This window comes from Macaca thibetana, chromosome 13 (genome assembly GCF_024542745.1).
Source record: "Macaca thibetana thibetana isolate TM-01 chromosome 13, ASM2454274v1, whole genome shotgun sequence".
Taxonomy (NCBI): domain Eukaryota; kingdom Metazoa; phylum Chordata; class Mammalia; order Primates; family Cercopithecidae; genus Macaca; species Macaca thibetana.
This window is the reverse complement of record NC_065590.1, coordinates 87,595,107-87,883,464: the sequence shown is the minus strand read 5'-3', so window position 1 is coordinate 87,883,464 and position 288,358 is coordinate 87,595,107.

Here is a 288,358-nt window from a genome sequence, read left to right as displayed (position 1 = left end):
TGTTGGCGTCAGCTTAAGTGTTTACTCTGTACAGGAATCTGATTCTCCAACCACCTGCTTCTCTGTACTCCTGTTCTCCCTTAATGCTGTGTTAGCATTTGTTTTGCCAGCTCTGCCTTTCCTGTATTCACAAAATAAAGTGTCACTTCGTGATGGTGGAATCATCTCTTAGATTCATTTTTAATCTTTTCAGTCATAGCCTGTGACTGCAACTTTCTGGGACTATGGCAGGTGATGAGTTCTGTTGGGTTATTAAGAAAACACAGGGTTGAATAATCTTTTGTCCTTGGGCTTTTTTTTTTTTTTAAGCACCTATTTAATGTCCTACTGGAGAGTTATTACTTGATGCAAACAGTAGATAACACTGATAGTTGTAAGTCAGGGAAACAGTTTTTTGTTTGTTTGTTTGTTTGTTTTGTTTTATATTTTCTCCATTCACTCTCATTGTATAACACCTTCTGGAGGCAGCTAAGAGCCTTCCATCTGTTAGAGGTTTAGGCAGAGGCCTTGAGCTTTATGCGTTTGGTAAGGATCATGCTAAGCACAGTTGGTTTTTTTATTAGAAAAGACTGTTTTATTATATGATAAAGCTTCACACTTGTGACAAAAAAAAACTCTGTAGCAGAGACATATAATTGTCTTTTAAATTCTCATCTCACAGCATAACTCCATCCACACACTCATATCTCAGAGAAGCTCATAGTACAAATCATATACACATTTACTCCTTATTTTTTGTCGCTAAAAGGTAACATTGGCTAGCCATGAAACAGCTCTTGAAACATTAAGAATCATAGCCACCTTTGGGAGGCTGAGGTGGGCAGATCACTTGAGGTCAGGAGTTCAAGACCAGCCTGGCCAACATGGTGAAACCCCGTCTCTACTAAAAATACAAAATAATTAGCTCAGTGTGGTGGTGCCTGCCTGCAATCCTAGCTACTCAGGTGGCTGAGGCAGGGGAATTGCGTGAACCTGTGAGGCGGAAGTTGCAGTGAGCCAAGATTTTGCCACTGCACTCCAGCCTGGGTGACAGGACACAGCAAGACTCTGTCTCCAAAAAAGAAAAAAGAAAAGAATCATAGCCACTCCTCTCTCCTCATAGCCTTTATAAGCAATTATAACCTTAATCTACACCACTTTAAGAATCAAATCAATTATTTCTCTTTCTATTCTCTTTTTGTTCTTGTTTCCAGAGAAGTGGTTTTCAAAATGTGGTCACTAGTCCAGCAGCATCAGCATCACCTGGGAATTTAGGAATGCAAATTCTCAGGTTTTTATCCCAAACCTACCGAATCATAAACTCTGGGGATAGAGCCCAGTAATACATGTTTTAACCAGTGACATAGGGCCAGTAGTCTTGCTTCATAGGAACTAGCTGTACTGGCATAGAGAAACATTACCCATTCTACCTGTAAACACAGGAGGACAGGAAGCTAGGCATGACAGCCTAGGACAAGCCTCCACAAAGCTGCATAACAGGTACGGTCTGCCAATCCATATGTTGGCATCACAGACCTGATTAAGGGAAACACGTCTGGAAGACAACTGATTTTGAATTTGAGAAGTGATTGCACACCATAATCAGTGAACTGCATGTGTATGAACAGGAGCATCTGCTATTTTCAAGACTACCTTTTCCACAGGTACATTCCAGAGTGCAACAAACCACTTCCACATGTAGGGGCTGGTCTCTCAACTATATATCTTACCTGCCTTTTGTGTCATCACAGATTTCTTTAGAAGTTAAAGTTCACTTCAAAGTCATGGTGAAGTCAAAACTTTTCCAGGTGCAAGGATTTGTCTTCAGAGATGTGGGTGATCAAGGCTGGGAAAAACTGTGAGTTAGGGGAGGGCTACCTTCCAGCTAACAGACCTTAAAGCTCATCTCTGCCCACAATGGAACCACGTGAGAGGCTTTATTAACACATCAGCTCAGTTCCAAAACCACTGCATTAAATAAATATTTATTGAGCATTTAACATATGTGACTCTCTTAGTAACTGGAAAATTCAAAAGAACACAAGGCAAGAGACTGTGTCTTCAAGAAGCAGAGAATGGTGGAATGTGGAGGAAAATATACACACCTAACTGGAACCTACAGCAGACTGTGGTAAGTGCTACGTTAGAACTACACACAGTTGATAACCCGGGCCAAAGATCGGGTAGAGTTTATTCTGAGTAGTAACAACTGGATATGGCTTCACAGAGGAAATTGAATTTGAATTTGGTTGTGAAGGGATTGTAACAGACAAGGGAAAAAGAACATGTTAGGTAGAAAAAACCAAAAATGAGCAAAAGCATGGAGGCAAGAAAGTTCAAGCATTTTGAAGGGATAAGTCAATATCATATAGTTGCGGTATGTATGGAAGGAAGTTGGCAAGGTGGGCTGGAGCCAGATTTCAAAGAACTTTGAACATGCTAAAAATCTGCATCTTATGTGTAATGAAAAGTAACATTATGATAGGTGTTTAAGAAAGACATCTCATTTAGAAGCTAACTGATATTTACACTAATGAAGGTGTTGCTAACTACATTTGGTGGGTGAAACACTTACTGAACATTTCATTTACTTTGTTGCAAGCTCCTGTGATAGACACTAGGAAGGAATAAAAAACATACTCAAGGCAGCAATTTTTCTTCTAGTAGATTGTTGAAAGTTCTTCTAATAGATTGTTGAAACATACACTCTCATAATTCTATTATACAAAATGGAATTTTGTGGGTTAAATAGCTGATTTATGTTGTTGCTCTTAATCACTCTTGTTTTTTAAAAAGCAGGTTATATATGGTAAAAGTAGCTTACTGGAGTCACTTAGAACATTTGCCTAATGGCTGGTTATATAAAACATGCATTAAAATATTCTGGGCTTGCAGGGAATACTTATGCCCTGAAGACTATTGTGAAGAAGGGCAACATTCCAGGACAAGCTTATTGTTCAAAAAGATTTTTGCGGTTCAGGCACCTTTCAGTGATGATAAATGGGATGCCTGGTCCCATGTGTGAGCATTTGTATGCAGGTGTTTTTTTTTGTCTGGTTTTCTTTTATCTGGAAAAGAAGACACATTCACTCCTCTTTTGCTATTAATATGAGCAATAACTCCACGCCTCTTGAAAATGCATCAGATATTCAAATTGTTGACATCTCTTATGGTGAGATCTGAGAGCACCAGGCAGTCTGAGCTGTGGACTACTAGTTGCTTGCAGTAACCTTGAGCAGGTCACTTTCCCTCTCCAAATTTCTTTATCTGGAAAGTAGGAAAAGTAATAATACCTGTGGCACAGAAATTGGGTAAGTTCAATGAAATAACAGTGCTAAAAAATTTGAGGTTTTATTACTAAGATAACATGCAGGGCTTTGAGGATGCTGGGGAAGGAGAACAAAATGAGACCCAGGATCTACACTCCCTGGCAAGTCAGTCGCATAGGGCACCTGGGTTGCCTTGGCACTTGCCTTCCTCAACCTTGTCTGTTTATGTCTCTAACCTACAGGTTGGATCTGTTGAGTCCCGAACTAAAGAGACTAAAACCTGGTGCAGAGTGAGGGTCCCCTTCTCAACAGCAAGTTTTGTCTAGACTTGGTCTTGCCAGAGACCGGGTGAGAGCTAAGGCCTAGGTACCCATGTGGCCCCTGAGCTGCAGAAAATACAAGGGATACAGGTGACCTCTAGAAGCCGGAAAAGGTAAGGAAGCAAATTCTCACTGATACGATTTAGCTCTGTGTCCCCACCCAAATCTCATCTGGAAGCTCTCATAATTCCAACATGTTGTGGGAGGGACCTGGTGGGAGATGACTGAATCATGGGGGTGGGGGTTTCCCATGCTGTTCTCATGATAGTGAATGAGTCTCACGAGATCTGATGGGTTTTAAAAAGGGAGTTTCTCTGCACAAGCTCTCTCTTTGCCTGCTACTGTCCACATAAGATGTGACTTGCTCCTCCTTGCCTTCCACTGTGATTGTCAGGCATCCCCAGCCATGTAGAACTGTGAGTTCACCATTAAATCTGTTTCCTTTATAAATTGACCAGTCTTAGATATATCTTTATCAGCAGCATGAAAATGGACTAATACACTCACCTAGAGTCTCTAGAAAGGACCGGTGCTACTGACACCATGACTTTAGCCCAGTGAGACTGGTTTCAGACTTGGCACTTCCAGAACTAGAAAGGAATTAAACTGTGTTGTTTCAAGCAGCCAAGTTTGTGGTAATTTGTTATAGCAGTCATAGGAAACCAAGACAATAAAATTTGAGTAAAAGGTTCAAACCAGACTTTGACTGCTCAACTGGGAAACTTTGTTTATATTATATGGGCTATCCCTGGCTTCATTGTTAAGAGTGTAACAGAGATGGATAGGTTCCTGCTTCAACCTGAACAGGTATCCTTTAATAAAGGCAATTGTATAATAATAACAATAATAATAACTCTCCCTTCCAGAGACTCCTGCTGCCATACCATTTCTACATGCCACCATCTTCCTTTCCCAGAGAAACCCTTTCAATCTGGATGTCAGACTTGATTGGATTCAAGTTCATCACACTCTTGATGGGCTGCGGGCTGCCTCTCAGCAGCCCCATAGTGAGGAGGGTTGATTTATCCTTCCTTCAATCCACCTTGTGGCCAAGGCCAAGTCTATTGTAACTGGAACCTATTGTAACAATCAGTTCTTCTAGGCTTCATATCTGCACTTGTAGGAAAGTGACGTGCCCCTGAAGTGACTCCGAAATAATCTCAGACAGCCCCAGCCACTCTGGAAGGAAGCCATTGACAATTTGGAATAGCTGAGCTGAATAAGGCTTTGGGGAGGCCAAACAATGCTATCATCCCAGCTAGAAACATTCCTGGTACTTTGGCTAATTTCTAAGATGCAAACTAATTCAGTTCACTTTTAAGAAACGAAACCCTTGAGGCTGAAGTATCCTCACAGGAAAGACCCAAACCAAGTAGCCCATAACCTTTCTTACATACTTCAAAACATGATCTGATCTTATGAGGATGCCAGTCTAACTTTGGAGAGAGAAGTATGGGTCTGCTGAAGGACTGAATAGGGATACTTTTAGAGATTTCAGATCAAGAGCTGCAGTTACTTGTACTCAATCTCCCCATGGCTACTGTCTCCATTACACTTGGCTTTAAGAGCAAAAAAAAGATCTAAGGTTAGAAACATATTCATTTTACTTGAGTGCTTTTCATTTTTCATGTTTAATTTTAATTATATGTATAACTATATCATACATATTTACATATTTAAATATTATATATGTATAATACATGTATATCATACATATTTGCAAAACTTGTAACTATGTACAGTAAAAATAAAAGTCCCATTAAGTGTTCCTTATCCAAAAATCTCACTTCCTTCCTCTAGAACTAATCAAGTCAGTAACTAGACATGCCCTCTTTTGGATCTTTCCAAGTATCTGTATTGATATTGACATATATTACATGCATAATTTAGAATTAGTTTGTTTTTACATAAGTAGACCCACAATACATTTTTGGTGACTTGATTTTTTAAAAATAAACTTTTTATTTATTAACTACTTTAGAAGAGTTTTATATTTACAGAAAAATTGTGAAGGTGATACAGAGACTTCCTATATCTCCCATACCCAGTTTCTCCTACTATTAACGTCTTACATTACTATGGTACGTAGGTCATAATTAATAAACCAACACTGGTAAATTGTTATTACTAAAGGCCATACTGTATTAAGATGTCCTTAGTTTTGACCCCATGTCCTTCCTCCGTTCCAAGATCCCACCCAGGATACCATACCACATTTAATTGTCATGTGTCTTTTGGCTCCTGTTTATGTGACAGTTTCTCAGATTTTTCTTTTTTTATATTGACAGGTTTGGAAACACTGGACAGGTGTCTTGTAGAATGCCCTTGATATAGTCTGGATGTTGGTCCTTCTAAATCTCATGTTGAATTATAATCTCCAGTATTGGAAGTGGAGCCTGGTGAGAGGTGATGGGATCATGGGAGCAAATTTCTCGTGAATAATTTAGCGGCATCCCCTTAGTACTGTCCTCACTATAGTGAATGAATTCTCAGAGATATGGCTGTTTATGAGTGTGTGACCTCTTCTCCCACTCACTCTCATGCTTCTGTTCTCACCATGTGACTTGCCTGCTCTCCCATCACCTTCTGCCATGAGTAAAAGTCCCTTGAGGCATCTCTGGAAGCCAAGAAGATGCCAGCATCATGCTGGTATAGTCTGCAGAATCATGAGCCAACTAAACCTCTTTTCTTCATAAATTACCCAGCCTCAGGTATTCCTTTGTAGCAACTCAAGAATGGCCTAACACAGCTCTTCTATTGGAATTTTTCTGATGTTTTTTCTTATGATTAAACTGGGATTATGGTTATCGCAGGGAGGCCACCGAGGTGAATTGCCAATTGTATCACATCATGTTAAGAATATGTACTAGAAACGTGACTATCGCTGTTGATGTTCATTTTTATCACTTGGCAAGGTGATGTTTTTCGTGTTTTCCACTGTAAAATTACTCCCCCACTCCTTTCAACACTGTGCTCTTTGGAAGAAGTTACTATTAATCACTTTTTAGCTCAGACCTCAGGAGTGAAGAGTTAGGCTTCCCTGCTTGAGGGCAGAATTTCTACATACGTTATTTAGAATTCTTCATGGGACATTTGCCTTCTCTCCCTCACTTATTTTACTCAGTCATTTATTTATATCAGTGTAAGCTCATAGATATTTATTTTACAGTTTGGATTAGAATCCAAAACTGCATTATTTATTGTGACTTGCTTTTTTAAAACTTGTCTGGGCAAATTTTTCCTTTAAGTCATAATTTCAAAACCATAGCCTGTATACTTATGTATTTGGAATGCTGTTATTTTTAAATTAAATTTTCTATATGAACTATGGTGGAGAGACGTTTGTAATTGCAAAGAACAGAGCTGAGATTATCTCCATATTTCAAAAATTAATTTGGGTGACAGTAGTAAATGAGAGGCATTAATGAATGTTATTACTAGCAAGGAATTGGAAATCTGGACAATCTGGTCAGCCTGGAAAATTAGACATTCCCATAATTACCTTCTTTACCAAGTTCCCTCTATCTCACAAATGTTCTTTGGTGGACTTTAAACAGAAAAGAGCACTCATTTCTCTCCCCTTGTGCCATTAATATAAGTATCAATTATACCCTCCTCCAAAGTATGAAGAGCATTTAAATTAATAACTCTTATTATTATAAGGGGAGGGGGTCCTGTTACCTATATAGTGAAAGATGTTGGGTGGACTGAGTTCTAAGCTTTCAGGCTGAGTTTCAAGAGGAGTCAGAGCAAATGGAGGTATTCAGTTCATTAAGAGTAAACAGAAATTGCTCATTAATTTTCAGCAAACCACAGCAAAGGAAGCAACTTGTTCAAAGTTGGTGTAAAAACGTACGTTTATTGTGGCACTAGTCACAATAGCAAAGACTTGGAACCAACCCAAATGTCAATCGATGATAGACTGGATTAAGAAAATGTGGCACATATACACCATGGAATACTATGCAGCTATTAAAAAAAAAGGTGAGTTCATGTCCTTTGCAGGGACATGGATGCAGCTGGAAACCATCATTCTGAGCAAACTATCACAAGGACAGAAAACCAAACACCACAAGTTCTTACTCATAGGTGGAGATTGAACAATGAGAACACTTGGACACAGGGCGGGGAACATCACACACCCATTCCAGGGCCTATCGGGGGGTAGGGGGCAAGGGGAGGGATAGCATTAGGAGAAATACCTAATGTAAATGATGAGTTAATGGGTGCAGCAAACAAACATGGCACATGTATACATATGTAACAAACCTGCTGTGCACAGTTACCCTAGAACTTAAAGTATAACAATAAAAAAAAAGTTGATGTGAAAAGATGAAAAGTAATAAAACTCTTAAGATATTGATTGCCACACCATCATCATATCATGTCAGTAAGGTCTCATGCTTTCTAATCAACCCTTGTACGGCCCAATTGTCTTCCTCCAGGCTTCACTTCACTCAGTCACTCAAGAGCCCAGGGTGGCTTCTCTCTGCTCACCTTCAGTAGGAGTTCTCAGGAATCATTGCACTTTGCTGGTAAACCCACTTGCTCTCCTAGGATAGCCCCATGACAAGGAACCCACCTCAGTTCATTCACAAAGGCCAGCAGGAAGTTAGAACAACTCGGGTGACTGCTTCTTCTTGACTGCAGCCTTTTGATGGACCTTACTGAAATCCCCAACTTCTGGAGTCAAACTGTGAAAAAAAATGTACATAGCTACTTCTTCATCTCCTTACAATAACTGAAGGAGATCAAGCCCCTGGATGTAAGTCTATGCTTTCTCTCCTGACAGACAAGCTTCTTCTGCCATCTGTTTCTAATTGTTTTTCTGGTCTTATCTTCCCAAGCAGGCTCCCAAGAGCTCTCTGCTGTTACTGGCCTCCTCCCTATTTCCTCCCTATTGCCTTGTAAATTCTTGCTTCAAGCATTTTATAACCTGTTTCTACCTCTGAGGATGCTCTATTCTCCTCTTCCCAGACAAGCACCATTGCTAACTTCAGAGTCCAACTCAAAAGTTACCTACTCTGTGGCTCCTCCTTACCTCCAATCCCAGAAATTTCCCCTTTCCTGACCACACTGTACATCTTCTCTTCTGTGAGCATTGTCTGTTTTTCCCCTGAGGTCAGAAATTGGGTCAGGTACACCCTTTGAATCCCACAATGTTCTGACAATGAAAAATTGTTTCCTAATTGACATGTACCTGAGATAAGTTGGTGAACCCTAAACATTATCCTGTAAGGGAAAGAGGGGTTGATGTTTTCAGCTATTTTAAACATAGAAGGCCCACATGTGAATGAAGAGGTTTGTTGAAAGTCGAGTAGACACTCATCTCCACTCATTCCTGAAGCAGCATTAAAATATAAGAATATAAAAGATACAAACCCATAATGACAAAGAAAATGAAAGCGGTATTACAGCAGACAAGAGATGGTCAACAAAATTTAGGGAATAGAAAGTAGATAAATGAGTGGTTACTAAAATCCAACTGCCAGTTTGGGGACTGTGGAACCCACAGAGGCCAATTGATTTACCCAGTACAACCCAGTGGTGTATCTCAACACCCTCCAGTCTCAGAGATGAGAGGATGTGATATATCTCAAGGCTGGTGTGGGATGAGCCTGAAAATAGGAGGACTGCTTGACAATTACATAAGAATTAGACCCCAGACGCTCCCCTAGCCCACAGTCAAGCAATTGCCTTTGGTCCATTAGGACACAAACAGGTTTACTCTCCAGAGGGACTGGAGGACACCAAACTCAGCTGAAGGCAGGGGTGAGGGACTAAAAAAAAAAAGAAAGTGGCATAGATGAACATATATATGCACATGAAACAGTGGAAGCCACCATCTTTCCCTGTTCTGCAACCAGAACACCAGGAGCCAGACTTGTATTCCCCAGGCAGAGGATTGGAAAATTAGAACTCTTCTCAGGGGAATCTTATCTTCCCCAAAGGAAGAAAAACCTTAGGTTGGGAACCCAGTGAAACATGTAGGTCCTCACCCAACAACCCCAAGGCAAACCCACCACTGACAAACCCTCCTCCCCTCTAGTACCACAGCTAGTAAATGTATACACAATGCATACACAGGTTCAAATCAGATTTTTAGGGTTTGAACTTAAGAATGAGTCTGTGCCATTTACTTGCACTAAGACATTTCTACTAAGTTTCTGTTATGAGTTCAAACGAACACACAAAAAACTAAAGCAAAAAAGGAAAAAAATAACCCTAGGGGGAGCAGAAGCAATTGAGAAATCAGAAAATAAAGGAAAACAATTAAATGTCAGCTGTAAGAAAAGATATTGGATCTGTGCAAAAAGAATGCTGTTAACAAAAGAAGAGCAAACAAGAAAAACTCTTGCAACTAAAAACATTATAGCACTTAAAAACATCATTTAAAACTTCAATAGAATGAATAGATGATTACACTTAAGAGAAGCTCCTGGAAAGCATAACAAAAAAGCTGATGAGAAGACACTGAAAAAATAAGTTAGAGAATTAAAGAATAAATCCACGAAGATCAACATCCAACTGATGAGATCATCTGAAAGAATAATCAGAGAAAGAAACTGTAAACAATAATTGAAGAAAATATTATTGAGCCAAGGGATATGGCTTTCCAGATTGAAGGGAAATATTGCATGCCCAGCATGTTAAATTAAGAAAAGACACATTGAGGCATATCATCATAAAATGTAGGATAAAGAGAAATCCCTAAAAGTTTCTAGAGAAAAAAAAAATAGTTCCATACAAAGAATTAGGAAAAAAGAATGACCGAAACTTCTCAAAAAGTAGCATTAAGAGCTAAATGACAATGGAGAAATACCTTAAAATTAGAACAAAAAATTGTATGCAATCTGTAAATCTATACCCAAACTGCAAGCAAATGTGAGAGTAGAACAAAAATATTTTAAAACATGTTAGGTCTTCAAAACTTTTTCTTCCTTTTTTCTTAGGGACCTACTGGAAGATACATTCCCCAATATGAGAGTCTAAACTAGGAAAGAGAAAGACATGAGATTCAGGAGACCAGGGACTCAACTTAGGAGACCAATGAAGGGAATTCCCAGGATGATAATGAAGATAAATCCTAGGATAACAGCTATGCCTCAGTCCTACAGCATAAACAATCTTGACTGGCATAGGAAGAACAGGACAGATGGCTCCAGGAGGAATAACTCTAAGAAAAAACAAAACCTGAAAGATTGCCTGAAGTATCTGTTCACATTGAGAAGTGCTTTATAGCTCTGTTAGAAAAGCTGCAGAAGAACTAGCATTAGCTGTGCAGATGACAACAGGAAACAAAGGAAGGAATTACTGGCTACAAAAATGTAGAAAAAGATAATGAGTAATATCATATTGCATGGCCCATCTTCGAATAATATTTACTTGATTCTATAATGCAAGACACTAAATACTGATTTAACTAAAAATGGTGCTGTCGCTTTAAAAGGCAAGTGGGAAGATGACGTGTGTGTGTTTAGGAAAGGGGCAGAGGGATGGCATAGAGAACTAAATCTTCATCTTCCATTGAACAAAGTAAATCAATAATATCTAAAATTGAAAAAAAAGCAAGAAAAAAGACAGAGTAAATGTGATCTTTGGAAATATGGAAATAAATGCCAGAAGAAACGACAGTAAGTATTATATGTGGCTACTTCTGGAGAACAAAAGTTAGGGGTGGAGATGGGTGTAACAAGGAGCTGCTATTTGTTATTATAAGATTAAGAATGTTACTTGGCTTTTACTTTTCAGAGACACAGTATGCTATGGTGCCTACAAGCCCAAATCCGGAGCCTAACTACCTGGTTTAGATTTCAGTTCTGACACGTGGGCAAGGTAGTTAATCTCTCCATACTTTGATTCCCAGCTTTCAAATGGGAATAATAATAATAATGCCTGCCATGTGGGGTTGTTATAGGGCTTGAATCAGTTAATAAAGCACTTGAAAGAAGGATACTCAGAGTTTTATAACCATTTGCTATTATTGTTATTATGAAACTACTTATTACATAAAAATTAACATAGAAAAAATTAAGGAGGAAGCTAATTTTGCTTTGAACTCTGTTCCTGAAGACTCATTCCTTGCTTCCTCTAAAGTAATAGTCAGCATTTTATCTACTCACTTCAATTTTGCCCTAAATGTACCAACTTCTGTCCCTTTCCTCAGCTACAGAAAACATCAGTGACACAGGAACTGCAGAGAAGGCTGAGGACTGCAGCTGTCACCCACACCACTGAATGGGTGCCTAAGGAACCCTCTACAGGGTCATGTAAGCCTGCTGCTGTCTGGAGAACATGGCATCAGCCTAGAATACACCAAGCCTGACTTTGAGTATGTACTTTTCAAGGCAACACATTGTAAGTCAGCCTAGATCACTGTGATCATCGTGAAAGGTCTTGCTATCCTGCCAACATCCCAGACAAACCTGTGCATGTTTAAAAAGCAAATGACAGAAGCACGCAAACACATGTTAGGAATCAATTCTTTACTAGCCTTTCAAGGGCAAAAGAGGACCCTCACCTTCTGGGCCCTGTGCTTTTTGCAGACCAGGATCTTATGGTATTATCACACCGTGGAAAAGCAGGAAGGCTGCTGCTGTACTTTACTCTCCATCACTACTCTGTTTTTATCAGTGATAGCTCATCTTCATATTAGCACCCACATAGGAAGGCACTCAGTGGTGACCTGAGACCTTGCAGTGCCCACTCCCACTGCCCCACAGCAAAGCACACACATAGACTCAGGTGGAACCCAAGTGCCTTCCCTATGAAACAGAGAGAATGAGCATTTGCTCATAGCCCTGACACCTCACTCTGAGACCTTGCATAAGTATTTTCAGTGCTTCAGGCCTCAGTCAGATCCATTGGAAAATCTTAACAGTCGTACGGACTTGAAGGATTAACACGCTTATTTCCTTTAGGGTGAACAAGGCTAAGGAAGTGAAGGGATTTGTACAAGATAACAACTGAATTAGAATTGGGACTGGAACCTCAGTCTACCGAGCCCCAGACACTGTTCTTTCCATGGTACTTTGTCACTGCCAGATGCCTAAATTACCACCTCCTGATAATCTCCCTTTTCCACATAAAAATTTAGAACAGTACCCAGCAGTCCACAAAAAGATGCTATCACTCTTTTACAATAAGTCCTTTCTAAGGCTTTGCTACTGGATTTGACCTTATCAAGAGAGTAAACTCTAAATCAGTTTAAACGGACCTTTATTTGCATACAGATAGTCAAATGGCATATATGCCAGCAAGTTCTCATGCAAAGTCAAAGACTCACCCTGCCGTAGAGGATCCCAGAGCCCTGTGGAAAGGGAGCTGCTTCTGAAGAAGAAATCAAGGTGGAGAGCCAACTGCTCCCCTCCCGCCTCCCATCCCCTGCCCACACCCACCCAAAGGCCAGTCTCTACCAAGCTGTTTGGCAACTCCGTTCAAGACAGCTTAAGGTCCAGGAGTGGATTGGGAACAGCGAACGCGCTGGCAATCATTTTCCTTTCCCTTGAGCCCAGACTTCAGTGGGCGTACAATGTGGCATTTTGCTTCTGATTTCAACCACTTCTCCAACAATTTAGCAGGAGAAAAATAAGAGCCTGTGCCAGCCCAGGAGCAGCCAGCCCCCAAACCCCCTGCGTCCCTGGCATGGAGGAACCCTTGGTTACCTAGGCCAACTCCCCACCTCAAAACCTAGGGGGCAGGCCACAAATTACCTATAGGACAACACAGGAAGGTTTATCCTATGTTGAGTCCCAAGGCAAGCAGATGGGCCTCCGATCCTGGTGAAAGCAGCCTAAGATATCTATGGATGGACAAGCCATTTTATTTTAAAGCCACTCACAGCAGTTATTTGAAATTAACATTTGTTTGCTCTGGTATCGGTGTGTATTAGTCCGTTCTCACATGCTATAGAGAACTACCTGAGGCTGGGTAATTTATGGAGAAAAGAGGTTTAATTGACTCACAGTTCCACAGGCTGTACATGGCGAAGGTGAAGGGGAAGCAAGCACATCTTTACATGTTGTAGCAGGAGAGAGAGAGAGCGAAGGGAGCAGTATCACACACTTTTAAACAACCAGATCTTAAGAGAACTCACTCACTGTCATGAGGACAGCAAGGGGGAAATCCACCCCCATGATCCAATCACCTCCTACCAGGCCCCTCTTCCAACACTGAAGATCATAATACAACATGAGATTTGGGTGGGGACACAGAGCCAAACCATATCACTATGTAGTTGCTAGAGATGGGAAGTCTAGAACACAAGAAAAGGAACATTGGGGCATATTTTCTTCATTTTTAGGTTTTCCCCTGCTTTCCTGGTCTTGCTTCCCTCACTCTTCCTCCACGTAACTGACAAGTAATACAAAACACTATCTCAATGTGTCATCCCTCACAGAGAGTTGTCCACAGCTCCTCAAATCTTCAGCATAAAGTCCCCATGAGGTTGCTTTAGATGGCAATACCAGCTTCTTTTTTGCTGCTCCCTCATCCCACCCTCTGCCTCAGTCACTGAATATCCTTTCATGAAAGATCCACTGGGTTCTTAAAATTTCTTCTATCAAGATGCATTTTTTTTAAATGTTTGTCTTTCTGGCTAGATGATGAGCACTGTATTGGGGACAGCAACTTCCATCTCTGTGTCTCCACACCCAGCACCTTGCGAGTAGAACATGCTCAGTAAAGGTGTATTGATTTCATTATTCATAAGGGCAGGAAATATGCCATATTCCTTTTTTGATCCTCTAGGTAATAAGTTCTCAAAAGTAGTTTATGAATAAGAGAATAAATCATAAAATGTTATGTCCTCAACTGAAAGAAAGTATTTGTGCTTTGTCCTCAGACATATGCACATCCAAAGACAATGATTCCAACATGCGCCTTGTCTTTAAAGAATTCATTGTGCCCTGCAGTTCCCAGGCAGCTGCCTGCCACCTGTTACTCGTGTTCCATCCCTTCAGGCCTGAGGCACTGCTGCCTCCTCTTCCATTTTTGACTTCAGGCTGTTACACGCTGCCCTGCAAGCTTCCTCCACTCCAAGTGGCACTGAAGCAGAAATGAGCTCTAGTTTGGAGATACTGGCTCTACAGACAGGAGCCACTGGGAAAGCTCACTAATGTTTTCAGATGGGTAGCTATAGCTCTAACCCACGGATGACACAGGCCTCTGGAAGGCCTCCACATTTTTCATACATTTCTATGAGAATAAGCCTTCATTATTGTCTCATCACAGTAGCCCCAGCAGTGGTGGGGCAGGGGGTGGGGAAGTGGGAACATATAAAATAAGGTATGAGGGTGGAGGTTAAAAAGGATAGCCACTTTACTTTCATATTTTAATTCTGCCTTCCCCAGCCCAACACATTCACTTTGCAATAGATGTGATGGGCTGACATGTGTGTATGAAACTTAGTGAGGCTCACTGGCATTTCCCTAAAATTATCAATAATTGTCTCCCAGGAAGCAGTGGACTTTAGCCAGGATGTGGCATGGCCTCCAAAGTTTGCTATCAGTCGTTTCCATGGAAGCCTGCATTTGTCAAAGGGCCACCGGCACACCCAATAGACACATTCTGGCAGGTTTGTGAATTGCTACGACATATAAAGGCAGGTCTGGCTTGAATTCCTAGGCTCCAGCTCTCTGTGGAGCTCTGGTCACACTCACGACACAAACCATCTGGAGCCTCACTCTGGCACTGTGTTATTTACTTGCAGTCCAGGTGGAATTAGAGCCATAACTCACTGCCGTCCACTCCTCTTCTCTGTGGACAGCACCATACCTCATCTCAGCACTTGCTCCCTTGCCATCCATCAGCCATTCCAATTTGGGAATCACTTGCCAAAGTGGATGTTTTCTTTGGAGATTATTGTTATAAATTAACATTTTAAATTTTGGGACCAGTTCATCATTTTGGGAGACGTTTTGCCTTTTTTCCCTTATTCTCACCTGTCTCAGACTTAGGAAGTGTGAGACACTCACTTATGCTGCTCCAGTTTTCCCTTCCTCACTTCATAAAGAACTCTGGTAACCAACAGACCAAATGTCCCGACCCCTTTTGCTTCTCTGGGATGTCATCACCAAACAAACAAATAAACCAAAATGAAAAACTCTTACCAGCTCAAGGTCCTCAATGAAGAAAGCCACTGCTAGTCAGTTAACCTTGAGCACATTACCAAATCTCTCTGTGCCTCAGGTCCCTCAGGATGAGGCAGAATAAAGCTAAGTCTTCACAATTGTACTGGGCAGTACTAGGCCATAGTGAAGGAAGGACTGGCCTTCTGTTTGGGCAAAAGAGGGAAAGGCAGCAGGCCGTGTCTGAGAATTGGAAGATTATAAGGAGTTTGCTGTGGCTGAAATCTAGAGCACAGGTGGTGGAGTGGAAAAAGATGAAACTGAAGAGGTGTGGGGGAGTCAGATGATGAAATCCCTTGAATACTTTCTAAAGAAGCTTGGATATGTTCTTCAAAGTGATATTCCTATCAGTCGTTTAAGGTTATAAGAAAAAGAGTCATCGGTTTCGAATTTATTTTTAGAGATATCATTGTCATAAATGTGGAGATTGTATTGAAGAGATACAGAAGTAAAGGGTAAAGTTTCCAAAAGTAAAAGTAAAGACCCCAGTTAGGGACTATGGCAGCTGGGCAGGTGAAGATGAATGGTTGCCTGAACCAAGGTAGTATAGGAGACCCAGAAGAGAGGACATATTTAAGAGGTTTTTAGTGCGGTCACAGGGAGTGAGGAAAATGAATGGCTCGAATAAACTTTCCAGTTTACTTGAAACTTGGAAAACTGGATGAACAGCAATGCCACTCACCAACGTAGGGAGTATAGGAAGTTTTTCAGGGAAGGGGGATGAGGAAAAGAAATCTGGTCTGAGGCTATTTTGAGTAAGTGCCCATGGAATACTCAAGAGGGGTTTTAAGTAGTGTCTTAGTATGTTTTGTGCTGCTATAACAGAATACCACAGACTGGCTAATGTATAATAAACAGACACTTATTGGCTCTCAATTCTTAAAGCCAGGAAGTTCAATATCAAGGTGCTGATGAGAGACTTGCTGTGACATCACAAGACGGAAAGGCAAAGAGAAGGCAATGGAGATGCTGCAGAGCTCTTTTATCGGAAACCCACTCCTGGGATAACGACATTGATCCATTAATGGGAGATGAACCCTCATGGCCTAATCACCTCGTAAGGGTCCCATTCCTGAATATTGTTACAATGGCAATTAAATTTTTTTTTTTTTTTTTTGAGACAGAGTCTCACTCTGCCTCCCAGGCTGGAGTGCAGTGGCCGGATCTCAGCTCACTGCAAGCTCTGCCTCCCGGGTTTACGCCATTCTCCTGCCTCAGCTTCCCGAGTAGCTGGGACGACAGGCGCCTGCCACCTCGCCCGGCTAGTTTTTTGAATTTTTTAGTAGAGATGGGGTTTCACCGTGTTAGCCAGGATGGTCTCAATCTCCTGACCTCGTGATCCGCCCTTCTCGGCCTCCCAAAGTGCTGGGATTACAGGCTTGAGCCACCACGCCCGGCTGCAATTAAATTGTAACATAAGTCTGGGAGGAGACAAGCATTCAAATCATAGTAAGTAGGCAGGAGAATTTTCAGGGAAAAGTTTGAACTGGAAAATGGAGTTGAGAGTCATTGGTGTGTACAATACACAGAACTTGAAGACACAGTAAGATGAGATCATCCAGAGGGCACATGTGGGATGAGAGGAAAGGTCTGCAGTTAAGACCCTGGGTAATCACTAACTAAAGGCGGACAGAGTTTAAAGAACAAAATGGCCACTGTGTCAATGCAACACAGACAGGAGTCTGGTAGGGCAGAAACAGGAATGAAGTGGGCTGGGGAATGAATTCTTTGAGATAGCAAATGAGGACAGTGAATGTGTCTCTCAGGAGGCTCAAAGCAGAGACACACGGCCAAGGGAGATTGTTGGTTGGCTTGTGGGCTATTGTTGTGTTTTTAATAGCTTTTATTTTGGAATAATTTTAGATTTACAGAGAAGTTGCCTAGACAATGCCGTTATTCACATTGTTAACATCTCTCATTACCACAGTACATTATCAAAATTAAGAAACCAACATGATTCCATGCTTTATTTGACTTTCACCATCTTTTTATCAAAGGTATTTTTTCAGTTCTAAGATCCAATCCAGAGTACCACATTGCATTTAGTGTCATATTTCCTCAATATCCTCTGGTCCATCTTTCTTTGATTTTTATGACCTTAACAGGCTGGAGGAGCACTGACCAGGCAGCCTCCGGAATGTCTTCTAATATGAGTTTTACTCATGCTGAGACTGGTGTTATGGGTTTTGGGAAAGAATGCTATAGAAATGTCCTTCTTATCACATCATATCAATAAACATGATATGCACATGACAACATTGATGATGTTAACTTAAATCCCTTGGCTAATTTCTCCAAGGATTGTAGTCACTCCTTTTTCCTTACCCTGCCCTCTGCTCTTTGAAAGTGACTCACTAAGTCTAGCCCACACCCAGGTATGAGAGTGGAGCTGAGGGTGGGAAATAAGCTTCACTTTTTCTTTTGTTTTTAAGATGACAAACATCTCCCCAATTCAGCCTGTAGTCTTCATTGTCTTCTTTATCTTAAAATTGCAAAACTTGGCATCTCCAGCACACAGTAGAATACTTGATCATATGAGATTTGATTTTGTTCATCTGTTATTTCGCATGTGTTATTCAGGGCTGTAGGCAAAATAGCTTAATAAACAGCCTAGTGCTCATACTATACTCCTTCCTTTCTTCAACCGTTTTGGTTGCCATGTCCTATCATTTTTACCAACTACATATCTCTTAAACTCCATCACAGGTGATCATTGAAAAAAGCTTTGCCAGATCAACTGACTCCTAAGTTCCTCATCTTTTCTTCCAGGTAGAATCCCATCCTCGTCCCTGACTCCTAGTATATACAGAAGGACAGCAATAGAAATACAACTCCCTGAAGGTGTTCTCTGATATGGTTTGGCTGTGTCCCCACACAAATCGCATGTTGAATTGTAGCTCCCATAATTCCCATGTGTTGTGGGAGGGACCTGGTGGGAGATAACTGAGTCATGGGGCAGTATCCCCCATACAGTTCTCATGGTAGTGAATACGTCTCACAAGATCTGTTGATTTTATACGGGGTTTCCCTTTTCACTTGGCTCTCATTCTCTTTTGTCTGCCACCATGTAAGATGTGCCTTTTGCCTTCTGCCATGATTGTGAGGTCTCCAGCCACAGGGAGCTCTGAGTCCATTAAACCTCTTTTTCTTTAAAAATTACCCAGTCTCAGCCAGGTGTGGTGGCTCAAGCCTGTAATCCCAGCACTTTGGGAGGCCGAGGCGGGTGGATCACGAGGTCAGGAGATCGAGACCATCCTGGCTAACACAGTGAAACCCCGTCTCTACTAAAAATACAAAAAATGAGCCAGGCATGGGGGCGGGCACCTGTAGTCCCAGCTACTCAGGAGACTGAGGCAGGAGAATGGCGTAAACCCAGGAGGCAGAGCTTGCAGTGAGCCAAGATGGCACCACTGCACTCCAGCCTGGGCAACAGAGCGAGACTCCATCTCAAAAAAAAAAAAAAAAAAAAAAAAAATTACCCAGTCTCAGGTATGTCTTTATCAGCAGTGTGAGAACGGACTAATACATTCTCTGTACCTATGGCCAGTCTCTAGTGTGTTAAACAGGATACAGAGTGAAAGCACAATGCAGCACATGAACCTAAATGTTCCTTTCTCAATTGTTCTTCAATTCTTAGGCCCAAAAGCCTCTGTTTTGGCTTCAAAGCTTAGAGCTTATCCTGAAGAAACAGCTCATAAAATGTCCCATTCCTGATGTTTTTCACAGAAAATCCCCAGAAATATGTGTTTGAACAAGAATCTTCTCTTTTCCCCATGACTATGCTTGCAGGGTGGCTGGGAGGTCAGGAAAAGACAAGCAAGGTAACTGGTTCCAGAATCTGTTCTGCCACTAACCTACTATGGGAACCCGGTTAGCCATTCCAACTTCCATACCTCAAGTATGGCATTGGTAAAATGAAGGGTTTGAGCTGGCTGATCTTAGCTCATTCAATTCAGTCCACCAGCTACCTTATTAAGTGGCTTCCACTTGATTCCATTTCTGAGATTTCTCTGTTATAGTCATAGAACATTGTGATTGGCTTTGGGAAAGTTGTGGGGGAAGCCATATCCCAGGAGAGTCACCTAGAAAAGGAATTAGGGCTGTGCAGGTTACATTCCATTCCAACTCGGTGAATTGCATGAGATAAATGTGAGGAATCCCAGAGGAAAGAAGGGGCTCCTAACCTCTTGAGAGACACTGCATGCTTCTTCCCAGAGGGCTAGAGACTTGGCAGCCCTCAGTTGCCTTCAGCCTTATCCCATCAAGTGGAGTTAGCTTGTGTTGAGCTCGCATGACAGATGGCTCTTTGGGCCTCCAGAGTGCACCTCAGCCATCACCAGATTGTCAAACTGCAAACAAAAGCCATTCATTGCCCTCATCTCCTCTCTTGATTTCTTCCTAGCTTTGTAATCTTTAAAGCAGAAGATAAGCCATAACTGTCAGAGGGTCTGCAATCTCCTGCCTATATATGTGAACAATATTTTTCTGAACCTCAAAGATCAATGCATACGATTAAAGAATATTTTGCTATTCTTGACTGCATAGACAGTATAGGTAATATAGTTTCAATACTGTTATTTTTTTACATCACTTCAGGGGTTTCTAATCTCTTCTAAGAATTACCAAATAGAGTCAAAATGAGATTGTCTTAGAAAGTTTGGATGAAGGGCTGCCTTGCACATATTTACTCTTCTCCCTTTTCCTCTTACTGTTAGAGGATCCCTCCTGCAAAGAGCTAAAACCCTTATAAGGTGAAAGAAGAAAAGGGAAATGAGGAGAATATCTAGGCAAACTTGCTTTCAGGTGAAGGAGATAGCCAGCACCGTAGGATGAGAGGGACCTGGGATCAGACTTCCACCTCAAATGTTACATTTGCTGATATCTAAAATCCAACCATTAGAAATTTATTACTTCAACAGAAATGTTTATTCATAATTAAACAAAATCCCTCACAATGTCTAGACCCAAGGTTGTTTTCAATCACTGACACCTTCAGGCAAAGGCTTTGATATCAGGTGAGCGATTACTGGAGGGTAGTACAGCATCATGTGTCTGAGACAACAGAGGGGGCATAGGACCCAGATGCTCCCTAGTGGGGTGTCAGAGTGTGAGATCTTCTGGTTCCCTCTAATCCCAAAGAGAAAGAAAAAGACACATAGAAGGACATGGCCAGTGTCATGGTGGCAGTGGCAGATGTCTTTATCCACTGCAATGGGAGCAACTGGGCACCTCTACCATTAGTCAAAAAAGCATGAACTGGGAATGCAGGGGCCTGAACTTTACTTAGAATTTCAACTATAGAGTCAGAAGGAAGGTAGCATAATCGCTAACATTTTCCCCAGCTTAAATGGTCTATGTTGACTTCAGATTAGCAGATATTTTCCCAAATTGACAGGAAAACTAGGAAAGACAAGAGGAGGAGGAAAGACTGGGATGTAAGGAAGATGAAGAGGAAAAGAGAATTGGAGACGTAAATGTAGATGTACTCTTGTTGAGACTGCCCATATGCGAAACATATACCTTCTCTAGTGGTTCCAGGAAACATTTCTCTCTTTCTCCTCTGTGCTTTACATTCCAATATAGTAAATCACATTCTACTGTGCCTTAGATTCTCTTAATAGCTTTAATTCCACTTGTGCCACAATTTACAAAATAATTGAAAATCCATTATTTTATTTGATCTCCCACCCCTCTAAAACAAGAGGAAGAAGAAAAAGAAAAAGGAAACCTATGAATTTGGCAGGAATTCCTATTCCCTTTCCCAGGGAAAGATCCTGGGGCTCAGTGATTTGCAAAAACTCTCACATATAGCACATCATGGGGTCAGCTGGACCCAGACTCCAGTCACTAGTCTTCATCCTTGACAGGTGCTCCTTTCTTAATACCCAGTTCTGTTGAGCTATCAGGTTTCTTGAAGGTGTCCTCAAGCAAAGCCTGCTGAACGTGAATTTTATCGCCCTCACTGACTGTTCGAACTTCTACTCCAAAAGAGCATATGAAAATGAAGCTTAGAGTTAGCTTAGCTGCTTAAATCATTGGTAGGACAGCAGTTTTCAAACTATACTTCTTACAGCCTTAGAGATCCGCCAAGCATCTCCTGGGCTTCTGGATGTTTTTGAGCTGAGCAGCTGGGTGCTCTAGGCTTTCCCTCTGATTCCATCTGAGAAACTCCACTTTTATCTGCTTTATTTACTGGTCTCCCTGTAGGTATTAAGAAGTGTTTGAGAACCACTACAGGGCAGGTTGTAGTCTCTAGTGTTATTTCCAGCCTGAACCCAAGTTCCAGTTTCTTTACATGACATGCCAATAAATCTCTGCTTCATGGCCTCCCAACAGAAGAGGTAAGACAGAAGCAGCCCATTGGTCTTCAAGACATATTGTCATCTGTCACATCAGGATGCCCCTAGGGAGTCTTAAATCCAGAGAAACATGGGAGTAGTCATTTCACATCTTAAGACCCCTTGATGAGCGAAACCTCATTACCACGCGTACACAGTAGCTGATATTTTACACAGACTAACTGGCCTGTTTTCATTCTTTTTAAATACCCAGAGGTATCCCACCTACATGAGGAGCTGAAGGCCTACAAACTGTGACTATAAAAAAAGTTTGCACACTACACAAGTGCTAAAGAGCACCTGAAACCACTTTGCGTCTATTTGTTTTGCCCCCTAATATGAACACTGGTATATTAGTGTTTCTTTTGAATTCTCCTGGGTTTGTATATTATACACCCAAGTTTTAGTTCAAACTGAGTTTTCACAGCTGGATTATAAACCAATGGAAATGTTGACCCAGCACCAACTATATCATTCCAAACAGGTGTTGCTTTAATTAGCTTTATCGTAAAACAAAAATTAAAATTAAAGGAAAACATTTTAATGTGCCTAAGACTTTCTTATGGTCTTAGAGGGAACTGGCAAATTGTTGAGGACTTTCAAGCCTTATCTCCTTTTCTCAGAGGTTCTCTGAAAAATTCAGCAACACTTCTGAAGCTACAATAACACACCAATGCTTTAAGAGGAGAAAACATCTGGCCACCCTGGCATTTTTGCCAGTGAAGGAGAAAGTTTTTAAATGAAGGGAGAGAGGCTTCAAAGTCCATTCCCCTAAGTCTTAGATGTCTTACCTCAGGCAGGGAGAAGACAGAAAGGTAAGGCTTGGGATGTTACTCCTCATCTGAAAGGAGATTATCACTATGTTCCATGCAAAGACAAGGAAGTTCTCTGTAATTTCAATTCAATGCAGAAAGCATGGCTACTGTGTACTTATTAGAAAGGTGGAAGAGAGGTTGCAGAACTCCTACCCCCAAGATGTATTCAAGCTCATTGTCTCACACATAAGAAGCCATTTATAGAACAAATTAAACTTGTGTATGAATTAGCTCAGGGGTGTCAACCTTTCAGCCAGAAAGCACAAACTTCCTCTGGATGTTTAGGATGACTTTCTGGAAGAGGAAGCTGAGTGAGAGGCTAGGTTAGGAGATTGACTGTGTAGAAAGGAGGCAGTGGAACAGCTCGGGCTGGGGAGACTGCATGAGTAAAGACAGGGAGCAGTGGTTCTCCATCTTCAATGTGTACCAGCCCCCCGGAGGGCTGCTTACAACAGGTCCCTGGGCCCCCAGAGACTGATTCAGTGGATTTGAGATGGGGGTCCAAGAAAGTGTATTTTAATAGGTTCTGAGTTGATGCAGACACTGCTGTTCTGAGGGCCACACTTGAGAAACACTGGCATAGAGAAAGGATTGTGCAAGGACGTCAGGATTTAAGTGCAGGTGCTTGGCTTAACTGTAAGAGAATGTGTACAGAAGAGTGGAGAAAATGTTTTTTGTTTGTTTGTTTGTTTTTGTTTTTTTTTTGAGACGGAGTCTCACTCTGTCGCCCAGGCTGGAGTGCAGTGGCCGGATCTCAGCTCACTGCAAGCTCCGCCTCCCGGGTTCTCGCCATTCTCCTGCCTCAGCCTCCTGAGTAGCTGGGACTACAGGCGCCCGCCACCTCGCCCGGCTAGTTCTTTTTTTTTTTTTTGTATTTTTTAGTAGAGACGGGGTTTCACCGGGTAAGCCAGGATGGTCTCGATCTCCTGACCTCGTGATCCGCCCGTCTCGGCCTCCCAAAGTGCTAGGATTACAGGCTTGAGCCACCGCGCCCGGCCGAAAATGATTTCTTAAACAAATAAACAAAAACTAACTTGTTGGTTGATGATGTGAAATAATCACTTTTTATCTAAAATATAAAAAATAAAAGTTAGTAATTCTCAGTGTAACCCTCTTTCCAGACACCCAATGTGTCTGGTTCACTTTTCTCAAAGGAAAGTTTTGGCCGGGCGTGGTGGCTCACGCCTGTAATCCCAGCACTTTGGGAGGCCGAGATGGGCGGATCACGAGGTCAGGAGATCGAGACCATCCTGACTAACACGGTGAAACCCCGTCTCTACTAAAAATACAAAAATTAGCCGGGCGAGGTGGCGGGCACCTGTAGTCCCAGCCATACGGGAGGCTGAGGCAGGAGAATGGCGTGAACCCGGGAGGCGGAGCTTGCAGTGAGTGGAGATCTCGCCACCGCATTCCAGCCTGGGAGACAGAGCGAGACTCTGTCTCAAAAAAAAAAAAAAAAAAAAAAAAAAAAAAAAAAAAAAAAAAAATTCTTTACTGAGCATTATGTATGCTGCTGTACCCATGTTATCTCATTTAGTCCCCATGTAAAGGTAGCTGCAATAAAAATAATCACAATAGTAACAATGACAATGGTGACTATTTACTTTGCATCAACTAAGCATTTCGCTTGCCTTCTAATTGTATCCTTGTAGGCACAGGCTGCATGTTCAATGAGATGAAGAGAGGTTCTGTTAGTCTTAAACACTGTATCTTCTCACAGAGACAAAATCTTCTTTCTTACTCCCAGAAAACTGCCAACTTCTCTAACCCTTTCTATTACCCAGATTATGGTTTCAGCTCTTTTGAGATACAAGGAACACAGAAACGCTAAAGTACATTAAGTGATAGAGAAATCATGACACTATATAGAGAAGAACTAAAATAGGGGAGACCACACAACTGGGTCTCTTGAAAACACAACAGCATTCATAATTGGAGAGCTGTCTGATGATACTCTCAACCTGTCTCCTCAGAATTAGCTCAGGTGTGTCAACCTTTCAGCCAGAAAGCACAAACTTCCTCTGGATGTTTAGGATGACCTTCTGGAAGAGGAAGCTGAGTGAGAGGCTAGGTTAGGAGACTGACTGTGTAGAAAGGAGGTAGTGGAACAGCTCGAGCTGTTCTCTACCGTACCATCCATTGTTCTCTACCGTGAAGGCCCGCAATTCTTCTGAAGCAACTTCTTTCTCCGATGCCTCTCTTCTCTGCTCTTCTGGGGTGTGTGTGTGTGTGTGTGTGTGTGTGTGTGTGTGTGTGCACGCGTGCCAACCCCACCCCCCTAAGAGAAAGAATCTGATTGGTTACCAGTCACCATTCAACATGGGGCACCTCTATCAGGCAGTTGTTGCACCACGATTCCTAACAAGCTGTTGGTCCAGCCTATAGAGCAGCAGCACTGTCCAACAGAAATACAATGCCAGTGACAAATAAAAGCAACATATGTGATTTTTAATTTTCTAGTAACTACTTTAAGAAAGTAAACTGAAAAAGGTGAAACTAACTGTAATAACATTTCATCTAACCCAGCATGTCTAAATTTATATTTTAACATGTGTTGGGTAAAAAAAAAAAGTAGTAATATGTTTTACTTCTTTTTTATATATTAAGTCTTTGAAATCGTGTGTATATTTTATACTTGGACCATATCTTAATTCAGATTAGTCACATTTCCAGTGCTCAATAGCCACACTTCCAGTACTCAATAGCCACATGTGGCTAGTGCCTATTACACAGAACAGTATATTAAGTTGTTTTTGGCCAGAGGACTAACCTTTAGTTGCAACCAATATTGGTCAGAATAACAGGATCAAATGATATAATATGCTGAGAGAACTACCCCCATTTTCTTCATGAAAGGTATTAAGGGCAAGAAGGGCATTCAGGGTCCCACAATCCATTCTCCTGCTTGTCCAAAGATGGTGTCAGTAGGTCTCCACCATCAATTAATATAAATAGGCTTCTTCCTAAGCTGTACGGGTACTTTTATTCTGGTCTTCCCTATTAATAGACTAGAGACTACCTTTGTCTTTCTCCTATTTCCCAGTGATCCAGTAATTACTTTTACTTTAATAGCATTGAGTCTAGTTTTTATGTCAGTGCCAAAGTTACCTTCAGCCATTTTTAATAACCCACATTCTCATACACATACATGCACCCAGGCTCATGTACATTTATTTCCATAAAGCTTGTGATATATTTACCATATTTTATAAGACTTATGACCATAAAAGATTATTCAATAAATTTTATCTCCTCTTATATACACTTACTTAGTACATACCTCTATGGCAGCATTTATTACTATTATGGTAGAGATGTGTTTATTCATTTCCCCTTCCAGATAATGCACTCAATAAAGTCACTCTTAAATTCCCAAGGCTTAGCAAAGTATCTAGCACATAAATACCAATAAATATGTGATGGTTGAATAAATAAATGAATTACTATATTCTTATTTATCTTGAAAATTCTCAATTGAACCTGATTATAAATGGATAAAGATTTTAGAATGAAGAAAAATTTAAAAGTACATATAAAACCTTGCATAATCATCTGTATAATCTTTTTACCCTGATTATTTGCTTTAGAGAAGGAACTACAAGCTTTGCTTCAAAATAGAATAGACTCAAAAGGGAACCAAGGTGTGCAATATGGTGTAACAAGAGCACCACTGAATAACAAATAAGGCGTTCTCCTCTCAGGCATTACAATTAATTTGCTCTACGAATGTAAATAAGTCCCTATGTTGTGTTATATTTAATGTTAAAATTAAAGCACTCTGGTTAGTTGATTATAAAAGTCCTGTCTATGTCTAACTTTCTATGATTATAGAAATTCAAAAGTTGCAGATGAGTAACATTTAAAAACAATCTGAGTCAAGGCTTTTATTATTTGCAGTGGGAAAGATCTTAACTGATAATGGAGTATTTGATATTTTGCTCTGCTATTACTTGTTTATGTGTGCACCTCAAATTAGGCTAAATTCTTCACAGCAAAGACATTATCTTGGTATAATTAACAGCTGAAACAGAGAATGGCACAGGTTGGATTTGAATAAATGTTTGACTCTGAATACATGCATGAGTAACTATTACCCATATCAAATACACAGGATTGCCTTTGCTAAACAGTTAAAAGCAGGTGGGATGATGGCCCCTATTTGTGATATCTTTGTTTCAGACTTAAAGTCTGAATACAAATAAAAAGTTCTAACACTCCCACTTTGTGTCATATAGGCAGGAAATTCTTCCAATATATTTATAATTTCTTGAGAAAGACATATTGATGTCTTCCATCATGATTGTGAATTTACATATATGTCCTTGTTCTCACTCATAAGTGAGAGTTGAACAACGAGAACACATGGACCCAGGGAGGGGAACAACACACTGAGGCTGTGAGGAGGTGGGGGGAAAGGCGACGGAGAGCATTAGGACAAATACCTAATGCATGTGGGGCTTAAAACCTAGACAATGGGTTGATAGGTGCAGCAAACCACCATGGCACATGTATACCTATGTAACAAACCTGCACATTCAGCACATGTTCTTTAAATTCCATCAAATTTTGCTGTTTTTGAAGGTATTTTATTAAGTGTAAGCAAATTTCAAATTGTTGTGCCATAATAGTGGATTAATCATTTTATCAGTAAGAAATGGATTTATCTGTGTAATGCTTCTTGTCTTAGAGAAGATTAGTAATAGTGTAGCCACATCATCTTTCTTTTGATTAAGGTTTGCATCAGAGGTGTAAATGTTAAAACAACAAAGTTTTAACACTCAGAATTTCTGAATGTTTCACAACATTGCAAGCCCTTAATAGCTGGCTCCAGTATACTACTGGTTTGCCTAATATAGCTTTTCCATATTTTTACTTTCAACAATTTTGTCTTCTTATGTTTAAAGTGCATCTCCTTTGAGCAGTATATGGTTGGACTTCTTCCAAAATCTAGCTTAATCTTTTTTTGTTTTGTTTTCTCAAGGAGAAGTCTTACTCTGTCACCTAGGCTGGAGTGCAGCAGCATAATCATAGCTCACTGTAGCATTGACCTCCGGGGCTCAAGTGATCCTTCCACCTCAGCCTCTCAAGTAGTTGGAACTACATATGCACACCATTATGTCCACCTAATTTGTTATTTTATTTTTTTGTAGAGATGGGGTCTTGCTATGCTGCCCAGGCTGGTCTTGAATTCCTTGGCTCAACTGATCCTCTTGTCTCAGCCTCCCAAAGTGCTGGGATTACAGGTGTGAGCCTCTAGGCTACTTTAATCTTTTAATTAGGATATATAGGCCATTTACATTTAATTGAACTACTAAAATATTTGGGTTTATATTAATATCTGTTTTTTCATCTGTCACATTAATTTTGTTCCCTTTTTCTCCTTTGTTGGCCTTTCTTTGGCTTAATCAAGTATTCCCTATTACCTATTACCACTTCTAGTAGTTCATTAAATAAACATTCATTTAGTTTTGTTTCGGTGGTTATCTTGAAGACCACAGCGTGTATTTTTTTATTTATTAGAAACTAATACAAATTTGTGCCTCTACCCCTTCACTGACATGGAAAGAGCCTTGGAAACCTTGAACTTTTTAACACTGAGATTTAAAAGGCCCTCTATCTGGGGCCCTCCAAGACTATCCCAAGTTTTTATTATTCACTAGGAGGATTCACAGAACTCAGAATATAGTTATGCTAATAGCTATGATTGATTACAGCAAAATGATACAAAACAAAATAAGCAAAGGAAAAATGTACATATAGCGGAGTTCAGAGGGAACCAGACACAAACTTCCAAGAGACCTTTCCCAGTGGAATTATATAAGAAGTGCTTAATTCCTGTAGCAACAAGTTGTGACAACACTTGTCAAATGCTTGTCTACCAGGAAAGATTATTAGAGACCTACCACCCAGGATATTTATTAAATATTGGTCATATAGACAACTTCTGTCTAGCATGTACCAAAATTTCAGACTTCCAGAAGGAAACCAGGTGTTCAGCATAAACCATATGGTTCACACAAACTCTTTACACACAGTGAGCCACTCATATTGGCTCAGGAAATGGTGGGAACCCTCCTAAAATTCAAGTTTCCAGATGCAGAGCCAACCTTGCAAGCAGGCCTTTCTATTGATAGCAGTCTAAGGACTGTTACATTAGTTTTTCTATTGCACAACCCTCTGTATCCTTCCTGTTATTGTTAACATGTATTTTATTTCTACATACACTGTAAATCTCATTAAATATTATTGTTTTCTAGTATCAATATTAATTTAGATTTACCCATATATTTAACTCTTCTATTGTTCTTCATTTCTCCTTGCATTTTCTGTGTTTCTGAATGAAAGTTTCCCTTAAGTATTTCCTGCAGGGAAATGAGTAGGGAATGAGTTCTCTCAGCTTTTGTCAGGAATGCCTTTATTTGTTATTTGTTTTTGAGTATTATTTTTTTACTGGCTATAGAATTCTGACAGCTTTTATTTTGTTTCAGCACTTTAGCAATATCATTCCATTGTCACACAGTTCCTTTCATTTCTGTTGAGAAGTGAACTGTTAGTCTTAAAGTTGCTCTTTCAAAAGTAACATATATTTTTTCCCCTTTGGCTATATTTACGATTTTCTCTTTATTTTTTGACAGTTTTACTCTGATATGCCTAGGTTTTGGATTTGCAGTGCTTCTTGAATAAATTCTCAGCCATTTTTCTTCAAGTATTGCCTCTGCCCCATTCTCTAATTATGCTAGGTTTAGACTAATGACTCTCAATTTGGAAAATTTTGTCCCTAGGACAAAATATCCATAAAACAAACAATTATTTGGCTCAAAATGCCAATAGTGCAGAGGTTCAGAAACTCTGTGTTAGATTTTTCACCATATTTTATGTGTCTCTGACATTATTTTCTCTAATTCTTATGCTTTTTTGTCTTCATGCTTCACTGTGAATATTTTCTACTAACCTATCTTCTAGCTTACTGAGCTCTTCTTTAGCTCTGTCTAATCTGCTGTTCACCTATTTCTTAATATCAGATATTAAAACTTTATTCCTAAAATTTTCCATTTGATTATTTTATATAGATTCTAATTCTATAATGAAATTGTTCATATTGCCATCTATTTTATTAAACATTAATTAAAAGTATTTTTAAACATATCTAATAATTTGAATATCTGGGTTACATATCTCTTTATCTTGTTTATTTATTGATCTTATTTCTTAGAATGCCTAATCATTTTTTATTGAATGTCAGACATTGTGTATGAAAATTTTTAATGCTTTGAATAATGCAGTATTCTTTTAGGGGGGATTCGGCCTCTCTTCTGAAGGCAGGAGGAGACAGGTGGTCTCAATCTAATCATAGATGGAACTGACTTGAGACGATTTACATCACTGGAAAACTTGGTCTACCTCTGCTTGTAGAATATAACCTTCCAGTGGTCCCAGCTCAGAGCCTGAAGTGTCTGCAATGACTCCTCCTCTTTTTCAAGTTTTAAACCCAATTTTTAAAAAATTTCTTGGCACCATGTGACCGCCAAAGACTCTGCTCTGTTTTTCAGTTGTTACTGTTTAGCTTTGCAGCCTCTTGCCCTATATTGCTCAATTATCAAACGCCCAGAGAATAAAAATGGTGCCAAATATCAGGCTCCCTTTTCTGTACCTTTCTTCTCTCCAGGATTTTAGCCCTCACATTTTAGCTGTCTTGGAAATCCAGAATTCCAACTTCTTGTTCCCCAGACCTTAACATTGCCTAAAGCTGTACCACTTCTCTGCCCATTAGAAGTGCTCCTCTGATGGGCTAATGTGAAGGTTGCAGATACTAGGATGAAAACACTCTTGGCAGCCCCAAACAAACTGAAGCTGGGAAAGCATGAAGACAGAAGGCTAATGCTTGTATGTCTGAGACAAGATTGTCCCAAGGACTTTTTAAAATAATCTCAAAAGAAATTTTTTCATGTCCTTTAAGCATCTCATGCTTTTTATGACCTACATTTTGCATGCATGCACATATTTCTATGACCAGATTTAACACTAGAAATTCTTTAGGACTGCAGCAATTCAGATAAAATGTTCTCAGAAGAACACTTGCCTTGTAACGGCATCTCCACCAATGAACTGATGCCAATTCCAGCTTTGAGCCTACAGAACCAATAAAAGTCTTTCTAAGTAGCTTATGTAAACCTCTCCCTTTTTGCCAAATAAAAGCTTCCTCTTACCTTCTCCTCTTCAGGTGCACCTGAGACTTGCCATAGCTGTGCATCCCAGGTTATAATCCTCTTTGCTTACTCTTGAATGAAATCATTAAATTAAGAGGTAAGTTTTTGTTTTGTTTTGTTTTTTTGTTTTTGAAACTGAGTCTTTCTCTGTCAGTGGTGCGATCTTGGCTCACTGCAACCTCTGCCTCCTGGGTTCAAAGGATTCTCCTGCCTCAGCCTCCCGGGTAGTTGGGATTACAGGCACATGCTACCACACCCCGCTAATTTTTTGTATTTTTAGCAGAGACAGGGTTTCACCATGTTGGCCAGGCAAGTCCCTTGACCTCAAGTGATCCCCCCACCTCGGCCTCCCAAAGTTCTGGGATTACAGGCCTGAGCCACCGCACCCAGCCCTAAGAGATAGTTTTCTCTGATTTTTTTTTTTTTTTTTTTTTTTTTTTTTTTGAGGCTGACACTTATCCCATACTAAAAATTGTCAAATGTCCTGACTAGAAAAACAGCATGTTCACCTCACTGAGCTTTCTTTCTTCCAGTATCTGGCCCCTCAAGTGTGTTAGTAGTGCCATCATGCCTTTAGACACTTTAAAAAATCAACCTTCTCTTCTGGTTGTTCCTGGCAGGAGTTTTAAGTCTGCCACAAACTACTGCATCATGGCCAGAAGTGTAAGTCTATATTTAGAAGTTAGGTTAGACATAAGGAAAATACTTATGTATTTTTCTGTGACTATTACTGGATGCTTCACTGAGTCATCAAAGGTAGAAGTAGTCTCCTGCCCTGTTTAAAAGCTGGAAGAAACTCCCAGGGACCTGCAATAAGTAAAGAGGCATGTATCATAGGGAGGGGTGCAGAAAGAGGGTCAGCAACATAAATAATGTTTCATGATTTCTTGTGACTCTATGGATCTCTCAATTCTGCTAATACTTGAACATTCAGAACGTGAACACAACATGTGTTTTATTCCCACAGTTCTCATTTTGGTTTGCACATAATGCAGAGATAGACAATTGCAACCTAAAGTAGAAGAATGAAAATATAAGGGCTCTATGTTTGCATAATATTTCCAGTTTGATTACAGTCATGAAATACAGTATATTTGTACTTTTTACGTTAAATCCCATGAGTGGTTTAAATTTTTTTTAAAAAAATATGTTTTCAGAATAAGGAGATTTAAAAAGGATTTCATATAGTCTAGGAATTTCAACTAAGGTTTTCCAGCAACACCACACTCATACCACCTCAGGCATTTGCCAATCTGTTATAAAAGAAAAACCCTACGTGTATTCACATACAGTCATTGAAAGAGCCTTAAGCATACTTCCTGTGTAAATTGAGTGTGCATATTAAGTGGGAAGTGAATGGTACATGTGTGAAATCTTGGTTATTCAGTTTAAGGCCCAGCGAGATTATTAACATCACTTTGCAGGCTCTGTGCAGCAGAGTCAGTGATGACCATTTCCCTGAGATGGATTCAGGTGGAGGGAACCCTGCCAGGAGGAGGCCTGAACACTGCAGGGGCAGCAGCCTGCTTGCTTTTTGAAGCAGCTTGCTGCCTGGCATTATTGGGGCTGGGGGCTGGGGGTGCAGGGGAGACAACAGGCACTTCTGTAAAAGTGGTTCCAGTGTGTGATAGGAGACTTTTTTCTCCATCGCCACCTCTCTGGTCCATCTCTTTTAGATGAGCCCTGAGCCTGTGGGCTTAGGATTTGTGAGGATAATTTGCAAGGGAGCTTGATGTGGTACTAACAACCCTGAACTGTGGATTCTGACGCCCTTAGCTAATTATTTGACTTTGGGTTAGTCCTTCCCCTTCTTTGCCTGATTGTTCTCTATCCTAAATGAAGGGGTATGAGTGAATGATCCTAACAATCGCATGCAGCCAAAACAGCCTTGGGTTCAGGACTCCCTTTGGACAGTTAAAGACTCAGAGTGGCAGGAAAGCCATCTGATTACTTCAGTGGTCTGCTCTGTGACGAAATTCTCAACAAGACTGAGCTTTTAGCTTTTCTTCAGCCTTCCACCATTCAGCATTTTGCCCTGGAGATACAGATAGAGTTCTATATCTTGTGCATTTCTTTTTTTTTTTTTTTCTAATTTTACCACATAAGGCTGAGCATAACTGAAAACATAACTCGTTATCTACTCAACATCAAAATGTATGTTAAAATTCTTACAATGGTCATTTTAAAAATTATCTTTCTGTAACACATGCAAAGCTGAGTTCCCCAGTGTTCCAGTTCAACATACAATCAATTCAGAAGAGATTGCAAACAATTTTGAGTATTTATTGAAGTCTGATAAAATGGCAAAGAGGTATAACAAAATGCAACATATAGGAAACAATTCTTCAAAATTTGCTTTAAATCATTATCTTTCCAAAGTTTTGCCGATCACAGCATGGTGAAAACAGAGAAAACCTGTTTTCTCACAGTTTCCTTACTGCCAAAAGTGCTCCTAAAATTTAACTCTCAGTGGCTCTCACCTTCCTCTAGCTTTCTGCCATCTTTTCACATTTCTAGGTCTCTGCTTTCCCCCAACTATTTGCCCTTCCAAAATGTAAATCAATTCAGCTTGTCTTAGTTTCATTTCAGTCCTCTTTTTACCAGTTATCCACACTGATACCACAAACTCCAGGGCCTAGGAGACATAGTAGAACTCTCCTTTAGAAGTCTATGCTTGTTTGCTGGGGGTGGGATGGGGGTCAGAGGTGGGAACTAGGGTCCAAATATATTCTTCTTAAAGCCCTTTAAAACTATCTGTCATAGGGTGGGCAATGTGGTGCATACCTGTAATCCCAGCACTTTGGGAGGCCAAGGTGGGCAGGCCACTTGCACCCAGGAGTTCAAGAGCAACGTGGGCAACATGGTGAAACACTGTCTCTACAAAAAATACAAATATTAGCTGGGCATTGGTGGTGCATGCCTGTAGTCCCAGCTACTTTGGAGGCTGAGGTGGGAGGATCACTTGAGCCCAAGAGGTCAAGGCTGCAGTGAGCCATGATCATGCCACTGCACTTTGGCCTGGGCAACAGAGTGAGACCCTCTCTCAAAAAATGTATCTATCTGTCTATCATATTTGTGTTATGACAGCTCATTAATAGTTTTTTAAAAAGCTACAAGGTAACAAAAATTCTTTTTGGCCACACTTTACTACTCATTTCCTTATAAAATCCACTTTTAGCAAAGAACCCTGCTAAATCAGTTTAGCAAGAACCCTCACCTTCAATATCTCATCACCCTGGATATGTGTTCAGTTTCTTCATCCTCCATCCACCATCCCCAGGTGATGTCTGATCACCCTGGCCTGCCTTCAGCAAGAATTCTCTTAAGTCAATTTAGCCACAGGCCCCCTTACCCCTGATGTTTCCTCTTGGGGATGTTCTATCCTCTGACCTCCACCCTGCTCCTTGGCTATAAACTTCCACTTGCCCATGCTGCATGTGGAATTGAACTCAAGACTCCATTGCAGTGGTCCCTGTGATTATCACGATGGTGCTAAATAGTCTTACTTGGCTTTAACAGTATCATTGAATCATGTTTTTTAGCAAAGCCACGGACCAGTACAGGTCCATGGCCTGTTAGGAACTGGGCTGCACAGCAGGAGGTGAGCAGTGGGCAAGTGAGCACGACTGCCTGCGCTCTGCCTCCTGTCAGATCAGCAGATGCATTAGATTCTTATAGGAGCGGGAAGCCTATTGTGAACTGCGCATGCGAGGGATCCAGGTTGCGTGCTCCTTATGGGAATCTAATGCCTGATAATCTGAGGTGGAACAGCTTCATCCCCCAAACCATCCCCCTCCCCCTGCAACTGCCCCCAGTCCATGGAAAAATGTTCTTCCATGAAACCAGTCCCTGGAGTCAAAAAGGTTGGGGAGTGCTCCATTATGGAACTAAGGTGCAGAAAGGTTAAATCACTTGCCCAAGTACTTACACTGATAGGGTTATAATTTGACTCTAGGTATTTTCATTTCAAATTCCAAAAATTTACCACTTCACTGAACTTCTCCTAACTTTATTATTTTTCTTTTCACATGCACACAAACATACATGGATGTGTGAGCATGCTCGTGCAAGCATGCACACACACACAGACAGAAACTAATTGAAACACAGCCAGATATTATTACATATGTTCAGAGTGTTCTATATATATATATACACACACACAAACACACACACAATCATGTATTAAATAAACAAAATCCACATAGCCTCTCAGTTTCTGTTTCTAGAAGAAGCCCTGACCTTATAACAGAATAAACACTACTGCTGGGTCAGAGAAATGGAGCTAGCCTCATGCTTCCCCCTGCACTGATGTGCTTTGTTTTTTAAAGCAATTTCCATTTACATTACCATTATTTTCATTGTCTTGATCATCCAAACCTCAAAGGAAAGAGGCTAATGATATTCCCCTAGCCCCCACTCCTCACACTCATGCTGAGAATGGAAGCAGCTCAGATTGACTGAATTGACTCTGCAAACCCTTCAGGAACATTAATGGAGTTGCTACTATAAACAGCTGGAGTTGCCATTTGCATCTCACTCTGTCTTCCTTTTTTTCCTTAAAACAATTTTTTTTAGAAAAGCACCCACAACACCCTGGGGGAATTTTCCGGGACAAGCTGCAGGTGCTATGGATATTTTCATTTAATAATCATTCTTGCAATTCAGCACATTTGTAATCCATGTGGTAAACTCTGACTTACATTTCTCCCAGTGGACGCTGGCCAGATGCAGAAACCAAAGAGCTTGGTGCCGGTACTGCCTCTTCCCTCTTTTATAGTTTGTGCATTTGGATGTGTTTAGCAAGATCTGCGAGTGCAGGGTAAGGAATGTGCTGTGCTTAAAAGACCCTTTTGTTGACATTAAGCAACCATAAATACATGCAGCACTTATACTCCTTGCCTTTAGTGTGGAGTGCTTTAATTGGATGGTCTTCTCATGTGATATCATAAAGAACATATGCATATTTGTGGCAGTTCCATTGGATCTTGAAGAAGTGAGGCACATACAGAGCAGCACATTCCTAACATCTATGGATTGCCTCATATATGTCACCACATCTTCCCACCAGGCTTGCTTTCCCTACACTCCAAGATGGTAACTTCCCAATCTGTCCAAATTCTATTTGGAATCCTCCTGGACTGTGTAAATGTCAAGGCCAGTTTCCTTTCCATGTGAACAGCTTTGAAAGGAGAACTGCATGCCTTACTCCCTCATAAATACAAGCCAGAGCATCCTCTTTTTTTCCTCTTTTTTTAAGAGGAGGAGGGAATGAAAGGGGGTGTTTGGCCAAAAGTTAAAAAAGAAATCCCTTTTCAAGAATGACGTTCTCCTTATTTTCACCACATAAACAAAATGTTTAAGCCTGCACAGAGCCAGGTTTCAAATAGTGGAGTTTTCTGGATAAGTCATTCTGCTGCTGCACTAAGATAAAATTTCTTAAGGCAGCAAACTCCATCGGGGGGCAAACGTCACCACCTGCACGCTGGGAGAGGGTACAGTCATGGCCCTGGGAGAAAACAGATGGTGCCCTCAAAGGAATAATACAAGAGATGTTAACAGGGACTGTGTTCACGAGTGTGAAGAGAGTTAAGGGAACCAGTAAAGAATGGGAGCTCTCGGCCAGGGGCAGTGGCTCATGCCTGTAATCCCAGCACTTTGGGAGGCCAAGGCGGGCCGATCATCTGAGGTCCGGAGTTCGAGACCAGCCTGACCAACATGGAGAAACCCCATCTCTACTAAAAATACAAAAATTAGCCAGGCGTGGTGGCACATGCCTGTAGTCCCAGGGGAAATACTGGGAAAGCCAAGGCAGAAGAATTGCTTGAACCTGGGAGGCGGAGGTTGTAGTGAACTGAGATCACATCTCAAAAAAAAAAAAAAAAAAAAAAAAAAAAAAGAATGGGCTTTCTCTAGGACAAAATGAAGTAGAAAGCAGGACGATTTCAGGCATAAGTTTCCAAACTCCTTTTTCTTTCCTGCTCCCAACCCCTTACTAGTGCCTCCCATTGGCCAAAACCAACCAGTAGCCAGAGGTCAAGGAAGTGCGTGTCCAGAGGGGTAGAGCGGCAGACAAGCTGGCAGCAGGAATGAAGCTTCAGTCACTGAGTACTCCTGCTCATCTACATAAGATCAATCACATCTGTTTTTCACAGCAACTCTATGAGGCAGTTGTAAGTTGCATAGGACAGACAGGGAAACAAAGGTGGGAAAAAGAAAGTAACTTGCTCAACCTCGCATAGTTAGATGATGGAGTTTCCAATGAAGGAATTGCTAGGCTTCTGCGTAGAAGGTGACTGACAGGGCTTAAACAAGCATGGTCCTACCAGAAACCTGGCAATTCTTTCATTGGAAAGGTCCATTTAGGTCTGGAAATCTTCAGTCTCAGGTTGTGAAACATTATCCACATCAGATGGTTCATGGATTTCAGATAGACAGGAATGAGAGTTCAGATATTGAGAGATGTCAGGCCATCTAAAAAAAAAAAGCTAGGTACATCTATTTAGTGTCTTAGGTTAGATAGCAATAATTCAGATAATGAGAATTTAGATAACAAGGGCTATCAGCCAACCTGAAACAGTAGAAATACATTCAGAAGAAAAGCAAGAGCCTCTGGAAACACTCTCATACACAATAATCACAAGCTCAGATATTCACAAAAGCCTCTGGGACAGTATCTACCCTGAATGCATGCCTTCATTACCTTGCCCTGGGAAACTATATGGGGTTTCAGTTGTATGGATTTTGAGGATGGTGTAGGAAACTGTATTTATTTCTTGTTCAGTACAGAAAAATTATTACAAACTTTAAAATTACAGCCTAAAATCATATGTCTGCAAAAAAAAAAAAAAAGGATTTGTTCACTGTTCTTAAGTCACGTCCTTTTCATGCTTATACATCTCATGTCATCATTGATTCTAAAATACACACTTTTAAAAAAAACCTTTGAACTACTCTGTAATATAAAGCATCTTACAGTTGATAGTGTGATAGTGTTTACTTGACAGTATTTGTTCTTTTTACTGGTATATAAAATCATATTGTGTCTTTCAACTGATAGCTACCTAGATTTGATAGAATATGGTATTATTGGTGCAGGTTAATTAGCAGGCATTTTGCCCCTCTTTGCACTGGGGTTGTGTTGAGCCCAACCAAAGGGGTGGTGTCTGGACTGGGCTCATTCTTGTTTCTTTTCACTCTCTCAGGCCAACCTGGAGCTCTGGCCGAGCCTGGGGTTCAATGAGTTGATTCTGGTGTGGAAGCAGCTAGGGTTGGCTCAGAGCTTTGGGGTGTCATGCAGGGAGAAAGGAAAGTGAGTCTCTTTGGTGAATGTGGCCTTAAGAATCAAAAAGTCAGTCTGAAATCCTAAATATGGTGGAGGTGGAAACAGGCAGTGACTGAGTGGGGCAGAGTAATTAAAGCAAAATGCACAGTAAAGGAATTGCATCTCAGGTCAAGTGCAGGCAGCAGAGGCACATGTTTGAGAGAGGGAGGACCCCAGAAAGCAAGCCAGTGGAGGGGTCGCCTTCTCCTATGACCTGCAGTCCTTCTTCTTAACAATCTTCATTTGATCTCAACTTTGAACCAGTTGCTAAAATGAAGAGAGATTCTGAAAATATGTTCTCCTTCTGGTTTTTTTTTTTTTCCAGTCTCCATTATATCACCATGAACACATCTGATAAAATGGAGATGAACCCTGAAAACAGCTGCTTCTCACGGTTTCTTCTGGTGAGGTAAGGGACCCCTTGGTGATGGAGGTAGAAGATCAATTGATGCCCAATAGCCCTGGCTCGGGCGTGTGCCATAAAGGGTGAGTCTGTCACTGGTGCCAGGCTCCTCCTAAGCTCTCTGATTTCCCTTGGCACTGGGGGTCCATATTTGTTGGTCTGGGGTTTCCATAACAAAATACAGTACTACAGATTGAGTTGCTTAAACAACAGAAGTTTGCCTTCTCATTGCTCTGTTCTGGAGGCTGGAAGTCCACAATCAAGGTGTCAGTGGGAGTGGTTTCTTCTGAAGTCCCTCTACTTGGCTTGGGGACAGAACATTCTCACTTTGTCTTCACATGGTCTTTTCTCTTTGTTTGCATCTGTGGTGTCTCTATGTGTGTCCACATTCCTTCTTTTTATAAGGACACCAATCACATCAGATTAGGATCCATCCAAAAGGCTTCGTTTAACTGAATCACCTCTTTAAAGATCCTGTATCCAAATACAGTCACATTCTGAAGTCCAAGGTTTAGGGCTTCGACATATGAATTCTGAAGGGACACAGTTTAGCCTATAACAAGTTCCATAGAGATTACAGTAACTAATTTTAAGTTTTTCCTCAAGATTCACTTGCATTTTATTGTTTTCTTCATTAAGATTAATCTGAATGTATATGCTGTTATGTTTCTGAGACAGAAAATTTTTTCTTCTTCTGATATTTCCACACAAAAGGACACAGCATTTGCCTTTTCTTCCTTTCATTTAGCTATGTTTCCTTACAAAGAGTTGCTGGGAATACCTGTTTTTACGTGCTGCAATTATTCATGTGGAAGACAGTAATGTTCCAAATTTTTAGCCACTTCCCAAACATGTGCAATGTGTTCAAAGGCCAGGTAATTCCAAGAAGTCATCAACCTCTATTATTCCTCTAAAGGGACTACTCTATGCATCCCTGTGAGTAATCGGGGCCCATTAAGCCTATGAGAACAGGCTGTGTGAGGAGAGAGAGCAGAGAAAGAGAAAAAGATTATTAGAGAAGAAATAATATTTTTAAAAGCATATCCTGACTTCCCAAGAAAATCAGGACAGAATCAAAATCTTCAGAAACTGGAATCAGAGCTCAAATAAATAACCAAGATTTTTAAAGTTATTACTGTGTGTTCACTCATATGCAAGGTGCTGGGCAGATAAAAAAAATTCAACAGCTTCCACCATTTCTTGATCCATCTCATTTTGGCAAAGAGTCAATCACATCCAGATTAAGACATCCTTAATTATCTTTAAGTTCAGAGGACTTAGTGAAATGAACATGCTTTTGTCTTAAAATAATGATAGCAAATGCCATTCTATATATTTAAGCACAATGTACTTTAGCCATAAAGAACAAGAGCCTAGGTCATAAGTGTTTAAGGGTTTACTGAGAGTATCTTCAAGGAGAGGCAAGATCAAAGTCAGAGATGTCCCAGGAATGAAAGTAAACCATTGTCAGGTGAATGAGATTAGAAGCCCTCCCATGCTTTTCTCTCCCTGATGTTGCCACTCTTAAATTTCATGTTTCAATTACTTTTTCATGGGAAATTATAGGTGGCACCTAATTGTTTCCCCTACCTCTGGTCTTTGGCTTGCTAATCCATCCTATTCACACCAGCTGATCGCCATTCTGGACGTACCTCTCTGATCTGTCGGTTCATTCCTCAAGAGTCTCTCCCAGTACCCCCACTGACTAATGAGTAAAGCGCATATACATTCTGGAAGTCAAGGCCCTTTATGATTTGACACCAACCAACCTTCCCAATGTCATCTCTCATCCCTCACCATTATAAATCTTGTCCTTCGGCCTGGAAATCCCTGAACCCAGCTGTAGTTATGGTCCCAAGAACAGCCTGTTAAATGTACGACTGCTCAGGTCCACCCCTATAGACCCCTCCATTGAGCTGGGTCTGTAAGTCTGTTAGGGCCTAGGAATCTCCCCTTTAGCAGGACTCCATCAATACTGATGTACATCCAGTTTGGATGTTCCAGCCAAACCAAACCTTTGTTGTTCACTTGAAAAATCCTCTGTGTATTTCCCCTGGTTCATCTCCACCATGAAACCAACTTCCTCTGACTCCACAGCCCCTTTATCCCACCATCTTGAATTTTCTACCACCAGCTGCAAAGTTTATCTCCCTCTTAACTCTCACTTACTGTGTCCCTACCTTCCATACAGTCCATCTCACTTTCTATTACCTTACATTTTAATTAGGTTTATACATGGCTTACCTCCCCATGAGACTATATGCCTTTTGAAGGCAAATTTCATGTCTAATTTGTCTCTCCAGAACCAATAAAAAAAGCCTAGCAAAAAAATGACATTTGGTAGGTATCTCTTGAATCAATAGGGTTTGCTAGACTCAGTAGCCCTAAATCTCTTTGGGAGGACAAAAGCCAATAAATTTATTTTTGTTTCTACAAATATTGGAATCCTGTCTTTTTACAATAAGCTCAAGCAGAAACCAATATTCTTTGAAATGAAAAATGTCACACCAGATGAGACAGTCATGCAACTTCAGAATCTCCTTCACACCTTTTATAAGGTACATAAGCATGGTGCTATCTTTCTGTTGTTCATTTGGATGAAATATATGTATTCTCCTTACTCACAAAAACACTTCTGTTCTCATTTGATGAAAGTAATTTATATGAAGTTAGCGGGGTGGATTGTTGTTCATCATGAGAATAGAAGGCAATAAATTAACAATCACCTTGAATTAACGCATTTAGATGATCACTTAATCTTTGGGGGTTAATCTTCCATATCTGAATATCTAAGATTAACTACTCCATAGAGCTTAAGCTCTTTTAAGGAAAATACACCCCTGAAGAGAGAGCCCTCGGAGAAGGAATCCTCAGATTTCTCACACCTGTGTTTTTTCATTGCTCCTACGGAGAGCTTAGGTTGGTGGACATTGGGAGCTTGAACTGCTCCTTGGGGAGGTTTTGCTGGAACAGTAGAGTTATTAAATAGCTAAAATGTCATGGGCAATAGATCTATGTTACAAAGACAATACAAAGAAAGGTTTCCAAAATAATGTCCCCACCTGTAACTGAAGGCAGCAATGATGAATATAATCCCAAACAGCAGGCAATATAAAAAAAGGAGTTGCTGAGCTCTGGAATGTATTATAAGCAGTCCTTGAATTCCTGTTTAGCCCATTCAAAACTTTCTCTTCATTTTACCAAATCCTGAAACTTATTATTCTTGTAATGAGTTCATATCTCATCCTCTATTTTTTTAATCAAAAGAAAAATAGTTTAAAATTCCAGGAAAGCTTTTAAGAGAGTTATAGATTATACAAAATACTGTACCCATTTACCCTCTATTATAATCTGATCTCCCTCATATAGACACAAACACAATTCTTCTAAATTCTAAGATGGCAAATTATCCCCTCAAAGATCTTGAAGTTTTTAAGGCAAGATGATCTTCAAAATAATTATTGTAAGTTTAACTGTTGAAACTCCAGTTTACTCCAGTTATTAATGACTTATAAGCTTACTCCACTTATTAATGACTTATAAGAAATTATCCCAAAGTATAGCAGTCTAAGACAACCCTTTATTATGTTCATGGATTTTGTGTTTCAGGAGTTTGGACAGGGCAGAGCAAGAACAGCACTTCTGACACCAGAGGCCTCAGCTGAAAGGTTCCAAATCTAGGAGCTGGAGTCCATCACTCACAGGTCTTATAGTTGATGCTAGCTTTTGGCTGAAGCCTCAATTCTTCTTCAGTGGGCCTCTCCCTATGGGCTAAAATTTGGGTTTCCTCACAGCATGGTGACAAGATTCTAAGGGCAGGCATCCAGAGAGAGAAAGGGCCAAGCAGAAGCCATATTGTCTTCGATGACCTGGCCTCAAAAATCATGCAATACGTTTCATTCATTGAGGCCGTCACAAAGCTCCACCCATTCTCAATGGGAGAGAAATAAATACTGCTTCTCAATGGGGAGTAGCAAAGTTCTTGGAAGGCATATGACACCCAGAATATTGCTGTAGGCATTTGTAAATGGGGTTGTTGACATTGAGCAGTCAGGTAGGTGATGTGGTTGGCTATTCTGCAGTGAGCCCCTGGTTTTGGTCTTTTCTTTGGGGATAATCAGATTTTTAAAAGTATGTTCTTTCATTTTCTTGCTTAGGGAATTCTAGGAGACTTGTTAGGGCTGGGGGTTAAAATAGGACTGGGGAACTCAGCATTCAATATTTAATGCATATACCTTATTTTCAGTAGGATAGCCCATCTTTACTAACACCTGTGCCAGCCAACTCCCTGTCCCAGGCTTCTCTGTTCTACCCTCTTCAGATAATAAACCTCTAGAGTGAAGGAAGGTCAGTTACCCAGTGGCATAGAACTTGGAAGAAAACCTAAACATCTGACTGCTTTGCCAGAAGTTTTCACCCAATCCTTTATATTTTGTTTAACACCATCATGCCCAGTTACAAAGGAAACTGGAGCTGTCCTGTCCGGTCCTGAGAATTCCAGAGATTCTGAAGAATCCATGATGGGTTGATTCCCAGCTCTCTCCTCTTTGGTTTTGCATTCCACTGTTTTGGTTTTGATAACTCATTTACTGCTGGTTTGTATGTTTTCCAGCTTCCAAAATGTATAACTGTTGTTTTCTTGCTTTATTTGCTAGTCCTTTCAATCTCTTTTCTATGGCTTTGTTAGGGTTTTGACCAATGTGAGTTTAGTATATTTGAACTGCGATTTTAGCCTAAGAGTCTCTTCAGTCTCCTTCCACCATTGTTCAGGTGATATCATTAGCAAACCCCTAAAGACTAAATTCTTTCAACATGCTCAAGGTTTTCAACAACTCTCTTAAAGCATGGTAGTGCCATAAACTGAATTTCAGGTATATTCTAACCAGTACAGATGACAATAGGTAGCTCTCTTATTTCAGGCACTCAACTCAGCACCTTTCAAACTGTGTTAGTGCAGTGGCATCCCTCAAATCATTAATGAGTGGTCTGAAAAAAAGCTTCAGAAATATCATGTTCCATTCTGTTCAATGTTTATCATATTATAAATCAAGAAAAGTGTGCTTAATTTGTTTTTATTTAATATTTCCAAAACAGTTAATTATATAATCCTTTTTTTTTTGGAGAACATTTTGTAAGATTTTAATGTAATGTCCCTTTAAGTGGGTTAACCAACTACCTGCATTAGAATCATTGAGAGTTCATTTATATATTTGGATACCCTTGGTCCTATTCCAGATCTTGAATCAGACATGGCCTTAGGAATCTGCATTTTACATCAAACAACATATGCAATTCTTGTGCTACCTAAGATTACTGGGAGCCTATGCCTACCTATTTGAACCTTTATCTGGAGGAACTTCCACAGTGTTCCTACACTTCTTCAGCCCCTCTCCATGCCTCACACATTCTACTCTTTAGGAATGACTTTTCTGAGGGTTAAACTTGGAAAAACACAATATGAATGCTTGGCCTAGCCCCTACCTCTCATTCCTCTCATTGCGATCTACTTATTTGCCAGAAGGGTGCATTTTACTCTGTTGTGTGGGCTATGCGCTGAGGGAGGAATCTCATAATTATCTGATTGTCCCAATGATTGCGCAGAAAAGTGTATCTGATAAAGGATTAAAACAATAGAAAATTCACTTACAATGTTAAAGGTGGAGGCTTAGTCTTCACAGAGCTATGCCCATCTCTCAATTGGTTCTGAGCCAATCTCTCCATTGGTTCAAAGGCATGTTACATATTGAGTCCCCTCAAATCCTGAATTTACATTTGAAGATAATTGACCTATAGGCAAGTTTCAAAAAATACAACATAAGTATATCATGCAAAGCAGTGGAAAACACATGGCTATTCATTTTACTTTTTTAAAAAAAGAAAATTTGCATTCATGGGAAAATCAGGCAAGGTAAAGCAGCAGTAACTGAAATTCATCTATTTGGAAGTAATTCCAAAGGATTTGAAAATAGCCAGATCCATCCTTCATATTTCTTTTAAGATCCCTCTTAAGACAAGCAGAGAGATAGGAGACCAGAGTGTGTAACATCTGTTTTGTTTAGGGATAAGAAGGGTGCAGTGGAGGGAGTTCTTGGAAGCATTCTTAAAGGATGTGGTAGGAGAGCACCTGGAAAAGCCTACTTTATTGAAGGGAGGCTTGAGGACCCAGGCAGAGGAGGTCATGTTTAACAAATCGGATGGAGTTCCTTGAAGATATCCCTGTCATGAAAGATGAAGGAGATTTAGTGGCTGTATGAAGAGTGCTTTGATTTTTAAACAAGATTTGACAAGATCCACATCCGGGATTAATGGTCAAGGGGAAGAGCTATTGAACATGGGTGATGTAGGGTGCAAGAGAAAAAACTGGCTCCAGAAAGGGAGATGGATGAAAGACAGGGAAGGGTTTTGTGATTTACTCCTATCCTCTCCTCCCCCTGGATGGAGGAGCATTTATCCCTTAGGGTGACTTACATATATTACTAATGGAGGAGGGGATAGTAGTAAGAGAAAATGGTCAGCCAGATTTGGGATAGATTTTGTAATATGTATAGAAGGGTAGCCAAACAACAGAACAAATACACTGAGTCTTGAGATGATTCAGAAGCTTGGACCCAGCAATTGTAGCAAATCATACCCAATAGGGATAGTGACGCTTGGCTATGACATCGTGGCTTGGGCAGAGGGATGGAAACCAATCCAAACCAAAGAAACCAGGATTAATAAACCAAAGTAGGGAACAATTAGCCCAGTGACATTTCCTGAGACTGCAGTTTTAGATGATTGTAAAGTCAGCCAAGTTGGTCTTTGGTGTTCCCAGCCTTTCTTTCAGAGTACTCTCCCATTCTCACACTCTCCCCTCTTTCTCCGATAAAAATCTAATGTCAGTAAAATATCTAACTCACCCTAAGGGATAAATGCTTAGAGAGAGTTCAAGGCATTATTCTTCCTCTGGGCATTTACATTTTAATGGGAGTTTTAAAATTTAAATCAAAGTATTATAGCTGTTGTGATGGAATTTCAAGGAAGGGTCTGGGGAGGACACAGTAGGGTTGTTATGTGTCCCAGAAGTCACTCATGGCAGTTGTCTCCTGCACCTGGTGGTAAAATCAATGTTAGTTCTGCCAAACAGTATTCTGGTCTTCAATTCTTATGAAAAAGTAAAATCATTGAAAATAGAACTTTAAAAACTGGATTTGTGGTTGAAAAAAACAGTATTGACAGGCTCCAGCCAAAGTAGCTGATGGGATGACATTATGGTACGAGAATAGGAAGGAGAAAAGGGCAACAGAGAAGGGAGCTGAGGCCCAGAGACATTCACACACTGACCAGCATCTGAATGCCTTTAGCCCCCAACACTCGCCATCATCCTCATTGAAATCCTGCCCCATTTAAATGCTGCTGCAGAGACACCTACACACTGACCAGGGTCTGAGTGCCTTTAGCTCCCAATACCTTCACTACCATACTCACTGAAATCCTGCTCCATTCAAATGCTACTTCTTCTATATAGGAAAAGAAATGGTGTTACTGTTCATCTTCTTGTTACCAACAACAGTAGAAGTAGGGAGAGAGTGTTTTCTATAATGAATTCTCCTGTGAATCCAAGCAGAAAAGAGGAAAAGGAAGGAGAGAGTAAAGTGGGCACTAACCCTGCATTCAGCCTCCAAGATCCTTCTTGATGATTTGGTATCATGGAAAGACACAATTACTGGAACGTGGCAAGCGTTTTCCTTTAGAAATTTACTAAATTTCTTTCTGAGGATACAGGAGTGTGGTAGGTACGATTATAGAAGAAGAGACTGTAGTATACCATTCAGCAGCCTTAACTAGCAAAAAACACAGCTGAGAGTTCAATATGAAGAAGGAGTCTGAGCTTTTAAAAGGCTGTAAAAACTCCATGAACTTTATTCATGGAAAAGTTTTTCACACCCCCATTTAGAGTTCAATTTGGCTTTACTACATTGTTTAAATTAAGATTAACGATCTATCTAGTTTCTCATCTCAGAGATTAAAGCAGAATATTAACAGAGTGGCCTAAGCTAACTTGGTAAAAAAGGAAAGGAAAACCATGTTAAAAGGACATAGGGACTTTAAGAAGCACAGCCATCTGAGGCTATTTTGGTCTGGGACAAAGAGTCTTAACTGCTCAGTGTGTCCTGGGGCCTCACTGTCTCAGAGCAGATTTTTCTACCTTGCCCTCTATTTCCATCCCTTCAGTTCATCCATCCCAGCTGCAATGGCCTTGCTGATCCGCGACCGCACCAAGCCTGTTCTCAGCTCAGTGCCTCTGCATTGCCCTTGCCTCGGTCTGTGAAACTCCAAGGCAACACTTCATATGGTCAGCCCCTTCTCTGTTCTCCATCCCTTCACTCTTTCTTAAATAGCCACTCTCAATCTGCATCCCATTACCCTGCTCTATTTTCTTTACAAATAATTACCACTTGAATTTATTTGATTCATATGCTTTTCTGCTTATTTATTTCCTGTTTCTCCCCTTTGAATGAAATCTCCATGAAAAGAGGAATCTTGCCTAGCTTGGTCACCGTTCTACCCCAGGTCCCGGAAAGGCATGGAGCAGCCACGCTATAAATGACTGTAAAGAACTAGTAAGTGAGGAGTCCCCAGTGATACCACGGAGTCTTCCCAATAAGGTTGCGTTTTAATCAGCTTCCTCTTTCTATAAAGACAGGGAGATTTATGGACACTTTATAAATCTTATACCCACAATGAATTATTTGTTTTTATTTACTGGATATTCTCAGTTATCTGGAAAGATCTGACACTGTGAAAAAGTCCCTTCTGCAATATGGATACCAAGGAGGATTTTAGGTTGTGAAAAGAGAAGTGGTTGCTTGTTTTCTCTCGCTAGATGAAAGGAGGCCACAAATCTTTTTGCAGTTCCACTAAAGAGCCAATAAAATAGAAACGCAACACACATGTGCCAAGAGTTCAACAACAAGGCGGAAGTGGCTTAGGTTTGTGGTCTGTTACCACATGACAACATTGAGTTGGAGCCAAGGCATTTTCTGCTCTTTGCAGTCTCTGCATGTTGAAAGGCTCTACTTCGGAAAGAACAAGGGATACACATGTCACAGAAGAGGAACTCCGTGATCGGCACAGGGGTGTGAAAGGATCAGGGAAGACATGTTTCAGCAAATAGAAAAGTTAGGGAATTTAAAGTTTCCCTACACAAGAGTAAGCAAATTATGACCCAGAAGGCAAATTCAGCCCGCTGTCTTTTTTCTTGGCAGTTTTAGAAGTTTTTATTTTCCCAAATGGGCTTTTTTGAATTGAAAAAAAGTTCCAGTATTCACTTGGAAACTTACTAGTTCCTAGGAAATAAAATAATGTGGCATAAAGCAAAGGACATTAGTCTGTGAGTCAGGGGACCTAAGTTGTTGTCGTGACTCTTCTACTAACTGGTTACTTCTGCTGTCTGGTTTTGTAAATAAACTATTATTGGAATACATCATACATTCATTTGTTTATATATCATCCATAGATATTTTCACACTATAACAGTAGAGTTGAGTAGTTGTGAAAGAGACCACATAGCCCACAAAGCCCAAAATATTTACCACCTGCTTCTTAATATTATAGAAAAGAAAATTGCCAGTCCTTGCCCTATACTATGAGCACAAAAATAAATATGTTATACTATATGAAATTGCTTATATTTGATCTAAATAATTGAAATTTTACATAATTCAAAGGTCAGGAGATCGAGACCATCCTGGCTAACACGGTGAAACCCCGTCTCTACTAAAAATACAAAAAAATGAGCCGGGCATGGTGGCGGGTGCCTGTAGTCCCAGCTACTCGGGAGGCTGAGGCAGGAGAATGGCGTGAAACTGGGAGGCGGAGCTTGCAGTGAGCCGAGATTGCACCACTGCACTCTAGCCTGGGCCACAGAGCAAGACTCTGTCTCAAAAAAAAAAAAAAATAGTTTGTTCTTTTAAATCTCTTCTTCAATGTCTATCTCAGAACCATCTCATCCATAAAGCTTCTTCCAAATAGACGGGAGCACTCTGGTTTCTCAATCCCCATGGAACTTTGCTCGTACATTTGGCTGATTCCACGCTTCTATAATAGTCATTAGATGTATCGCTTCTGTATACATTGTTGTTGAACTCTTGGCACATGTGCGTTGCGTTTCTATTTTATTGGCTCTTTAGTGGAACTGCAAAACAGTACTGGAAAGTACTGTTATAGGCTTAATTGTGCCCCCACCCCCAAATTCATATGTTGAAGTCCTAACCCTAGTACCTCAGAATGTGACTGTATTTGGAGATAGAGTTTTTAAAGAGGTGGCTTAGGTATAACGAGGTCCTTAGGGTGGATCCCAATCCAATCTGAGTGATGTACTTATAGGAAGAGAAGATTAGGACACAGAGATACCAGAGAGGTCATTCACAGAGGAAAGACGGTGCGAAGATGCAGTGAGAAGGTGGCCACATGCAAGCTGAGGAGAAAGGCCTCAGAAGAAACCAATACTGCCAACGCCTTGGTCTTGGACTTCCAGCCTCCAGAACTGTGAGACAATAAATTTCTGTTGTTTAAGCCTCCCAGTCTGTGCTATTTTGCATGGCAGCCCTAACAAACTAATATAGCTACTCAAGAGTAGAAGTTATTTCTTAGAAACTCCTAGTTTAGTCCCCAACGTTCAATGGAAACATGACTTGGTAACTCCAAGTTAACAAACCATAAACTATTGCATTAAATCCACATTCATTATCCCATACGTAAATGTCATGAAGGTCAATGTACACAGCTCCATGCAACTGCATTCCCAATAGCATTGAGAGCCATGTCTGTCTAGTATTCATTGACTAAGCTTTATAGAATTTAGTAAAGCAAAGTGCATAACTTGGTGTGTCTGGGGTCTAAAACAGTGAATCTAGGCATTGAGGACCAGAATACTGTTTAGCAGAACCAACACTGGTTCTCCAAAGTTTCTAGAGTGTAAATAAGAAGTTTCTACACAGAAATGTCCTGGAAGACTCCAGAATTGTTCATTCAATGGACATTTATCAACTGCCAGGCAAAAAAGTCAACTTATATATCTCTGCTGACTTACTGTTTTCATTGAAAATTGAAAAAGCTCACCACCCCTTTCTTAGTGTACTGAGAGAGAGAAAGGAATAACCAGCATGCTGGATGAGAGCTCTGTCAATTAGAATAACAGGCCCTTGGTAGCCAATTCCAAATAACAATCTTCAGGGGAGCTCAATAATAAACATTAAACAGAAATATTAAATATGTAGTTCTAATTTACATTCCAGATGTCAGAACTGCAAAAATGGGCAATGCAACAAAGATTGGACCATATGAGGAGCCAAGCTTCCCTGGTTTATCCAAAATCTGTCGAGTAAAAAGTACAACTGCTTCACATGGGACCATGGCCAAATTCAACCTGAGAGAACTCATTTTGCAAACATCCTCCAAATGTAGAAGCTTTCCTGATTGTTCATTTCCAAATGAACAAATAAGAGGCTTCAGTATGAACAATGTCCAGATGCCCCAGAAGCCTGCTCTGTTTGCCAATTCCATTGACCAAACACACATTCTATTCCTTTTGGATTTCATTGGCAGCCCACGATGAGAAGCACTGTTTTATCTATGAAAACTTTACCAACTTAAAGCTTGATGAGGAGATATATGAGGAGAGACCACTGGGCACTCTCATGAATTGAAAGTCAGAAGTTATTGAGCATAGTCAGATCTGATCTTTCCCAGACCCATACATTTCACCCAGGGAATTCCCATACAATTATGGGAAAACCTGAACCACATTATCCCTAACCAACTCCAAATTTAATGGTGTGAGGAACCCTCCATCTTAAAACAAACCAAAGGCTTATAAACACATGGCTGCTATGGTCTGACTTCTCAATAGAGGGCTGGTTATCTTCTCAATAATAAGTTCTTAAGCCTCTCTGGAAAATAATACCCACTTATCAATCTGCCTTTGGCCACTGGATCAAGAAAAAGAAAAGTGTTCCTAAATTGATTATCCAAGCCCTTTCTCTCTGTGTGTAATGAGATTGTTCCTAAAATGTCTGAACTCCTATTTTAGTTCCCCACCTTCAATAGAAACATGACATGGTAACTCCAAGTGAACAAATAATTAATTATTGCATTAAATCCACATCCATTATCCCACATGTAAATGTCATGAAGGCAAATGTACACAGCTCCATGTAACTATATAGCTTAGAAGCTAAGACAAAGATATTCTTCTTATTAAGTTAGTAATCTGGATTTCAGGGGAAATTATTTTTTATGCAGGCTTGTCAAGATTATACAAATAATCAATTGTCCATGTAATTTACAATCTTCTTCAGAGTGTGTGGGCCTTTGAAAATGAAAATTCATGTGTAATTCTCCCTGTGGCCTGAATTTTGAGTGCACTAAATCCATATTATCTAAAGACAATGTTCATTACATTACACACCCTTATGTCACCAATATCTGACCACCACTCCACCCAGAACTTCCCATGGCCCTTTACTTCCAATTTCATTGAAACTAAATTTCTCAGTTTAATTGTCATAGTTTTTCACAGTACTTCTCCAGTTGGATTCACCAATTCTCTCCAAAATATACCTGTTATTTAAGTCAAGCAAGTTTCCTCTATGTCTACAAATAAATCATGCTTACTCTAGAGACCTTTCCTTGTATTTCTTCCTTTCATTTGAAAGATTTCTTCTAAACTTCAGATCCAGCTTAAAATGTAATTTATTGAAAGTTGCATTTTTCAACCAACACCCTCACATTCATCTTTTTTTCTGTGTCTTCCAACAGCACTAATCCTCTGTACCACATGATTTAGTAATGACTTACGTTTCAAAAAACTTACTCTTGTTTTGTACATTTGATTCAAGTCTCACAAAAATGAAAGCTTCATTTAAAAAACATTTGTTCTCTGCTGTAATCTTAGCACCTAGAACAATACCTGGAACATGGGGAGGCTTGATAAATATTTATTGAAATAATAAATAATGATTACACAAATGTCTTCTCAGTAGGACTTGGAATTTTTCAAGAACAGGAGCCACATTATCATCCTTTGATTTTTACTATCCACAGTCCACTGCTACATTGTCTTAGTCTATTTTCTGTTGCTTATAACTGAATACCTAAGACTGGGTAGAAATGAAAATGGATTTCTTACAATCATGGAGGCTGAGATGTCCATGATTGAGGGACTATATCTGGTGAGAGCCTCCTTGCTGGTGGGGACCCTCTTCAGAGTCCCAAGGTGGCACAGGGCATCACATGGCAAGGAGGCTGAGTGTGCTAGCTCAGGTCTCTCTTCCTATTCTTATAAAGCCACCAGTTTCATTCCCATGATTACCTATCAGTCCATTCACACATTAATGCATTAGCCCATCAATGGATTAATCCATCCATGAGGGCAGAGCCTTCATGACTCAATCACCTCTTAAAGGCCCCACCTCTCAATACTGCCTCATTGTGGATTAAATTTTAACATGAGTTTTGGCGGGGATAAATCTTCAAACAATCGTGCATGTACATCTCATTTACCAAGTACTCAATCTTCTGCAATGCCCAATGACTTAACTGCAGACTTAAGTTCTAGGTCAGACTTGAAGATGAATACAATTGAAGTACTCACTGCCTAAATTATTCCTGGGGGAAAAAAGGAAGAGACAGAAAAAGATCTATTAAATCTGGAAAGATGCCTGTCTTTTAAAATAGAAAGTAAGACCATTTGTCATTTAAGGAACATGGGTCTTTCTTAATTACCATGTTTCATACAATTATTGTTAGGCACAGTTATTTCTTCTCTATAGAGAAAAAAGCTTATTAAATAAAACATCTACTCAGATTTCCATGTAGACACATACTTCTAAAGTAAACAAGCCAGGCAAATATTATTATATCCATTGCACGGATGAATAAACTAGTAAGGCTGTCTTATCAAATGTTATATGGCTATGAAATGGTAGAGCTGAAACTAACAGCAAGTTTTTTTAGTTTGCCTCCCATATTTTTATGATGCCTTTTGCAAGCATTCTTAATGGTAAACATAAAGAAAATTTTGATGTCTACTCACTTTCCATTTTTTGGAATTTTCCCCTTTTGGTCTCCTTGCTACCCCTAATGGACTCTTACCTTCCTTTCCTTGATTCTCATGAGAATCTGATCATTGCTAAAGTGGGCAAGGAAAATTGTGGCAACTCTCGTCTATCAGGGTGGTTTTCTGAAGCAGTAATCCGTGCATTATTACTAATTCTATGCTTCTTTATAGAACTATTACCTGAAAACCTAGATATTTTGGTTGGGCACAGTGGCTCACATCTGTAATCCCGCACTTTGGGAGGCCAGGGTGGGGGGGATCACTTGAGGTCAGGAGTTTGAGACCAGCCTGGCCAACGTGGTAAAACCCTGTCTCTACTAAAAATGCAAAAATTAGCTGGGCATGGTGGTGGACACCTGTAATCCCAGCTACTTGGAAGGCTGATGCACAAGAGTCGCTTGAACCAGGGAGGCAGAGGTTGCAATGAGCTGAGATCACGCCACTGTACTCCAGCCTGGGTAATAGAGTGAGACTCAGTCTCAATTTAAAAAAAAAAAAAAAAAAAAAAAACCAAAACCACAATAAAAAACTAGATATTTTTATTGCTTTTGGAAGGAGAAAATGCAGAAAATATAAGAATCAAATCTTGACTTTTTATTTCTAAAATATTCTCTAGAAACTCAAAGCAGAGCATAATCTTGAGAGCCAAGGCTTCATTGTGAGAGCCAACTTTTTATGATAGAGAAAAGGTTTTTTTGAGTCAACTCAGATGGAATATGAAGATAAATCTTATACCATAAATAGTAGTGTTAGGAAAAAGGCAGATTCCTCTCAAAAAACTACATAAATTCAATCTGCTGGAGAAAGAAGAGAATTGAGATGGAAAAGGGGGTAATATTTAGTCGTCACTGTGTGGGTCTCAGAGAAGGGACTCTGCTCCCATCTTCCTCTCTTGTAGAGCTAGGCCCAGCCCTAGACGTGATCTAAACTGTAGTTAGGTTTGGGATGCGGAGGGGGAATTCTTGGAAGAGAACACTGCCTTTCCCTCCTGTTCAGTAGGCTGAGTTTAGAGCCTCTCAGATGTGCCCTGCCCCTCAGTGCAATGAACTAAGAGAGGAAACTGGAATATCTAAGAAGAAAGGGATTGTGAGAGAGCATCCAAACATTTCGTATGTTCTTGAAGGTCCTGGATCAGAAGAGGCCTGACAAGAGGCCACTATCAGCAGCAACAGCACGGGCGGGACAAACCTGAGACCCTGATGGACCGTGGACACCAGCAGGAGAGACACAGGTCAGTGGTGATGTGAATTAGGTGCACTCAAAGGGGGACAACGAAGGGCAAGGACAACTATGACAACTCCTGCCCTAATGTGCATACCCCAAAAACATACTGATGATACTCTGGGATGATGAAGAGTGGGGGAGAAAACACTAATTGGGTTTAAATGTATGCCTGCTCAGAAATAATAAGATTAAAGTTCTTGTTAGGGAAAATGGAGCACCAGAGAGTAATTGTTTAGTACCAGAAAAATAAAGATGTCACAATTTTACACATTGGTGTTTCTATCAATGAAATTTGTAGACAATTCACACACAAAAGGTGATGGCTGGGAAGTGTGTGAACTACTGTGGGATACGGAGCCAGCAAGGGAACGCCAGATCCATTTCAGAAGCTGGGTCTGTCTTCAAAGGGTTTTGACTTGCTGACCTCTGGCTGGCCTGCATCCTCCTCTCGGAACACACCAGACAGACGAGTAAACACAGATCACCAGTGGACCACATGTTCCCTTCTTCTTCCAAGTGCTTTGTGGCCGTGGGCCTCCCCCGCTCCAGGCTTTTCATCTAGGTCCTCTTGACTGATGCTCAGGCCCCACAGAAGTTTCCTCACTCCTCCCTCAGCCTAGCAAGGGTGTAGAAAATAATGACCAAGCTCACAAGAGATTTCCAATATTGGTGAAGAGCGTCACCCCTAGCTTTTCTCAAATGCATGATCTACAGTGTGTGAAACCCTGACTTCATTCATTCCTTTGAACATAACCTTTCCCTGTCTGATTTCCTCCTGTAAATGCTGATGTTCCTGGGTAGGGCCACTAGTTAATTCCCCAACTCTCCTCTATGAGAAGTCATTATATTATTTGACTCTATGACACGGGTGACTTTGAGAAGCAGAAAACAGTAACGTTAAAACAAACAAAAAAAAGGTTGAGACCTTAAAAGAGGAAAGAAGGGTTCAGAAAAGGGTGTTTGGAGGAGTTGAAGAGAACTTTGTCCATCATCTTTCTTGAGGATAGATCCAAGTATGCAGTGAACCACCTTTGCTGCTAAAATAAATGGCAGCAGGTGAAAGACAAAGATGCCTGTCAGAGGACAGAAGGAAATGAATGTTGGAATAAATGCTTTCTGATATATTTACACAGTTCCAAGTTTGCTAAATTACACATCCATTGTTTTAGACGGTAGTTCAGAGCTCTCCTTCTTACCAGTATTAAAAAATAAAATGCTTTATTAAGGTATTATTGACCTATACTGTACATATTTCATATATATATGTTGATGAGTTTGTGGATACGTATACATCCATGAATCTATTACCACTGTCAAGGCCATCAACATATCCATCACCTCCCAGAGTTTCCTTCCAACGCATTTATTATTATTGTTGTTGTTATTTAATTAATTTGCTTATTTTTGTGGTAAGAACAATTAACATAAGATCTATTCTCTTAGCAAATGTTAAGTCTACAATATTGTATATGCTGTATAGATCTCCAGAAGTTATTCATCTTGCATTACTGAAAGTTTGTACCCTTTAACCAACACCTCCCCCTTTCTTCCTACCCATTCCCTAGCAACCACCATTCTACTCTCTGCTTCTAAGAGTTTGATTTAGATTCCACATGTAAATGAGGTCATACAGAGGTCATACAGCATTTGTCTGTGACTGGCTTACTTCACTTATGATAACACCCTCTGGGTCACCCAAGTTATTGCACATGGCAGGATCTCCTTTTTGAAGGCGAATGATATTCCACTGTTCCACTGTGTGTGTGTGTGTGTGTGTGTGTGTGTATATATATATCTCACAATTGTTTATCCATTCATTCATCACAGGACACTTACATGTTCTATATGTCTTGGTTATTGTGAATAATACTGCAATGAACATGGAAGCATAGATATCTCTTCAAGATCCTAATTTCAATTCTTTGGATCTATATTCAGAAGTGAGATTGCTGAATCATATGGTAGTTTTAATTTTCGAGGAAACTCCATACTGTTTTCCATAATGGCTATAAAAATTTACATTCCCATCAATAGTGTACAAGGATTCCCCTATTTCCACATTCTCACCAGCACTTGTGTGTATATATACATAATATATATATTTGTGTGTGTATATATATACCAGCACTTGTGTGTGTGTGTGTATATATATATATACCAGCACTTGTATATATACATATATGTGTATACATATATGTATATACAAGTGCTGGTGAGAACATGGAAATTGGCTATAATAGCCATACTAAAGTTGTGAAGCGGTATCTCATTGTGGTTTTGATATGCACGTCCGTAATGATTAGTAATGCTGAGCCTTTTCATAGACCTGTTGGTCAATTTCTATATCTTCTTTGGAGAAATGTCTATTCAGGTTCTTTCCCTAATTTTAATTGAATTATTTTATTTTTGCCCTTTAGTTATAGAAATTCATTGTATACTTTAGGTATTGACCCCTTATCAGGTGTATGGTTTGCAAATATTTTCTCCCATTCCACAGATTGATTTGGCATTTTGTGGATTGTTTCCTTTGCTGTGAAGAAGATGTTTAATTTGATGTAATCCTACTTATTTTTTGCTTCTGTTGTCTGTGCATTTGATGTCATATTCAAAACATCAGAACCAACGTCAAGAGACTTTTTCCCCATGTTTTCTTCTGGGAGTTTTACAGTTTCAGGTTTTATGTTTAAGTCTTTAATCAATGTTGAGTTCATTTTTGTGTATGGTGTAAGATAGGGTGCAATTTCATTTGTTTTCCTGTGGATAACCAATTTTCCCAGCACCATTTATTGAAGAGACTATTTTTTCTCCTTGTGCATTCTTGATGCCCTGGTCAAAAATTAGTTGACCATATATGTGTGGGTTTATTTCTGGACCTTCTATTCTGTTCCATTGGTTTATGTGTCTATTTCTATGTCAGTACCATACTGGTTTGACTACTATAGCTTTGTAATACAATTTGAAATCAGGAAGTGTGATGCCTCTAAGTTTTGTCCTTCTTACTTAGGATTGCTTTGGCTATTCTGTTTGTGTGTGTGTGTGTGTGTGTGTGTGTGGTTCTATATAAATTTGTGGATTGTTTTTGAATATCTGTGAAAAAATGCCATTGTAATTTTGATAGAGATTGCATTGAACCATTAGGTATCTTTTGGTCGTATGGACATTTTAACAATATTAATTCTTCCAATTTATGAACATGGGATATATTTTCATTTATTTGTCTCTAATTTGTTTCATTGGTGCTTTATAGTTTCCAGTGCACAGATCTTTCACCCCTTGGTTAAATTTATATCTAAGGCTTTTTTGATGATATTTTAAATGAGATTGTTTTTTAATGTCCTTTTTGGATTTTTTTTGTTAGTGGATAGAAACACACTGTTTTCATATGTTGATTTTATATCCTGCAACTTTACTCAATTTGTTTTTTAGTTCTAACAACTTTTTTTGCGGGGGTGAGTTTCTTAGCATTTGGGTATTTAGCTGAAGCTTAAACTCTTCTGCAAATAAAAAAATGATGCCCTTACACCAATGTAGTCTGGAAGCTAACAAATAACTTTTGTAACTATCTTACCTCATTCTTTCTGGTTCACAGCTCAATAAAGGAAGCAAGGTATTCCAGGTTGAACCTCCAGAAATTCACTCTTGATTTATACATATGGCAGAGAAAGAGAGGGTAGGGAGAGTAAAAGGGATCCTGAAAAGTTTCTAGGAGTAACATCAGATACGATGGTGGAAGCAACTCACATGAGTTCCCCAGGGGCTGAAAGTAGCTGATGGAGAAAGCTTGGCCTCCTTTGTGATAGCATCCTCAGAGACTATTTCAGTTCTCCTTTCACACCTGGCATCTGTTTATATGGTACCAGAGAAGGGATTTTTATTTTAAATTATGCATATGGATTTGCACCTTTATTCTATCAGAATCAAACTAAATGTTATTCCACAACACTCCATAAAGTTAATGATACAATGTGATTAGAACTCTTTCCTGAAATACGACATTCTTCAGGGACCTTGAAAATATTAAAGGGAGTGGATGCCAAGGCCAAATCATACCCCTGGAGCCACATAGAAGTTCCACAAGTACTTATATACCAGTGACATATATATTCCTTAGTTTCTGCAAATTCAATCAGAAGGTTTATATGAAAAGTTTCTGAAAAACCAGAGGTACCATGGCAAGGGGTCTAGGAGCCAACCTGACCTAGGCAGAGCAGTCCAAATCCATACTTGACTGTAGGTAACTAATGACCTGGTCAAAGCAGAGAGAAGAAGTGAAGATTTCAAGTTAGAAAGGAAATAAAACTTCTACCGCTGTGATTTCATAATGTGACAAAATTATAAAATTAGAAAATCTATTTTGTGTTCATCTCATTGAATATTTATAAGTCACCAATATCAGTTTTTTAAATGTTTTGCATTTTTTTGACCTAGTGTAAGAGATCTAAAAAATAATTCAAAGGTTTTTATACCACAGATTTTTATTTCCCAGATATAATTTGTATTTAGTCTGATTATGACACAATTGAGTTCCTTTGGAGCATAATATTCTATATAGAAAGAGTAAATATGCATTTATGTCCACCTGTGTATGTATGTAAGATATTTTGGAAAAAGGCATTGAAATAGGATTCTAAAGGCCAGACTGGGTCTACCACTTACATGGCATGCTAGGTAGTTTCTGTGGCCTTGGATAAGTTACCTAGCCTCACAGGGCCTATTTATTCATTTATAAAATAGGCATAATCCACTCTTTCAGAATTTTTATGAGTAGTAAATGAGACAACAAATAAGGAGTAATTCATTTTTAAATATTCATTTATTTTATATATTGATAACACAGAGACATAGATCCTGGTGGTTGCTGTTGCTTTGAGACAAGGTCACAGTCTGTCCCCCAGGCTGGAGTACAGTGGCTTGAACGTGGCTCACTGCAGCTGTGCTCAGTGAATTCACTCAGAAGGGGGATTTATATGCAAAGTCCCTGAGAAACCAGAGGTACCATGGCAAAGGGTCTAGGAGCCCCCAAAGGCCCATTTTGGCCTCCCAAAATGCTATAATGATAGGCATGAGCCACCATGTCAGGCCTTATATCTTGTTTTTGTATCTTATAATTTTTAAGTATCTGAGTTCTTCAGAGCTGGGATAGATTATGTGTGATTCAGTTGCTCAAATTTTGGGTGGACGCCTATGGCAAATAAACTCATAGCACCCAGCAAAAGTTTATCACATCGAGTCCTTAATAAATGTTTCTAAAGGTCTATCTGCACTCTCTAAAATAGCACTTTCTGTGATGATGGAAATGTTCTATATTTTCACTGACCAAAATGATAGCCACTGTTTTAAATACCATTCTCAGAGCTAATGTTTCCCTAGTATCTTTTACCATTAAGAACACACGGTGTCTCTTCACAGTGGCCACCATCCCCATAAAGAGGTAAGTATGTTATAAAGGAAAGCACCAAGGCATTATAAACATACAGTACAACCCCCAGTGGTGGACTCTCACTCCCAAAGAGGAGTCTTGAGAAGACCACTTAACTAAAAAGAACGAAAGGCCAATGGTGAAATTTCCAGAACCAAAGCAGGAACATGGTGTTAGGGAGTGGATCTTCTCAACGGATTTCCTATAGACCACTGCCCTCCCCACCACATGTAGCTTTGTAATCTCTCTTGTTACCTATTCCTCCCAGTTACCACTTACCCAATATCCTGGTTATACAGATCAGGAGAAGCACCACCATGGCAAAGATCAGGGCAACAGCAAAGGTGGGAATCTTTTCAAAGAAGGAGCAAAGATTGCAGTAGCCACAGAATATGCCAGGTTGTGTGCGTGTGTTTGTTTTCCTTCCTTTTTTTTAAAACAGCTCTGCAATTCCAGCATTGAACTTGAGCATGATCATTATTTCCTCCTCTCATCATCTCACAATATATCCATACCAGCACAGGCAAGACTCCCAATGTCAACACTGTTTGCTTTCTTTGTGGAGCAAGACACGTTCAGTCTCATGCTATCACACATTTAGAGCAGATGTTCCTAAAAAGGATAAACCAGGTGCTTAACATATTTTATTCCAAGGGGTAATTTTAGAAATTATTGCAATCAATGAGCTAATAATAATGGTGGTAATGATGAGGCCAAGTTATTATTACTTATTACCTTTAATCATCGACAGCAACTCAATTGGACATAATTAGAGACATCATCATAAATAACGTGGAGCAGATGGAAGATGCCGGGCTTTTCATTTCGAGGACTGAGTAGGAAGGTTAATGATGGAGGAATGGGCATAAAGAATGGGGCGTTTATATCGCAAATCCATCCTGCACTTGAACCTTTCCTGTCTGAAACCCATACAAACAGCTGAATTAGACAGAAGGTATAAGCAGCCAACCCTGCACTTTCAAAGTCCACTCACTCACTTTGCAACAGCCTTCTGCCCATCACTCATTGCCAGACCCCAGTTCTGCCCCATTTCTATCCATGTGGGTTAAACAGTGGCCTGCTTGCCTGCTTGCTTGCTTGCTTGCTTTTCTTTCTTTCTTCCTTTCTTCCCTTCTTTCTTCCTTTCTTTCTTCCTTTCCTTCCTTCCTTCCTTCCTTTCTTTCTTTTTCCAATTTCAATGGCAAAAGGGAAATAGAGCAATAGTCTCTCCTGATCTTCCCCCAACCTCTCTTTGAAAACATGGAAATGCTTTAGTTAGCCATTTAGCATTAACTTAAAATTTGGCATGAAATGCAGTAAGAAACATTACATTACCTCCACTCATTAACTCAGTAAAACAACTGTTTCCTATGTATGACAACTGTAGTACAGGTGTAGAGGAGTGCACCCACAAGTAAGACACAGTTAGGTGTCCAAGTGGGATAACAAATAGATGTCAAAAAGGAAACCTGGGCTGTGAAGTTGTATACTTGGGGTTTAAATCCTGCAACTGCCATGTACTGAGCCATTATACTGGGCAAGTTATTTTTCTTTCCTGAGCCTCTGTTCTATTGATTTTGAGTGGCTAGCTTGTTAGCAGTGCCCTCTTTGTGGACCACAATACCCCTGTCTTTTTCTCCATAACAGCACCCTTCTCACCAGACTTCAGCTGTGGTAATTGTCCTGTCTCACCCATAGGTTTGGAGAAGGTACTGCAATGGATTATTCCTTTCTCTGCCCCTGGTACCTGACATATACTAAGTACTCAACAAATGTTAGAGCAGATGTTTCTAGAAAGGATAAACCAGATGCTTAACATATTTTATTCCAAGGGGTAATTTTAGAAATAATTGTAATCAATGATCTAATAATATGAGTTTTCATGTCCCTAAAGGAACTTGAAGTCTAAATGGCAGACAAGACCAACACACACAAAGCAAAGAGGGGCACAAGAGCCGTGTCTGATGCAACAGTGACTCAGGAGGATCACTCTGACTCAGAATGGCCAAGCAAAGGTATTGGGAGGAAGTGGGATAGAACTGAGCTTTGAAGGCTGTGCTAAAATCTTTACAGACTCCCCAGGTTATCTCAAGTTCTCTCCAGGAATTAGCTTCACCTCTTTGTGCTTTGGCTCCACATCAGTTAAATAGTGATAACATTTGATCATTAAGAACCATGTAGAGATGAAACAATTTTTCAAAGATTTTAAATTAAGTATACTCATTGCCACTCAAAGATAAATACCATATAAATATAATAATAATCATATTGAGAAATAAAACAGTAATGATGCAAATACTCATGTACTGTTTCATGTTTGTGGTCTTCGAGGGGAGTTTTTACTCAAATATCCCTAGATGAATAAATATATATGGTCTATAAATATGTCCCAAAGCAATTTTCTCCATTTGAACCTACATATACTTCACTATAGAACTGAAAACAAATTTATTTAAAACTTCTTTTATGTGGTTGTCTTTTGAAAAAAAATCAGAACTCTCATTAAAGCCAATAAGAATTTGGTATAAAAAATTAATAGCAGGATATGAGCTTATAGAATCTTATCAATAATATCTTTATGATCCATTGGTCTCTTTGTGATGTGCCAAACATAACCAGAATTTATTGATGAATATGATATTTGGGGGTATAAAAACTTTATATATATTTTTCTTTACTCAATTAGTGAATCTTGTTTAAATTAATATTGTCAAGAGATTTCATTTAGCAATGGCCAGGTATCATGGCCAAATAGATACTTTGATTTGAATTATCTGCCTAAATGTTCTAATTCTCTACTTCATGAAAGTGAGGAAATTCAGCTGTAGTGAAAATCTTAAATTTGAAAAAAAATAAGTGCTTTGTACAAAGTTCTAGGAGTGAGATGTGCAAGGGGATAAAAATATGAATAAGAGAATCCCAGTACTCACTAAGATTACATCTCAGCTGATAAATGCATTGGAAGAAAGAGAAAACTATTAAGCCAATACAAAGCACCAAAGAAATACGTGAAATAAGGGAGATAAACTCATGTCCCTATGAAATCTCCAATAAGAGAGAGATTCCAATCAGTCAGAGAGATAACAAAGGAGAGTGAATTGGTGGGCTCCTGGGAGGCTTTGGACCAGAAGGGTTGGAAGCGTTGTCACTGCAGAGCGAAGAGCCTGAGAAATGACAGGGAATCAGGAAAACACAGAGAAAGCAATGAGCATTCCTCCACTTCTTCTCCCAGCAGGGGAATATTGAGAAATGCAATCGGAAAGATGGACTGGACCGAAATTCTTAAGGGTGTTGAATATCAGGCTAAATATTTTCAGCTTAATTTGGTAAGTCATGAGAAACCACTGAAGGTTTTGTTTTATTTTGTTTTTAAGCTAGTTAGTGGCCTACGTTAATTTATTATTTATCATCATTCAGCCTTTTACATTGAAATTGCTCCCCAATCCTTACCAATTTCCCCTTGGACTCTTACTACAGCACTTTTTCCCTAGTACCCCATGTCAGTGTTGCCTCCAAACAGCACGGCCCCCACCAGGCTCGCTGTCTCCTTCCCAACCCACAAGACATGAGTCTTAATTAGAAATACAATTGCATGATCCCCTAGTTTAAAATTGATCAATAGGTCCCTCTCTCCCATAGAAGAATGTCCAAGGCTTTAGTATGGTATAGCAGGCTTGTCATCTTTAAAATTTTACCTATCTGCCTACCAGGTAACCCCCTCAACACACATCCCCTGTGGTCCCTGCGCTTTGACCTGGAATTCCTCACTGTTGCATTAAATGTCCTGATTTCTCACACCCCCATACCTAGGTGTGAGTAGTCTCCTTGTCTGCCTAGAAAAATATTATTCACCCTTGGAAATTCAGCTCAAATGTCACCTTCTCCATGAAGCCTTCCCTGATAATCCCTAGCTTTGCCCCCTCCGTCCATTGAGTTAATACCTTCTCTTCTTCTCCATAGCTCCATTTGAAGGCTCTGACTCCACTTGCCACTGTTTTGTGTGTTCATTTATATTACTATCTTCCGGCTACACTGGGTAGCACCATTTCTTATTGCTCTCTGTAGCCTTAATACAGGCACTCATTACATAACGGTTGGATAAACTAATTCATATATTTTTATCATACCAACTTCCTGAAAATATCTAAGGCAGTTGAGAGGAAAGAGCTTTAGAAAAATGAATATGACAGTGATGTATTAGGTAAATTGGATGAGAGACTGCAGGCTTGGAAGGAGGGGGAGAATATGATGGATTCTGCTTTGAACATGGAAAATATGCCTTTGGCGTCCACTGCAATCAGGACCTGCTTTTGAGGCTACAAGTGATTCTGATTAGACAGGAATGGAGAATTAAGTCGTCCTTTTCACTTTCCAGGCCTAACACGCCCATGTCTTTTGATAACTTCCTCCAAGATGACTCTGAATTTCTTTAGTCCTGTCTCTCTTATCCAAATATTTCCTGAACAAGAACTCAAATTGGGCAAGTTTTCAGATCCTGTATCTGAATGTGTGTGAGCTCAGGGAGAAGGAAACAAAGTGATTTGCAACCTGGCACTGGAAGGAGAGAGACTGTCAGGGGGCCAGGGATTGTTTTTGTTATTGCTGCCTTGCTCTAAACCATGTCTGTTTATTGTTATTGTCTTGTCCCCTTACTGATGTTCAATCCATTTCCTCATCACAAGTGTGAAAGGAAACCTGGCAAAAGTTACCCGAGCAAGAGTTCCGAATCAATAATAGATTCATCCTGAGGTACAGCATGACATCTGTTAGATATTTGGAGCCGCTGTCCATCCTGCCTGGAGGGGTGCTTAAGCAGTCAGGCTCCTTTCTCCCTGGAAGACTATAAAACACAGAGAGTTAAGAAGTGGCAGGAAAGTGCTAGTGATGCCTGCTTAAAAGAGCAAGTGCTATGACTTGTAGGATGCACGTGTTTCAAGACAGAAGACTGGTGTTCAAATTTAGCATGTGTTCTTGAACCCATATTTACACAGAATTTGAGTTGTACGAGCAAAGTAACATGTATGAAACCAAAACTAGTTATATAATGGAACTGTTCCTCTGCACAAGAAATTTGTATATATGTGTGTTAAGAATTTCAGCTTGTCCTTTTTTACTACAAGCTTTAAAAATATCGTATTAAATGAATTTTCAAAACCTTCACAGCAACTCTTACTGCTTCTAGTCACAGTTGACCTGGTAGGGATTCCAATGAATTATTAGAATCTTTTTTTCTCTCTTGTAATACTGAAACTTTCAATGAGAAAATCAACACCAGAGAGAGAGAAGAGAAATTGAAGAGAAACAGAAGAGAGAGGGGAAGGGGAGAGAGGATGCTGCTGGATAAATGAGATATCATACCGGAAAAGGAGTTAGAGAAGTGGAAAGAGAGCGTAGGGGAGGAATAAAGAATGAAAAAGATAAAGCAAGTAGATAAAAAATGGCCTTAGTTAAGGAAAAACTGTGCATTATAAAATCCTCTTTAACTCGAGGGTAAAAGAAGCCTTTAAAGCAAGGCTGCACAGTTGCAACAAAAACAACCCTTTAAAAAAATTCCACTTAGAAATTCAAAGAGGTTATCAAGGTAGATTAGCAAACTGTATACTTGGAACAACATTTTCACAATCAAAACCAAACTTAGTACTATGAAGGGAGTCTGAGAAAAGACAGATGTAGGAAGAGAAAAGAAAAAATTGGGAGAAAGAACAATAGAAGGGTAGAGAACAAGGGAAAGCCAGAAACTAAACAAAAGCTGGGACATTTGTTTTATGAAGTATTAATAACTCACGAAGGGTTATTTGTCATTGCTGAATTCAGAAATTTATTATCCTATATTAACAAGAGACCAAAATGTCTAGAGTCATTGGCTCGGAGTGTTTTAAAAATGCACCTTCATGCAGAGGACAGTGACTCAAGTTAACAGGCGGCCCTCATTGTGAAGGGGAACAGGATAGGGCCCTAAATCAGCCAGTTCCCACCCTTACAACCCTGCTAAGGGCCAGAGAGCTCCTCTGGGGGTGCAGGGAGACTTTGAAGTCCAGAAAAGTTTTGGATGGGAAAGGAGGAGTGGCTATGGAAAAGAGAATGAGAATTTATTATCAGGACCTTTGGGGGGTTTCATATAAAAGCCCTAAATTAACTTAATACTTATGAAATTCTGTGCTGTCACCCGCTGTCTTGACTTTATTGCTTTCGTGTTTGCTGAGCCCTTTACATATCATGCTGGATTAATCTCTGATCTTTGCAGTTTCATTAAAATAACACAGGGGAAAATTTCATGCTCAAACTTCAGGATGAGACTTAAGAAAGCAGGACAGTAGACATAATCACCCACTCTCCATCTAGCTAAGAGACAGAGAGCATGCAAAATTTGAGAATTTTGTGAATCATCTAGAACGTCCCCCATTAAGGAGGCTCACTTGCTTCAGAGATGCCTCCTTCCAAGTCCTCCTCCTTGAATCTTGGAGCCCAGGTGAGCTCCCTGCCCTGCAATGTACGCACTGCTTATCTCAGCAGCCATGCCTGCATGCACTCCACTGGCCCACTGACTTGCTCTCCAGGTGAACTCCTCCATCACCTTGCAGTCTCATTCTCCCTTTCTTGGGAAGCCTTTCTGACCTCCCAGGTGATGTTAGGGATCCCCTTCCCTGGCTCCTCAGAATACCCTCCCCATCCCTTCTCACAGCACATGTCCACTGCATTATACCTGCCTGTTTACCTGCCTCTCCCCCACTACAAAGCTCTTTAAGACAGTAGTATGAACCCTCTTTTGCTATCTCTGCAGCACCCAGCACAGTGTCTGGCTCTCAAAATACTTTTGGAATTAATACATGAATGAGATTTAAAATCATATCTTAACTCTAAGGTCTAATTTTTTTCTGATTTACCATACTGCTCAAGGTACTGTCTGCCAGTGTGGTCCAAATAGAAGTACTGTTCAAAATGGCAGATTCCTGGACCTCAGACTCCTCCCTGTGATCTTCTTAAACTCTAATGCGTTAGTCACACCTAGCTCCAGGAGTGAAAAATAATATTTACCTTTAAGAGATCTATGAGCTTTTCCTTCATTGGGGAGCATACAAATTATTGTGCTTGGCACAGGGGAGAGAATGGTGAAAATGGGAGAAAAGAAGGTTCTGACCCTTGAGGAGCTTACCTTCCAGCAGGCTGACAAACATTAAACCAAAAATTACACAGGTGCTGTCAGAGTGTGGAACAAGAGGCCCCTGCCTAGCCTTTCTGAATAAGAGCAGTTTGAGCCAAATATTGGGAAATTCACAGTAATTATTAAGGCAAAAAAGAAAAAACCGAGAGGAAGTTTGGGAAGAGAGAAGGGGTAAGTCTGTGCAAAGGCCCAGAGGCAGGAAGGAGTAGGGCATGTTTACAGAACTGAAGGAAAGTCAGTAGGTCTGAAGTCCAGAGAGAGGGAAAGAGAATGGCATGAGATGAGGCTGAAGATGAAGACTGAAAGAGGAGTATGTGCCTGGGCAACCCATGACCCCCATTACCTTATGATATTCACAGTTAACAGCTTCTCTTGGGTCTATTTAAGAAGGGTATCGATACAGTAACTTCTTTATTTTCAACAGTAGAGTAGACCATAACTGATAGACTTTCACTTAAGGTCATATGCTGGTTTTGTTTTTGTTTTCACTATTACAAAAGTGCTACAGTGATCTTTCTTGTCCACAATGGTATATTCTTAAGTAGTTGGCTAAATTTAACTAGAAGACAGAAAATCACTGGGGGAAAAATCAGTAGAAACACATAATAATCAATAAGTTAATGTTAAAGGAGGGAAGATGACTTTTATGAGATGAATGAATTAGAACTATTTAGGATTTACGAATGATGTGAATCTATACTACAGTTCAGATTGGTGCTTATTTATTATATTCTGAATCATATTTTCTGGCCCTAACTCAGAGGAGGGATTCAAAGTACAGGTGTCCATCTCTGGCCCTGGAGATAGCCCAGTCTTTTACCAAAAAGGGTAATATTGCACAATGGGTGAAAATTCCTACTCTGAAGTCCAGAGGGTCACTTTTTTTCCTGGCTTTACCACTTACTAGCTGTATGGCTTGAAGCGAGCTTCCTAAGCTTCAGTCTCCTCATTTACAAAAGAGGAGATAAAAATATTACCTACCACTGTAGGGTCATAGTGAGGATTAAATGAGATGATGTCAGTGAAGCTCATAGTAACTGCCTAACATAGGAAGCTCTCAGTAAATGATAGTTACTATTGTTGTTGTTAACAAAGTCAAGAGAAGATAGTATGTAATAATAGTTTTCATTTCTGTAAAGTTTTCCGTGATGCAGATCCTGATCTCAGCATTGTACCTGTGTTAACCCATTTAATCTAACAATCATTCTATAGGTAGGTGCTACGACTACATTTTTATAAATGAGGAAACTGAAGTTAACAAGAACAATTGAGAGTTCCTTCATAACAGAGCCAGAGAATGAAACCTAGGCAGTCTTATTACACTGATAGGCCAGAAATATCCACAATGTCAGAACCACATAATGTTGCAGCTGGAGAACACAGAGAAAATCTAGTAAATCCCAATTTATAAATGAGAAAGTTGAGGCCCAGATCATTAAAATGACCTGCTTTGGGGTCACACACACACTTAATCTGAGAAAGTCCATGATCATTAAGAATTTATACCTGTAATCCCAGCACTTTGGGAGGCTGAGACAGGCAGATCATGCGGTCAGGAGTTTGAGACCAGCCTAGCCAACATGGTGAAACCCCATCTCTACTAAAAATACAAAAATTAGCCGGGCGTGGTGGCAGACATCTGTAATCCCAGCTACTCAGGAGGCTGAGGCAGAAGAATCGCTTAAGCCCAGGAGGCGGAGGAGGTTGCAGTGAGCCAAGATCGCACCACTGCACTCTAGCCTAGGTGACCAAGTGAGACTCCATCTCAAAAAATAATAATAATATTTTGGAGTTGTAGCTGACAAATGAAATTTCATTTAGATCAAAGGCATGATGACTCTTAGACGTTAAGTAGCTCATATACAATGCTGTTTTATCATTTAAATGTATGTTAATCCTATGGATTTGACTTTTACTTAAATGTTCTTAAATGTAGAAATGAAGGGAATAGAGGAGAAGAGTCCTGCAAAAGAAAGTTTGAGTTTTTTCAAATGCAAAATAATTTTTTTAAGTTTAAAATATTTGGCAACAACTGGCAAAATCAGCTCTGCTCCCCTTACCTCCTGGGCTTGTTAATGTCACTCTGAATTTGACTCTTTTGTCTTTACTGTGCTTGGGCTCTACATTGTAAGCAATGAATTTCTTTTGTTTGTAAATAAAGTATCAGCTACCAAATAAATCTCCCCATTCCAAACTCTGATAAGCAGTTTATTTTTTGCCCAGTTTATAATTATCTCTGGAAACTGCTTCCAATAAACTCAAAAGAGCAGCTCTAACAGAGAGTGGAAGTCCATGAACTAACACATAAAGCCATGTGTTCTGGGATGAATGACAGATAAGTTAAAAGAATTCTAATTTACACACTCCCCCAACCTGCTGTGTGACCTACTCAAGTCCTTTAACCTATCTGGGGTTTGGTTTTCTGACCTATGAATGTGGCACTAAAGATTATCCTACTAACATGTGAATTGCTGTGAAAATTAAGAAAATTGATGCAAAAGTATCTTGCAATATTTAAGCACATTAAGAGTGTGGTATTACAGAAACTTCCCGAACCATGTTTCCCTCCGTTCTTCCCCTAGCTCAGCCTTCTCATCCTTTTAAATGCCACTCAAGTGTCATCTCCTATGGTCAAAAAGTCTTCTCTGAAGCTTCTGTCCTCACACATAGCACATCACTCAATAAATATCTACCTGGTCATACATCTGCCTCTGCCATCAGAACACAAGCTTTGCAAGATGAACAACCTAGTCTTATATCTTATCCATTGGTTTTCGTTTGGGTTCACCAAAGGTTTTTTGAGCACCTACTCGACACTCATAGGTCTCAAAGGCTGAAAATTAAATGACTAAAACTCATTCTCTGATGTTAAAGAATTTGGGGTTAATTGGGTGGAGCAAAAGCAGAAGCCAATCACAATAGAATGTTGCAAATCCAGACCTGAATGGGGCACCTTAGGAGTAGAATGGACCCAACTCTGCCTGTGTAGCAGGCTGTAAGACATTCTTCTCCGGGACCTGGGGAAGGCATGCTCTAACTTTCACTCATTCACTCTCAACAGGGTTTCTAACAGATACCAGCATCAGACCTAATCTTGTCCTTCAGAAGGAAGTTTTCTATCACCACCCACCAAGTACTAGTGATGTCCTCCAGGCATTTCCCACAAATTCCGGTGACCAAATAGCTTTGGCACTGTTGACCACACACCCAGGTGGTGCTACATATATAGGCCTCATAACAGCAGCTAATGAATCATTCCCTTTGGCTACATAAAAAGCAAAGCCAAAGTCACCTCTGGCACCCGCTTTGAGTGAGCTCAAGAGCAGCCCCAAGTTAAAGTCTTAGCTACTTCAGCTGGTGTTTCTTTGCAAATTCACATTTAGAAATAATAGTGTTCCCTTAATTCTGCAGAACGATTTACATTTTACACAATACCTTCACATCCATCATCCTATCTGATTCTAACAACCACTCACTGTAATGAATACACCAGGAGTTATTTTATGAATGAGGAAAAGTGAGACAGGTGAATCAGGCTAAAGCCCAAGTCTCCTGACTCCTATTCTAGTCCTCTCAAACTACACAACACTGCAGAACAATTGCAGAGGAGACACTCAGCGCTCATATTGCCCCTATTTTTTATGAGTTAGTCAAGTCAGCAAATGTTACCTTAGACTGGGTCATCATTGAGGCACAGAGCTGGGTGAGGGAGGGAACAGCAGAGCTGCCCTGACTCTCAGAAACACTTGGCTGGTAAGAGAAAGAAAATAGGCGTGCAATCAATTACATGAAAAAACCAAGTGAAGTGTGTGGCATGAAAACACCTGATTTGGGGTCTCAACCCTGCTACAGTTCAGTTCTGTGTCTGGATTTACAAGATCTGTTGTGGTTTAGTGACTCACAGCTGATAGGGGCCTTAGACCTCTTATAATCCCTTTATGTTATTAATACAAATGCAGAAGCAAAGCCAATAAAGAAAATGACTTTCCTCATTGCCCCAAAACTAGGTAATGGCAAATGTAAGATTAGAACACAAAACGTAGAACCTCACCACTCCCCAAAAAACCGTTATCAAAGATTGTGTTACAACCACCCTAGGATATTTACATACTGGCTTGTGTTTCCCTATATGTAGTGTGAAGGATGTTGAAAGAAGAGTAACAGGACCCAAATCTCTTAATAAATGGATATTTCAATGCATTCTCAATATTTATAGATAGTTTACTCAGTATAATTATTTTCTGATTCATCTATGTTGTCTTATGTTTCTTTTTTTTTTTTTTTTTTTTTTTTTTTTTGAGACGGAGTCTCGCCCTGTCACCCAAGCTGGAGTGCAGTGGCCGGATCTTAGCTCACTGCAAGCTCCGCCTCCCGGGTTCACGCCATTCTCCTGCCTCAGCCTCCCGAGTAGCTGGGACTACAGGCACCCGCCACCTTGCCCGGCTAGTTTTTTGTATTTTTTAGTAGAGACGGGGTTTCACCATGTTAGCCAGGATGGTCTCGATCTCCTGACCTTGTGATCCGCCCGTCTCGGCCTCCCAAAGTGCTGGGATTACAGGCTTGAGCCACCGCGCCCGGCTGTCTTATGTTTCAATGATTCATTCTTTATTGCTGAGAATTATTCCATTAATAGATATAACACAATTTGTTTATCCATTAACCTAGTTATGGTCATTTGGTTGTTTCTAGTTTTGGGATTTTGTAAATTATTCAATTATATTTCCTTTGTTAGCTTATTAGCTATAACTTTTGTGCTTTCTCATTTCAGTGGTTGCTTGAGGGTTTAAAGCATACATATTAACTTATTACACTCTACCTTCAAGAGATATTATACCATCTCATATATAGTAAAAGGACTTCATAATAGTTTACTTCCATTTCTTCCTTCTTGGCCTTCATGCTATTGTCATACATTTTACTTTTAGACCTATTATAAACATCACATTATATTGTTATTATTTTTAAGCAGTCAAGAATTATTTAAAGAGATTTAGATAACAGGAAAAAGTCTTATGTGGTTACCATTTTATGGGCTATTCATTCTTTTGTGTAGACTTCCCTTTCCATCTAGTACCATTTATCTTAGGTTTGTTTAGTGTATCTTGTAGTGCAGGTCCACTGTGATTAAGCGTTTCAGGTTTTGCATATTTGAAAAAGTCTTTTTGGTGGAGTTTATTTTTTAAAGATATTTTCACCAGATATATAATTCTAGGGTAACAGGTATTTGGGGGTTTTGTTTGTTTTGGTTTGTCTTTATGTTGTTCCACTGTCTTCTTGCCAATGAAGACAAGTTTCTGATAAGAACTCTGTCTAGTCTTTCTTCCTATGTGTCTTCTGGCTACTTCAAGATTTTTTTTCTTAATCACTGCTTTTGAACTATGCTATTATAATATTTCTCAAGCTTGGGGTGTATTGAAAATCTTAAATAAATGGCTTTAGAGTGTCTATTAAATTTGGGAAGTATTCAGCCATGATTGCTTCAAATACTTCTGTCTCCTTTCTACTTCATAGCTCCAATTACACAGATGTTCATTTCTTTGGAGTTTTCCTACAACTCACTGATACTTCATTTTACTTTTAGTCATTTTTTTATATTTAATTTTGGATCATTTCTATTTTTATGTCTTCATGTTCACTAATAGTCTTCTGTAACATCTAATCTGCAATTAATACAGTGTATTTTTACCATAGCCACTATAATTTTAACCTCTGAAAAGCTGATTTGGATCTTCATTTTATAATTTTTATGTCTATTGAGTACAGATGCAGTTACAATAATTTATTGTATGTCTTTTTTTGTAATTCTAAGGTCTGCGTCAGTCTGGGTCCAGTTCAACTGATTTATTTTTCTCCTTGTTATGCGTTCTATTTGCCTAGTTTTGTTTTTTTGGTTTTGTTGTTGTTGTTGTTGTTCCATGCCTGGTAAATTTTCATTAGATGCCACACAGTGCATTTTGCTTTGTTGGGTGATAGGTATTATTGTATTTCTATAGACATTCTTGATTATTGTTCTGAGACAAAATTAGTTTGTCAGCAGCATGATTCTTTCAGACCTTGCTTTTGAGACTCATTAGGTGGGACCAGAGGTGGATCTAGCTTCAGGCTATTAATTCCCACAACTGAGACAAGACTTTTTCGAGAATTCCAGTCAATGCCCTGTGAGTTAAGAGATTTTTCCAGTTTTGCTGAGGGGAACAGACTCACTACTCTGCTGCATATTCAAGGAGGACCCTCTGCAAATCTCTGGATTATTTCTTCATGAGGTTCTCCCTTCTTTGGTATTCTAGTCTGTGAACTCTAGCAGCCTTGGTGTCTCAGCTCTGTCTCTTCAACTCAGGGAAACCAATAGGTACTGCCTGGGTCCCCTCTCCCTGCACTGCGGCTACTTATAAGGCTCACATCATTTGTTTACTGTATTTCAGAGATTACTGCCCTTCATCACCTGATATCCAACTTCTTAAAAATCATTGTTTCATCTATTTTATCTAATTTTTATTTTTTAGTTGTTTCAAGTGGACTGGTAAATCTCGTCTCTGTTATTTCACCTTAACCAGAAGCAGATGACCCCTGGTACACTTTTGAGCCTATTACTTTCTTTTGTTTTTTATCAATTCAGTGTTTAAAATCTTAGTTTATACAAATATTGTCATTGTGAATGGCAATTATAGATAAATGCTTTTTCTTTTTTTTCTTATACTTTAAGTTCTAGGGTACCTATGCACAATGTTCAGGTTTGTTACATATGTATACATGTGCCATGATGGTGTGCTGCACCCATTAACTTGTCATTTACATTAGGTATATCTCCTAATGCTATCCCTCCCCCAAACCCCTACCCCACGACAGGCCCTAGTATGTGATGTTCCCCTTCCTGTGTCCAAGTGTTCTCATTGTTCAATTCCCACCTATAAGTGAGAACATGCGGTGTTTGGTTTTTTGTTCTTGCAATAGTTTGCTGAGAATGATGGTTTCCAGCTTCATCCATGTACCTACAAAGGACATAAACTCATCCTTTTTTATGACTGCATAGTATTCCATGGTGTATATGGGCCACATTTTCTTAATCCAGTCTATAATTGATGGACATTTGGGTTGGTTCCAAGTCTTTGCTATTGTGAATAGTGCCGCAATAAATATACGTGTGCATGCGTCTTTATACCAACATGATTTATCATCCTTTGGGTATATATCCAGTAATGGGATGGCTGGGTCAAATGGTATTTCTAGTTCTAGATCCTTGAGGAATTGCCACACTGTCTTCTATAATGGTTGAACTAGTTTACAGTCCCACCAACAGTGTAAAAGTGTGATAAACACTTTTTCTACTTAGCAATAGAAATTTTCCTATAATCTTAATCCAAAACAATGGTAAACTCTATTTTATAAATATTCTTTGGTGTAAGGAAGAACTTAGATATAATGATTTATATTATTTTTCGTGGATCAAGTTTAAATCAATAATTAATTCAAGATTTGCATAGAAAACTTTCTTCTTCAGTGTTTCAAATTTCCCTTCTGGAAAGTAGTGATTGAAAGTTTGAAACAAAGAAGTGAAATGTAACAATATCTCTACATTTATTTTATTCAAACTGGCTTCATTAATAGCATTCTTTTCAATATGTTACAGCAATGTTGGGAAAACATAGCAACTAGGGTGACTATTTTTGAGTCTTGCTTGCCATAACAACATTTTTTGGAACCTCTCAACTTGTTGAAATATAGCATTGGTTTTCCCTGTAGTTTTAAATTATATTTGTTAAGATTGCTTAAAACATCAGCTAAGTAGCCAATTTTGTTACCCATATAACATCTTTAAAAATATTTTCCAAGTGAGATTTCTTTACAACTGAAAATGTGAATCTCATTTGTGAGTTTCTATGCCCCGTTTAATACTTTCTCTTCCAAAAACCAAAGAACTTCAGAATTATATAGTAAATAGAAACAGTTAACTACAATCTCTGAACAAAATATTTCCATAATCTAGTTATTTGGTAAAATTCTGTTAAGATTAACTTTTAAAGGAATTAAAATAATTAAATTAAAAATCATTTCATGTATTTTTAAATATATTTATGACAATTGCAGAATTTTGAAGAATTCTCAATATTCATTATACATATTTGTAATCCTTTGAAATTGTACCATTGTTAATAGACACCAAGCATTTTAGTAATTTCCATATACTTTCCAATATATTTTTGCCTTATCACGTGTAATTCTTTTTATTATTTTTCTAAGTAAATATATGTTGACCACCATTTTTTCTTCCTAATTCTAGGAGGAAATTAAAATCTAGGTTAAATGGACTGTAATTTAGGTTAAACTTACACAACTAAACAACTCTTTCATAAAATTACCTTGCCACATTTATCCCACCTAAATTAAAAGTGTTGCAAATATCAGGACATTCATCAGATTAGATTGTGGAATCGATACTTAAGTATGATGATGTAATAAACATTACTTCGAAATGTTCTTTAACAATAGAATTATATAAGGTAAATTATAACACTGAGAAATACAGTTTTTTATTTACCAGGTAATTTATCAAATATTATATACACAACATCAATATATAAGAGAAATGATTTTCAGCAACTGTATGAGCAATTTTCTCTTTGCTACACAAGTGTTATTTTTATCATCTATTAGATATGATGATAATAAGGCTGATCATTAATGACTGCAGAATGTTAAAGAAATTATTGCAATACCTTTGAAATGAGGTCGTGCTATGTGACCTTGAACTCCTGGGCTCAAGCAAGCCTCCGACCTCAGCCTCCTGAGTAGCTGAGATTGCAGGCATGCACCAGTGTGCCTGGCTTCTTTTTAATAGCTTTCTGTTATTGATTCTAGGTTAAATCCCTTCTGCAGAAAAAAAGTACTTTGCATAATTATATACTTCAGGTGTGTGTCCCCGCCCAAATCACATATTGAAATGTAATTCCCAGTGTTGAAGGTGGGGCTTGATGAAGGTGATTGGATTATAGGGGTGCATTTCTCACGAATGGTTTAGCACCATCCCCTTGTACTGTCCTTGAGATACTGAGTGAGTTCTCATTAGATCTGGCCATTTAAAAGTGTATAGCACCTTCCCCTTTGCACTTGCTCCTGCTCCTACCATGTGAGACAACTGCTGCATCTTCTGCCACGATTGTAAGCTTCCCGACGCCTCCCCAGAAGCAGATGCCAGCATTATTCTTCCTTTACAGCCTGCAGAGTCATGAGCCAATTAAACCTCTTTTCTTTATAAATTATCCAGCCTCAAGTATTTCTTCACAGCAATGCAAGAATGGCCTAATACATATAATTCCAGTTCTTTAAAATTTGTCGAGCTTTGTTTTATGGCTGAGAAGATAGTGTTTCTTAATGAACGTTCCACGTGTACTTGAGAAAAGAATGTGCATTCTATTACTGATGGGTGAAGTGTTCTATACATGTCAATTTGCTGAAGTTGGTTGATAGTGCAGTTCATGTCTCATATATTCTTACAATTTTTTGTGTATTTGTTCTATCAATTCCTGTGTGAGAAGTATTGAGATTTCCATCTATAATTGTGGACTTCTCGCTTCAGTTCTGTAAGTGTTTGCATTATGTACTTCAAAGTTCTGCTATTAAGTGCACACACATTATAAAGTGTTTGAATCTTTGGTTTATTACATTTCATCAATTTTGGAAAAGACTTGCCCATGATCTTTTCAAATATTTTTTTCTGCTCTCCTGTTTTTTCTCTATCTGGGACTCCAGTTACACACATGTTAGACTTTTGATGTTTCCCCACAATTCTTAGCTCTCAGATGCTTTGTCCTCTCTACCACCACCTGTTTTTTTCTCTTGTGTTTAAGCTTAGATAACTTCCATTGTTCTGACTTCCAGTTCACTCATTCTTCTTCAGCTGTGACCAATCTGCTTATCACATCTCTTATGTATGTAGTTTTTATCACGTTACTGAATCTATTCTTGCATGTTGTCTACCTTCTCCAGTGGTTAATACCATTAACAAATATCAATCATAAGTATTTTTAAAGTTCAATGTTCCAGTATCTGTATCATCTCTACTGATTTGTCTCTTCATAATGGGTTAGTTTTTAGGGGTTTTACAATTTTTGTAATCAAATGCCAAACATTATGCTTAGAACAACACTAAGTTTTAAAATATTTGAACACAGAAATGGATGTAGTTCTTCTTCTATCAGGCATTATGGGGAGTTGATTTAATCTAAGTGATCTGGATTTGGGTTTTTTATTACTATAGTTACCTTTGGTGCACTTTGAAGAATTCAGTTCACCTCGTTACCCAGTGACTTCAACTCTATTGTGGATTCAAGAAAATTATTTTTGTTGTTGTTGACTATTCAGTTTTTCCTTTTGGTAGGATAGGAACAGAGTTATCTTGTGACTTTCTATATCCTAAGCAGAACTGAAATCCTATTCTATTCTATATTATTCTATTATCTTCTTTTTATTCTGCATTATCAAAAAACAAAATCAAATAAACAAAACATTGCAGGTAGTGACCACTACATTTAAAATTCATAATCTACTAGTTAGTCATGGCCTGCTAAAAGCCATTAAAATGGATGTAAAGGATTGTTGGAGCCAAGAAATCAAAATTTCCCTCCAGACCAAATAGTTATTTTAATAATGTTTTCTTTGTATCATTTGCTTCTGTATCAGTAACTCTTCTTGTAGTTCTGGGAACAAAGTGGCCATGAAATTATATGAAATGAATTAAATATATAAGAAAACAGATTTTTAGCTTGATGAAAGTAAAAATTATATGAAGTACAATCTGTTAGGGCTACTTTGCCATCAAATTTATTTTTTTGAAACCAGATAATTTTAGTTCTTTTGAAAAATCAGATTGTAGTATCAAAGGACAAAATTTACTGCGAATGAGGGCTACACACACAAGTTGCAAAAGTGAATATTTCCTGAAAGCTTCTATTTTGATTGGAATGACAGTCAGTGGTGATTGCTTTATGCAAGAGTCTCTATTTTGCAATCAAATCTTATAAAACAAGATTTTCTGCTAAAGACTGAACAAGGTAAGTGGAAGCATAAAGCTGAACTGAAAGTCTGGACACAGGTAAAGAGTTAGGGTGAGATCTAGAGAGCTGAAAATTATCTGCATATGTGGCCAATTTGTGTCACTGACTTTGCTAGGAAAATGGCTCTGTACAGAGGCAGGCCTAGGACCCGCAACAAGTTTAAAAGAAAAGCCCAAGCTACTCTGTTTGGATACAGAATTGAAACTAACAATGAAACCAGAGAAAAATGGAAAGATAATACTAGAACTGTATTAGTCCATTCTCGCACTGCTATAAAGAAATACTTGAGACTGCATAACTTATAAAGAAAAGAGGTTTATTGGTTCAGGGTTCTGCAAGCTGTACAGGAAGCATAGTGGCTTCTGCTCAGCTTCTGGGGAGGCCTCAGGAAACCTTCAGTCATGGCGGAAGGTGAAGGGGAAGCAGACACGTCTTACATGGCCAGAGCAGGAGGAAAAGAGAGGGTGGGAGGTGCCACACACTTTTAAACAGCCAAATCTAGTAAGAACTCTATCACAAGAACAGCACCAAAAGGATGGTGCTAAATCATTCATGAAGGGTCCACCCTCACGATCTAATCACCTTCTACCAGACCCCATCTCCAACATTGGAGATTACAACTGAACATGAGATTTGGGTGGGGACACAGATCCAAACCATATAAAAAACCAAAGAAAAACAGAGGGGAAAGAAAATATATGAGATCCACGTGAAAGGTCCAAATAAACAAGTGTTTATTATCAGAGTTCTTGTAAAGCACTCTGATCATTTCATACATTATCTTATATTTTAAACAATATCTGGCTCTACTAAAGTCACAGTCCATGGAGTGGGACTGACAAATATATCAGCTATCGGGGTTATGTAAACAATCTTCAGTGCACTCTGTAGCCTAATTTACAGTCATAAACATCGTGGGAAGCAGAAATCCCTATGGCACCTTGGTGTGGATATTCTCACTGTCAGCAGGGAAAATTCATCGCCTTCTCACAATGCTGAGACTCCAACAGCATTTACCAAGACAGATGACTTGGTGACAGACACTACAGGCCAAAAGTTAATATTTAGCTCAGTGAGATGAAACATGAGAACATCAGAATTGTGCCCCTGGGCCAGTTCCTTGATTCTGCAGTCCAACTGACTGTCTCTGATGATGACCCCAAGAGTGAGTCCTGGAGGGCCAGCATGTCACATTCAGCATCAGCCTCAGAGGTCAGGGAAAGGTCCAATCATTCTGGCTTCCCTTAATAATCCATGCTATACCTATCATCTCTGAATGGATTGTAAGCACTTTGCAATCTACTTGTATTTTAGCCAGTACCACCTTTGAGGCTAAATGAGTTCCAGAAGTGTATTTACTTCCCTCTGCTGAAATAATACACATCTTATATTTATTCTAAACTTACCATTCTTGAATATTCAATATTTGCATTTGTTAAACAAGCCTCAACTTATCCTCTCCATTCAATCATGACTTGATAAAATTTGATTCTGTCCAAACACAATCTTATCTTTCTAAATGAAAGGTCTTTTGTTTGAGACTGTGTTTACATAGCTATCTCTTCTCCCACAACTTCCTCAATCTGTTAAATTGTCTTTCCGTATTTAAAAAAAAAAACCAGATCTTAATGATATAAGGTACCTTGCTCTCAGTCACAGCTCTCCTACCCTTTTTTATTTCTCTCTGGAATTGAAATTGAGTAACGTTTAACAGAAGGTGTCTGATTATAACTATGCCCTGGCTGTGAAGAGAACAAATTCAGAACTTTCTCCTAAGGAGAGAGGGAGCAAACTGTTACTCTCTTGTCAAATCCAGTTTTCTTTTAATCTCTGACAATGTTTCAGATTGAACCAATGCCTTTAATATGACTTAGTCCTTTAGGAAAATAGTATCACCTCAGGATATTTAGGTAACTAAACCAGCAGATCCAATAAGTGTTATCTTTCAGAGTCAGCCTTCTGAAGGAGGCTAGATGCACATGTGAATGACTTTGCTGCAGCACAGAATGCATCTGGATCATACTTCTGGAAATTCCTTTGGAGCCACTGTGTAAATGAAGTTATCAGGAAATCTCATTGCTTTGTAATCATGCTTTACTTTTGACTAAAAAGTAAAAAATGCTGAGAGTTCAGAGTTCATTTTTCAGACTAGCTTCCAAATGAATTGATCTTTTGTAAAAATTCATGTTCAAAGTAAGTCACCACTGAGGGTTAGCCTTTCTTTCCAACCTTACCATAACCATCTCTATCAGCAACTACTCCTGGAAACCTAGATGAAGTAGGTTCATTGCTGCAAAGAGATAGAGCAATCCATTAAATATGGTTCCTACACTTAAAGAGATTACAGTCCAGGTGGAAGCAAAACACAGGTATAATATGAAAAGCACTAGATGAAGTATAAGGTATGTGAGGCTTGAGAGGAGTCTGAGCTGAAACAGCCTAAGGAGAAGTCATAATGAGGAATGGGACTTGTGCTCAGCCTAAAGGGCCTGGGAAAGCTGGACATGCATGGATATCCTTCACAGGCTGACTCATCAAATGAAGTGCAATGACTAGTTTGACTAAAAGTAATGAGAGTGGGACACAAGCTCCACTGCTGACTTAAACCTTGCTTTAAACAAGTTATTTAACCTCCTGAGTTCTCTAGTTTCTTGTGGCACCTGCACTACTGGTTCAAAATGGCAGACCGACCACATGCGTTGACTTCCTTCCTTCCCCCAACCCACTGAAATGACAAAAAGCAGCGGCATGCAGTTATTTGACACCCAGAAGCATCATCTTTTAATATTCCCTTTTATGACAAAATTGCTTTCAGTACTAATCGTTATTTTATTAATTTGTTCCACAGTTTGAAACAAAGGTTTACTTTACACACAACAATTTTCATTTAAAAATACTTAGTGGAATATATCATTATGAACTAAAACGAGTACTTACGACAAAAATATTACTGCTCACTATTTGGTCTGTTGATCATTGTTTTAAATTTAAACACAAATAAAACTCAAAATTATCAAATAAAATGAGATAATGGAAGTAACTCGAGTTCTGTTTCTTCTTCTTTATCATCACTGCACTGTCGTTGTTCATTTCAAATCTACTCTTTTCAATGCAAGCATAGGTAGCACCATAGGGATTGGAGATACAAATGCTTCCGAGAGTGAGCTTGAATTCTTCCAAATCTTTAAGAACTTACTCTTGAAACAAACATAGGTAGCTGAGTCCCTTTGTGTTGAAGTCAATTAGGTAACTGGAAGATTTCCAAGTTAGGTTCTCCATAGAATCCAATGTTTGTTACAGAATAAGCAGTAAAAATTACACTTATTTGTGTTGGGGTCCACTGTATAATTGGGAAATTTCCAAATTAGCTTCACTGTAGAATTCAGTGTTGTTAAAGAATAAGCAGTAAAAACTGTAGGGTTTTTTTGATACACATATATATTATTAAAACTCTACAGTAACCAAAGCAATTGTTTAGAACTTAGATCAAAGAAAGTGGGTTTTTTGGTCAGGGGATTGGAGGGGGCCAGTTATCAATGACCTTGGTGATTATAAAAACCAGACTTCTTTTCTGTTGGTTTTATTATTGTGTTTAAATTCTCTACCAGCAATACATCTCCTGTTGTTTGCACCCAGAGCTTTCCAGCTGCCCCATCTTTAGTATGCTATCACAGTAAAGTGCACAAGGATATAAAACCATATAAAAGCAACAAGAATGGGAGTTACAGCCACTTAGAAAATCTTGAATGACAGGCTCATACTGCCTACTAATACTGGATGCAGGAGGAGGCTCCAGCTCAGGAAATGCATAGGAAGACCACCACATACGTTTTTCCTGTATAATATTTTGGAATAAGTAATGTAGAGAGAATGGGAGAAGGGGCAGAAGTTGAGACGATGAATTCCACAGCCACCTGTGGAATTCTGCTGGGTCAGGAGATAGCCCCTTCTCCACTCTCTCTGCCCCATGCCACAGCAGTGTCTTCCCCATGAAGGCCTGGGAAATGCTCCCAGCGGAATTAAGCAACCTGCCTGGGAAGAATTTGCATCTACATGAAAGTTGGTCCCTCAAAGCTGGCTCTCCTAGCATTTGTGGCCCAGCATTGTGGCCCAGCAGAGGGAGAGACAGGGCAGCCTGACTGAGGTGAAGCCTGGCAGTCAGCACACCCTGAATTCAAATTGCTGTCTCCCTGTGGAGGGGCACCTGAAGCAACAGAGGAAACCATGTCATCTGCCTTTACTAATCAACAGTCTTTTGTGCTTAAATATGAATTACAATCAAGGCTCCTGGAAAACTTGCAGAGAACCAGCTGTTCAGAAAAGAAGGAATAGGATGGAAGAAAGAACTGAGAAGCAAACATTGGATTCCCTAGAAAAGAGAAACAAACATCAAGAGAATTCTAATTAATAGCATCCGAGAGCTGTAAGAAGAGTGGGCATCCAGAAAACAAGAACAGATGACTAAAAAATACATAGTAAAAGAAAAGGAAAGAGTTCATGGAAATAAAAACATCATTTAATAGAAGGGCCACAAGAAGTTCAGGAAAGCTTTCAGAATATAAACAAAAAGAGAGAGAAAACAAAATATAAGGGATCATTGTACATTTAACATGTAAATATTTTATTTTTCCAAAAATATCTGTTATTACATCAAATAATTAATAGCATTGCTATTCATGAATGACAGATTAGAATTTAAGAAATAAAGTATTACAATCAGATTCTCCAGATATCTATACCTTATCACAGAATCACAGAACATCAGTGGTTTAAAAAAAAATAGGTGGAAATCATCTAACTAGTTTTCAAAGAGTATTCCACTAAGACCTAAGATTTGGCGACCTAAGATCAGCAGGTTTTAAAGCAAGCTGAGCAGACAAAGCCCCACACTCTTGTGCATAATTTAACCAGGTGATTTCTCTTTCATGTTTTTGTACTGGCGTTCTATGCGCAACTTCATTTATAAAGGAGTTATTTACTAGAGAACTAGGCTGCGCATGCAGGGCTAATATGAATGTGGTCTCATTTAGTCTATACTTATAAACTATATGTTCATCATTCATGTAGAAATACTGAAAGCTGCATGAGGGGACAGAAAAATAGGGCTGTTAGAGCCTCAGCCTCTCCTCTATTGTGCCAGGCATATTGGATGGAACCCGAACTTGCCATTTCACAGAACAAAAACTCTGTGGTGAACCAGCTTCCCTCTCTGTAGAAGAGTTTATCCTCCATCTGTTCTTTCTTAAGCATTCTCCTTGGGAATCTCACCCAATATCCCAATGGCTTACTCTAAGATCACATGCAGTATGCTTTCTGAGTGAGGTTCTGATAAATTGTGTTTTCTCCATCTTATTATATTTCCATTGCTGTTTTCACACCTCATTTAGATTGATATCCTGGGCAGCTACTTAGTAGCCAGCCCCATCACCTGGCTCAGTGTGTTTAACATAAATGTTTGATAATCACGAATTGGAATCAGATCTCTTCCTCACAATTGTGGAAAAGGAGACGTGGAAGACAAAATGACTGAACCAAAGTTACAGATTTTCCTGTTATATTTGACATTGCTGTTATGCTTTCTTACAGTTTCACTTGGCTATGTCTTTTCTTCTTAAATGGATGTCAGCTACCTTGGTTAAGTATTGTCAGCTTAGATTCTTTTTCTAAGTCTCACAGCACAGTGTTAAGAATAAAAGAGGTTACCAATAAGTACTTGGTGATAAATTCTTTTAAAATAGTTTTTAAAAAGAAAATAAGTGTCCACTTTCAAGTAGGAGGAGTAGAATGTAATAGCTCAACATTTCTGCTGCAAGAATTATGGAAAAAGTTTACGAAGATTTAAATATAATATTTTTAGGGGCATCAGACAACTATAGAAGCAAAAATGGCTAAATTGCCTAAATTTCCAAAGAAGAAAATGTCCTTTTTAGAGAAAGTTGGCAAGTGCTGGTCATTTTCTACCTTAGCAGCATTTGCCAATCATGGGAGCTAGCCAAGGTAGAGGTACTTTACTAAGGGGGGAAAAGAAACCCCTCAGAGTTTTGATAGTCATGCTGACTATGTTGAAGGATTAGAATCCTAGTCAAGCCCCAGTCAAGCCCCAAACATACAACCAGTTTTCATCATGGGACATCTGCAGAAGTTTGGGAAAGTGCAAATGGCTTGTACCAGAAATCAAGAAGTGATTGCCTCTGTTGGCAAGTTTTAAGGGAGGAGATTGATTGGAAAGGGGTATGAGATAACTTTGAATGGTGAAGAATATATTACATCACTTGTTTTGAGAAGAAGTTGCACAGACGTGCCTAATTGCCAAAACTCATCCAACTATCATTTGGGATCTGTGCACTTTATTTATGAAAATTATATCTTCATTAAACATGTAAATATAGTAAGAAGGGGAATACTGGGTCAGCAATTGCAAGATTATCCTCAGATTTCTGGACAAGGGACAAAGTCTGGGAATATCCACAGTTCCTTATTTTTTGTCCCATCATACACTCATCATGTAGCACTTTGTATTTTAGCTATGTTTTTCTATGTATTAATCCTATTTTCCTATGTGCATTATTTGAAGCAAACAAGTCTAATAATTAAAAGTGTTGCTGAGGATGTGAAACAACTGGAACTCTCCTCATTGTTGGTAAGAGTTTAAATTAGTACAATCACTTTGGAAAACACTGTGGTAGTATCTACTAAAACTAAACATATGTACTCCTTATGACCCATAAATTCCATTCCTAGTTATATATGCAAGAGAAATAAATATAACCACCAGAAGTCATATAATAGAATGTTCATAGGCAATTTATTAAAAATAACCAAAAATATAAAAATAACTAACCACCACCAATAACACAGAAAAATAAGTAGCAATATTTTGTAGTAGACTGTAAAGAAATAACAGCAATATAAAGAACAAGCTATACATTATGACATTAATTAATCTCAGAAATACCAGGTTTAGCAAAAGAAGCAAGATAAAATAGAATAGAGGTATTGATTTGGAAGCGGCACAAGGGAGCCTCCCAGAGGGCTGAAATGTTCTATATCTTGCATATCTTGATCAGTAGTATGTGTACCCCCTGACACACACACATATGTATCTCCACCAAGTGAACACTTAAGATATGTGAACTACACTGAAAAGTGTAAAAAGAAAAGAAATAGAGGAAGAGAGAAAATAATTGTGATGTATTTATTGGAGAAACAGGTTATCTCTGGTGAAGAAGCCAGAACTTCTCTCAGGACAATAGATAATAATGGTGATAAGATGTATTCAAAGTCCTAGAGCATTAGTAGAGTAGTACATAACCAATTATATAGTGAGAAAACATGTCTCTGGTAATTGTCATATTGTCATAATAAAGAGTTTTGTAGGAATGAAGCCATACAATGAAAACATCACATTTATATAGCACCGAATTACCTAAAAGTCTTTTTGTCTCTGTCTCTGCATATTCATCTCCATTCACTCTTTTGCTTCTTTTTTTTAATTTTTAATTTTTTTATTTCAATAGGTTTTGAGGGAACAGGTTGTGTTTGGTTACATGAATACGTTCTTTAATGGTGATTTCTGATATTCTGGTGCACCGATCACCTTGGCAGTGTATACTGTACCCAATGTGTAGTCTTTTATCCCTGTCACCCCCACCCTTTCTCCCAAGTCCCCAAAGTACAATGTATCATTCTTATGCCTTTGTGTCCTCACAGCTTAGCTCCCACATATGAGTGAGAACATACAATGTTTGGTTTCCATTCCTCAGTTACTTCACTTAGAATAACAATCTCCAATTCCATCCAGGTTGCTGCAGATTATTTTGTTCCTTTATATGGACGAGTAGTATCATCACATTTTCTTTATCCACACATTAATTGATGGGGCATTTGGGCTGGTTCCACATTTTTGCAACTGCAAATTACATGCATGTACAAGTATCTTTTTTGTATAATAACTTGTTTTCCTCTGGGAAAATATCTAGTAGTGGGGTTGCTGGATTAAATGGTAGATCTACTTTTAGTTCTTAAAGAAATTCCACACTGTTTTCCATAGTGATTGTACTAGTTTACTTTCCCTTCAACAGTGTAAAAGTGTTCCCTTTTCACCACATCCACACCAACATCTATTATTTTTTGATTTTTTGATTATGGCCATTCCTGCAGAAGTAAAGTGGTATTGCATTGTGGTTTTGATTTGCATTTCCCTGATATTTAGTGAAGCTGAGCATTTTTCCATATGCTTGTTGGCCATTTGTGTACCTTCTTTTGAGAACTGCCTATTCATGTCCTTAGCCCACTTTTTGATGGGATTGCTTTTTCCTTGCTGATTTGTTTCAGTTATTTGTAGATTCTGGAAATTAGTCCTTTGTCAGATGAATAGATTGTGAAGATTTTCTCCCACTCTGTGGGTTGTCTGTTTATTCTATTGATTATTTCTTTTGCTGTGGAGAATCTTTTTAGTTTAATTAAATCCCATCTATTTATCTTCATTTTTGTTCCATTTGCTTTTGGGTTCTTGGTCATGTAGTCTTTGCCTAAGCCAATGTCTAGAAAGGTTTTCACGATGTTATTTTCTAGAATCTTTATGACTTCAGGTCTTAGATTTAAGTCTTTGAACCATTTTGAGTTGATTTTTGTATAGGGTGAGAGATGAGGATCCAGTGTCATTCTTCTACATGTGGCTTGCCAATTATCCCAACACCATTTGTTGAATAGCGTGTCCTGTCCCCATTTTATTATTTTATTTTATTTGCTTTGTCAAAGATCAGTTGGCTGTAAGAATTTGACTTTTATTTCTGGGTTTTCTATTCTGTTTCATTGGTCTATATGCCTGTTTTTATACTGATACCGTGATGTTTTGGTAACTATGGCCATATAGTATAGTTTGAAGTCGGGTAATGTGATGCCTCCAGATTTGTTCTTTTTGCTTAGTCGTGCTTTGGCTATGTGAGCTCTTTTTTGGTTCCATAAAAAGTTTAGAATTTTTTTTCTAGTTCTGTGAACAATGATGATGGTATTTTGATGGGAATTGCATCAAATTTGTAGATTGTTTTTGGAAGTATGGTCATTTTCACAATAGTGATTCTACCCATCCATGAGCAAGGGATGTGTTTCCATTTGTATGTGTCATCTATGATTTCTTTCTGGAGTGTTTTGTAGTTTTCCTTGTAGAGATCTTTCAGCTCCTTGGTTATATGTATTCCTAAGTATTTTTTCCAGCTATTGTAAAAGGGGTTGCATTCTTGATTTCATTCTCAGCTTGGTCACTGTTGATGTATAGCAGAGCTACTGATTTGTATTAATTTTGTCTCCTGAAACTTTGCTGATTTCATTTCCCAGTTCTAGGAGCTTTTTGGATGAGTCTTTAGGGTTTTCTATGTATACAATCATATCATCAACAAACAGCAACAGTTTGACTTCCTCTTTACTGATTTGGATGCCCTTTATTTCCTTCTCTTGTCTGACTGCTCTGGCTAAAACTTCCAGTACTATGTTGAACAGAAGTGGTGGAACTGGGCATCCTTGTCTTGCTCCAGTTCTCAGTGGGAATGCTTTCGACTTTTCCCCATTTAGTATAATGCTGGCTGTGGGTTTGTCATAAATGGCTTTTATTACCTTAAGGCATGTCTCTTCTATGCTGGTTTTGCAAGGGTTTTAATCATAAAGCGATGCTGGATTTTGTCAAATGTTTTTTTCTGCATCTATTGAGAAAATTGTGTGATTTTCATTTTTAATTCTGTTTATGTGGTACATCACATTTATTGACTTACATGTGTTAAACTATCCCTGCATCCCTGGTATGAAATCCACTTGATAATGGTGAATTATCTTTTTGATATGCTGTTGGATTCAGTTAGCTAGTATTTTGTTGTTGATTTTTGCATCTATGTTCATCAAAGATATTGGTCTGTAGTTTTCTTTTCTTGTTATGTCCTTCTCTCATTTTGGTATTAGGGTGATACTGGCTTCATAGAATGATTGAGGGAGAATTCCCCCTTTCTCTCTCTCTTTGAACAGTGTCAACAGCATTGGTACCAATTGTTCTTTGAATGTCTGATAGAATTCAGCTGTGAATCCTCTAGTCCTGGACTTTTATTTGTTGGCAATTTTTAAACTACTATTTCAATCTCACTACTCGTTATTGGTCTGTTCAGAGATTCTATTTAGTATATCTTCTTGTTTTAATTTAGGAGGGTTGTATATTTCCAGGAATTTATCCATCTCCTCTAGGTTTTCTAGTTTATGTGCATAAAGGTATTCATAGTAGCTTTGAATAATCTTTTGTATTTCTGTGGTATCAGTTGTAATAGCTCTCATTTTGTTTCTAATTGAGTTTATTTGGATCTTCTCTCTTCTTTTCTTGGTTAATCTCACTGTTGGTCCATCAATTTAGAATTATAATATTTTCCTATTTGATTAGTTCTTTTATCATTATATAGTGTTCTCCTTTGTCTTTTCAAACTGCTGTTGCTTTAAAGTTTGTTTTATCTGGTATAAGAATAGCTACAACTCCTGTTCACTTTTCATGTCCATTTGCATGGAACAGCTTTTTCCACCCCTTTACCTTAAGTGAATGTTAGTCCTTATGTTTTAGGCGAGTCTCCTGAAGACAGCAGAAACTTGGTTGGTGAATTTTTATCCATTCTGCCATTCTGCATCTTTTAAGTGGAGCATTTAGGCCATTTACATTCAATATTAGCATTGAAATGTGAAGTACTATTCTATTCATCATGCTATTTGTGGCCTGAATACATTCTTTTTTTTCATTGTGTTATTTTCATATAGATCCTGTGAGATTTATGCTTTAAGGATGTTATATTTTTATGTATTTCAAGGATTTGTTTCAAGATTTAGAGCTCCTTTTAGCCATTCTTATAGTACTGACTTGGTAGTGGTGAATTCTCTCAGAATTTTTTTTGTCTGAAAAAGACTATCTTTCCTTCATTTACGAAGCTTAGTTTCACTGGATACAAAGTTCTTGGCTGATTTTTGTTTAAGGAGGCTAAAAATAGGACCCTAATCACTTCTAGCTTATAGGGTTTCTGCTGAGAAATCTGCTGTTAATCTGACTGGTTCTCCTTTATAGATTATCTGATGCTTTTGCCTCACAGCTCTTAAGACTCTTTCCTTTGTCTTGACTTTAGGTAACTTGATGACTATGTCCCTAGGTGATGATCTTTTTGTGATAAGTTTCCCAGGTATTCTTTGAGCTTCTTGTATTTGGATGTCTAGATCTCTAGCAAAGCCAGGTAGTTTTCCTCAATTATTCCCTCAAATATGTTTTCTAAACTTTTAGATTCCTCTTCTTCTTCAGGGATACAAATTCTTCTTAGGTTTGGATGTTTAACATAATTCCAAACTTCTTGGAGGCTTTGTTCATTTTCTTTTCATCCTTTTTTTATTGTCTTTGACAGACTGGGTTAATTCAAAAGCCTTGTCTTCAAGCTCTGAAGTTCTTTCTTCCACTTGTTCAGTTCTATCCCTGATACTTTCCAGTGCATTTTGCATTTCTGTAAGTGTGTCCTTGATTTCCAGGAGTTGTGATTGTTTTTTGTTTATGCTATCTATTTCACTGAAGCCTGCAGTGGTGATCCAATTTCTTCAAAGGGTCTGTGGATTCTCTTGGCTTTCCTGGTATGCTCCTGTGGTAGTTCTTGGAGCAAAAGTTCACAATGTGAGTCTTCACATACTTCTCTGTCCATGCGAGCAGGAGCTGCAAGCTAGTCCTGCCTCCTATATGCCATCTTAATCCTCCATTCACTTTTTAACCCATTTTAATCTGATGTTTTCTCAATCACTACAGTGGCATTGGTTATGCTGAGTAATTGGTAACCTCATCAATTACCTCTGAGTTTTCATTCCTGAATTTTCTAATGGATTTTGCTGAGTGCCTACTATGTATTAAGTACTGTGGGAGGTGTTGGGGATAAGATAAATAGGCCCTGGTTGTCACAGAATGTATACACTGAAGGCATATGACACAGTGGTGAGAGCAAGTTCCAGCAGCCAGGATGGCTAGGTCTGAATCCCACTCTTCACCTTACTTGTTATGTGATCCTGTGAAAACTGCATTGGTTTTTTTCCCCCTCTTAATTTCTTCTGCTGAGAAATGGAGATAATAATACTATTGTTAGTTGTTTGTTGTTGGCTTTGCATCATTACCACCAGGCCCTTTTAAGGCTGAGAACTGGCTTCCCAGAACCCCCTTCTCTGGATAGTTCCATGCTAGAACTTCCCATTATGAGAAACTTGTGTGAATTTAGAAGACAGAAGTAAATCAAAGGACTGTTCTCAGAAGTTCATGGCAGTGAGACACAACAGGATTCCAGATCTCCCTACAAGCTCTCACTTTGTGATTAAGACTTTTCCCTGATAGGCCTACAATCAGTGGATTGTACTGCCACTGCCTTCAAATCTTCACTTTTCCAGATCCTCCCACATAAAACTCCTATATTAATTCCACTTTCCCATATGAGTTGTAGTAGCTTCATTTTCCTGAAAGAACCCAGATGGATACGGGTACCTACCTGATAGTATCACTGAGATGACTGAGTTAATACATGAAACAGCACTTAGCACAGCATTTGGCATAAGGCAAGCACTGTCTTATTCCCATTATGATAAGTGATATAAAGGAAATAAAATATAAAGCAATAAGGTGATGAAGACAGAGTGGTGGAGGGACAGAGTGGTCAGGGAAGATTACTCTGAGCATATGATATTTGAATAGAGTCATGAAAAATAAGAATGGAAAAGCCATGCTAAAATTTGGGGAAAGGAAAGAGCAAGCAAAGAGCTTGTTGAATCTTATGAATAGAACAAAGAACAATGGAGACTAAAGAAGGAAGTAGCATGAGATGGGTTAGAGAGATCATCTCATGGACAACAGATTTGGCAGGTTCTTGTAGGTCATGAAAGAATATAGATTTTTTCCCTGTTTATAAGAGGAGGTGAGTAAAAGTTTATAAGCAGATAAGTGGTATGATATAATTTGTTTTAACTAGAGTCTTCTGGTTGTAATTTAAGATTAGAGTAGAAGCAAGAGAACAGTTAAGAGGCTGTCACAGTAGAGAGTTGATGGTGGTTTGGGCTCGGAAGATGAAGATGGTAATGGAAAACCACAGAGAGACAAGCTTCAAGGAAGTTGTTAGCAGGGCAGGCTGATGGTTGGATATGTGGAGTAGAAGAAAGCCTTTCCTCCACATTCATCAAAAGTTTAACTCCCTAGACTTCCAAGACATTGCCTTCTCCTAGCTTTCTTTCTGTTTTCCAGATTTCTTCTTCCTTTGCTCTCATTCTTCCATTACTCCCTAAATACCTTCCTTTGCCCCTTCTTTCACCTACTTATTCCTTTGTACTCCCCACAGTGCTTCGTTCTTTTTTCTCTTCCTTTTTATCTTTACACTGTGCACTTGGCATAGGGACAACACTTCTTCTCCTGCTTCAATTCACAGATTTATATCCCTATCTCAGACCACTCTCCTGATTAACTAGATTCAATTACCAATTAGACATTGCTGTTTGAATGGTCCCACAAGTGCTTCAAACTCAACATGTGCTAAACTGAACTAGGTCTTCTCCTAAACCTTCTCCTGTGTTCCCTCTGTTGTTTAACACTACTAAGCATCCAATCATCCAAGCCAGAAAACTGGGGGCCATCCTAAATTTTTTTTCTCACCTCTCAATATCTAATCAGTCACAAAGTCCTATCAACATTATCTCCTCCATATTTCCCACATCTTTCCCCAGCATCCATCTTCATTGTTACTTCCTTAATTATGTCCATCTTCATTGTTACTTCCTTAATTACAGACAGTCATCCGCTCTGTTTTAAATATCCCAACTGATTTCTCTCTTACAGTTTTATTTCTTCAAATGTGGCCTCTACCCTGCCTCTTGAGTAGTCTGTGTATTACTGACTCCATTCTTACTTTTCCTCTTCTTAAAACTTCCATTTGTTCCATTGCCTCTGGGATAAAACACGAGTTGCTCACATGGAGTACTATACAGTCCGATCTCACCTGGTTTGTAGCATTCACCTTCATCTCTCATGACAGCTACACTGAATTATTTAAGTTCTCCAAATTTTCCATATTGTTCTACACCAGCTCAAGCATTTCCTCCACTAAGAAGTCTTCTCTCATTCTCACAGTTATGTCAGTCTTCTTCATTTCAAAACTTTACTTTGTACGTTTCTCCTACATACCACTAGTTTTATACTGTACAATAGCTAATTGTTTGATTATTGCCATTATTCACTTTTATTCCCGTTTCACAGCTCCTATTCTGCCTGTACTCCCTGTATATGCAACCATTCTAATGTGTTTGTATGTGCTTTGACAAAATGTGATTCTTTTGTTTTGTGTTTATTTATGTGTAATTTATGTAAATGGTACTGTGTTACATTTCACTGTTTCTTTTTAAAATTAATCATATGTCTTTCTAATGCATCCATGTTGCTATGTGGCAGCTAGCATATTGCTCCTAAGAGATTACTCATAATATTACAAGGTGAACACACCCACCATATTTTATCTACATATTCTTCAAGCTATGCACAACCAGAATGCCTTCAGCTCCTAGTCACCAAAACTAAGGCAGCAATGAACATACTTGTCAATGTCTCTCTTTTGTAAATCGATGCAATTTTCTCTGTTAAGAGAACATATACACCAGAAAAGCTGATCAAAAAATAAGTCTCATTTTCAAATGAAATCTGCCATCTTTTTCTTCATGCTAATTAATAAATTATATGCTTGATGTATCCATCTTTTTTAGGTTAGTTAGCATGTTGAGTCTCTGAAGCTGATTAACTGCTTAACTCAAGTTTTTGCACCTGCAGACCAGTGACACCTCCCCCCCTCCCCGCAAGGCATCTGTTTGACATCTCTTTAATTTTATTAGTGGTTTATGGACAAAATCACTTGACTTAACTTTTTCAAGTGTAAGTTATTTGGATTCACAAGAGCATTTTTCTCCCTGTTATAAATCAATGAACCCAGTTAAGATTAACTGCCTACATGTGAGCTTCAAACGATCTTCTATGGCCAGGCAAAGTTGAAAGAAACACATAATTCCATAACATGCTAAACACAAGTTGATCAAAGTTTTTGGAGCTGGTTACTTACTGCTGTACTTCCTCATTCTCAAACAATCTGATTTCAAGTAGTTTGTGTCTAAAAAATATATTACTAGACCGCAAACACTCATCCTTTGGAAGAAAAATCATTTATATATCTTAACTCGTCAAAATCTATGTTTCAACAGATCTAAACTGAACCCTAGGCTAAACATTCCAGAACCTAATTTGTGAAATTCCAGAATGTTTGGAGATTAAATAAAAAAGAAATGAAAATAAAAGGAACATAGCTAATGATTCATTTTAAATGCAAAAACTTCCTATATAGAATAATCATGGAATCCTGGAAGCAAAAGGAATCATAATCCTTAGATATTAAACAGTGTGAGGGGGACATTGTTCAAGTCCTTGGAATTCTAAGGAAATGTCATGGGGGCAGTCATTGCAGGGGATGGGGAAGTTGAAGAGACCAATAAGGTAGGGTACAACCAAACAGCCTTCCTTTTACACATATATATTTTAAATTTTATGCTTTCATGTAAGAGATCTTTGAAAAAAATTACACTACTTAAAAATAAATTGAAGGTCCCTGATCTAGTCCAGTCTTTCACACATTCAGTATTTTCTATAACAACCTTGACAGGCAGTAATCCAATATCTGCTTGCACACTGCTGTCATTGTGAGTTCACTGTCCTGAAGCAGCTCATTTCCATATCTGATATCTTAAGTTCTTGGGATGCTTATTTCTTCTAGAGTGCCATATTTAACCCCCTATAACTTCTATGGCCTACTTATCTTCTCTGAAATAATACAGACTTTCTATCTGTTACCTCCCTCCCTTATGTGTTCTTTCAGAAATGGATAAACTATGAATGCTGTTTTGTGCAGGCTAACCAATCTCAGTTCCTTAAATATATACCTTTTGAATTGAAGAATTAATATCATTAAAATGACCATACCACCCAAAACAATGTATAGATTCAATGCTACTCTTATCAAATTACCAATGTCATTCTTCATGGAATTAGAAAAAAATTAGTCTAAAATTCATATGGAGTCTAAAAAGAATCCTAACAGCCAAAGCAATCTTAAGCAAAAAGAACAAAGCTGGAGGCATCACACTACCTGACTTCAAACTATAGTAACCAACACAGCATGGTACTGGCACAAAAGTAGACACATAAACCAACTGATCAGAATAGAAAACTCAAAAATAAAGCAGCACACTCACAACCATCTGATCTTCAACAAAGCCCACAAAAACAAGCAATGCGGAAATGACTCCCTAGTCAATAAATGGTCCTAGTATAACTGGCTAGCCATTTGCAGAAGAATGAAGCCAGACCTTTGCCTTTCACCATATAAAAAATTAATTCAAAAAGGATTAAAAGCTTAAATGTAAGACCTCAAACTATTAACATCCTAGAAGAAAACCTAGGAAATGCCTTTCTGAACATCAGCCTTGGCAAGGAATTTTAGCTAAGTCTCTGAAAGCAATTGCAACAAAATCAAAAATTGATAAGTGGGACTTAATTGAACTAAAGAGCTTCTGCACAGCAAAATAAACTATCAAGAGAGTAAACACACAACATACAGAATGAGAGAAAATATTCACAAGCTTTGCATCCAAGAAAGGTCTAATATCCAGGATCTATAAGGAACTTAAATCAACAAGCAAAAGAAAAATAACCCCATTAAAAAACGGACAAAGGACATGAACAGACAGTTCTCAAAATGAGACATACAAGTGGCCAGCAAATACATCAAAAATGATCATTATCACTAATCATTAGAGAAATGCAAATCAAAACCACAATGAGATATCATCTCGCACCAGTCAGTATGGCTATTGTTTTTGTGTTTTTGTTTTTTGTTTTTTTCAGCAGCAGAATTTCTATTATTGAAGTCAGCAAACAACAGATTCTGGCAAGGCTGTGGAGAAAAGAGAATGCTTATACACTACAGGTGGGAATGTAAATTAGTTCAGCCACTATGGAAAGCAGTTTGGAGATTTCTCAAAGAACTTAAAACAGAGCTACTATTAGACCCAGTAATTCCATTACTGTGTGTATACCCAAAGGAAAATAGATTATTATACCAAATAGACACATGTAGTTATATGTTCATCACCACACTATTCACCATAGGAAAGACATGGAATCAACCTAGATGCCCATCAATGGTGGATTGGATAAAGAAAATGTGGTACATATACACCATAGAATACTACACAGCCATAAAAAATAATGAAATCACATCATCTGCAGTGACATAGATGCAGCTGGAGGCCATTATTCTAAGCAAATTAATACAGGAACAGAAAACCAAATACCATATGTTCTCATGAGTGGGAGCTAAATATTGAGATGCATAGACTTAAAGATAGAAACAATAAACACTGAGGACTATTATATCAGAGTGGGGAGAGAAGGAGGCATTTGTGGGTTGAAAAATCTACCTATTGGGTACTAAGTTCACTACCTGAGTGAAATATACCCATGTAATATGCCTGCACATGAACCTCTTGTGTCCAACATGAAAGTTGAATTAAAAAAAAATGAAAACCATGTAACTCTTAAATGACCAGTGGAATGTTTTATTCTCTTCAGGTTAGTCACATCCTTATCATCTTTGTCAAGACATCACCGTAGAGTCAGTCACTTTCTTCCTGTCTTCTTCCTGTCTTCTCTACTACACAAATGTACATCTCGAGGGCATGGACCATGTCTTTCCTTCTCATCTTGGTATCCCCAGGGCATGAGCCCAGCAGATACTAGGCACTCACCCTATCTTGGTTCGTAATCAAATTCAAAGTAAAATATATTTTTTTCGAATCTAGAACTGAAAGGTGAGTTCTAGTAAAGACAGTAAAAGCAGATCCTAGAACCATAGCAGAGGACAAGCCTAATTACCAGCCACAAACAGAAACCCTCACCTTTCCAAAGCCCACATTCTGGCTGCTGCAAAACTACCTTTTCTCCGAGATATTTAGAGAAGTCAGGAAGGCTGCCTGAGGAATATGATGAGAAAAGCGTTTTTAAAATGTGTTCCTCATCAACACAAACCAAATTAAGGAAGCAAAAGTCAATGAAAATCCAGGCATACAATTCTACTGGAAAGATCCAGACCCCTGATAGTGCCCTCTCAAAGGACCAGAATGTTTGGGCACCTGTGGGGATGGCGTGCCAGGACCACGTCGTGTTGTAACCAATAGGCTCGTTCTGGGAATCAGAATCATATGCCAAGGCAGGTGGGAAAATAAAGAGTAGGTGTTCAACTCCTAGTAAACCTTGCTGGAAAAAGAAAAAGTACAGCTATCCAGTTGTTTGTGGGTGGTGAAATTACGAGGAAATGAGAAACAAGATCAGACTGTTTTTAAAGTCCCAAGCAGTAGGGAACTTTGAAGGAAGAAGGTGTGAGCTTTGAAAAAGTCAAAGGTAAAGGAAACAAATTATACCCCAGGAAAAGCTACTCTACTTTCTCCATTTTGACAATGTTGGCAGACAGGAGTGTTAGAAAATGAAACCAAAACTCAGTCCAGTGTGACTTTTCAATTCTGGATCTATAGGACAGACTTTACCTATATACTCACATAAAGACACACCCACAAACACACGTGCACATGCACATACACACACACACTCCTGCGTAATTTGACAAGAAACCTGACAAGACTGAATGAAAAACATCCTCAATGTCTTGAGGAGGCAGCTATCAAGGTGTAGCTGGGAACCCAAAGCTTGGTAGTCAAGGCAGAGAAAGACCATCAGCAGGAATATTTCCCTTCCCTTCATTCAATTTCATTCATATCCATGGCTTCAGTTACCACTTGTGTAGCAGTGACTATCAACTCCACATGTGCAGCCCTGACCTTTCCTCTGAGCGTTAGTCCCATTTATCCAACTGCCCATTCTGTGTCTCCACATAGATGCTACAAAGGCACTGCTATATCAACACGTGCAAGAGGAACCGGTGATTTTTCTTTACCTGTTTCTCTTCCAGAATTCCTTATCTCAGTAAATGGCACCCTCACCTATTCAACTGTGCAAGCCAAAATCTAGGAGTCATTGTTGATGCAGCCCACAATTACTTAAATATCTAATCTAGTGACAAGGTTTGTCAGTCCTTACCAACTTCTCCATCTGTCCACTTGTCTTCATTGTCTGCCATGCCTTAGTTTTAGCTACAATCTTGGCCTCTTTTGACTATAGCACTAGCCTCCTAATATAGGAAGGTGTCCCACATTCACTCTTACCCCTCCAAACTATGCTTCATAGAAAGCTTTTCAAATTCTTTCCTGTTTGCCCATTGTTCTTGGGCTAAAGACCAGAATTCTTAGCCAAGCCACAAAGCCTTTAATGGTTCAGACCCTGACTACCTTTCCAGCCTCAACAGGATCATCTTACCTCTTATTCTAATGTCACGCCACAGACAAGTTCTTTCCGTTCTTCAGGGTACTTGCTTTCTCCCGCAACAGCCTTTGCTTGAGTAATTGCTTCTGCTTGGAGTTCCCTTCTGAGCTGACCCATCCTAACTCTTCCAATATCACCTCAAACATCACTTTCTCAGGGAGCCTTCCTGGCACTCAGGTGGGTTGGATCCCTCCTTTTAATGCTCTCATTAGCACTTTATACTTTTCCCCTTATATTTATCACAGTGGTGGTTTTATATTTGAATATGTATCCTTTTGATTCAAGCTTCTCTCCTCTCCTAGACTATAAGGTCCATGGGCACAGGAACCATTGCTTGTTTTGTCACCCTGTGTGCCCAGGACCCTGACATTGCCCAATCCACAAGCATTCAACCAACTTTTTGTATTGTGTGAATGAATGAAAACTGACATCCAAAGACTAAATGCATGAGAAAACCAGTGGGCAGCTATCTACTTATGCATTCATCCATTCATTCATGTAGCATCTAGTGTTTGAACACTGAGCACTGACTGACTACTTGGTTATTTGTAGACTGAAACTCCTCCTGCTGGGCTGAGCAACAGTTTGGTCTGTGCACATTAATTCTACACTCCACCCATTGAGGCCATGTGGCACACTGGCTAGGTGGTTAACAATGTAACTGTCTTCTACATACTCTTCTTAAAGGTCCAGCTGAGTCTATAGGGGTGAATTGCAGAGTAAGACAGAATCCTAGCTGAACTGGTTGTTCATGCCTTAGCTTAGGGAGGCAGTGGTGGCCTTGGTCTGGAGGGAAGGAAGAAACAACATCAGGGCAAATCTTTCTGCCACTAGCTCAACACCTGGCTCAACAGCCAGGATAATGGCAGCCAGAATGTTCATGGCTTGCAAGGAAGTGGGGTTTGAGAGACCTGGTCATGGGAGCCAGAGGTCAGCACTGAGAGGGAACAGTTGAGCTAATATGGGCAGGATTCATGACTTCTTGCTTGGCATTCCACATGGTGAACCACCTCCTCAGTGAGGCTTTCTCCCTACAATACCATAATAGGAAATTATCTGAATACCATTGGTCACCATTTTTCTATTGTAAAGGGGTTTGGCTAGTACAGTCTCAACAAACTTCTTAATAAAGTTGCATGTAAAATAGGTTCACCTGATAACTACATCATCTTGTACATGAGGCATATTTAAAGACTCAAGTGTCTAGGCTGGGCTGAGATAAGAACTCATAAAATGCACGAAAAGATCCAAATGACTCGTGTCTGCAAATATATCCCAAAAATATTTTCTACACTCTTTTGGTATGTCTAGCTCTGATTGAACCAGGAAAAACCAGATGTTAAGAGAAAAAAAATACCATGAAACAATTTGTCTGACAATTTTACAAAAACAAAGAAGAGATTAGATCATTCATTTCTCAAAATTCCAGAGTGCCTACTCTGATCTAAGTGGGTCTGCTTATCTGAAATTATACAACAATCATGCCTAATGCCAAATCTACTTTCTACAAAAGATATGGGGAGCTTTGTTTCATCTCTGTAATAATATTAACTAATATGGTGAAGTACTTTAAAGTTTATAAATCATTGTTGTATTCATTATATCACTGGAGTTCTTCAAAACCCTTCAAGGTTGTGAGGGCATATTTTATTACTGTATTTATGCTTAATTGAGGAAACTGAGATTCAGGGAAGTCCGCCATAGATAGTGTATTATTTTTATACTTAAGACTTAAAAGCCAAATCCAGTCCTCTTTCCATTACTCCCTACCACTTCCACACCACCATTTTCTTTCCTCTTTTTTTAAAAAAAATTGCATTATTTAAAAACAGAAATGTATTCTTCAGCTCCATCTGGGTCTATATTCTAAACAAGTGAAACTACTATCTTGAGTAGATATTTGCACTTCCATATTCATTGCAGCCCTATTCCCAGTTGCCAAATATGGAAACAACCTAAGTGTAGATAGGTAAATGGACAAAGAAAATGTGGTATATATAAACAATGGAATATTATTCAACCTTAAAAAAGAAGCAAATGTCTCAAGTGTTCTCACCACAAACACACACACAAATGGTCATTACTGTGTAAGATAATGGCTATGTTAATCAGTTTGATTGTACTAATCACTACACAAGGTATACATATATCAAAACATCACATTACATGCACTAAATACATATAATTTTTATTTTTCAATCATGCTTCCATAAAGTTGAACAAAAGAAAAATGGAAATTTATTGAGGGGGAAAAAATCTGTCAAATAAGTACACTGTGTTGTGAAGATAAACAGAGGTTATCAATTTTCTCCATTTTTCAGTTTTTATGTCTGAATTAAAATTTTTTACCTTATTTTATCTATATCGATCTTAGTAAAAATGACAGGTCCTCCTAGAAAAATGTGAATGATGAAGCCTAAATCTGGCCTGTTTCTACCTCTGTGTGCTGGAGGAATGAGTTAATAGTTCTGGGCTAGTGAAGCTTCATTTTGAAACACTTAAAAAGTTCATGGCATGGTTTTATTTTTGAGCTGAATTCTTGTAATTTTTTAATTTTTGAAACTATTTTTATTCATCAAACAATTGGTCAAAAATATTTACTGTCAGTTCTATGCTGGAATCTGAGGCAGACTTGGATATACAATACACAGTATACTCCCCAGTTGTTTAGAATCAGTGTGGGGAGGCCAGGTACACCAGAGGCCAGCACCAGGCAGTAGGTCCCTGGATGAAGCCACAGGGGAAGTAATAGGGATAATGGGCCAGGATAGTCAGCAAAGCCTGCATGTGAGGAGAATGTCGGCAGAGACCATCTGCTGGAGCTAGGCTCTCAGTAACTTGCTGTCAAAGAGCATACATGTGCATCAAAAACATCAGAGCCATAAACCTGATGTTTGGAATTCGGGTCATCAAATCTGTTTTGTTATTTTCCTTTCCTATCTGGAGGAAAACTAAGGTCTAGAAAAGTTCCTTGGACATGATTCTTTTTAATTGACTAATTAAAAATATTTTATTTTATAACACTTCTATTTCCAAAATACATAACTATAGATCCCATTAATTCTTCCTGTCATGCCCAAGGCAAGCATATGGCTTCCTCTCTTCAGGTGGGGAAGCAACTTCCTGGAGCTGTTCATCTGCATGCTGCTCACTGGGGGAACCAGTCCTTTTCTTTCTCCTTCCTTCCTTCCTTCCTTCCTTCCTTCCTTCCTTCCTTCCTTCCTTCTTTCCTTCCTTCCTTCCTTCCTTCCTTCCTTCCTTCCTTCCTTCCTTCCTTCCTTCCTTCCTTCCTTCCTTCCTTTCCTTCCTTCCTTCCTTTCCTTCCTTCCTTCCTTTCCTTCCTTCCTTCCTTTCCTTCTTTCTTCCTTTCCTTCTTTTTCTTTCTTTCTTTCTCTTTCTTTCTTTTCTTTCTCTTTCTTTCTTTCTTTTTTTTTAGCTTGACTTTATTTCAGATGGCATATTTTGGGTCATTCACACAAAATATGAAAAACAGCATAGTTATTGTTTTGTTGAGATAAAAAAATAAATACTTAGGTAAGTAAATTGATGATCATTTTTTGAAAATACCAGTAAGTACATATTTAAGTATCAAAACCTTCAAATCCAATCTTATTACAGTGTATTTCAAAAGCAAAGCTCAAATCACTGTGGTTGAATTGCATTTCATAAAATATTTGTTGAAATAAATGTCATTGAAACATCATTATACAGTTATTTTCTTTTCCTATTTATTGTCTTCTCATATTCTTCTCTTTCTTTGTACTCTGGGCTCCTGATTAATTTCCCAGTGGGGGGTGTGTGTACGTGTGTGTGTGAGTGTATGTGGGTGTTTGTGTGCATCTGTGCTTTGTTTTGGCTTTTTTCCATTATAATATTCTGTCACTCTTCTTATATATACTTTTAAAGGGTGGAAATAAAAAACAGGAACTTGGACAAACCTCACAGAATACTGACCTTAGAATCTTGAGATTCAGCACAAAAGCCTAGTAGTTTTCTCCAAGTTCACATGGAAAATTAACAATCTTTGTTCTATATTACATGACTGCCGTGTCAAAAATCTTAATTCTAGAACATGTCCAATACAGCTGGGCTATTTCAAGGCTGCAAAGAATTCCTGATAAGGCCTGTTATGGCTAGATTGGGTCCTCTCTTTGGGGTAAAGTAAGTGCAAGTTGACATCTGAGGGATGGAGAGCTTCCCTGGAGCCATGGAGTTTCCTCAAACTGAAACCTCTGCAATATCTTTTATTCTCTTCTTTGCGCCACACAAATCACAGCAACAAATACAAATACATCAAACTTCTGCTATAAACTTCAATAGTCTTGGACCCTCTTCAATTTGGACCACTGCAAAAGTTTGAATTACATTTGATGTTTTCAATTTTAAAAAATATCAGTGCCCAAGGAGACTGCCTTTCAATTGCATGGTTTAGCATTCTCATGTGAGTATACGCTTCCTAAACAAAGGTTATGTTGCAAATGTTAACATTTTTTTGTGTTACTTTTTATTATTATTATTATTATTATTATTACTTTAAGTTCTAGGGTACATGTGCATAACATGCAGGTTTGTTACATATGTATACTTGTGCCATGTTGGTGTGCTGCACCCATCAACTCATCAGCACCCATCAACTCGTCATTTACATCAGGTATAACTCCCAATGCAATCCCTCCCCCCTTCCCCCTCCCCATGATAGGCCCCGGTGTGTGATGTTCCCCTTCCCGAGTCCAAGTGATCTCATTGTTCAGTTCCCACCTATGAGTGAGAACATGCGGTGTTTGGTTTTCTGTTCTTGTGATAGTTTGCTAAGAATGATGGTTTCCAGCTGCATTCATGTCCCTACAAAGGACACAAACTCATCCTTTTTTATGGCTGCACAACATTGTTTTTACCAGAAATCGGCTTCTGCGCAAACTTCTTTCTGTTTTAGCAGGACTCCTTGAGGGAGCCATCATTGTGCCCATTTTGCATATGAAGGTCTTGAGGCTCAATTAATTGGATTTACTTGCTCAAGATCACAGGGCTCAGGAGATCTGGGCACATTCCCCTCTCTCTTTCAGGAAGCAAAGCCAGGTCCCAACCTGCTGAGGTGCTTGAGCCTCTCTCAGGTGGCTAAGGAGTCCAGGCAGGGTCCTTCAGGAGGAGTAGACAAGAGTAGGCCAGGATGTGGTGTAAGCATCGACTTTGGAAAGTACAGAGTGGAAAGTGGGTTTCTGAGCATGGAATTTTCTAGAAAGGAGAGCTGCACAGAAAGGCACAAAGAGTACTGATTGGTTGGCCCCATGGCCAGCTGAGAGAGACCTGCACACAAGACTTCTTGGGCCAGCTGTCATTGAATCAAAATTTAGAGAGTAAAAGGCAACTTGCTCTCCCAATAGCACTGGCCCCTCTCTCAAGGACTCCTGTATTCCCCATTAGCCAGTTAAGCACAATACTTGTCCCCCTCCACTACCCCCTAGGAGGACTTACTTGCCCAACTCTGCATTTTGGTTGGGTCTTAGATTTGCTTTCCTGCAGCTGCTTGCTCAATTCCCTCCTGTGGGTAATTGGGGGATGTCTTTAATACCAGCAGACACCTTCCAGGGTCATGCTTGAGGAAGGAAACTGAACAACTTGGCTCGTCAGGAATTCCACCCCAAGAAACAACCCCTGGTTAAAGAGCAGCCAAGGTGGGAGGGCACGATTTCCTGTCTGGATCCCCTTTCTTTCCATCAAGCCCATAAATCTGGATCCATTTTTCTCCTACCAGAGGTTTTGCTTTCCAGTAACTGGTCCCTGATACCCCAGACGGTTGTCTCCACTTAGGCTCTTAGCTGGTTACTCAACGACTTCAGCCTCCAAATCAGCAAAGATCAAATCCTCTCTGCTATCTGATAACACTCGCCCTGCCTCCCACTCGGGAGTTGATGAAGGCCCCTAAAGTATAATCGGGTCTTCTGTTCAACTCAAGCATTTGAAGGAAAATCACTAAGAGTTTTGCTTTCCTTTGCCCTCCAGAAAAGTGTGACTGCTCATCCCTTTTTTGTTGTTTTGTTGTTTTCTAAAACCCTTGATGTTGCAGACTTCACTTACCTCCAAAGGAAACCTCACAAACCCTCTGCAAGCACTTGCTGTGGGAATTGGTAATTTCACAAATTGGGTTTTTCTCGTTTTAAGCTGACGAGTTGGACCCAACTAGCACACTCTACTTTCTCTGCTAAGAACCGCCCTCTGTGTTAAGGAAATCGCCTCCACACTCTAGAATACTGACTCTCCCTTTAAAGGAGATCCTGATTCCATGTTTCCCAAACAGCTCCTGAAGTACATGTGTAAATAACCTCTGATTACCCTTTCCTCCCAGATGGCAGACAGAGTCAAACACACAGTTTAAAAGTAATGTGCTTAACGAATTTTGTATGTGCTCAAGGGATTATCAAAGTGTAGCCTTTAATGGCTAATATAACTTCCCGGAATCTATACATCTCTCTCGGGGTGTGTGTGTGTGTGTGTGTGTGTGTGTGTGTGTGTATGCTTGCACACACACAGTCATTTATAAGGTGAGACTCTTAAATGGCTCAGTCTTCTCCATCATGAAGTCCAGATATCTTTATCAGAGCTGCTAGGTCCTTCAGGATCCAGTCTCTGTTTACCACCAGATTCAAATTCCCATTCTCCCTTCTCAGCTATGATTTGTCAATTCCAACTATATTGAACAATTAATAATTTCTGAAAACTATTAATCAAATATCTGGATGCCTTCACATGCTGTTTATCTGTCTGGCATGTCTCCTCTTCCCCAATTCTCACCTGCCTCACACACACCTAACTACCCTATGGCTGTCAGCTGGGAAGAACAGAGCCCTGATCTTTAACTTCAGCTGTTGGCCTGTCCTCTGTGGTCCTATCACACCTAGCACTGAGTCCTAGAGAAGCACCTATCCCATTGTATTGAGATAATGTATTTACTTCCCTGTCTTTCCTTGAGGAAAGGAACTATACTTGCTATAATCATATCTGCAGTTACTTGTATAGTGCCTGCCTGACTTGTAGCAGCTATTCAGTAAAATAGTCATTGAATGAAGAAATAATTGGATCAATTAATTAATCAAGAGATTTTATTGCAAGAACCTGAGCAGAGAGCCCTATGCATATTCGTCTATTATAATGTCTCCGCTACATTTTAACTCTTGCTGGGATCACGCTGTCATTGAGGGATTGAGATCAGAGGTGCTTACCTAAGCACTGCATGTTTCCTTCAGGAATAGGCCAACAACCTTCCTTTTCTCTTATTTTTAACTTTCAAACCTTTGGATTTGACACGTATAGCATGTCATAGTGGCGAATATAAAGACAAACTCTGGAGGCACAGACTCACCTTTCCAAGCACTTCATTTCCCCATTGCATTCTTCCCCACTTCTGTTTCCCAGGACAAAACCAGAGTGTCATCTTCGCCTTTGCTCTGTCATCAGGTTCAACTATGTTTTTCCTCTTAAAGGAAAGACAATCTCTAGCAATCTTTCTTCCCTTCATTTTTTCTAAAGCCACCATTCTGGATAGGTTCTCCATAGGCTCACAACTGGACATACACAATTAATTAATTCCTTCTTTCAACAAATATTTACTGAACAGCTGCTGTGTGCCGGGTAGGCACTGTGCAAGCTCTCTTCTTGCTTCCAGTCTTGGTCCTGTGACCTATCTGACATATACTACCAGACCGAGCTACCCAAATACCATACATGATATCCAACCCTTCCTCTTCAAGGCCTCCTTGGTTTCATTTGCTTTAGTCTGTGAAGATGAGACTAAGACCAGGTTCTTTTCCTCCAATTAAATGTGCACTATGCAGTGAACAAAGCACCAGATATGGCTAAAACTAAAGGAAACTTTATTGTCTCCACCTGTCACTCCTAGGTCCACAGGAAAGAGAGAGCCTCAGTCCAAAGGGGCGTAAGAGTTGATACTCTCATGACACCAGGTGGAGAGCAATCACGTGTATGTGTGCGTGTGCGTGCATGTGTGTGTATGTGTATGTGTGTCATGTCAGGGCAGCGATAGAGATTGGAGGAATGATGGACACTTCCAGCAGGCTGCTGTACCTTAAGAACTACTGGGGTGATTACTCAAGCCTTCTTCAAAGGCCATGATAGTAGTTATAACAAACCAGAACACTGGCAGGGATCTGATCTGACAGGTGTCTGATCTGACAGGTGTCTTGTTGTGTCTTGTTGCCATGGGGAGAAAGCCAGGGGACTCTTCTCACTATGGAACTACCTGTGTATTGACACCCAATTTGTCTGGAAATGATTACCTCGTCAAATCTTTCAATGCATCTCATTAGTCACTAGTCACATATTTATAATTTGAATAAACTACTTATACCAAAATTCAACCAACTACTCAGTGTTGCACATTGTTTCCATTTTCATTAGAACCCACCGGCTTTAAAAGATTTAGAGAAAAGCCTGATGAATAAAAGTAGAAACCATCATTACAATGATAATTTACTTGGAAGAATAACATCTCATAAGGGAAATTTGATCCATGTTATCTGCTACAGAAAACTCAGAGGCTTTTGTTCGGCTTTTGATGCCTTCCGCAGTAGGGTCCCGGCCACTTCAGTTTCCCTCACACCTCCCCAACACGTGCACCACTCATGCTGGTCCTTGTTCTGTCCCACCAATATGCCAGTCCTACTTTGGGGTTCATGTGTTTAACCACATAGTCTTCCAATGTCCTTGATAACCTCTGCATATTGAAAACACTCACCCTTCGGGACTCAGCGCAAGTCAGATCTCCTTGGTGACAGATTCAACTATACCAGCTCCCCCTCCTCTTCATTCCTTTAGCTCCTAACTGTTCTCTATTTAACAGCTATTATTGAGTCCTTGCTATGTCTCAAGAACTATTCTAAGTGCTGTATATGAGTCTGCTCATTTAATTTTAATGACAACCCTTTAAGGTAAGTACAATTACATCCCCATTTTCCAGAAGGAACTAAGGCACAGAAGAATTAAATAAATTGCCCAAGGTCTGTGCTCTATTTATCTGTTACTGCATAATAAACACCTCAAATTTAGTGACATAAAACAGCAACTGTTTTATTATGCTCATTAATTCTGTGGGTCAAGCAGCGTAGGGGTATCTTCTTTCTGCTCCATGATAGTTGCATCTCAGCTAGGAGAACTGGACTGACTAGGCGGTGACTTGAATGCTAGGTAGCTGGAATCATCTGGAGTCTCCTTCATTCATATGTCTGGTCCTTAGAGCTGCATAATACAAAAGCTGAGCTCTGCTGAGACTATCAACTGGAGCACCTACCCATGGCCTGCCCATGTGTCATGGGCTTCTCACAGCCTGATGGCTGGGTTCCTACAGCAAATGTTCTGGGAGAAAACAACCAGACAGTGAGAAGAGATGAAAGCAAAGAATTCAAGCCTTCTTCTGACATACCCTCTGAATTCATGCAGTGTCATGTCCGCCTCAGTCTATGATGACAAATGAGTCACAGAGATCAGCCCAGATTCAAGAAAGGAATTAGATTCCACTTCTTGCTGGTGGAGTGATGAGGTCATACTGCACAAGAACGTGTGGGATGAGACATGTTATTGTGGCCATCTTAAAAAATGCAACCTGCTACAGTCTTGAAGTTTAAAAGTGACAGAACCAGGCTGTTGCATATTTGTTAGTTTTTTTTTTCTCCTACGATACACTGTAAGATCTTTTACAGCTGAAATTATAGCTTGAGTTTCCAATACTATATGATAAAAAAATTCATATCATAAGCCACAATAAATGTTGTTATTAATTATTTAAAAGAAAACAGAAAGAAGGGATAGTTAAATGGCATGGGCTATCTTTCGCGGTGATGAAAATGTTCTAAAATAAACTCTGGTAATGATTACATATATATCTATAGTAAAGGCCATTGAATTGTACAATTTAAACAGATAAAATGTATGGTCTATGAACCATATCTCAATTAAACTATTTTTAAGACAAAGTATAAATTAAGACATTCCCAGATAAGTAAAAAATTGGGAGGGTTTAATACTAGTAGACATGCTCTACAAGAAATGCTAAAGTTAATCCTTCAGACTGAAGTGAAAGGACAAGAGACAGTAACTTGAGTCCCAATGGAGAAATAAAAAATATTAGGAAGGATAAATAAATAGAAAATATAAAAGTCAGAATAAATGTATTTTTGGTTTGTAACTTCTCTTTTTTCCTATGTGATTTAAAACACAACTACATAAAACAATAAATATAAATCTATGTCAGTGGGGATACAATATATAAACATGTAATTCAATAGGGAAAACTAAGCTATATAGGGGTAAATTTTTATATACCATTGAAACTATTTTGGTACTAATTTGAACTAGATCGTTATAAATTAAGACATTAATTGTAACCCCCAAGGCAACCACTAATAAAATAACTAACGCAGAACACATAGTAAAATAAATAAAGAGGTAATCAAAATGTTATGCTAGTAGACATCAATTTAACACAAAAGAAGACAGTAAGGGAAGAATTCAGCAACAACAAAGTATATATGACATATGGAGTAAAAGATAACAAAATGGCAGAAGTAAGTTTTACCTCAGCAGTAATTATATTAAATGCAAGACTCAAATTCTCTAATTAAAAGGCTGATATTGCAGAATGGATTTTTAAAAAGTCATCCAACTATATGCTGTCTACAAGAGAATCACGTTAGATACAAAACAGTTTCAAAGTGAAAGGACAGAAAAAGATATTCCATACAACAATAACTAAAATAGAGCTTAAGTGTCTATATGAATATCATATAAAATAGATTTAAGGCCAAAAATTGCTAAAAGAGATTAAAAAAGGACATTATATAGTGATAAACAGGCAATTTATTAAGAAGATACATAAATTAAAAATATATACACATCTAACTTCAGAACCCCAAAATATATGAAGAAAACATTGACAGAATTAAAGAGAGAAAGAGAAAATTCCATAATAATAGTTGGAGATTGTAATATCCTGCTTTCAATAATGAGTAGAACAACTCGACAGAACACCAGTAAGAAAGTACAAGACTTGTAGTATACTATAAACCAATTAGACCTAACAGACATCTACAAAACACTCCACACAACAAAAGACACATTTTCTTAAGAACACATAAAACATTCTCCAGAATAATCATATGTAAGGTCACAAGTCTCAATAAACTTAAAAAGATGGAAATCATACAAAAGTATCCTTTCTAATTACAACAGAATGAAACTAGAAATCAGTAACAGAAGAAAACCTGAAAATTCCAAAAATGTATGAAAATTAAACAACACACTCTTAAACAGTTAATGGATTGAAACAGGAATCACAGAGAAATCAGAAAATACTTTGAGACAAATCTAACTAAAACCACAGCATACCAAAACTGATAGGATATAGTGAATGCAGTGCTTATACAGAATATATGATTATGTGTGTGTCTATATTTCTTAAAAGAAAGGTCTCAAACCAATAACTTAGATTTACACCCTACAGAACTAGAAAAAGAAGAGCACACTAAACTGAAAGCTAGCAGAATTAATAAAGACTGAAGAGATATGAAATAGAGAAAAGAAAAAAAAGTTGGTTCTTTGAAAAAAAATCAACAAAATTGACCTGACAAACCCAGAAAAAAAGAGAAGACACAAATTACTAAAATCACAAATGAAAGTGGGTATATTGCCAAAAAGCTTACAGAAATAAAAAGGATTATCAGAAAAAACTATGAACATTTATATGCAATCAAGTAAGATAACCAAGACAAAATGAACAAATTCTTAGAAGGAAAAAATTACCAAAAGTGACTCAAAAAGAAACAGAAAACCTGAACAGACCTATAATAAGAGATTGAATCAGTAATCAAAAAACTTCCAATAAAAAAAATCCCAGGTTTCACTGGTGGACTCTACTAAAGGTTTTTGTAAAAGTAACACTAATTCTTCTCAAATTCTTCCAAAACTTGGAAGAAAAGGATGAAATACTTTCTGATTTATTCTATGAAGCCATTATTCCCCCGATTTTAAAGCCAAAGAAAACTACAAACCAATATCCTTTATGAATATAGATGCAAAATTTCTCAACAGATATTAGAAACTGAATCCAACAACACATTAAAAGGATTTTATACCATGACCAAAATGCATTTATTCAAAGAATGCAAGGGTGGTTCAACATATGAAAAGAAACCAAGGTATACTATATTAATAGAAAGAAGTGGGGGAACCCCACATGATCATCTCATTGATGGAGAAAGAGCATTAAAAAAAAAAATCCAACACCCTTCCAGGATTTTAAAAAATCAACCTACAAGCTAGGAATAGAAGAGAATTTCCTCTAAATAAAAAGGGGGATTAAGGGATTAAGATGGTGGACAGAAGGTAGGACTAACTTGCAGCTCCCACTCAAACGGACAGAGCAGAGCAGCATGTGGAGATTCATATCGTAAACTTTTGCTCCAAGAACTATCACAGGAACATACCAAGAAAGCCAAGATAATCCACAGACCTTTGAAGGAACTGGATCACCACTGCAGACTCCCTGAGATGCCAAAAAACTGTGAGTCTGCTTGCTTTCTCAATGGGTAGGCTCATGGTCTGGGGCAAGTTCTCAGCCCTGGTCACTGGCTGCCTAGAAATAGACTCAAACTTTCAGCCCCGGTGCTGTTGGGGTGCATGGTGGGAGTGAGACTGGCCTTTAGGACTGTGGGCTGCGCAGGAGTGGGGTGAGGCCTGTGACTGTAGGCTTTTCTTCACTTTCCTGATGACCTGTATGACTCAGCAGAGGCAGCCATAATCCCCCTGGGAATGCAAAGCCATTGAACTGGGAACCACACCCCCATTTCCCAAAGCAGATGCAGCAAGTTCCACCCAAGGAGAAGGTGAGCTCAGACATGCCTATCCCTGCCCCGATCTGGTGGTCTTTCTCCACCCACCCTGGTAGCCAAAGACAAAGATCATAATCTCTTAGGAGCTCTATGGCCCTGCCCACTGCCTGAGAAACCTGAATACTTAACCCTGGTGTCTCTAGGGCAAGTTTGCATCCTCCCTATAGGACTGCAGCTGATGTACTCTTGAAATTGCCACCTCCTATCTGGAGGCCAACCAACACAAAGCCAGCGCACTAAACAAAAACACAACCAAGAACCCTCACAGAGTCCACTTCACTCCCCTGCTACCCCCACAAGAGCAGGTGCTGGTATCCACAGCCGCAAGACCTGAAAATGGGTCACATCACAAGACTCTTTCCAGACCAGCCCGGAGCTTGGTAGCTCTGCTGGGTGGCTAGACCCAACAGAGCAAAAACGATCACTGCCGTTCAGATCTCAGGAAACCCCATTCCTAGCGGAAGGCAAAGAACACCACATCAAGGTGTCCCCATGGGACAAAAGAATCTAAACAATAGCCCTTGAATCCCAGATCTTCCCTTTGACATAGTCTACCCAAATGAGAAAGAACCAGAAAAACAATTCTGGCAATACTACAAAACAAGATTCTTTAACACTCCCATAACAGCTCGCCAGCAATGGATCCAAACCAAGATGAAATCTCTGAATTGCCAGAAAAAGAATTCAGAAGGTTGATTATTAAGTTAATCAAGGAGGCACCAGAAAAAGATGAAATCTTACTTAAAGAAATCAGAACAATGATACTGGATATGAAAAGAAAATTCTTCAGTGAAGTAGGTAGCATAAATAAAAAGCAGTCCCAACTTCTGAAAAATCAAAGACACACTTAGAGAAATGCAAAATGCACTGGAAAGTCTCAGCAATAGAATTGAACAAGCAGAAGAAAGAACTTCAGAGCTCAAAGACAAGGCTTTTAAATTAACCTAATCCATCAAAAACAAAGAAAAAAAGGATTTTAAAAAATGAACAAAGCCTCCAGGGAGTTTGGGACTATGTTAAACATCCAAACCTAAGAATAATTGGTTTCCTGAGAAAGAAGAGAAATCAAAAATTTGGAAAATGTCTTTGAGGGAATAATCAAGAAAAGCTTCCTCAGCCTTGCTAGAGATCTAGATATCCAAGCACAAGAAGCTCAAAGAACACATGGGAAATTCATTGCAAAAAGATCATCAACTAGGCACATAGTCATCAGGTTGTATAAAGTCAAGACAAAGGAAAGAAGAGCTATGAGGCAAAAGCATCAGGTAACCTATAAAGGAAAACCTATCAGATTAACAGCAGATTTCGCAGAAGAAACCCTATAAGCTAGAAGGGATCGGGGTCCTCCCTTTTTAGCCTCCTTGAACAAAATAATTATCAGCCAAGAATTTTGTATCCACTGAAACTAAGTTTCATAAATGAAGGAAAGATACAGTCTTTTCCAGGCAAACAAATGCTGAGAGAATTCACCACTACCAAGCCAGGACCAGACTGAAAGAAGCCAGTCACATAAGGCCACATAGTGTATGATTCCACTTATATAAAATATCCAAAATAAGTAAATCCATAGAGACAGAAAGTAGATCAATGGTTGCCAGGGGTTCAGGGGAGAGGGAGAGGAGGAGTGAAGGCTTTACAGGTACAGGGTTTCTTCTGGGGTAAAACAAATTCTAGAATTAGGTAGTGGTGATGGCTGTACAACATTATAAATGTTCTAAAATCCACTGAACTGTAAATTCGAAAATAGCTAAAATGGCAAATTTTATGCAATGTAAATTTTATCTCAATAAAAATATTTGTAAACAAAGAAGTGCCATAAAATATCAGATAGGACTGAAAGAAAAGTATTTTACAGATCAGTGCTTTTTTCCTCACTTTCTTACTTGTTTTCATGGAAATTACCACATGTAGGCAAAACTATGCTTTTACTACAAGTTCAGGCTGTGCGATGAACTGAAAAAAAAAAAAAAAAGAAATCCAGAGATTTCAGAGCCAGTTCTGGCTCTGACATTAAAGGACCATATGATTCTGGGAAAGTCCCTTTTTCTCCTCTGGGTTCCATTCACCTCAGATGACACCATGGTGTCCACCTGTGCAATATATGGGCTAGGCCTGGTCTGGATCCAGGAACTATATAGAGAGGCCATGAGTCACTTCTGAGCCTGACTCATTACAAGATAGGTTAATGGTAAAGCAGGAGGAGAGAGGAAATAATTCAGAGTTTTTCCTAAGACTTCCCCTGAATTATCCTCGTCTGTGGGCAAAATGCTCAAGAATGCTATTTTTAAAAGGGTGACGATATTTGGTTACAATGTCCTCGGAGGAAGGGGAGGTAAGGATTGTGAGAAGCGTGCCCAAACCACAGAGCTTCCAAACTGCAGTCCACATCACCAGCAACAGCCCTAATGAGCTCTGTGCTGGACACTCCCCATTGAATTACATAATACATTTCCGTTTCATTTCATGAATCACAACTTGGGATACAATGTTCCTGGGTTGCAGTTGATATATTTTAGAGATTACCAAATATTTCAAAAAGAAAAATCGATTTTATTAAATTCATATGTAAAATGTCTGTATGTCAGCCAACTTATATATTTTCAAGTTTAGGATTTTCTTAAATGCTGTAGTTACAGCTCAATGTCAAGAGAGTTCCCGATAAACCCGTTAATGAATAGTGAGACTGCAGTTGCCCCTGGATTCTTCATTTCTTTTGAAAGTTGAGTTCCTGGTTGATGACGGTGGGTTTCATTTCAGCTGCCCTCTTGGGTGAGAATGAGAAAAAAGTGGTAGAGCTTCAGACCATGGATCAGGGGAAGTGGAACTCACACAGGCAACCATGTAACAGTGAATTTTGTTCACTATAAGACTATAGTACAAGCCGTATATTCAAACATTAACTCCTTCCTGGCTGTCAATGTCATTGGTATCCATCAGGACTCAGGATACTCCTTGGTCTTTGCTTAGGGCAACACAGTAGCTAGAACGCAGGTTTGTGAATCAGAAAGACATAGGTTCAAATCTTAACTCAGCCACTGGCAGCTGTGCAACTTTGGGAAGTTTATTTAATCCCCCTAAGCTTCAGTGTATTAATCTGTATCATGGTAATAATAACATGGGTCATTAAGTGCTTGCAAGGACTAACGACAGGAGATATGCAGAGTGATTAGCATAGTGCCTAGCACATAGTAAGTATTCAATAAATACTAGTCATGTGTAATTGTTGTTATCCTACCTTAGAAGCAGCAACTTTGAATCATAAATTGAGTTTGGGCTGATCTAGTATGTCCTGAGTTCATTTTCAAAACTTATGATCAAGTTCACTTTTATGAAGGCACATACGCTTTGAGAATGTGAACTGGCTGTACATCATTCATTCATTCATCATTTCTTTATTCAGTCATTTACTTACTATTGACTGTCATCTATGTGCCTGACAGAATGTTAAACCTTAAGGGAACAAAGTTGGGAAGAACAAAACACAGTTTCTTTCCTCAAGGTTCTAACTGGGCAGAAAGGCAAATATTGTGGTGAACACAAGCTGAAAGTGATCAAAATGCTTCGGGAGCAGAGAGGAAGCCCATCTGAACCTGAGGCAGATGCTAGGCATAGCTATCAGGCCTTCCCTAGCGGGCTGCTGTGCACATGAAATGAGCCCCAGTGTGGAAAGAGAAAAGAGCTATGTGTGAGGGGGACAGGCCACTCAGGGAGACAGAGATGGATTACTTCAAAATACATGAGAGTGAGTTCAGGGAACTGCATTTTTGAGTGTCTACTATGAGCCCATTTTACATTTGTCAATTCAACAACAAAACCCCCATTTTCCAGATAGGAAAACCAAGGCCCAGAGAGATTTTGTACCTGGCCCAAGATCATGCAGCAGGCCCAAAGCTGTCAAAATTTTGCCAAAGCCCAAGCTCTTTCCACAGGATCATACCACCTCCTTATGCTACTACAAATTCTATAATAAGGCCTAAGTGATTGGTATTGATTAGCAAATCCAAAGAGGCTTCCTTGGTCTTATGAACTAATATACATTGCACCGATCAGCACGGAATAGTATACAGACAGTCTAACTATAATTTCTTCCAGAGCAATAATGAGCAGGTGATAATTCACCACCTCAGCACCCGCAATGCATCTGGCCTGCATTCTCACACCCCAGGTGAAGTTTTTCTAACCAAATGCAGGTGCACTAGGGGTGTTTTCAGCTCTTACTAGAGAAGACAAAAAACAATGCTTAGTTTATAAAAGAATAATGTAACACTACTAGAATATTGGCTTTTTTCACTTTTTGACCCCTAAACATCTGTAAATAGAATAATATCTGTTATTTTTGCACTGTTATTAACTGTGAAGTTTGGACTTGCCATAGACAGAGTTCACAGGGCTGGGAGTTGGTGCTTGTGTACCTTGCAGACTCTGTCCCTCAGGGTGACACCGCCACCTTATGCTTGTAGAGCATTTGTGGTTTATCAAACACTGTGCTTTCTCTTTCTCATTTGACACTCACAGAAACTCTGGAAGAGAAGCAGAAGAGGTATTTCCACCTCCACTGAACAGAGCTTAGGGGACGCACGTGGAGTAACAAGGGCCAGCGCTGATCCATAATTGCCTGCCTCCCAGTCCAGCTCTGTTCCCTGTGCTGTGTTGTCTCCTAATTGCTCTGTTCATTTTGTACCTGTGAGGGTTAACTGGGAACACAGGAGTTCTGTTAAATATCACAGTAGTTAGTACATTTTAATCCTGATCCCCCAGCCTACTGTAGCTGCTGTAAAATATATGGCAATAATTTCCTGAGGCAGGGTAATGTATAAGGAATGTCAGGCCAGCCTCTGGGCATATTTGCCTTAGCTCAGTTTTATTAAAGTAAAACTTTTATTAAGGCATGTGGTGAATTGAGCAATCGGCATGATTCATGCCGTTATAAACCCATTGCTACACTCACAATAAATCAATGAGCCATTGGCGTACATTTGCTGTGGAGTTGGTAGAAACAAGGAAAAAATCAATATGGGGATATTATTCAGACCATATGAAAGTATTAAAGTGTATTCTGTGTGTATTAAACCTGGCCAAACCATATTTCATGTGTACTTTTTTTCTGTAAATATCTCCGTTAGTATCATCTACTCTGGGCTGTTTGCTAATCCATATGCTATTTTGAGATAATTATAGGAAATATTTAAAATTCCACATAGGTCTTTGTGAGTTTTAAAATTTATTTTATAAATTTATGTAATAAAATTGTCCTAAGGAAAAAGCATTAACAATAAATTTAGAACAATGAGCCTCTTCCTTAACAAACACAATATAGCTGTAACTTTGCATTATTTAGTAGGTAATGTGCTCTTCTTTGGGGAAAAAAAAAAAAAAAAAAAAAAACCAACAGGAGGAAGCGATTTGAATGAAAGAAAGGGCACTTTTCATTATCCCCCAGCTAGATGGGGACAATCATTGAGCCAGCAGCATTCTCTGCATCTCTGGAAACCATTATTATATCTCCACTTACCTGGAACCTCTTCCGAATGTTGAAATACGTGTCAGTGACAGTCATTTCCCTATGGCGGCAGTGTGTGATCACCTGCATTTCTGCACTAGGAGTTTCAGGTTCCTCTGGAGGTTAATGTGAGTTGATCAGAAAAAAGGTGCAGTCACAGCTGGCTTCAAACTCAAGCTGCAATACCACCAAGATCCTTCTGGGTTGCAGGTAGTAGGGAGTTGTGCCATTTAGTGCCATAGTAATTACGCGGAGGGGTTTCTGTGGCTCTCTAATACTCTCTGAAACAAATGTTAAATTTCACGAAACACCTATGCAGTGCCCGCTGGGGTTTGAGGTTGTCTTCTAAGCCCAAAGGGAAGGGAAAGGCATTATGTGAATGTGCCATGGCATTATATTTGCTAAGTCGAGGCAGCCTCTGGCCAGTGCTCTAAGTACAGAATGCTACTTAAAACGAGAAGAGGCAGAGACAGTTCCAGCTGGAGAACCTGAGATTCCTGGAGAAGGCTTTGAAAGATTGTTTCCACTTCAACACGCCGGACACCTGAAACAAAAATATTTGCCCTGCCCTTGAGTGGTTGTCTATTTGTAGCTTGCCACCCAGTGGCTATCTTTTGGAGAAAGAGAATCAGAAACTTCACATAGTTGTACTCTTTGGAATTCGACTAATCTTCTTATGGAATATTAGCTTACATTTTCCAGCACAAGAAGAGATCCAAATGCATATCCAGGCAGCTGGGACATCAAGGGAATTTTGTGATAGCCCTGGTAAGCCCTGATGACTGTCATCATCAAAAGATTTATGCTCACCCTCAGGTGGAAACACTTTGTTTTATTTTGTTTTTTCATGTAATAAAAATAATATTCCTATTTACTTACTAGCCAGTTAAACTGAAGAGATTTAATTTTGCTTTATTCCAAAAGAAATAAGAGGTAGATGGAGGAAGAGAGAGAATATAAAATAAACAGGAAGACTGAGGAAAAGAGCCAGCCCTACAGTTCATGCGGGGTCAAAGAGGTGAGAACTGAGCCTCTCCTTACCAACTCATTCCCTGGCCATCGCTGACTAATGGGGTAACTCCACTGCTTCCAGTTTATGGGGGCATGTACTAGTTTTCTGCTGCTGTCCATGCTTTCATTTGGAGCCTAACCTATTGGCGGCAGCAGCTTCAGTAGAGAGACGAGTGCATGTGACATCATCTTTGGCTTAAGGATGGTATGTGTGTCTTTCAGGGCATATGGTCTGAGATGATCCATCATGGCCTATGATGTCAGATTATCCACTGAGACTGAGGCCTTTTTGCAGAAATGCAATTATATTCCGATAATGGTATTTCCAGTTGTTGTGACAGACAAGACTGATGCTGGGAAGAAGCGAATGGTGGTATACTGGATGATATATGTACAGGGCAGGCAGAAGAACGAGGCATCATGAGCTGAGCTGTCAGTGAGTTTTGCAGTTCTTTCCTTCCCTGTACATTTCTCAGCAGTCAGCATTGGTTGCCATCCAAAACGCCATGGTCAACCATTCCACAAAGCTCAGCCCAGTAGCCTGGTAAGTCCTAGGCATGACAGTGATTCCCTGAGACTCCACCTGCTCCTCCAGTCATGCATCCTCTGCTCACTACGTTCCTCCTCGCTTCATAAACCAGAAGGACCATTTAGAGGGCTGCCTTAGCTCTTTCCTCTCTATGTTTAATAACACCAATCATTTCATTCTTCCTCTAATCTTTATTTTGTTTGTGTTACTTTTTCAAGCTTTTATGCTCTTTTCTTTAAAAAATATTTTTTTCTAGACTTTTCCTCTAAATTTTCTATATCCTGCTTTTGAGCATTCTGGCCTCCAACACTGGCTTGAAAACAAACCAAAACCTAACATTGTGCAATATTCACTCAGTCATTTAACCAGTGTTTACTGAGAATTCCCCCTTTTCTCACCCTGGCAAGGTACTGGGCATGCAAAGAACCAATGTGGCATACTAGAAAGATGACTTTTAAAACCAAACTGATCTGGGTTCAAATAACTGCTTTGTCATGTATAAGCTGTGTGGACTTGGGCATGCCACTTAACCTCTTGAAATGCTGTTTTCTTCAATAGTACTAGAATCAAAGCATGTCTATCACTTAACATAGTGATTGACATATAGGCACCCAGTGCATGGAACCCATTATGTCTATTATTATTTATAAGCTTTAATCAAGACCCTCATAGAGTATTTGCTTCTTAGGCTCATGATCTTTCTGTGGGTACTTGTTCCATGTTGCTGAGTCATACTGAAAGTTGTTTAAATAATTGAAAAGATATTATTGAAGGGATTTTCAGAGCCCATTGACATATAAGTACAACAAATAGCTTCAGTGTTGATTAAAAATCAGTTCTCTTTTTCTCTTTGATCTTGTCTCTCAGAGACCACTTTCACCATGATCATTTTCCCATTTCAATTCCAGATTCTTACTCTTTGTCCTGGGCTAAAGACGGAGGAGTAGAGACTGAGTGCTGGTCAGCTAGCCCCCGTCAATGTTTAAATTGACTTTCCCCTCCTAAATGCATGCTCGTTTTAATAGAGGACATTATAAAACAAAACTGCTCTTCAGACTCTAAGGAAAAAGGGTTTCTTGGCAGATCTATTGGCTATATTCTACCCTAGGCCAAGCAAATCAGAATCTCCATGGAGGGGCACAGGAATCTGTGCTTTTAACGAGTACCTTGTTAAACATTAGGCAAGTTGGAAAACCTAATCTAAATCCATCACAAAACAATGATTGGGCATCTCCATGTTTTTAAAAAAATTGTATGGGGCAAGCAGAAATATGGAGCAGGATATATGTCCTCAAGGACTTTAAATTCAATTTGGAGATTATATATGTGTGCATATATGTATAAATGTGTTTATATATCTATGTGGGTATATACACACACACATGAAAACGTAAGTCACCATGCAACTTTGTCATTAAAAGTGAGAGATCAGTAAAAACAAAACAGGGCTAAAGCTGGATCTCAAAGGAAATTTGTGTAGGAATTTTAAGATCCTGTTATTGAAATGTTCAAATATCTATACAAGTAAAATAGTGTAGAGAACCCCACCCTATGTACCAGCCACTAATGTTCAATATTTTGGCCAAACTTTTCACCTATCTTTCTCTCCATGTCTCCACCCCTCCTCTTCCCCCTCAGAGCATTTTAAAGCAGGACACACAAGTGCTGTGCTGGGCCTCAACTTGTTTATTATTCATTTGTGACATAATCGCATGTATATTTACTCTATTTCTACACCTATCCTATTGAGGACAGGCCACAGACCATAGTTGGAGTAGCACTGCTTTAAAGCACATCCCACATATCATATCACATAATTTAATAATCAGAAGACTGCAAGGATTCCAGGCAAGAGGGATGGGGAAAATGGGACTGAAAAATTCCATTGGGAGAAACCGATTTTATTAAAGGTACTTAAACTGTGCCAGTTACTGCTATGGTTTGAATGTGTTTCCAAAATTTCCTGTGTTGAAATTTAGTTCCCAAATTCATATGTTGATGGTATTTGGAGGTGGAACCTTTGGGAAGTGTATTAGTCCATTCTTATGCTGCTATTAAAGACATACCCAAGACTGGATAATTTATAAAGGAAAGAGGTCTAATTGACTCACAGTTCAGCAAGGCTGGGGAGACCTCATGAAACTTACAATCATGGCAGAAGGGAAAGCAAACACGTCCTTCTTCACATGGCAGCAGCAAGGAGAAGTGCAGAGCAAAGGTGGGGGAAAGCCCCTTATGAAACCATAAGATCTCATGAGAACTCACTCACTATCACAGGAACAGCATGGAGATAACCACCTTCATGATTCAACTACCTCCCACAGTTCCCTCCCAAGACACATGGGGATTATGGAAACTACAATCCAAGATGAGATTTGGGTGGGGACACAACCAAACTATATCAAGAGGTAATTAGGATTAAATAAGGTAATCAGGGTAGAACCTTCATGATGGGTCTAGTGGCTTTATAAGACGAGGAAGATAGATGTAAGCTAACAGACACACTCTTGCCCTCTCACCATGTGTGCCCTCCACCACATTATGACACAGCAAGAAGGCCCTCATCAGATGCCAGCACCTTGCTATTAGACTTATCAGCCTCCATAACTGTAAAAATACATGTCTTTATAAATTACTTAGCCTGTGGTATTCTATTATAGCAACAGAAAGCAAGCTAGGACAGGTACTTTATGTATTTACTTCATTTAATCCCTACACCAACCTGAAAGATAAGTATTATTATTTCTTACTTTACAGATGGGAAAACAGAGACTTCAGGAAGATAGGCAACATGCCAAAAGTCATCCAGCTAAACATTAGCAAAAGTGGGTAACAAGTTGGTCCAACTCCAACCTCCACGTTTTTCTCACTGACCTTGTATCCTCCTTGCACAGAGAACAACCAAGACCCAGGCTGACTGGAATGTAGGGATTATTTTGAAAGTGTCTGGGGCAATGTGGATAGAAAGGAAGAACAAGGGAAAGATGTTGGGTTCCTGAGTGATGGATTGAGGTCCTTCCTTTTATCCTACAGCAGGTAACAAGTAGCCTTTAAAAGTTTTATAATGATAAAACTTGTTATTACAAAAATTAAGGCCAGGCTTGGTGGCTCATGCCTGTAATCCCAGCACTTTGGGAGGCTGAGGTGGACAGATCACCTGAGATCACGAATTCGAGACCAGCCTGGCCAATGTGGCAAAACCCTGTCTTTAATAAAAATATAAAAATTAGTCAGGCATGGTGGTGTGCACCTGTAGTCCCAGCTATTCAGGAGGCTGAGGCACGAGAGTTGCTTGAACCCAGGAAGCAGAGGTTGCAGTGAGCTGAGACTGCGCCAGCCTGGGCAACAGAGTGAGCCTCTGTCTCAAAAAAATAGTTATTAGATACTTTGAAAGTAATGTTAAGAGTGTTGCATAAATTTTGGATAATAAAAAAATACCCACACTACAGTTATTTAAATTTCTTTCATGTCTTTTTTCCCCTGTATGTATTTTATATCATTATAATCAGACTCTACATATATTTTTATATCTTGCTTTATAGTTAACACTATATCTTTTAAGTATATTTCATATTATTTCATAGTTCTTATCTCCATTACTTATAATGATCACATAATAGTTCATCTGGTATATATGTCATAATTTATTCTAAAACCCCTTTAATGGTAAACATTAGGTTCTTCCCAGTTTTGTGTTACTATAAATACTACTACAATTAACATCTTTATGCCTATAAGTTTCTCTATCTTAAAGAGTATTTCTTTAGGCAGTGCTCTAGAAGTAGAATTACAGAATGAAAGTATATGAGCATGCTTATGATTCCTGATGCATATTGCCAAATGTTTTCCAAAAGGATTATGTCAATTTACATTATCTCTAGTAAAGAGAGTGCCAAATGCTGGTGGATTGAGTGGAAAAATAAAATCAGACTGTGGGCAAGTCACTTCTCTTCAGGCATTGGTTTCTTACTAAGCTAAATAAGGGCATGTAGTACATCATCATTATGGTTTTCCAGCTCTGAGGTTGTATGATTCATCTGAATTCTGAACATTTGCTTATAGGTACTTGAAATTCTACAATGAATTGTTCATTCCTCTAAATTACAATCCCTAGCAAAATCCCAGTTCTTTTGAGAATGGATGATGCCTAGCACATGTGCTGCTACTTCCTCTCCTGAATCAGTGGTACTGATGGCCCATTGGTCTTGGCTCACTTTCTGGCTCAGAATCACCTTTCACACAGGACCAGGCAGCCCCTCGCTCATGGTCAGTGACACACCAGGGGAAACCCGTCCATCATCCAGACTCTGGACTGATCTTGTTCCTGATTCCTCAGAGTCTAAGAAGGGCCAGATGTACAGACAGAAGAGTGGGAGGGAACAAGGAGCCATGGGATGTTGACGGCAGTGGCTGCTGCCATCATGCCAGCTGCAGCAATGAGGCATGGCTGGGGCTGCACACTCCATGGAGCCAGTGGGAGCCTTGCCCCTTCTGAGTTGGGACAGGAGCTCCCTGGGTGCCACTGCAGCAGGGTGCCACTGCAGCCACCCAAACCACAGCTGCAGATCCAGGCCCCCTGCTCTATGGAGCAGGAAGTAGCCCCACTCTCCTGGGTGGGGCTACAGCCACCCAAACTGTATCTGTGGATCAGAGCCTCCCTATGCTCTTGGTAGAGGGCCAGGAGCAGGCAGGATCTGCCTTCCCCAGGTGCGACTACTGCTGCCCTCCCAGGCACAGGAGCTGGGTGTCTCTGCAGCCTCAAGCCCAGGAAGGGCCCCTCCCTGCCCCCATCCCTGCAGGCTCAGGAGTGTCTGCTCTCACTGCCTGGCCTCTCTCCACTCCTGGTGCCTGCTCCCATCTTTGTATGGGGTTGGGGTCAAGCCCCTGGGCCTTGAATGGCAGCAGGAGGCAGACAGAGTCCTGGGAGGAAGGGGGCAGGTCCCCAGTAAAGGCCCCACCTTCAGGCCAGGGAGATCCTGAAGGCTGGGGGCCAGACTACCAGTCCCACCACTGGAGTGGGGACTCGTGGTGCCTCTTCCAGACCACCTATGGTCACCCATGGGCCAATCAGCATGCACTTCCTCCCCTCTGAGGTCCACAAAAGCCCTGGGCTCAGCCAGAGCAGGGCAGAGGACTGCCAGAGGATGAAGAGGGCAGAGAGACAATGGGACCAGACAACCAGCTGCAAAGAAGAGTACCCTCTCTGCTGATAGCTGGAAGCGATGTGATGACCAGCTGCAGAAAGGAGTACCCTCTCTGCTGAGAGCTACAGAGATAACCTGCAGGCAGAGAGGAGCTACGCGCTCTGCTGAGAGCCTCAGAGACCTGCAGAGACATCCAAATGACTTGCCTGCGGAGAGGAGTCACCCTCTCCAGGGCCTCCTCTCTGCTGAGAGCTGAACACAATGGGATGACCTGCCTACACAGAAAGGAGTTACCCACACCTCTGAGCTGTTCTAACACTAAATAAAACTCTTCTTCACCCTTCACTTGTTCTGCATACCTCATTCTTCCTGAACACAGGACAATAGCTCGGGCAAAGATGCAATGGCTACAGAGATTTCTGGCCAGAAAAATTAACACCTCAAAGATCTCATAACAATGTGAGCACTCAGATTGTGCCTCGGTGACCCACTGCCATTCTAAGAACTTTGGAAATATTAACTACCCCACTGAATCCTCAGATACCCCTAATGTGTTGGTTATTATCCATTTCACAATGAGGACATAGGCATGGAAGCTAGGGGCATGCCCACAGTCACATAACTGGTGGGAAATGGCAGGGCTAGGATTCCAATCTAGGCAGTCTAGCCCCGAGACTCTGGACTGTCTGTCACCACCATGTCATACATGAGGGGAGGAAGCAGAAGCAGAGATGGTGGGAAGGGGAGACAACACTGCTGATCCCACCATTTTACCACAAGAAGATTCTACACTTACTACTCATTTATTCTCCTAATCATTAATTCTATAAAAACAAGATGACTTTAAATATAAGGTGGAAAGGACCCCTCAGAGCTATGATGATAATAAAGGTAAAACAGACATCACCTTCTCTACTTCTGGGAATTTACAAGTTGGCAACAGAAAGAAGAGAAGCAAATCATTGCTGATAATACACAGTGGGCCGAGGTAAGCAGAGTAAGAAAGGAACAGAGAAAGTGATCAGAGGAACCTGCCCCATAGCTGCAGCAGCCAAGGGAAGCTGGGTGGAGTGGAGAGCTATTACCTGCATCTTGGGTGACACTCAGAACAATGTGCATTCATAGACGTGAGGATAAAGGTGCTTACACAGAGAGGGTGAGGTGCACACAGGTAGGGAACAAGAGTTTATGCAGAACAGCAAGTACGGCCTAAAGATAGGGTTATAAATGAGAGTAATGGAAAATACAGTTAGAAAGGCAACCGAAGCATGGATTAGTCAATGTAACGATAGTTGAAACAAACAAACAAAAAAAAAACAACTTTCCAATGGCTTAATACAATAAATGACTAGTTCTCCCTCACAAAACAGAACAGCAAAGTTTTTCCTTGTCAGCAAAACGCTTGACTCCAAGAAGTGTTCTGACACCCATACTCCTTCTGCCTTGTCCCTCCTCCACCCAGAAGGGAATGACTCCTCAGTTTGCAAAGGGTGGAATGAGAAGCAGAGGGTAGGAAGTGTACCCTTTCTCAACAACCTGGCTCTGCTTACATTTTATTTGCAACTCTAGATTCAGGTTTGGGTGGGAGCAGGGCAGTGGCCTGGCTGGGCAGCCACTTCCAAGAAACATCTCTGTACTGTGGGTGGAAGAGCACAAGTTATAGTTGATCCCCGTGGCCACAGGGCCTTGATTAGAGAAAGTTTTGATCTTCTTGGGCAAGGATAAGTAGGCAAGCTGGCCTAGAGGGTTTTGAGCAAGGGAATTATGTCACCAGAGGCATTTCCTTCAGAAAAGTAAGTCGGGCAATAGAATGCTTTCAAAGAATGAAAGCAACGTAGGGAGGGAGAAGAGTTAGGAGACTACTAAAATAATGCAGGCAAATGGCAACTTGAATGAGGTCATTGAAGTGGGATGATTAGAAGGAAGAAAGCAAAGACATGGCAGATTCAAACCCAGAAAGAGCAGGACAACAGGTAAGACAGGCACCTTGGCAGGGAGGTCCCACAGAGATACTGTGTTGTGTTCCCCATACAAAAAGAGGATAGGGATTCCCAATCCCCATGAAGTGAGGCACATACAAGGAGAGCCTTTCTCCTGATGCAGGATTGCAGAGATAGGAGCCTACACTTGCAAGAGGCAGAGCGCACTGCAAAGACATCCAGCTCCATTTGGCTTGGATGCAGCCAAAAGAAAAACACCGAACCTATGAGTTCCCCAGGCAGATCTTTCCTGGATACACCCCAAAGACAGTGTCCATCCAGGCTACGTTGCATCTGGAGCGGAGAGCGTCTGGGACTCAAGAGTCTGCTGGTGGACCGAGGACGTGTACAGTTGCCAAATGTGGCCGAAGCTGCCACCGGAGATCTGTTTTCACAGGTTTTGTTTGGAAACTCAGTGTGGGGCTTGGGAGCAGCTGGGAGTTTGAGTAATTGCATACCCTGGGGGTGGAGGGAGGCCAAGTACAACAGCCTGTCCCAGGGACCCGAGTGAGGGCATTGCAGGAAGTCAGGTGAGGCCACCCTGAGGTCAGGGCTCCAGCCACTGAGGACAAAACTCAAAGCTCGGCCCAGAAGCAGACACCACAGCTCTGATGAGAGCAAGCTGGGCACCCCTGAGCCTTGCTCTCTGTCCCGGGGGTCATTTCTACATTGGGGAGGTTTGGGTACTTTGTGTACATACTAGTACTCTAAAGGGGACACCCCTTTAAAGTATCAGAACTGAATAACTTGAAACTTAAATAGACAAATGGATGATTATTTGCTCTGCAATGTGTTTTCCTTTAAGGCTCAGATCAAATATCAGCTTTGAAGCTTTCTTTGACCTTGTTCTTTTCCACACCCCAGGAAGATGGATTGTCCCTTCTTCTCTAACTCACAGCAATTCTACCACCAGTATAATATTTACCCATCTATGTGCAATCGCCAAATGTTTTTTAAATGCTTACTAGATGTAAGGAGCTGTGGATAAACACACTCCAATCCTTGCCATCCACTGCTCCCTCTCTCCTTCTTCGGACTGTGAGCCACCTCCCGGTGGAGATCCTGCTTCCCACTTTTGAGCATCTGCCGAGCTCAGTAGTGTCCATTTTAAGTTGATGTAATCAAATGGAATTCACCAAAGTATTCTGCACTCTCCAATGGAAATCATCAAGAGATGGCTCCGAATAGCAAACTCTTCTAGTATGTTTGAAATCAAATGCTTGATCTGCCTGCCCAGAAAAGGGCCCTGGAATACCTGACTCCAATCAGCAGCCATTTGAAGTTAGCTACAAACCGCTTCATGCATGAAGTTAGGTGGCACTACCTTATCGTGTGATCACTTAAAGTAATGCTGCAGGGCAGTGTGAGAACTCCGACTTGGGGGTGGCCCCAAGAATATATCTCTGCTATCAAGGAACGATTTGTTCTCAAACAAGATAAAGAGATTCCTGGTGCCAAACAGCCCTGGGTCCCAGTTTAGCCTTGCTGACAGAAGCCATGTTGATTTAGCGTAAGTTACAGTCTCTAGATCTTGATTTTCTCACTTTCTCACCAGTTAAATGAACAGTTGCCTTTCAGCTCAAAACCTCGACCATGCCCTGATTCTCAGATAATCTTCCTGGGTCTGATTTTTATAGTCTGATTTAACACTAAGTCCTTCCACAGTTTAGCTCCTCTGTGTTTCTCTTATTTTTTAATAGAGGAAATAAAAAGACAGTCTTTTGTACAAGACAGCCAAGATTCCCAGGTGGGCCCCTCTCAGAAGAAGCACATATGTCTATCAAGATTCTGAAAAATGTATCCTCTTCAATTTCTGTGTTTTTCTTTAAAATAAAATATATAGAAACCACAAACATATTTGTATCGTTCTCATCTGATGCCTTCATACTTGAAGGAAGTGTTGGATTTTCTTGTTCTTTGGCTCAAAAAGCAAGGAGTGACATCAGTGAGCTAAAACTGCAAGTTCCACTGCCCTTTCCCTATTAAACTTCAATGTTTACTTCTCAGGGGATTGGCCAAGAAAAGTCCATTTGGGCTGGAATGCAGCATATTTAGTCTCAGAATTAAGGTAATTTCTTTGGAAGAGTTTCAACCAAATCAATTTATTTCAGAGATGTTGGTGTTGGTTCCCTTTTAAAAATTCCAAAGCCCCAGGCTTTTTCTCTGTACCTGCTCTGCTAACACAATTCCAAGCTGGCTCTTATGCAAAAAGCCACACACGCTAGGTGTATGGGAGTCAATGTGCAGGCCTTGGGTGCGCACCAAGGAAAAGGCTGTGATTTTATAGGGAGAGGGCAGATGTGTAGCTGTGCAGGCTCTTGGGAGCCAGGAAGACCCACGTACTTGAGGGATTCAAATAGGAACCATCCCTCATATCTATAAATTTCCTTAAAAAATAAAAGACTTTCATGCACATTTTTTCATTTGCTCCTTAAAACAATGTTTTAAAGCAGACAGAATAGGAATCATGACATCTATTTTCATAAAAACATACAGGGGTTTGGTTGTATTAACTGCCTTGGCCACAGCCTCCTGGCTGGTAAGAGGTAGATGAGAAATGAAGTCCTCTGGTGACTCCTGCTCCTTTCTCGAGCTATCCTGCCTATCAAATCAGTAAGAATGTAAGTGAGGAGTTGTTATGAAGTGGCTTCCCTTGAAGATGAGCCAATGAGAACACAATAGAAAGATGTCAAAGTATGATTTGGAGACTATTTAGAAAGCTCCTGTCTAAAATGTTTCTCCTACTTGCTTGTCAATGATGCCTAAAATTCTACCATTAAAAAGCCACTTTTTTCGGTAAAGAACTAGGAGTCATATTTTCTTGTGTTTAAAGAGTTCCCAAAACAAGAGACATTAAAGTGCTAATGGCATTGTCAAGAGCAAGGAAATTATGTCACCAGAGGCATTTCCTTCACAAAAGTAAGTTCAATAGGCGTTACCATATATTTTAACCAAGACAGTTGAGGTTCTTTTCCACTTTTTGCAATCTCCTCTGCAGTAAATTTAATACACGAAGAAAGACAATACCCAAATTCTAGAGAACATTTAATTATGGTGACATGAGTGAACATTCTTTTCTTCTTCCTGATAGGCATATTTTATCATGTCAAGAAAGTAACTATCATCCCTATTTTACTAAAAGTTGCCAACAAAAGTCATTCCTCTTATACAAACTGGCACTTTTGCTGTACCTAAAACAGCTGATAACCACCCCTTATTATGACAAGTCTGTGCACATTCTGGTTGCTGAATCAGGATCTTATCTCCCCCAGTTCTAGAGCTAGAAAGCCTCTGGATTTGCTTAGAGATTACCTATTCTTATTCTTTGTTAAACATATGAACAAGGAAACTATGAGAGCAGCCAAGACCACATAATACATTTATGTCTGAATGCTAAAGCCTGACTCCATCTGTCAAATGCTATTTTTCTGATGCCACTTCCATGTGTTGTATCAGCAACAATAAAATATACAGCAACTCAAACCTTCCTTTCAGTTCCTTATTCCCTTTTTCTGCACCAAAAACCGTACCCCTCACCTTTGCTGCATTACAAAAAACTATGAAGATTATGCAACTGAAAACCATCCAGCTCTGTGCAGATGGATTTCTCAGGAAGGAAAAATAGTATCTGGCTCCAACTTTGCTTGTTCAAAGATCTAGTGATTTTCATCTGAATCCCAACTCTGCCACTAACTAGTTGTTTAACATGTCAAGCCACTATTTCTGGGTCTCAGTTTTTTCACTAACAAAATAAGAAATATGAAACAATATTTCTTTTTTTTTTTTTTTTTTTTTTTTTTTTTTTTTTTTTTTTTGAGACGGAGTCTCAGGCTGTTGCCCAGGCTGGAGTGCAGTGGCGCGATCTCGGCTCACTGCAAGCTCCGCCTCCCGGGTTCCCGCCATTCTCCTGCCTCAGCCTCCTGAGTAGCTGGGACTACAGGCGCCCGCCACCGCGCCCGGCTAATTTTTTTTTTTTTTTTTTTTTTTTTTTTTTTTTTTTTTTTTTTGTATTTTTAGTAGAGACGGGGTTTCACTGTGGTCTCAATCTCCTGACCTTGTGATCCGCCCGCCTCGGCCTCCCAAAGTGCTGGGATTACAGGCTTGAGCCACCGCGCCCGGCCTGAAACAATATTTCTATTGACCATTCCAATCCTGAAATTCTATTACTCAACAATCTTAGATTATCTGAGTGGGTGAAAAGAAGAGAAGGTGGCAGGTGCAATCTCACACACATTCAGCAAAGTTCTTAGAGCCTATATCATGATGACTAGAATTCCTTGCCCCATGAATGAGGTGGGGTTTTTTTTCCCAGCAAAATGTCAGGTTTGCCCACTACCTGACACTCACACTGAAGTATGAATGACTGGCAACTGATTCTTTTCTGAAAGCCAGGTATGGGATGGAGCAGCTGATGAGAAGAAATGTGCATCAAGTACCAGAAGGATGGGGAAGAGCAGAGTAAGTTCCAAGAAGAGGAACTGAGATAGTCTAAAGGTGGGCTTTGCTATGGGGTGGCCTTGGCAGGTTAGAGGGCAAAGGCAAGCCTAAGTTTAACCTTTCAAAGCTGAAAATGAAACACCAGGGAGTCTGCTCTCCCTCCCTGTGCCAGAACAGCCTACCCTTTAGAGTGCAATGCTGCCTGAGATCCATCAGTCTCTGAGGTCAGAGGTTAATGTCCCACCCTGACTCAGGTCACCTCTCAACCCTTTTCTCTGAAACTCCAGCTCTACATTTTTAAGATCCATATAATAAAACATGACCCTGAGGTCCACCCCATTAAAGGATAAAAATGGTAATCCAGATATATACAACGTTTCAGATACATGGAAGCTCCATTTACCTCTGTTCTGAAACAGAACGCCGACAGATTTATGATAATTTGGGTATTGTCTTTCTTCATGTATTAAACTTACTGCAGAGCAGATTGCAAAAAGTGGAAAAGAACCTCAACTGTCTTGGTTAAAATATATGGTAACGCCTATTGAACTCAAGATAAGGAGAGACTTTTATTTCCTCCTGTAACACATTCTTAGAGAGACTAAAGAAATAGGTTATGGCTCTATTTAAAACTTGGCCAGTTAGCCCATTTTGAATATCATCCTTGGCATAGTAGGTTATAGGTTACTTGAAGGAAAAGAGATGAGTTGTTATTGATCATTGACTCCATCAAAATGTGCAGCAGTTTCTGGAATGCGGTACACGGCCAATATTTACTACGGTTGATGAATGAACTTGCAAGTGGCCGTTGGGGAGTGTGTTTTCTGGAATGAACATAGCACTGGATTAGAGGAGTAAGAATGGCTAGATTTTCATCATGATCATGCCACTGGCCTATTTCGATGATCTCTCTGTGCCTTGGTTTCCTGTTGGTGTGACTAGGAAGTGTGGTAGATTGCTTGCAAAGATGACCAAAACAATTCCTTTTATCCTGCATGCCTTTTTGCAGTATGACATTGCCAATTTACTATTAAGAGGTGGAGTCTACTTCCCATCCCCTTGAATCTGGGAGGGGCTTGTAATTTGCTTTGTCCAATAGAATGCATCGAAGGTGACCTCTGTGACTTCTGAGACCAGACCGGAGGAGGGCTTGCAGCTTTCCCCCTCATAGAACACTGCCCTGAATGTGCCATATAAGGAAGCTGGCCTCATCTTCTAGAGGATGAGAGGTCATATGGATAAGAACGAGGACCTCCCACTGACAGCCAGCACCAACTTCCAGACATGTGAGTGAGGCCACATCGGACCTTGGAGACCACCTTCAACTCTAGCAGACAGCAGTGATCTGAGTGACCCCAGGGAAAGCAGAAGAGAGACAGCTCAGACAGCCCACAGAATTCTGAGAAAGCATATATTATTTTGCTTGAAACCACTAAGTTTTTATGTGGTTTGATAAATGGCAAAGGCTAACTGAGGCAGGACGTTCGACCAGATAACTTCTCAGGTACCTTCAGCTTTATGATTCCAAAATCTTTGTAGAGAACAAATCACAGTGGTAACAGAACAAGGTCCCTGGAAGCATCTACATTATACATCACTGATTCTGCAGAGGAAAAAAACTGATTCACAGAGGAGAGGAGATCTTCCCAAGTTTGTCTCATAAAATGCTTGCTTGTGTAACAAAGATTCTGACAGTAAGGAAAGCAAAGCTGAAGCAAAGCCCAGCCCACGGCCCACACCTTTATGAAGGATCCACACACATTTAAGGTTGTGCTTCTGCTCTGTGTCAGAGTAATGAGCCCTCCTTTCCGAAGAACAGCAAGTGGGTCATGGAGAAGGCCCCAGGAAACAGCCCACACCACAAGACCATCATTCCCTTCAGAAGACCCTGCATCATTTTACTCTTGTCTTGGGACCAAATTTCAAATGTGATTAAAGAATTCAGCTTAAATTTGGAGAGCCTCAGGCTTTCTATTCCCAATATTCATTTTTATTTCTAACAATGAGTTTATCCTCTCTCCACCCTACATCTTTTTTACCTGTCTTAGAAATGATCACTATAGCCTGCGTGTGGGCTTTCTGCTGCTTTTATCTACATCTCTGAAACTGCTCATGAAAATTCTTCTCCCTGAAGTGTGAGCCATTACTAACATGTGGCACAGTCTGGCATTGATTTAGGGCCAACCTGGGAATTTCAGGGTTGGGCTTGGATCTATCTGAAAGGAGTTAAATGTTTGGGGCAGGGGTGGAGTGCTGTTCCAACAAAATGGCAAAAGTAAACTTCAAGATGAGTGTCAGTAGAGAGAATTAGAAAAGACAATTAAATAAATACCTGGATGGAAATTCTGAGCCTGGTGCCATCAGCAGAGCGCACAACACCCATTTCACACACATTCTAAAGACAATTTCAATAAGCCATCTGAGAAGATGAATCAAATCAATTCCAAATCTTAAGAACAGATTGGTTGCGATGTGGCTTCTTGCAAGTGGACCATTAAATCAACTTTTAAAAATCCAACAGTTTCTCCTGTCATCACCAAGTGAAGAAGTGGAGAAAAAAAATCAGTTAGCCAAAGGAATGACATTCAGATGTTGAAAGGGTGAAACCTGAGGAACACCTTTGCTAAAAACAACAAGAAGCTAGTGTTGAAAATGAAGACACAAAGAAAAGCGTCTCCAAAACTTAACACATGGTCTGTGCCCACACTTGCTGACTGGCATCGATGATTTGCCTAAGAAAACATAGTAGCTGTATTCCCTCTAGCCCCTACTCACCTATGGCTCTAACTCCAAGAGACAAGGGTGAAGCTGGAGGGGAAATGATGGCCTGGACCTTGCTGGCATGTCTGGAACCTGCAATCATCTAAACCTCTAGATTTTTCTAACCCATCTCTTAACATACAACTCTGTTGACACTTCCAGCACTGGAGACAGATTTACTGGTTCAGGGGATCCTGCACACACCGAAGTTGAAACAACTGGTGAGAGTGAATATCAGCATCCTCAATGGCTCCAAGCATATAGCTTTCATAGCTAAGAGGATTTAGTTCCAGGATAAATTATGTGACAATAACCAAGGTCAGAATTGTGGGGAAGGCACCAGAATAAGAATAAGACTTGGAGATCAGCCCAGCTACACTAATAACTGGCTGGGGAACCATGAGCATCATTTAACTACTCCGGCCTCAGTTTCCTGTCCCTGAAACAAGATGGTTAAACTAGATCACCTCTCCAAAGTCCCTTACAGATCTATTGAAAGTGGAAAAATCCTCCCACACTCACTGCAAACCTCCTTTGCCCTGCTATGTATTAGCTGTGGGACCTTAACCAGGTTGATTAATTCCAAGCCCTCAATTCCCTATCAGCAAAATCATAGAGTTGTGAGGATAGAATGAATTAAAATATGCTAAGAGTTTAGAAAGTATCTGTCATGTATAAAAAAAGTATAATGTTAGCAAAAATGAATAAGTTAAAACTATTGTTCAAGTAACTCAGAAGAAAAGAAATAACAAACTAATCCTCTGATGTCATGGATGCATTTGAGGTTGTAATAGGAACCTACCTTACTTTCCCAATTACTGCATAATATGTCTCTTCTTCTTTCTTCAAAGAGCTTTGTTATATTTATAGGATATTTTTATTATACATTAACTTTTCCATATTAATCTTTATCAAAGAATTATCATAAAAATTAGTGTAAATATTTTAATTTATTAAGAAAAAATGTGTTATCTTTTTTTTTAATCAATAGCGTCTATTAACCTTTAAATTAGTTTTACATAAAGTTTAAAGTCATGGCCATGAAAGATGTATGAAAACACATGGACACCAACTTCTTAATATTTATTTTATTTTGTTTGTTTGTTTTTAAAAATTTTTCTTTTATACTTTATGTTCTAGGGCACATGTGCACAATGTGCAGGTTTGTTACATACGTATACATGTGCCATGTTGGTGTGCTGCACCCATATTTGTTTTCTTATACAAGAAAGAGTGAGAGTGAGAACTCATTTAGAAATTAACATCTCTTAACAGTGAAGAAACATTTGCGAGAAACTGAGTAATTTCTTCAATTTCTTTTTATCCTGCTAACTTCAAGTAAAACTAAAATTCTCTAATGTTAATTAGTAGTATCAGGGTGAGGGTTTTTTATTTCTTTTTTAATACTATTTTGTAGTCTCCAAATATTCTAACATAAACTTTGATTACTTTTATAATAATAAAAAAGGAACGTTATTTTTAAAGTATACGTTGGTCCAGTATTCAGCCAGACCTATGTACCATTTGCTTCATCCATCGAACTGAAGACATCTCTTCAGGGGCCAGGAAAACTGCCAATATAGAAGGTAAGGTCCCTTCCCTGGGGACCTCACAGCTTACAAAAGCAAGAAGATACACAGATAAAATGAACTGAGATACATTTAACACCAGACAGAATCTTCAGAAGAAATAAACTTAGAACAAGGGAAGGACCAAGGATTTTGGGGCTTCTTTGTCATTGTATCACCTTTGGCCTACGTTCATTAATTTTACAACATGATCTGAGAGTCAACCACCTGCCAGGCACTGACATAGACTGTAGGAGTACAATGGTGAATAAGATGCCCTCCCTTCCCTCAGCAAAGTCACAGGATAGTAGCAGACACAGAGACATAAAAAGATAATTAAAAGTTACTTAGGTTTTGTAGTGTTCTTTCATAACAATATCCACTCATTCAACAAAAATGTATTGAGCAGTTTTTCTGTATTCAGATACAAAGAGAGGAATCAATAAGAATTGAACCGTGTCCTCAACGAAGCTTCTATGAGAATTGCTATACAGTCTCCAGTGAGATTGGCAGAGTGGATATCATTAACCACATTCTACAGAAAACTGGAATTTGAGCTAATGTGCCTGAAGTCACACAACTACTAGGGGCAAATCAGACCTCCCAATGCCTCTTCCTTTTGGACTTTCACTCTGCATTATTGGTTTTCACAGGAGTGGAAATCTACTCTTATCATCATAGCAGATGTGAATCTTCTCTTCTGAATGAATGAGAATAAAAAAATCAAGCATGCTAAGGAAACCAAAAAAAGGTTTATGTGCAGCTGTTCACTATTTCATTCATCCTCCCAGGCATTCCCCTCACAGACATTTCCTGATGCCACCTGGCTGGCCTGCAATGGGCCCCACCCATCCAGAGATGTTTGTGTTCCCACATCAGCAGCGTTTCCTGCCTTCAAAGATCATCAGCCACCAAAGTGTGAAAAACTAACATGATTTGTTTACGTGAAGGAAAGATGCTGAAAGCTCTGAGTCCAGATCCGCAGAATTAAGTTCACTACATTTTTCAAGCTTGAACCGAGGTTTCGGTGCTGAAAGTTTCAAACCGTCCTGGCTGGGAGAGTAAACCTACAGGACCACCCACCTCAGGGAAGCCACCAGGTGGAAGTGGCTTTGGACCTGGGGTATGAGGCCTACTGCTTCCTTCTAGAGGTAGGTTACAAGAGAAGGCTGGGATGGAAGTCCTGTGGCACTCTCTCCCATCTGTTCTGCAGCTGCCCTCACTGAGGAGGAAGGCGCTAGAAGTCCTTGCCCAAGTCACTCTGAGAGACAGGCTGCTGCCAGGAAGCACAAGTGCTTGCACTCTGGGCATGCAGGCAGGTTCACCTGTGCTGGACATCAAATCTATTTCTGCTGTTTGCTTCTCATGTTTCAGATCTTCCAAGTCCATTTTTGAGTTGCAGGTAGTTGTGTGAGAAAAATGTCAGGCTGAGTCCCAAAGCCAGAGTTCACATCAACTAACTCAGGTCCTCTGGACCAAGTCCACCCTGTCTCTGACCCACTTCCTCATGTGTACACGACCAAAACATTTAGAAAACTAACTTTTGTGAGTGCTAAGGAATGGGCCAGGCACTCTACTTAGCACATCATGCAATCATCTCAACCCTCACATCCTATCAGGGGATACTATCATTATCCTCATTTTTAGAGTCGAGAAAACTGAGGGACAGAGAGTAACATGCCAAGGATTAAGCAAGTAGTTAGATAAGAAAATAGGGTCACCACCCAGGACCCCTGCACTCCAGGACCTGAGCTTGCCTCTAAGCTGTCAGAGTGAAACTATAATGTGATTGCAGCCATCCTTGTCTTGTTCCTGATTTTAGTAAGAATACTTCCTCTGTTTCTCTGCTAAAAAAAAAGGGTAGATATTGGTGATATATAGATCTTTTAAAACATTGTTTAAAGGGCCCTTCTAATTAATTTTAATGTTATTTGCTTTGACTTGGAAGGAACCTATTATTCCATGCTGTGTTTTAATAATCACTTCAAATTTATCAAATAAAGCCCAAACAAGAAGATCTAAAAGCCCCAGTGCTAGATCTGTAGCAGCTCCCCAAATTTCCTTAATCAGCAAAATCACCTGGGATGCTTATGAAAAAAAAAATCACCCCACTTCTTTCTTGGGAATTCTGGTTCAGGAACTTGGAGTAAGGCCCAAGAACCTGTATTTTAAATACAATTTCCAAGTGATTTCAAGGAGGAAGACATATGTGCCCAAGTCAAGAGAAGGAAAACTGTGTTCTGGTGGTTTTATAAATTAAATTTTGAAGAACATTTGAGAATTTGTATAAACCAAATGAACTATAATTTGTATCTTTCTTGTCCTCATTTTTAAAGAGTTTTATCAGGAATGAGTTTTCAATGAATAGTTGTTTGAACCTATATTGATATAATAATAATAAGTACTAAATATGTACTAGATATTGTGCTAAGAACATTACATTTATTATCTCACTTTGTCTTCATAAGACTTCTATAAAATAGAAATGTTCACTATCAGTTATGCTAGATTCATAAAATAAATTGGATATGTTTCCTCATGTTTCCATATTCTGAAACGATTTGTGCAGCATTATAATTAGTTTATATTTTCCAGTTAAAAAGAACTCACTAGCAAAACTAGACCTTCTTGAAAGTGATGTTTTAACAAGTTTTAAAACTTATTTCCTTTCGGGGGTGGGTGGTGTGGTAATAGCCAAAGCACCAACACCTTACCACCACAAGGAAAAGTGGAAAATGTGTTTTGTATTAACATAAATAATTTAACATATTTTAAGATTGCCATTAAAAACACTTAAGGTAACCTCTTATAGAATTAATCATGACATACCTACTTTTCAAACACCTACAAATAAATATTCCCATACAAATTACCAAATTTATCAAATAAAGCCAAAACAATAAGATCTAAAAAACTACTAAGAGAAAGCATTAAACAAATAAATTGAAGGGGATCAAATTAGTCAACATAAATGGGTTAAACCCTCTTAGTAAAAAGAAACCAAAAATCATCTCAGATAAAGTTTAAAAACACAACAACGATATATTACCTATAAGTGAAACTTAAAGCAAATGACACAGAAACATTAAGTCAAAAGATTTACTTAGGACATATGAGGTAAATGTAAATAAAATCAGAGCAGGAAAAGGACTAAAACATTGAATGTTAGCCATACTTTTCATATTGATAATTAAGAATTAATAATAGTGTAAATCATAATAATTTCACAAGTCACAATAATTTCATATTTAAGTCATATTTTTGAAAGCTATTTTAATTGTAAAAGAATACATAAATGAAAATAGAGTGAGAAAATTTAACAAGGTACTTACAATCTATGATAATCACAAACAATGTGATTTGACCCATGTAATTAATAAGGTTCTAAGAGGTAAATGAGAAAGACAGAGAGGGAAACTAAACTTAGCATTCCACTGAGAATATATGCCTATGCAGTATTTCAAACTTTTATTTACTATTAGGCAACAAATAAAACTTTAATAAATTCAAAATGCATAAATTCTAGAGCCACATTATCTGACCACAACTCAATAAAAATCGAAATTACAATCGTATTCCCAAGTTGTTAGCATTAGGAAGGAAAACTAGAGGATGTTAAAAACAAAATGTCCCTGAAAGAACCTTAGGGCCAATGAAGACATTGATGTGACCATCACATAGGCAACGAAATTAGGAGGATAAATGTTGAAATGTAAAGGACAAAGCCGACATATTATTCAAAGGCAAATTCTTAGCCATAGATGATTTTCTAGTTGAGATATCAGTAAAACCAACTTTACTCACCATATGATATCTCCATCTCTGCTAGATTTAACTCTCTGACATCAAGACAAATTCTTCATAATATGCAGATCTTTGCTTGGTGCTGCATGTTTCAGGAGTAAACTCCAGAGCTCACTAGCACAACTTGGTGACCCAATTTGGGGACCAATTCTACATTTTCACAGAAGAGCAATTGGAATCATGAGCATTGAATGTCCTTACAGCCTGATTTCATTTCCAGTACCCACTTCTCCAAGTCAATAGCCAACCCATGTCCCTCCATATAATTCACTACACACTCTGCTTTTTGTTAAATAGGATGCTCCATGTAGACTTTTATTCAGTCCAAATCCTATTAATAGGATTTCAAATCCTATGAATAGATTTCAAAAATTCTTTGATGTCACAACTTGTGATTGGCATAAATCCCTGGTTTCCAGAGCTGACACAGGTTCTTTTCTAAATGTGCATATTTCATTAGTCAATTCCATAGAAATGGAGGACTCAAATACCTTATCATCTTGTCTGGAGGAACTTATTTGCAGTACTCTATAAAACTCAGAAGAAAAGGATTTTTAAGTAAAGTAAAAAAGATTCTCTAATGACAGCTTGCTGCAGACAAAGAAAAGATGAAGGCTGAACCTAAGCATAGTCCCCAGGAAGGTAGGTGCCTCTGAGCAATATAGATGATTTAAGGAAGCTTTACAAAATAATGATCAGAAACACATACTCTAAAATTACACAGATCTTAAGCAAATTATTTTAAGCCTTAATGTCCTCATCTGCAAAATAAGAGAAGTACATATCTCATGGGGTTTTTTATAAAACTTTAAGAAAATGTATGCAAAGGATATAGCATGAGAGTGGCACACAGATTTTCCATAAACGTTAATTATGAATATTAATATTGTTATCATTACTATTGGTATTTTTGAGTGACACTAAGGCTGACATGAAGAAAGCTGCTTATAGTTAATGAAGACATTCCAGATCCAAATATTTGATGATAAAGAGAACATGGATAATTCAAATTGATTTGCACATGATAGACTTGGAAAAGCAATATCAGTTTTGTATCATTGCAGCTTCATGAATGTTAAATTGAGCTAATGGTACCCCCTCTTTGGCCTCTCAGAATTAGGAGCCCCTTTCCTATGCTTCCCCAGATTTAGAGTCCCAGCACTAGCCTGGTACCTCATTGGTGACCCTGTCATCTTCCTTTCCAAGGTTAAGTTTAGGAGACTGGTGAGGATCATCTAATACCTTCCTCCTTGGAGCCCTCCGTCACCATTATGTTTGCCTGTTGTGACTGTCAGTATATTGTAAAGCTACATTTCCAGAGGCAGAAGAGCCATATCAGTAAACAGTCACATCTCTGGGACTCGCCAGGCCTCTAGGTTCAAGATCCTATGCATTTCCTTTCCTTTCTATGAGAATATCACCTTCTCTCTGTCCACCTCTAACTAATTCCGTGAATTAGAAGTGCATTTGGAGAATCTCAATAGAGCCCTTTGGGACCATTGAAGAAAAACTGGGGCTTTAAAAAGCAGGGATGGGACTGGCCACTGAAAAGTCATCAGAAAGAGCATTACGATATTAGAGATAACTGTGAGGAAAGTAGAGGCAACTACTGAGGTGGAGAAGCAGGCTCTGCCTTCCACCCTGGCCAGAGGCTGAGCAGATGTCCTTGAACAGGGGCTCTCAGAAACAACTAAAATCAACCAGACTCACCCAAGTTGGGAAAGCAGTAGTTCGAAAAGCAGCTGACGTGTCAAATAATTGAGCCCTCCAAAACAAATTAGCCCACTTCAGTTCCTTTGGCCAGCAGTTTATAAATAATAATGTATACAAATTTTAATGAAGTAGATACAGTTGCTTTCCTTTTCATTTCTCCTTCACTGGAACAGCTGAAAGAATCCCAGCAAAACATCCTGGCCCAGCAACTGTGCTAGAAATTAATTTTGGACATGTTAAGAGTGTTGTAACTTCAGTGGGGACACTGATTTGAAAAGTATGGTGAGGATGGCTAAGAGATATGTAATAGCCTAAAGGTCAGGTTGTCATGTATCCATTTATCCAGGAACATCTGCTGAGTGACTACTGTATGTCAGACACTGGGGGCATGGAGGGGAGAAGACCCAAAGGAGGAACTCTGAGATGGATTCTAGGAGGGGAGGCTGAGATTTACACAGAACAAACAGCAGTGCTGGGTAAAGGAGAGAGGAACTAGCAGTGCTTTGGGGGAACAGGTAAGGAGCTGGGCATTGAAAAACAAACAAGGCTTAGATGAGGAGAGAGAAGGAAAGGCTAATAATGATGGAGCATCCAGGCTTAGGAAAGCCCTGGGGTGGGATTATTCTTAGGATACTATGAATTATTCTTAGGATACTATGCGGCCATAAAAAAGGATGAGTTCATGTCCTTTGCAGGGACACTGATGAGGCTGGAAACCATCATTCTCAGCAAACTATCACAGGAACAAAAAACCAAACACCGCATGTTCTCACTCATAAGTGGGAGTTGAACAATAAGAACACATGGACACAGGGAAGGAACCATCACACACTGGGGCCTGTCAGCGGGTGGGGGGCTTTGATGAGATTTCAGCCAAAGTCTCATCTTTGGCTGAAATAAGGAGTTCCTTGGTAGCTAGTGGATATCCTGATGCTCAGGGTCACATCCCCAACCCAACTCAGTTGAGTCTCTGGGGATGGGACCAAGGCACCAGTATGCTTTTAAAATTGTTCACGTGATTCCAATGGACAGTCAAGTTTGAAAATTATTAACCAACAGCGTCTGGAATGGTGAAATGAGACTGAGTCCTATTAAGGAAATGTAGGTTCTGGCCCTAACTTACCCACAAATTGGTACGTTAACCCTTTATTGTTTACCACTACTTAGTGACTTGAGCAAGTACATAACTTCTCTAAGTTTCAGCTTCCTCATAGTAATTATGGGATTGCTACAGATACCACATTGAAAGATCTTTGACAGTGGATTTTAACCTCTTCTGGGTCACATATCTCTTTGATAATATAAAACCTATGGATCCTCTCCTCAGAAGAATGCACATGCCCATACATAAATCTGAACCTGGTTTCTGCAAAAACTGTCTGTGGATCAGGGTTAGGAATGCTTCCTTCAAAAGAGTCTGTTATAGTTTGGCTATATCCACACCCAAATCTCATCTTGAATCGTAACTCCCACAGTTTCCACATGTTATGGGAGGGACCCAGTGGGAGATGATTGAATCATGGGGGTGGGTTTTTCCCATGCTGTTCTCATGATAGTGCATAAGTCTCATGAGATCTGATGGTTTTATAAAGAAGAGTTCCCCTGCACAAGTTCTCTCTCTTTGCCTTCCACCAACCATGTAAGATGTGACTTGCTCCTCCTTGCCTCCCACCGTGATTGTGAGGCCTCCCCAGCCATGTGGAACTGTGAATCCATTAAACCTCCTTCCTTTATAAATTACCCAGTCTTGGGTATGTCTTTTTTTAAAAAAGACAATGACTGTTTTATTTTTACATTTACTTTTAATATTTTCTCACATACATTTTTTAACAAGAACATAAACATTGTTTCAATTTTTTAATATTTTCCTTACATACAAAATATTGTGTTTAATTATTCTTAGGATACTATGCAGCCATAAAAAAGGATGAGTTCGTGTCCTTTGCAGGGACATGGATGAAGCTGGAAACCATCATTCTCAGCAAATTAACACAGGAACAAAAAACCAAACACCTCATGTTCTCACTCGTAAGTGGGAGTTGAACAATGAGAACACATGGACACAAGGAAGGAAACATCACACACTGGGGCCTGTCAGCAGGTCGGGGGCTAGGGGAGGGATACTATTAGGAGAAATACCTAATGTAGATGACGGGTTGATGGGTGCAGCAAACCACCATGGCACATGTATACTTATGTAACAAACCTGCACATTCTGCAAATGTACCCCAGAACTTAAAGTATAATAATAATAATAAAAAGAAATATTGACTTAGCCTTAGGAAATTTTTAGTTTTAAAAATTCGAGTTAATCTCTTATGTCTTTATTAGCAGCATGAGAACAGACTAATACAAGGTCTGACATGCTCACATTACCTTGGCTACAGAAATGCTACTCTTGTTAAGGCTTGATTCATACCCAAGCTCTCCTCAGCCTCTCCAACTCTCTTCAGGTTTCCTTTGGATGCTACTTTCATTATGGGGTAATGGGGACAAAACTGGTTAGAAGCTCCTAGTTTCAAACAGGCAGTATAATATATACGTAAACAGAGCAAGGGGAAAGTGGAGACGAATGCATTGAAAAGAGAATGAGAACCAGATGCCTCTGTTCGGGGAAGAGTGGAGGCAAAGACAGCTGCCCGAGGGGCCTGCTCTGTGGGCTCACCTCTAATCAAGGCTCATGAGGAACAAAACTAGAGGAAAGCGAGACAGGGAATTGCAGCCTCGGAAAGCCTGGAAGTTGGAAGGGAGAGGTGAGGTAGCGCTGAAGTCAGAAAAAGAAGAAAGGCGGCAGTCTTTTCAGAAGCCTTAAAAGAAAGGAAAACCCCAGGGAATAGGCAGAACATGTCCGCCAACAGGTATCACAGATTTCCTAGCAGAACATCAGGTACCGTACTGTGGGTCAACTAAGCAGGAAAGCATCCTCCCTGAGGAATCATTTTATAAATGCTTGCCATGTGTCCATGAAGGCAGGGGCACTAATTCAAAAAGAGAAGGTTTTATGAATTTTTCCGAGGTGATGGCAAGGTAACTATTTCTCCTCCTGGTACCCAGGGCTCCCCGCTGGATCCCAGGCTGGGCTCATTTTCTTGGGGTCCTCAGCTACATCCCACTCTTGCTGTCCCCAAGCCCACCTCCCAAGCTCTTGCTCATACTGTTCACCCTACAGGTAAGCAGTCCTGTTTCCTTTTTTTTTTTTTAATTTTCTCCTTTAAGTTGGCTTCTCGGTGCTCTTTAAAATTTAGTTTCACCACCTCTTGGGAAGTCTTTCCAGCCTCTTTCCATGCACTTCTTGGCACACACAGTTTCTCTATCCTCTTGACTCTAAGATGTCTTTCATACTATTCCTATACTTCTTTGTCTTGTAAATGTAGTAAAAGGGGGTCATCCACCACAGCTGAGTTTTATAGGATGCAAATTATGTCGAGCTGAAGTCTCTTCGGCTCTGATGAATAGTGGTGGATACGTATATTGGGGAGGAGGCCATAAAGTAGATTGAGTTACCCCACACTAGTGTTTACAAAGGCGTGGGCTACAGACACCAGCATAAGAATCACCTTAATCACTTATCAAAAATATGGAACTGTCTTCGTACAAGGAAGCAGAAGTCCAGAAAGCAGAGAACAGGCCATGAATTTATTTTTTGTAATGTCCATGGGAGTTCATAGAAAAGTAGGAGAAGTATTTGGGCTTCCACAAGCTAGAATTCCCAAAATGGGAGTGGGGGTTTATATCAAGTCTAGATCTCAAGGAGCACAAATGTCCCAACTGACCTCTAGATGCACACTGCATTTCTCTCACTGGAAGGGAAGCCTATAGGAGTCTATAATTTTATAAACCACACAATGAACTCAGAGCTTTATGCCCTACTCTTACAGCATGCTAGACATATACCTGAAAGTCAAAGCCATAGCAATCGACAAACTGCTCAAGGAGAGCGTAAAATAATGAAGAATTTGGTTTAAACACAAGGCATGCAGAATATCAAGCTCTTGGAAAAGAAAAGAAAAGAAATAAAACTTCTGAAGCTATTGACTCAATCTTGGAAATTAATATCTTAGCATTAAAAAGTTATCCATTGAATATCGACCTTAAAATTTGTCCCTTGAATATCGGCTTATGTATATGTGCACATATGTATACTATACATGCATATATACACACACATGCACACATACACACAATAAGCTCTGGGGAGTTCACATATTAAAAAAGTGACCTACTAGAGTATCTCAAAAATTATTTCCCATAAATTTATAAATTCCCCCCTTTTTGTAAGCAGTATAATTTGGAAATACCTACCCATCCTTAAACTTAGAGGTGAATAATTTATTATAGAATACTTAGACTTTACCAAATGTCTCAAACTGCCATCCAATATATGTACATTCTCAGATCACAACAAACTCTAGTCTGATGTTATAAGGTCAGGGCTATATTCTAGATGTAGCAGAATGTCAGCCCTGGCCAATTCTGGAATTTCTTGATCAAGATCCATCTTTTGATCAAGGGCCATTGAGGGTTGATATATTGGAGAGTTGAGCTTTCCATTGGCCAGTGCTGGGCAGTGATGCTTTCAAACTCCATGTTCTACTCTAGATGTTCAGTGCATAGTGAAGGAGGGTTCCTGGCATAACCAGATGAGCAAAGTTTGAAGTAAAAAAACCCTTGAAGTTCGATCATACCCTCTGTCACCTACAACCTGAAGGGATATTGCTAAACCACTGGCCGAAGTCTCTGGTGCTATTTGTCTATCAGCCACATCTTCATTTGTTGTGTCACAGATTTGTTTGGCTGTCATATTGAACTCCAGCCTTTTTCATTTAGGAAAAAAAAATGCAGGACGACTGAATTTTGTCATTACAGTTCTTAAAACTGCCTAAATGAAATGAAATCGACACAAAAGAGGTAGTCACAGTTCCTTAAACATTGCTTTAAAGTAATATCCACGTTTACATACAATGCAACTTTCTCAGTTTATCTTTATTGTCAATCAAACACCTATTATAAACAGAGCTTTTGAGTCATTAGGTAAACAGGATTCTGTAGCTGGAACATTCACTCTGGAGCTCATCCAAGAGAGGACTTCTTACCCCCTAGAGCTTCTTTTGAGGCAATAGCCAGTCTGTCTCTAAGGTCTTCACTGAGGAACTGTGGTATCCACTCCAAGGTCCCTGTGATTCTCTCCTGGGAGACCTCAGAGTGACCCAATTCATGGCTCTCTGGCCAGGGTAGCCTTTTCATAAGTGTTCAGTCATGTGTTACTAGGGTATTGCTCATTTGCTTAACTGGATATCCCTTGCCTTAAGACATTCCAAGCATGCCAGCTCACAGTTGCAGAAGTTGCAGGGGTAACAACAACAACAACAAAAACAATTACACAAGGTGTTAAGTGCTACAACAGTTGAACATATGACATACTATAGTTTTCATTTTGCCTGAGCAAAAATGGTAAAAGTCAGGCTGGGTGTTAAAGGATGGTTAATGAGGAGCCATTTAAAACTGAACAGGCTGCATCGTACAGGATTAGAGGCACAGCAGACCAGAAACCCCGGGAGGAAGACGAGCCACAGTACAAACAGCCACTAGGAGTCACTGTCATAGGCCACTTCCTCCCTTATGCTGGATAATGGACATTTATTTTACCTGGAATGAGGACTCTGCATGTCCCCTGAGGCAGAGAAAAAACAAACATTTTTGTTGTTTGAGACAGTCTCGCTCTGTCACCAGGTTGGAGTGCAGTGGCGCGATCTCAGCTCACTGCAACCTCCGCCTCTCGGGTTCAAGCAATTCTCCTGCCTTAGCCTCCCAAGTAGCTGGGACTACAGGTGTTTCTTTTGTATTTTTAGTCGAGACAGGATTTCACCATGTTGGCCAGTATGGTCTCAATCATTTGACCTCGTGATTCGCCCGCCTCTGCCTCCTAAAGTGCTGGGATTATAGGCTTGAGCCACCGTGCCCAGTCCAAACTTTTGTCAAACAAGTAAAATATTGCCAAATGCAGCACTAAACTTTTCAAAACAATAAGTCTGAGAGGCAAGAATCACTATCCTCATGTCACTGATGAGGAAACGGAGATGTGAAGAGGTTAAATAACTCCTACAGGGAAATTGTAGATGGTAACGAATCCAGATGGAAGCCACCTCAGTCCTGGTGCTGTGTTCTTTTCATTGTGCCGCACTGCCCTCCTGGCTTCTCCGAGCAGGTTGCCAGTAACCACCCCCTCTGTACGCTAGAAAACAAGGCTGAGGAAGTCAAGAGAGGTATCAGCCTTGGGGGCACTTCCTTGGTATCCCCTGCAGGAGCAAGCACCCATAGAAGACTCCACTGTTGTTATAATCTCACAGCAGTGTCTCAGGACTTCAAGGTGTCAGGGCCAACCAGAAGCCAGCTCTAAACAGGTTCTGGGCAACGGCAGCCCTGATAAGGGGTGGGAAGATTCCTACCACCTCTCTAAGGTGGATGGAGATAAAGCCAGGGAAGAGATTCAACTAGGGAGACCAGCTTTTCTGGTTTGCCCCACAACACTGAAGGGTTTCCCAGGGAAGCAGGACAGTCAAGGGAGCAGCTGTTGCTTCTTTTTTTTTTTGGAGACAGTCTCACTTTGTTGCCCAGGCTTGAGTACAGTGGTGAGATCTCAGCTCACTGCAACCTCTGCCTCCGGAGTTCAAATAATTCTCCTGCCTCAGCCTAGGGGAGCAGCTTCTTTCTAGCAATGAGCCCAAGTGACTGTAGGAACCAGAGGCCGAGGGCTGGTGGGAGATCCGGTCCCAGCATTGGCTGATTCCAGGCAGTGGAAGCTGAGATTTGGGGCAATTCCTAGGACAGCATTTTAGGGCACTACAACCTCTTCCTTTGAAGAGGCCCTGATTCTTACTTTCCCAAGGCCAAACCAGGGCCCTTCAAAGAGTTGAGGAGGCTTTCAGGGAAGCTTCTGAGTTCCCAGAGAGCACAGAAGGCACCGCACACTGCAGACCCTTCATCCTACTCAGGGAATGTATGCTGAACTGAGTGAGACTCAAAGAAGAGGACTGCTCTCTCCAGCTCCCATCAACCCCTTATTTTATAAAACTTTCCCTCAAAGACCAAGTCCCTCATGTCACTCTTTTTCAGACGCCCATGAGAGCAAGCCTGACCTCCTCTGGCTGGCACTCCACAAGTGCACCCCTCCTACAAACCTTCCCTACACCACCTCCCAGGAAGCCCTCCTCTCTTCTGCTTCAACTGCCTGAACCCATCATCCTCACCACCTGCCCATCATTTGCTGGGCTGTTTTCCTTGCCACTAGGCTCTCCCCACTCCCCACAAGGAACCTGTAATACAAAACAAGTTTGGTTCAATGTGATGCTCAACAAATACTTTAGTTCAGGGGAGCTTCTCATTATGTCTGGTTAGTTTGCTAAGGAAATAGGTCCTTATTCATCTAACTCCCCACCATGTGATGAAAGCAGCTCACTGCTGTTAAAATCCCATGGCTCCCTGAACCCCAGGGACTCCTTTCGATTCTGGCCCATGTGCAGATCTGCCCTTTTATTCCTCTTCCTCCTCATCCCTGACTTCTGCCCTAGTCCTAAAAAGGAGACCTGTCATTAGGCAGGACCCATGAGGAGCTGGTTCTGCAAACAGAGTCCAGTCTCTTCTTTCTGTGTGCTGTCATATCTTCCTAAGGCTGCTATTATAGAAGGAGCCGCTATCTAGAAGGTGGGAGGGAAGGAGGATGGGGAGGGAAAAGATGCAGGAGCAGTGACTTGGATCTTGTGCATTCCTGAGTTTCTCGCCAGGGGAGCAGCATTTAGCAGTTTGAAAGGACATCCTATGTCCTGTCTTCTCAAGTCCTGTGCCTCTGTCCCTCACTCTTTACCCAGCACCCTGTAGCTATGGCACATGGGGGGACTGTCTCCTCTCTAAGTATAATCTGGGAAAGGGAAGGCAGGCGATTTTCTCTTGACGCAGATGATGTATCCAGGGCTCTCTCTCTCTCAATGTTTATTCTTTCTGGTCCAACAGTGAAAAAAATCAATTTAAAAATAGCAATTAAAAATCCCTTCTCACAGTGCATATTTGGTTACAGTAGTCTACATCATACTACCCTCCTTACAGATGTGAAATTGCCCTGAAAGCAGAGTTGTCCAGGAGTGAAATATTAAACAATTCAAACTTAAAATGTTCCAGAGGTAGAGCAAAGGGAGCTGAGGATATATAAGTAACATACTATGTAGAACCAGGAAAAACACACACGCATGAGCACACACGCACGCGCACACACACACAGTGTGCAGTGTGCTTTTGTGACTGCTAAAACTATAACATCTGGAATGCCATTCTGGAAAACTTCCAGATGTTTTCCATGAGGAACACTTTGTAAAAATTGTTAGCCTTCTAGGCATTTGTGAATTTTGTAAGGAGAGTACACTCCCAGGCCCACATAGGAGCAAATATAGGATTATAAAGTGCTAAATGCTTTTCACAACTGTATAAGCAATAATGCGCTTTGGGTAAATATTCAGGGAAATTATTTTTACAGACTAAGCAAAAGGATATGTTGCAACCTGCAATTAGATTTGTATTTCAGAGAAATCAAGAAATGCAGGACAGCTCATCTTAAGGCAGTTTGCCTGGGAGCCAGAGCCCCTAACCTGGGAAATGTCACACATCCTGATCATTAATGTCCTCGTTTGTAGTCATTCCAATGTTGAAAGAGGCTAGCACAGTTTCATAGCTTGTTATATTTATCTTTCTTCCCCAGGATTTTTATATTGCATTTTATAAATCCGGCTTCAATTTATATGTAAGCCTCGTAATCATTAGCATTATGTTAAAGAAAAAAAAAGGAAAGAAAAAAATGCTTGGGAAGAAAAAACACTCCAACAACAATGCTTGGGAAACCCTTGAGAGAACTATTAGTTTTTAAAATGCATAATATATAAACATCTTAAAGGAATATCTAGAGTTTCTTTTGAAATTAGAAATTATGTGAAGCAAGGAAAGAATCATAAAAGCTTATTGATTTCCCAAACCCACTGAGTAGAAGTATTTTTAAACCATGATTCACATAAGGGATACATTTGACACATCAATAGAAACTGGAGACCAGACTCCGCACAACCACATCAGATACTGCTCCGAGCTGAGTTTGTTTATCATTACAAAGTGAAAAGAAATTTGCTTTTCCTCCCCTGCTCCCTCTCCCTTGAGAATGGTGATTTTTATTGATTTTGTCCTTTAGAAAACAGTTGAAGTTAATATGGCCATGATAAACTCATCAGAGCTATTTGCCTTTTAATTCTGCACTTTGCTGCCCATTCTTCCTATGTAGGACTTGGCCCCAAACCCAGAGACAGCCATAGCTCCGGGAGCATTTTTGTTTGAAGGCAACCTAAGGCTTTCCATTGCCCTAAAAGATTCTTCATTTGGGACCCACAGTCCCCCTGGGAAGAATCTGGGAAGGCTGAGCAATTGGAGCCTTCTTTGTAAATGGGTGGTATGCCCCATCTGGTAGCTCACACTGTGACCACAGAGGAGAGGGACCCAGAGGCTGCCTAAGGGCCCTGGGAACCATGAGACAGTCTTTCTCAGGCCTGTCACTCACTTCCTTGTCTCCTCCTTCATCTTCATTTATCATCATCACCCTCATGACATTTCCATGAGAGATTTTCTTGTATAAAAGCACCTCAATAATGAAATAGTTGCAAATCCAGGCATGGCAATAGAATGAAGTATGAGGCTTTCCCATTTTTTAATTTCCCAGAGTCCTGGTGAGCCAGCCCTGGGATCTCGGTGTCTGACTGGGACTCACTCACAGGTATAGCCAGGAAAACTCAAAGGAGAAAGACACACATTCTTTGTCACATTCAGCTGTGGAGCTCCCATCTCACCAGCTACACGGCCATTTCCTCAAGTGGTCAGTTTCTAAACACCATGCTTAGCACAGCTTACTCTGAGCTCTTGGTTGTTAATACATGAAAAGAACAGAAAGCTAAAGATATTCCAATACTACCCCAGGGCTGCTTCAAAGACAAAAGGAAAGAAATGAGAAATGGGAAAATGCCCAAGAAATCAGAAAATATCACAAGGTCAACCCACCTCGTGTAAATCAGTGCATACAGTTCCAGAGGGTCGCATAGAAACCTCACGCTCAAGTTTAATTTGCCCATCCTGAAGTATTTTTCCTAGTAGTGCCAAATGCCATAATGCTCTCTGTCAGTGATTTGAAATTATTCTATAAGCCACATATCGGGTACACTATTGTTAATGAAATGCACACAAGATGATGAACAACTTCCTTTTCCTGCTGGAGCCCCAGCTGCAACCAGTGCCTGGATCCTTCATGCTGTAAATCAGCCCTTTGTACTCCAGGAGGATTCAATGAGCTGCAGGTGTGGGCTGTGGAAGGCCGCCTGGGATTAGGTAGCAGCATTTGATATGAGATCCCAAATAGCACTGGCAATCTATGCGCCACATGCGGCCACAGGCTTTGGAGAAAGCAAAGGAAAAACACTGATGAAATGTGGCACGGGCCCATGGAATGCAATGTCAAACTTTCACATCTGCAGGAAAAGAAAGAGAGTTCCTAATTTTACAGTGATGATGTCATTGAGAATTCAGTGACAGTGGAAATGATGGGCCAAGGTTTGCAAACTTAACCACTTAGGAGGTTGCTAACTGAAGCCTGAGCTTTTCGAGGGACAGTGTGGGTTTGTATAGAACACTGATTTGCCTTCCTGACCTGAGGAGTCACGGTGTTGGGCTGCGTGTGTGTGTGTGTGTGTGTGTATGCATGTGTGTGCACACACATTTGCACACAGGTTCTGGAAAGACATGGGGAGAGGAAAAGAACTTGTATTTGAGAGGTTATGCATTGCGCAGGCATATCAAGCTGATACTTTGCATGCCAAATGTGTCCTTAAAAATATACTGTCTCTGTGTCATTCAGCATAAAACACTGCTGATTGTCCTTAACAACAATATAATTTTAAAAGATTGATTTCAGACACTCCAAAAATTCACCAGCCAAGAAAAACTGTCATAGTTGTTCACTTTCTCCCTAATGTTAACTGTCGAAAAGAGCTTCTTTTTAAATATTTTTTTCTTCCTTGAGACTGAAGAGACATAAAAATCAGTCTGGTTTTGTTATTAGTACATGGATAAAATATATATTGAAGAAAACACATCTTTAATTTTTTAAGAGTCTGTTTTTCATTAGCTTATCTTGATAGTTTAAGTTAATCATTATTTTCAGCCATATATGATTTAGATATTATGTCATTAATTCATGTACAGTCCATCTGAGTAATGATTGTGGTTTTCTACTTTACAAATTCATCTACTTCACCAAGAAACCAAGAGAGTCAAATTCCATGCAACATCTGGTTTCCATTGAATGTAATTGCCATTTGCAGAGTTATAATCATGTGTTATTGTAAGGACCACAGTGTCAATCACTCTCCTAATGGGGAAAATTCAATGCCTAAATACCTGGGAGAACAAGAAGCTGACTTAAACAGGTGCATTCAGACACTAGGTTTTAAGTAGAATTCTAACGTACCCATTTAAATAAATCATTTTAAGGAGAAACAATATTCTTTCCATCCCCTGTAGCAAGGGAAAGCATAAAACGCAGGACTTCAATCTCCCATGCTCAATTCCAGTACTATATCATGTTTAATCTTTTAAAAAATGTACAAATATGCCCATGTCATACTGATTCCTTATGTTCCATACTCTCATGGGAACTCCCAAAGGCCAGGCAGGATTTTTGAAAACTTTCTGGGGAAGGGGCCATCTTCTGATTCTTCCTGCCTTACATCTTCTGATTCTTCCTGTCTTTTTTTCTTACGAAGAAAATAAGCCACACTTGATTTGAGAAAATATTAAACCATGCAAACTACTAAAGTCATTATAGCTTTTTCTAGCCCATGGGGTTTTTTGGGGGGATAATCACATAAGAATTTGAAAAAAATCATGAAGCACCGTGGTGGAGTGTGCAATATGTAAGCACTTTATGGCAAAAGTGAACCACATTTCCCTGACCTCATTCTCCATTGTGTTTACAAGCCAAGCCTTGTTTGAACTGGTAAATGTTTGGCCATGCATTCAGGAAACATTTCCTAAGGCAAAAATAACATGCCAGGAATTGCACTGGACATTCAGGATGCAGTGATGAATAAGACAATCTAGAGGGTGAGAGAGCACATACGCAGGTAATTACAACATCGCACAAGAAGTAGAAATAAGCCCACATATTATAGCAGCAGAGATAGGCCATTTTATCCAGCCAGCTTAAGGAGTAGTAAGTCCCAGAAGACTCCCTGGAGGAGGTTACAGCTGAACCAAGTTTTAAAGGATGGATAGAAGTGAAAGGCTTTCTATATAAAGGACTTTAATTTTAGTACCTGCTAAGGAAATGTTTATGGGAGTAAACTTTTTGATTCAATAGAAATACTATGAAAAGATAATTTACAATTCTGTTCAATTCATTCATTTGCATAGTTATATAAAGGACATTTATTATTCTATTCATTGCATACATTCTTCTCACCTATGCAAAACTTAGGAAGCACGAGAGTAGTAGCAACTCCCACAAGCAATTTTTATTATCTTTGGCATTATCATTAATGAAATACCATCTTACATTTGAGGAACACTCTGAAATCTGCAAAAGGCTTTCAACAACATTTATTTTCTTGTCACAGTAAGGTAGGAAGTGCAAGTATCAGATTAGTCTCACTGCAACTCAGATATTAAAAGGTCTTGGTGACGAAAGGGCTAGAATTCAAGTCTATAACCTCCATAACTAAGACTGCTGGGCTTAAAAACATGCAGCCTCTCACCTAAGTGAGAAAAGAAGGGAGAGCTTAGCATCTGGCCCATGGTTGATGCTAACCATGATTGAACAAACGAAAACATTTTCAGTTCTCAATTAGTCATGCAGATGGAGACGACTTTCTTCCAGAAAACCTAAACTAAGAGTTAACCTTCAGAATGATTTCTGTTGGTTTATCATGCATTTTGTGATCATATTGGCAGCAGGTTTATTCTCACAATTTTCCTTCTTTTTAAGCAACTAGTTGAGGGTTTCCACATCCTCTGAGCACTTCCAGACTTAAAGCTGATGAGATAACCCAAAAATGCCTGAAAGGATGGCAGGATGATGCAGGCTGGAATGAATAAGTACTAGTAAATAAACATATGGATAATTCATAAGTAGTAATGTCAAAATAAAATAAAATAACCTCCCAAACAGGAAAGTAAGGACTAAAGAGACCATGTCAGTAAGTAGCATTGGTTCCAGACTCAGGGATCCCACCTTCTAGTACTGGCTCATGAATTATTTGTTTAGCCTCTACTAGCCCGTGGTTTTGTCATCTATTCAAGAGGAATCACAGACTCTCCCCCACCCAGCAAAAATACTTGTTGAGCGAATCAATGGAAATGTCTAATGGAAAGCTGTGCAAATTATAAAGCAGTAAGTAAATGCAGGGAAGTTATTATTACCCCTGACAAATTGAGAGGTGCTTCCCTTTCCATCTGAGGTTGCCAGAGATTGGTTTATAGTAACAACATCTGTCTGGTTGAGGCCCCACTGAAGATCATGAGACCCAGGAAGGAAGGAATCCAGTTTCTAGGCCTTCTGAAGTCCAGATGAAAGCTGTTTCTCAGAAAACTCTTGTTGCTTTCTGCTTTTGTTGTTGTTGTTTTGAAAGATGGTTATTTAAGTCTAAGGGGACTTTAAGGCTCCTTCCAAACAGAATCCACAGTTTCCAGAATGCCTATGTGTTTGCTATAATTTGTACAATCATGTACTGTGACATAGAGCACACAATATTTATATAAAGATGCCCTGATATTGTATTCTAAGGCTCCTCAGAAGGCAGCCATAGAGTTTCCCTGCCAGGGACGCTTTTCATCCTCAGGATCAGGGACTAGGTACTTCTTTTTGAATCTGATTCAAGCAGTCAGTAATCGCTGGGAGAATCCATGCTGCCTTCCCCCTCCCTCCCCATAACTGCAGCATTTGACAACAGATAAGCAGATAACAACATGGATGGTGGAAGGCCCCTTGATGCCACTTTCTCCCAGGACATTTCTCACTCACCGAGTTTAAAAGATGGCAAATGAGAACAGTGATACTGACCACACCTGCAGAGAAGAATGTCATCTCAGATTAATTGTCAGGACACCTGGAATCAGCTCCAAGTTGTGCCAGTTATCAGCTGTGGGGGTCCTTAGGTAGGTTTCATAACTTTTCTTGGCCTTAGTTTACACATCTATACAATGGAGGAAATATTTCTTGCTATTACACTTTAAGTGAAGGTTGTAATAATTAAATATGTAAGTTATTTGAAAAGATAGCACAGCAGGTCAACAAATGTGTATATACCATATATCTTATAACTAAATGATTGTTAATAATTCTAAAAGGCTCTGTATTGTGTAATAAGAGCTGGCATGTATTGCATACTTGCCACGTGTTTGCACTTTTTTAAGCTGGTCACAGGCTTTAACTCATTTAATTCTCACAAGCAGCCAATGTATGCACCAGTATCATCCAACATCATTCAGGCTCAGAGAGCTTAAGTAAAAAGTAACACAGCTCACAAGTGGTCCAGCCAGGATTTGAACTTAGGAAGTCTGGCTCCAAGGCCCGTGTGCCTCACCACTATGCTATATTGCTTCTCATCCATGCAAGAATATATACATATATACATATATTTTAATACCTTTATCATGCTTACAGAAAAATTACAAAAATAATATAAAGAAGTTTTATATTTTTTTTCCTAAATTTTCCAAATGTTAACACTTTAGCACATTTACTTTATCATTCTCTCTTTCTCTAGACCAACATGCATATTTACATTTTTCTGAATCCTTTGAGAGTAAGTTGCAGACGTGATGCCCCTTTATGTTTAAATATCTCTGTATATTTCCTAAAACAAGGACATTCTCTTGTACAACCACAGTATAATCATTAAAATCAGAAATTAACCTTGATACAGTAGTATTGTCTAGTCTACAGATTATATCCACATTTTGCAAAATATCTCACTAGCATCCTGGATAGCAAAAGTTTTGTGGGTTTGGTTTTTTGTTGTTTTTTTCTTCCAGAACTTTTTTTTCCTGGATCTTATCCAGGATCACACATTGCATGACCCTGACATTTTTGAAGACAACTGGGTTTGGGCTTCTCTGATGTGTCCTGATTAGGTCCAGGTTGTGCATTTTTAGCCAACATACCACAAAAGTGATGACGCATCCTTCCCTGTGCATTTTATCAGGAAGCATGTGATATCTATTTGTCACATTACTGGTGACGTTAAAAAAAAACACACATATTTTTAAACTGTGTACCTTGTTTACAAGGTAACATGTATCTCCACTGCCCAGGAAGCTCCCTAACAGTGGAGTGGGGCTCCCTTCATGTCTACATCCTCTGCCAGCCTGACACAGCACTGCACATTGGCTCTGTGCTCAGTAAACTCTTGCTTTGCTTTTTCCTTTTTGATCCATTTCTCCTGGTGATTCTTTCATGTTTACTCCTTATAATGACAGAATCAAGGCAAAAGCCTATCTGTTCATTCATTCTGCAACCAGGATGCCCACTCAATTTACAGAGCTCCTTGTCAGGCTCTGAATCAGTTACTGGAAGAATACAGAGGTAAATAAAACATAGCCCCACTGTCCTCCAGGAGATGGTGTCACCTAAGCCAGCCCCTATAGCAGAGAGAGAATGGTGAACTTGTCCTTCCTCCACCATCCCAGGATCTCCAGCCTCAAGACCTTTTCTCCCCCACTTCCACCTCCATTTTCCCACTTTACTTCTCAACAGTCAGGATCCTGTCTTCTGTCTCACCAATTACCCAGTAGTTAAGTGTCAGACTGTCAGAGGCTTCTGGTAAGATCATGTGTTTCCTTCCTGATAACATGTTTGCTTACTAGTAGCAGTTTCCTAGAAACAGGGACTTAACTAAAGGAATGATCCAGTGGTAGGATGTTCGGGAGGCAGGAAGGCTTCTAAGCAGCAGCGCCATTCAGATTCTTCCACACTGCACAGCAGAGTGGTATCCCCTGCCCCTTTGCTCTGTGGATGTGACCTCTATTAAGAACTGGTCTCACTGTCCCCCTCACCCAGGACACGCAGAAGTCCCAGGATGGACTGCACACCAGAACTCTCCAAGAAGCAGGTTAGTGAAGAAAAGAAAGAAATGTGATTGACACCATCTTTGTCACTAAAAATGTATAGTTTCTGCCTTTGATCTAATTAGTAAATGCAGGATCAAGTTGCCTTTTCATTTATTGAAAGCCTGGCTCTATGAGGGGACAAGTTTCAGGTGAGCCAGAGAGAAATCAGGAAAAACATGCCCCCTGCCCTCCTGGAGTTTGTAGTTTAGCCCCTCACGCCCCCACCACCAGCAAACGCAATGGGTGTTGGCAAGCTTGTCAACATGTCATCACCTGCTGATGTGGTACAATAGCCTTTGACGAGTGCACGTGTTACTGTCGAGTCATAGCCAGTAATTCAGGTGAAAAGTCAACACAAACTACTGCTTTCACAGAAAGCAGTCTCACTCTGCTGTCTAGGACCAGGGCAGATGCAGGGCCACTACAGCAGTACAGACAGTACTCCTATGTAGGAGCAGGAGGGGTTAAGAACATGGCAGCCGGCCAGGAGCGGTGGCTCACGCCTGTAATCCCAGCACTTTGGGATGCCGAGGCGGGATCACGAGGTCAGGAGATCAAGACCATCCTGGCTAACAGGATGAAACCCTGTCTCTACTAAAAATACAAAAACTGAGCCGGGCATGGTGGCGGGTGCCTGTAGTCCCAGTTACTCGGGAGGCTGAGGCAGGAGAATGGCAAGAACCTGGGAGGCAGAGCTTGCAGTGAGCCAAGATCCGGCCACTGCACTCCAGCCTGGGCGACAGAGCGAGACTTCATCTCAAAAAAAAAAAAGAACATGGCAGCCTCTGCTGGTGATACCCAGGTCAGGCCAAACAGGGTCTGCAGTGGACCTCCAGCAAACCCCAGCAGACCTGCAGAAGAGGGGCCTGACTGTTAGAAGGAAAAATAACAAACAGAAAGGAATAGCATCAACAATAAAAAGGACATCCACTCAGAGACCCCATCTGAAGGTCACCAACTTCAAACACCAAAGGTAGATAAATCTGCAAAGATGAGGAAAAACCAGCACAAAAAGACTGAAAATTCCAAAAACCAGACTGCCTCTTCTCCTCCGAAGGATCACAACTCCTCGCCAGCAAAGGAACAAAACTGGACAGAGAATGAGTTTGACGAATTGACAGAAGTAGGCTTCAGAAGGTGGGTAATAACAAACTTCTCCCAGCTAAAGGAGCATGTTCTAACCCATCACAAGGAAGCTTAAAACCTTGAGAAAAGGTTAAATGAATGGCTAACTAGAATAACCAGTGTAGAGAAGAACACACTGATGGAGACAGAACATCTGATGGAGCTAAAAGGCACAGAACGAGAACTGCGTGAAGCATACACAAGTATCAGTAGCTGAATTGATCAAGCAGAAGAAAGGATATCAGAGATTGAAGATCAACTTAACGAAATGAAGCGTGAAGACAAGATTAGACAAAAAAGAATGAAAAGGAACAAACAAAACATCCAAGAAATATGGGACTATGTGAAAAGATCAAACCTACGTGTGATTGGTGTACGTGAAAGTGATGGGCAGAATGGAACCAAGCTGGAAAGCACTCTTCAGGATATTATCCAGGGGAACTTCCCCAGCCTAGCAAGAAAGGCCAACATTCAAATTCAGGAAATACAGAGAACACCACAAAGGTATTCCTCAAGAAGAGCAACCCCAAGACACATAATTGTCAGATTCACCAAGGTTGAAATGAAGGAAAAAATGTTAAGGGCAGCCAGAGAGAAAGGTCAGATTACCTACAAAGGGAACCCCATCAGACTAACAGCAGATCTCTCTGCAGAATCCCTACAAGCCAGAAGAGAGTGGGGGCCAATATTCAACATTCTTAAAGAATGGAAATTTCAACCCAGAATTTCATATCCAGCCAAACTAAGCTTTATAAGCAAAGGAGAAATAAAATCCTTTACAGGCAAGGAAATGCTGAGAGATTTTGTCACCACCACGCCTGCCTTACAAGAGCTCCTGAAGGAAGCACTAAATATGGAAAGGAACAACCAGTACCAGCCACTGCAAAAACATACCAAATTCCAAAGACCATCGACACTATGAAGAAACTGCATCGACTAATGGGCAGACTAACCAGCTAGCATCATAATGACTGGATCAAATTCACACACAATATTAACCTTAAACGTAAATGGGCTAAATGCCCCCAATTAAAAGACACAGACTGGCAAATTGGATAGAGTTGAGACTCTATTTGTGCTATATTCAGGAGACCCATCTCACATGCAAAGACACACATAGGTGCAAAATAAAGGGATGGAGGAATATTTACCAAGCAAATGGAAAGCAAAACAAAGCAGGGGTTGTGATCCTAGTCTCTGATAAAACAGACTTTAAACCAACAAAGACCAAAAAAGACAAAGAGGGGCATTACATAATGGTAAAGGGATCAACGCAACAAGAAGAGCTAACTATCCTAAATATATATGCACCCAATACAGGAGCACCCAGATTCATAAAGCAAGTTCTTAGCGACCTACAAAGAGACTTAGACTCCGACACAATAATAGTGGGAGACTTTAACACCCTACTGTCAATATTAGACAGATCAACGAGACAAAAAAATTTAGAAGGATATTCAGGCCTTGAACTCAGCTCCGGACCAAGCAGACCAAATAGACATTTACAGAACTCTCCACCCCAAATCAACAGAATACACATTCTTCTCAGCACCACATCACACTTATTCTAAAATTGACCACACAATTGGAAGTAAAACACTCCTCAGCAAATACAAAAGAATGGAAATCAAAATAAACAGTCTCTCAGACCACAGTGCAATCAAATTAGAACTCAGGATTAAGAAATGTACTCAAAATTGTACAACTACATGGAAACTGAACAACCTACTCCTGAATGAGTACTGGGTAAATAACAAAATTAAGGCAGAAATAAATAAGTTCTTTGAAACCAATGAGAACAAAGATACAATGTACCAGAATCTCTGGGACACAGCTAAAGCAGTGTTTGGAGGGAAATTTATAGCACCAAATGCCCACAGGAGAAAGTATGAAAGATCTAAAATCGACACCTAACATCACAATTAAAAGAACTAGAGAAGCAAGAGAAAACAAATTCAAAAGCTAGCAGAAGAAAAGAAATAACTAAGATCAAAGCAGAACTGAGAAAGATAGAGACATGAAAAACCCTTCAAAAATCAATGAATCCAGGAGCTTGTTTTATGAAAAGATTAACAAAATAGATAGATCACTAGCCAGACTAATAAAGAAAAAAACAGGGAAGAATCAAATAGATACAACAAAAAATGATAAAGGGGATATCACCACTGATCCCGCAGAAATACAAACTACCATCAGAGAATACTATAAAATCTCTACACAAATAAACTAGAAGTTCTACAAGAAATTGATAAATTCCTGGACACAGACACCCTCCCAAGATTAACCAAGAAAAAGTTGAAGCCCTGAATAGACCAATAACAAGTACTGAAATTCAGCCAGTAATTAATAGCCTAGCAACCAAAACAAAAGCCCTGAACCGGACGGATTCACAGCCGAATTCTACCAGAAGTGCAAAGAGGAGCTGGTACCATTCCTTCTGAAACTATTCCAATGAATAGAAAAAGAGGGACTCCTTCCTAACTCATTTTATGAGGCCAGCATCATCCTGATACCAAAACCAGGCAGAGACACAACAAAAAAAGAAAATTTCAGACCAATATCCCTGACAAATATCGATGTGAAAATCCTCAATAAAATACTGGCAAACCAAATCCAGCAGCACATCAAAAAGCTTATCCACCATGATCAAATCGGCTTCATCCCTGGGATGCAAGACTGGTTCAACATATGCAAATCCATAAACAAAATCCATCACATAAACAGAACCAATGACAAAAACCACATGATTATTTCAATAGATGCAGAAAAGGCCTTTGGTAAAATCCAACAGCTCTTCATGCTAAAAACTCTCAATAAACTAGGTATTGATGGAATATATCTCAAAATAATAAGTTATTTATGACAAACCCACAGCCAATATCATACTGAATGGGCAAAAGCTGGAAGCATTACCTTTGAAAACTGGCACAAGACTCTCACCACTCCTATTCAACATAGTATTGGAAGTTCTAGTCAGGGCAATCAAGCAAGAGAAAGAAATAAAGTGTATTCAAGTAGGAAGAGAGGAAGTCAAATTCTCTCTGTTTGCAGATGACATGATTGTATATTTAGAAAATCCCATACTCTCAGCCCAAAATCTCCTTAAGCTGATAAGCAACTTCAGCAACGTCTCAAGATACAAAAAAAAATCAACGTGCAAAAATCACAAGCATTCCTATACACCAATAACAGACAAACAGAAAGCCAAATCATGAGTGAACTCCAACTCACAATTGCTTCAAAGAAAATAAAATACCTAGGAATACACAAGGGATGTGAAAGACCTCTTCAAGGAGAACTACAAACCACTGCTCAAGGAAATAAGAGAGGACACAAACAAATGGAAAAACATTCCATGCCCATGGATAGGAAGAATCAATATCATGAAAATGGTTATGCTGCCCGAACTAACTTATAGATTCAATGCTATCCCCATCAAGCTACCATTGACTTTCTTCACAGAATTAGAAAAACTACTTTAAATTTCATATGGAACAAAAAAAAGAGCCCGTATAGCCAAGACAATCCTAAGCAAAAAGAACAAAGCTGAAGGCATCACGCTACCTGACTTCAAACTATACTACAATGCTACAGTAACCAAATAGCATGATATTGATACCAAAAGAGATATATAGACCAATGGAACACAACAGAGGCCTCAGAAATAATGCCACACATCTACAACCATCTGATCTTTGACAAACCTGACAAAAACAAGCAATGAAAAAATTATTCCCTATTTAATAAATTTATTTTTTAATAAATAGGGAATAAATATGCAGAAAACTGAAACTGGACCGCTTCCTTACACCTTATACAAAAATTAACTCAAGATGGATTAAAGACTTAAACATATGACCTAAAACCATAAAAACCTTAGAAGAAAACCTAGGCAGTACCACTCAGGACATAGGCATGGGCAAAGACTTCATGACTAAAACACCAAAAGCAATGGCAACAAAAGCCAAAACTGACAAATGGGATCTAACTAAACTAAAGAACTTCTGCACAACAAAACAAATTATCATCAGAGTGAACAGGCAGCCTACTGAATGGGAGAACATTTTTGCAATCTATCCGTGTGACAAAGGGCTAATATCCAGAATCTACAAGGAACTTAAACAAATTTATAACAAAAAACCAACCCCATTAAAAAGTGGGCAAAGGATATGAACAGACACTTTTCAAAAGAAGACATTTATGCAGCCAACAAACATACAGAAAAAAAGCTCATCGTCACTGGTCATTAGCGAAATGCAAATCAAAACCACAATGAGATACCATCTCACGCCAGTTAGAATGGCAATCATTAAAAAGTCAGAAACAACGGATGCTGGAGAAGATGTGGAAAAGTAGGAACGCTTTTACACTGTTGGTGGGAGTGTAAATTAGTTCAACCATTGTGGAAGACAGTGTGGGGATTCCTCAAGGATCTAGAACCAGAAATACCATTTGACCCAGCAATCCCATTACTCGGATTATAAGTCATTCTACTTATACCCAAAGGATTATATATACCCAAAGGATTATAAGTCATTCGACTACAAAGACACATGTACACGTATGTTTATTGCAGCACTATTCACAATACCAAAGATTTAAAACCAACCCAAATGCCCATCAATGATAGACTGGATAAAGAAAATGTGGCACATATATACCATGGAACACTATGCAGCCATAAAAAAGGATGAGTTCGTGTCCTTTGCAGGGATATGGATGAAGCTGGAAACCATCATTCTCGCAAACTAACACAGGAACAGAAAACCAAACACTGCATGTTCTCACTCATAAGTGAGAGTTGAACAATGAGAACACATGGAGAAAGGGAGGGGAATATCAAACACTGGGGCCTATTGGGTTGGGGGGCTAGGGGAGGGATAGCATTAGGATGAATACATAATGTAGATGACAGGTTAATGGGTTCAGCAAACCACCATGGCACGTGTATACTTATGTAACAAACCTGCACGTTCTGCATGTGTATCCCAGAATGTAAAGTACAATTTAAAAAAATAATAAAAGAAAAATCATAAAAAAATAAAATAAAAAGAAATAAACAAAAGACCATGGCCTTTGGATTTCAATGGTTGGATTTCAGTGTTAACACTAACAAGCTGATGAACCCCAGATAAATGATTTAACTGGGCTAGATAAATCTCCTCACTTGTAACACTGGAATATTAATAGAACCTATCTCAAAATGTTGTAAGGAATAAATGAGATGTAAACTGTCTAGCTCAACTGACAGGCAAATGACAAGGTTCCAGGAGCTGACAGAATTATTAAGATGTCTTTGCCTTTCTAGAATTAAGGGCTAAGAACAATGTCTCTCAACCCCCACTCTCAAACTGGTCCAGAATTTCCAACCAAAGGGCTTCAGAGGGCACTGTGCTATGAAATTCACACTGCAATTCACACCTATGTTTGTATAACACACTACAAATGCCTAAGAAAATCTGAAATTCCTCTCTCAAAGATTGGAGTAGGAGCCGATACCCCCTTGCCCTAGGAATCTCACTTAAGAATCTTCTTTATGAAGTATCACAAATATCCAGGGGATAAACACACCAGACTCAGCTGGAATTTGTGGGCACTTCACCATTACAAACGAATCTTTTTGATTGCCTCTGTTGTAGAGTTGTAGAAATTTGGGAGGGTTGTTTGCACTTTTTTTTGGCACTTTTTAAAAAAAGTTTATATTTTGCCTCTTTTTCATTATTTCTAGGTAACTTTATTTTCAATCATTAGAGTACTACTTGGCTTTTGAGTATTCTTTACACATTTAACCTTCTATCTATCTAAACTTTTACTTTCTGATTTCCATTTTCTCTTATTTCTCCTCGTTCCACAGTTTTACTTTTTTATTTCTCTAAGTCTTTTGGTATATGTTTACTTCCCTTTTTTGATTGGCCAAAACTTCTTTTTAACTTTTCAGTTATCTTCAGATATTTTAATCACTTTATCTTTCTTCTTTTTATATATATATATAAAGGTTACATCGAAGTATTCCATCATTTTGTTTCTTGTCTTTCTAAGTGTAAGATTTTCCTCCTCTTATTCACTTGATTCTTTAGGCCTTTAATTTCTAAATGTTTTATTTTTATCATTTGTCTTGTGGCTTCATCTCCTTTAAACATTTTGATTTTAGCATTGGTCTACAATGTCAGGCACAAATCTTTGCCTTCGTGTGGTGTAAAAGTTGTGAAGTGAAGGATTAGGGAGGGAGTCTATCCCCTCACCCTGTCTTCTCCTCTAAACTGTGCCTCTGGGGCCCCTGAATTGGATTCCCATCAATTTCTAAGTCAATCCTGAAAGTCTTAACCTAAGTAATGTGTGAGGCCCTCAGGTTTAAATTCCTTCCTTGAGACAATAGGGTTTCTATTACATACATTACACACAGTTCATCCCTTTAATGAGGCGGCCATGGCCCAGCCTGGGGTCATCCATTGCCTACTCTGCCAGAGTACTCTGCCAGGAAAGCAGGGAGCTGCACCACAGACAAGAGGGGTGAGAGGCACATGGCTTCAAAACTGTTTTGTCCTTGACACCAGACCAATCATTCAAATCAGAGGGCGCTGGCTGCTCTGGAAAAGTCTTGCCATAGACTCAACCATCAAGAGAGTACACTGGTCTGGAGGAAGGTCATCCTGGCTCACAGCCTAGGGTTCAGAATTTGTCTCCATCTCAAAGTAGCAATCAGAATTCCAGTATGGAGTAAAATTAGAACAGGATATGCCATATTCTAAGTTATTATTGTAGCATCCAAATAATCGTCCTTCATAGCCAATGAAATGAAAATAATCATTTTAATCTGAACAATACTTAGGCCTTTCCATACCCTCCCCATTCCCTATCTCGTATGATCTTCATATGTAAGCCATTAGAAATAAATGATCAATGAATGTACCTGAGGACAAAGAGTAGGCGGCAGAGCCAGAACCAGAACCCAGGTCCCTGCCTTGCCCCAGCATTCTTCCTACCGTGCCAGTGCCAGGCCACCTCTTAATGTCAGCCACAGCAAGAACCTCCACACCAACGAGGAGAATGTGTCTGCCCACACAGCATCATTTCAGGAGCCATAGCCCACTTGCAAGTTGGGTCCTGAAACTATTTTCTATCTGAAAACAGACCAGGGACACATCAACTTGACAAGGGCAAGGGCAAGAAAGAATGATGTAACTGGACACCTGTGTGACACAGATTTATCCCAAGAAGGAGAAGCAAGCCTGGAATATGGAAGCCAAACAAAGCACCTCCACTCCTCCAAGAGAAGTCTCCCCACAAAGTTCTGCCCCATCAGAGCCTGACTCCTGTTGATCAGGGAGCTCCATCTTGAGACCACAGCTTTAACATTTCTGTGTTAAAAAAAAAAAAAAAAAAAGTTGCTACAGAGGTCCTAATTTTCCAAACTTGGTCTTTAAACAATATATCTATGTCCAGTATCTGGGACAAAACTTAGCCTCAGGGTTCCAGGTCACTGAACATTATATAACATTGATTGAAACTTTTTGTGGAACAAACAAATTAACTTCCTGAATGAAAAATACAACCTTACCTATTACGGAAAAGTAAATCCCAAATGTAAAATTCATCTCTAATAGTCTATCAGGAAAAAAATCCAAACTCAATACCCCTTTGCCTATTGAATAACACTAATCCCGTGCAATCACTCTTTGGTAACCCCGCTTGTCTCTAGTTTGACTCCAGCTTGTTAAAACTAACCCATTTTTCTTCTATGAAAGATGCAATCAGTAGTAAGGAGACTGGAACTCTGGTGATCCTGCTAATCAATCTATGTTCCACAAATGAAAACACTCCCCAATTGGTAATTAGTTTCAATGATGAGGTAATTAAATATTTCACTCTGCATTCCCTCTGGTCTGCATCTGGGGCTTTATAAATGTTACATTTTCCAAGCCCCCGCATGCAATCTTGTTTTATTTATGGCTTGCGCCTTTACAAGCTCTCTGAAATTCTATCTAAACAGTACAAAGGCAAAGGGAAACTTGACAATTAAGTGTTGAACTTGATCATTCCCGTCAGCCAGGCCAGGTAACACAGACACACCTGATCCATACTTGGCCCCGAGTTATCAAAAAAACATGATTACATAGTTTTAGGAGTTCAAGACATAAAAGTGGAAGCCAAATGTTTTCTTATTTAACCTTGATGAAGTGCTTTGGGGAAATGAGAGATGAGCCTGAGTCTTCCAAACAGATGTCTGTCTCGGTTTGATTTCATAACAATGGCTCCTCTCCTGGAGTTCCCTCCACCATTAAAATGCAGCACTCATATCCAATGGAGGAATGAAAAATGCCAAGGCCGTAATGATTCAAAATTGCACTTTTAGTTGCCTGACCAAGATGGAGTATGACATGTTACCAAAACCCATTTCTTAACATTTAACATTTATTCAAATAATTGGCTGTTGTGGATACATATGCCAGAAGTTGAGGCCAAATGGTTTTGTTAAGAAATCTTTCATCTTTCTCTTCATATGCGTGGTCAGTCATCAACTGGTTATTATAAGGAGCCGTAAAAGGATCCAGAATGAGCAGTCCTCAAGGCTTGAACACCAGAGCCATTGATTACATGAAATTTTTGGTACTGCCTCACAGTCACTCCCTACCCATTGACCTCTGGCAAATTGCCATTGGCAATAAGTAACCATGTGCATTTTTTAGGTCCCTATCGTCGTTCAAACTCTTTAAGTTTTATAATTTTAAAATGACAGCCACAAACTCCTATCTCTAAAGAATTATCGAAGGGCAGTGGGAGAAGAAAGAATAAACCAAATCCATGTGCTCTTTCAGGTCAGGGAAAACATAAATAATGTGCTTTGTCCCAGAGGAAATCCTAACTAACCAGGCATAGATGAGAACCAAATAAGAAGGGGTGAAATGAGCAGCACATCGTCATAAAGAACAAGATTGCATTTAAACTCATCGATGCATAGTGGAAAGAATCCTACTCTAGGAATCGGAAGGCCTGGCCTTTAATTCTGGATATAGTACCCAATAGCCATCCACCTTGACAACTCCAAGAGCTGCCTGAGGTATTGGCAAACTCTCCCAACAGGGCAATTGGGTGCATGTTCTCTCAGGTCCATGCCCCCCACACTGACATGCTATATTTCCAGGAAATGTTCCCAGGCTCCAAAAACAGGAAAAGGAAGCACTGCCCACTAAGCAGTAAGGCATCTTAATCTCCCAGCTGAAAAATTCACTAATGATACTAGTAGCAGTACTAGTAGCAGCAACAGCAAGAGCAGCTGCCATTGATTAAGTGAATACCTACTAGTTACAGGTACTACGCTAAGCATGTTTTATAAACTATCTCATTCAATCCTCACAACTCTATGAGGTAGGCACCACTGTTCACCTTTTAAACATTAGGTGTAGTTTAAGTAGCTTGCCCAAAGTCAAAGTCGCAGGGTTAACAAGTAACAGCATTTGAATTTGAACTTCCATTAGTCTGACTCCAAAGCCAAACCTCTTAATTGCTACATTTATCTACCTTCACACATGCAAACCTACAAAATGGGGTGCTCAGAAATCTGCAGTTTAGTTGTTAGCAGACTCTCTAATGATACCTTTGTAGTCCATAAAAAACACCCATTTGCATGTGGGCATTTAATATATGTGTGTGTGTATATGTGTGGGCATATATGTATATACATATATATGTGTGTGTGTACATACATATATATGTATGTTAAAAATTCTCTGATTCCTAGTAAAACTTCATAATAAATTACTGTGTTAAAATTTTTAAATAATATTTCTTAAACCAGATAATATTGAACATATTATAATTAAACTAATTCATTAAGGGATACTATTAACATTTACACTTCCAAGATACCAGATTTTCAAGATTTTTCTTATAAATGTGTGTAATAGGCACATTTTGAAATTATTTTAGAGTTTTAGTTGTTAAATTAGCATTTGAATGTTTCCATTTTGCTACCATATTCTTAAATTTTCAACGCTTCTGTGCAACTTAACAATGTAGATGATTTTCTGAAACTGTAAATCCTACAGTCCCCTTAAATACTTGTCATGTACCATATAACAGTGTTTCACTCAGCAACCACATATATGACAGTGGTCCCATAAGATTATAATACCTTATTTTTACTGTATGTTTTCTATTTTTAGGTATGTTTGGGTACACAAATACCACTGTGTTACAATTGCCTACAGTATTCAGTATAGTAACATGCTATACAGGTGGGTATCCTGGGATCAAATAGGCTATAGCATGTAGCCTAGGTGTGTAGATGGCCACACCATCTAGGTTTGGTAAGTACACTCTATGATGTTTGCACAATGACAAAATCACCAAATGACACATATCTCAGAAGGTATCCCTGTAGATAAATGATGCATGACTGTACTTCATATTTAAATACCTTTAATTTTTACAGATATTTATTTCTCCACTATAAAGGTCATTCTGATTTAACCTAAAAAATTCAGAAGAATCATACAATAAGCAGAGTAGTCAAAATATGTCACTAATTTGGCAATATAATGAAGAATGTCTCAAGTTACATTTGTCTATCTCCCAAATTCTTATCTTCCTCAGCCTAAATGTTTTTTCCCTTGGCAAATACATTAAATGGAACAATGGTGCCAACAAAAAACTTATGCCAGACATCACTCTAAAACCTCCCTCTTATGAAGAAAAAGATTTGAACATGCTTATGTACCTGCAAGTTCAAAACAAAGACCAAAAGTATTTTTTAATTTGACAAATAAAAATTATACATATTTATAGTGTACACATGACATTTTTAAGGACCAAAGTTCTTTCGTGAATTTGGTTACAGCAATATAAGATCAGTTTAAGAATCTTCTTTCAAGGTCGATTAAAGCTATGAACAAAATACCTCAAGAAATTGCAGAACTGGCCATTTTACCAACCTGAAAGATTATCAGCACTGTGTTTGGGGCCAAAAGAAAGAAGAGTAATTCTTTTGAATAAACTTTTGAATAATACTTTTGAATAATACTGTTAGTAGACAACATATCAAATGACCTAGACATTAATCTAAGAGATCATTAAATTAAAACATGTTATGTTTGTTTGTTTGTTTGTTGAGATGGAGTCTCGCTCTGTCACCCAGGCTGGAGTGCAGTGACACAATCTTGGTTCACTGCAGCCTCCACCTCATGGGTTGAAGCGATTCCCCTGCCTCACCCTCCCGAGTAGCTGGGACTACAGGCACGTGCCACCACGCCCAGCTAACTTTTTGTATTTTTAGTAGAGACAGGGTTTCACTGTGTTAGCCAGGATGGTCTCAATCTCCTGAGCTTGTGATCCACCTGCCTTAGCCTCCCAAAGTACTTGGATTACAGGTGTGAGCCACTGCACCCAGCCTAAAACATGTTTTACCTTGTATTTATGAATGTACAGACAATAGTAACTGTTCAATTAATAACACTAGTTAATACTAATGAGGAAGAAATGGTTGGAAAAATACTATTTGTTCTATAGAAGAACATCAATACAAACTATTGGAAGTAAAATAAATATTTAAGGTGTTAAAATCAATACTTTGTAAGTCTGTAACAAATCTGATATGAAGGAAAAGTGATGTTGGTTTGTGATCTGAAGTGGTCTTGCTGCAATGATAGGACAATAGGACAACAGGTTTTACATCTCCCTCAACATCTGACATCATGGGATTCAGATAAGAGCTTTATTCACAGGGTCTCCTATACAAACATCTGAATTCTATATTAAATCATGTTATCATCATGGTGATCCTAATAAAATCCATGCACTCAAGTTTATACAAAGAAATTTGATCACAATATAATTCTACGTTGTTTTAAATAAAATTATCTTAGCTGTCCAAAAGAAAAATTTTAAAGAGGTTATGAGCTAGTAAAGAAAAAAAATTTTCATGGGGTGAAGGAGAGAAATAAGCTCCACTTTGCAGATTTGCTTAAGGATAATTATTAGCTTCCAGGAGTAGTTTGACACCTGAATTAACTTAATCAGAAATTGCAAAGTCCCCATAAAAACATACTAAAATACATTTATAAGGCTTATGGATTCAAAGCAAAAACTCACCTTTGAAAAACGAAGTTAACAAAATGGTTCATTAATATTTAAGTAATACTTTGAATACTAATTGTTTGTTTGAATACTTAATAACTAAGAATTACTAAGAGCAGTAGACCAACATATGTAAAAATTATCATTTTAGAGTTATATATTCAATTGGATTTAAAATCCAATTATATTCTCATAAGAAATTTCAGCATTACATCTACCAATGAAAAAAGAAAAAAGAATCCTGTTAAATTTAAATAAAGGATCATGTCTTTGATGTTGTAATTTTAAACTTTAAAGAGACTAAATCACCTATAGTCTGGCTAAGGGAAAGAAAAGGTTTCTATTCACTAGAAGACAATAAATTGATATGAAAACTCTTCTACCATTTTCCATACCACTGAGCAAGCATTATTTCTTTGAGAATTTGTGTAAACATCATTTATCTTAAATGACGACTTAAGAATTTGAAGGCATCATCATTAAAAAGTATTGATGAGGACTTGTGTGCAGCCATTTCAAGAATAAAAACAGTATTTAAAAAGTTATGACCAAAGAAATAAGTTTTAAAATACTAGAATTTGTTATATTTTCTCTAATAATATATTAATTTTTATCACAATGATAAAATATAATGTGATAAATGTTCTCTCCAAGCCCCACATAGATGCCTCCTAATCCTGTCCAAGTTAGTCTGTACACATATTTTTCTTACCTGAGTGTTCCATATTTTGAAAGTATATGTGAAGCATTGATTTATTCTAAAATTCTTGTTTTACAGGGGAAAAAAGAAACATCCAGAGAGGTTTCGTGTCAACAACTAATAGGGATAAAAGCCAAGATCAGAATCCAGAATGCCCTACTTTTACCCAGCCAGCATTGCTCTGATTGGGAACGTTGGATACTAAAGTGTACTTTATCCTAAACAAACATGAGCCCTCCTGTCCATCCTCCCAAAATCAGCCCTACATCTTCCACCTCCACGTCTCTGGTCATGCCAATCTCCCCAGCTGTAATCCCCTCTCTCTCTCTCCTGTCCATTGCTAGTTTCTCATCCCTAAATGCCACTTACCTGACCATGCTGAGCCACACGGCTCTGTCCGTCCGAACATTGCTGGTGTCCACTATCCCAGTCACCCATACAGCATTTCCTCAGAACACAACGGCTGGTTCCATTTACCCATCTATTCCATCCCTGTAACTAGGCTGAGTCAGGGATTGCTTCTAAACTTTCTGCAAATCCTTAGTTCCTCTAGAAAATGCCTCATAGGTGCTTGTGATGGTTAATATTGAGTGTCAACTTGATTGGATTGAAAGATGCAAAGTAATGTTCCTGCATGTGTCTCTGGGGTGTTGCCAAAGGAGATTAACATTTGAGTCAGCAGACTGGCAGAGGCAGACCCACCCTCAATCTGGGTGGGCACCATCTAATCAGCTGCCAGTACAGCTAGAAAAAAACAGGCAGGAGAAGATAGAAGGACCTGACTTGCTGACTTGCTGAGTCTTCCAGACTTTGTCTTTTTTCCACACTGGATGCTTCCTGCCCTCAAACATCAGACTCCAAGTTCTTCAGCTTTTGGACTTTTGGACTTACACCAGTGATTTGCCAGGAGATCTTGGGCCTTCAGCCACAGACTGAACGCTACACTGTCGGCTTCCCTACTTCTGAGGTTTTGGGACTCAGACTGGCTTCCTTGCTCCTCAGCTTGCAGAAGGCCTATTGTGGGACTTCACCTTGTGATCGTGTGAGTCAGTTCTCCTTAATAAAATCCCCTTCATACATACATCAATCCCATTAGTTCTGTCGTTCTAGAAAACCCTAATGCAGTGCTCATCAAATAATCAATTAGTTAATTGACCACAGACTTCAAATACCTTCCATTGTCTCTTAGAATCCTAGATCTGTAGACAGTTGGGGCTGCAAAATCTGAGAAGATTCATGTATCCACTACTGTTCATTCTGTGATAAGAACTCTGTGGCCTAGATGGAGGTCACACAGCTAGAAAATAGTAGCCTTGAGAACAAGCCAGGTATGACTGACTCCAAACAAAGCACATACCGCACTATCTTAATTTTTAAAGTTCATTGCAAACATATTTATTTTACAAGCAAAAGAAAGCTAATATGAAGACTTCATAATTCCAAACTTCTTTAACTAATTCAGTGTCAATTCTAAAATAATTCCTTGCAAATGTACTGCCTGATTTTGAACCAAGATGTCCTCATGTTTAATAAACTAGTATGCATGTGTATGAAAGGGATCTTAAATTTGGCATCTCTTTCCAGCCTTTTCTCAGTTCAGTAAGTATCTTCTGAATTCCTACCATGTGACACTGTGTGATGTGCTGATATCTGTACTAAATGCTAGTAAAGCCCAAGCTTGAATGAACACCTGAACACCACTGTGTTTAGGAAGGTAGAAGGGGTGGGTTCAAATCTTGGCTCCACCACATATGAGCTATGTGATCTTAAACAAGTTACTTAACCATGCCTCAGTTTCCTCATCTGTAAAAAGTGAATAGAAATTATTCCTACCTCATAGAGTTTTTGGGAGAGTTAAATAAGGTAATACTTGTAAACAAGTGCTTGTAAATGCTCAGAAATATTTTTATTGCCTTTTTTCTCCTGGGCTAACCATTTCACTTTGAATTCTTGGATCATGAATTAACAAAAGGCAAAGATCCCAACCACCTACTTGCAGGGACTGGTCTCCTAATAACCATACCCCAAAGGCTACATAGTTAGTCTTTTATGTAACAGTACAACCCTGGAAGGACTCAGGACTCCAGCCAGGAAAGTCTTAAGGCTAGAAGCACTGAGAAGCACAGCAATCTCTTGGCTGTCTATGATTACGTGGCACCCTATGATTTAAAATCCTAAGAAAAGGGTGAGCTTGGATTCAGGGGTGCACCCCAAAGCATTCCACAGGCTGGATGCCACAGAGAAGAAAGCAGTTCCACTCAGGGTCAGACCCAGAGAGAATAGCTCCCTTTATTCTCAAACACAATGAATTTCTAATATGATGGACAGATTAATATTATTAACTTTGGCAAATCCACAGCCCTCCAACCCCTTGAGGGTAGAGAAGTGACTTGTTGATTTGGAAAGTCTCCAAAAATAATTTCACGCGAGAAATATTTCTCTTGGATAGTCCCTACAGAGGAAGTGTGCTAGATTAGAAACTGTAACCCGGAGGTATCGTGTAACGACACTGATGCTCTTGTTGGTTGAAAGGTTAGGAAGGCATGCCATGTCCCACAATGTGGACTTGCTCAGGACACCAAAGCAAGGGGTAATGAAATTTCCAAATTTTGATCCTGGAGAGACTATGGCTTGAGTACGAAGAGCCAAAGGCAATTACAGACCACACCAACCTGGATGAGAGGCAAGACTTAAATTGTGAGGAATTTCACCCACACAACTGTGGCAGGGGAGAGGAGATAAAGAACCTCTGTATGTGTTGAAAAGGAGAAGTTTCAAGGAAAATGAGAAGGAGCTCTGAGCTCTAGGGGATAAAATCTCAGGGGCTTCCCTTAAGGGAAAACCCCTTACAGGTTTATACCACACAAGGGGACCAGAAGATAGACCTGAGCCCACTTGCTGAGAAAATTCAGACCTTCAGTATAACTAACCAAAGTTGGAATGAGCGATCTGTCCTACTCGGAAGCAGCTACTCATCTTGAACAAACTCTGAAGGGCCAGAGAGTTCAGGAAATGTAAGAACTAAAAGACGGGAAGCACCCAAGAGATCACCTTATTTATCTCCTGACAGTTGGGTTGTTCTGTCCAGTCCTCCCTCCAGTGTTTGATCTCCCTCCTGGCTAAGAGTCCCCAGTCCCATGGAGACACAGTCCCCTGGAGACACATGCTGTCAAGAAGGATTTCATGATTTCTATCCTATTTTCTTTTCCTTTGAGTTTCAACAGTACAGGTCTTGTTTGATGAGGCCAAGTGTTTCATAGAAGATTTGGGATTGAACCAAGGAAGAGAGGATCAGGAACAGTCAGAAAGCTGTGCACATTTTCAACAACTACCGACAGCAGTGAATGCTTGGGAAGCAGTGAGATCATAGGCTGGGAAAATGGGAAATCATTAGGAATCCCAGGCTGATGAAATTTTAGAGGTCTTTGGAAAGCTCCTCTGCCTATCACCTCCTCTTCTCTCTCTCCTAATTTACCTCCAGGAACTAAAGATGTTTATCTCACAGTGAGAGCCAAAGCTTTAAAAGGGTGATTAGTATTGTTGCCAAAGGAGGAACAGCCAATATCAGCATTTTTCCAAACCCAGTCCTTGATAGAAATGCTCTCTGTGAACTCAGATGAAGAGATGACATCTGTTCTGATTACTGTGATATAGCCCATTGCAGAGCAAAAATCACATAGTAGATCTTTAATAAGTATGTGTGCAGTTGAGTGGCATCAGACATCTAAAGCAGTAGGAAGCACTTCACAAATCAAGTTATAGAAAGCAACGAGCCAACATGTATGGCTGAAGCTTTTAAGGAGAACTTTGTCAACTTCTCATTTTAATTGCCCCAAATGGCCCTACTGAAAGGCATCCTTGTTTATCAGTTTGAGGAAGACACCTACATGCAGCTGCCTGCCTGGCATGTGGATGTTGCAAAGATCAATGTGAACCCATCATCTCTAAGGCAAGGTGGGATTAGCCCAGGAGACAAACTGCTCTGCCACTTACTAACTTTAAAACCCTGTTCATTTGTGCCTTAGTTTCTCCATCGGTAAAATGGGGATAATTGTATTTACCTTACAGAGAGTCATTATGAGATTAAGTGCTTAGATACATGCCTGTTTAACAGTAAGTGCTAAATAAGTGATGGCTCTCGTATTTCCCCTTTCTCCTGTTCCCAAACCTGCCGCTTTCCTGTGTTCCCCATGTCACCATCTACCCAAATACAAAGCCAGAAAACCCAGTCTCATTCTATTAATAGCCTCGTCCAGCTCACTCTCTGTTACCAACCCCCGGGCCCCAATCGGTCTCCAGTCTTCTAAAGTCTATGTATTAATATCTCTTGCCATCCTTTATTCACTGGCTCTGTCTTAGCTCAGGCCCCAAGCTTTTCTTGCTGGATTATGTGATATAATATTATCCTCTGCGTTCCTCCCTGTCCTCCTTCAACCCGTCTTCCACAGTGCTTCTAGAGTAATCTTTCTAAGCTAAGGATCCAATCATGTCATTCTCTTCTTAAATCCATCAGCAGATTCCACTCAACATAACTTCTGTTTTTCCCTCAAAACTCAGTGAAACTCAATACCCAAACTGTGGAAATAAGCTAAGTATCCACTAATGGATAAATGGATAAGGAGATGTGGGGTGGGGGTGGGTGTGTGTGGGTGTGCGCGCGCACAAAATGGGATAATATTCCAACTTAAAAAAGAAGGAAATCCTGTCATTTGTGACCACAGGGATAAAACAAAAGATATACTAAGTGAAATAAGACACGGAAAGACAAATACTGCACTATCTATGCAACATCTTAAAAAAGTCGAACTCATAGAAACGGAGAGTTGAACAGTGGTTATGGAGGGTTAAAGGGTGGGCAAAATGGGGACATGTTGGTTAAAGGTTACAAACTTTTAGTTATAAGATGAATAAGTTCTGGATGCCTCATGTACAACATGGTGACTATAGTTAATAATGTATTATTTACTTAAAATTTGCTAAGAAACTAGATCTTAAGTATTCCCACCATACAGACACACACACACAAATGGTAGCTATGTGAGATGAGAGATATGTTAATTAGCTTGATTATGGAGATCATTTCACAATATGTGTGTGTGTGTGTGTGTGTATCTCAAAGCATTATGCTGTACACCCTGAATATGCAGTGTAAAATTTTTATTTGTCAATTATACCTCAGTAAAGCTGAAAAAAACTTAGTGAAACTGTTTTCACTGCCACCAGGCTGATTCACACACTCTGTTCTTGACAAGACCCAGCACACAGCTGTATTATAGCTCTTGAGACACTATTCTCTGTCCCCCTCACTAAGTTATCAGCTCCTTAAGAACAACACTGCCTTTTACTTGAATTCTCTAATGCTCATAGATGTTTGCTAGGTGGACAGAATGATGGATGGATGGCAAAACAGGAGAAGAGACTCCTCAAAACACTCGTCAGACCAATGTGGAGAGGATCAAAGCCAAGATTTTCCAGCAGCCAAAATAATAAAGATCATGGAGCCTATAGGGAAAAAAATTGCTTTGCTAGAATCATCTCCCATATGGGGGCATGTGAATATCGAGGAAAAACTCTCAGGGTTGGTTTCAAATAGGAGACCTTGGCAAAAACGATTTCAGCAAATAACACAAATGGAAGCAAAACTGGGGAAGAGACCCAGACTATCATTATTACTCTGTCACTTTAATTCATTATATTCTAGCACAAGCCAAGCTAATTAGACCTTATTTTGCAAACAAAATTTTCATGGCCTGCTACATTAAATTATTCTCTAATAGGTAGCATCTGCTGCATTTATTTCATCCATTAATTTTGCAACCTTCTCCAAAACAAACATTAGGCTCATGTGATGTGATTCAGACAGTAGAAATGAGCTATGCAGTGGGGGGGTGCACATGCAATCTTGGTCCCCAAGTCAGCCACTATTCCTGAATATACCTTCCCAAAGAGTCTATCTCGATGGTGCTGGCCAGCTAGCCCAGTCTCCCGTAGGCTATGCCCACAGAGAAGAGAGAAGCCCAGTTAACCTCCAAGAAAGCCTGCACATTCAGAACTCATCCACGTCCTGACCTGAGATGAATTCTGGTGTTAGGTGTGAGGGCTTTAAATACAACAAAAGCCTATAGAGAGGAGAGGAATCTATGGGCTGTTCTAATCAGAGGAAGCTTCATGGATAAGATAAAACTGGAATACGGCCGTGGAATATGATTGTATCAGAACAGAAAGGAGACTCTTCCAGTGTGGATCTACAGTAAAATCAAGGGACAATGCACTGTGCCTTCCTCCCATCAGAGGGCAAAGAAGTAGGTACAAATTTGCAAGGTAAATAATGTGGCAAAAATTCTCTGAGTACACTTGGCATGCCCAGCCCTGTGCTGATCAAAAGATTCAAAGAAGTAGACAGCATGGTCCGTGGCCTTGGCAAAGAGATGATTCTCATATATAAAGTAAAAATGCCACACGGATCAAACTCCCATAAAGGCCTTACCATGGGTCTCATCCAGCATTGTTGTCTCCTCCCAGGTTTCCAGCAGACACTGCTGCTGGAAAGCACAGAAGCTTTGGCTTTGCATCTGCCCAACCCATCTCCAGCCTTGATCTTTCTCATGATGAATGTGGATGTGTGATGCCCCCTTGAGGACCTGCCAGCCCTCGTTTCTTCTCCCAGTGACCAGTGTCTTCCTTGGTGAAAGACCTTGAGAAGGTGGATGAATGAGGCAAGCACGTGCTCTGCCTCTGTGGAACTCACATCCCAGCGTTTGTTCATGAGCTAGAAATCAGTAATGCAGCAGGCACCAGAAGACTACTCTCCTAATCCAATCTATGCTTTGGAGCCTACTCCCATTCCATTGCATGTACTGGGAATCATTTTGTTCTATACCTGCGCGCGCGCGCACACATACACACATACTCACACATATGCGCACGCGCACGCGCACACATACCTAGAAACCACTCTTCATCCTTTGATCTGTTTGTCTGTCTTACCCACTTAAATGAAAACTCTATGAAAGCAGGAACAACTTTGGTTGTGTTTACCGTTATATAATCAGGGCCTAGAAAAGTATTGAATACATATCAATACATATCTATAAATGAATCAATTGAGAGATAAGAGTATATCTTCTGGCCTGAAGGCAGAAAAGTGTGTGAAATATGAAGTAACTGTCAGAAAGCCCCTGTGAATGGAGTAGAGGAAAAAGCCCCATAAAAGACAGGACAGTTTTCTCACTGTCAACACTACATTTCTGTTCACAGCTGAAGCCAGTATGGCCAATTGTCCCTTTTACTTTTTTCCAGGTTTATTGAGGTATAATTGACAAAAATTGTATATATTTAAGATGTAAAACATGATGTGATATACACATATATTATAAAATAACTGTCCTAATCAAGCTAATTAACATATCACCTCACAGAGTTAGCATTTTGTGTGCATGTGTGGTAAGAACACTTAAGATCTGCTCTTCTAAAATGCGCATCAAAGCCACAATGAGATATCATCGCATACTAGTAAGAATGGCTATGATTAAAAAGTCAAAGATTTCAGAGGAAAGGGAACATTTATACACTGCTAGTGGGAATGTAAATTAGTTCAGCCACTGTGGAAAGCAGTGTGGTGATTTCTCAAAGGACTTAAAACAGAATTACCATTCAACCCAGCAAGCTCATTACTGGGTAAACACCAAAATAAATATAAATTATTTTACCACAGGGATGGCGCGGTGGCTCATGCCTGTAATCCCAGCACTTTGGGAGGCCAAAACCGGTGGATCACCTGAGGTCAGGAGTTCGAGATAGCCTGGCTAACATGGTGAAACCCCATCTCTACTAAAAATACAAAAAAAAATTAGCTGGGCACAGTGGCATGTGCCTGTAGTGCTAGCTACTTGGGAGGCTGAGGCAGGAGGCAGGTGAACCCAGGAGGTGGAGGTTGCAGTGAGCCAAGGTTGCACCACTGCACTCCAGCCTGGGCAACAGATTAAGACTCTGTCTCAAAAAAAAATTATTCTACCATGAAGACACATGCACACATATGTTCATTGCAGTACTGTTCACAATAGCAAAGACATGGAATCAACCTAAATGCCCATCAGTAATAGATTGGATAAAGAAAATGTAGTATATATACACCATAGAATACTATATAGCCATAAAAAGGAATGAGATCATATCCTTTGCAGGGACATGGATGGAGCTAGAGGCCATTATCTTAAGTGAACTAACACAGGACAGAGAACCAAATACCACATGTTCTCATTTATAAGTGAGAACCAAACATTGAGAACACATGAACCCAAAGAAAGGAACAAGAAAGCCAAGTGCAGTGGCTCATGCCTGTAATCCCAGCATTTTGGGAAGCTGAGGCAGGTGGATCACAAGGTCAGGAGTTCAAGACCAGTCTGGCCAACAGAGTGAAACCCATCTCTACTAAAAATACAAAAAATTAGCCCGGTGTGGTGGCGGGTGCCTGCAGTCCCAACTAGTTGGGAGGCTGAGGCAGGAGAATGGCATGAACCTGGGAAGCAGAGCTTGCAGTGAGTCGAGATTGTGCCACTGCACTCCAGCCTGGGTGACAGAGCAAGACTCCATCTCAAAAAAAAAAAAAAGAAAGAAAGAAAGAAAGAAACAAGAGACACCAGGGCCTACTTGAGGGTGGAAGCTGGGAGGAGTGAGAGGATAAAGAAACTACCTATTGGGTACTATGTTTATTACCTGTGGGATAAAATAATCTGTACAACAAACCCCTGTGACAAGCAATTTACCTGTATAACACACCTGCACATGTACCCCTGAACCTAAAATAAAAATTTATGAAACAGATTTGTTCTTTTCACAAATTTCAAGTAAAAAAAATAGAGTATTACTAATTGTAGACAGCATGATGTACATTAAATCCCCAGAACTCATTTCGCTTAGAACTGAAAGTTTGTACCCTTTGACCAACATCTCATCTTGCTTCCCCACCCCTGGTAGCCACCATTCTACTGTCTGCTTCTAAGAGTTTGGCTTTTGTAGATTCCTCATATAAGTGAAATTATGCAGTATTTGTCTTTCTGTGTTTGGCTTATTTCACTTAACATAATGTCCTCCAGGTTCATCCACATTGTTACTAAAGGTGGGATTTTTTTTCCTTTTTATGGCTGCATAATATACCATTGCATATATACCACATTTTCTTTATCCATTCATCTTTTGACAAACACTTATGTCATTTCCATATTTTGGGACTTGTTAATGCTGCAATTAAACATGGGAGTGCAGATATCTCTTTGAGATACTGATCTCATTTCCTTTGGATATACAGCCAGAAGTAAGATTGCCAAATCATAAGGTAGTTCTATTGCTAATTTTTAAAGAAACCTTCATACTGTTTTCCATAAGAGTTGTAGTCTTTCCCTTTTAAAAGAGCAAAAACTTTTTTTTACTTCCAACTTTTACTTTAAGTTCAGGGATACATGTGCAGAATGTGCAGTTTTGTTACATAGTTAAATGTGTGCCATGGTGATTAGCTGCACAGATCACCTAGGTATTAAGCCCAGCATCCATTAGCTATTCTTTCTAATACTCTCTCTCTTTCCATCCCCCACCCTTCAACAGGCCCCAGTGTGTGTTGTTCCCTCCATGTGTCCATGCATTCTTATCATTCATCTCCCACTTATAAGGGAAAACGTGCTGTATTTGATTTTCTGTTCCTATGTTAGTTTGCTGAGGATAACGGCTTCCAGCTGTATCCATGTCCCTGCAAAGGACATGATCTCTTTCCTTTTTATGGCTGCATAGTATTCCATGGTGTATATGAACCACATTTTCTTTATGCAGTCTATCATTGATGGGCATTTAGGTTGATTCCATGTCTTTGCTATTGTGAATAGTCCTGCAGTGAACATATACGTGCATGTGTCTTTATGGTAGAATGATTTATATTCTTTTAGGTATATACTACATAATAGGATTGCTGGGTCAAACGGCAGTTCTGCCTCTATGTCTTTGAAGAATCACTACACTGTCTTCCAAAATGGTTGAACTAATTAACACTCCCTCCAACAGTGTAAAAGCGTTCCTTTTTCTCCACCATCTTGCCAGTATCTGTTGTTTTTTGACTATTTAATAATAGTCATGCTTACTGGTCTGAGATGGTATCTCATAGTGGTTTTGAATTGCATTTCTCTAATGATCTGTGATGCTGAGCTTTTTTTCATATGTTTGTTGGTCACATGTATGTCTGCTTTTGAGTAGTGTCTGTTTGTGTCCTTTGCCCACTTTTTAATGGAGTTTTTTTCTTTTCATGTAAATTTGTTTAAGTTCCTTAGAGATCCTGGATATTATACCTTTGTCAGACAAATAGATTACACAAATTTTATCCCATTCTGTAGGTTGTCTGTTTACTTTAATGATGGTTTCTTTTGCTGTGCAGAAGCTCCTTAGTTAAATTAGATCCTATTTGTCAATTTTTGCTTTTGTTACAATTGCTTTTACCATCTTCGTCATGAAATCTTTACCCGTGCTTATGTCCTGAATGGTATTACCTAAGCAGAAAAATTTTTAAGCTTTAGAAGCAGAGAGAGAGAGAGAGAAGAGAGAGAAACATACAGAGAAACATGGGAGGGGTGTGTTTTTTTCTGCTAGAACTTAAATCCATTTATATCATCTGTCAAAGTCTTCTCATTCAATTGAAAACAAAAACACTATGTCTATTAGAGTACTGAATGTAAATAAACACTCAATATGTGTTAGGAACACTGAATAACAAGAGAGCCAGAGAGTGACTAGGTGAAGATCCTATAATCCATGTCATATGAGGGGTAGGTGGAGGAAAAGCATGGTTTACCTGGAAAGAGAAAACTTAAAGGATACTTGACACCTGCTATTAAATGTCTAGCAGGTTGTCACATATAGGGAGAAGTAGACAGATTAGTTGCAGTTTGAATGCTGTGGTCTGAAAGAATTAGAACCAATGAGTGAGAAATACAAGATACAGGTTATCAATCTAACCTTAATCAGATTAATTAGCAAACAAAAAGCTAACTCATTAGTTGCACTAAAATATTTATCCTAGTATTCATTCAGACAACCTGTACAGATATTTAATACAGAACTCCCTATTTCACTCATAACTCACTGCACCATTGCAGAATGATAAAAACTTACTAATGTAATAATTATTTATATTAATTGCCTACATTCATGCCTGTAATAAATACGTTCAATTTGTGTAATTTGTTTTCCTATGCTGTTTGTTTTGCTGACATTTATTGAAACATAATTTTATGTCTGTATATCTAATGATAAAAATATATTTTGTGCTTGTATTTTATGTACTTATTAATTTAGTTCTTCTAGTGATTTATCTTTATTGTATTTTACAAAAGTATTGGTTTGCTTTAGATTAGAAACTTTAAAAACTGATTCTTAACCACAGAAAGAGAAGCACTGACTGGTGTAGATGCCCACGCAGAGCTAGAGGACCTGCTGCTGTGGAGGCTGAAATGGGAAAAGCTGCTTCGAAGGTGGTTGACACTGAATTGTATCATCCCCCAGTGTAGTGTCGACACAGCAGGCTCTTAATTGCATAAAATAAATATATAAACATTGTATAAATTATACACAATTGCAAATACCAAACCTATAAATGGTATAACTTGCAAATTGATTTTTTTTAATCTCTACATAGTCCAAAGGAGGCAAGACAAATGGTTGGAGGCTTAACCCATGTTAGATGAGAAGTACGGCTTGATGGAAATAGAGCTTCCTAGCCTTGAAAAGTAAAGACATCAAGAATACTTCCTTGCTGTCTTCAAAAGATCTTAAGGGTATTATGGCAGAGGTTAAAGGGACTGTAAGAAGTATGCTGAGAAAACCCAAGAAGTAAAGCTATGACTAATGGATGGAAGGTGCAGAAAGGCAGATATTGATTCAACAAAGAATCTCTTGACAATTCCAACTTTTGAGAAATGAAGAGAGCTGCCTCATGTGGTAGCGAGTTCACTATTCTTCTAGTTCACTAAAAGACTGAGGGAGTTTGGGAGCTGAAAAAAAGGATTCCTGCACAAAGTGGAAGACTCTGCATTTTATAGTATTCTTACAAATTTTTCAAGGGAGTGTACTAGGCCTTTCACTATCTAGTATTTTTATTTTAAACTCATAGAAAATCTGGGAGGTAGGTATCACTCTCTTTACTTTAGAAATGAGAAATCAGAAGCTTGGAGTGGTTAAAAATGGTCACAGACAGACAGAAGTGGTGAGTATGGGGTTTCGCCCCTGGGCTGGCTGATACCATGCTCTAACAGAACATAATACTGTCAGCAACTCTGAAAGTCCATGACTCTGTGTACTCAAAACCCTGAAATGTGACCAGAAACCTAAAAAAAAAAAGTTCCAAGACCAAAAATTTTTATTTCATTAGGTGTCTTTTGGAGTTTGAGACTCTTAATTATCTGAAGACTTCCAGAAGGTGCAAGAGCCTCCCCTCTTCCTACCATGTGCTTCCCTTCCATAACTTTCCTCCTTCCCCTCTCCAACTATCCAGAAGTCTCACGATGACATGGAGAGAAAGGATCTCATTGGTATGCTGCAGACATTCTGGCTTTACCTCTTTCCCAGGATATTGTACTTTAAGAGAAGTAGCTATAGGCAGTAACATTTTGTCCAAAGGAATGAACTGCAGTGGTGGAATGTCTGGAACAGTGAAAAAGATTCTTGCATATAGGAGGCCGTCTAACCACCCCCAACCATACTGCAGAGGGCACCACTGAGCCTCCCTGTGGCAAAGCCAGTCCTGCTCTTAAGTTATATCAATAAAAGCACCTTTCAGCAGTCAAGTTTCCTGGAACGTCCACAGATTCACTGACTTATACTTTGGAGGAAGATTTACGAGTCCTCTTTTGTAAAGAGAAGTCTGCTAAGTGACTTGAGTGAGACAGAGCATCACTTGCTTTGATCCTTACAGAAACAGGGCGAGAGGTCCCAAGATTCTGACTCACCATCCATTACCCTGACCCTGAGCAACCCAGCTTTATCCTGGTCTTAAAGTGTGTTGGCACTTTTCTGTCTGTTCTCCTTCCATTGTTTTTGATTTTGTATACCCTGAGTCATCTCTGAAGATTCCACGCAACCAGCTGGGTGGCTGGCATCCAGCCCTGTGTCACTTGCCTTGATTGATGTGAGTCCTCTTTAGAATCTGCTCACGACACCTGTCTCTACCCTGAAGATGACCAGAAGGGACGCCTCATCTTCCTTTACATGTCTTCAACACTTGACCATTAGGCTGTTACCAGCAAAGCTGTCCTTTTCTCATAATGGATCTGTCTGATTGTGAAACTGTATCCCTTTACTTCTGACAGCATTTTCAGCTTTGTGTAACCTCCAAACATATGAATAATTTTCACTTATGCATTTCAATGAGCTTGGGGAACATTCAGAGTTCAGAGGTACAACTAGAAATATGTCCAGAAGGATGAGTCAAATAATGTTGGGGGTGACTGGGAAAGAGAAGAAAGGGTCCTGCCATGCCTCTCCTATGAGCCAACAGTCTGATGTGCACTTCGGGGTCACTGTTTCCAGTGTGCAAGTCCTTGGCTGTTGGAATGAAATGTCTGCCTCTTTGTTCTGCCTCCCACTTTCTCCTCCTTCTCTTCTTCCTACTTCCCTCTCCTCCAATTCACCCCATGAAAATATTGTGTAATGTTCACAGATAACCTGCTGAGCCTAGCTTAGCCTATTAGGAGATTCCCTTTCTGTAAGCTTTCAGAATCCCATACATTTGCCAGCAGTGTGATTGCTTTCTAAGCCAACATGACTGTCCCCTTCCCCGAAGGAACCCTTCACTTTTCTTTCTTAAATTCCACTGTGTGTCTCCTACAAACAGGTTTTTTAGTAGAATCTCATGACCATAAGAATGCCTTTAAAGAATGCAAGATTTCTAAAAATATTCAACAAAAATATTCCCAATACACCTCTTATAACAATACCACCCCAGAGTGTGGTCCAAAATAAATTGAGGATTTGTCTGTACAACAGCTTCAAGATGTTCAGAAGGTGTCAAAAATGGCAAGGATCTGACACTCATTGAAGTGTTCAGTTAACCATACCTACAACCTCCAGGGCTTTAAAAATACATAAATTGCGAGGATTGAGGTGAACAGTTTGATCAACTTTGAATCCAAAGGCGCTGATGACAGGCAGGAAATAGGAGCACTTCCCAGACACAATTATGTTCAGGCAGCTCGAAGTAAAATTAGCCAGCCTTGGTGTAGTGCTTTGCAAAGAGTGGTGATTTGCATCATCCAAGTGCTTTGCAGAGCTTTAGCAAAAGTATTCTGAGTGTGAACAAACAGGAGAGACTGTGCTTGGAACAAGCTGGACAGAGTTCACCTTCCCATGGGGAGCAGGGAATGTTGGCTTTAGGACCAGACCTGCTCTCTGCTCCTGGCGCCCTGGCAGCACGCTTGCACGAGGCCTTTGCTCCCCTAGCATTGGAAGCCACTCCAGCCTTGAGTGCCAGCTCAGTCACCTGAATGGAAGACGAGAGCTCTTTGGCAGCCAAGATGCCCCAAGTTCTTCCCATTTTTATTCCACTTATTCTTTCCTCTTCCTCCTCCCACGTCTCTGGTTACTCATTCCCAGGCCCATCCCTGGACTTATCCTCTTCTGCCCAGCCTTTACCTGTTTGCGTTTTCCAACTTTCTCTTTGGCCCACTGCTTTCCTCACTCATTCTACCCTTTGCTAGACATGCTTACTCCTTCTCTTGGCTTTATCCCCTATACTGAGGGCTCCCAAATCCACAGCCCCAGGTGAGAGCTCTCTCTGCTTACTTCTTCAGTGTTCTAGGACCCATTCTACCCCACACATCCTGATTTCCTTTTGCTTTGCCCCTTCTGTTGGAATACCCCCACTACTTCTTCAATCTCTGGCCCTGAAACTTTGCCTGATTAGGAAGACAACAGGATAAGGTGAAAGCACATGGAACTTGAAGCCCTGTAGCATTCAAATTCTCACTCTGTGTATCTGGATCACCTACAGGTCTGTGTGTCTGGATCACCGATCTCTACCTCAGTTTCTTTATCTGGACAATGAAACTAAAGCTGCAGGGCTGTCAGGAGGATTAAGCAAGGTTCTGCACAGAGCTTCGCTCATAATCAGCCCTAAATATGTGGTGCTGACATAATGGTATTAATAACCTAGCAGCAGAAGCAGCAGCAGCAGCAGCAGCAATGGTGAGAACAGGTAATAACTGAAGATTACCTGCCTGTCTGATAGCGTCCTCTGCTTCCCCAGCTCCAGTGGGACACAAACTGCCAGCCCCACCTGTGACCACTGCTTCCTCCTGTTCTTATCCCACCCTGGTCCCTCCTTACCTCATCTGTGCTCTAAGTAGAGTGAATCTTTTTATATACCCTCAAAGAACCCCACTATGACACAGGACATTCCATTAAGAGTCAAAAATATTAGATGCTTAATAGGCAACAAACCTATTTTTCCACTGACTTCTCTAAACACTCACTTCTGAAACACTCACTACCTCTACTCTCAGCTACTTGGGTAGATGACAACAGCTACTCTGGCCCAAGGGCTCTGAGATGGCTGGTAAAGGAAGGAGCTACAGTTGGGCTCAAAAGGGAAAGCAAGACACAGCAGAACTGAAAACAGTAGAGATGCTCCAGTAAGCTAGACATTGTGTCATTGACTGTGGAGCCAGGAGCTCTGAAATGAATTTGGTTATCCACCTGATAGCAACTTCAGAGGTTAAGGATGTCCTTCGAGTCCCTCATTCCCTTAGAAACACAATAGAGATAGGCCAGGTGCAGTGGCTCAGGCCTGAAATCTCAACACTTTGGGAGGCCAAGGAGGGTGGATCACCTGAGGTCAGGAGTTCGAGACCAGGCTGGCCAACATGGCAAAACCCCATCTCTATTAAAAATATAAAATTAGCCAGGATGTGGCATGCACCAGTAATCCCAGCTACTCAGGAGGCTGAGGCAGGACAATCACTTGAACCTGGGAAGCAGAGGTTGCAGTGAGCCAAGATCACGCCACAGTACTCCAGCCTGGACAACAGAGCGAGATTCTGTCTTAAAAAAAAAGAAAAAGAAAAAGAAAAACCAATTGAGACCTTGAGATTTTGGGTTTCTATGTTCTCAGTTTGAAGGTATTTTCATTTCTTAATTTTCAAACTTATTGAATAAAATAACTATAGTTTTCTTAACTTTTTATCAAACTATCTTTCTCAGCTTCAGGTAATGTCCACCTTCATTCCGGAATTCCATGATTTGGTGAACAAGACATGTTAATAGCATCTACCCCCTTCCCACCTTCACAGAGACCAGTGACACTCTCTGTTACTCTGTTTTTTTTTTTTTTTTTCAGTCAGAAGAGCCCCTACCCCCGAGAAAGCACTATAGTTCTAATGTAAATGGAGCTTAGCACAGCATCAGAAAACTGGAGCTCATCCATTCCATAATATGGTACCTGACTCTGAAGACATCTCCACAAACAGTGCTCCCAGCCTTTTTCTCCTCTTGGTACACATAGAAAATGATACCTTTTTCATGGCTTTCCAGGGTAAATAGAAGAAGCTGCTCACAGCTGGAGGTAATGAGGCCACAACTCTGGAAAGCCCCAGAACCTGCCTGGCTGCCCCAAGAAATAAGAGGATCAGTATCTCAGACACACCTGTAATCCATTTGTAGCAACTCGGCATGCTCTGGCACCCCGTTGAGAAACTCTACCTAAAAGGTTGTCGTATTACCTGAGAGACCAATAGAATGCATATTCCATTAAATAAGATCTTCTCTTCAGAAATTCCCAAGTCTATTTTTCACCTCCGTGTTAGCTTCCCTGAAATATGTTTCCCATTCACTAGTTAGTGCTTTGTCATGCTCAGCAAGGAGGATGACCTGGTGGCCACAGTAAAGAATCAGGAGCCATGTGGATTCTAAATTTATGATTCAGCAGCCATGACTTCTGACTCACTTACATTAGGTGACCTGTGGAGAAAACCACTGGACTTTGGACAGGCCCTGATGAGATGAGCTGGAAAATAATATCACAATAGGTTTCTACTGGCAACCAAACACTATGTGAAAGTTAAGACTTCCTGAGCAGATAAATTAAAAGCAAGCTGTAAATGAGCGGCATGACAAAAGCCGTATGTTGAACTTCAGCAGATGCAGGACAGAAAACCACATAGCCTATCATGTCACACAGCATCACCTCTTGTACACCTATAAACTGCTGAGCTGTGTCAACAGAGTCACCTGGTCACTGTCCTTTCTGTGTGTCACAAGCATACTAAGTTGTAAACTCCGTGGACTCAGAAGTCAGGCAGGCCTGAGGTAGAATCCTGGCTCGAATACATCTGAGCTATATAATGTTGGCCACGTTACTCAACTTCTTTGGGTGTCAGCTGTGTTCTCTATAAAATGGGGATAAATGTGTCCTCATAATTTTCTCCATAAATGCCAAAAAAAAACTTGACAGAAATTCAGCAATGATTTTTTTTTTATTGACATAGTCTCACTCTGTCACCCAGGCTGAACTGCAGTGGCATGCTTTTGGCTCACTGCAGCCTCCATCTCCCTGGTTCAAGCAATTCTCCCTGCCTCAGCCTCCCAAGTAGCTGGGATTACAGGCACCTGCCACCACATCTGGCTAATTTTTATATTTTTAGTAGAGATGGGGTGGCCAGGTTGGAAATTTTGTATTTTTAGTTTTTGCCATGTTGGCCAGCCTGATCTCGAACTCCTGACCTCAGGTGATCTGTCCACCTCGGCCTCCCAAAGTGCTGGGATTATAGGCATGAGTCACCACGCCTGGCCTCAGCAATGATTCTTGACTTTAGGAAATCACCAAGACAAAAGAAAAATATGCTACTTATTTAATAGAAGTTCAATGGATATACATGAGAGGCTGTCCCTCAGAAGCCAAGAGAAAAACAGGGATGTCCCCCCATCACCAACCAGAGTTTCACACAATATCAAAAGTATTAGCAGAAAAAAAATAATAATAAAGGTCTATAAATTGAAGGGGAACAGTTCCACTTTCAGATGAGCATGGAATAGAGGTGCTTTTCTTGTAAAATTATTCTCACTCCTGCTGGAATGTTTTCACTGTGCCTCCTGCTAAAAGTCCTGGGCTGTATACATAGCAAAAACATAAGAAGCCTGAAATGTAGAGAGAAAGATTCAGACTGACTAGGAGCCTCAGGATCCAGGGAACAACATAATAGAGAGTTCCATGGGTTTTTTTCTTGCCTAATCTATCCCAGATTGCGTGCTGGACAAGCCAGCAATCCAAAAACACCAATCAAAACAAACAAACAAACAAAATAAAATTCCAACTAACGCCAGTTCTCGCTAGACAAAGGAATAGGAAGGGACAACCTGGCAAGACAGAGAAGTTTAGACAATGACCTCTCTGCCCTAGAGAAACACCGTGGGATAAAAATGGCCATACCTCCAACCTCATCAGCAAAGACTGAGTGGGAAGCCTGGACTTTTACCTTCTTCACCTGGCTGTAACATGGAACCTGACCCACCCACCACGTACCCTCTCTACCACTGGTGTGGTGTCAGACAACAAGTGAGAAGCCAGGATTTTCAAGGTGAAAAATAAACTTGGGACTTTCTCTTCAGAAGATCTTATTTAATGGAATAAGCATTCTACTGGTTTCTCTTGGTCTCTCAAAGTCCAGTGTTTTCCACAGGTCATGCCTGGCTGCAATGAGCCCTCTCCCCATGGAGTCAGTAGAAACTAGGTGGGAATTCTGAACTTCTATCCCCAACAAATGGTAACGAGCTGCACTTTCTCCACCATGCCTATATCAGGAGGCCTAATGGAGAGTCAGGACCTTCCCACCATCCAGTGGTAAAAAGGATGCCCAATGTATGTGATTTCAGTAGAAGCCACATAGAGAGCAGTAAGAAGGCACACCTCCTATACCAACTAGGGTAGTATAAATGAAAACCTAGGGGAAACCTAAATTTCCACTCCTACCTAAGAAGTAGATGCCCTCGCCTCATCCCTCCCCACCCACCTCCCTGCTACTTAGGTCAAGTGGGGAACTGGGACCCACCTGGCAATAATGAGGCAGGACACTCATTTCCCTTCCAGAGTGATATTAGATGAGGCTCGTTAAAGCAGACTTAAATAAGACCCAGGGCCTTATAACATAATACCAAAAATGTTCAGGATACCACAAAAAAAAAAAAAAAAAAAAAATCACTCATACCAAAACCGAGAAAAATTTCAACTTGAGTAAGAAAAGAGAATCAACAGATGCCAAACCCAGGATGACACAGATGTTAGAATTATCTGAAAAGAATTTTAAGTAGCTATCATAAAATTACCTCAGTGAGCAATTATGAACATGCTTGTAATAAATGAAATATATATTTTGGAACTGATGAATACAATAGACAAAATAAAAACTTAATGGATTTACTCGGCAGCAGAATGGTAAGAATAGAAGGAAGAATCAGTGAACTTATAACAACAGAAATTACTCACTCTGAACAGAGAGAAATAGACTTAAAAACTTAATACAAACTCAGAGTTCTGTGGACAATATCAAAAGATAGAACTTTGCATTATTAGACTGACAGAAAAAAAGGGAAAAGATAGTGGGGTAAAAATACCCCCAAATAAATAATTCTGATTTTTTAAAAAATTTATCCAAAAACATAAATCTCCAGATTCAAGATTCTGGGAGAACTTCAAACAAGATAAACCAAAATAAATCCACACCAAGACACATAATTAAACTTCTGAAAATTAAAGACCAAGAAGATGTCTTGAAAGCATTGGGAGAAAATCAACAATCAAGAGAAAATCAAGAGAATGTGTTAGTCTGTTTTGCATTGCTATAAAGAAATACCTGACTGGGTAGTTAATAAAGAGAATAGGTTTATTTGGCTTATGGTTATACAGGCTGTACAAGAAGCATGGTGCCAGCATCCGCTTCTAGTGAGAACCCCAGGAAGCTTTTACTCATAGTGGACAATGAAGGTGGAGCAAGTGCATCACATGGCAAGAGAGGAAGCAAGACAGAGAGGGGGAAAATGCCAAGCTCTTTTAACAATCAGATTATCAGGGGAACCAGCCCCCAATATTTCAACGTAGGTTCTTTTTATTTTTCCTAAGTGTCGGCTGGTCTGAGAAATAAAGAGAAAGAGTACAAAGAGAGGAATTTTATGGCTGGGCCACCAGGGGTAACATTACATATTGGTAGGTCAATGATGCCCACCTGAGCCACAAAACCAGCAGGTTTTTATTAAGGACTTCAAAAGGGGAGGGGGTGTACGAACAGGGAGTAAGTCACAAAGATCACATGCTTCTGAGGCCAACAAAGATCACAAGGCAAAGGGTGAAATTAGAATTACTGATGAGGGTCTATATTCAGCTGTGCACGTACTGTCTTGATAAACATCTTAAACAACAGAAAACAGGGTTCAAGAGAAGAGAACCGATCTGACCTCAAATTCACCAGGGTGGGGTTTTCCCTACCCTAGTGAGCCTGAGGGTACTACAGGAGACCAGGGCATATTTCAGTCCTTATCTCAACCACATAAGACAGACACTCCCAGAGTGGCCGTTCATAGAACTCCCCTGAGGAATGCAATTCTTTTCCTAGGGTCTTAATATTACATTCCTCACTAGGAAAAGAATTTAGTGATATCTCTCCTATTTGCACATCTGTTTATAGGCTTTCTGCAAGAAGAAAAATATGGCTCTGTTCTGCCCGATTCTGCAGGCAGTCAGACCTTTGGTTGTCTTCCCTTGTTCCCTAAAATCGCTGTTATTCTGTTTGTTTTCAAGATGCACTGATTTCATATTGTTCAAACACCCATGTTTTACAATCAGATTTCATATTGTTCAAACAGACATGTTCCACAATCAATTTGTACAATAGTGGTCCTAAGGTGATGTACATTCTCAGCTTACGAAGATAACAGGATTAAGAGATTAAAGACAAGCATAAAAAATTATAAGAGTATTATTTGGGAACTGATAAATGTCCATGAAATCTTCACAATTTATGTTCAGAGACTGCAGTAAAGACAGGTGTAAGAAATTATAAAAGTATTAATTTTGGGAACTAATATATGTCCATATTAAAATGAAATCTTCACAATTTATGTTCCTCTGCTGCGGCTCCAGCCAGTCCCTCCATTCAGAGTTCCTGACTTCCCATAACATCAGCTCTTGTGTGAACTAATAGAGTGGGAACTCACTCATTACCACAGGGAGGGTGTCAAGCCACTCATGGAGAGATCCACCCCCATGATCCAAACATTCCCAATAGACCCACCTCCAACATTGGGGATGATATTTCAACATGAGATTTGAAGAGGACAAATTATATCAGAGATCTTCCCTAAACAGAAAGGAAATGATAAAAGAAGGAACTTTGGAACATCAGAAAGGAAGGAAGGACAATGGAAAGAGAAAAAATATGGGTAAATATTATAGACATCATAGACTTCACTTTTTCTTTTCCTGTTGAGACAATTTTATGTGTAGGAGGGTGAAGAAACTTAAAGAGGCCGGGCATGGTGGCTTACACCTGTAATCCCAGCACTTTGGGTGGCCAAGGCAGGCAGATTGCTTGAGCACAAGTGAAACCCTGTCTCTACCAAAAATACAAAAATTAGCCAGACCTGGTGGCATATGCCTGTAGTCTCGACTACTCAGGAAGCTGAAACGGAAAGACTGCTTGAGTCCAGGAGGTGGGGGTCGCAGTGAGCCAAGATTGTGTCACTGCACTCTAGCATGGGTTACAGAGTGAGACTGTCAAAAAAAAAAAAAGGGGGGGAAGAAAGAAACTTAAAAGGAGGCATGACATGGTGTCTACACTCGATTCAAACTGGTAAATAGTCATAAGTTATATATACACACACATATATATACACACACATATATATACACACACATAAGTATATATATACACATTCACATATACATATACATATATACATATACAAATGCCTATAGCAACTCCTAACATTTTATTCAAAAAGATTCACTCAAATACACTATAAGCAAATCAAAATGGAATTCCATGGGGAAAGGCCATGGGGAGAAGGAAACTTCCAGATGAGCTTTGAAACAATTTTGACCAAATGTGAAGTGTCCTGGACAGAATCCAGGGGAGGAAGTGAACAGAGAGTGCAGATACAAGCACAGAAACTGCATCAGGGGAGACCTAAAACCTGAAAGCCCTGCTTGCATTCTCATCAGGGAGGCATTTAGCCTGGAGCAAGTTCTCAGCCCTGCTCACCTCACCTGCTGCCTGGAAATAAGCCTGGTGCTATGTGGGGAGCACCATAGGAGTGACACTGGCCTTTTGGGTTGCATGGGAGCTGGGTGAGGCCTGTCATTGCCAGCTTTCCCCCACTTCCCTGATGGCCTGTATGACTCAGCAAAGGCAGCCATAATCCCCCTTGGAACATAACTCCATCTGTCTGAGAACCACACCCCTATCCCCCACAGTAGCTGCAGCAAGCCCCACTTAAGAAGAGGCTGAACTCAGACATTTCTAACCCTTCCCACATCTCATGGTCTTTCTCCATGACCCTGTTAGCTGAAGACAAAGAACATAATCTCTTGGGAGACCTATGGCCCTGCCCACCACCTGAGAAATGTATCCAGGCAACCCTAGGGCAACCCTGTATCCTCCCTATGCTAATGCAATTGATGCTGTCTTGAAAGCACCACCTCCTGGCTGGGGACCAATAACACAAAACTGGCACACTAAATAAAACTATAACCAAGGACTCTCACAGTCTACTTCACTGCACTGCTACCTCCACCAAAGCAGGTGCTGGTATCCACAGCAGAGAGACCTGAAGACAGCTCACATTACACGACTCTTTGCCAACACTCCCCAGTACCAGCCTAGAGCCTGGTAGCCCCACAGGGTGGCTAGATCCAGAAGAGAAATATCACTACAGTTTGGCTCTTGGGAAACCCCATCCCTAGGGGAAGGGGAAGAACATCACATCATGAGAGCACCCCATGGCACAAAAGAATCTGAACAATAGCCCTTGAGCCCCAGATCTTCCCTCTGACATAATGTACCCAAATCTCTCCAAATTACAAGGAGCCAGAAAAACAATTCTGACAATACGACAAAACAAAGGTCTATAACACCCCCAAAAGATCATACTAGCTCACCAGCAATGGATCCAAACCAAGAGGAAATCTCCGAATTGCCAGAAAAAAAAAAATTAGAAGGTCAATTACTAAACTACTCAAGGAGGTACCAGAGAAAGGTGAATACGAACATAAAGAAATCAAAATATGTTACAGGATAGGGATGGAAAAATCTCCACAGAAATAGATAGCATACATAAAAAACAATCACAACTTCTGGAAATCAAGGGCACACTTAGAGAAATGCAAAATACCCTGGAATGTCCCAGCAACTGAATAGAACAAGTAGAAGAAAGAATTTCAGAGCTCAAAGACAAGGCTTTCAAATTAACCCAATTCAACAAAGACAAAGAAAAAAGAATTTCAAAAACTGAGCAAAGTCTCCAAGAAGTTTGGGATTATGTTAAACAACCAAACCTAAGAATAATTGGTGCTTCTGAGGAAGAAGAGCGATCTAAAGGCTTGGAAAACATATTTGAGGGAATAATCAAGGAAAACTTCCCTGGACATGCTACAGATCAAGACATCCAAATACAAGAAGCTCAAAGAACACCCAGGAAATTCACTGCAAAAAGATCATTGCCTAGGCACATAGTCCAAGTAATCTAAAGTTAAGACAAAGAAAAGAATTTTAAGAGCTGTGAGGAAAAAGCACTGGGTAACCTATAAAGGAAAACCTATCAGATTAACAGATTTCTCAGCAGAAACCCTACAAGCTAGAAGGCATTGAGTTCCTATCTTTAGCATCCTTAAAGGAAGCAATTATCAGCCAAGAATTTTATATCCAGCAAAACTAAGCTTCATAAGTGAAGGAAAGATACAGTCTTTCCAGACAAACAAATGCTGACAGAATTCACCACTACCACGCCAGCACTACAAGAACCACTAAAAAGCCTCTAAATCTTGAAACAAATTATTGAACTACACCAAAATTGAACTTCCTTAAGGGATAAATCTCACAGGACCTATAAAACAATAACAATGAAAACAACAACAACAACAATGTATTCAGGCAACAACTAGCACAATGAATAGAATACTACCTGCTTCTCAATACTAATGTTGAATGTAAATGTCCTAAATGTTCCACTTAAAAGATACAGAATGGCAGAATGCATAAGAATTCGCCCACCAAGTATCTGCTGTCTTCAATAGACTCACCTAATACATAAGGATTCACATAATCTTAAGGTAAAGGTGTGCAAAAAGATATTCCATACAAATGGACACTAAAAACAAGCAGGAGTAGCTATTCCTATATTTGACAACACAGACTTTAAAGCAACAAGAGTTAAAAAAGACAAAGAGGGACATCATATAATGATAAAAGGACTAGTCCAAAAGGAAAATATCACAATCCTAAATATATATGCACCTAACAATGGAGCCCCTAAATTCATAAAGCAATTACTACTAAACCTAAGAAATTAGATAGACAGCAACACAATAATAGTGGGGGACTTCAATATTCCACTGACAGCACTAGACAGGTCATCAAGACAGAAAGTCAACAAAGAAACCATGGACTTAAACTATACCCTAGAACAAATGGACTTGACAGATATTTACAGAACATTCTACCCAACAACTACAAAATATACATTTTATTCACCTATTCATCAGCAAATGGAACATTCTCCAAGATAGACCATATGATAGGCCACAAAAGAAGTCTCAATAAATTTAAGAAACTCGAAATTATATCAAGTACTTTCTGACCACAGTGGAATACAATCGGAAATCAACTTCAAAAGGAATCCTCAAACCCCTGCAAAGGCATGGAAATTATATAACCTGCTCCTGAGTGATCATTGGGTCAATAATGACATCACGATGGAAATCTTAAAAATTCTTTGAACTGAGCAATAATTGTGACACAATCTATCAAAACCTCTGAGATACAACAAAAGCAGTGCTAAGAGGAAAGTTCATAGGACTGAATGTCTACATCAAAAAGTCTGAAGGAGCACAAATAGATAATCTAAGATCACACCACAAGGAACTAGACAAACAAGAATAAAACAAACAAAAAACAATACAAAAGATAAATGAAACAAAAATCTGGTTCTTTGAAAAGATAAACAAAATTGATAGACCATTAGCATAATTAACCAAGAAACGAAGAGAGAAGATCCAAATAAGCTCAATTAGAAATGAAACGGGAGATACTACAACCAACACCACAGAAATAAAAAAGGTCATTCAAAGTTACTGTGAATAGCTTTATGTGCATAAACAAGAAAACCTAGAGGAGATGGGTAAATTCCTGGAAATATACAACCCTCCTAGATTAAACCAGGAAGAAATAGAAACTCTGGACAGACCAATAACAAGCAATGAGATTGAAATGGTAATTTAAAATTACCAACAAATGAAAGTCCAGGACCAGATGGATTCACAGCTAAATTCTATCAGACATTCAAAGGAGAATTGGTGCTAATCCTACTGACACTATTCCAAAAGAAAGAGAAAGACAGAATCCTTCCTAAATCATTCTATGAAGCCAGTATCACCCTAATACCAAAACCAGGGAAGGATATAACAAAAAAAAAGAAAAGAAAAGAAAACTACAGACCAATATCCCTGATGAATATAGATGCAAAGAGCCTCAACAACATACTAGCTAACAGAATCCAACAGCATATCAAAAAGATAATCCACCATAATTAAGTGGGTTTCACACAAGGGATGCAGTGATGGTTTCCTATACACAAGTTAATAAATGTGACATATCACATAAACAAAATTAAAAACAAAAATCACATAATCATCTCAATTAACACAGAGAAACACACTTGACAAAATTCAGCTTTATGATAAAAACCCTCGACAAAATCAGCATAGAAAGGACATACCTTAAGACAATAAAAGCCATGTATGACAAACCCACAGCCAATATTATGCTGAAGATGGAAAAATTGAAATCATTCCCCCTGAAAACTGGAACAAGACAAGGATACCCACTTTCACCACTTCTATTCAACATAGTATTGGAAATCTAAGCCAAAGCAATCAGACAATAGAAGGAAATAAAGGGCATCCACATTGTTAAAGAGGAAGTCAAAATGTTACCGTTTGCTGATGATATGATCGTATACACAGAAAACCCTAAAGACTCATCCAAAAAGCTCCTAGAACTGATAAATGAATTCAGTAAAGTTTCAGGATACGAAACTAATGTACACAAATCACTAGCACTGCTATATACCAACAGCAACCAAGCTGAGAATCAAATCAATAATTCAACTTCTTTTACAATAGCTGCAAATTAATTAATTAATTAAGGAATATACCTAACCAGGGAGATGAAAGACCTCTACAAGGAAAACTACAAAACACTGCTGAAATAAATCATAGATGACACAAACAAATGAAACACATCCCGTACTTATGGACAGATAGAATCAATATGGTAAAAATGACCATACTGCCACAAGCCATCTACAAATTGAATGCAATTCCCATCAAAATACCACTATCATTCTTCACGGAACTAGAAAAAACAATCCTAAAATTCATATAAAAGGAACAAAGAGCCCATATAGCCAAAGCAAGACTGAGCAAAAATAACAAATCTGGAGGCCTTACATTACCCGACTTCAACCTATACTATAAGGCCATAGTCACCAAAGCAGCATGGTACTGGTATAAAAATTGGCACATAGACAAATGGAAAAGAATAGATAACTCAGAAATAAAGTCAAATACTTATAGCCAACTGATCTTGGACAATGCAAACACAAACGCCAAGCTGTGGAAAGGATACCAATGTGTGGATAAAGAAAATTATAAACACACACACACACACACACACACACACACACACACACCATGGAATACTACTCAGCCATAAAAAGGAATGAAATAATGGCATTAGCAGCAACCTCGATGGAATAGAAAACCAAACATCATGCATTCTCACTCATAAGTGAGATCTAAGCTATGAGGATGCAAAGGCATAAGAATGATACAGTAGACTTTGGGGACTCAGGGGAAAGGGTGGGAAGCGGGTGAGGGATAAAAGACTACACATTGGGTACAGTATACACTGCTCGGCTGTAGGGTGCACCAAAATCTCAGAAATCACGACTAAAAGAACTTATCCATGTAATCAAACACCATCTGTTCCCCAGACACCTTTTGAAATAAAAAATCAAAATTAAAAAATAAAACAACACAGTTATGAGCATCTCTGTAAACATGTACAATTATATTTTTGGGGATATGCTAAGCAGTATTGCTAGTTCAACGTGTATGCAATTTTAAAAAGAGAATTACTTATTATTGTAAAAACAATGCAGGTAGCTTTTGGAGGTGATGGATATGTTTATTACCTTGATCATGGTAATGCTATCATGAGTGCATGTATATGTCCAAACTTATCAAATGGTGTGCCTTAAACATATGCAGCTTTAAAATATGCAATTATACCTCAATAAAGCTGATTTTTTAAATGAAGAAAAATAAATAAAATAAAAATGGAATTCCAAAAATGTTTAACCCACAAGAAGACATAGAAAAGAAAACAGAGAAATAGCAATTAAATATAGAGGGAACAAATAGCAAAAATTTTAAATGTCAGACTTAAGTACTAACATATAAATAATTACATCAAATGTAAGTTATCTAAATATACCAATTAATATACATCAACAGAGTAGTTTAAAAAACATGACCCAATTAAATGCTGTTTACAATAAACTCACTTCAAATATAATGATACAGGTAGGTTGGAAGTAAAAGGATGGAAATATATATACCATGCAAATCTTAATTCAAAAGAAAAGCAGGAATTGCTATATTAGTATCAGGTAAAGTAGGCATCAGAGCAAAGAAAATTACCCAGTACATTATGTAATGATAAAAGGGTCAATCCACCAAGAAGACATAGCAATCATATTTATGATTAATTGGCACCTTCATAATTTTGTATCACATACACTTTAATTTGTTCAAGTGTCCTTTTGTGTCCTTTTGTGATGTCACAAGGTTTTCTTCATCTAGGTTATGCACATTTCTCAATTTGTGAGCACCACAACCATTAATAAATGATTAATGTATTGAGATACCTCAAGGCTATGCAATTATCCTGTTTCTCCTTAATGTTTCACTCACTAATTTTAGCATTAATCTGCAGATCTTGCTTGCAGCAACTATTACTATAATGTTCTAATGAAGATGTTCTAGTTGCCTCATTCCTCCTACATTTATTAATTGGGATTCTTCTACTTATTCTTTTTTTTTTTTTTTTTTTAGCTATATAGTAGCCCATTATAAATCTGAAATCTACTTTATACAAGCAGTCTGCTACTGATAGGCACTTAAGTTGTTTATGCCATCATAGACAACAGACTAAATTAACTGTATCCTTGTATACTACAGAACTTGTAGTTTACACTTGTAGATGTGTATCTCTAGCTTTTATTTTATGTCAAGTGGAGATGCTGACAGGTGAGAAATGCATTAATAATCTTGTTACCTACTGCCAAATTTCATTTCATAAGGACACACCACCCAGAAACGCGTAATTGTTTTACCATAGCCTCACTAGCAGTGTGCAAGACATTTTGGATTTTTGCCAACCTGAAGGGAAAAAAAAAGGTATCTTAGCATAGTTTCCATTTTCATTTGTCTTGCTATAAGTGAGGCTGAGCATCTTTTTATTTATTTAAGGGCAATTTATATTTATTTTTTGTGAGTTTAGTTTCCTTTTAGTTTTTGCTGGTTTACATATTCGATTAATAGTTTTTTTCTCAATTACTTCAAGAACTTTATGCAATAAGAAGAGAATAATTTTGTTTACGATTTTAATTGCATTTTTACACTTTGTCATCAGTCTTTTGACTTTGATAGACTAATTTTTATTAATTAATGCATTTATTTGTACTGACAGTTTTCTTTTTAATAACAAATTAAATTTATCAACTTTTTCTATAGCTTCTAGATTTTGGGTCATATCAGAAAAGTCATCTCTCCTTAGTCATAATGGAATTCTCTCATGTTTTCTTATCAAAATTCAAGGGTTTATTTATTATTTTTTCATTTTATACTTGTTTTATTTATTTAGAGGGAGCTAAAGATATTGAATAATCTTAGACTTTGTTATATTTTTTCTTTTATTAAGCTAATTATCATATGTATTACCCACCATTTCTGTGTGATGAAAACACTTAAAAATCTACTGTCTAGCAATTTTCAAATATGCAAAACATTGTTATTAACTATAGTTATTATGTTGTACAGTGGATCTCCTGAACTTATTCCTCCGGTCTAGCTGAACATTTGTGTCCTTTGACCAACATCTCCCCAGTACTCAGCCTCTGGTAACCACCATTCTACTCTCTGTTTTCATATAAGAGCTCCACATATGTGAGTTCATATGGCATTATCTTTCTGTGCCTGGCTAATTTCACTTAACATAATATCCTCCACGTTTATACATGTTGTTACAAATGGCAAGATTTCTTTCTAAGGCTGAATAAACAGTATTCCATTGTGCATGCATATATATATATATAACACACACACACCACATTTTTCTTTTTTTTCACATTTTAACATCTCTAAAATGAGGACGAATCTTGTGATTGAAAGTGTCTGATAATTGGAGTCAGCTAGGCAGTAGTCTTATGAAATAGGCTTTGTTTGCATATGTAAAGGCCTTGTAATTACTCACAATAGCATTACTGGACTACTACAAGTCTCCAATGTGTCACACAGCATGACACGTACAAAACATTAAAACTAGGATTATGAGACCCAGTTGTTTTCCAAAAACCTTCCATTGACGCCGTCTGGTAAGATCAAGAAAAAACCGGCATAAAAACTTGTAAAATTCCTGTCAGCAACTTGGAATAAAATCCTAAATTGAATTATTAGATAATAAATCCAATAGAATTGCACTGCTTAAAAAAGTTTATTACCAACAGACTTGATAGACTTTCATTGTGAAGAAGTTTAAAGAATACCTTATCAATTTATTTCACTTACATTTTCCTTTTTATGTATGAACATGTGTGATTTGGGATTTTTAAAAAACTATCTCTGAATGCTTCTAATAGCATTATTTCTGTAAATATGAAATAATTATTCAAAGTATTAACAAAGCATTCTCTTATAGAATAAGGGAATGTTTTCTTAGTGATAAAATTATGTGCTTACAATCAATGTCATCTTGGACTCAGTTAAATATAGTACTAAGTCCAAAAAAAGACAATAAAGAGAAATATAGAATATCAAAGAAACATTGAAAAACTCAGAACTAATATAACAAAGCAGTATCCAAAAATATTAGTAACCTACAATAATTATAAATGAAAAAATATTATAAATGTATCAAGTGATCCATTTAAAAACTAAAGATTGCCAGACCAGCAATGTATTATTTACAAGAGGCAGAAATGAGATGTAGTGATATAAGATGATTAAAAATAGATATGAAAAATATTCAGGAAAATAATATTCAAATAGGAGAGCAGAGCATCCCCAGTCACATCCAATACCAGTGCATGCTGGTGCTGGAGCATGCCATCTGTGGGTCTGGGGATCAGGCTGCCCTGCCTGCCCCTACCAGTGCCCATGCTTGCCATCTGGGGACTTGAGGATAGATCTGCCCCACCCAATGTCACCACTGCCAGTGCTCCACCATGCCATCCAGGAGCATGGGGACCTATCCTCCTCTCTCACTACAGCCAGCACCTGCACATACAGTTGGAGAACTTAATGACAGCCCTGCCTTGTCTGCCACTGTCAATACTCATGCATGTTATCCAGGGGCCTGGGGATTGATCCGTCCTTCCCACCACTACAACAGGGCCTGATGTTAGGTCCACCCCACTGGCCACTACTACTCACATGCACCTCCCTGGGGTGCATGGGCATGGGTCCTACCAACACCACTGACATGAAAACCCACCTGCATGGTCTTCCCACCTACCCTTATGACCAACAACATGCATGCATGCTGCTCAGGGACCTAAGGATTGACCCTAGTGACAGTACTACTGTCACTGCTGATGTCATGCACACCACTCAGGAGCCTGAGGACCAACCTGACCATCTAACCCACCTTGATCACTGCTGGCATCCAAGGATCAATTGCCCTAAACTTTCTACAACTGGAGCCTGTGTATGCTGCTCAGGTGCCCAAGGATCAGTAAACTCAGCTTGCTGTTGTCACCAATGGTTCCTGAGGACTGGCCTGCATTGCATCCTTGCCCCCGCCTTACCATAGCTTCTGCTAACAACCACAGAGTAAGCCACTGAGGTACTCACAGTCACCACTGACACTGATTACAGTCAAAGAAATCATACAGAGACCACTTTACCGTGCCCATTGAGAATCAAAGCCAAAGTGCCCTACCCAACAAGCACTTTACATACATCTATACGAAAAAAAAAAAAAATTCCCTCTGAAAGCCAATTCATAACATTGGAAGATGTGACTTTTCCACTAGACATGCAGATGTCCATATAAATACACAAGAAATATGAAAAAGCAATGAAACATGATGCCTCAAAAGAAACAACAATTCTCCATACCATATTCCGACAAAAAAAGAAAATCTATGAAATGCCTCAAACATAATTTAAAATAATGATATTAAAGACATTCAGAAAGATACAAGGGAACACAGATAAACAGTACAAAGAAATCAGGAAAATAATTCATGGTCTGAATTAGAAATTCAAGAGAGATAGATACCTTTTTTTTTAAATCCTGGAACTAAAGAATTCAATGAATGAAATTAAAAAATGCAGTTAAGAGAGCTTCAACAATACACTAGATCAATTAGAAGAAAGAATTTCTGAACTTGAAGACAGGCCTTTTGAAATAACCCAGTAAGACACACACACACTAAATGATGAGTAAATGAGTGCAGCATACCAACATGGCACATGTATACATATGTAACAAACCTGCACATTGTGCACATGTACCCTAGAGCATAAAGTATAATTTTTAAAAAGACACACACACACAAAGATAGAAGAATATAAAAATGAAGAAAGTGACATTTGAAACACCACAAAAGAACAAATATTCAACTGTTGGGGGGTTCTGGAAGGAGAAGAGATGGGCAAAGGTACAGAAAACCAATTTAACAAAATACTAACTGAAAACTTCCCAATTCTTGCAAGATATATAAACATTCAGACACAAAAAGCTCAAAGATTACCAAATAGATTCAACCCAAAATGTCTTTCCCAAGGTACATTATAGTCAAACTGTCAAAAGTTATACAAAATAAGAATTCTAAAGACAACAAGAGAAAAGCATCAAGTCACATATAAGGTAATCCCCATCAGATTAGCAGTAGATTTCTCAGTAGAATCCTTATGGCCAGGAAAGTATGAGATGACATATTCGAAGTGCTGACAGAAAAAAAATAAACTGTCAGCCAAGAATACTATTCCCAGGAAAGCTATCATTCAAAAATGAAGGAAAAATGAAATCTTTCCCAGACAAGCAAAAACTAAAGGAATTCATTAAGAAATGCTTGAGAGAGTCCTACATTTTAAAGTGAATGGACAATGTCTACCATCATGAAAGCCCACAGAAGTGTAAAACTCACTGGTAGAACTGATTCACAAAGGAAAAAGATAAATGAATCAAACATTACCACTACAAAAAGCACCGGATTGTAAAGGTAAACAATAAAAGGGGGAGAAAATGACAAATGAAATATAAAATTAACAAATTACTTGACAATTAACAAGTAACAAAATACTTGAGTAAGTTCTTACCTATCATTAACAACTTTGAATGTAAATGGTTTAATTTACCAAATCAAAAAATAAAGACTGGCTAAAGGGGTTTTAAAAAAGAAAAACAAGACGAAACTATATGCTGCCTACAATAAACTTACTTTACATGTAAAGTCACATATAGACTGAAAGTGAAGGAATGGAAAAAAAATCCACACAAACAGAAACTAAAGGCACACAGAAGTACCTATACTTACTTATATCAGACAAAATAGATTTTAGGTTAAAAAACATTTAAAAGAGACAAATCATGATATGATTCCTATAATGATACAGGAATAAATTCAGCAACAGGATATAACAACTGTAAATATATATGCATTAAGCTATATAAAGCAAATATTAGAGCTAAAAAGGTAGAGAGATTAGAGCTAAAGAGATAGGCCCCAGTACAGTAAGAGCTGGGGACTATAACACCCCATTTTTAGCACTGCACAGATTATCTAGACAGAAAGTCAACAAAGAAACATTGAACTTAATGTGCATTATAGAATAAATGGACTTAATAGGTATTTTCGGAACATTTCATCCAACAGCTACAGAATACACATTTTTCTCATCAGCATATGAAACATTCTCCAGGAGAGACCATATGTTATGCCACAAAACAATTCTCAACAAATTCTTAAAAACTGAAATTATATCAAGTATCTTCTCAGATCAGTCTTTTAGACTGATTTCTAAAACTAGAAATCAATAACAAAAGGAACTTTGGAAACTTTAAAAATACATGAAAATTAAAAACAAGCTCCTGAATGACCACTGGAGCAATAAAGAAATTAAGGAAGAAATTAATAAACTTCTTGAAACAAATTAAAATGGAAACACAGCCTACTAAAACCTATGGGATACAGCAAAAGGAGCACTAAGAAGAAAAGAGGAAAGTTTATAGAAATAAACGCCTACATCAAAAAAAGTAGGAAGATTTTTAACAACCTAATGATACACTTCAAGAACTAGAAAAGCAAGAATAAGCCAAACCCAAAATTAGTAAAAGAAAAGAAACAATAAAGAGCAGAACAGAGCTAAACAAAATAAAGAAAAATATAAAGGATCAACAAAACAAAAAGTTGGTTTTTTGAAAATATAAATAAAAGGGATAGATTACTAGCTAGACAAAGAGAGAAACACAAATAAAATCAGAAATGAAAAAGGAAACATTACAACTGACAGCACAAAATACAAAGGATCATTAGAGAATATTATGAACAAGTTATACACTAATTAACTAGGAAACCTAGAGGAAAATGGATAAATTTCTAGACACATACAACCTCTCAAGATTGAACCAGAAAGAAATAGAAAACCTGAACAGACCAATAATGAGTAACAAAATTGAATCTGTAATAAAGTCTCCCATCAAAGAAAATCCCAGGACTGGATGGCTTTACTGCATTATGCAGACTTCTCAACAGCTACACACAGCATGTCAAGAGAGACTGGATATTTGCGCACGGGCTTTTCATTGCCTCTGCCTGGAGTTGCCATGTCTACACTTCTGATTACATTTTATTGACCAGAACCAGTCATATGGCCTCATATGGAAGGAAAGAGGGATATATTGCAGGTCAGTGGAAAATTGAGTGAGCACTGCAGTCCTCTTTAAAGTCCAATGGAAATATCATAGAGGCAATTAAATCAAAACTTTATCCAAGTATTGTGTAACCAATTTTGTTCATCATCTCAATTCAGTGGGTGTGTAAATGCCACATAGTTATATTTTCTTCCTATTACTAATCTCAGCTGTGTGAGCTTTGTCTTCTTGTCCTTAACCCCATCTTGAGCAGATCCCATGGCTTTACCATCATTCTCATTTATTATTAGGCCAGTCTCATTCAGTTGCAGTGTAAGACTGCACTCTGATATTCAACAAACATTTTGTTCCTTCTCTCCCTTCGATGCAGGTCAGGCTTGTGCTTGAGAGGCTTGGAATGGCAAATGTCGGGTTGGTTTCCCTTTTCACCCTTCCTCCCACTCCTGCACACTAAAGAGGAGTTGTAGTCTGACTCTGGGATAACACCTCCCTTGCTTTCTATGGCCTGGGTTGGGAGGGAGAGTAGGAAAGAATTAACTGCTCATTGTTGTAGTCTCATCTCTACTGGTTCTGGCTGCTTCTGTTGCTAACCCTAACTAGTTGACACCCTCCGTGTTGCTGGTAGTGAGGCAGGATACCACCGCAATTCCCACAAAGATAAAGAGCCTGACTCCCAGGCCTATCTCCCTTACCCTCCCCAGGACTGTGCTTATGAAGTTGCGGGCTGGAAGAGTTAAGGGTGTTGGTGATGGAAATCGAGAGTGGTTTTTGCCAGCTCTTAGTGACCTCTGCCCAGGGAAGAAATAATGGGTGGGCGGGAATCTGACTCCATCTGCTGACATCTGTCTCTAGAACATGGGGTCTGTAATGCCTGCTGGTTTCTGCTGTGGGCTCTAGTGTCAGTTCCAGAGTCATAGATAAAATCTTATCACGTGTGTACCCAAGAGTCAGAGGGGTAGAGACATCTTCCTCCAAGGAGCTAAATCTAGAGGCACATTTTCTACCCAGTGCAGAATGGGCATATAATCTGTTCAGCCTCACAGGGCCTTGTGCTCCAGAGGGAGCCTCCTGCTTGGGGTTTAGTGTGCTGTAGCTACCATTTTAAAATTCTTGATAGTTTTATCTTTGGATTTTTGTTTTGTAAATGTTATCAGTCAAATTGTGTTCCTTCCAAAATTCATATGTTGAAGTGTTCACTCCCACTATCTCAGAATGTGAGCTTCTTTGGAAATGGAGTCATTGCAGATACAATTAGTTAAACTTAAATGAGGTCACATTGGAATGGGGTGGGGCCTAATCCCCTATGACTGGTATTCTTACAAAAAAGGGGAAATTTGGAACAGACACATGAAGATGATGAGAAGACAAAGGGAGAATGCCATCTACATGCCAAGGAATGTCTGAGACCACCAGAAGCTAGGAGGAAAGCCCAGAACAGATTCTCTCTCACAGCCCTCCAAAGGAATCAACTCTGGTGACATCTTGATCTCAGGCTCTGGCCTCCAGAACTGTGAAACAACCAATTTCTGTTGTTTAAGCCACCAAGTTTATGGCGTTCCTTTAAGACAGCCCCAGGAAAGTAACACTAAATGAAGTACAGTGGGACAAGGGTCGTGCACCTGGGGCTTGGAGCCCCAGCTTACAAGTTTTCCCTCCCTGCTCTACCAGATGGCTTCTTGGCTATTACCCTCCTCCCCATGTAGAGAAATGAGAAGGCTCAGAGGACACATACATATCACTTGGTGAGTCACAGTGCCCATGCAGGAGGCCTGTGAGGGTCTCCACTTGCCCTGCAAGAGGCCTAATGCCCCAGGGAGAGAAGAATTAAATAGCAAATTAGAAGCATCATGACAGGTTTAAAGAAAGACAGTGAAAGCAGAGTAGAAGCTTTTCTCTGCTTCTTGAACAAAGGGCCTGCATTTTCGTTTTGCACAGGGCAACACAAATTATGTAGCCTTCATTGTGGGAGAAAATAATGAAGTTTCAATAAACTTAGAGAAACAAAAGCAAAAAAAAAAAAAAAAAATGGAGAAAAGCAGCACTGACAGCTTCAAAGTCCCTGGTTCCAGCTGTTCCTGAAGTTCAGGTACAGGAGCTGTGGCTTCCGTAAGACATACCAGTATCCTTATAATATATTCCATCATGTGCTTAAGAAATTTTGAGTTAGTTGTTCCATAACCTACAACCATAAAAATTGTAGCTAATAATAGCATAGCTGCATTTATATAAATTTGAATTCTCCAAATTTGAAATTGCATCAAATTTTTTAAATTAATAAAATTTAACTTTGAACACAAATTTTGAAATAATGGAAATCCTCCAAGTAAATTCCTCTGGGATCACATCATTTCTAAGCTTGAATGAATTATGAACTACATTTTACATTAATACAACACAATAAAATCATTTTATCTATTAAGTAGAAAAACTCGCCATCTTTTAACAATATCTGGCAAATCACGCTATTGTTTTGGCTCTTAAAACTTGTGTGGGTTATTTAACATTTCCTATTATTATAACTTAAAATCTCTTTAATATCTTACACCAACATTATCCCAGCATTCATTAAAGTGATAATAATGCTAGCAGCAATAACATTTTGGAACAGAAACAAGATGCAATAACATCCTATGAAGAAAACCAGACAACTACCACTTTACACTGAAATTTCAATGTAGCAGCCAGCACTGTGAGAATGACTAGAGAGAATGCTACAAAAATAAAAGCAGCATTAAAGCAATTGTACCTCTAAATTTGAAAAAAAAAAAAAAAAGAGTTGTATCAATCCAAGGATAATGGAAATTCTGCTGCTGACGTGGCTGCCCACAAATGGCATGTAATATGCCCTGAGTTCCATGAGTTGAAATTTACACACTTCAAGAATGCATTCTCTCCACTTGATACACTTTAATAATTTTGTTTATCAAAGAGTAATTTATAGGAAAATTAGTCTTGAATTATGTAAGATCTGAATTAAGCAAGGCCTTCGGGAATGTGCCCTCACACGCAATATGACCACTTGGAACCGCCTCCTTCTTGGCTTGGGAGCCCAAGCATAAGCCATGCCAGGAGAGTGTGTCTGGGAGAGGCTCTCCTAGCTTCTTGGCTTGTCATCAAAGCCTGTCGAAGGGCAGCTCCCCATCACCAGCCTCACAAAGGCAAAGCTGAGAAAACATCCTCCCAGCAGCTGAGTGGTGGCCAACATGCATATCCCCAGATCACACCAGAACAGTCTCCAAGGAGTGACAGGCTGGTGCTGGACAGCACAACCAGCTCCAGCATCCTCATATCCCACTGAGGATGCCCCAAGTCAAAGTCTGAGGCAAAGCCTGCCTGGCAAGATCCTCCTGTTTTCCCTCCTTGTCATGTGAAAGCCACAATCTCATCACATGAAAAGCCTCTTGGGAGTAACACATTTTCCCCGTTCAGTGCACAGATGCCACACAGATTTGGTGCATCATTTGTAAACGATTTCAAAGTTTACTTGTCTGCTCCAAGGAGATTACTGGCATCTCCAACTGCATTTTAATGTAATCATTTCCATGTTGCATAGGACATTTTGGCAGAAACAGCAGTCGCCTCTGATGTACAATTAGATGGTTGAGAATCTGCATCCCTGTTGAACATAGCCTCAAAATTAGGGCCGCTACCCCTCAAGCCTTTGTACTTTACTATGATTTCATTCAACAAAAGTTTACTGATTCCAACAGCTGCCAAGAGTGTCTGTAGAGGAAACAGAATCTACAGTGAAATATGGTCCTTGTCCTCAACAAGCTGATGCTCTACCACTGTGGCTGGGGAATCTATCTTCAAATGACTTAGCATAATTATATGCAGAGTGCTATATAAAACAGCAAAATGTACAACTGTACTGTTAAAATTAGGGAGACAGAGTTTCAGTCATCTCTTCCCTGATACCCCTAAAGCTCCCCCATGGATGCAGGACTTCCAAAAGACCCCTCCATGAAAAAAAAAGTACAAATCCAGAGCTCATAAATGTTAAATAACTCCCAAAAGACATAAAACCATGATGAGCTTGAAAACAATAAAATGCCCCAAAAGAGTTGGAGCAAAAACCAATTAACTAATAAAATGAATGCCTGAGAAACTTAAGCAAGATTGCTGAAAGCTGATTTGTTCAGCTTTGGGAACATTCAGGTAGCCTGATGAAGCTCTCCTTCTCCTGGTCCAGCCACCAGAAGGACCAAGGGAATTCTTCTTCCTCTTTTTGGTCAAGGATCTCAAGAAGAATTTCACAGTAAAGATGCCTCTCCTTTCTCAGAAAATAAAAAGGGAAAGGGAGTAGGCAGTACTTTTTAATTCTACCCATAATTCTTCCCTCCTCCTGAGCTCTTCCTTGTCCCTCTTCTCCACTCCTTAGGTGAGCTCATCCTGCCACATTATTTTAATACCATCTACACACTGATGACAGCATTCCCAGCCCTTCTGTCTCCCCAGAATTCCAGTTGCATCTATCTAAGTACCTACTAATCTAACAGAAATCTAGACTCAGCAAATCTAACAAAGAGCTCTGGATTTGCTTTCCCTTTACTCCCCTCAATCTTCCCCTTCTTGTTAAAGGACAGCACTATCCACCTAGTTGTTCAAATCATAAGCCCAGTTGTCATCACTGATGTCCTTCCCTATGTCTAATCCATTGCCCAATCCTGCCAGCCTTGCTTCCAATCAGGTCCTGAACCCATTTCCAGTTGCACCTTGCCTGCTAGCTCAGCTGCCATCATCTTTCACTGGGACACTAACTCCTCTCCTGCATCCACTCTTGCCTCTCTAACATCTATTCCCTTCATGGCAGCAAAAATGACTTTGGAAAAACATCAATGTCCTAAGAGTACCAGTGAGTTCTCTCCGGCCATACTCCCCCCATCCAGCCTCGCTCCATCCCCCTCTCCATTACACCAAGTAGGCTGCAGCCACACAGTCTGCCTCTCTTTCTCAAACACACAGAGCTCGTTCCTGCTCCAGGGCCACTATACTAATTGTTCCCTCTGCTTGGCACACTCTTACCACAAATCTATGCATGGCTGACTCCTTCTTGGCATTTAGGTCTAGGTTTCAAGTTGGCCTACTCAGAGATGCTGTCTCTGGCCACTCTGCACTCTCCCAACATCATCTTATTTTATGTTAAACATAGCACTTAATTTTCTGTCTTTTGTTTGTGCACTGTGTGTCTCCTCTTGCTATCAGTGAGACATAAGTTCTATGAGGGCAGAGAGTTAGTTCTTCATGTTCTTTGGCACTGCTATTAGCCCAATGCTCAGAACAGTGCCTGGTCCATAAGAGACAATTAATAAACATTCATTGAGTAAATGGATGAGCGAACAGTAAAATGTCTCCTGTTCCTTTGGGGAACTGTTGGTCCCCAAGTCCTTGTAATTATGGTGGAACTGTCAATCACAGTAACGACCAACCCTGTCCATGGCAATGGGGTTAAGATCTTGGCATGTGAATCAAGCAAGGCGGTGACAGTCTCCCTGGAGAGCTATGTACGTGGACAGGGACAAAAAGAAATTTATTTCCTCTAGGCTGAGATATTAGTTTTAATCTAAGGCCATGTCCTTCTCCCCAGTCTGCAGAGACAACAATATCAGCAATGGCAAACCTCTCATGGTGTTTACTGTGGTCCAGGAACTACTCTAAAGGCTTAAGCATATTCACTAATGTAAGCCTCACAACAACCCATGGGAGGATTCCTACTATTATGGTGGTTCTTTAGATGATTAAACTAAGGCCCATGGAGGCTAGTTAACTTGTTCATGGTCACTCAGCAGTCTGGCTGCAGAGCTATGCACTGTGTTCCAGCACCTCCCATCAGCAGAGAAGAAAGACCAACACAGGAGGAGAGCAGAGCCACGAAACACAAGAGAGGGCCCTGGAGGCTGATACCCAGATCACAACTTGATACCCAGATCCAGTTGTGTCTGTGGCTTATTTCACCTCTGGATTTCCTAGTCACAGAAGTGGTCCTGTGGTCCAGGAACTACTCTAAAATGAAGCACCAGAGAACTGGTCGTACATCACGTGTTTGCATTTACATGTTGCAAAGAGAAATTAAGCCTTCTGCTTTCAAATTGAAAAGTCACTTGGATTGTCAATCAATCAAATGAGGATTAAATAGCTGTTTTGTATCTTGCCTATTCTAAGTTCTGTAAGTTCCAAGTTCTGTAAGGCACGTAGAGATACTTAAAACATAATGTCAAGCACACTTTCATGATACAAGGTTGCTTGAATCTCCTCCTCAGCCAATTTTCTTCTGAAAGGACAAAACCAGTGTGATGAGAATGAGTCTGTGCTAGGGATGGGAGCCACCACCTACCTGAAGCCTGAGACATTTACACAGGGAGCTGTGCAGGCGAGAGAAGAGCAAGGGCACTAGAGAAGTGCCTGCTGTTGACGCCCACCCATCCCCCAGGTACAGAGATCTACGATGGAGCAGGTGGGATGCCACACTGCCTCTACTCCCTCACAACCCCTTGGCTCCCTAATATCCCTTGGATCAGAACAAAGACTAGAGATGCAAAGAGGTCTCTGAGCAGCTGGTGGGGATGTGGACACTCCTCCAGCTCTGGCCGTTCAGGCTCCCTGCACAGCCTGCTATATGCAGAGTGGGGGCTGGACATAGGACACACAAACCAGTGGGAAAGGGATTTGCTAAGGCGACCTCTAATTCAAAATGCCCTCTGATTCTCTGCAGACATCCAGGTAGCAGACGGCTAAGGCTGCTCCTAAACAGAAGCGAAATTCCCACACTTGCAGCCACTTCCCTGTACCTTCTGTTCAGTCTTCTCTCACACTAACTACTGGGACTATTAAGCAGACAAGGAAGAACTTCACTGAAGTCTCTGTATCGGGGCCTGAATGGAACACGGCCTCTATCAGAGAACCATTTCCAGACTTATAAAAACATTCAGCATTTCAAAAGGGAAGAGCCTCTGGTCCAGGTGGCAGTCACTCCAAAATCCACGTTTCCTCTGCTCAAAGTACCGAGCAGTGGCAGAGAAAATGCAAAAATGAGAATGAAAAGGCAGGATCCATTTTGGCAGACTAAAAATGGGACAGAAACACTCAGTAATAAGCTAATAGAGCTACAGGCCTGTGGCTATGGGGGGTTGTGGAAGCAGAGGTCTCGGGGCAGGGGGTATAGGCAGGGTCTCTGCTTCGAGTCAGGCAGAGGCAAGATTCCACACCACCCTCTCACCCAAAAAAAAAAAAAAAAAAAAAAAAAAAAAAAAAAAAAAAAAACCTGTTGCCCTCAGTTACCTGAGTCTACCATTTCACAACAGCCATGAGTTAGGAACACCAAAGAAGAAAGGCAGAGACTCATGATGAGGAACAGAATCAAGGTGCCCACTGGCCTGGTGACTGAATCTGGAATGTTCCTGAGGCCAGTGGAGCATAAACCCTGAACCTCCATTAAACCTGGCTCTAGGCTGGGGGAAACTGCTGGATACAAATGGGTGAGCACAGAAGAAGAGAGAAAACAATACACAAAAAAATTGAACATAACAAAGTGAGACTGCAAAGCCCAATTCTAAAACATAGGAAGAAATCTAAAGCTCAGAAGATAGCCAATTCAGAGCATGAATTCACACACCAGATGAAATTAATGTTATAAACAGTCTTTTAGGAGACTTTGATTTAATTGGGTTTACAGGAGGCGGAGGTTGCAGTGAGCCACATGCCACTGCACTCCAGCCTGGGCAACAAGAGCAAAACTCTGTACCAAAAAAAAAAAAAAAAAAAAAAAAAGGTAATAATAATAATAATTGGGTTTAGAATATTCAAAGACCTAATGATAAATATCAGTTTTACACATGCAAGAAATTATGGGGGAAAAAAAGCCAAAGTAAAAACAAGAATAAGGAAAAGGAGCTTGAACTGAGCTGTCAATGATTAAGGTGAGTTTGCCAGAAGGCCGCAAAGCAGCACATTCTATGGAAAAGTTGTAACATGCGCAAAGGCACAATGACTTCAGGAAGCATATGTATATTCAATAGTTCAGTCTGCCTGAGTGTTGAGTGCAGGGAGAAAGGACCAGAGATAAACCTGAATGGTTAGATGGCAACACTTCACTGGCAACACAACCCTAGATCTGCTCAGTGACTTCCAACCATGCCACACTTCCCTCAAGTGGAGGCTACTTTGATCTTCTGTGAGCTCTCTGGGATGTCCCATACAAATGTATGTATGTTACAAATACAAACATATTTGTAACATAGTTACAAAATGTTCTACAAAATAGATAGAACATTTTGTAACTATCTATACCTAAAAGTAATGAGACAAACAGAAGCCAAGACTTTGGTTGCCAGCGTTCGTGGGGTGGGTTGGCACCATCACCTTCTGGCTAAACCAAGCTGCCCAGTTGTGACCCCTCTGGCCAGCCCCTCCTTTCACACTGGGAAACTCCCTATGTCAGATATCAAGGGGGTCATCTGCAGTGGTTGTTCCCAAGCTGCAGAGGAATTGCTTTCTGGAGGTCATGTTCTTGTCTTCTTGAGCTGAGTCCAATCTCACAGTTGCTGATTCAAATGAATCTAGATTTTTCCCCCTTAGGCTGCACTTTTAGTATTCGTAGTAAGAGACAAGAAATAAAATTAACTATATGAATGTCTATGAATATATAAATATATGTGTAAGTCTGTGTATCTGGACAGCATGTATATAAATCCTGCTCTTTTTTGGATGCATTTAACATTTGTGAAATTCCTAATTCTAATGTTAAAAATATTTCTATCATTTATTTTTAAAACATAAAATAATAGGCAATAGAACAAAATTTTCATAGTGCTGGTTACAAGACCCAGCACATTAAAGATGCTTAAAGTTAATTTACTGATTTGGGCCACCACCATTTTGGAATACCAAAGTAATTGTTGCTAGTGGGTTACCTCAACACCTGCCCGAAACAGAAGACTGTAACTGGGTTGTTGCTGTCATCTTTAGACGCAGTTAAAGTTTCACAGCCTTGCTGAAGGCTTCCTCATCACTCAGCCTGCAGGAATTTATGTGAATCTGACTAAGTAGCCAGCTTGGGCGGCCCAGCAGGACCTTCCCAGAGTGCCTGGCAGACTCAGCCCTCACAGAGAATGAGCATGTCTTCCTATTGAAGAGATAGATACCGATCTCTTCCATATGGTATCATATGAGGAAAATTAATCAGTCTAAAGTGTGGCTTTTTGGAGGTTTCTGGAGATAAGACATGAAATGTGAGATTTGTGGTCATTAGCTTAAAGAGAGTTCAACCAGCCCAGTTATGATATAATGGGTTTTTTTCCCTCTGGTAGTATAGAGACGCTCAGGTACAACTCAGTATAAGGAAATGACTGAGTTTAACCAGGTTGGGAGTTTAGGGACAAGGGTAATATGAGGGAAAGGAAATAAGGGAGGTAGTAACTTTTCAAAGTAGTGAATATGGCACTGATGGAGGAGCCACAGCTTGATCGGGAGAAGATCGAAGCCACAAGGAAGGTGAGAGAGAAAGTGTCAGGAAGACACTTTTAAGGAGAAAAAAAGGAAATACCTTTCATTTGACTCTTGTGTGTGTGTTTTTTTTCTAATTACAGAAATAATAGTCTCCACAGAAAATCACTACAAATTGCTTGCCCGTCTAATGCCTAGAGATAACACCATAAACATTTTGGTGAATATCTTTTTCAGTCTTTTTTGTGTGCAGGTATAATTGACCTTTCCAAAAAATGTGATCATCCCATCTGTAACATTGTATAATTTCCTTCTTATTTAAAGGTATATCATAAGTATTTTTACCAACAAATGGGGTTCTATATCACCCTTGATACTTATCTCACTCATCAGAAACCAAGGCTCAGGAAAGCACATGTCTCTACCCAAATCACACGGTGACTGATGGCAGAGCTAGGATTTGAATCCAGCTCTCCCAGTGTCAAGTCCAATACTGTCTGCTTCTGCAAAGTCACTAGATTAATTATCAGTCACAAGGCCAAGAATGTCAAAGGAAAGGGGATCTGTGGCTTGGGATCTTCGGGATTTACATGATCCTGTCAGAACACAAAAGTTTAAAAGAAAGTGTGATTGTTTGACAGGTTTCTAGAATACTGGGTAAGTTCTTCAGTTGCTCAAGCTGCCAAGAGATATGAGGAATTAGGACCTGGATAGAGGAAGTGGAGACCTTTCCAAGCCAAGCTTGCATTTACGTTTGTAAGTGAAGCCCCTTCTGTCATCTTGAGGTGAGGAGAGAGGCTCAGTGGCTGTGGTGTGAGGGGAAGCGTTCATTCTACACTTCATCTCCCAGGGAGCCTACGCCAACATCTGTCATATCCCCTTGACCCAGCACCAGAAGTGGAGATGAGGTCTTCCATGATTTTGCGTCACAAAAAAGAAATCTCCTTGAGCATTGAGCAGAGGTGGGATGTGAGTTTAATAACTAGAGCTAACGGTTAGCAGTAAAGTAACTATATAACCTGACATCAGGGGTACCAGAAAAGACTTTGTACCCCCAAATCTGTCTTCACCTTTAAAAAACCTCCTTTAAACTCTCATTTCAATATTTAGAAGTAATAATTATAATAAATAATATAATCAATATTGTTGACAGCATTTGTTAAGTACTTGTGCTAATAACTTCAAATATTCAATCCTCATTCAATCCTCAAAACAATTAAAGACATATGAATTATGTTTATGCTTACCTTATAAAGGAATAAACCAATGCTCAGAGAGATATGCCCAAGGTCTTATACTTGATGTCTGTAATTAATATCAGTATTTTGCTTGTTTTTTAAATCATTCTTTGAAGGAGGTATAATACCTACTCCCACCACCCCAGCCTTGAATTGTTCGGTTTTCCCCTATTAGACAAGACATACAAAATTATTGCCTACCGACTCAGTTATGACTTAAACAGCTGTGATGCATCACAGACTAGTTGTATGGTTATTCTATTGATTGGCTTTCTTACCAGGAAATTGGTGGGGCCTCTGGTCTGCTTCCTTAGGACTTTCCACTCAGGAAGCCTAAAACCTTGTTAAAAGGTTGCCATTTGCAGTGTCATTCAAGATGTTGATTAGAATTAAAATTCCTGGGCTAAAAGTACCCTTACAAATCATCTAATCAAACCCTTTCATTTAACAAATGAAAAGCCAAGCCCCAGTCCTCTCACGGGGAGTGTCAGTGGCTTTACTTCTACTGCATGATACCCTTTAAAGATGAGACTCAGAGAAACAACCTAATTTTTACCCGGCTCCACCAGGCTTTTGTCATCCATCACTGGGGGAGTAGACATTGTATCTGGCAAAATGCCCTCTGATTCTCTGTTTGTGCAAAACAGTACCAAAAAAACTAATTAATCCCAGCTGGGCACGGTAGCTCAAGCCTATAATCCCAGCACTTTGGGAGACCAAGGTGGGCGGATCTCCGGTCAGAATTTCAAGATCAGCCTGGCCAACATGCTAAAACTCTGTCTCTACTAAAAATACAACAATTATCCAGGTGTGGTGGTGCAGGCCTGTAATCTCAGTTACTCGGGAGGCTGAGGCAGGAGAATCGCTTGAACCCAGGAGGCAGAGGTTGCAGTAAGCCAAAATCTTGCCACTGTGCTCCAGCCTGGGCGACAGAGCAAGACTCTGTCTCCAAAAAAAAAAAAAACTAATCCCATACTCAATCTCTTTTCTAGAAGGAAAAATAAAAGCTCTGAAAACTTTACGTAGGAGAGTAACTGTGAGTATTTAGTAACTAGGAATGATCTAGGAGGAGACGAAATGGAAAACAATTTACACCATCATACTCCAGAGACACAGAGGTCGCCTTTCCCTCCTGAACTCCCGCAGAGAATCAGAGTGTTTTGACCTCCAGAGATTAATGAGTTTAAGAGACTGTGGCAAGCTCATCCCTGGAATAGACATTGGTGTCCTCACAATGGTCACTATTAGTGCTGAGCTACCATCAAGTGATTCTGAAGACATCAGACAAGATATGAAAGAAAATAATTTCACAGATGTCAATCGAAGACTGTGGCTGAGAAAAGTTAATATGATCTGAGGAGGACTTCATCCCTGACTGACAAAGCTTAGTGGTGGAGATGAGAGCTATTTCAGTCTGGGCTTAAATGTAGAATGGGATTCTATTTTAATCTATACATTAGTAAAGATAACATGCCATTTATACAGATAGACTGTGGTTTCTCCAGGGCACACTGACGGGTTTTGTTTACATGGGAGCTGTAATACATGTATTTCTTGGTATCATATGAGGCAGATTAATCAGTCTAACGTGTGGCTTTTTGGAGGTTTCTGGAAATAAGAGAAGATATGACATTTGAGATTTGTGGTCATTAGTTTAAAGAGAGTTCAACCAGCCCAGTTATGACATGATGGTTTTTTTTCCCCATCTGGTAGTATAGAGATGCTCAGGTACAACTCAGTGTAAGGGAATGGCTGAGTTTAACCAGGTTGGGAGTTTAGAGACAAGGGTAGTATGAGGGAAAGGAAATAAGGGAGGTAGTAACTTTTCAAAGTAGTGAATATGGCACTGATGAAGGAACCACAGCTTGATCGGGAGAAGACTGAAGCCACAAGGAAGGTGAGAGAGTGAGAAAGTGTCAGGATCAATGGATCGGGCATCCTAATTAGGTCAGAGAGTTGTGAAGTCAGTAGAGCATAGGGGTAAATGAAGTGGAAGCCTGATAATTGAGCCCCTTATTGGGAGCCAGACTTATTAGTAAGTAGTGTGGTCTTTGAACTGTGGTCCATAGAAGGCAGAAACCCCTCTCGTGCATTTAGAGTTAAAGGTGAAGCACTGAAAGAAGATTCTATAAAGGTGAAATCTTTTCAGTGGACCTAAAGTACTGTTCTCCCTGCAGTCTGCCTTGCAGGTCTGTGCTAAAAGCCTGGAGTATCCTCAGACCATCCCTAAAACCTCAGTGACCATAAGAAGCCCATCCAGTGGCTCCCCTTCTCTGCCAATGGAGGCATTTCCACAACCAAGCTCTGACTATTCTTCCATCCTCTGGTCAGTTCTTCTCCAAATCCATTCCCAGCTCTCTCCTCTCCTTCTACAAGTGAATGTCAAACTCATTCCATGTATTAGGCCCTGACAATGACACTAAATTGCAAACTCATGCTTTGCTGTGGCTCACTCGGCATGAACAAGCAAAACACGTATATGGGACATACATGTTCACATGGAGCAGAATAGTGGGGGGAAGAGTGCTCAAATGTCCTTACGGTGAGAAAAAGGGGTGGTGGGGTAGCTTCTCCTACCCTCAAGTCCCCTACCTCCTCTATGCAGCAGTTTTCACCTTCCCATGTTCTGACTCACAGGACCAAAAGCAGCATGCCCCTGGTGCCATGTGACATCTCAGTGCCCATCCTACATAGTCAGTGGAGTAAGCCAGTGGAATGGACAAGGGCTTATTTCCATGATAAGCTCTAGGAGATTTTTCTGTTTCTTTATAGCCTAACTACATAAATAATAATAAAAATCTATAGTGCAGAGAAGTCAAAGGATGCTTACTTAATACCTTTGATATCCTAGCAGCTATACTAGAGGCATTCCCAGTGATAATCACTGTTAATGTTCATAATGACTTTGAAATGCTTGGGAATAACTGGCCCTATTTACACCAGATGAAATTGAGACTCAGAAACCAAATAGCTTGTTCAGGATACCGTAGTTAGCAAGCAAAGTTACTCAGACTTGAACCTCAGCCAGTGACCCCCCAAAGTCCATAATTCTTCTATCATCATACCGTCTGTCTTTGGTGAAATTGGAGTTGGGGGAAGGGGAAGAGAAACCGTGGTTTCAGTGAAACACAGAACACGTAGTTTGGGGATGTTCTCCAGAAGGCTCAGCCTGAATCCACATCAAGTGTCTTTGAATGCCTGCAATTCACATATTGATCTTGGGCACTTTCTGATTTGTCCTGCTATAGCAGAGGCAGAGCAACAGCAATATTTGGTTTCAGCGAATGCTAGACCAGGCTGCAGCTCAAAGAAATGCATGAAGAGTATCAGTTTCACTTTCTGTCTTATGTTTAAAACAAGGCTTTTCCCCCCAACAAGCATGTGCCGCTGAAAACGTCCTTCATAAGCTCCCAGTTGTGATTTCGCTGGAATAAACCATGTGTTCTGATGAATTTTAACCTTCACAAACCGATAGATTGCAGAGCATTTCAGCCTAAATCATGTGAAAATTAAATATTCAGTTTGAAATTGGCCAACCATCTTTCTGGGTTTTTCCCTCTTCTTGAACCTATCTTCAAAATTAACAAATGTGATTTCAGAATGTTAATAACCATTAGCTAAAGTATTTTTATTTAGAATTTTAAAGATGAAGCTTAAATTATTTCAATAATATTGTCTTCCTCCAAAAGCATTTAGTTTTAAGGAGAAATTACTTATCAATTCCTATATAACACACTCAGGGATCACCTATTTCAAAGGTTTCTCCTTACCAGCTAGGAAACACTGCCTGGGTGGGTCAGACAGCCTGTGGCTGGGGATTCAGGACAGTCAAGTCAGAGCCTCCTACCTGTCTAGCAACGTGTGGTAACCTGGGTCATGAGAACTGCTGGAGCCTGTGGCCTGGAGATAGAAATGAAGTATGAGGGCTCCCACCTAGAGACCACACCACTAGCTCAGGTGCTGAGCCCTGTTTCAGAGTCCCTCACAACATGTGCTTTCCTTCGTAGCTGTGTATCTATCCTGACTCCCACCTTGAACTCCAGCCTGGCTGTGGAGGGACAGCAGTGGCATGTGACCTGGGCTGTAAAGAAAGGGCACAATATGAGTGTGCAGAAATGGAGGCATGGGCATGCTGAGGAGAGAAGCAGAAGACCCCCAGGGCATGTGGTTGAAATGGTAGCAACTGCAACTTGAAATGAACATAGAGCTTAAGGACCCCTCAATTTCATGTCATGTGTCAGTATAGAGCCTGCAAACGGGAGGCTCTGGGAATAGAACTTAAGGAACATAGAACTTAATAGGAAATAGAACATAAGGAACTTAGAACTTAAGGAACCCTCAATTTCATGTCATGTGTCAGTATAGAGCCTGAAAATGGGAAGCTGGGAGAAATAAACAAGGTTATATCCCTGTGGTGGTCTTTGGCATGTCAAGTATAACAGAGGTTGGCACCAGCAAAATGCTTTCTTCAGTTCCAAATTCTAATTTCCCTCCAGAGAACAATCATATTTCCCTTCAGCTTACTTAGAGTGTGAGTCCACTTGGGGAAGAAAAATCAGAAAAGAGAGGAAGAGAAAACGAAGAGAAGAAAAGGCAGCAAAGACGTAGAGATTTCTCACTCAAGTGGGGGGCTCAACACTTTATCTGCAGGGTGTTCTTCCCAAAGCCCACAGTGCCAGTCTAATCATGAAAAAAAAGATATGACAAACCCAAATTGAGGAACAGTCTACAAAATACTCACCCTGTACTCAAAATGATCAAAGTCATGTAAACAAGAGAAGAGGGAGAAACTGTCACAGTCCAAGGAGGGAGGGCTACTGAGGGCAACATGGCTGGGATCCTGGAAAAGAAAAGGATGCTCGTAGGAAATTGGTAGAATCCAAATAATGCCTGTAGTTTGGTTTACAGTGATGCATAATGTTGAATTCTTAGTCTTGACAAATGTACCATGGTTATAACATGGCTGGGATCCTGGAAAAGAAAAGGATGCTCATAGGAAACTGGTAGAATCCAAATAACGCCTGTAGTTTGGTTTACAGTGATGTATAATGTTGAATTCTTAGTCTTGACAAATGTACCATGGTTGTATAAGATGTTAACATTAGAGGAAACTGGATGAAGGGTACACAAGAATTCTGTGCTATACTGGCAACTTTTCTGTAAATCTAAAACTATTCCAAAATTTAAGTTATTTACAAAACTTAAGAGAATCAAAGGAAAAGCAACATGAGCCTTAAAATACATTATTTGACTTCTTTGGAGAGAAAGAGAGCTGTATAAGACTTATATAAAAGGGACCAGCAGTATATGCTTTGGAGTTCATGGACAAAGTTACATAAACCTATGTACTGGCAAAGAGATTTGTACAGATTAAATAAAAGTTTCCTAAAGTGTCTTGCATATGAGTATTATCCTCTACCTATGGGTGAATGGAAGCTCTTAAGAGGAAGGATAACAGCAGTTCGTATTTATCGAAAGACTCTGTTTAAAGAACTATAAATTTCCAGAACTTTAAAGGCACGATCTCTTCTAAACCTCACAATCACCTTACAAGATAAATGCTATTATTGTCTCTCTAGACAGAATAGGACATTGGTTACACAGAGTGAGTTTAAGTACTCTACTTACTCCAGGTCTACACAGCTAGGAAAAATGAGTTGGGCCTTGAACAAAGATGGCTGGTACCTGAGTCACATACACCACGATACTCTTCTGTTTCTCAAAACGTCATCTACTTCCCCAGGATCTGAGCCACCTCTAATGTTCTGGCTCCCAGCTAAGCCCTAAGGATACAGTGAAAAGCCAAACAAATATGGTATGCTAGATATATGTTTTCAGCCTTTATTTCATTTGCTCCTCATAATAATTTTGAGAGGCAAATGGAAATGCTATTTTTATTCCCATGTTGTAGTTAAGAAAAGTGAGACCCAGGATATCAAGTAACTCGGCAGAAGCTAATGACGGGGAAATAGGGTGGGGGGTTGGGCAAAAAGTCTACCACTGAATTCCCTGAGCTCCTAGCTTTCTGCATGTGATAATCCTCCAATCTGGTTGATTACTACTTTGCTCCACCCATGCCTTTAAGCTTCATTGATATGTCCCAATGAAGAGAATTTTGAGCAGAACTTGGATCTGCAGAAGGATCCACCCTGAACGAGTGAAAATCTGGTTTGCAGAGGAAACCTGGAGACCAAGGAGGCTGAGCCATTGAGATATGCAATGTGGGCCCTCCTGGGAGAAGATTGGGGTCCTGATGAGGTGAGTTCCTGGTGGAACTCTTACATCTGTCCAGTCTACACAGATGTACACAAGCCTGCTTCCTGAATCACGTTCAACAAAAGCCTTCTCCACCCAAAGAAATGTAACACTTTACCTCCCAAATGCTGCGGGTGCTTCCCCTGAGTATTTTAAGGTCTTGTTTGGCAAAGAGACTGTGCTGGTTTCTAGAGATCAATGAGCTGATGGTCATGCAGGAGGCACTCAGCATTTCTGATTGGCATTCTTAGCCAATGTCAGAAAGTCAAGGTAAGGGAGGTCATGGAGTCCTGGTATAAGGGAGTCTTTGTTATTCTACTTGGTTATTAACCACACAGTTGTAAACTTTCTTTTCACTTTCATTAGGTTGGTGCAAAAGTAATTGTGATTTTTGCCTTTATGGTAAAATGGCAGAAATACGGGCAAGAATGGCCTGTGGATTAAGATACTTGTTCACTAATCACAAACTCAAGGACAGAGAAAATGTGGGGCAAATGGCTGTGTACACAGAGCAAGGCCACAGCCCAGACAAGACAAACACAGCAGGTACAAAGGAGGCAGGGGAATGGTGTGATCCTGAGTGTTTTGGAAAACATTAGAGGCTTGGCCTGGAGGAAAATTGAGACAGGGAAGGAAAGACCTTAGGCTGGACAGGTCAGTCATATGTCAGGTATAGTCTTAATGCCTGATTGGGTTCCGCAGGTGCTGAAAAATAAGCTCACTTACCCATCAAAAGAGACCTGTAGACCACAGAAACCATTAGCAAATATCACTGAAGAAACAAAATCACAGGTTCCTATTGTCTGGAGCCATGGCACTGGACAGTCCCTGGGTTTGAATTAGAAAGAGAAGCAGCAGCAGATTTGCAGGGCATTGAAAATCCCACAACAATCACCTTAACAATCACCATGAAACTTTGGTCTCCAGAACTCAGATCTTCAGGGCTGGGCCTTGAGTTACAAGTGTCAGGTAGAAGGGGACTGTTTTTTCCAACCCCACATCCTGGCTAGGGAAGTGAGAGTAGCATATGAAGGAAAAGAGGTAGAAGACTTCAGGTCCCAGTGCCACCAACTCTGCAGTGGGGGATGAGAGAAAGAATGGGAAAAGCAGGCACAGTCAGAGGAACATCTACAGCCCTGGCTTCTGAGAAAAACAAGATTCTCACTAATGTGAAGCACTACTCCATTTTCACCAAAAGTAGAGAATTCCCCATTTTAGAGATTTTTAGCCTTTTTTTTTTTTTTTTTTTTTTTTTGCAGTCAGAAACGTGTATGGCATTTTATGATAGTTCTGTGTCTCCAGAATACACAGATCTATGTGTAATACTCCACAAACACAGTTTATGAACCCACTAAAATCAATGGGATCCAAAAACTCCAGTTGAGCCCCTTGCTCTGAATCCAATGCTTTTAGGGCTCTCGTGAGCTACTCCTGGAACACGGAATAAGCAAAATTGTGAGCCAGCCCAGTTCTCTGAGTTACAGCCCTGACACACAGGAGAGGCCTATGAAGCCACTTTTTTTTTTTTTTTTTTTGAGACTGAGTCTCATTCTGTCACCCAGGGTGGAGTGCAGTGGCATGATCTCGGCTCACTGCAACCTCCACCTCCCTGGTTCAAGTGATTCCCCTGCCTCAGCCTCCCAAGTAGCTGGGATTACAGGCACCTGCCACCATGCCCGGCTAATTTTTTATATTTTTAGTAGAGACGAAGTTTCACCATGTTAGCCAGGATGGTGTCCATCTCCTGACCTCGTGATCCGCCTGCCTCGGCCTCCCAAAGTGGTGGGATTACAGGCGTGAGCCACCACATCCAACTGAAGCCACTTCTTTACAGGTGTTCAACCACCATGCTTGTTGTATAGAGGCCTTAAGGTTTTCCCAGCTCTGAGTCTAAGTCCAGTCACCTCTACAGATGGTACATTCTGTTCTGGAGGTAGACAAATCTCAAACTGACAGCATTAGAATCATATCTTTTATCTCTCTGGGTACATCTAGGGTCTGAAATGTAGCACCATGTCAGTTTGCTCCCACCCTATACTGGGAACCCTATGACATTGCACTGAATCAGCTCTTCCCAGTAAAAGGATTTAAAACATTGCAAAATTAGACTGGCTGAGTGAGGATCCCTGAAGCACTGTGTAACCTGCTGACCTAACAGCTGGACTACAGCCCAGCGTACAGGCAAGGCCGACATGAACCTTTGACATCCTACCTCTGGGGGAGGCTGAGCCTCCATCTGCCCTTTCTCTTCTTCTCCACATACCTTCTCACCTTTCCTTCCCTTAATATCTGACTGTTCTCAAAATTTGTTCTCTAATAATTATTTTTTCAGGCAAGAACACAAAGCACTCAATCTTTTTTATTGACTTATCCTGATCTCTGTGAGCCTAAAATTCCTGAGATTGAAACCCCCATGACACATCTCCTACTCGGCCAAATGCCCCCTCCTCCTGCAGACAAAGGAATGCCAGAAGTCCATCTACTCTTAGCCTAGTCCTCCAGGCGACAAGTGCCCCATATCAAGAAGCACTAGAAAATCCAATCCTCTCATTCTCCTCACATACTACAAACCTGGAGTCATTGAATAAGCACCCCCTAATAGGGAAGAAAGAATTTCATTCCTAGTGGCAGTCAGCAGGAGGCAGAGGCTCTTCCAGCTTAATGACTTGCAAATCAAAAGCATGAAAACCAGAATGCACCTTTGAACCTCCTTCCCATCCAGCCTAGATGTCCTCATAATTTTCTTCCATAGAGTTCCTGGTATTTTTGCTACCAGAGCAATAACCTTCCCCATGCATTTTTTACATGTTGGAGGAGGAGCTGTCCAGTGATCTCAAAGCATATGTTTTTGATTCTCATAAGATTATGGATACCAAAGGAATAAAAATGGAAATCACTACCGCCAAGATATGAAAGAAAGTTTGCATAGTAAAATAATTTAAACCTAACATTTGGACCCAATAAGGCAAATGCAACATTTTTTCCATATTTTTGGAAAATGTGCATTTTCTTTACATTAAGTGGTACCAATAAAAAATAATGATTCTCACTCCGTTTATTTCTATAAGTTAGATTGGCTTATAGTTTTCCAGGACATGGTTTTCTATCAAGCTATATGGCAAACACCTGGGCATAAAATACACTCAGCTATTTACTTCCATGTGGGAAAAATGGGTCACCATTCCTTTCTTTTAAATCTAGAGTAAGGGTCAGCTGAAACCAGTTAGCATATTTAGTACTCAGTATCTGCCGAGAATGAGTGTTACATCAACAATTTGTGGTGATCGTGAGCAAATCCAGGAAGTTCCTTACAGACAGGGAGGGCAACTGTTTTCCAATTCCAGGCCGGGTGATTCTGCAATACGTGCTGGTAAGAACATGTGACTCATCCTGGAATGGGATAAAGAAACACAGAAGACCAAACAATGAAGAAGGGCTAGAAAACATTTTTGTACGTACTTCATATGTGAAGCTACTACTCTGGGGGGAAATCCGTCCAATGAAAGCATGGCCCTGTAAATGTTAGAGAAGTGGTGGCTGACCAGGATGAGGAGATGGGGAACTGGGGAAGTGGGGAGGAGTGGTGGAGAAGGGAAAAAGGAGAGAAAAGAAAGACAGGGGAGATGAAAAATGGAAGAACGAGAAGAGATTAAATAACGGTTGAATCTGGAATTCACACTGTTTAAAAGAAAGTGTTAGAAGATCTCCCTCCGGTGCTGAGGTGGTCAGAAAAACCAACATGAGCCTGGAATGGCAGGGCGATCACTAAGCTCAGACCAGGAGCTACGGTTCCACCACCGCTGTAACTCACTGTACACAAGCTTCCGGCTACTGAGGACCACCTTTTCTCACCAATTAAATGTGACAAATTCCCTCCTCACCCATCTCTGAGTCCTGTTGGAAGGTTCAAAACAAGATGAATGCAAATGAACTGTGATAGCTATAAAATATTCCACATGTGGAGTGTGAAAGGTGGACGGAGTGGAAGATGGTGAATTATTTATTATTCCTTGGTTTAAGTCTCAGCTCTTTGTAAGTCTTCATGTCCTTGGTAGCTGTCTATTGAGACTGAAATAAAATCACCTTGAATGCCTTGCCCACCAACTGTAGGAGCCCCAGCATCTCTGGCAATATCTCAGAGGATTCTTAGGGTGGTTCTATTTGTCCCAGTTCCTTCTAGCTCCAATTTCCATTCTTCCTGAATTCTTAACCCTGCTCCAGTTTCATCTTCTGCAGGTGTCAGAATTTCTCGGCCCATCACTGGAGCCTACCTTAGTTTTTGCATGTCCCCCGCAGTACTACAGACACTAGCCTTAGCATGTAGAGACTTTCCATGGGGATTTGAAGATATAGGGTGGGGTTACACTGCAGCACAACAACCAACCTAAAATTAAATGCCAGTGATTCCTTTTTAAACACCCCTTGCTTGTTAAAAACGCCTCACTGTTATCTCTTTGCAAAGAGCCCCAACCCGCTGCCAACCAGATTGAATTCATTTTCCTTCGCTTGTATCCCATCAAGCATCAGCCCCTTCACTTCTGTCACTCTTCTCCCTGCCCCTCTTGTTTGGTTCTGGCCCAGGGGAATCACGTCTCCTGGGGAAAATTTTTTTAGATACCCATGCATAGACCAATCACATCAGAGGCTCTAAAGGTGGGGTACATGCATGCATATTTTTTTCAAAGCTGCTCAGATGATTCTAATACACAGTCAATGTTGGAAGCCACATCTAGTCTATCTCAGTTAAGTCATGTCCTGGGTTAAAGCTCACCTTCCATACTCCAAAAAGTCATCAAAGTATTTAGCAGAACAAAAGACAATTTTCTCCCTCAGAGAACTGATGCCAGTTTTTATTTTTTTTTTTAACTGAACATTACTTTCCCTGCCACAGTGTTATCTTAAGCAATTTGCCAATGATCCACACTTTATGATCCAGAGGTCAGGATCATTCTCCAATGTGAGCATTTCTTGATGAGTCCCTTGTTCTCCTGCCCTGGCTCATTTTCCTAGGCCACAGAGTAGCACCGTGGTCAGGGAAGAAACCAAGGAATCACATAGAGGAACGTGGTGTCTTTGTTGAGAGATTTTATGGCAGTTAGAAATCCAAACCGAACATTAGTTTGGAAAAATGTTGACAGAAACATTCGCAGCTGTGATGAAAACAAAACAAAGCTAAAAAGCAGCTCCATGGTGGTGGTGGTGTCTTGTTTTAAGAGTAGATAGCAGAGATGAGTTATTTTTCTGAATATTTCTTTAAATTTCCAAATACATATGAGTTCCATCTTATTTTGTATTTAACCACTTATGTCATCAGCCTAATGTTGTATGTCCTTAGCAAGCCTCTCAACTTTTCCGAACTTAACTAAAATCAGAGGATTGGGACTGGTGAGCTCTAAAGTTGTTACTGATTTCCTATGAGTTTATAATATCCCATGCCCTCCAACACACACACACCATTTTGTTTATTGATTTATAGGCTATGGAACGATGTTGCATATACATCCTCTCCTTTGTCATCCTAACAACCCTGGGAAGACGGTAAGCAGGGCAGGGATTATTATCCATTTTTCCAGCAAAGAAATCTCACATTCAGAGAGCACAGTGACTGGCCCCGAGTACACACTGCCAGGACATGGCAGAGCCATTGCTTTGAACACGGTCCTCTTACTCTGATTTAGGAACCTGTTCTATCTGTCATGCCTCATCTCTGCTGTCACCTTGCTACCACTGTCTCTCTTCATGCGCATATGTGTGCATGCGTGCATATGCACAAATGCACACACATGTACACACCTCTAACTCACAGAAAGGCTATGTTCTCCCTAAACAATGCCACCTGACAAGGATTGATCAAGAAAGGATGTTAGATGCCCAGGACCATCCATAGCTTCTGTTTCCCGGATGGAAGACAGAACGCAAGCCTGGCAACTATGACCCACTCGCAGACTTTTCTCCCCATTTCCCCTTCCATCCTGCTGTGCCCTCATGGACTCAGCCCAGAGACTCTGCATATCTGCTCTCAGGACAGGTGCTGATGTCAGGCTCTTCCATAGTCTGAACAAGTCTGTGTCACCTGCCCCTGGGGGAAAGCATTTTAGACTCTTCCTTTATTGGGGAAAGAAAGGGTAATTCATAACCTGGTAGGATTAGGCCTAGTGCAGAGCTGCTAGAATGTTCACTAACTGTTGGGTTTCTGGATTTTGGAGCCAGAGGGCTTGGTGGAGGGCTAACTCATCTCCTTGCCTTAGGAGAGGTCAGACCTGTCACAAGGCAGCAGCAACAGGAGAGACTGTGGGAAGCTGAGCCCTGCTGGAGCCACACCCCTCCCATTATGTGAGTCAGGCCCTGTTTCCTTCTATAGGGTCTTTCTGTGCTTGCCTGAGAGCAGAGCAATCCAGTCCCACCCACAAGGAAAACTGAACCCTGCTCTCTTCGAAGCTCAGAGCTGGTGTCACGAGATTAAGAGTTCGTGGGAATTCCAGACTAAGCAGGTGACTTTGGGGTGCCAGCTTCTGAGAGTAGGATGTTTGTGATTTTGAGTTACCTCGATAAATCTCTTCTAGCTCAAGGCTGTGCAGAAAACCTTGGGTGAGAGTGAGGAGGATGAGTTGCGGGAGAGGGTAGACGCCCTTAAAATGCCACTGACAAACTGTTATGTAAGGGTCTATTTCACCACCGATTGCTGGGAACCATAATAAAATCTCCTTCCTTGCTCCCCTCCGCATCCTTCCCCTGTGCTGTTCTCTGAGACCCAGGCTTGGGGACTGAACACATATGGGTCTAGTTGGTGGATGCTGTTGTTCTCCGAGGCTGTAAATTCAGACCGCCACAAATCAGCTTCAGCGCAACTTCAGCACCAGACACGCAGGCGTTCACATTAAAGTTCTGGTGTCCAGGCTGAAATATGGCTGCACGTGTTCCCTTCTGCACCGCTGGCCTGCTGGAGATGCCACCCTGTCACAGATGGTTTATGGAGCAGGGCAGAGAGGATGGAGCACAGTGGCTGGCTACCACCCCAGCCAAGGCGCCTGCCAGCTTTGATCTCCTGCTGGTCAGCCCCACATCATCATAGATGGTGAGTGATTTCTGACCACGGCATTGTTTGTGTTGACTGTTGTCTTCCCCAAGTAACTCTTTGTGACATCTCACTGTCACCAGCTAAATACAAAGCATTCTGGGTCCTTTGCTTTTCTGAGTGCTGACAGCTGACTCAGAGCCTGCCCATCCCTTCGCATGAAAATGCTCCTTCTTGGAGACCCTACTAGAAGAATCTGAGCTTGGTACGGGCAGGACATTATCACAAAGCAAGTTTCAAACACTGTTTCCTCAGACCCAGGACATACCTGGCCTTGTAGATCAAGAACAAATATACACATGTCTCGAAAGTGGTTTGTCCCATCATCTTGCCTTCCTGACCCCAAGAGAAGTCCACAGGCTGAGGCAGCATGGCTGGGCCTCACTGAGGCCAAGCCCAGAGCATTAGCATGGAGGTCTCCCACAGCCTGACGCCCCAGAGGAAACCTGAAGCTAGGAGGGCTCTTCCCCTGGCCCCTCCAGTGATTCTGCATGGGCAACTGAGGTCAAAAGAATGATAGGTATCACCTTTGCCCAGTTCCCTTTCAGGCTGGCAGTCTGGAGAAGAAAGTTTGGGGTTATTTCAAGTAGTCTCATTACCACTCAGTCACCCCCACATTCATTCCCTGGCATTCACTGAGTGCTCACATAGTGTTAAGCAGCATTCTAGACACCACAGGGATATTAAACAGATCTGAATTTTTGCCCTCAAGGAACTTTGGTCTTGCAAAAAGGTGAGGTGTCCATAGAGAGCCCAAGGCTCCAATGCCATACAGCAGCCACACAGTCAAAACAATGGGAACTCTAAGGAGAAATGGACCCAACCTGGGAGAGTCAGCAAAGGCCTCCTGAAGGAGCTGGTCTTCATCTGGGAGCCTGGTGGTGGGTTGAATTCTGTCCCCTTGAAAGATATGTTGGAGTCCTGGCCCCTAGTACCTCAGGGTGGGACCACATTTGGAAAGAAGGTGGTTGCAGGTATAACTAGCTAGGATGAGGCCAAGCTGCAGAAGGAGGTCCTCCATCCAATAGCACTGCTGTCCTCATAGAAAGAGAAGATACACAGAGAGATGACGGCCATGTGAAGACAATGGCCATGTAAAATGGCGGTGGAGACTGGAGTGAGGCGTCCACAAGCCCAGGCATGCCCAGGCGAGAGGCATGGGGCACTTTTTCCCTCAGAGTGCCCAGAATGAATCAACCCCACCTACTGCCTACACCCTGGTTTCAAACTTTTAGACTTCAAACTATGAGAGAATAAATTTCTGTTGCTTTAAGTCCAGTGTGTGGTCCTTTGTTACTGCAACCTTTGGAAACAAATACAGGGTTAAATCCAAAACAAGAAGCAGGACGAGAGGGAGTCCCAGGAGCCCAGAGGTAGCAATGAGTATTTGAGTGTTGCACAGCAAGAACCCAACCAACTACAACAAAATATTTCACAAGAGGAATTAGAGAAAACAAACCAGACCTCCTTTCTCCAGAGTTCCTATAGGTGCCTCCTTGTCTTTAGGGAGTCATCCCACCCCTCCACCCACATGGTGGGAAAAGGAACCAGGCATGAGGCTTCATCACCTCTCCTCTGGCTTCATCACCTCTCCCTGATGCAGGGATGGGTAAGGAGTGGGCATGTAACCCAAGCAGCACGGCCACCCTACTCTACCTTCTTGGCCACAGCAACTGGTCCATGATGGACACTGCCGCCAGGGAACCCCATTCAAGACTTCTTATTTTGATTATTATTAGAACTGGTAGAAAAGAACTTTTTTCTCCCTGGTCTCAGGCCTGTGAAACATGAACTGGAAGCTGCCCACAGCCAAGTCCCCTTAACGTGAATTAAAAAGAGGAGATAGAATGACCTTGTATCATTCAAGCCCCTGGTTCTGGTCACTGAGGTTCCTGGAAATGCTACCTAAATTTCTGCCTTGCTCCTTTCCAATTCTTCCATTGATTCTAGAAACTCTCCCAGTAGCCTTCCCCCCTCACACAAAAACAAAAATAAATATAATTTTGTTTAAACTAACTCAAATAGATTTTGGCTACTTGCTATCAAAGGAGCCTCAACCAGGACATCATGGAAGAAAGCACATTGCCTACATCCCAAGGAGCTTCGGACGCCAGGCAGCACAGAGAGAGCCTACAAGCACACGAGACAACAGAGAAATGGGGGCCACACTTCATCCTTTTATCAGGCACCCACTCCTGTGATAATTTCATTAATCCATTCACAAGAGAGGAGCACACATGACCTAATTACCTCTTAAAGGCCCCATCTACTAACTATAATAGCAATTAAATTTCAACATGAGTTTTGGAGGGGATATTCAAACCATCGCATTCTGCCCCTTGGCCCCTAAAACTCATGTTCTTCTCACACACGAAACACATTCATTCCATCTCAATAGCCCCAAAAGTTTTAACTTATTCCAGCATAAACTCAAAAGTCTCATCTAAATCAGATATGGATGGCTGAGCCCCAAAGCACAATTCATCCTGAGGCAAATTCCCTCCATCTGTAAGCCTGTGAAATCAAAAAAAGGAAGGCAGTAAGAGGCCTCAAGGAAGTCCAAAACTCAATAGACAAAAAAACGTTGTCTTTTTTTTTCTTTTTTTTTTTTTTTCTGAGACGGAGTCTCGCTCTGTCGCCCAAGCTGGAGTGCAGTGGCACAATTCGGCTCACTCAACCTCCGCCTCTCAGATGCAAGTGATTCTCCTGCCTCAGCTGCGACTACAGGTGTGCGCCACTATGTCCAGCTAATTTTTGGATTTTTTTTAGTAGAGACAGGGTTTCATCATGTTGGCCAGGCTAATCTCAAATTCCTGACCTCAGATGATCCACCCGCCCAGCCTCCCAAAATGTTGGGATTACAGGCGTGAGCCAAAACACCCCATGCAACATTAAGTCTTAAAGCTAGAGAATAATCTCTTTGGATTCTACATTCTGCTTCCTGGCCACACTACTGTGGGAATTGGGCCCCAAAGGTCTCAGACAGCCCCACTCCTATGGCTCTGCTGGGCTCAGCCTTCCCAGCAGCTCTCAAGGGTTGGAGTCTTATACCTGCAGCTTTCCCAGGCTAGAGTTGCATACTAGTGACTATAAAGTCTTGGGGTCTCTGAGGTGGCCTTGCTCTCTGGGCTCCACTTGGTGTTGCCCTGATGGGGATGCTCTGTAGTAGCTCTACCCCTGCAGTAGGTTTCTACCTGGGCCCCCATGCCCTCTGCAATATCTCTCTGCAAAATCTGAAAGATGCCATTCTGCACAGCTCTGGCATTTTGCATAACTACAGAATTAGCATCAAATGGACACTGCTAAGGCTTATAGCATGTACATTTCAGAGTGGTAGGTCAAGCCACACAAGAACCCACTTGAGTTATGGCTAGGGAAGACAGGAGTGATGTGCCAGAATGCAGGGCACAGAAACCTGAGATGGCTCTGAGCAGTGAGCCCATAAGAGGTACCCTGGGCCTATACCCTGAAATCATTCTGCCCTCCTAGAGCTCTGAGTCTGTGATGGAAGTGGGCAGCCTCAAAGATTTCTGATGGCCTTCAGAGTCTTTCTTCCACTGTCTTGATTAATACTACCTGGCTCATTTCTATCCATGATAATCTCTTTATCAAAAATCGCTTGGCCACATCCTTAGTATTGTCTCCCAAACACGTTTTTTTAACTCTTTACTTGGACAGACTATAAACTTTCCAAATATGTCCATTATGCTTTACTTTTCATTATAAATTTTATGTTTAAGTCATCTCTTTGCTCTTGTACCTTACTGTATGCAGTTACAAGTAACCACACAGCAGCCTCAATTCTTTGTTGCTTAAATATTTCTTCTGCCAGATATCCTACTTCTACTTCCCATAAAGCCCTAGGACACAACACAATTCCACCAAGTTTTTGCAACTACATAAAAAGGATAAATTTTACTTTCATTTCCAATACTTTGTTCCTCATTTCCATGTAAGACTTCATCAGAATGGCCTTTAATATCCATACTTCTACTAACATTCTGGTCATGAACACTTAAGTAATCTCTAAGAAGGTTCAGACTATCCACGCAGTTCTCCTCTTCTGACCCTTCACCAAAAACACTCTTAATGCTCTGTTGACGGCAATTCAGGCTTTTCTTAGCATTTTTCCTCAAACTCTTCCAGCCTGTGGCCTCCATATTTTCAGGTATTTTTGAGTAGCAACAGCTCCACTTCTTGTCTTAGTCTATTTTCTGCTGCAATAACAGAATACCACAGGCTAGATAATTTAATATAAATGGAAACTTATTTGGCTCAGGGTTATGGAGACTGGGAATTCCAAGAGCATGGTGCTGGCATCTGGTGAGGGTCATCCCATGGCAGAAGCACAGGGCAGAAGCAAGAACAAAAGACAGAGAGATAAAAGGGAACTGAACTTCATCCTTTTATCAGGAACCCACTCCCACAATAACTAACCTATTCCCACAATAACAGCATTAATCTATTCATGAGGGTCGAACTCTCATAGCCTAATCATCTCTTTTTTTTGCATTCTTAATGTTTATTATTGATACATAATATTTATACATATTTATGATACATCATATTTATACATATTTATGATGTTACATGCATAGAATGTGTGGTGATGAAGTCTGGATATTTAATATCTATCACTTTGAGCAAATATCATTTCTGTGAGTGAGGAACATTTCAAGTCCTTTCTTCTAGCTATTTTGTAATATATAATACATTGTTGTTAACTATGCTCACCCTCCTCTATCTAACATTAGAATGTATTTCTTCTATCTAATGCTTTTACCTATTAATTAATCTCTCCTCATTACCTCCCCCTCCATCCAACACCCTACCCAGCCTCTGGTATCTTTTGTTCTATTTTCTACCTCCATGAGATTAACTTTTTTTTTTTATTATACTTTAAGTTCTAGGGTACATGTGCACAACGTGCAGGTTTGTTACATATGTATACATGTGTCATGTTGGTGTGGTGCACCCATTAACTCATCATTTACATTAGGTATATCTCCTAATGCTACCCCTCCCCCCTCACCCCTCCCCACAATAGGCCCCGGTGTGTAATGTTCCCCTTCCTGTGTCCAAGTGATCTCATTGTTCAATTTCTGCCTATGAGTGAGAACATGATGGTTTCCAGCTGCATCCATGTCCCTACAAATGACACGAACTCATCCTTTTTATGGCTGCATAGTATTCCATGGTGTATATGTGCCACATTTTCTTAATCCAGTCTGTCATGGATGGACATTTGGGTTGATTCCAAGTCTTTGCTATTGTGAATAGTGCTGCAATAAACATATGTGTGCATGTGTCTTTACAGCAGCATGATTTATAATCCTTTGGGTATATACCCAGTAATGGGATGGCTGGGTCAAATGGTATTTCTAGTTCTAGATCCTTGAGGAATCGCCACACGGTTTTCCACAATGGTTGAACTAGTTTACAGTCCCACCAACAGTGTAAAAGTGTTCCTATTTCTCCACATCATCTCCAGCACCTGTTTCCTGACTTTTTAATGATTGCCATTCTAACTAGTGTGAGATGGTATCTCACTGTGGTTTTGATTTGCATTTCTCTGATGGCCAGTGATGACGAGCATTTTTTCATGTGTCTGTTGGCTGTATAAATGTCTTCTTTTGAGAAGTGTTTGTTCATATCCTTTGCCCACTTTTTGATGGGGTTGTTTGCTTTTCTTGTAAATTTGTCTGAGTTCTTTGTAGGTTCTGGATATTAGCCCTTTGCCAGATGAGTAGATTGCAAAAATTTTCTCCCATTCTGTAGGTTGCCTGTTCACTCTGATGGTAGTTTCTTTTGCTGTGCAGAAGCTCTTTACATTAATTAGATCCCATTTGTCAATTTTGGCTTTTGTTGCCATTGCTTTTGGTGTTTTAGATATGAAGTCCTTGCCATGCCTATGTCCTGAATGGTATTAACTAGGTTTTCTTCTAGGGTTTTCATGGTTTTAGATCTAACATTTAAGTCTCTAATCCATCTTGAATTAATTTTTGTATAAGGAGTAAGGAAAGGATCCAGTTTCAGCTTTCTACTTATGGCTAGCCAATTTTCCCAGAACCATTTATTAAATAGGGAATCCTTTCCCCATTTCTTGTTTTTGTCAGATTTGTCAAAGATCAGATGGCTGTAGATGTGTGGTATTACTTCTGAGGGCTCTGTTCTGTTCCATTGGTCTATATCTCTGTTTTGGTACCAGTACCATGCTGTTTTGGTTACTGTAGCCTTGTACTATAGTTTGAAGTCAGGTAGTGTGATGCCTCCAGCTGTGTTCTTTTGGCTTAGGATTGTCTTGGCAATGTGGGCTCTTTTTTGGTTCCATATGAACTTTAAAGCAGTTTTTTTCCAATTCTGTGAAGAAAGTCATTGGGAGCTTTATGGGCATGGCATTGAATCTATAAATTACCTTGGGCAGTATGGCCATTTTCATGATATTGACTCTTCCTATCCATGAGCATGGTATGTTCTTCCATTTGTTTGTGTCCTCTTTTATTTCACTGAGCAGTGGTTTGTAGTTCTCCTTGAAGAGGTCCTTCACATCCCTTGTAAGTTGAATTTCTAGGTATTTTATTCTCTTTGAAGCAATTGTGAATGGGAGTTCACTCATGATTTGGCTCTCTGTCTCTTATTGGTGTATAAGAGTGCTTGTGATTTCTGCACATTGATTTTGTATCCTGAGACTTTGCTGAAGTTGCTTATCAGCTTAAGGAGATTTTGGGCTGAGACAATGGGGTTTGCTAAATATACAATCATGTCATCTGCAAAAAGGGACAATTTGACTTCTTCTTTTTCTAACTGAATACCCATTAATTCTTTCTCTTGCCTGATTGCCCTAGCCAGAACTTCCAACACTATGTTGAATAAGAGTGGTGAGAGAGGGCATCCCTGTCTTGTGCCAGTTTTCAAAGGGAATTTTTCCAGTTTTTGCCCATTCAGTATGATATTAGCTGTGGGTTTGTCATAAATAGCTCTTATTATTTTGAGATACGTTCCATCAATACCAAATTTATTGAGAGTTTTTAGCATGAAGGGCTGTTGAATTTTGTGAAAGGCCTTTTCTGCATCTATTGAGATAATTATGTGATTTTTGTCTTTGGTTCTGTTTATATGCTGGATTACATTTATTGATTTGTGTATGTCGAACCAGCCTTGCATCCCAGGGATGAAGTCCACTTGATCATGGTTGATAAGCTTTTTGATGTGCTGCTGGATTCGGTTTGGCTGTATTTTATTGAGGATTTTTGCATCGATGTTCATCAGGGATGTTCATCTCGTTTTTTGTTGTGTCTCTGCCAGGCTTTGGTATCAGGATGATGTTGGCCTCACAAAATGAGTTAGGGAGGAGTCCCTCTTTTTCTATTGATTGGAATAGTTTCAGAAGGAATGGTACCAGCTCCTCCTTGTACCTCTGGTAGAATTCGGCTGTTAATCTGTCTGGTCCTGGACTTTTTTTGGTTGGTAGCCTATTAATTATTGCCTCAATTTCAGAGCCCGCTATTGGTCTATTCAGGGATTCAACTTCTTCCTGGTTTAGTCTTGGGAGAGTGTATGTGTCCAGGAATTTATCCATTTCTTCTAAATTTTCTAGTTTATTTGCGTAGAGGTGTTTATAGTATTTTCTGATGGTAGTTTGTATTTCTGTGGGGTCGGTGGTGATATCCCCTTTATCATTTTTTATTGCATCTATTTGATTCTTCTCTCTTTTCTTCTTTATTAGTCTTGCTAGCGGTCTATCGATTTTATTGATCTTCTCAAAAAACCACCTCCTGGATTCATTGATTTTTGAAGGGTTTTTTGTGTCTCTATCTCCTTCAGTTCTGCTCTGATCTTAGTATTTCTTGCCTTCTGCTCGCTTTTGAATGTGTTTGCTCTTGCTTCTCTAATTCTTTTAATTGTGATGTTAGGGTGTCAATTTTAGATGTTTCCTGCTTTCTCTTGTGGGCATTTAGTGCTATAAATTTCCCTCTACACACTGCTTTAAATGTGTCCCAGAGATTCTGGTATGTTGTATCTTTGTTCTCATTGGTTTCAAAGAACATCTTTATTTCTGCCTTCATTTCATTATGTACCCAGTAGTCATTCAGGAACAGGTTGTTCAGTTGCCATGTAGTCGAGCGGTTTTGATTTAGTTTCTTAGTCCTGAGTTCTAGTTTGATGGTACTGTGGTCTGAGAGACAGTTTGTTATAATTTCTTTTCTTTTATATTTGCTGAGGAGTGCTTTACTTCCAACTATGTGGTCAATTTTGGAATAAGAGCGATGTGGTGCTGAGAAGAATGTATATTCTGTTGATTTGGGGTGGAGAGTTCTGTAGATGTCTATTAGGTCTGCTTGGTGCAGAGTTGAGTTCAATTCCTGGATATCCTTTTTAACTTTCTGTCTCATTGATCTGTATAATGTTGACAGTGGGGTGTTAAAGTCTACCATTATTATTGTATGAGAGTGTAAGTCTCTTTGTAAGTCTCTAAGGACTTGCTTTATGAATCTGGGTGCTCCTGTATTGAATGCATATATATTTAGGATAGTTAGCTCTTCTTGTTGAATTGATCCCTTTACCATTATGTAATGGCCTTCTTTGTCTCTTCTGATCTTTGTTGGTTTAAAGTCTGTTTTATCAGAGACTAGGATTGCAACCCCTGCCTTTTTTTGTTTTTCATTTGCTTGGTAGATCTTCCTCCATCCCTTTATTTTGAGCCTATGTGTGTCTCTGCATGTGAGATGGGTCTCCTGAATACAGCAAACTGATGGGTCTTGACTCTTTATCCAATTTGCCAGTCTGTGTCTTTTAATTCGACCATTTAGTCCATTTACATTTAGGGTTAATATTGTTATGTGTGAACTTGATCCTGTCATTATGATATTAGCTGGTTATTTTGCTCGTTAGTTGCAGTTTCTTCCTAGCATTGATGGTCTTTACATTTTGGCACGTTTTTGCAATGGCTGATACCGGTTGTTCCTTTCCACGTTTAGTGCTTCCTTCAGGATCTCTTGTAGGGCAGGCCTGGTGGTGACAAAATCTCTAAGCATTTGCTTGTCTGTAAAGGATTTTATTTCTCCTTCACTTATAAAACTTAGTTTGGCTGGATATGACATTCTGGGTTGAAAATTCTTTTCTTTAAGAATGTTGAATATTGGCCTCCACTCTCTTCTGGCTTGTAGAGTTTCTGCCGAGCGATCTGCTGTTAGTCTGATGGGCTTCCCCTTGTGGGTAACCTGACGTTTCTCTCTGGCTGCCCTTAACATTTTTTCCTTCATTTCAACTTTGGTAATCTGACAATTATGTGTCTTGGAGTTGCTCTTCTCAAGGAGTATCTTTGTGGCATTCTCTGTATTTCCTGAATTTGAATGTTGGCCTGCCTTGCTAGGTTGGGCAAGTTCTCCTGGATAATATCCCGCAGAGTGTTTTCCAACTTGGTTCCATTCTCCCCTTCACTTTCAGGCACACAGATTTGGTCTTTTCACATAATCCCATATTTCTTGGAGGTTTGTTCATTTCTTTTCACTCTTTTTTCTCTAAACTTCTCTTCTCACTTCATTTTATTCATTTGATCTTCAATCACTGATACTCTTTCTTCCAGCTGATCGAGTCAGTTACTGAAGCTTGTGCATTTGTCATGTAGTTCTCATGTCATGGTTTTCATCTCTATCAGTTCATTTATGGACTTCTCTGCATTGATTATTCTAGTTATCCATTGTTCCATTATTTTTTCAAGGTTTTTAGTTTCTTTGCGCTGGGCACCTAGTTCCTCCTTTAGCTCTGAGAAGTTTGATCGACTGAAGCCTTCTTCTCTCAACTCATCAAAGTCATTCTCCATCCAGCTTTGTTCTGTTGCTGGCGATGAGCTGCGTTCCTTTGGAGGGGGAGATGCGCTCTGATTTTTTGAATTTCCAGCTTTTCTGCCCTGCTTTTTCCCCATCTTTGTGGTTTTTATCTCCCTTTGGTCTTTGATGGTGACGTACTGATGGGGTTTTGGTGTGGGTGTCCTTTCTGTTTGTTAGTTTTCCTTTTAACAGTCAGGACCCTCAGCTGCAGGTCTGTTGGAGTTTGCTTGATGTCCACTCCAGACCCTGTTTGCCTGGGTATCAGCAGCAGAGGCTGCAGAAGATAGAATATTGCTGAACAGCAAGTGTTGCTGTCTGATTCTTGCTCTGGAAGCTTTGTCTCAGAGATGTACCCAGCTGTGTGAGGTGTGAGGTGTCAGTCTGCACCTAGTGGGGGATGTCTCCCAGTTAGGCTACTCAGGGATCAGGACCACTTCAGCAGGCAGTCTGTTCATTCTCAGATCTAAACCTCCGTGCTGGGAGAACCACTGCTCTCTTCAAAGCTGTCAGACAGGGACATTTACATCTGCAGAGGTTTCTGCTGCTTTTTTTTTTAGCTATGTCCTGTCCCCGGAGGTGGAGTCTACAGAGGCAGGCAGGCCTCCTTGAGCTGCGGTGGGCTCCACCCAGTTCGAGCTTCCCAGTGACTTTGTTTACCTACTTAAGCCTCAGCAATAGCGGCACCCCTTCCCCAGCCTCACTGCCACCTTGCAGTTAGATCTCAGACTGCTGTGCTAGCATGAGGGAGGCTCCGTGGGTGTGGGACCCTCCGGGCCAGGCATGGGATATAATCTCCTGGTGTGCCGTTTGCTAAGACCATTGGCAAAGTGCAGTATTAGGGTAGAAGTTACCCGATTTTCCAGGTGTTGTGTGTCTCAATTTCCCTTGGCTAGGAAAAGGAATTCCCTTCCCCCTTGCGCTTCCCAGGTGAGGTGATGCCTCACCCTGCTTCAGCTCTTGCTGGTTGGGCTGTACCCACTGACCAGCATGGACTGTCCAGCACGCCCCAGTGAGATGAACCTGGTACCTCAGTTGAAAATGCAGAAATCACCCGTCTTCTGTGTCGCTCTCACTGGGCATTGGAGGCTGAAGCTGTTCCTATTCAGCCATCTTGGGCGCGCTCCCCTAATCATCTCTTAAAGGTCTTATATTGTAATACTGTTATAATGGCCATTACATTTAAAAATTGTTTTTGGAGGGGACATTAAAACCACAGCAACAACTTTCTGAGAAGCAGTAGCACAGATGCTATTATTCTCAGTAAAATCCTTCATTTCCCCAAAGATTAAGGGCCCCTGCTATAAGCAATGAGGAGCCCTTACAAAGATAAGAACCACAGAAGGTGTCATCCTTCACTGACAATAAGTGAACACCCTCACATACCCAGTCATTTAGTCAATAATCCCATAGTCAACCCCACAGTCAAGAATTGTCAAGAGTGGGAAGATAGACATAATAGAATTTTATCCTCCAGGGGTTGCAGTCAGCTAGAGGTGGTGATAGGCATACACATAATCTTGCTCAGAGGTCATTCCAAGAAAGAAGGGTAAATAATGCTTTGGCAGCTCAGAAGCTAGCGCCTAGAAGTTTTCCTTCCTCCTTAATCAGCAGTTGTGCTGCAGTAAATAGAACACTGGACAGATGTTTCCCTTATGAGTTGACCTAAGATAAGCTACTCCATTTCTCAGAATCTCAATGTCTTCACTTTTTAAATGGATATAAGAATCCCGCTAGGCTACTTCACAGGATTGTTGCAAGATTCTAACAAGACAGAAAATACGTGGAACCTGAAAATCCTTAGGCAAAATACACTACGCTTTCTCTTTAGGAGAATCCAGTCTTTAAAACTAGATTCCTGCCACTTAAAGTGTAAGTTGTAAACCAGCATAGTCTATGCTGATTTACAAATCTCACACCCTATCTCAAAAGTTGGAAATCCCAATTTGCAAGATCCTCCAGGTATGCAAATTAAAGTTTGTATTTGTATGCAAGTTAAAGTTTGACAGCACTCATCTGGGCTATTCTTAGCATAATGTTATTATAATCTGACAGAGAAGAAAATACACTTTAGGGCATAGCTGATAATAAGGGAACAAAAGCAGGGACCAGAGTTGCCCAGGTATGTTTGGGCTTGCTGCCATTCAAATCAAGCTGGGCCTCCTCAGAACAGAGGATGTGCACAGGGACATTAGCTGCCTGGAGCACAAGATGCAGGAGCCACAGTCTGGAAGCCAAATCTAGAACCAGCCTTTGGTGCACAGAAACCTTGGTCCTGCTGGATGCTGCCACTGCTGCACCATAGACATATGGTCTCCTTGCTTCTCAGGTCAGAGTGACACCAGCATACTTGCATATATCAGCACACTCAGAGGGGATTAGCGAACATCTGGAGAGCACAGCCTCCCGTATTTTGCTAGTTTTAGGAGCAAGGAGCACAAGGGGGTTCTCAGAGTGCCTGTGTACAAGCCCAACCCACCAAAGTGCCAGTGGGGTGGGGCGGTTCCTGACTGTCAGCAGCCCCATCACTGGCCTCTGAGTGACCATAGCCAACAAATAGACAACAGCGTTGAGAGTCTAGGGCAGCAAGGTCCAGGGGAGGCACCATAGAAATCAGGATCTGTGGGGTGGCAACAGCATTTAGGCCAAAAGGATCCCCCTGGTTCACTTAGCTTTAGAAAAACCGCATTGAACAATGTTAAACTTGTTTCTTTACAGGAGACCAATGCAAGTGTACATCATGAATCTTCAAAAGGAACATATGTAGGCTATATTTTCTGAGCAGTTTTGATCACAGAACTCTTCTTATCCTACTTTAGATAGAAAGTCTTCACAGCAGACTCTGGGAAGCACTAGCAAAGATGGAGGCAAGAGAGATCCCTTCAGGGAAGGAAGATGGCCCATGAATGTCTATAGCAGGAGTTCTATGAGCTTTTTTGTTTAGGGTAATCAAGCAATCAAAGCATACAGATGTTTCCATCAGACATGCCTGCTGTAGTTTGAAGGTTTGTCCCCCCACAAATCTCAAGTTAACATTTGATCCCCAATGTTAAAAATGGGACTAATGAGAAGTGCTTGGGTCATGGGGATAGAGCCATAATGAATAGATTAATTCCCTCCCTGGAGGAAGGATGAGCAAGTTTTCACTCTATTAGCTCCCAAAAGAGCTGATCGTTTCAGAAAGCCTGGCATCTCCCCTGTCTCTCTCTTGCCTCCTCTCTAGAAAATGTGATCTCAGCACATCCTGGCTCCCCTTCACCCTCCACCATGAATGGAAGCAGCTTAAGCCCCTCACCACATGCCCAGTCTCAAACCTTCCAGCCAACAGAAATGTGAGTCAAATAAACCTCTTTTCTTTATAAATTATCCAGCCTCAGGTATTCCATTATAGCAACATCAAACAGGCTAAGACAATGCCAAATGCATCAAGGGGTCTGCTATGATAATAACCACCATCAACATGTAATGAACACTCAGTAAAATCCTTCATTTCCCCAAAGATTAAGGACCCTGCTATAAGCAATGAGGAGCCCTTACAAAGATAAGAACCACAGAAGGTGTCATCCTTCACTGACAATAAGTGAGCACCCTCAGATACCCAGTCATTTAGTCAACAATCCCATAGTCAATCCCACAGTCAAGAGTTGTTAGGAGTGGGGAGATAGACATAATAGAATTTTATCCTCTAGGGGTTGCAGTCAGCTAGAGGTGGTGATAGGCATACACATAATCTTGGTCAAAGGTCATACCAAGAAAGAAGGGTAAATAATGCTCTGACAGCTCAGAAGCCAGTGTCTAGAAGTTTTCCAGCCTCAGGTAATGAACACTCACTGTGAGCTAGGAGGCGCATCAGGAGTTGGGTTTTCTGCACATTGTCTCACTGAATCCTCTGAACTACTGTTTAAGGGAGCTACTACAATTCTCATCCTTGTTTACAGATAATAAAACTAAGGCTTTAAGAAGTCAAATAAGTTGCCTTAAGTCTTACAGCTAGTTAGTGGTACTAGTTAGTGGTAAAGCTGAATTCTAAACTAGATCTGACTTCATACGCCTGTTAAAATGCCATAAAAATTCCTTAGTGCTTGGCATACAGGAAATATTATGCCCCAGGAAACACTAGTTGCTTAGCTTGTAGGGTCACCTTTGGGGCAGGGAGTCATTTCTGGTGGCTCTGGACAGGACACATGTAGATCAAAGCCCCAGCTGATGCGCAGAGTTCACCGCTCCTTGGTTTTGTGTTTTAGGTTTATCACCCTCATCTTGTCACCATATTTTCATATGGTGGTTTCATCAAACTCACCACATGGTGAATGTAAAGACCAGGAAATTCAGGAACACTCGTCATAGAGCTTGTGTCAGTTTGCTGACATTAATCTCCACCCCTCTACCTCTGTAATTAGCTATTAGTTGGGTTCAATGAGTAATGCCTGTGCCTCACACATCCATCTGTCAAGGCACTATTTTTATATTTACCAATTTCAAATTGGAAAATAGTTTGTCACTCTCAGTCAATAAACCTGGTATTTTGCAAGAAAACGACTAAAGCGTTTTCCTCTGTGAAAAAAAAAAAAAAGAAAAAGAAAAACTTCCAAAGACTTGCCTCAAGCAAACAGGCCAGCCGGCTTTGTCAGGAATGAATCCACGGCTTCCATGGGAACTTTTCCTTCTGAGTATAAGAATCGCTCTTCCATAAGCCACCTTCATTTCTAGTGGAAGAAGAAAGAATAAAAAAGAAAAAAAACAGAACCCTGAAGTCAGAATATTTCAGATGCAAGAGAGTATTTAAAAAAAGAAAGAAAGAAAAAGAAAAAAGGAAAAGAAAAGCATCTGTGAGCAGGCAACAAGCTTTCCTGCCCTGGCTCTGCTACTAACAAGATGGCAACATCTCCCCTAATAACTCCCCACTTTCTCACCTATAAAATGAGGGGTTGTGGCCGGGTGCGGTGGTTCATGCCTGTAATCCCAGTACTTTGGGAGGCCAAGGCGGGCGGATCACCTGAGGTTGGGAGTTTGAGACCAGCCTGACCAACACGGAGAAATCCCATCTCTACTAATAATACAAAAATTAGCTGGGCATGGTGGAACATGCCTGTAATCCCAGCTCCTCAAGAGGCTGAGGCACGAGAATCACTTGAACCTGGGAGGCAGAGGTTGCAGTGTGCCGAGATCGTGCCACTGCCCTCCAGCCTGGGCAACAAGAGCGAAACTCCATCTCAAAAAAAAAAAAAAAAAAAAAAATGAGGGGTTGTATACTAATACCTCAGACCTCCAGCTTATGGATTCCATGGTTAGTGGATCATATGATAACATTTGTACACCAGCCTCAGTGCAGAATTCTAGGCAACACAGATACCCCTGCTTCACCCCAGGGCAGTGTCACAGTTTTGATCAGAAGAATCGTAAAACGAGAAGCTTTAACCTAAACCATTTCAGACAGATGGGATTCCAGCCTCCTTTTCAAGTTCTTTAAAAAGATACCCCAAACACCATACAACAGTTTAGTGTCTAAATAGCATTCATGATCTGCAAGTTCCTCCTTGTCTATGGTCTAAATTTTTTCTACTAAGGCAAAAAATTAAGACCAGCTTTCCATTATATTCTGGGTCATTAAATTATTTATATTTGGTTACAGTAAGCAAATTGCTTTCTAATCTGTTACTGTCTTATTTCATTTTTATTATTAATTTTAAAAATATTAATTATTTTAAACATGTACAAAAGTGTCTTAGTCCACCCAGGCTGCTATAACAAAATACTATAAACAGAGTAGCTTATAAATAACGGAATACCATACCATAAACTGAGTAGCTTATAAGCAAATTTATTTCTCACAGTTCTTCAGGCTGGGAAATCCAAGATCAAGGCACCAGCTCATTTGGTGTCTGGTGAGGGGTCTCTTTCTGGTTCACATATGGTGGCTTCTAGCTATGTCCCCACATGATGGAAGCGGCAAGGCAACTCTCTGGGGCCTCTTTTATAAGGACACTAATTCCATTCACAAGGGCTCTGACTTTATGACCTAATCACCTCCCAAAAGCCCCACCTCCTAATTCCAACCCATTGGTGATTAGGTTTCAATACATGAATCTTGGGGTGACACTAACATTCAGACTATAGCAAAACGTGTATAGCAGAGACCTGTATACCCACTTCCCAGATTTAATACATATTCATATTTTGCACTTTTTGGTAAATTTAAAGGAGCAATTGTTTTTAAAAGATATAAAACACTACAAATATAGTTAGCAACCTCCTGACTCCTAATCCACTCCCTTTCTTCATCTGCAAAGGCAACCACTATTAGAAATTGTTCTGTGTGCCTCTCAGGCAGATTTTTATACTTTTACCGCCTGTGTATACACACATAGTAATATAAAGCACTGTTTAGGAAGTTTAAATGGATAGAAATGATACAATATTGAATACATAATTTTAAAAATTGTGTTTTTCTCAATGAATGTTTTTTTAAGACTCATCAGTATAATTAATTAAGTTGATCCCAAGGTTTTTGCTATTATAGACAATGTTATTATAGACTATGAACACACTTGTTAATGTACACTTTTACAAATATTGGACATTTCTCTAAGACATACACCTAGAAGTACTTGCACCAAGGTACACTTTTACCAGCACTGTATAATTTCCTCGTTTCCTTTTCTTTTTTTTTTTTTTTTTTTTTTTTTTTGAGACACAGTTTCACTCTTGTTGCCCAGGCTGGAGTGCAGTGGAGTGACCTGGGGTCACGGCAACCTCTGCCTCCTGGGTTCAAGCAATTCTCTTGCTTCAGCCTCCCAAGTAACTGGGATTATAGGCATGTGCCACCATGCCCAGCTAATTTTTGTATTTTTAGTAGAGATGGGGTTTCACCATGTTGGCCAGGCTGGTCTCAAACTCCTGACCTCACGTGATCCACCCATCTCAGCCTCCCAAAGTGTTGGGATTATAGGCGTGAGCCACTGCACCCTGCCAATTTCCTCATTTTCTACATCTTTATTTTTAACACTTGGTTGTGTCAGACTTTTCCATTTTTGCCAAATGGATTAGGGTAAAATGGCATTTATTGTTTTCCCTCATTCCCATGAGTTTGAGCATCTTCTTGTATTTTTACTGGACAGTAATGTTTTCTTTTCTGTGAGTTGCCGAACAAAATTAGTTGATTATTTTGTGTATTAAGCTACTTTTCTCACACTTGAGCTACTGTTCTTGCCCTTACTGATTTGTAGGAACTTTCTAATATGTTTCAGATACTAGTCCTTTGTTAATATATGTGGTGAAAACATCTCCCATCCTATAGCTTGTCTTTCACTTTGTCTGTGGTTTCTTTTATCATGCAGAAGTTTGTAATTTTAATATGGGCAAAGGTATCAATTAATTGCTTTATGATTTGCTTTCTCTGTGTTTTGTTCAAGTATTCCTTCCCTTTCCTGGGGTCATAAGTACATTCTCCTAGCCAATCTCACCTAGACTATATGGTCTCAGTGTCCACCATCTTTCCTCTTCAGTTCTTTTAAAAAATCACAAAGATTATTTGGACTATTATAAAATTAATGTATGATTATTCCAGAAGACCTTGGAGAAGCAGAAAAATCAGTACATTATTAGCCACTTTTAAAATAATTATCATTATCCTTTCAGGCAAATCAACCCAGGGAAACCCTATTTACAGTCCCTCCTATGTCACTGAAAGTAATATGTTACATAGTGGGCAGGGGTGAGCTTTATAGAAAGACAAATCTGGATTTGAGTCTTATCTCTGCTACCTTCTAGCTGACTTACCTTGAATATAATATTTATTTCCTCTAAACCTCGGTTTTCTCATCTGTAAGATAAGAACAACAACAATTACTGCATTTGGGTTGTTTGCATCCCAATTATATCAAAATTCTCATGTCAGGCCTCTAGCTGGCAAAAAAAAAAAAAAAAAAAAAAAAAAATCTTTTCTTAAATAGTCCTGTGTGCCCCTGCACTATTATATACCAGTGTGCAAAAGTTCCTGGGGAAATGAAGGAGCAGAGCTATGGACATGCTTATTGGCTCAAGCCTGAGTGATGGGCAGGATCCCAGCAAGACAAATTCCATGAAGTCGGTAAAGCTGCCACCAAGCCATAGCAGCACCCATTCTAGGTTCTGCTCCAACAGTACCTGGACTCCTTCCTTTTATAACCACACACTATTCAGACAGTGCCTAAAAGGGCATGGAAAATAGTTGGAGAACAAAAGCCACCAGCTGACCTCATCCTCAGTACTTCCCTGGTCAGAGGAGCTAATTAGCCAAAGGGAAAACAATTGACTTTTTTGGTATTATATAATTCCGTTGTATTTTTGCCAGGTATCGGATTTCACCACCCACTACCATGGTGTCATGTCATGAAAGAACTTATTGTTAAACACACAGAACAAGGCAAGCTCATAACTGTGCAAGAAGTATAATTCCACATTTTTTGTCTCATTGCAATTGAAATCTTCAGGTCAATAGGTAATTACATTAACGCAACATGTCCTATTTCAAATGAACACTGCTCACGTTGAGAGGGCCCTCGCCTGAAGAAAGACTATTTTTAGGAAGCTTGGCAAAGGAAATTGATGTTTTCAGCCCAAGTATGCACTGCCAAATAACTACCTCCACCAAATTCTTTCTTACCAAAAAGGAAAAAAAGCAACAAAATAATACAATCTTCCTTTTCACTATTTTGGGAATTATCTTCCCATGTCTAACTCCCTTCAGCTTTCAGAATCACCTTCACAAAATTGTGAGAAAAGCTTCCTTGTAGGATTGTGAAATTTGAAAGACAAATGGGAGCTCAATGATTAGAAACTCTCATCTTTTCATGCCTTGGAGGAATCACGGAACTTTTTTGTTTAAGGTGAAAATCTGATTAGAGAAGGACTACATTTATGTTCAAGGACCCCAAAGCTATGGACTTTAGATGAAGAAAAATCTCAAACTGTTCTTGGACACAGTAAAAATCCTTTAAAACATAAAAAGTAAACCCCTGTATGCACCCTTTATAGTTGCACAAAAATAATCTTTATGATACTTTTAAAAGAACTGAGGAGGAAAAATGGTGGACAATGAGACCATATAGTCTACGTGAGATTGATTAGGAGAATGTACTTATGCCCCCCGGAAAAAGAACTACTTGTGTATTATGTCCATAAAGATTATTTGGACTATTATGAAATTAATGTATCATTATTCCAAAAGATTCAGGAAAAGCAGGAAAACAAGTCAGTATATTATTAGATCACTTTAAAAATAAGTATTATCACCCTTTCAGGAAACTAGAGCACCTAGCATAGAAAGCCAGCGAGAGAAAGAAAACTAAAGTTTAGCAAGTATCTACTCCAGCCTCTCCAAAATCCATAGATTACTTTTCAAGATCCTCCATAATTTGGCCCCAGCCTATCTTTCCATACTTAAGCTCTACTCTATCCTATCTGATCTGTCTGGTCATCACCAGCCTTTCCTCTTTCTTCTTCCAAGATGAATCTTACTGACCTTTTAAGGCCCAGATAAAGTCCCAGGTCATCTATTAATAGCAAACCATCCCTGACAACTTAGCTTCTTTGTTTGTCATCAGTATTTATTAACCATATCATCCCATCAACAACTACCTTGTATTATTAGTCATCATGCAAGCATTTCTGTTTTATAATCCCAACTAGATTTTAAAATTATCTTGAGGAAGACTAGGCCTGGCTATTGGGAGAACCAGCCCCCAATATTTCAACATAGATTCTTTTCTATTTTCCCTAAGTGTCAGCCGGTCTGAGAAATAAAGAGAAAGAGTACAAAAGAGAAAAATTTTACAGCTGGGTCTCCGGGATGACATCACATGTCGGCAGGTTCCGTGATGCCCCTGAGCTGCAAAACCAGCAAGTTTTTATTAGCGATTTTCAAAGGTTAGGGAGTGTACGAATAGGATGTGGGTCACAGAGAACACATGCTTCAAAGGCAATAAAATATCACAGGGCAAATGGGGGCAGAGTGAGATCACAAGGCCAGGGCAAAATTAGTATTGTTGATGAGGTTTCATGTCCCACTGTGCACGCATTGTCATTGATAAACATCTTAACAGGAAACAAGGTTCGAGAGCAGACAACTGGTCTGACTAGAATTTTGCCAGGCTGGAGTTTCCCAATCCTAGCAAGGCTTATCTCCAACTGCATAAGACAGACATTCCCAATGTGACCATTTTAGAGACCTCCCCCTGGGAATGCATTCTTTTCCCAGGGCTTTTCCTTGCTGAGAAAAATAATTCAGCGATATTTCTCCTATTCGCTTTTGCAAGAAGAGAAATATGACTCTGTTCTGCCTGGCCACGCAGGCAGTCAGACCTTATGGTTATCTCCCTTGTTCCTTGAAAATCGCTATTATCCTGCTCTTTTAGGATGCCCAGATTTCATATTGTTCAAACACACGTTTTACCAACAATTTACCAACAGATAACGCAATCATCACAGGGTCCTCAGGCGACATACATCCTCAGCTTATGAAGATGATGGGACTAAGAAATTAAAGTGAAGACAGACATAGGAAATTATAAGAGTATTGATTGGGGAAGTGATAAATGTCCATGAAATCTTCACTATTTATATTCAGAGATTGCAGTAAAGACAGGCATAAGAAATTATAAAAGTATTAATTTGGGGGAACTAATAAATGTCCATAAAATCTTCACAAATTATGTTCTTCTTCTGTGGCTTCAGCCGGTCCCTCCGTTCAGCGTCCCTGACTTCCCACAACACTTAGCACTTCTCCCCTCTATACTTTATACTTCCTCAAGGGCACTATAGCATAATTTTCAAGAGAAGGGTTCTGTAGTTAGAAGGCCCATGTCCTAATTCTAGCTTGAAAGAAACAAAGTTGAATTCCAAAGTCCTCAACATGTAAACACTTTGGAATCATATAAGGCAGAGTAAATCCTTCTTGCTCAATAGCTTCAAAGACACTGTTGTGGGCCTGGCACAGTGGCTCACACTTGTATTCCCAGCACTTTTGGAGGCCAAGGTGGGCAGATCACCTGAGGTCAGAAGTTCAAGACCAGCCTGCCCAATATGGTGAAACCCCATTTCTACTGAAAATATAAAAATTACCTGGGTATAGTGGCGGGCACCTGTAGTCCCCAGCTTCTTGGGAGGCTGAGTCAGGAGTACCACTTGAACCCAGGAGGTGGAGGTTGCAGGGAGTCGAGATCACACCACTGCACTCCAGCCTGGGCAACAAAGTGAGACTCTGTATCAAAAAAAAGGCACTTGTGTTCTGTCATTCTCCCTGTATCTGCTCAGTATAATAAGGGATGGTCTAATGAGATTTCTGAGTAAGTATCCACAAAGAAGGTGGTCATGGAGGTAGATTCTTAAAATATCCCTTATTTACAAAATTATTCTACATGAAAACAATTCCCTGAAGTTGCAAATAAACATTTATGCATGATTGAAAGCAAACACCCAATCTTCAAACTTGAAACTGGAAAAGTGGTTCATACATTCACTCTCATAAGAGAAGCAGCAATTAACTTTTAAATACTTATCCTGGTTTTTATCTGAAAACCAAACACTTGAAAACAGTCAATGACCTTTAGCTTTCCAAAGCATTTTGGCTTGATTACTCAACTTTAGGAAGCAAAGATTTTAAAAATCTTGCCATTCATATATTTTAAGAGCCGCTGACACCTAATGGAAGGTTTTGAAAGAACATGTGGTTTCTAGGAAAGTGTGATAACAGTAGGCAGTTCTTCTCCCCAAAGACCTACCATTTCTATCCAACAGAGTAATCCTGGAAGCTGACCCCAAGGATGCAGCAGGGGTTCCAGAAAGCTTGAGGCCGTGGGAACTCTGGTCTCAGGAGTCTGGAGATAAAGATGAATGGAACTGCAAGAATTAATATTTGTGTGGAATTTTTCTACCTTACATTGTTTTCCTAGCTGCTTAGAGGTGGCTTTTGTAGGCCTTGAATGGAGAGAAGATGCTGTTTGGGGTGCCCCACTCGAAAAGCCTGATTAGTAACGGCCGGAGCTGAGAACAGCTTTCTACAGGAAGTCCGCTTTGCCTCAGCGTTGGAAATCAGTGTGGCGCCTGCTATAGCCAAGTGTCCCTGTAGGACCCCACTGGGAAATCACTTGAGTTTTACGAGGTTAGCTGCAGTTTTTGTGTAAACAACATAACGTTTTATGATGGGAAACCTAGCCCTTTGCTTTTTATGTAAAAGCATCGATTAAGGCTTTTTTAATGTTTGAAATGTAAAGAAGTGTGAAAAACTAATGTTGTTTCAGAAATGGTCCAAGGAAAAAGATAATGCAGTAGCTACAAGTTTAATGACCTTTCTCATAAAATTATGTGGGGGATTTGTGATAAGCATGGTAATAAAAATGGTTTTGTTGTCTCTAATTCTCCCAGCTGTGGATTAAATGTTTTCTAATGGATAGTACCACTGCTGTCTTTATTCATTATTTATTCCATCACTAATTTAATATATTTCCAGAAGGAATAACAATAAATTCAGATTATATTAATTAAAATATTTTAAATAGCAAGATTTATTTTATTTTGTGAGTTTTTTAAATAGGGATTTTTTAACTAGGGTGTTACCAAAATTACCTTTTGTAAAAGACAACCTAAGTAAAAACCAAATTCAAATGTCAGATACATGTCTCATACATTTATCAAAACCCATGAAATAAACAACATCAAAAGTGAACTTTCACGTAAACTACTGATTTTAGATGATAATAATTTGTCAATGAAGGCTCATCAATTGTAACAAATGTACCATTATGGTGATCCAAATTGACTGGGGGAAGGATATATGTGCAGGACAGGAGGTTATGGGAGCTTTCTGTATTTTCTGCTCAATTTTGCTGCAAACCCAAAACTGCTCCAAAAAATGTAAGTCTATTTAAAACATTCGTCACAGCATGTCGTATGTGTGTATGTGTGTTAGTACTGATGGTTAATTTCATTTTCTGGCTATCTGTGGTTGAAGCTAAACTTCTTTCTGTTTCATACCTTTGTGATATGTTTCAAGTTCTCCTAAAACGCATTAACCCTGGTGCTAGGCATGGTGACTCCCACACTTCTTCAGGTACAGGAGACTCATTTTCCCGGAGTCCCACAAATAGGACTAGGCACAAAGAGGGAGATTGTCCTGATGACGATGCCCCCAAGGCATACCTTGGATATTGCTTTCCAGACTAATCCTTTGGCACAGGTGTACTATGTTGCCCTTTTTTTTTTTTTTTTTTTTTTTTTTTTTTGCCTTTTTCTTGTAAACGCTGTGGTTGGAGAAAAAAGGAGAAACCCCAGTTGACCTTTTCTGAGGGCTGCTGGTTCTTGAATCTCTAGTAATTAAGTCCTGACCTTACCAAGGGTTTAGCTCCATATGGTAATATGTGACCATTATCAAACTGACCAGCTTTATCCTCAGGTTTTCATACAAGAAAACAATATTTCAAAGGTCAAAGCAATTACTGGGATTTTCAGAACACTTTTTATCTAAGGCTCTTGAGCATGTTAGGGCAGAATGTGATTGTCTGCTGTACTTTGGGCAGCACTGATTGGCAAAGGAAAGGATGGGCCAGGTGAATGGCGCCCTGCAGAGAGGATTCTTATACAAAGAAGATGCCTATTTCTTCCAAAGTAGGCAGAGCAGATGGGAAATCTCCAGGAATAAGATGCAGCAGGATGGACACAGAGAGGGACCCTGCTGTGGTCACTCAAGTCCTCAACACACACTGGCATGCATCTTCCTTCCTCAAAGAGCACTCAGTGTTTGGCCCGAAACTTCCTGATGTGTGCCTTTCCGTGACAAGATCAGGCGATATCAGGGTGATGGCAACACTGTGTGATGATGGGGCATCACATCAGTCTATCAGTACGGTCATTCGTGTCTTTGTTCATTCAGTGTGCCATGCCCCAAGTTATGCTGGGAATACAAATGCAAATAGGACATGCAACCACGTCTGGTCAGTTTACAATCTCACTTTATACATCACCCACCTTGAGAGAAGCAGAAAGAAAGCAGACATGTCTTCACCAGGCTCAGTCCTCGTGTTCTGCCAGAACGCACAGCTGCCGCCCTGTCTGCCCTGTTGCTCTGCCTTTGACCTCAGGGTTGACCTGCAGAGACCACACTTATTAAAGGAGCCGGGTCATTTACCCCTGTTCTTGCTGCATGTTGGCCTGCTATGGGCCGACACTGCTGAATTACATGTGGTGTTTTATGAGACAATCAAGTGTCAAGTAGCAATGGAGTGAAAGCTGCCATGCGGATTCTAACACAGGCCACAAAGGAGGGGTCCTCAGAGCCTTCCTGGTCCTAGTGACGCCACTGGCTGCTGCCCGGGGTGCCCTCATTTTTGACCAAATGTGAGATCATTGTGTTTTTACCATGTTCCCCCCAAAAACGTAAAGCCTTAGGAGAACAATTCAATTTCTATATCCTTCACTTTTTCTTTCATTAAAGGAAAATCACTTCCCTAGAAAAATAAAAACAAAAGAACTTAGATTGCATTTTTTAAAGGAAAAGGGGAACTTTTTTTAAAATGAAAAGGAGGCAATTTTTTTTAAATGAAAGAGAGATGACAGAGACGGGTTCCCTCTTACCTCTCAAGCTAAAAGTAAAATCTGAGACTTTCAGAAAGGTATGACTCTTAGAAACTGATTAATTTTTAGATCTTAAAAAGCCATACGGTCTCTTTAAAGAGCAATGAAAGCCTGATTCAAGTTGTTAAATTTTATGTTGTGTGTAATGTTGTAATTGATGTCAAACCTTTCACATTTTCTTACCACTGACATTGGACAGTCTACTCCACTCAAGGGCTCAGTTACCGGAGTTGAGATTAAGTAACCTAACCAGGAAATAAGGGCAGAATGGAATTTTATTACATAGAATTGAGAAGTTCAAATGCAAAATAATTAAGTCTGAGCCAAATATAGCCATTCTCTCTCTCATCAGTTTATTTTGGTGGATAATTGGCTGTATTCGGTATTTCACTGAGCTGCATATAAAACTTTATTGCCCTTGTAAAGTGCATGCTGTGAATGCTGATGCTTCTGTGTGTTTGGGGGAACATAATTGTTCCCTTTGCAGAATAGCACAGCTTACCTAGGTCCTGTAACCAAACTAGGCTTCCAGGACGCCTGCTGCTGAAAGTCCTGGTGCTGGGATGTGTATGAGGCACTCAGATCAAAGCTGAAGAAAGAGATGTGTAACAATTGGGAAAATAGCCCCCCGAACCTCAGAACACATTACATGCAAAGAAAAAGACACAGGTCCTATTGGATATGGTCTCTGGCAAGTCACTGCTGGGTTAAGGCTTTTGTGTTTGTTGAGGGCTTACAATAAGTTAGTCCACACTGAGTGGCTCATCAGGTCTCAGTGATTGTGATGAATCCATTCTGTATTAGCATGTGGGGTCTTTTCCAAGCAGTCTCTCCCCTTCCCTCCATCCTCAGAGACAGAGGTTGTTTGTATACTGTGAAGGCCTGCTTTACTGTGCATCTGAGACCATAAGAACAATATGGAATTGACCTAATTAGGATTCTTTTCTGGGAAAAACAATATACAGCTACATACGGTTTCAGTTAGGTTCCAAGTGCTTTCCTATTCTTTCGACTCCAACAATATGGCAGTGTGTGATGGGTGGGAGGGAGACTGTGGTCAGAGGCTGCTGCTTCAGGAACAGCCCAGATGGTAGAAGGTGAGGCTGGGGGAAGGTGGGCAGCTGCATTGATGATGTAGGCTTAGGCTGTGTACAGCTCCGGGACCGCAGAGCCCCCAAGCCTGAACCAGGACTTCTAGCCCAAAGCTAGAATATATGAGGAGGCCCTTTTGCCATCATAGTCAGCAGGCCACATGTTCAAGCTCCATGTGCATCCCCACAAACAGCCACCCATTGAGCCTGCCTGGGGCCTAGGGTTTCACATCTCAGCAGCCAGGTCTGCCCTCCCAAGGAGAGGACCACACAGGCTCTGGAGGTGGACTCAAGGCCACTGGGGCAGAGAATTCCAGTGTCTTAGGAACCCAGAGCATGGGAGGGTGGAGTGGGACCAGGTTTAGGATAAACACATCCCATCAACCTGAAAGACTCTTTGTCCTAGGAGTGAAGGATCAGACAAGGGTCCAAGTGGAGTCCTCTAAAATGCATTGCCTTGGACAGCGTGCTACTGGCTGGAGCTGCCTTGCTTTAGATCACTCAGGGCTTCTCCCAGGTCCCCTCTTCAAGGGAAATTAGACGTCCTGGCTTTGAGTCTTAGCTCTGTTCCTCTCTAGCTTGTAGCCTTGGGGAAGGCATTTAACCTCTCTGAGCCTACCTCCTTAAATGCAGAGAGTATTTAACTGTCCATCACGGTGGATCTCAGGAGGCTCACAGGAGTGGAAGGACGTGGTCATAAAGGGCTTTATAAATGGGATGAGCCATGTGATGCTCCCTGTCCTAGTTGGAAGAAGGTAGGTTCTTGGGATAGATTGAGAATGGGTCACACAACTGTCCCTTTCTCACCTACACCCAGGCCACAGTGGGATGAGGAGGGAGGAAGCAATCTTAGTATTGTCACAACTGGAGCCACGGCTGCAAAAGTGCCAGAGAAACATTTTGAATCTCCTCTACCTGTTTTCCTATTACACGTCATCCCATCAACTTAACCCCCGGCAGAGCTTCTCTCTGTCTCTGGGCTGGCCTCCATAAGAGCTGCAGGGCAATGAGTGCAGGACTCCAGAGCCTGCCCTTTGTATTTTCCAGCTGGGCACTCACTAGACACACTTCGGAAGCTGAGAGGTACTCAGGTGTAATCAATCCATCTGCAAACCTCTCTAAGGCAGCAAGACTGGACATCCTTTTTTAAACCCTGATTGTCACCCCAAGTGAATTCTCTGCTACAGGAGACAATCTCCCCAGATAATCTGGCTGGGGCAACGGACAGTGGTCCTGGGGGGAGAAATAAGCCCTGCAGTACAGATCTGGAGCCCATCAGCCCACACAGGAGTGGAAGCACCAAGAATGGCTAACTACACACCCATGTCATCAAACATGGTTCTCAATGGACTGTTGAGGGCACTCAATGGACACAGTCATTTATCAGGGTCAGAACCCAGACCAAGAATGTGGGTACCCACAATAGGCATGGAGAGGTGAGAGAGGTCAGGAATTCCAGGAAGCTGTTTTGGGCATGGTGTAGAGCCAAGGGCAGTTTCTGTCTGCCTAGATAGTCTTATGAGGAAACTGAGCAACAACAAGGCACAGTACAGCCCTGATATCTGACCAGCAACTCCATCCCGGGGCACTGAATATAGAGCTGGGAGTGGAAGGGAGGGTCCCCTTTCTCCTTTTGATGAATCCCTCAGAGGTAATACATGGCCATGGAATTAGCAGACACAGAACGATGCTTTTTGTCTTGTTTTACTGCACCAGGGCCTCTTGTTTGTGAATTATTTAACCTTCTGTGATCCTCCTAAGAACGTCACCATCTGAGTGTAGGTACGGGCCTTTTTATTCAGAACGTTATGGTAAGGAGAGGTAGCTTTGGAACAGGGTTTCTTAACTTTAGCACTATATTTGGGGCCAGATAATGCCATTGTAGAGGCTGTCTTGTGCATGGTAGAATGTTTAGCAGCATCTCTGGCCTCTGCCAACTAGAAGCCCACAACACGTCGCCCCTTTACCCACAACATTTTGACAACTAAAAGTGTCTCCAGACATTGCCAAATGTCCCCTGGGGAACGAAAGGGCCCCTGGATGAGAGCCACTGCCTTAGACAAATACAGATAGAAACTGAGATGACAGAGCAAAAGCGGACTGCTGGCCTCAGGGCCCCTCTGACTGATGCAAGATTGCTCAGGCAGATTCTCACACCAGTGAGCTCTAAGGCCAAGGGAAAGGAGAGCAAAGGCCACAGGGGCTTATGCATTGACAACGACCTACACTAATGCTCCATGAGGGCCGCATGCTCCCAGCAGTGTGCTGAGCGTCTTACATGAATCATCTCATTGACTCCACGGGAACCAGTGAAGCAGGCACAAATGTCATCCTTAGCTTGTAGGTAGGGAACCTTCAATGTAATAAAGGACAATGACTTACTTAAGATCAAACAGCTGACTGGCACTGAGCCAAGATTTGAACTCAAGCCAATTCAGTCTGGACCTGCACTGTTTACATCAATCCACTGACAACCTTAGTATTAAAGACAGTGACAATCTCCCAGCTGTGAGCTTAGCGGAGACATGGGACAGAATGAAAAGTAACTCCATGTAGGTGATTCCATCTGATCCTCACAAACCCTCTATATGGTAGCCAGGTGAGAGGGAGGTCTCCAAGGGAAAGAAAGCACAGCTCTTCTTGGCCTTCCCCAGCCCAAGTAGGAAAAATGGTCAGAATCCAAGTTTCACTCAGGAGTTCTCTTCCAAAGCCACAGCTTTATCTAAAAACCACAGCCTGCTCAAAACACCTTTGCCTGAGTGCCTATATGTGAGATCCCAGGCTAACAGCCTTAAAGACAGAAAGAGCCTCTACCAGAAGCCTAACTCATCATCCTTCAATGCCTGCAGATTCCACGAAGGGAAAACAAATATTGAATGCACAACTTTTTTTCTTCCTTTAAAAAACAAAATGTCAGCAGCTCAGCTCCGGATCCCAGGAACGCTTCAATCACATTCCAGAATTTGTTCATCATGAGTGGTTCAGGGATGGAATTTGTGGAGGAATGTTTTTTCCTTTCCCCTTGCTTAAAGGATCTGAAGAGTTATTAAAAACAAAAGACGACAGAATTTCAAAAGTACATTGATAGTGTCCCTTTAAAAACACACCCAAGCCTGAGATGAATGCTACAATGACAAGATACTGTACTGATTAATTATTAAAAACACATTTTGTGTGGTTTGACAGCTATGCCAGAGCAGTCTGCCTCATAGTGATTAAACCTCCATAAATGTGGTTCCAATAATGAGCTGGTATTGCATTATCAGACAATGGCGGCCTGAGTAAATCTTAATTAGTTTTGTCTTTTGAGACCTTCATTTAAATTCAAGTCATACAAATGTTCCTGAACCGAGCAACCCTCCTACCCACCCTGGGCTGACACCCCCAGCCCCATGACACTCAAGAGTTCCTGAACAGAGGAGCTGGCATAGAGGATAACTCAGGGGGCGTGGGGTAGGGGGGCAGGCACCAAACATGGAACTGGGGCACCCACAGCTTTTCTGGGAAGCTTGCATTCCAGCAGAGAGAGACAGCTTCCTTCCAACTGCGAGGGAGGAGAGCCTCCCCAGGCCAACAGCTAGACATTTGGGTAAAAAAAAAATTATTTCTGAAATGTGGAGCCCTGGGAACAACAACAACAACAGAAACGTGGAGGAAAAGGAGGGGGCTCCCTGTGAGCCTGAAGTGAGGAGTGAGAGGGTAGGGGTTTGGAAGAAGTCTCTGGGCAGATGGATGAGCAGGCGATGGGGCCAGCCACCCAGACTGGAGGCTTTTCAGGGCAAACAAACTGGCCAGGGCATACAGCCTTGCTTCAAAAGGCCTACAATTACTCGTTTTATTGCTCAGAGTTACAAGATGATGGTATCTCAAAAGAAGGTGACAGCCAGTTAACAGATCTGTCCCTGAGGGTGCCTGGCCCAGACCTAGAGTCTCCCTTCTCCAAACAGAGATGCAGGCACAATTAGGCACTTTCAAAATGAGACAGCTCTCTGCTTTGGGAACCCAGTGGAAGGCCGGTCAATGCACTGCACATTTTGGTACTAATTAACTCCTAATTTGGGAAAGGGAAAAAAGGGGTGTGTCTGTTTCAAGAATTTCTCCCTCCGGAGATGGCATCTCTGAGCAGCAGCGTTTGGCAGTAAAACACAACAAATGTCAGAGCAGAGTGGCTGTGGGCTCCGGGATTTATGACTGGGTTCCGGAATGCTGTTAGAGCCCTAGCCAGAGACTCTGATTTCAGATTGGGACAGATTTGGGTAATTGGGCAAAGTCAGCGAGCCCTGTCCCAGGAGGCAAGAAGCCTGGGACCCACCTCTGCCACTAGCTTGTTGTACGAACCGGGGCAAGTTCCTTCCCTTCTCTGGGCTTCCATTCACCATCTATCAAAAATAAATGCATGGGATTCACGATCTCTAAGGATACTTCCAGCCCCAAAAGTCTATGATTCCAAGAGTCTAAAAAGTAGCAAACATTTACCCTAATACGTACACACTCCAAAATCAATGGGACACAGAAGTCAGTGATAAGGGATGACCATTAGAGAGTGGATGAATTAGAGGATCCAAGAAACAATCCCTGACCAAGTGACCCTGCTTTTATCCTCACTGCATTTAGCATCATCGTGAGTCATTCTTCCTCACCATGAGCCTTCCTTGGCATGGAGCAGAGAGTCCATCTGTGCAGAACAGCCTAGGGCTCCTCACCACTTCTCAGCCCACGCAAAGATCATTCTCCCAAGAATGTCTGTTCTTTGGAGAAAGCACCTGGAACCCTTCTATCTGGTCATCTCTACCCTCAGTGGTGAAGTTCCAGTTCCCATTATGAGCAGCATGTCTTACAGGGTCTAGAAGATGCAGCAAGTCTTGCTACCTTGCTTCAGGTTAGCACACTGGCAGGTTAGCATTGGCATGGCGCCCTGGTGCCCAGCACCAGCCAGCTAGTGTTTGTGCCACTTTACGACTGCCCTTGCCCCAAAGAAGGCCCAGGCCTGGCCATTTGCTCCAGAAGCTGCCACGAATTCAGAGGAAGGACTGCACTTCCAGTAGGAGCCGCCAAATGCAAGTTTGAATATGCTGAACTGGCTCACGAAAAAAATGGCACTTCTTTCCCAGATATACAATTCAAGATTTTCTACTCCTCCCCTTTCTTCTTTTTTCTAGAAAACAATACTTGTCTTTCCTATAACAGTTCTGTTCTCTGAGAGTTATGACACAAATCACTCCTCTGGTGTTTCTCAACCATAATGTGTTGTTGTTGTTGTTGTTGTTGTTGTTGTTATTATTATTTACTATATCTGCCCCCACAGTAGCAGGAAGCAAGTCTGCCTTGATTATTCATCTCTCCTCTATCTCTAGCACAGCTCTGGGTTCATCACGGTGCTTAGGAAGCACTGCAGATGAATTGTCAGGTTCCAGGCTCCAGGCTGTGGGTGCTAATGGAGCTCTGAGGAGTGAGAATAGAGGTCAAGGAAGCCATCCTGGGAGGTAGCCTGTAGTTGGATTTTAAAAACCTGCCACACTTGGAGGGGCAGAGGAGAGCTTCAGGTGCTCTATGGCGTGCCCCCCAATGCCTCCCTGATGACAATGCTCTAATGGTTGCCTGGCCCCTGGATAGTCAGCAGGAAGACGCCACCTGCAGTTGAGTTGGGAGAAGCACCAGGACACAGAGCTGGTCTCCCAAGCCAGCTAAAAGGTTTAGTCTTTCCTTTAAGTTTTGGCTGACAGATCTGCTCATGGCCCTGGTTTCCCATTTCCACTGAATCTTCCATGCACAATACCTTTTATCTCTCCTGGACACACCAGCTCACTCCTTGTTGAGTAGCTTTTTTCTCCCCAATCTTCTAATTAAAACCTGCAGGTCTTGCCACATGTTTACTCTTTCATGCAATATTTAGCAACATGAGTCCCACAAATGGATCACAAATTGATGAAATATTAAAAGTTTGCTTTCAAATCCTGGAAGTATTTTCCAAATCATGCCCTTCTCCTCCCTCCCTCTCTCTCTCTCTCTCATGTAGACACATCATCAACCCCCTGACAATTTTGGCAGGGCCATCCCCAACTGCCCTGGTTACAGCAGAAGGCTGAGCAAGCAGTGCTGGGGGCGTGTGGCTTTGGGTAGAGACCCCCATTAAAAGCTTGATGACAGGTGTGTCACGGCCTGGCGCCCTGAGGGAGTGGTGTGTGCAGTCGTGTGGACAGTATGGCATTGGAGGAGCCTACCTGTGAGGTGCATGCTGGCTGCAAGTTGAGAGGCAGTGACCCTGTGTAAGTGGGAACACGGGTATGGTGTGGTGGGTATGGCGTGTGGGAGGACCCGTGCTATGGAGGGATGTGTGGTTAAGTGTGTGGTGTGTGCTGTGGTGTATGTGTGTGACCATGCATATGCATCAGGCCAGATGTGTTTGTGTATGAATGGTGTAGCGAGTAACTGAGGCTTGTGTGGTGGGGGTGTGGGGGCGAGTAAGGAGGGCACAGGGAAGGGAATGTGTGCATCAGAAAGCAGCTCCAGGGCAGCCAGGTCTCGGCTCTGAGGCCATCTCCAGGAGCAGGAGAGCTGCTTACTCTGGGGAAGGCCAGGACCCCTGCCATTGGTGGAGCAGCCTCAACCCCAGCCTCAAGTCTACAGAACTGTGCCCTGTGGTTAAGGAAGCTCAATGTCTGTTGCCAGATGCCTGTGCCCAAGGAGACTGAAGCAAAACAATGGGACAAAATGTTCTTGTTGCTTTTAGGCAGCAAACGATTCTGGACCAAGGGCCGAGGTAAGAAGCTGGAGTCCTTGGCCCAAGTGAGGTTTGTGGCTGGATCATGTGTAGCTTCAGTGTTTAGGGTCACATCCTCTCTCATAATGACCTCAGCCCAAGGGAGACATAGTCCACCTTCCCAAACAACGGACAGTCCTTTGCTGCTGCCCAGAGATGATGGCTCTGTGGCCGGCTGCCCAGGAGCCCATGCCAAGGTCAGTGCTTCTGTCAAGAGCTGTACCAGAAGAGGTGACAGTAGGGCAGGGCCAACTCCAATCATTTCAGTTCCTTCACACACAGACGACTCTTTTAGTCATTCCCATGGTCTGTAAGATTTAAACGTCATGCCCGGCCTCCATGGCCCTCATGTACCTTGTCCCACTCTCCCAGCTAACCTGTGTTCCCTCCATGTTCCCCCACTCCAGCCAACCTAAGGCCAGAGAACACACTCAATGTTCAGGGCTCAAGATGTAGTTCAGACAGTCCTCACCCGTGGTGCAGCCTGCGGGGGCCTCTGGAAACTAAGCTCAGAGTCTGTAGTTGAAGTTGAACTCAGATGGGCAGGATATGGAGCATCATAAATGACTGCTGAAGTGACACTCAGTTCTGAACTCCAGATCTAATATTTTTAAATGTTCAGAAAGGCTGTTTGTGATTGGCTTTGAGGAAAGAGGCATCCCTGTGCCTTCCTTTTCTCATTTAAAACTCCAACATGACAAATTGCTTCAAACAACTTACTAACCAAGATGGCTCCAGATGGGAATTATGTGGAGGAAAAGGCCTCTGAAAAGTTATCACCAAGGGCAAATAACACAGGACACTTATCACAGCCACAGGACAGGTACTGTGGGGGCTAGAAGAGAGGTGGCAGCCAGTGAGGGGTAAAGGGGTAAATGGCAGGGCACAGTGCTGCATGGAGCAATTTTAATACACACAGGAAAAGTCCTTAATGACAGAGCTAAGGCCTGCTCACATCTATGCCCAGAAAGGTGCCACCCCGCTATGGCCTTCTCCTCATCTCCCTCACCTCAGATACATCATCTTTTATCCTTGTTTGTCTCCTAGTGGTACTAAATCCCATCCACGAAACAGAATGAGAAGGAAAATATCCACTTCTGTCCTCCCCTTTTCTTTCTCTGAAAATGAACGCCCGGCCGCTTTCCAGAACACAACCAGTTAGTCCATTTCTTAGCAGGTAATTAGAGTTAATCCATCCTTTAAGTATGTGTGGGAATAATCAGCCTTAACATCTACACAGATTCTAAGAGACAGGCAGAGGAAGTCAAAATATCACCATCCAGAGAGATGAGCCCTCCCAGCTGTCTTTAGGGACTGTAGCAACAGCCCCCAGACAGTCTCCACTCCTCGAATGTGGTCCCCAGCCTCTTCATGCTCCACGCAGATGCCCCAGTGATCTTTCTGAAACCCAATGTTGTTCCCCTCTTTAAAACTCTCCAATAGCTCCTGAAGTCCCAGTTCTTTCACATGGCACCCCAGGCTCTCCCTGTCTTAGCTTGCCCTTCCCACTCTTTATAGCCACCCCAAAGCCATCTGTAAAGGGCTCTTATGCCTCTCAATTATGTCATGCTTTCTCTTGTTTTGGAATAATTTTCACATTAGTTTCCTTCTGCAAAGAAAGCCCTTCCCTGCCTTGATCATCTAGTTAACTAGCATGTCCCCTCTTTCCAGAGCCTGCTCTGTCATCACCTCCTTTGGGGACATTCCCTTCTCCATCTTATTCTAACCATCCCCCAAAACACTGTTTGACCAGGAATCCTGTCAACTAGATGCTGTATTTTCCCTGTTACACCTAAAGTGTCTGAAGGGAGGAAGGTGTCCTCTTTGCTTCCCATTGCCTCTTCCTCCTTCAAAGCCCTCGCTTCTTTGAAGTGCAAGTCATCAGACTTGACCACCCACTGTTCACCTTGTTGTCATTTACAGTTCTCCCTATTCTTCCTCCTCATTCATTGATGACTTTAGCACATGGCTCTTGTTGTTAACATGTTACCATCCACATGGATAGACAACCCATGCCCAGCACACCAGTGCCTCCATTTCTTGATTCCATCTGATTCAATGATCTCTTCCTCCATCCCACCACAGCCACCAACTCCCATGGTCACTTTGTATCTTTTCAACCGGTTACTCCGACCAATAACTACATCCCCTCTGCAATGTCAAGCAGCTCCACTCTGTGACCACCTCTTCTCTTATTCAAGAGTACCCACTCCAGCAATGCTGACCTCACTGAGATGCTCAATCCGTGGTCCCTTTCCCTTTCTCACCACCATCACCTACTCACCCCCCACTTCTCACACACACATGATCTCATTCTCTTCCCCATCCAGCTCAGGTGCCTTGGTCAACACTGTATCTACCCCCTAACACATGTTTACCTCCTTTACCCCATTTTCTCCATATATCACACTAGCCCAGAAAGACCTAAATGTGAATAAAACCAGCTATCTGCTTACTCTGAGTCTGTACCCAATGCACCAACACTGCTGGGGAAATGACATCATGATCATGATGACTGGACTTACTTTACATTTGTAAAGACAAGTGTCTATACTTCCAGTAATCCTACTTTCTTGCCTGGTGGATTCACTTTCCAAGTCTCCAAGACAACTATGTTGTCTTCTCTATATTGTCTCTCTTCTAGAATAGATCTTCTCTACTCCCCTAAACATCTAAAATCTCACTCTCAGCAAATGCCTCCCGCCATCCCTCACTCTCTTGCCATAGGGATATGGTGAAAATATGTTGTTTCTCCTCCAAGCAAAACAAACCATTCTTTCTGCTCCATAATTCATCTCCTCTCAGCTTCTCAGGACCTTGTTTCTGCAATTACCCCCTTATCTCCCATTGACTCTTCAACTCACCCCAGCTGGGCTTACATCATCACTACCCACTAAAAATGGCTCTTATCATGGTTGCCAAAGACTTACATTTTGCCAAGACCACTGATAAGTTTTCTGTCCTCATCATATTTAACCTCTTAGGAGGAGGAAATTGAAATGCATTCTTTTCTAAGTTCTTAAGACGTTATTCTTGTCTGGTCTTTCATCTACCTTAACGACTGTTTCTTCTCCTTTGCTGCAATCTCCTATTGTGCTCAACCTAGGGCTCTGAATGTAGTTTTCATCTCTTCTCAACTACTTTCTCCTTCTGAATGATTTCAGTCTCATTATTATAACCAGCATCATTGCTTTGATAGTCCGAAACCTATACACAAATTCACACATCTCCCCCAGATTCCAGACAGATATTTGAAACTGTCTCCACATGGTTATCGGCATTTCAATTCTTACATGGTCCCAAAAGATCTACTGATAGCTTTCTCCCTACTGCTCTCTCTCTCTCTACCCCACTACCCTGTCTTGCGCGCGCGCGCACACACACACACACACATATCAAATCTCCTCTTCCCAGTCCTCATCTTTGTCAATGACATTATTACTTGCAAAATTGTTGAAGCCAGCAATCTTAAAATCACCCTTGATTGCTCTCTTACCCTCATACTCCATGTTTAATTCACTGGCAGGTCCTGGCAACAATGTTTCCAAATATATCCCAAATCTGACTACTTCTCACACTATTAATCATCAAAATCTTAATCTAAGTCCCTGACATCTCTCAACTGGTCTACTGTAGGGTCCTTCTAACTGGACTTCCTGCCTCCTTTCTTGATTCTTGACCCTATACAATCTACTCTTCACATACCAGCTAGAATGGTATATGTATATGTGTATATATGTATAATACATACATATGTATACATGTATATATGTATACATACATATATATACACACACACACATACACAGTATGTAGCCTTTTCAGATTGCCTCCTTTCACTTAGTAATATGTATGTAAGTTTCCTCCATATCTTTACATGACTTGACACCTCATTTTTTTTCAGTGCTGAATAATATTCCCTTGTCTGGATCCACCACAGTTTATTTACCTATTCACCTACTGATGGACATTGTGGTTGCTTCTAACTTTTGGCAATTAAGAATAAAACTGCTATAAACACCTCTGTGCAGGTTTTTGTGTGGACATAAGTGTGGACATAAGTTTTCAACTCATTAGAGTAAATACCAAGCGCAATTGCTGGATCATATGATAAGAGTATGCTTACTTTTGTAAGAAACTGCCAAACTGTCTTTCAAAGTGGCTGTACCACTTTGCACAGTAATCAGCAATGAGAGACTTTCTGTTGCTCCACGTCCTCACCAGCATTCAATGCCGTCAGTGTTTTGGATTTTTGACCACTCTGACCTGTGTGTGGTGGTATCTCATTGTAGTTTTATAGAGCAGTCTTTCGAAGTCTTAAATCCAATTGTGTTGCTCCTCTTTTTAAAGCTTTTCAATGATTTCCCACTACAACAAAAACAAATTTCAAATACCACAAGGCCCCTCATGACTTGGTCTCTACCTGCTCATGACTGCTCTGATTGGTCAATACCTTCTCCAGTCTCATCGGGTACCACTTTCCCCATGGTGCCTTTGCTCTACCAATTTGGCTCTTTCACTTTTTAAATATGCCAGACTTGTTTCTGCCTTAGGGCTCTGCATTTGCCTTTTTTTTTTTTTCCTTATGATGTTGTTCTGCCAGGTCTTCACTTGGGTGTCATTCTCATGAGTCAGGTCTTGAATTAAATATAACCCTATGACAAAACTTTCCTATCATGAAGCACTGATGGATGTGGATGATTGGATAGATGGAAAAATATAGATCCTAAAAGAAGTAAGATAAAACTTGGTTGCTGTGTAGTAAGCCAATGGACCAATGGAAGGAGCCATAAGGAGGAGGAGCCAGGAGTCAGTGGGAGCAGCCATTCCATATCCCTTCAGAGAAAGGAGGCTAAAGAAGAGAGTTTCATAACGTCAAAAGTCATCATTCATTGATGACTTTAGCACATGGCTCTTGTTGTTAACATGTTACCATCCACATGGATAGACAACCCATGCCCAGCACACCAGTGCCTCCATTTCTTGATTCCATCTGATTCAATGATCTCTTCCTCCATCCCACCACAGCCACCAACTCCCATGGTCACTTTGTATCTTTTCAACCGGTTACTCCGACCAATAACTACATCCCCTCTGCAATGTCAAGCAGCTCCACTCTGTGACCACCTCTTCTCTTATTCAAGAGTACCCACTCCAGCAATGCTGACCTCACTGAGATGCTCAATCCGTGGTCCCTTTCCCTTTCTCACCACCATCACCTACTCACCCCCCACTTCTCACACACACATGATCTCATTCTCTTCCCCATCCAGCTCAGGTGCCTTGGTCAGCACTGTATCTACCCCCTAACACGTTTACCTCCTTCACCCCATTTTCTCCATATATCACACTAGCCCAGAAAGACCTAAATGTGAATAAAACCAGCTATCTGGTTTTATTCAAGTGAAATTAGCACGAGATTCTGCAGGGGATCTGGAGGGTCACTTGCCTACCATCATGCTAATATATAAAGTATCAGACCTTAATTACACACCACTATATGGAATGAATGTACACTCTACACACCTTGGACACTTCCTAAGGCCTGAGACTAGAGGCCGTCTGCCTGAGTCAGGGAGAGGCAGGCTCTGGGCCTACTGCATTGCAGTTCTAGCAACCACTGTAGTCTGCATCTGTAGCTATACCCAGTTAGTTCAGAAATCCAGGCAGAAAATAAAATTCAACATCACATAATACCAGGAGCATCACAGATCTGCCATGGTCTGCAGAGAATCCAAGCCTGTGCCACTTTATTTTTTACATGTATACAATCTCTTTTTTGATGTTATGAAACTCAAAGCTTATGATTTTTACATTTACGACCAAAGATAACTGACAACTTCACATCTCCTCTGTAATGACTTTTTTCTTAAATCATGTTGATGTTGACATTGTTTTAGGTCATAATATCTCAAACTGTAGGTCATGAACCATTCATTAGTTTGCCATGAAATCAATTTAGATGGTTCACAACCAGCATATTTTTAACAAAATAGAACAGAGGACATGAGAATAGAAAATACCAAAGTGTATCACACAGAGTGAGGACAAGTACTATTTCAGAAAACATGTTTCAATTGTTCATATAATGTACATTTTTACACATATGTGTGTATAATGAGATATAAAATGTAGGGTCACAGCCAAAAAAGCAGAAGCTATTGCTCTAGGTTTCTCTTGACTTTAAAACAAGCTACATAAATATGTTATGAATAATGTATAAAATATATTCTAAAACAACTTCAAAATTCATATAGAATTCATTCATGTCAAGGTAGCACTGCCAAAGATAATAACCATCAAAAATAGTATACAACAGGTGTGGCAATTTGGAAGATTCTATTTTAAGGCTGAGATCCTGACATTCCACTAGACTAAAAGTCAGAAGAACTAGGCTAATTTCTTCTCTTTCACTCTCTGGCCTGATGGTCTTAAATAATTCCCCCTCCTTTTTCTGGCTTCAGATTCCTTATCTATAAAATGACAAGCTTTGGTTCATTCACTTCTGAGGAGCCCTCTGTGAAAATTCTGCATCTATAAGAGGCTGCATAAAATGATCAGGCACTTCAGCATCAAATCCTCCTGACTTCAAATCCCAGCTCTGTTACTTACCAGTGAGTACCACTGCTAGTTTCCTTGATCAGGAATTGGGAATTAGGGTATGTATCCCACAGAGCAGGGTCAGGATTAGAGATGGTCTTGTAAAGCTCCTGGCATAGACAGGAACTCTACAAAAGATGGCTTTTACATGTTCTGCTCTGCCTCTCTTTGTCTTTATTTATTTATTTATTAATTTATTATTTATTATAATTATTATTATTATTTGAGACAGGGTCTCACTGTTACCCAGGCTGGAGTGCAATGGTACAATCTTGGGTCACTGCAACCTCCATGTCCAGGCTCGAGCAATTCTCCCACTTCAGCCTCCCAAGTAGCATGAACTACAGGTGTGCACCACCACATCCAGCTAATTTTTGTAATTTTTGTAGAAACCGGGTTTTGCCATGTTGCCCAGGATGGTCTCGAACTCCTGAGCTCAAGCAATCCACCTGCCTTGGCCTCCCAAATTGCTGGGATTACAGGCATGCGCCACCCACCTGGCCCTCTCTCTCTCTGTCTTATCCATGTCTGTGCACGAGCACCCACTGCCCAAACTTTCCCACAAATGCCAATCAGCAGGATTCCCAGTGGCCACGACTATGGGTCTCTTCCCCATCTCAGAAACTTCCCCTCTTGGTTTGCAGGCCTTGGCTGCCTACAGCTCAGTGATCCTCTCTTTCCTTATCTCATTACCTATTTTCTGATCATGCAATTCTTTTTTTTTTTTTTTTTTTTTTTTTTGAGACAGAGTCTCGCTCTGTCACCCAGGCTGGAGTGCAGTGGCGCGATCTCGGCTCACTACAACCTCTGCCTCCCAGGTTCAAGTGATTCTCCTGCCTCAGCCTACTGAGTAGCTGGGACTACAGGCACATGCCACCATGCCTGGCTAATTTTTTTGCATTTTTAGTAGAGACGGTTTCACTGTGTTAGCCAGGACGGTCTCAATCTCCTGACGTCATGATCCACCCCCTTGGCCTCCCAAAGTGCTGGGATTACAAGCATGAGCTATAGCACCTGGCCTATATCAATTCTATTTCACAGGTTTTCCAGTCCTATGGGTGCCAGGGTCAAGGTCTGAACTCTAGGTCAGTCCTAAGTTCATCAGAGAAAGTCACTCTTCACCCATCAGCTAAGTGCCACCCCAGTGACTTTCCTTCTGTCTATAAATGCTGCATCAGAACAAAATATCATATGTTCCCTACATGTCCCCCTAAAAATAGGTATAAGTGTTAGGAATAGAAGTATCAAAAGCACACAAGGTCAGCTACATAAATTGTGAAATATAGCCTGAGGCTTTATGTTTTGTTGGTGACAGTGTAAAAATCACACAATTTTCATTAAAACGAAAACGGAAATGCTAAATTCTTCATTCGGGCCACTAACAATGAACAACATGGTCACCATGCACTATAATTAGGACCACGCAAACATTTTAATCCTTCTCTGCTTGTACTTTTGTGCCAATCCCATCCCCAACCCCACTAACCTGGGACATTCATCTCAGGGAAAGAACTTCATGAGGTGTGAGGGGACCTCGTAAACTTGGATCCTGCCATCCCTAGGCCAATCCTGGCTCCTGTGCCACCCCTGCTTTTTTTCAGGTTATATAAGTTCTCCCAGAGCCTTCTTCTCAGTGCAGTAACTGACCAGACCAAAGCTTTCATGGAAACAAGGCCACTCAAGAGTGAAGGTGTGAACTCTTCCTGGCCACTGAATCGTCTCAGTTATACCCATGCACAGCTGAGCTGATTCTGCCTGGAGCTGGGGCCTGCTGGCTTTCCGAAGGCTCACGGTGTCCTTCTGATCTGCAGGGTGTGGGATGCTGCAACCAGAACTTGGAAGAAAGGGCAGATCCTATTAATCCAGGCTCTTTCCCACCAAAGAGAGTTCTGGATTTCCTTCTGGTGCACCACGGTCCCCACATGCTGCTCTCTTCCTTAGGCCATAATTTCTCCTGGCTCCAACAACATTGCTGCACCGTGCACTCTGTAAAGTGAGGGCCTGAGAAGGGCACAGCCCAGAGCACTGCTGCTGGGAGGACAGATCCCCACACTGCAGGTGGGGGTGATGGCCAGATATGAAGGGAGCTGTGAGGGGAGGGAGGGAGGTAGGCATGGGGTAGGAGGCTGAAGGCAGCACAGAATACTAAACACAAAGTAGTACAACCTTGAAACTGCCTTGCTGCAGCTCTATCACAAAGGGTCTCTTCTCCAGTGCGGACAACAAGGAGGGAAAGAGAGACCTAGGACAAAGCTAGGAAGTAAAGTAAGTATACACAGCTGTTGTACTCCAGGCTGAATGCAAAGTCTCAGGAGGAAGCTAAGGGGCAAGAGGATGACCAGCACTCATGGCACCTGCATACATCCCAGCTCAGTAGTTTCAGCTGGTGTCTGACGGTTCCGCTCCCCACCCACACTGGATAGCTCTCCTTGAGGAAGTAGGTCCTTATGGTAAGCTGAAACTGGCCACATCATAAAATCTATCTATTGGTCCTAATTCTGTCCCCTAGACAGCCACACACAGAAGGTCACAAGAGGGCCTTTTGGATATTGATGACACTTTTTCTGCCACCTCAACTTTCTCCATACTATCTACCCCTGAAATCTTTCACCTGGTCCTTGTCTGGCATGGTTTCAGGGGAATTCACAATCCTACTGGCCATATCTGGAGATTCCTACATGGTCAGAGTCCCTCTCGCCAGTCCTGATCCTCTGCCAGGCACAAAGCTTGCTATCAGCCTCTACTCCCATCAAAATAGACAAAGTGCTTGGTCCACTGAATTTGGTTGGCAGGGGGTGCATTTTCGTGAATTTTTTCCTGAAAAGAAACTTAGGGCTCATTAAATAAATGCACACTTACTCTCAAACACACACCATTGCAAAGTGCTAGAAGAGATTTAAAAAGCTAGCTTCCCTGCCTGTTCCTAGAGAAGGCACAGCAGGAGAGGAAAAATAAATAGTGTTCAAACAAATGTGTGTAAAAGCCAAACAAATGTTTTCGGCTGTTTCATTCTCACTCACACCCAAGCAGTGTTGCTGATGGATGAGGGTTGCAGGAACTCCCCTGGCTGGGGCCAATCTTCTTTCAAATAGCCACTGCTGCCAAAGCTATCTCCTTACAGTGAAAAAGACTCTCTGTCCCCACCCATAGATGACATCACCTAGGTACCACCAAAGGCAGGCAGGGGGCACAAGCGTTACATCCAGGAAAGATAGACCACAGCAAGGACTCTTCCTCTGGGTTTATGTCCCCAGTGGTACGTGGCTGAGAAGGAAGGAGCCATATCTGTGCTCTGGTGGCCCAGGCCACAGGACACACAATATGGCAAAAGGAAGGGCAGGAGCTGGGGATGGGCCTGAATATTAATCACTTTCCTGAAGCAGATCCTAGATGAAGTTGGTGACTGCCAGATTGCCAGTGTGCAGGGCCTGGTAGGATGGACGGGTATCTGGGGAGCGTAATTCCAACCAAAATAATGGACATAACATTTACTCCACCTGGGCAGCTATATCAACAGCTCTGCTCCTCTACATAGCTGAAAGGGGGCACAGTTGCAAGAACACAAGAGCAGCTGGTGAGGCCAGAACTACCACTCCAATGCCCTTCACTGGGTAGAGGTGACCATCTGATCCATTCATGGGAGTCTACAATGCAGTTAGCTGAAACAACGCTTTCTCTGCAAAGGCAGAGGCAAGAAATAAGAAACTGGAGCTACAGGCTGACCTGAGAATGGCCTGATTCCCAGGCCCATGTCTGGGAATTTTCTCTTTCCAAATATGAAGGAAATAAAAATAGGTAGGCAGGAAGGCCAAACTATGTTTGCAAAAACCCAAGTCTGGTTTTGAAATGCCTGCTCTCACCATTTCAAGGCTAAGAATAATGGAATAAGTTGGGAATTCTGGCATGGTCCCAGGGTATGAGTGCACTTGGATCCAAGAGCACATGGATGTTCATGCCCACACCAAACCCTCTGGAGCTACTCAAAAGTGTCAGGCGCCTTTAGAGAAATGAACGAGGAGCTGATTAAGAAATGCGGCTGCTGACAAGCAGGAATTGCCCTATAAAACATTTCAAGGTGTCAGCGATGGAAATGCACTCCACAGCCACTCAGTAGAGAGGGTAGAACTCCCCCATGCTGTGCAGTGCCAGCAGTGGCCCAGGCCCAGGCCCAGGCAGGTGGCTTCCGTCCAGCTGGGCCTCAGGATAGGACCACCAGGCAGGTCAACCAATGGTGAGCAAACACAAATGGCATTCAGCTTATCGCTCAACTAAACTACCTTAAACATCTGTGCTTTCCTCTGAAACCTTGTTAGGGACTGAATTGTGTTCCTTGAAATTTATATGTAGAAATTCTAACCCCCAGGACCTCAGAATGGGACTGTAGTTGAAGACAGAGGTAATTAAGCTAAAATGAGATTATTAGGGAAGCCTTAATCTAATAAGACCAGTATCCTTGTACGAAGAGAAGACTGGGACACAGAAACACAGGAAAGACCATGTGAGGACACAGGGAGAAGACAGCCATCCATGAGCCAAAAAGAGAGGCCTCCAAAGAAACCAATCCTGCCAACACCTTGATCTTAGAATTCTAGACTCTGGAATTGTAAAACAATCGATTTTTGCTGTTTACGCCACCCATTCTGTGTACTTGATAATGGCAGATCTAGTGGACTGTTACACTCCTGCTCTGCTTGCTCTGTGTTTAATAAAAACAGACTGATGCTCCCATTTGTAATAAGTAGTAGAAAGGGAGCATAAGCGCCATCTTCACTTACCTGAAGCACAACCTCACAGAAGAGGAAGCCAACAGGCTCCCTGGAATACAAGATACTGAGTGAGTGCCAGGCATTAGGATGAGCTGTCTACTCTCATCATTTCCTGCAATCCCTACAACAACTCCAAAAAGTAGCCATGATTATCCCTATTTTGAAGAAGAGAAAAAAGGGACCTAGAGGTGGTAGTCTCTTGACAAGGGTGTATGTCTAAACAAATGGCAGACGTGAGATTAAAATCCAGGTTTGTCTGGCTCCAAGCTGTGTCTCTCTCTTCAACTAGAACCAATGGTATCAGTCCAGGGAAGCAGCTCTTCTCTCTAATGGTCAAGCTGTCTAATAACAAAAATGGACACTGTGCATGCAGAGAGTTCCATAGCTAGAGACATTCAGGCAGGGTCTAGAAGATGGAATTTGGTGGGTTATGGTTTGCAATCACACATCTGCTCCAACTCAACATGGTTAAGACACATTGCTCCAACTCAACATGGTTAGGATACATTATTTACCTTCCACTCATCCCCCCCTCCACACACACACCCCTGGGAGGGAATGATCTGAATTGCTGAGGGGGTCCATTTAATTTGAAAGTGCCCTCCCAAGTGATTCTAGTCCCTCATACTTGGGGGTATCCCTGTTGAGAATCCTTGTGAAACGGGGTTGGGTTGGGCTGATTCTAAAGATCCCTCTAGCCCTGAAGTCTACAGCTCTTGAACATTTATGGAGCGTCACCAGTACACACAGCACTCTGGCACAGTGCCTCCAGATCATTCCCCAGAGCCAAGAGCAGGGGATCCATGCTGGATATTCAATGAGCTCAATCTCTTTTTGTACAAACACAGCGGTCTGGCTGGAGAGAGAAGCAGAGTGCCCAGGAATGGCCTTGGCAGGTCAAGACCAAGGCCCCTCAGGGCTGGACTAGCAGTATGCTGTGTTTATTCTCACTTGGCTGGCAAGTCATCACTACCACCCCAATCTGTCCCAGCTGAGGCAGAACAAGCAGTTCTGCCATCGTGACCCTGCCAATGAGTTAATGACAATGTCAGGCTGATGACTCAGGGCCCTGTAGCACTCCAGTCACAGCTGGGGTCACTCAGGCTCCCACATAAGCTCAGCCCGGAAGGAAGGAAGGAAGGAAGGAAGAAAGGAAGGAAGGAAGGAAGGAAGGAAGGAAGGAGGGAAGGAAGAGGGGAAAGGAAGGGAAGGGAAGAAAGGGGAGAGGAGAGGAGAGGAGGGGAGGGGAGGGGAGAGAGGAGAGGAGAGGACAGGAGGAGGAGGAGGGAGAAGGAGAGAGGGGAGAGGAGGGAAGGGGAGGGGTTGAGGAATGGAGGGGAGGGAGAGGGGAAGGGAGGGGAGGAAAAGGGAGAGGAGAGGTGGAGAGGAAAGAGGAGGGAAAAGGAGAGGAAAAGAGGGGAAAGAAGCAAAGGGAGGGAAAGAAGGAAGGGAGAGGAGAGGAGAGAGAAGAGGGGAGGAGAGGAAGAGAGGGGAGGGGAGAGAAGGAAAGGGAGGGGATGGGAGAGAAGGAAACAGAGGGGAGGGAAAAGAAGGAAGGGAGGGGAGGGAAAGGAAGGAGGGAGGGAGAGAGGGAGAGAGAGGGAGGGAGAGAAGGAGAGAGAAGGCGGAGGGAGGGAGGGTGTGATTACAGCTAGCTGCACACAGGTGCTAAGTCCTCAGTCATGTGGGCCACTTGTCCCATTCTGACTTGTGCCCTGGTGCTGGTACCTGTACTTAGCCCTTGATCGAAAACCCCCTGGTTATCTCTGTCCCTTCCAAGCCTGAACCCAGTTGTCCTCTCTGCCCCTCTCTAATGCTCTCTCTAGGAAGAAGAGGCCTGGGTCTGAGTGCCATCCCTTACTTAGAGGACCTTCACTAGAGATCTCACCTGTGACTTCCTCAGGGAAGCATTTTCTGATCCCAGCCAATGCTAGTTAGAAGCTAGTTTGCTGAGTTCCTAAAACTCCTAAGATAATGCATATGGCATTGTTTTAAATTGTTTGTCTACTGGCCCTCTGCCCTATTAGAATGTAAGTACCTTGAGGGTAGAAACTCTGTCTTCACCACCTTATTCCTAATGGCTGGCATGGGATAGGAACTCAAATTGTATTTACTAAATAAATGAATGAAGGCAGAGAAGAACATTTTAAGGGACACCAAGGTCTTGCCACTAGAGCTAAAGTCGTATCCTCGTTAAGTTGCACTCCTTCCAGAGGCCTCTGGAGAAGCTCAGGAAGATCTCATGCAAGAGAGTGACAGGAAGGGATTTATCACGGGTCCAAAAGATGTCCTGGCCTGTGGAGAGGAGAGAGAGAACTGGGCACCATCGGTGTCTCCTGCCTGGCAGGGATAAGTTGGCAGTTAGCAGGCACCTCATGAGAGAGAAGGAGAAGTAGAGGAAGACAGCAGGGAGAGGGAAGGAGAGAGCAGTCAGGTAATCCCAGGAGGTAGAGAGAAGCCACAAATCCAAAACTCTCCAGCAGCCAAATTCTTCAGGACCCCTTACCTCCAAGCTCCACTTATCCTCCACAAGAAATTCCCCAGAGCACAAACAGATCCTCATCAAGAATACTTGTGGGCCTGGCACAGTGGCTCACGCCTGTCATCTCAGCACTTTGGTAGGTTGAGGTGAGCGGATCACTTGAGGTCAGGAGTTTGAGACCGGTCGGGCCAACATTGTGAAAACCCATCTTTACTAAAAATACAGAAATTAGTCAGGCATGGTGGCACATGCCTGTAATCCCAGCTACTCAGGAGGCTGAAGCAGGAGAATTACTTGAGCCTGGGAGATGGAGGTTGCAGTGAGCCGAGATTGCACCACTGCATTCCAGCCTGGGTGACAGAGGGAGACTCCATCTCAGGAAAAAAAAAAAAAAAAGAAAAATACTTGTGAGCTGCTGCAGCCTACCAATCAGGACCCACAGCTCCAGAGATGAGGAAATAAGAGTTGGGAACTTGTCCTGCCCTGTCTCCCTCTGGGAGCTCCCAATCTCAGCTCTGCAAGAGCCTAAACTCCACAAAGGGCACCTGATTAGACAGACACATAGAGAGCCCTGCAACCTGGGGCGCAGGGGAGGCTCCTGGAAGAAGGGCCTGGGTGTGGACCTTGGTCAACGGGCAGGATTTGTGGGGAGGATGCCAGGTGGGGTTGGAAACCTGACAAATGTGGAAATTGGGCAACAAGAGTGGGTGGTAGGAAAAGGCATGGAGATGTACAGTCAATATGACTTATTGCTGTTGACGCTAACCTTGATCACCTGGCTGAAGTCACACTTGCCAGGTTTCTCCACTGAAAAATTACTCTATTTTTCCCCCATCATTCTTTGGCAGTAAGTCACTGTGTGCAGCCCACTCTTGAGAGATATGGAGCTACGTTTCACCTCTCTGAGGACAGAGTACCTACATAAATGATTTGGAATTCTTCCGCACAGGAGATTTGTCTATTCTTCCTCTGTTTTTGTATTCAATCATTTGTTTATATAAATTACTACTTTTTATTTTCTTGCTCAAATTGTTTCAACTTTGGCCACTGGGAACTCTTTTAGCTACTGCTGCACTCCTATAGTACCCCTTTTGCTGAGGGTGGTTGGGTGGTTTTGAGCACTTTCTTATTTTACAGCACTACAAGATCCTCCAGGCTCACCACACATATTTCTTACTCCAGTCCCAGAATCAGCCCATAGTTCCTCTTACTAGAGAATGGTATTAGAAACCAATATCTAGACGCTATATGTGCTCATTGCTACTGAGGTGTTCTTGCCTCTAGGCTCTCTCAGCTGACAGAGAAAGTAAATACATATGAGTATACTAATGTGTGTATCTACACACACCTGTACGTTTAAATACATAGCTGTGTCTATATTAAACTAAACATGAGTTTATGCCAATGTCTCCAACTCTAATCTGTTACAACATGAATCATTCTGGCCCCCTCTCCTTGCTTGTCTGTAACCTCCTTCTCTAACAGTAAGAACCAGGTTCCTGCCATCTGCCATCCATTTACTCAATTGTTCAATTCCAGGATACATGTATGGCAGTATCAGGCTACCCAGCACCCCTATGATGGCGATGGTGGTTTTTCTATGCTATTTAATGCCATGATTCCTCAAGCACAGGGATCCTTGCAAGGCAAATGCAGACCTTCACAGGTGCCCAGAAGTCCCAACCCCTGATTCATTGAGCAATCAGCTCTCCAACTGCTAGGGCCGCCTCCTAATAGCCACCACTGTACTCTCATGCCATGCACTAGTGAGAAGCAACGAAGTCAAGCCAGGCATCTTCCCTTCCCATGAGCCCACTGCCCCCACCCACAGCAAACTGGCAACCCTCAGGGGTATTGCAACCTCTGCATTAGAGCAAACCAGGATCAGGGTAAGTGAGAAGCTCACATAAGCCAGGGCTCCAAGCACATGCTACATTGTCCTATCAGACTTGACTTATGAAACACAAATGCAAAGATCAAATTATTACAAATTTCAAGTCAGTGAGTGCGGCATATAAATCCCAAGCATGGGGCCCATCTAAGCATGGAGCTCCTGGTTGACTACACTGGTCCCACACTCATGAAGCCAGCCCTGTCTGGCACTCACGTGCCCCAGAGAGGCCCCTGTCATCTATTTGCATATTGCCCTCCCAAAGTTCAGTCAATCCAGCCTACTATGGGCCACATCCTGGTCTTCTTCCACAGCAGTATCACCAGGCAGTAACCCTAGCCTCTAAAATTCATTTTACTTGGACATATATATGTATAAATACCCACAAGAGAGAACATCTTTCAATGAAACTTAAAGAAATTTTTGTAAACTGGAAAAGATATCAGCCTTAACGTGCTTGGACATAGAGTTTTCTCATGGCTGGAGCCAGTGATGTGGGTGGCTGGGGTCCCTGGAATTTTATCTGGGTAAAGTATTTTAGGAAGGATTAAAGGAAGAACTCACAGATTTTCCAAGGAGCCCTTTATTTTGGTGATCTGCAAGATACCCTCTAGCCTCCCAGCTTCCTGACCCTCTGAGTACATTGAGAGACAATGCACTCAGATAGGACACTAGACACTGACATTTGGATGCAGGGAATGAAACCCTGACCTCTCTCACCATGTGGCCTCCATAAGTCATTTAGTCTCTGAGCCTTAGTTGATTCCTCATCTATAAAATGGGCAGGGGGTGGTCCCTGATGATCTCCCTCGCAGAGTTTCTATGAGTATGCATTGGAAATGACATCTATGAAGGCTAACACAGTACTCTATCCACGGAAGTGCTCAGTCAAGGGTGGTGGCATGTTGTTGAGTGCTTGACCCCTGAGACCCAGCCCCAATTTCCAAGGAAATCAGACAGAAAAAATGGCTCTCTCACTAAGCCATGGAGATCAGCTTAGGCAAGCCCTGGGTCCCTTGTTCCAGAAAAGATTCCCAGGCGAAAACAGTTTTTGCGACATCTATATGAAACAATGGCTTTTTCCAAATAGTCACCTCATAAATGAACAGTCCAAGGACATCTAATTGAAGCCTCTATGATCTACAGCTTTTTCTGTCCACAGGCCCAGGGCAGGCAGATGCACATTGACCTCCTGGGGGCTCACAGGCCACCACCAGGCCCATCTGTAGTGAGCGATCCTGGACTGTGAACGCATTTGTACAGTGCACCACCTGTTACCCTACAAATAAGAGGGCATTCATTTCAAGGCCTCACCTCCCTCTATTGCTTCCATTAGTAGCCTCCTGAAAAGCCAGGCCCTAAGAATGGTTACTTCCTGGCCACGGAGGGGCTCCAAGTCGGGGTCAGGGGTCACCTTCAGGTCTGTGCACCTGCCCACACCCTCTGAGACTGAGCAACTGGCTTAGACAGGCACTGTCTAGGAGAGGCCCAGGAGCCTGGCCTTTTCCAGAGGGGACATGTGGGACCTCTTTCCACAGAGAGGGAAAAGGATTCCCTCACTCTCCCCTTCTTTCTGCCACATGACGAGATAACCCTAGGGTCAGGAAAGCCACCCGCTGGCAGGGCTGCCCAGCAAAGGAGCCCTGCTGGTGGCCACCTGGGTGCGTCTTAATCCTGGCCCAGCTCGTGCTAGTCTTTAAGGGGTGGCTCCAGAGGCAGGTCCATTCACAGGGGCCAGCTCAGGGACTGCATTTGCTGTTCCAGCTGTGAAAGCAGGAGGTGCTTCCCTGACCTCCACTCCCACTTAGCTTTCAATGAGTACCCACTGCATGCTAGACCTGGGGCTGGGGCTTGGGGGTTCAGGGCAGACGACAAGGAAGACACTTTGGGAAGCACCAGGTCTGGTGGATTACAGGTGTTAGGTTTTATATGTGGCTGTACCTGGCTGGGTTTTTTTGAGTACTTATTATGTGCCAGAAACCACAGTAAGCACTTAACATGTATGGTCTCATTGAATCCTCACTATCGAACTATGAAACAGTTACTGTTTCTATACCCATTGTATAGATGAGAAAACTGAGGCAGAGACAAGTGAAGAAGTCTCTCTAAGGTGACAGAGTGTGTCAGTTGCTGCTCTGGAAAGCAGATGTCAAGCAAAATTAGAAGTGCTAGAGATGTATTGGGAAAACAACTGTGAAAGATAACAGGGAGAGGGAGCAGGAGAAGCAGGAGGACTTTCAGGCATCTGCAAAAGAATTGGCAGGAGGAAGAAAGATTTGGCAGAAGGGCCTGATTTTGATGCATATCTGAAAAAAATCTAATGGCCCAACAGATAGCTCCAGTGCAAAGATTGCCTGCAGAGGGTCCCACACAGAGCTGAAATAGCCAGGCCCCTGGAGCGCAGATGTGCTCAGCTGTTGGCTGGGAGAAGCCCAGGATGAGAGCAGGCTTGGCTCAAGCACTGCAGAGGATCCCAAAGATGCTATAGCTGGAAACCATCAGCCAACTGCCCCACTGCAAGCTGCTTGACAACATCTGTCTTGCTTGGAGGTCTGAGCCCCTCTCCCGGGAAAGTGCCACAAGGAGCTGTGGCTCAAACCAGGTCTTGTGCTGACTTCAGAACCCATACTCTCATTTGTTATGCTAAACAGATGAATTCACAGGTGATTATGTCTCTGACTGCTCTCTCCAAAACTTATTAGTCAGTCACCTAGCTGTACGGAGCCCTCACGTATGCTTCTCTCCATGGGGTGTAAAGAGAAAGCCTGATTACTCCCTATAGGAGGTTCCAGCTGAGGAAGACAAGACTGAAAAAAAAAGGCACCAAGATGAACTGATCAGTCTCTGCCTTCACAGAGGTCACCTTCTAGATGGATCCAGGAACCAGACAATTACAAAAGAGTGAGAGAAATGTATGTAAGGGAAAGTGCAAGGAAGGATGAGCCCTAGCCCACATCTGGCAGTTATGGAAGGCTTCCTGGAGGAAGGGGCTTCTTAACGGACTCCTGGAAGGAGAGTAGCCATTAGCTAGATGAAGAGGGGTAGATGAGGATAGGAGCACGTATATGTTTCCCAGTGGGAAGTGGTGGCAGTGGGCAGGGAAGGAAAGAAAAGAGAGAAAAGAGAATAGTATTTCTGACAGAAGGAACAGCCTCAGCAAAGGCCCACGAGGCAAGAGAAGGTGCAGTGCATTGTTCATGGAGCCACCAACTGTTCTGGAAGGCTGTGGATGAGAAAGACAGCCTGGTTGGTAAGTAGCCCTGCCTGCCCCACTAAGGCATTTGTCCCTAGGGCAGTAGAGGGAAATGCTGTAATTAAGCACTTAGCCATGTAGGGTAGAAGCTCATTCCAGGGAGAGACCACTGAGGGCAGGCCAATCAGGGAGGGCTTTGAGGTATTGGGAGGGCTTGAAAGATTATCAGCAAAAATGTTTCCCATCATGAGAGCTGATGGAGTCCTCATTAAGGTTCCCATAGTTATAATCCTCCAGAACTAAACCTGAACTTAATCAGGTGATATGGGAAAATGAGAACTAAAAATAGAATTGTTACTTGATTCTATTCCTACATCTTCACCCTCCAGAGGGAAGTTTATGAGGGATATTGGATCTTTCTGACCATGTTTTTAATAACGCTTTTAGCCAAAAAGTTCCCCCTCAAAAATTCAACTACCTGTTTAATGCCTGCTTTGACTTCTCTGATTAACCCTACTCACAGGGCAGCCTCCCTCTAATCCATATTGTTGGTCTTAAAATGTATTTTAGAATTTAAGTAGCCACAGCCTCAGCTCATCTCAAAGTTGTGGACAGGTAAGATTCCCCTGGGATCTCCATTTCAACAGTTATCATTACTTATTGTTATGTAAAAAACCATCCCAAACTTTGTGGCATACAAAAGTCCTCTATTAATATTATTATTAATATATCTCTTGCAGTTTTGAGGGTTGACTGTGCTCATCTAGTTGGTTTTCTGTCAAGATCTGCCATGCAGTTGTGGTCAAACAGAACTGATGATCAAAGGCTTGCTCACTCACATGTCTGGCAATTGATGCTGCAGCTCAAACTCCTATATGTAGCCTCTCCCCATGGCCCAGACTTCCCCAGAGCAAGTGTCCCTAAAAGAGGGACAGCCAGTCCAAAACTCCATCAACCTTTAGGGCCTAACCCTGGATGTCCATAGCGTTGCTTCACCACATTCTATGATTTGAAGCAGTGGCAAAGACCCACCCAGGTTCAAGGTGAAAGGACACAGATTCTGCCTCTCAACAGTGGACTGGCAAGGTCACATTGCAAAAAGAGCATGTGGGATGGAAGATATTGTTGTGGCATCTGTTGAAAATACAGTCTGCCAAGGTCACAACATCACTGCCACAACCACACTTCAAACCATTAACATCTTTTCCATGTGCAACATGCCCCTGTGCTGGCCCTGAGATCCCCAAGTCCCACCGTAATTGGCACTAGCTTGACATCCAGGATCTTTTCATTTAAATCAGGTCCAAATGCCAAGGAGACCCCACAAGTGTGGTTCTTCTTCCACAGGGCCTTGATCGATACAAAGACCTTTGAATGAGAATGACATGTTATCCACCCCCTATACACCCAATATTCAATGGTGGGATGAACATGACTACTATACATACTCCTGTTTAAAAAGAGGGAAAACTAGGCCCCTAGCAGTAATAGGATCGTAGTAATCCCTCAGCAGTTTCCTCCCTACATGTGCAATTGCTCTGAAAGGCAAATAGTTGCATTTACTCTTGTATATTTTCACCTCGTTCTAACTCAGAGTTGGTAACCCTTGGCCCTAGGGAATGGTAAGTAGAAAGAAAGATTAGCCCATGGCAAGGTGGGAAACGAAGCATTGCTGTGGCTCCATTGTGGGCAATCTGCTCCACACAGTCATGGAGCTCTGTCAGTTGGGGTGTTCTCACCACCACACTCTCCCTGGGCCAGGCTACCGGTGGCTGGGATTGGTTTTTCAATGGCAAATGACCCACAGAGCCAGTCTTATGTTTTCTCTACATAAGCCGGGACATAGACCTCTCTTTTGGTTCAGTGTTGGTGTCAAGCGGCAAGCACATGAGTCTGAGACCGTCAGCAGCCATTTCTCCAACCCAAGGACAGAGCCGTCTGCAGAACAGAGCCAGAAGCAGAAGGGAGCAGAGCCAAGGATTCGAGTGAGCAGAGCCTAATGATGTCATTTGAGCCAAGACTTTAATTCAATAATAAATCCTCCTACTTGCTTTAAGATAGGTTAGGTTGGATTTTTGTCACTTGCATTGGAGAGTATCCTAATACACTCCCATTTTTCTCCCTAAGCTCCTTGCCCTGACCTAAAGTCTAGCCTCCCATGGCCCTCTAAACCCTCCTTCAGGAAGAAAGACCCCCCTGAAGCACTTAAGTTCATCTTATGGTCCTGGGGCATTCCCAAGTGGAGAGGTAAGGCTGTGTTGTCTTCCTCAGTCCTCCTGTCTTTCCAAACACTGGAGACAATTAGAAAGTAAAAACAGCTCACACACAACAACTGCCTCCACTTAGACTCAAGCCTGTCGCTGTCTCCCTTCACTCCCACTCCCAGTTTACCATAACAGTGAACAGTCTCCAAAGTGTACACATGCTGCAGAGGGAAGTGCCAGGATGGTCTCACAAGAGAGCTGCACAACACTCAGTGCAGACCACCCTGGACACTTCCCTGGCCAGAACTGACCACTCTCCGAAGGCCCTACTGTCAACTTTTCTCTTATATGACTTAGAACCTTCTGGTATCAATATGTTCAGCAGGAAATGGCTCTTTGATCACTGTAAAGTCCCTGCTGATTGTGAAGATTAGATCAACTGTGGTCTGCAGAGTCCCCTCTTCCAAGATATAAATAACTGAGACTGCACTGGGGAGCAATTAGCAACGTTGAGCACCAGCCCACACTCCCAGCGTGGTCAGATTTCATGCATGCTAGACCTGTATGGAGCCAGGGGCCTCAGATGCAAGGGTCTGAGGGGGAAGACTTCAAGCACAAGAGAGTGGGGAGAAAAGGAAGGTCAAAGGTGCAAGATGCAGCAGAAAAGGCTGAGACATGTCGTCTGATACCCACCAAGCTCCACAGCTCTCCCATTCCACACTTTGAACCCACAGCAACCTACCTATGAGCCATGACCCAGGTGAGGATAATAATTTTCAACCTTCCTCCAGCCCCTAAACATATGTCATTTGTTTGCATGGACACTCCCCCGAGCCACAGGCTGAAGCACAGCTGAAATTCACTATGGCCACACCTCCTTCTAGCCTGTAGTGTAACTCCATCCCTTCCCATTCTACCCAGGAAAGTTATTGTATACTTCACTTCACTAACCACCATTAGTAACAATCCACCTGTGGCTCAGCCCCCAACAGCTCCAGATGGTGAACATGGAAGGCATCACCCCTTGAGCTGTGGACTCAACCAGCTGAGGGTACTGTCCACTATCAGACTCAAGGCCTGCTGCACGTTTATTCCAGTAACACCTCCCTTCTGGTGTGGCCTTTAAGTGCTCCTAACATCATTCCACTGTGGTACATCTCCAGGCTTAAGTTGACAGTGGACCCCTACACATTTAAAAGCCTGTTTCCAGACAGCACCCAGGGGACTCCCTCGACACTCCTGGGAGGTGGGGTTGGCTATCATCATGATTCCCTGCAGATTCATTTATTTGTTGAGGACTTGTTAGGTACCAGACATGGTTCTAATAGTGAATAGAACAAAGACCTTTGTCCTCAGGGAGCTTAAATTCTAGTGGAGGAATAAAGACATTAAAATAAAAGCATAATAAATATGTAGTATTACTTATATAAGAAGGTAATGAGTACTACAGAAAATATGAGAGAACAGGGCAAGGCAAAAGGGAAATGATGTGCATGGAGGACGGGGAAGTTTCCAAGATTAAATAGGGTGGTCAGGGTCTGCCTCATTGAAAACATTAAGATTTGCACAAACACTAGAAGGAAGTGGGTGATCAAGCCAAGGGGCATGAGGAGACAGTATTCCAGGCACAGGGGGCCGCCAGAGCACAGGCCTTGCAGTAGACCATGCCAGGCAGCTATGAGGAACAGCAAGGAGGCCACAGTGACAGGGAGAGAGTGAGCCGGGGGAGGCCAGTGGACAGGAGGCTGGAGAGGAACAGACAAAGCCAACCAGAGGGAGGACTTGCCACCTAAGGCCAGAGGTGCAAGACACCCTCGTGAAGGGCAGCCCCCAGAGGCTATTTACTCCCCTTGGACACCTGAGGGAGCCATCCTGCCTCACCCCTGCACCTGCCTGTGCCCCACTAGCAAGAGGGCTGACAACCAGGAAGAACCAAATTAAAGAACCCCCCAGTAATCAGAGGGCCTCTCCTTTCCTTATCCTGGGCCCAGAAACCTCCAATTGTAGATCCATGGTCCTGGGATCTCCCAATCAAAAGCTGGCATGCACGAGGCAGGGGCAAGCCAGGCCCAGGACGTGGCGGTTTCACATCCTGTACTGCCAGGGCCCAGCGGCCATCTGGCTGGGTTTTCCATGGCCAATCAGACAGCAGGCAGCTGATACTGGGACTGCCAGGGCACTGGGGCCACAGGAGGCATCTGAGGCAAAGCTCCCCAGCTGCTCAGACATAACCAAATGAGGCCTTTGCAAGGAGGGGGAAGAGTGCATTACCAAGCCTGACGTGCCAAGAGCTCCTTGGATCCACTCCGCCTCCCATGCCTCACCCTCTCCTGGGCTCAGCATGTTAGAGTTAAATGGCTCTATTTATTGCCATCCAAGTTTTTGTTTGGTGGGGCCCAGTGTGGCTGACCTCAGCCAGCAGTGACAAGTGGCCATACTCAGTCAGCAGACACCAACCTTGCTGCGATCTTTCAGCATCCCCACTTTCCCCTTTCTCACACACAAACGTCTGCAGAGCTGTGGGCGGACCAGACCCCTGAACAACTCACAGAGGCAAGAGGGCTGGTGGATGGTGCTTAGATGATTCATAGGGATGACGGCAAAATCGCTCATTTTCTCTGGACCTCAGTTCCCCTTCTTATAAAATGATAGACCTGAAAAGCAATGATCATACAACTCTTAGAGACAACTGAGTATTCCATTTTGAGGGCAAGGAAGGACTTTGAATCACAAAGAAGAACTGACGAAATTCAGAGACCTAAATCTGAATTGCTATGCAGATGTTGCTGCAAGAAATGAGAGGGGCTGAGAAAGATAAGGGACCTCCCCAGGATTGCCCTCTTAGACTTCCTTAGATTGCCTGGCTTAGACTTCCAGTAGATGCAGAATATCCTTCTTCTTTCCCTCCACTACACAGATCTGAGACTGGAGCTAGAAATGAAGACATGGGTACTTCCATGCCAAATAATGAAGTAACAGATGGGGCAAGAGGCCAAGACAGTGGAGCTCCAGGCTACGTCTCTTCCTTCTGCAGATCTGGAGCCCCCACACCTGGGGGTCTATTTCAGCAGATCATCAGGAGCACAGCTGCCAGAGAAGGTGTTAAACCAAGGAGTCCCTCCAGGTGGAAGAGTGTCAACAGGAAGGCAGCTGAGCACTGAAACAGGAGTCTGTACCTCCAGCTTCTCTGTTAACTGAAAGGAAAATGCTGGAAGAGATTGACCTTTGATGACATGGATTCAGAGTCTGGTTTTGTACACGTCTGAGTTTAGACCAGAAATCAGGAAAAAGGTCAGGCAGAGGGGAGACACATGTTTGGGAGATGTTTGCAAAGAAAGATGTAGAGAAAGGATTGGAGTAGATGACAGAGAAAACATTGAAAGGGCATATTGGAGCATCTTAGAGAATGTCTGCATTTAGGAGTTGAGAGAAGGCGGAGTAGCCAGAAAGGGAGGCAAAGAAGGGGTGTCGAGAGAGGTAGGAAGCATCAGGGTTGCATGGAAGTAGGGTCATCATGAGTGCTGTTGATGAAACAGTCCTGTCTCCCCCACCAGAAGCACAGCAGAACTGGAATTCCTGACTCCCTGCAATGCTATCATAGAAGTGATATCTCACTTCTATGATATCTCACTTCTATGTGGCACATTTGAGAGTCTCCTTCTTCTTTCCCTCCACTACAATGACCATGAATGTTCCAGCAGTGACTGCACTGTGGGTCCAGGCCACTCAGGAGTGAGAAACCAACCTCTGTTGCATGAAGACACTGGGGTAATTGTTTGTATCTGCAGCACAACCTAGCCTTTTCTGACTCATTAACCAATGGCAGGTTTCTAGAAGGAAGAAAGTGACCCACAGGGAGAATGAGGCCTGGGAAAAGGTAGGTGTTGAGTTTGGCAAACAAGTTGGATCTTAGTGACCTTCAAACTTGGAGGTTAGAAGCAAGAGCCAGACTGCAAGGCATGAAGGAATGAAGTACTGAAGACAGAAAATGAAGATGTCTCTTTTAAATATCTTGGGGAATGTCAGAAAAGAAGGGGATTAACATGAGGGCCAGCAGGGAGGGGAGAAATCTTCAGCTTTTATTCCTAAGATAAGTCAGTGAAGAAAAAGGGGATGATATCAGTGGTGACCTGATTTGCCCAAGCTCATGACTTCTCTGTCCAGTTGGGAAGCAAGAGAAGCGAGAAACTAGCTCTCCCACTCTGCAAGTTTCCCTTTCCTTGTTCCACATCACTCTAGGAATTGACCAAGGGTCAGTGGACACAGCTGACACTGGCAGGAGTTGGGAAAATGAGAGGGAGGCTCTTGGGAAGAAGAAGTAGTGGGGGGATGGTGGGGAGACAGAGAAAAATCAGTGGAAAAATTATCAGTCTACAGGAAATAGGGAAGTTCAGGAGCCCCTAGGGATTGACCTCCATGAGGTAGGTTTCTATATTCATTGAATGGGGATAACTCTTAGGGCACAGAGTCATGGAGAAGATCAAAGAGGGTGATGCATACATAGCAATGCGTTACAAACTTCAAAGCTCCAAGGACATGTGATGGGATATTGGCTGATCATCACTGTTGGGGGTGTCTTTACACAGAGAGTCCGTTGCCCCTGGTTGCTACCAATAAGGCTGCGCTCCCAAATCAGGCACCATGGCTTGCTGATGGAACAACCTCAGGTTCACACCAGCACACACAGTTCTTGCACACTCTAGTGTAAACCAAGATGAGAGACCTGGATCTCACTGAGTGATCCTGGGTTAGTCACCCCTCCTTTCTAGGCCCCAGTGGTAGTGGCACCAAATGGGAGAAACAGGACAAACAATCTCTAAGAGGCCTCCCAGCTCTGACATTTTAAGATGCAGGGATTCAATTAGATCCCCCACTAGTCTATACTTCTCATACAAATAAAACTAGTTGTAGTTAATTAAACTTGAAACAGTTACTATAGCATTAATTAGATGAACAGACACACACACACACACACACACACACAGACACAAAAGAATAACTGTCAAATGATATTTTGGTTCTTTAATTCCTTTGACTCAGTCCTCAGATCAGTTACACACATACTTTGGCCACATTAAAACCCTTTTACTGCCAACGAAGGCTCCAGCTGAGCTGGCCAGCAACAACGTGCCCTCTTCCTGGCCAGCTGAGAGCCCCTGTCCTGTGTCTGCCTCCACCAGGCATAGGGCTCCAGCTGTCAGTTGCCTTGAAAGGGCACACATCCTCAGTCTGCCCACATATCGTAGCCCACCCCATGATGGGTGTGTTACTGAAGCAAAACACATAAAATCAACACTTGAGCCTGTGCTCACCCTGACTTCATCACTGCCACCAAAGACAAGTGCTAAGCTCCATGAAGAGAAAGCCTAAGCTCTGACCTGCTTCAGTCCTGCCCATCAATACCCTCAGTAGAAAGTCAAACCTGAGATATCCTAGGGAGGCTGATACCCAAGAAACCCACCCCCCAGATTCTCCCATATGTGTGTGAACCAATCAATCTCTCTCTCTCTCTCTCTCTCTCTCACACACACACACACACACACACACACACACACACACACCAGCAATGACCAGGAGGTATTGGCCACAGTTCTTAGAGCTGATCCCCTGGGCTGGGTGTGATTAATCCCTCTTCTTTCCATGGTCTAAGTGGGACCAGACAAGCTTAAAGACTTGGTCATAAATTAGCCCATGCACAGGATAGTGGAATCAAGTTCCACTGAAAGCAGCATCCAGGCCCTCCTGCCTCTCTGGTCCAGCATGGCTTTGCAGCCCCGCAAAGGAAGAGCATGTCTGGTTTTCAAGTAACTGGGTCTGGGACTCTCATTTTCACATCCGGCTTGAGTTGGTTATGGTCTTCCACGAAAAGTAAAATGCCACGCCAAGCCCGCCCCACCTGCAAACCTACCTGACACCTTTCCCCTCCTGCCCTGCAGTTGACAGCCATGCAACCCCAATGGTGTTGTGGTGGGCCTCATTTAATCCTTGAGTGGAAGGAGCAAGGCCTGGGGACAGGAAGGGGTCCTTAAAAAGTCATCAGATCTAGGAGGCAGCTCTGCCAGTCCTAAGAAGTGTGCTCTCCACCAGCTCCTCCAGAATTCTGGGACCACATCATTCCACCCACAATTATCTGAGGAGGTGCAGGGGATGATGGGACACAGGGGCCTCTGCAGACCACACTCTGTGAGTTTGCTGCTAATTGTTCCCATTAAACAGTATGAGAACATTCACAGTCTGAATTGAGCAATGCATCATTAATTCAACAGTGTCCTGCTGCATCTCACAGCATTCTGCCTTGGCCATACCCTTCTGCTGCATGTCACTTATATCTTCTTACCACTGTACAGAAGCCCCAGGCTCATGCTCAGGAAGCCTAGGTTCTTGTCTTAGTTCTTTCATATCTGCACAACCTTGGACAATTTTTTTTACTCCTCTGAATATTAGTTTTCCACTCTCTAAGATGAGATGAGCACTACTTACTGCTGGCCCTCCCTGCTCTACTGTTGTGGTCTGGAGTCCTGAGTCCTCTACCAGACACTTCCCTGTATAAACTTATTCCAAGGGCCAAATTTTATAGGCATAGAGAGAACATTGCAAAAGCAAGGGAACTGCAGGAGTACAGAAGGTCCTGCCTTTGTCATTGCCCTGGCTCCCCACCAGAGTCCTAGAAATTCCACTGTAAGAGACTCAAGTCTCAAAGGAGGGTGCTTCCTCCTCACCCAGACCCTGCCTTCAAACGGCACCTCCACCAGAAAGGGAAATATCTGGGTGACTTTTATTTACCATCTCTGTCTCTTACTGGACAAGGCTAAATTCCTTCATCTACAATTTAAAGTCTTCCAGAATCTGGCCTCAATCTACTCTTTCATCTTTATGTCTCATCTTGCCTTGGTTGCAGCTTTAGCCCCAGACACAGCGAAGGACTCACTCTTTCCTGAACTTAACTTGCCATCTAATCTTTTGTAGAGAGAATGTCAGTAATGCCAACTACAGATCAATCTACCCATTCAATAAAGAAGGTACCTACAGACTTTCACAAAGCACTTCAAAGCCTAGCTCAATCTGCTACTTGTTAATAATTCTTAAAATGAATAAATACATATTTCTTCAAACCCAAGTTTTCACTGCTTACTGCTGGCCCTCCCTGCCCTAGTGCTATGGGCTGAATTCTTACCCCCTACCTCAATTCATATATTGAAGTCCTAACACCCAGCACCTCAGAATGTGACAGAATTTAGGAGAGAAGGTCTCAAAAGAGGCAGTTAAGTTAAAATGAGGTCCTTAGAGTGGGACTTAGTCCAATATGACTGGTGTCCTTATAAGAGAAAAATTGGACACAGACATGCACATGTACAAGGAAAAGACCATGTAAAGACATAGAAAGAAGACAGCTACCTGCAAGCCAAAGAGAGAAGGCTCAGGGCCGGGCACGGTGGCTCACACCTGTAATCCCAGCACTCTGGGAGGCCAAGGCGGGCAGATCATGAAGTCAGGAGATCAAGACCATCCTGTCTAACATGGTGAAACTCCGTCTCTACTAAAAATACAAAAAAAATAGCCAGGTGTGGTGGCAGGCACCTGTAGTCCCAGCTACTCGGGAGGCAGAGGCAGGAGAATGGCTTGAACCTGGCGGAGCAGAGCTTGCAGTGAACTGAGATTGCGCCACTGCGCTCCAGCCTGGGTGACAGAGCGAGACTCTGTCTCAAAAGAAAAAAAAAGAAGAAGAAGAAGAAGGCTCAGAATGAAATTAAACCTGCTGACCCCTTGATCTTGGAATTCTAGCTTCCAGAATCATTAAAAAATACATTTCTATTCTTGAAGCCAT